Genomic DNA, 276626 nt, shown 5'->3' with positions numbered 1-276626 from the left:
GCAGTGATTTTGGAGCCCCAAAAAATAAAGTCTGACACTGTTTCCACTGTTTCCTCATCTATTTCCCATGAAGTGATGGGACCAGATGCCATGATCTTTGTTTTCTGAATGTTGAGCTTTAAGCCAACTTTTTCACTCGCCTCTTTCACTTTCATCAAGAGGCTTTTTAGTGTCACCACCATAAGGGTGGTGTCATCTGCATATCTGAGGTTATTGACATTTCTCCCGGCAATCTTGATTCCACCTTGTGCTTCTTCCAGCCCAGCGTTTCTCATGATGTACTCTGCATAGAAGTTAAATAAGCAGGCTGACAATATACAGCCTTGACGTACTCCTTTTCCTATTTGGAACAAGTCTGTTGTTCCATGTCCAGTTCTAACTGTTGCTTCCTGACCTGCATATAGGTTTCTCAAGAGGCAGGTCAGGTGGTCTGGTATTCCCATCTCTTTCAGAATTTTCCAGTTTATTGTGATCCACACAGTCAATAAAGCAGAAATAGATGTTTTTCTGGAACTCTCTTTTTTGATGATCCAGCGCATGTCTCCTTAATTAGGGGAGTTAAATAATATCTTTGATGTATATTCACTTCATGTTTGTGTGAGTCATTATGTTACCTTTTTGAAAATTTATACTCTAACACAGCTTCCTCAATTGTAAAATGGCAATAATAATAGAACTTCCTCATAGGGTTGTCGGGCAGATGAAATTATCTTAAATACATAGATATATTAGCAAAGTACCAAGCTCATAATAAATGCTTAATAAATACTAACTGCTTTATTGTTGTTATTCTTACTATTATTCAAAGGAGTAATCATTTAGTTGGGAACTCACACAAAACAGCAGCAAAGCGTTTAAGGATATCTTCAAACTCTAAACTTCTGTAGCAAAGGTTATTAACCCTGGTATTCAAAACAGCTTAATGAATTCTGGAGTCATCCAGGAGGCTTCCTGAAGGATGGGCAAGATTTAGAGAAGGAAAGAGAGGTGAAGGAAATGGTCCCGAGCCAGGCAAGGTCAAGGTGGGAAAAAGTATAATATGGCCAGGATCTGTGACAAGTTCATCCTCAGCTCCTTATTCTGTTGTGTTTACCTTTGATTTGTCTAGTAGAGAACATTTCACTATTCATTTCTCCACAGAAATACAATAAAAACATTAATCAGCCGCATTATATTCTTACCAATACCTATCAAGAGCACACAATTAACTATAGCTTTGTAAACTCCTCAGGAGCAAGGGTTGGGCCTTTAGCTGTTTCTCAAACATTCTTCAGCATTAAAAACCTTGAACTGATACGTGAGAAGGAAAGGAAGGGGAATTTGAGCCTGCTGCTGTCAAACAAGCCTGTCCTAACGAGCAAACTGACTGCTTTCTTGCCAAAGTCTGCAGTGAGTTTCAGGTTTGAAACACTACATGGGAAATCTCTAGCCAAAGCCCTCACCTGCTCCACCGCTGACTAACAACTTCTAACCCAGGAAGTGAAACTATGGCATCCTTGGTGTCAGAGGTTGGATTTGGGCAAGAAAATGCCCACCCACACTCATCAAGCAGAAATTCTCATTTAAAAAATAAAAAAAAAAAGGCCTTGGAGGAGAGGAAAAAGAGACTGTAAAATAGCTCCTGGAGTTTATCATCTAATGAGGAGGATAAAATCAACCAAGTGTTAGTAGTTCAGTCATGTCTGATGCTTTGCAACTCCATGGACTACAGCATGCCAGGCTCCTCTGTCCCTGGAATTCTCCAGCAAGAATATTGGAGTGGGTTGCCATCCTCTTCTCCAGGGGAATCTTCCCAACCCAGGGATTGAACCCAGGTCTTCTGTATTGCAGGCAGATTTTTTACCATCTGAGCCACCAGGAAGTACAAAATCAAACAAGTACACAACTAAATAGGAGCCAGGCCAAGAAGTCTTGGGACAATGTCTTGGAGTGGGTGGGGCTTCTCCTGCGAGACTGAGAAGGTACAGGCTATTCTAGGTGAAGAGAATTGTGAGCAACAGCAGGAAAGCCCAGCATCTGCTCTGAGCAAGACAGAAGCTGGGGGCAACATAACGTTGGAGAAACCAGTTGAAGACAGATTACGCAGTACTTTCAGTGTTAGGGAGGAGTGCCTTGGAAAGAAATGGACTGTGTGTTAGTCAGAGTTCTCCAGAGAAAATGGAAACAACAGCACACACAGAGGCAAATATAAGAGGAGGCTTATTATAGGAACTGGCTCACATTATTATGGAGGTTGAGAAGTCCCATGATTTGCTCTGTGCAAGCTGGAGAGCCAGGAAAGCTGGTGGTGTCATCACTCAGTCCAAAAGCCTGAGTACCAGAAGCACAGATGTCTGAGGTGGACAGAAGATGGATGTCTCAGCACAAGCAGAGAGAGCAAACTTGTCCTTCCTCTGCCTTTTTGTTCCACTCAGGCCCTCAGTGGATTGAATGACACCCACCAGAATCATTGGTGGAGGTTATCTCTACTCAGTCTAGCGATGCAAACTCTCATGTCTTCCAGAGATACCCTCACAGAAATACCAAGAAATGATGTTTTACCAGCTATCTGGGCATCCCTTAGTTCAATCATGTTGACATATGAAATTAATCATCACAGAGGCTTCCCTGGTGGCTCAGTGTTAAGGCGTCCACTTGTCAATGCAGGAGACATAGGTTCGATCCTTGGTTCAAGAAAATCCCACACATCTTGGAGCAACTAAGCCCATGTGCCACAATTATTGAGCCTGTGCTCCAGAGCCCAGGAGCCACAACTACTGAGCCCATGTGCTGTAACTACTGAAGCTCACGTGCTCTAGAAGAGCCTGCACCCCACAACAAGAGAAGCCACAGCAACATAAAGCCCTTGCGCTGCAACTAGAGAGTAGCCTCTGCTCTCCACAGCTAGAGAAAATTTGAAAAAAGACCAAGCAGTGACAAAGACCCACCACAGCCAAAAATTTAAGAAAAAAAAATTCAACCATCATAGAACCCATGTTTAAGAAGATTCATCAGGGCAGCCTGTACTGGGTAGACTGGGCAAACTGGGCCAATTCCTGAACCAGTCCAGAGGGGAAAGGATAGTCACAGCTGGAACAGAGGTGGTGGGAATGGAGCAGAAGGCAAAGATGAGAGAGGGGTAACCACCCTATCACCCTCTCCCGTACCCACCAAGTTCCAGCCACAATGGTCTCCCTGTTGGTGACTCCCTCCATGGACCTCAAAACATGCCATGCATGCCTCCACCCAGGGTCTCTGCCTTTGCAACACTCTTGCCCTGAAGTACGTTAAGTCTCATTCCCTCTTTTCTTGACTTCTACTCAAGTCCCCTTGACCCCCTTCCCCCATCATGGCACTCCTATCTCTTACTTTCTTCAATTTTCTCCAAGGCACTTATCACTCTCTGACCTAATACATATTTATTTTCTGCCTACTTCCAAATGGATGCAGGCTCCACGAGGACATGGACTTTTTTAGTTCACCATCATAGCCTCAGTGCCTAAATCAGGACACACTGTATGAATACTTAACACCTGGGTTGGTTTTAGATGGGGAGGTTAACTTGACACCAACAGTCTGAGATTGTGACATGGAAGACAGCAGTCAGCAGTACCTTTAATGGAGGTAGGAGAGTTGGGATAGAAAAATGTTCATTCAACATGAGCTACCTATGAGATTAACTGGGCTTCCATGGTGGTTCAGCGGTAAAGAATCCGCCTGCAATGCAGGAGCCACAGGAGATGTGGGCTCGATCCCTGGGTTGGGAAGATCCCCTGGAGGAGGGCATGGCAACTCACTACAGTATTCTTGCCTGGAGGATTCCATGGACAGAAGAGCCTGGCGGGCTATACAGTTCATAGAGTCGCAAAGAGTCAGACACAACTGAAGTGACTTAGCAGGCACGCACATATGAAAATAATTAAAAATCCAGGACTATTCAGAGCAAACCCACAGGGAACTAGAAGGCAGAATCCAAATCTCTAAACAGTTAAAAAAAAAAAAAAAACTGAGAGGAAAAAGGTTGAAAGGAGGAGCTGGACTGAGTTAGGTACAGAGGGCACAACCATAAACAGCAAGGCCATATATGGGAAAGTAAATCACTAGGTCAGAAAGCATAAGCAAACATTCAGGTTGAGCATGAAATATGTCGGGCAAAGGTGACCGAGATCAGGGCCACGAGAGAGAACCAGTTAGGACTCTTACAGGCTGCGTTTATCGGTGCTGGCTATAGGGAGCCAGGTCAGACTCGTGACTAAGCAATCAGTAGCTGCCCCCACAGTTTAGACCAGGGCGAGAAACCCAGAGTTGGAGGCATCATTGAGCTCATCAGGTGCTGTGAATCAAAGAACTGATCTCTGCCCCCATTTGAACAGGAGCAACAACAGAAGCTTTGAGTCACTGATGAGAACTGATGAGTCACCAAATGCAGAGCTCAGGTTGCAACTGAGCGGCCCCGGGGTTAAGCTGACCCTCAGGAAAGTCTTACTTGGGGTATACAAGGTTTTACTTTTCTAATTAACATCTATTTTCAAATGTTGACATTTTCACAAAAAAACCCTCATATTTCTGGTTTATCTTGCAGAAACTGGAAGATCTGGAGATACTAGGCTTGATAGTAAGAGGCTGAACTGAGCTGTGACTGCTGCCTTTAAAGAAAGTGTGTGGGGGTAGGCTAGGCTACAAAATAGAGGAAGGGGCTTAGAATGAAGATTTGTTTCTTATTCACTCCAAGTCCAGGGTCAACTCTCTGGAGCAGCTCTCCTCCTGGCAATATCGCAGGAATCCAGGTTGCTTACACCTTTTCTTTGCTCTGCTGCTGCTGCTAAGTCACCTCAGTCATGTCCAACTGTGTGTGACCCCATAGACGGCAGCCCACCAGGCTGCCTCGTCCCTGGGATTCTCCAGGCAAGAACACTGGAGTGGGTTGCCATTTCCTTCTCCACTTCAACTTATATTCTCCATGATCAGCAAGGAGCAGCGGCTGTTCAGATCAAGCTGCTCCATAGCTTTTAACATGCTTCCTACTTGATGGGACACAGCTCCTCCACTGCCAGTCTGTCTCCCTCCCCACCCCTCAGCAAGGAGCTAAGAAATGGGGAGTTTATGGACTGGGGTGAGCAGCAAACATCTCTGCCACATGGAGCAGTGATCTGCATGAAGTTTGCCACAGTGCCTACAAGGCTGCTTAAATCATTCCCATTAGCTGCCTAGCTCCTGGAGGCATCTGCATCCTTAGCCTTTGGGCAAAAAAAGAAAGAAGGGCTGGGAGAGAGCCTCCTCAAATGCTAGCTCACAACAGAATGGCAGGTGTCTTCCAGCTTTTCCTCTCCTCCCCAAGGTAGCTGACTGCCAAGAGAATCCACACCCACACCTAGCCATCTCTTTCCCACTCTTCTAGGTACACCACTGAGGGACGCCTCATTCTTCTCCAGAGATGATTCAAAATGTGCCTGAGCCATTGCATATTTCAAATTCCTCATAGTCAAGAATACTCTAGTATATTCTATCCATTTGACTCCCCCTTGCATTGTGTTTTTTTGCTTACCTTTGTTCTGCACAGATGAGTAGCAACAGAGTTGCAACAAGAATTTGCACTCCTAGGCTCTAGAAAGTACAAAAACTGTTATTCAGGAAGACAATTCATGTGCCATCCCTTTAAAGTGCTTGCTTTACATATCTTATTTTTCCCCCAGCTAGTTTTTAAAATTATTATCATCTATTCCTCTTTTTTTGCCTTCTTTTTGATTAAATGTCTTTAAATCCCATATTAATTAATTTTAACTATATTTCTTTGAATTATTGTTAAAGTTCCTGTTCTAAGGCTTAGAATACTATCCTTAACCTTTCATAGCCTACTTAAAGTTAATACCGTATTTCTTCAGACAGAAGAACCATCATCCTTTACACTATAGTTGTAAATAATACACACATTACACCTAAATACATTACAAATCCCACAAGACAATATTCTAAAATTTGCTTTTGCTTTTAACAATCAGATGAATTTCAAAGACATTAAAAGGGAAAAAAGTCTTCTTTATGCATCAGTTTACTATTTCTGAAACTCTCCATTCTTTCCTGAAGATCTGAATTTCCTCTGGTGTCATTTCTTCTCAGCTTTATTCTTCTGGCATGCTAGGAATCTTGTTTCTCTGTTTTTAGACCTCTATAGTTCATGGAAAGCCCATGGCCATTCAAATCCCCTGCATAAATGTCACTTTTTCCTGAATGCTTTCAGGATTTTTCTGTTATCATTGGTGTGTGTTCAGCATTTCGACTATGATACGCCAATGCGGTTTTCTTTATATTATTTAGGGTTTGCTGAGCTTCCTGAATCTTAACCAAGTGTGGAAAGTTTAGGGGTACTATTTCTTCAAATATTTTCTACCCCAACTCTCTCCTCTCCTTTTGAGACTTCAATAACATGCTCTATTTTTTAATATTCTCCACAGGTCCCAGAGAGTCTGTTTACTTTTTTCTCCAGTCTTTTTTCCCTCTCTTCAGATTTGATCATTTCTATTGATCTACCTTCAAGTATAGAGACTCTTTCCTATTATCTCTATTCTGCTTGTAATGTCATCCATGAAATTTATTTCAGACATTGTATTTTTTATTCTAAAATGTCCTCTTGGTTCTTTTCATATTTTCTAAGTCTCTGCTGAAATTTCCTCCCTATTCATTCATTACAAGGATATTTTACTTTAACTCATTGAACACTGTTATAATAGCTGCATTAAAGTCCTTGTCTGATCATTTCAACATCTGGCTCATCTCAGGGTTGGTCTCTGTTGTCTTGTCGTCACATTTTCCATTTTCCTCACATGTTGAACAACTCTGATTCATGTACATCAGGTATATTATGTTTTGAAGACTCTAGATTCTGTTATATCCTTCTGAGGCATGCCACAGCTAAGAGTTCCCAAAACTCAAAGATTCCTCCAGCTGCAACTAAAACCCAGTGCAGTCAAACAAATAGATGTGCACATCCAAACCTCTGGAACCTGTGAATATGTTCTATTATCTAGCAAAAGGGAATTATGGCTGCAGATGGAATTATGGTGGCACACTGGAAGACCTTAAAATAAGAAGACTATACTGGATTGTCCAGGTGGGCCCAATTGTATCACAGGGGTCCTTAAAAGTAAAAGAGGGTGGCAGAAAGAAAAGTGAAAATCAAACTGATCAATACAAGAAGGACTCAACCCAACATTTCCGGCTTTGAAAACAGAGGAAGCGGACCATGAGCCAAGGAACATGGCCAGTTGTACAGAAGGTGGAAAAGGCAAGGAAACAGAATCTCCCATAGAACCTCCAGAAGGAATGCAGTCTTGCCAACACGTTCATTGTTGGCAATGAAACCTATTTCAGGCTCAGTGAAACCTATTTCAGGCTTCTGACCCAGACTCATAAAAGAATAAATTTGTTTTTTAAGCCACTAAATTTGTGGAAATTTCCTACAGGAGGAACAGGGAACAAACGTATCCTCCAAAAATGTTTATGTTTTCATTTTAGCAAGCGATTAAACTGGTTGGACCCAAACTACCAACTCTCTTTCTCACATGATGGAGATATCAGCTCAGATCTCAGTTCAATTCTTTTTTTGCTTTCCTCAGCTGAACTGTTCATGCTTTCATGCTTCAATGACCAGTCAGTGGTTTGAGTAAAGTCAACAGCAGAATTCAGGCTCTCTTCTTTACAGGATTCTCTAACAACTTTCTGAGAAAAGAGACTATAAATGCATGGCATCACCTAAGTGTTCATGCCAAAAACTTGGGAGAGTTCCTTCTCCTGTGCCCTTTTACATCTAGTCCACTTCCAAGACCTGAATCCATCTCTTTCCATCTCTACACTCATGTCTAAAGCACCAGCTTCTCTCACCAGGATGACAGCAGCCAGGGTTGCTTATTCAGCAGGCATAGCAGACACAGTGCCTGGATACCACCATACTTTAAGGGCCCCACAAAAACATTTTAGCTAATTTTTAAATCATAAGAAAAAATAAACATTTAGGTCAAAGAAAATGTATTTTATCAATATGCTGGTTTTTATACCAGGACAATCATAAAATACAAATTTTAATATTAGGACTTCCCTGATGGTCCGGTGGCTAAGAATCCTCCTTCCAATGTAGGGGGCACAGGTTCAATCCCTGGTTGGGGAACTAAAATCCCACATGCCATGGGGCAATTCAGCCCATGCTCTGCAACAAGAGAAGCTACCGTGTGCTGCAACTAGAGAAAGCCTACACGCCGCAAGGAAGACCCAGTGCAGTGAATAATTTTAACACTGTTTTAAAGGAGAAAGGGCCTATGAAGGCAAAAGTGCCTACGGTCCATGAAGACATTATGAGGTCCTGGCACCAAGAACCTTTTAACTGATCTTTCTCTTCCATTAGTGCAGGTGTATAACCCACTCTCCATTCAGTAAACTAAGTAATCCTGTTGTTGTCATCACTGTTGTTTAAAGTATGACGTCTATACACTAAGTGCACAATTCTTGAGTGTACAATCTGATGTATATAAATATACACTTATGTAACCATCACCCACATCAAGATACTAAGTAACCCTTTACAAAACTATTTCAAGTCCTCACACTCCCCTGCATAAAATCTTTCCACGCTTTCCCAATCCATTTGGAATAAAATCCAAACTCCTAAACCTGATTCACAGACCTACACAAACACCTAAACCTCACATGATCCAACCCCAACATATTTCTCAAACCTCATCTTTTACCACTTTTCCCCCCTCCCTCACCAAACTCAGACTCAAATTTGCCAACATGTTCCTGTCCTGGAGCATTTGATCTAGTTCTTCAGGGGGTTGGCTCTCTCTAACTGCTGCTGCTAAGTCACTTCAGTCGTGTCTGACTCTGTGAGACCCCATAGACGGCAGCCCACCAGGCTCTGCCATCCTTGGGATTCTCCGGGCAAGAACACTGGAGTGGGTTGCCATTGCCTTCTCCAATTAAAAGACGTTTACTCCTTGGAAGGAAAGTTATGACCAACCCAGATAGCATATTCAAAAGCAGAGACATTACTTTGCCAACAAAGGTCCGTCTAGTCAAGGCTATGGTTTTTCCTGTGGTCATGTATGGATGTGAGAGTTGGACTGTGAAGAAGGCTGAATGCCGAAGAATTGATGCTTTTGAACTGTGGCGTTGGAGAAGACTCTTGAGAGTCCCTTGGACTGCAAGGAGATCCAACCAGTCCATTCTGAAGGAGATCAGCCCTGGGATTTCTTTGGAAAGAATGATGCTGAAGCTGAAACTCCAGTCCTTTGGCCACCTCCTTCGAAGAGCTGACTCATTGGAAAAGACTCTGATGCTGGGAGGGATTGGGAGCAGGAGGAGAAGGGGAAGACAGAGGATGAGATGGCTGGATGGCGTCACTGACTCGATGGACGTGAGTCTGAGTGAACTCCGGGAGTTGGTGATGGACAGGGAGGCCTGGCGTGCTGCGATTCATGGGGTTGCAAAGAGTCGGACACGACTGAGCGACTGATCTGATCTGATCTGATCTCCAATGCATGAAAGTGAAAAGTCAAAGTGAAGTCACTCAGTCGTGTCCGACTCTTAGTGACCCTGTGGACTGCAGCCTAACAGGCTCCTCCGTCCATGGGATTTTCCAGGCAAGAGCACTGGAGTGGGTTGCCATTGGCTTCTCCGACTGAGATCTCAGTTTACATGTCACTTCCTCAGAGGCCTTCCCTGACCATGCAATTTAAGTTGCACAAAATCAGTTTTATCAAATTACCTTAATTACCTGTAGAGTGCTTAACATTTCTAATATTTCATTTAATTACTGCTTATTGTCTGTCTTTCCCTCACTGAACTATATAACATGCTTTGGAGCAGTTTTGTTCTCCGGTTGTACCCAAAATGCCAATAAAAGCGCCTGACACATGGTAGGAGCGCAAAGCAAATTTTCATTGAATGAACTACTACCTATGGGGTTTCCCTGGTGGCTTATTGGTAAAAGATCGTTCTTCCCATGCAGGAGACGTGGATTCCATCCCTGGATGGGGAAGATCCCTTGGAGAAGGAAATGTCAACCTACTCCAATATTCTTGCCTGGGAAATTCCATGGACAGAGGAGACTGGCGGGCTACAGTCCACCGGGTCCCAAGGAGTCTGACAAGACCTGGCAACAAGAGGAAGCGCAGACAGCATTAGACTGTGAAATCCTAAGGGCCTGAGTTTGACTGAATTTAGTTTGCAAAACGAAGGATTAAAAGACTTTTAGTAAAAGATCGTGGCAAGTAAGTGATGAATGTTACTTTCTTTTCCTTCTAAACATCCCCAATTAAAACCATCCTGAAGCAGAATGGTGGTTTATTTTGCTTTAACAAAAAGCGATTTACAAAGAAACTCAGAATCTTCCCAGGAAACCAATTGTGGCACGCCCATTCTGGATTCCAGCCCGCCTCCAATCGATGCCAGAGAGGTGGAACTTGACAGCGCCGCGCCACCCCTTCCGTTTACCGCACAGGCAGGAAGTCTGCGGATCAGGAGACCCCGCCCCAGGCTCAGACCTGCCCCTTGTCCGCACGTCGCCCTACGTAAAGCGTGAGGGGTTTCGCGACAGCGCAGGCCCCACCCCTTTGGCCACATGTCGCGCAGGTCTTCCCGTCGGATGCCTCGTCACCTCCTCGCGCTGCTTTACGAACCTAGAGGAGCGCCGCCCCGCCTCCTGTGTCCCTCCTCAATTCCCCGCCCCCTCCCAGTTTCGCGTCTCCTAGCCCGACGCGCTCGCTATAATCACGTGACTGCCTCATCCGGGTCCTTTGCGTTCTCTCTCCCTCTCCCAACATGGCGGCCTCAGGTGAGTGAGCGGCCGAGCGCGGCCAAGGACCAGGCTCCGAAGCGACTCTCCGAGCCTGATCCACTGATTCTTCGGAGTCGGGGGGTGGGCGGCACCTCTTCCCTTCGGATTTTGGGGCTGCGGCAGGCTGGCGGCTGGGCCATGATAGGTTATTGCCTCGGGATGTTTGGGGGGAGGGGAAGGACACCTTCCCCTCCCCCCTCACACCCTTTTCACCCCATCTGCGCGAGGTTGGACTGGGAGTAGTGGTAGACTCTGGCTTGAGTTGGAGTGAGGAGGAGGCGCAGAAAGATCAGCAGGAGAAGTAGGCCTTTTCATAGACATGAAGCACTGTGCCCGCGTGAAAGCGTGGAGGAAGGAAGGAGGCGGTTGGCGCGCGGACGGGTGCACTCTGAACTAGGTCTCCAAGGCGCGAGGCCGTTGCGGACGGGAGTGGGGGCAGGGAATAAAGGGGGGGCAGTTAGAACCCGAGCGCGAGTCGCTGGAGGGGCGGAGGAAGGTGGCGGTGCGCGTGCGCGGTCGGAGAGCCTAGGGTACTGGAGACTGGCGCGCCTGAAAAGCACGCGCGAGAGCCCAGATGGGAAGGTTTTACGCGCCTGTGTTGCTTTCTCTTTAGGTCCCTCCACTTTTTGCTCTTCCCCTTCTAGAGTGTGATCCGGCCCCTATGTTCTTCCAAGGGTAAATGTATTAGGTTTGGAGGTTGGCGCTACTAGAGTTAAGACGGGGGTAGGGAATCCGGTGTGGTGCGCCCACGTGTTGGAGGAGAGGAAGCAGGGTGGAGACCTAGATTTCGTCTGGACTTTTTCTTACTCAGTCAACACAGTTTTACTTGTGAATGTATATTTGTCAGGCATGCTTCTGGATATTGGAGATCCAGTGGTGACCAAGATCAGAGCCCTTGACAGCTTCCGTTTTGGTTGAGTTTTGATAGCCCCAGTAGTAGGGCAGGGCTTTGGGGTAACTGCACAACTGCTAGGAGTTGCTTTTAGAATACCAGTGGCTGGAGTTGACTTCTTGTTTAGAATTTGAGAGGAAATATCACTTTCATGTAAGTCTGCTTGCACTTCTCATGGACTTAGTGGAGAGTTGTGCCAACATTTTGTTAACAGTGATTTTAGAATAGGGGATATGATCTCTTTTCCCTGGCATGAGCCTACATTGTACAAAACATTTATTGAACACCTTATCTCTGAACACTGATTTCTCACCAAGAATTTCGCTTGTCTATTACATAGAGATGTATGTCTTTGAAAAATGTTGAGGGAATTGAGGTGCAGTTGAGCGTAATATCTTTTACTAGTGTAGCACTTGACAGTTGACCTGGCACTTTTCTTTGTGTTGTCTAATTTGATGTTCTGTGAGATAACGCAGATGTTGGTTATCTCCTGTCTGAGGAAGATGAAAATTACTCTTTCAAGGTCACTGTCTGCAGATGGCAGAGTAAGGTCGAAGTCTTTGAAACTTCTCATTCTTCTCCATTATCAACTTGGGACAAACAAGGTTGGTTTCTGTGTCATCATAAGTTTGGGATGCTGCCCAGGAGCTTCATCTGAAGTACTTTGGCCTGAATTTGCTGTCTTGATGTCTTAGTGTCATAATTAGTGAAAAGCCTGTTTTCCCTTTCTGTATATCTTGTGTGGAATTTTTTTAGAGGTGGAAGACACCGATAGCATTGTGTAAATAAAGTCCAGACTAGTAAAACAGATGTGCTTAGTGAAGTCTCTTTTTCCACCCTCCCCAATTGGAAGCCCTCATCTCCTTTAGTTCAGTTACATGAATCTTTTAGCTTGTGTAACACTTGTAAGGGAAACTTATGCTGGTATCCGGGTACAGTGGTACATCTGACAGTCAGCCCTTGAGAAATCATCAAATTTCTTTCCCCACTATGGATCTTTTCCCATCGTATTGATTTGGTGTATAATGGGTATACACCTATTGTATTAATACAGACCCACTGTATTAATGGGTCTATAAAATTAATGTATTTTCAGTATACTTCTTGATGAACCCTGAAAAAACATCTTATATTTTCTTTGTGAATATACATGATAAAACTTAACAGGCCTCTTACTTTTTTTTTTTTAATTAGAGTAAATTTGCTTTACAATGTTGTGTTGGTTTCTGCTGTACACAGGTGAAACAGCTATAACTGTACATATATCCCCTCCCTTTTACTTTTAAATGAAACCAAAAAATTCTTTGCAATAATGCAGTATCCAGTGTGACTAATTATTGACCTTCAAGAACTGGAGGTGTCCCAAAGCTAACTGTTGCATCTGTGTCCTTACCTATAGGGGATCAAATGTATTTGACACAGGTTAACAGTTTGTGAGACTAGACTGATTTGGGATTGTTAACAGTGTACCTGCCTTTCATTTGTATAACTTCAGAATGCCATTATATGTGGCATCTTGTTTGATTATTTTTTATGGTAAGATAGTGTCCAGTGGTCGTTTTCATACAGTGCTGACTCCTATAGTTAAAAATGGTTTCACTGGTTGCTGTTGTATGCAGTTCGTGTATTACCTGTCTTCATATCCCTTCCTGTACCATGTGTTTGTTATTCTGGGAGTAAGATACCCAGATTCAGAAGGTCAAAGTTAAAATGTCTTATGAAAATTCAAGTACAAATACAAAGAGAAGTATCAAAGTAAAACATTGTATTTCTAAGTGATGTCACTTTTAAAGAATGTATAAGTCACATGCCATGTATGTATCACTTGAGATAAGAATAACTTACTACATTGTATTCGTTGCAGAACATCCTAGAATTTGTTTCCCTGATCATGGGGGAAGGAATTAACTTTAGAGTTTTGGGGGTTTTTTGTTTTAACTGCTTGTTTCCCAAAACGTCCTAGAATTTGTTTTCCTGATCATGGGGAAAGGGATTAACTTTGGAGTTTTGGGTGTTCTTGTTTTAACTGGTTGTTTGTAGTTAAATATATGTATGTACATTTATAAGTGCACTCAACCAAAGTCAATTTCTTAGATTTGTATCATATATTGCTGTGGTCCACATGTGATCAAAATTGAGTATGTGTGGAGAGGTAAGGGAAAACATTGTGGCATTTTCCTCAGATTGGGTCAGGATGAAGTGGGACAAAGAGATCCCGTGACAATTAAACATAGGGGTCAAGATGCTTCCCAGGTGGCTCAGTGGTTAAAAAAAAAATCAACCTGCCAATGCTGGAGATGCGGGTTCAATCCCTGGTTCGGGAAGATCCCCTGGAGAGGGAAATGACAACCCTAGTAATGACACTGTAGTATTCTTGCCTGGGAGATCCCATGGACAGAGGAGCCTGGCAGGCTATAGCCCATGAGGTCGCAAAGAGATGGACATGACTTAGCACGAGCAAGATGGTGGAAGCTTGTTGATCCTGACTCGGTCTTTATTCTCTGGTCTGCTAAACAGTAGCACAGTAAAGGTCGGGGACTCTTAATGTTATGATACTGTGCCACACTATATGAAACGTCTTTTCATGCTGTGGTCTGAACAGCAGTAAATAAGTCTAGTTCTGCTGCTGCTGCTAAGTCACTTAAGTGGTGTCCGACTGTGTGACCCCTTAGATGGCAGCCCACCAGGCTCCCCCATCCCTGGGATTCTCCAGGCAAGAACACTGGAGTGGGTTGCCATTTCCTTCTCCAGTGGATGAAAGTGAAAGTGAAATCGCTCAGTCTTGTCTGACTCTTAGCGACCCCATGGACTCCAGCCTACCAGGCTCCTCCGTCCATGGGATTTTCCAGGCAGGAGTACTGGAGTGGGGTGCCATTGCCTTCTCCGAGGCAGTCTGGTGTTTGGGCAGATTGCATTTTTTTTGTTATTGTTATTGGCTGCATTGGGTCTTCATTGCTCTGAGAGGGCTTTCTCTAGTTGTGGTTCACGGGTCTCTCTTGTTGCAGAGCACAGGCTCTAGGTGTGTGGGCTTGAGTAGTTGCAGCTCACTGGCTCTAGAGCGCAGGCTCAGTGGCAGTGTGGGATCTTCCTGAAGCAGGGATTGAACCCATGTCCCCTGCATTGGCAGGCAGATTCTTATCCAGTGTACCACCAAGGAAATCCAAGAAACTTAATTTTTTTAACAATGCCTCATTTAATTATTAAGAACTGTGTGAATTCTCATTCCTGAATAAGAGATACTAGTTTGAGAAAGAGGGAGAAGTAGGGCTGCCTTGTACAACAAATAAGCTTTTATTGCTTAAAGTACTTAAAGGTGTCTACTGTTTTATTTAAAGAACTAACAGCTTGTCCATAGATTTTATCACTCCAGTATATGTCAGTTGGAGCTTTTATTACTAATACAGTGGAGTTAGAATAGAAAGAAAACTAAAGGAAGCATTTTTACTTTTGATTAGCCTGATAATCCTGAAGATTTGGTTTATTGTAGTCACTTTTCTGCTAATGTGCTTTGTGTAGGGCTAACATTTCCTTTTGTCTACTTATTTATTGATGTGAAAATACCATTTAGAATGCTGGTTCTCAACCATGGGCAGTTTTGTCTCACCCACCCAGGACACTAAGTCCAGGCTTGGAGATTGCTGTTAAGTATACAGTACGTGGTGGAGAAGGCAATGGCACCCCACTCCAGTACTCTTGCCTGGAAAATCCCATGGATGAAGGAGCCTGGTAGGCTGCAGTCCATGGGGTCGCTAAGAGTCGGACACGACTGAACGACTTCACTTTCACTTTTCCCTGTCATGTATTGGAGAAGGCAATGGCAACCCACTCCAGTGTTCTTGCCTGGAGAATCCCAGGGACGGGGGAGCCTGGTGGGCTGCCGTCTATGGGGTTGCACAGAGTCGGACACGACTGAAGCGACTTAGCAGCAACAGCCTACAATACACGGTACAGTGTCTCCCTGCCCTCCCCCCCAAAGGATTACCCAACCTAAAATGTCAGCCAACAGTGCAGAAATTGAGAAAGAGTTAAGCTGATCAGTTGTAGTATTTATTTTTATACCTATCATGACAAAGCTTAACTAGATGAGTATATAAAGAGCTTCACAAGTACCTAGTATTTAGTCAGTAAATTACAATTGTAATGAGGCAAGCAGGCAGTTAGAAGGTTTAATAAAATTTCTTCTTGTCCAAGTGGATTTGGTCTTAAGTAATTGGGATGTGTTTTATTACGTGGTTGAACTTTCACCAATTCACGGAAAACTTAGACATTTAAGAGTTGGATCAGCTCATTGTGTCAAAGGTTTGATACTGCTGGGAGCATTAAAGGATGCTTAACTTAGTAAAGAAAACATCATTGAAGTCCTAAACATGGGATGGACATAGATATTGCTGGAGCAAAAGGTGCATGAAAGATTTAGGTAACATTGTTTCTTAATTATTTGAATAAAACAGAGTGGAGAGAACATTTAGGTTTGTTAATTTTACTTTTTTAAAGGCTTGTTCTGTTAAATCTGCTGCTTATATTATGATTGAGTCAGTGCTGCTGCTAGATTTAAAGAAGTTGGAGGTCTTGAGGAAGAGTTTTAGTTTGTCTGTATATGAAGGCTATCCATCACCCAACAGTGATTTCTCAGCCAGAAGTTTCTGAGGGGCCAGTCACAGAATCCAAGGGGAAAGGGATATGTATCGTTTGAAAAGACATTCTAAAACAGTGTTTTAATTTTCTTTTTTGGACACACTATTTTGAAATTTCAAATTACGTTAAAGGAGAATGTGAGATTAGTTTGTCAAGAGGTAAAAACTGAGAAAACCTGGTTTAGGAAATTGATTTATGCCAAAATCAAAGGGCAGATTGGTTTTCCAGCTTGTGCTGTTTTGGCATTAGATTTGTATGTAAAACAAGGGGAAAAGCGACACCTCAATCAAACTGTTATTCTCATGTTGGGCTTTACCTCATTGTACGGGCTGACCAGCAGTTCTGTTTTTATTTTCTCAATGACCAGACAGATCATGAAGCCCCATGAAAGTAAAGCTCTCTAGCTAGCATCATACTAGTCCCACTTATTTTTTAATTGAACAACTAAAATAAGCCTATACATTATCGTTCTACATAAAAGGTATGTTTTATGTCTTATTCAAATTAAAATTTCCCCCAGGCCTTTGCATATGAGCTAGGAGCAGTATCAGTATTATCAAACTTTGCATAGCTACTTTCTTTCGAAGCATAGGATAGATACACAATATAACCTGGTGATCATAAATGAGTTTTGGAACAGGGTTATTATTAGGTCACTTGAGAGAAGCATGAAAACTTCACATTCAAGACCATATTTTTTCCCTGTATAATTGTAGCCAAGTTTGTCTGTTTTGCACATTGAGACCATAATTCTTGAGGTTCATTTTGTGTGCAGAAGGTTCATAACATTCATAGCAAACAGGTCTTTAGTTCTTGAAAATTGTGTTTTAAAGGAAAGGTAAGTACCAGGTGAGAGAACAGCCTTCGTTCAGTTAAGTAAATGGTGCATCGAGTTACAGACTCTTCATCATTTTGCATTGAAAATTGAAAGTTTGTTGAGAATTGGAACATGTAGAAGGAACTCATCATTATAAAAGGCATGAAACTGATCTTTGTTACAACAGAACTGCTTGTTATGGTTTTGGGGGGTTTTTTTCCCCCTTAACCATGTCACAGCTGCTCTGAAGGGCCAATTCTAGAACTTCAGTTAGTCCTTTCAGTTCTTCTGCATTAGCTGCTGACTGGTGCCATCTCAGAAGAAGTTCTAAGGACTGGAGAGTAATAGAGTCATGGCCAGGATTCCTAAAGATTTCAAACCAGGGAAAACATTTAAATTGCTGATTCTCAGGGATTTCTTATGTTTTTCCTTTAGTATAATATCTCGTTTTCATATGTGGTGTTAAGGTAGGGAAGGAGTGTCAGAATATTAAGAGTAAGGATTTTGTTTTGTTTCTTTGTGTCCCGGGAGCAATGAATATAGTACCCTTTCTTAAACACAAATAGTTAAATTAAAAATCTCAAATGATACACAAGAGAATGTAGTAGGAAATAAAAGTTTGCCCCTACCTCATTTTATTTTTCACTTCTCATTGGGCTTTCTGTCCCAATACATTGTGCTTTCTCCTTTATATCTGCACGGGATTCTTTCATATAAATGTACCACAATCTAAACCTTTGATGGGACTTTTTTGTTGCTTTCTTATAGGTACTTTTAACAATAGTGCCGTGTACAATTCTGTAAAGACCCAAGTATTGATGAGTAATCTTTCTCTTGTCTTTTTGAAACAGCGAAAAAGAAGAATAAGAAGGGGAAGACTATCTCCCTAACAGACTTTCTGGCTGAGGATGGAGGGACTGGTGGAGGCAGCACCTATGTCCCCAAACCAGTCAGCTGGGCTGATGAAACAGACGATCTGGAAGGGGATGGTGCGTTTTCTTCTGTTTTCCATCATGCCTGGAGTTTCTGGACAAAATCTATCCCATAATAATGCTTCACACTTGCAGTTTGGAAGAAGCTTACTAATTTTGTAGAATCTGAAATCTTATGTTTATGTATTTGTACATAACAAAATAGGTTAAGGCTGTGAGTTTGAAATAGGGACTAAAGTGGTGATTTGAGAGGGCTTAGTGCCAATTCTGGCTATTACAGTAATAGAGTTTTGTCAGGGTACTGTCCTTTTAAGCCTTGTTTTCATTTGGAAAGTAAGGGCTAGATGATTTCATTTTAGGTTTAAAATTCTGTGATGTCCTCATAAAGTAAGATGGCACTATAATCTATAAGCTGTTTATACTTAACAGTCAGGAAATAATTTGTTCTAGGAGCTATTAGTATGAAGGCATGGTGTTCCTGGGTAAACAGAAATGGTCTGAGGGAAAGGAATGGGAATAGTAATTATGGTGGGAAAATATTTGAAGAAGTTCCGTGCCTTCGCAGAATAGCTGGCAACAGGCAGGAGCTATAAAGTCATTGGGCCTGACACATCTGATCACCCGTCATTTTTTTCTAAAACCTTCATTGCAAACTGAAAAATACTTTTGTGACCTATTTTTGTATTAAGAAATTTCATCTAGAGCGTACCTTCTATAAGTGTTGATACCTGAAGTACAAACTCATGGGCAGTACCGTAGGGACAGTATCTCCTAGCTCCACTAGGAGTACCATCCTGCTGGGCTACCATCTGTGTGACCTTGGTAGGCAAGTTACAAAACCTTCCCAAAATCTTAGTTTCCTTTTCGGTAAAATGGGGAACAAACTCACAAGATTACTACAAAGGTAAGGTGGAATAAAATGACTTACCACTTGGCACTTGGTGTAGGTCCTCTTATTCTACAGTGGCACTAAGGGAAGTTTCTTCAATTGTTTAATGTCTACTTTTCTACCCTAGTTTCAACCACTTGGCATAGTAATGATGATGATGTGTATCGGGCACCTCCAATTGACCGTTCCATCCTGCCCACTGCTCCACGGGCTGCTCGGGAACCCAATATCGACCGGAGCCGTCTTCCCAAATCTCCACCCTACACTGCTTTTCTAGGGAACCTGCCCTATGATGTGACAGAAGACTCCATTAAGGAATTCTTTAGAGGATTAAATGTAAGTGTAAAGGATTTAGGTAATTAACTACATAGGGAGGGTAGCATAGTGCCTGTCTCTTGAATTCCTGTGTTGAGAAAAGTTCTAAGGTTATATATAGACTTAGAAAAGAAAATTATATAATTAAGTGGCATTTAGGCCCTCTGGCTGAGAATGTTCTCATCCAACAGCAGTCGGACAGTCTTATCAACAGATTTAATCCCTTATTAATACAGGGAGAATCTGTCAAAAACATATACCATTCTCATTAAGAAATTTAAAGGTGACATACCCAGTTGAATGTTGAAAAGTGGAAAGAAAGTTTCTCTGAACTCAGCTATTCTGTTAATGACATTCAGGCTTATAGCAAAACTGCATTTAAAAACTACATTTTTATATTTTATATGAATACATTTAACTGAGCAGATATGTAGTTTATGTTAACAGAATCTGTTCGCGTATAATGGAATTCACAAGCTTGCTTAAAAAGTTTAAGGCAAGATGTTTGAAAACACTGATCTGAAAGTTTCTAGAAAGTATGAGGTGCTTAGAAGTCCTTTTTCCAAACTTTGATGAAAAAATACTTAAGATTTCAAAAATGGAAGGAGGAGTAATAATTTCCAATTCTTTTGGGTTTTTCTCCAGAGTCTTTGCCAATGAGAGGACATCTTTATTCCCTTTTTTTTTAAATTCCTTTTCCTGCTCTACTCATGAGTGGAGTTAAAATAGCAACTAACAAAATCCATATCTCAGAAGGCCAGAATAAAGTATCAAATCAGTGATGCAAAAGATAACTTGAATATATGCACAATGTTAGAGAAATGAAGAAGTAAATAATAGGGGTTAGAAAACAGACACAAAAGGTGACAAGAAAGTAGTTAAAAGTATGAATCAGTGCTTTATCATTTGGCAGAGGATAAGGATGGTCAGAGTTTACAATCCAGTGTTTGATTCAGCCAAGCTATAAATATGTGAAAACACTAAATAATGTTTCTCAGATAAGTCAGCTTGTCATAAAATATACTGCCCAGAAAACCTTTTGGCAAAAACTGAGTCTAATTTCTGAGAGAGAAAAATTGAAAATCAATTAATTGTGGAATAGGCAATTCCTCTTGATTGAAAAACAACTAAAAAATAGAAATACAAAATGAGGCAGAAGTCAGGGTTGCAAGGAATACACTGAACTTGTCCAAGGTTTTTAAAGGCTAAATTCATACTGTTCAAGTTGTAAAGATTTTAACAAGGTATATAGTGAAGTCTCTCTTGTATCCTTCTGTACCAGTTTTCCTCCTGGAGACATCTAGGTTCTTGTGTATTCTTCAGATAAATGCATTGCATACACAGTGTCAGAAGAGAAGGCAAGTGAACAAGAACATTGAATTTGGGAACTATTTCTTATTTCTCTTTAGATCAGTGCAGTGCGTTTACCGCGTGAACCCAGCAATCCTGAGAGGTTAAAAGGTTTTGGTTATGCAGAGTTTGAGGACCTGGATTCCTTGCTCAGTGCCTTGAGCCTCAACGAAGAGGTAAATAAAAAGGGTGGGGTTGAGGGCTGGGAGCTAACAACTCTTATGTTTATCAAACTGATTATTTTTTAGTCTGGGTCTGTAGCTATTTCAAAGATTCCCACAATATCTACAAAGAAAAGCCTGGATTATTTATCAGTATTCCAGTTAACTTTCAACATCTAGCAAGTCACACTTCCTTTCAGCAAGTTCATCAGGGCCTAGTAATAATTTTAAGAGGGCTCAGAAACATTTCTAAAATGTCAATTGTATCAATAGTACTTGCTCCTAGGAATAACAGTAAACGTTCAGTCCTGCATTTTTACTATTCTTGCCTGTAGATGTTTTCCTGTCTAGACACACCAGAGGTTCAGTAGGGAGAGAAAATGCAGCTATTAATACATGAAGGGGAATGGAGATTAAATCTAATTGTGATCAGTCATTTAAGGCCATGTATGGATTGTTAGGCTTGCCTAAGCAGGAATATTAAAACAGTTAGTTGCATATTAGTGATAAAAAGTTTCTAATCCAGGAACTGCTTTTTTACCTCTAGTGACTTTAGAAATCAAACTGATTATATCTGAAAAGGGAAAAAAAGGCTCTTATTTAAATTCCAACAACCTCTCATTGTTGAGAAGGCAATTTCCAATGACATTTGTGGCATAATTCTGTGGTCCACATCTGACATTGGACATGATTGAAAGCAACTCCTCCTAAAATATTTTTCCTGTCTCAGGCTTGAGTACCACCATGATAATCTGAAGCAAATGTCAAATAGGAATAAAATTTGTGTATTTAGTTAAATATTAATATATGAAAAACAAAAGTTGGAAGTTTTTCTTTTCATATCACTTTTAGGTTTCATTAGCATTACTAATTTTTAACTTCTCATTCTGGATAAGAAAAGGATACCATACAACTGTTATTGTCTGAAGTTTGCTGAATTGCCTATAATGTAAAAGGATTACACTTAATAAATTGCCTGTGATAGTTAAAAAGTTAAATCTATTCTGTGAGATTTGACTTTATAAAAATAGTAAGATAATTGAACTGACATTTATTTAAGCCCAACTTAAATGTTAATTCTACAAGGTTATTTTATATTCAAGTCTTTATAGAGGATTCTTTAGCCAACAGATTGTAGTGTTGGCTAGATTACAGTGTTTTTCCTTTATCTTCCTTCCCCCAGTGCTTCTGCTATGCCCAGACGTTCAAGGTCACTCATGGGATTTGTGCATAATGGGGCAAAAGGTTGGTTAATATGGTCCTATGCTCTCAGTCTCTAGGTAACAGGAGAATTCGAGTGGACGTTGCTGATCAAGCACAGGATAAAGGTGAGAAAGCTGACTGAATGTGTTCGAGTATTCTGTTTCATCTGGTCCTAGGATGACAAAGCAGAGGTGCCCTTCCCCAGAAGTTTTTAGTGGAGACCTACCTTAATCTCAATCAGTAATTGTTGACTGAGAGTGGTTTTGCTTCATAGTGGACATTTGTCAGTGTTGGGAGACATTTGGGTTGTCACAAGTGTAGGGAGGGCTGCCATCTAAAGGAATCTGGGGGCTGTTCTCTAGTGTGTATGATGGCCCCCACAACAGAATCGTCCAACCCGATTCTTGTTGCTGAGAAACCCTGATTGCCTTAGATGAACATTAAATATATACTAGATAAATTACATACCTAGCACCCTGGACACCAAAGGAGCCCGATTCATGTATATTTTAGAGGCTCCTGGCCTATATAGAAGATGAGATAGGTAGGCATTAAGCCAGTAGGAATAAATGTGAGGAAGGGAGTCACTTGGTTGAGCTGAAGAGTGCACTTACAGGGCTGGGATGACTTCATGACAATGCTGTGGTGTAAGCAGGTACCATGTGTGAGGCAGCAGGGGTTGTATACACATGTGAGAAATATTTGGCAACAGTTTTTGTGAGCTAACCTGTGGTTTTTTATTTGATATATCTGTAGACAGGGATGATCGTTCTTTTGGCCGAGATAGAAATCGTGATTCTGACAAAACAGATACAGACTGGAGGGCCCGTCCTGCTGCAGACAGCTTTGATGACTACCCGCCCAGAAGGGGTGATGATAGCTTTGGAGACAGTAAGTTCATTTTCATCCAGTTAGTTTCTTCTGTGTTCTGGGTGTGTTTTGTAATTAGACAATAACAGAAAATTCATTACCTTCAAATAATCCTAAATGTCTACCCATACACTAGGTACTTTTGTGAGCTCAGGATATGGCAGTGAACAAAACATAAAATATTGCTGTCTGGACATTATTTTAACAGGGGAGAGAAATAGTATGCAAATACAATGTATAATTTAAAGATGACTAAATAGTGGTTTGTTGATATAATGGAATACTTGATAGCATAACGTACATGTGATGACAGGGATAAAATTCAAAACCTGTTTGGTGTGGCCAAGCTTCATGGCTTACGGGATCCTAATCCTCCTGACTAGGAATTGAACCCAGGGTCCTGGCAGTGAAAGTGCTGAGTCCTCACCACTAGACCACCAGGAAATTTCCAAAACCTGTTATGGTGAGCAAGAAAAGCAAAAATGTGGAGGAATTTTAGAGCAGTATCAAGTTAAAAAATGGAAAGAGCAACTTAAATCCACAAACATTTTGATTGTTGTGAGACACTAGTGAACCCTGTGTCAAATATAATTGAGGAAGCAGAGATACATTCCTATTTTAAGAGAGTCCTCCTTGATATAGTTAAGATGTAGAAGAACGAAGTCACGTTTGTATCTGATTTTTAGATCAAGTCTTTATGACTCAACGAGCCTTGGGAGAACTACTTAGGTACTTTTACTTCACTATCTATGCAAGAGGTTTTATTATTAACAAGGAGAAATGGCTCTTGAAAAGCAGACAATCACCCCAAGGGGTCCCAGGAACATGACAATTTTCTCACCTCAGATATTAAATTTAATAATTTAAAGCAAGCAGGATGGATAATAACAAAGACTAGGCCAGGGCCCCAAAGTTAGCCCTGCCAGCATGGTAGAGGCAGATCCCACACTGTGCCGCAAAGGGAGAGACCCCGTCCCAAGCCAGTAGCCCACAAAAGACACCTTGGGAGTGGGGAAAGTATTACTCTAAATGTTTTGTATATTTCCAGAATATGCTATCTTATAATAACATAACTCTGTGCTGCTTTTCTTCACTGTGGATCCCTACTGTCTTAGTGCAAGTTTATAATTTATAAAGTTTGTTTATTTTTGTATTTTGCCCATGCCACGAGGTATGTGGGATCTTAGTTTCCCATCCAGGGATTGAACATGTGCCCCTCTGCGTTGGAAGCACAGTCTTAGCCACTGGACCGCCAGGGAAGCCCCTTCATTTATAAAATCTAAACTACCTGTGGATGAATGTTCATGTAGACAAAATGATGACCTTTGCAAAATGAAACCATTGTTTAAAATGAAGCTGTCACAAAAATATCTTTCTTTGACCTACTCATGTAAACTCAAAACATCTTTTAAGTTGGCTGTTTCATTTTTTAATTAATTGGTTCATATTGAGACATTGAGGTGTTTTAATTAACCAGTTGTCATATAGTACATATATTTTTCTCATTTTGATTTGTGGTATATGTAATTATTTTTCCATGCCAAATTTTTGTTTTCCCCACCACCACACCACATGGCTTTCGGCATGTTTTTTCCCTAACCAGGGATCGAACCCATGCCTCTTGCTCTGAAAGCTTGGAGTCCTAACCACTGGACCACCTGGGAGTTCCCTCCATGCTAAACTTTTAAGTAGACTTTGATTCTTTGATATCAACTGTGCAAGATTCCAGCTGTATTTTCTTCTGGTGTTTTGTGCTTATATTATTTAATATTTATATCATTAATCCTGGAAGTTTATTATGGAATATATAGCAGTCCATGTCTCCTGCCCCCTGCCATACCTGTGGATACATTTCAAGACACCGCCACCCCCACATGGATGCCTGAAACCTTGGATACTACCAAATCCTGTGTGTTACACTGTGTTGTTCCTATACGTACATAGCTATAATGAAGTTTAATTTATAAATTAAGTATACTAGAGATTCACAATAATGATTAATAATAAAATAGAACAATTGTAACAGTATACTGTAATACAAGTTACGTGAATGTGTTGTCTCAAAATATATCTTACTGTTCTATACTGTGTGGGTACGCTGGACAAAAGGGATGATTTGTATCCTGGACAGGTTGGAGGGAGAGAGCATAAGATTTCATCCATGCTATTCAGAACAGCACACATTATTGTTACGTTTTAAAACTTAAGAATTGTGTATTTCTGGAATTTTCCATTAAAAATTTTTGACTGTAGTTGACCACAGGTAACTGAAACTTCAAAAAGCTAAACCACAGACTGTATATTTATTTCTCCCCTAACTTCCTCCTAAATTGTTACTCCAGGAACGTTATTGAATCAGTAGATAACTTTTTAAAAATAACTACCGAGAAAACTTAATTCAATACAAATTATTCTGCCTTGGATATAATATTTTTGTTGTTCATAAAAACAGACACCTCAGTGAATATGAGCTCGAAACCAAACTGACCTATTGGGCTGTCATGTTTCTTTTTATTAGTAGCATCAAAGAAAAAGGAATGACGTTACCTGTCTGTCTTCTTCTCTAGAGTATCGAGATCGTTACGATTCAGACAGATATCGTGATGGGTATCGGGACAGTTACCGTGATGGCCCACGCCGGGACATGGATCGATACGGGGGCCGAGATCGCTATGATGACCGAGGTGGCAGAGACTATGACAGAGGTCATTATAAAACACAAATTCTTTGAAGAGCTTCCTTCTTCCCTCCAGTGTGATGATTACAATTTGGGATCTGTTTACAGGCTACGATTCCAGGATAGGCAGTGGCAGAAGAGCATTCGGTAGCGGGTACCGGAGGGATGATGACTACAGAGGAGGCGGGGACCGCTATGAAGACAGATACGACAGACGAGATGACCGGTCCTGGAGTTCCAGAGATGATTACTCTCGGGATGATTACAGGCGGGATGATAGAGGTAAACATCTTGTCTGCTTGCTTGATGGAGCGTTACAACTAGAGTAGTAACTGGTTGAAATTTTCCAGTTATGGGCACAAATAGAATCTGCACATAGTTAAAGAGAAAAATGCATCAGAACAGGATAGAAAGAGCATTAGATTAAAATGAACATGATGAACATAAAGCCTAGTTCTAATCTGTCTTAGGATATAGATTAAAATTTAATTGAATAGACAAAAATGGAAAAAACCATTTGCCAGACTCTTACAGTAAGGTCTCACTTAAAATAGTCTGTTTTAGCCCGACTTTTCAAGTGAAGAAATGAAATTCAGTCACGGTCTCATAGCCAGTAATTGGTAGGTGGTATGGGTCAACACCAAAATCAGATTGATTATATTCTTTGCAGCCAAAGAAGGAGAAGCTCTATACAGTCAGTAAAAACAAACTGGGAGCTGACTGTGGCTCAGATCATGAACTCCTTATTGCAAAATTCAGACTTAAATTGAAGAAAGTAAGGAAAACCACTAGACCATTCAGGTATGACCTAAATCGAATCCCTTATGATTATACAGTGGAAGTGAGAAATAGATTTAAGGGACTAGATATAATAGAGTGCCTGATGAACTATGGACGGAGGTTCGTGACATTGTACAGGAGACTGGGATCAAGACCATCCCCATGGAAAAGAAATGCAAAAAAGCAAAATGGCTGTCTGCCTTACAAATAGCTGTGAAAAGAAGAGAAGTGAAAAAGAAAGATACAAACACCTGAATGCAGGGTTCCAAAGAATAGCAAGAAGAGATAAGAAAGCCTTCCTCAGCGATCAATGCAAAGAAATAGAGGAAAACAACAGCATGGGAAAGACTAGAGATCTCTTCAAGAAAATTAGAGATGCCAAGGGAACATTTCATGTAAAGACAGGCTCTGTAAAGGACAGAAATGGTATGGACCTAACAGAAGCAGAAGATATTAAGAAGAGGTGGCAAGAATACACAGAAGAACTGTACAAAAAGATCTTCATGACCCAGATAATCACGATGGTGTGATCACTCATCTAGAGCCAGACATCCTGGAATGTGAAGTCAAGTGGGCCTTAGGAAGCATCACTACGAACAAAGTGGAGGTGATGGAATTCCAGTGGAGCTATTTCAAATCCTGAAAGATGATGCTGTGAAAGTGCTACACTCAATATGCCAGCAAATTTGGAAAACTCAGCAGTGGCCACAGGACTGGAAAAGGTCGGTTTTCATTCCAATCCCAAAGAAAGGCAATGCCAAAGAATGCTCAAAATACCGCACAATTGCACTCATCTCACACGCTAGTAAAGTAATGCTCAAAATTCTCCAAGTCAGGCTTTAGCAATACATGAACCGTGAACTTCCTGATGTTCAACCTGGATTTAGAAAAAGCAGAGGAACCAGAGATCAGATTGCCAACATCCACTGGATCATGGAAAAAGCAAGAGAGTTCCAGAAAAACATGTATTTCAGCCTTATTGACTATGCCAAAGCCATTGACCGTGTGGATCACAATAAACTGTGGAAAATTCTGAGATGGGAATACCAGACCACCTGACCTGCCTCTTGAGAAACCTATATGCAGGTCAGGAAGCAACAGTTAGAATTGGACATGGAACAGACTTGTTCCAAATAGGAAAAGGAGTACGTCAAGGCTGTATACTGTCAATCCTGCTTATTTAACTTATATGCAGAGTACATCATGAGAAACGCTGGGCTGGAAGAAGCACAAACTGGAATCAAGATTGCCGGGAGAAATATCAATAACCTCAGATACGCAGATGACACCACGTTTATGGCAGAAAGTGAAGTGAAGTGAAGTGGCTCAGTTGCGTCCAACTCTTTGCGACCCCATGGGCAGTAGCCTGCACGAGGCTCCTCCGTCCATGGGATTTTCTAGGCAAGAGTACTGGAGTGGGTTGCCATTTAAACCCTCTTGATGAAAAAGGAGAGTGAAAAAGTTGGCTTAAAGCTCAGCATTCAGAAAACGAAGATCATGGCATTCGGTCCCATCACTTCATGGGAACTAGATGGGGAAACAGTGTCAGACTTTATTTTGGGGGGCTCCAAAATCACTGCAGATGGTGATTGCAGCCATGAAATTAAAAGACGCTTACTCCATGGAAGGAAAGTTATGACCAACCTAGATAGCATATTCAAAAGCAGAGACATTTCTTTGCCAACAAAGGTCTATCTAGTCATGGCTATGGTTTTTCCAGTGGTCATGTATGGATGTGAGAGTTGGACTGTGAAGAAAGCTGAGCACCAAAGAATTGATGGTTTTGAACTGTGGTGTTGGAGAAGACTTTTGAGAGTGCCTTGGACTGCAAGGAGATCCAACCAGTCCATTCTGAAGGAGATCAGCCCTGGAATTTCTTTGGAAGGACTGATGCTAAAGCTGAAACTCCAATACTTTGGCCACCTCATGCAAAGAGTTGACTCATTGGAAAAGACTCTGATGCTGGGAGGGATTGGGGGCAGGAAGAGAAGGGGACAACAGAGGATGAGATGGCTGGATGGCATCACCGACTCGATGGACATGAGTTTGAGTAAACTCTGGGAGTTGGTGAGGTGATGGACAGGGAGGCCTGGCATGCTGCAATTCATGGGGTCACAAAGAGTCGGACACGACTGAGCGACTGAACTGAACTGAATGGGTTAAAAACCAAGTGTTGCTTATTTCAGTGCTATTATACCAAATGGTTGCTATTCATTCATTAATGGTACGATGTCAGTGTACGTATTGTAAAATTAATGCCCCTAATGTTAGGATCACTTATATAAAACATGTGTTGTGTTACAACTCTACCTCAAAAAGTATTATAAATGGCCACCATTTATTGTTCTGACTTCAGCGATGTCATTTTAAAAATAATATATCTGGGAGCTTCCTGGTGGCCTGGTGGTTAGGATTCTGGGCTTTCATTGTCCTGGCTTGGGTTCAGTCCCTGGTTGGGGAACTGAGATTCCGAATGTGGTACAGCCAAAATTAAAATTTAAGTAAGGTATCTGGTCCAGAATTCTTATCTGTAATTCTATTTAGACAGCACACCTACAGTTAATGATTAGTAAGTATTCAATGTGGTAGAGGTACAAGTATTGTCTCCACTTTGAAAAGTAGAGGCTCAGATGCAATCTTCGTTGGCTGCTGACCTTTGCCTTTCATGCCGTTTTCTCCCCCAATATTTGATTTCCACCCCCATCACCCCCAACTCGTAAGATCTGCCCCCTTTCCTCCAGGGTCACTGTCACTGTTCAGACATCGTTGCTGTGCCCATGTTACTTACATTTCCCTCTATTTTCACGTTGGCTTGGGTTGTCTTTCTGGAACAATACCTAATTAGGTTATTCTTCTTCTAAAACCCTTTTTTTGTCTCTTCATGGCCTGAAACATAACCCTTTGTACCTCTGACATAGACAAGGGCCTTCACTGCTCTGCCTCTTCATATTCCTGGCATTGATATGGTATCAGAAATATAAGTGTTCAGATTATTTGTTGAGTAGGTAAAAGAAATTATCAATAATGTGGGTTTCATTTTTTGGTCCACCCTATATTAGGTGTGTGACTTCAGTGAGTTCTTGTTTCTGACCCCAGTTGTATCCTATTCACATTGGTTATGGCCCCTTGACAGAGTCATACAGATGAAAAATGTTACCTTAAAAGTTACATAAACTACTAATGTAAAACCTTTATAGAAAATATAAAATTTGCTAAACAATATCCTCTTTGTTTGCAGATACATAAATACGACCTAAAATAATAAAGACATGCATGAGAAGGATAAATAGCAAATTGAGCATAGTAGTTAGGAGAAGACAGTGCAGCTAAGCATGTTATCAGGGAAAGCTTTGGAAATTTTTGCAGTGTTTTATGTCGGGTGGTTGATGTACACAAGCTTTCTTTATATTTTCTATATCTTTTGTCTGTTTGAAATGTTTAGGATAAACACTGCTGGAGTCTTCCCCAGCATAGTGTTATAAGTTCTTCTTAACCTACTATAATGATTCCTCTTCCAGACCACATATTTTAACAAGATACTTTCATCCAATATCTTATCATAGTTAAAAATCCCCCCAGATAATAGTAACCGTGGTAAATGATCAGTTTAATGATCTGCGTCCTTACCTTTGTTGGACTGGCTAGGCCACTCTTTAATCTGAATACTAAATAGCATTTCATAAGAGATACGTCTGGCAATCTGACTTTTAAACATCAGCTTTTGGTGATTTCCAAAAACTATTACTTTTTTTTTTTTTTCCTAATTTAGGTCCCCCTCAAAGACCCAAACTGAACCTAAAGCCTCGGAGTACTCCTAAGGAAGATGATTCCTCCGCTAGCACCTCCCAGTCCAGTCGTGCAGCCTCTATCTTTGGAGGGGCAAAGCCTGTTGACACAGCTGCTAGAGAACGAGAAGTAGAAGAGCGGCTACAGAAGGAACAGGAGAAACTGCAGCGTCAGCTGGATGAGCCAAAACTAGAACGACGGCCTCGGGAGAGGTGAGATGATCTTCAGTGACGGATTTCGCATCCATGAAGCCCATGGTTCTTAACGGGGGCATTGTATCTCTAGGACTCGGGAAATTTGTGTGAGTGTTACTGGTTGTCACTTACTAGCGTTTAGTGCTCATGGGCTGAAGCTGCCAAGTAGCAGTGAGTGAGACAGTTTCTTTAGTCAGGGAAGAGTTGTAGCCTGTCCCTCATGATTTTCAAAAGGCCTCCTGGGCCCTCACAAGCATCTGCAAATTTTGGCTAACCTTCAAGAAAAAAATTTGCCAAACCCTGCCTTAGTGTATAGAGTAAAATCCAACCAAAGTGAGGTGAATGGATTTACCTCTTTTCAAGTTATTGGAGATGGAATAGAAAGAATGTTTTCACTAGTACTAAGTATAGGCTGTAAATTATTTTCCAGTTACAATAATCTGATAAAACTAGACCTGGTTTTTTGATTGATTGGCAGAATTGTGTTGTCAATAATGGAGCACAGAGTTACAGATTCTGTAGGAGAATGTTCTTAACCCTAGCCAACACTTGGTGAAGTACAGGTTTCCCCAATGTCCAAAAGTAGAGCATTCCTACAAAACTTTTTATAAGCCACAATGGTGTAAATCAAAGAAGCAATTATTTTAGGACACATTTTGCTAACAGATAAAAAGCTTGCTGTAAAACCAACACTGAACACTATTTTCACTTTTCATCTTTTTTTAAAAGCAGAGTCCTCTTAGGATTTCTTTCCGGTGGCAGCAGCATATATGGGTCTTTTTGTAAAAGTAAAGTGGCATAAAGGTAACTTTGAAGCAAGTGATACTTATATTTAGAACCCAAGTGTATTAAATGTCTGCCAGTTTCAAATGGTTTGAGCAAGAAAGACAGCTTATACACCCACATATAAAGCCAACATGATAAAACTTAAAAAGTGATAGTTCTTGAGGGGTCAGCATGGGTGCAGGGTAGCCATTACTGAGCTGGGCATGGTGTATTTTGTTAAATCTCTTTTATACAGACACCCAAGCTGGCGAAGTGAAGAAACTCAGGAACGGGAACGATCGAGGACAGGAAGTGAGTCATCACAGACTGGGACCTCAGCCACATCTGGCAGAAGTAAGTCAGACCAGGGTGGGTATCTTATTATTGCCCTTTGCCTTAACCTAACGTATCCATAGCCAAATTATGCATATGAAATTTAGTCGTGGACTCTTTATTTGGGTTATCATGGATTGGTCTGACTTTCATATTTGCTCTGAGAAAATCTGGGTAATGGGTACCAGAAGAGACTTAGTTAATCAGTTTAATGTCCCACTGAAAAGTATACTTGGCTGTTGGGTTTGTCCCCTCCTCTTAGGTTCTAGTATCACTTTGCTGTTGTCGTTGGGCTGGGTCTCCATTGTGGCAGGTGGGCTTTCTCTAGTTGTGGAGAGCGGGGGCTGCTCTCCAGTACGATGCTCTCATCGTTGTGGAGCCCAGGCTTTAGACGATGGGCTTTGGTAGTTGCGGCACACAGGCTTAGTTTCTCCATGGAATGTGGAATCTTCCAAGACCAGAAATCAAATCCGTGTCCCCTGCAATAACAGACATTCTTATCCAGTGTACTACGGGTGAGGTCCAAAGTCTTGTATCACTTTTTGTTACGAGTGTTTCTACATGTGTATCGAGTACCAGCGTTTTAACACTGAGAACATCTGTTGGGAGCCAGATTCAGCTCTGTATTGAAGAATGATGATGGAAAGCAGTGTACTTGGATGTGGGCCGTTTTCCACTCTTGAGGTTCTAATAGGTTGTTATCAATAAGCCCTTTTTCTGATGCTTTGACCTTCCCATTTTGACCTCACAGATGCAAGAAGAAGAGAGAGTGAGAAGTCTTTAGAAAATGAAACCCCCAATAAAGAGGAAGACTGTCAGTCTCCAACTTCTAAGCCTCCCAAACCTGAACAGCCTCTAAAGGTAATGCCAGCCCCTCCACCAAAGGAGAATGCTTGGGTGAAGCGAAGTTCTAACCCTCCTGCTCGATCTCAGAGCTCAGACACAGAGCAGCAGTCCCCTACAAGGTGAGTCAGCTTGGAAACATAGCAGTTGGTTGGCTATAGACTCTTCAGTGCTGTTTTCTAATGGTGGAAGGTGCCCTCTGGGGTACTGGCCTTATGGCATCTGATATGTTCTGCCATCTTGGCTTTCATAGTGCAAATTCTGTGGTGTGCCGGTGGCTCAGTTTTCTGGAGTTTTGCTAGCTGCTTGACATCACTTTGGTGACTCAGTCTGCACACACTATAAATCAGAACCTGCGAGGGCCACAGTTTGGCGGTATGGCCTTGGGGGTCACGTCAAAGGATGTGACACTTGGTCAAGTTCACATAATTGCTCTGATTGTTGTCTTTTCCCATATTTTAATGTTTAAAAGCATTAAGTATGTGTTTTTGGTTTTCTGTAAGACTAACTGCACTTGACATAGACATTTCTGTTCCTTTCCTAAGATAAGCTGATGAATGTGATTACGTGTTTTCTTTCTAGTGGTGGAGGGAAAGTAGTTCCAGCTCAACTATCTGAGGAAGGATCAGCAAGGAAAGGTAAGGCCAAGAGGGAAGTAGGTCATTTGCCAAGATAGAGACCTAAATTAAAAAAAAAAAAAAATTCTGTAGAGACATTGAAAAATACTGAACTTCATTGTATTTTGCACCTTTTTTGTTGTTAAAAGTTGATTGCCTTTTCTTGCCAGTAGAGGGCAGGAGTGGCTTGTTTGGAGAAAACATTGAGCCCTGCCCTTTCCTGGTAGTACATTTCTTTGAAAAGGGAAAGAAAAGGGGGTGGGGAGGAAACGGACATGCTTGGTCCAGATTAGAAATGTTGCCATCTGCAAGGCCAAGGTCACTACACGGCATCATAGTCCTTATTTCCACTTTGCTTTTCATGGTGGCGTTAACCCCAAGGCAGAATTTTTTAGTGGATCTTATTTAGGGTGTGTGACTGATACAGAGGACGTGGAAGAAGAGCCTAGGAAGGAAGTCTGGATCGGGGATAGTTTTCATTTCCCTCAGTACCTTTGGGCACACTTCTCTTCAGCTTAAGGGAAACCTGAGAGAGTGGGAGTGTTTATTTTACTTGACTTCCATTTATTTTTATGTCCCTCAAACAGATGAAAATAAAGTAGATGGGGTGAGTGCCCCAAAAGGCCAAAGTGGGAGCTCCAGCCGTGGTCCGGGAGATGGGGGGAACAAAGACCACTGGAAGGAGGCAGACAGGTATGCATGTCCTTTCATTTCTAGTCTCTGCCCTGATGCTTGACAGCTGCCACTTTGTAATTAAGTTCCCACTATTAACCTGTTAAAGTCAGCCAATATAGTTAGTTACAATTCTGAGAATCTAGAAATTACAAAAGGTCCAGATAGCCAAAATTGTTGACTGGATGTGCCTATTCAGTATCTGAAAACTGCTTATTGGTGTTGGAAGAGTCCTCTCCTAAAGGTATTTCTGCCTCTGCAGGAAAGATGGCAAAAAGGATCACGACTCCAGATCTGCACCTGAGCCAAAGAAAGCTGAAGAAAATCCAGCCTCGGTGAGTGTCAAAGACTTCCTCAGCTTCCTGTGGCCCACTTTCACCACTGAAATTCTGTACATGCTGCAAACGGAGTGGTTGAAAGTGGGCATTGCTGCTTGTTTGAAATAGTGAAAGAAGCTTAGGCTAGCTTTTCCTTCATTCTGCCTTTTACTACTCTGATCCCCTCTTCAAGATAAAAGGTGGTGTATGCCTTCCATAAGAATATACCTGCCTCCAGTCAACTCTCCCCAGCTACAGCTCCATCCGAGAAGCCTGATAAGCAAACGCGTGGGTGTGGTCTGGACATCCACCTCCTGTCCGCCCCAGTATCCTGGACCTTGGTTTTTGCTGTGAGAATTCAAGGCCTTATCTATCTTGTCTGTTACAGAAGTTCAGTTCTGCAAGCAAGTACGCTGCTCTCGCCATTGACGGTGAAGATGAAAATGAGGGAGATTACACCGAATAGACCTCTGCATTCTGTGCTTTCTCCTAATCTCTCTCCACCCTGGAACATTCGAGAGCAAATCAAACCTCTATCCAGACAAGACAAAATAAAACTCACCATCTCCTGGAGACCTTTCTTAACTTTTTTTTAAAAAAACACAAAATGAAATGAAATTCTTTTGCATGCTGCTGCAGCCTTTAAAGTATTGAACTAACAGGAGAATCATCAGTGTAGCCAGAGAAAGAGACGTACAGCTTTTAATGGAAAAGTTGTGGTGTGTTTTTATGACACATGCAATTGCCTGTGTGATTAGTGCCTAGGGGCCTCCGTTTAGCGTGATGCAGTGTCTGGAATCTAGTTGGGCAGTAGACAGGTATAAGGAAGAGTGAGGTTCCTACCTTTAATTCCTATTATCCTGTTGTGGCATACATGAATTCTCAAATATGACCTGAATAAATTCTCCATCCTCGGCAAGGTAGGTTTAGTCTCTGATGTTTTAGTCTCCAGGAGGCTGCCAGCCCCTCCTCTCATTTAGTTCTGAGTTACTGGGGCCAGCCTACGGGGAGTTCCTTCATTTGTACCCCCCAGGGGGGTAGGTGGAAGTGAGTCTACAGGCCACTGAAGAATAGGACTGTTTGGTGACCAAAATAAATGGGGAAATCGTGGTGTGAAAAGAAGCTTCGGGGTTTCGTGAATTATTTTGCACCAGTAATAGAGAAAATGGTATATGACCTCCAGTAAACACATGAATGGTTTACTTCCTGGAGCAGGAAGCACTTAGGGTTCATGGGAATTCCCAGATCTTTTATGTGTCCTGGTTTCACCCTTTCTTAAACACTGTCCCTTCTGAAAGTTCAGATAAATCCACATTCTGTTGAAATCTTGAAGTTTTAAAAATTCAGACTCTTGTCATCATCTTCGGTTCCTCGTGCTAGTCTTTCCTGACCTTCCCAGGGACGACTTGGACTTCGGTCTCACTCTTGAGCTAGGCATCCTCTAGAGCCCCGCGGGAGCTGTCCAGTGAGGAATCACTACTGCTTTTCTTAAGCAGTTCTTGGCTCCTTCATTGAGTCTCACTCCTTCCCTCAGCCATTCCTGCTCCTCCTGCTTTGACCCCTTTTGCACCTCAGAAAACTTTAGAATTACCAGTCTTAGGTGGTGTGTGTGGTTAAATTGGAAACCTTTCTTACAACCTTGATTGGTGTTGGGTGTACTTTTTCAAAAAGTTTCCATCTCTGCACTGAAATCCCACACAAATGTTTGGGTTTATAATGTGGCCTAGACCAAGTGTTGCGGGGGGGGGGGGGGGGGTGTTCTTTTTATTTTTTAGCATTCCTTGCGAGAACGAATGATAATGGAGAACAATTTAACAAGGTTCTTGCTTCTCTTGCAACACAGTAGCTCTACTTGCCTGCTTTATGTGCACCTTGGTACTGTCAGCTCAATAGATGGTGTCCTTATGGGCAGTATTGGTACCTACAGAGAAAAGACACCTTGGTCTCTTATTTGCAAACTTTTTTCCCATCAGTCCTAGCTTAGACCCTGTCCAACCTTGCAGGGTGTTAGTTTATGAGTGCTGCAGCAGTGAGCGTAATGAATCATTTACCCAGTGGACATAAAGGACATACCAAGTGAGGTAACTTTAAATAATTGGCTTGGAGTGGCTAGTAGCTAGAAGTGGCTTTTAGAGATACCCAAGGTTGAGAGGGTATTTTTTTAAACCATTTGCTATAGATGTTGAAAAGGTAGGGTTTGCCCTCTTCATGTCTACTCCTTCCAAATAGATGTATACAAAAAAGCTGGTTTCTTCCCCCCATTCCTCTACTCTTGCCACCCTGTTAGAACAAACAGGGATTTATGACCCACTCCTCATTACATGTAAAATTTGTACAAAAATATCTTCTATGAAAATGATTTGTAATCTGTAGACTTAATACCTGGGAGATGTCTTGAGATGTAAAATCCCATCCTTTGGGTTTTGGGGTTTTTTTGTTTTCTCCAATAAATCTGATCTTTAAAGTTCACTTTAATGCTTAAGTTTCTTGATATGCATACCACATTCTATCCACTGACAGTGTGCTGTCCACACACACACCTTGCTGAAGTTCTCTCAGTACTCGATACCACTTTATGCAGCTGAAGTGTGGGACTACAAGCAGAATCTGTTGACTAAGGCCTCAGAACTGGAAGTGATAGTATCAATGCCCCCTCCATTTTTGCCTGGTGTTAACTTTTTAATGAAGTTGCTCAGTCGTGTCTGACTCTGCAACCCCGTGAACTGTAGCCTTCCAGGCTCCTCCATCCATGGGATTCTCCAGGCAAGAATACTGGAGTGGGTTGCCATTTCCTTCTCCAGGGGATCTTCCCGACCCAGGGATCGAACCCAGGTCTCCCTCGTTGCGGGCAGACGCTTTAACCTCTGAGCCATACCTGAGAGTATCTGCATCCCATTTCCTGTACTGTTTATTTTAATCGTAAGATGAAGCAGGAACTCTAGGGCTACATCTGCAGGTCCTTGAGGTTTTGTCTCTGCAAACCTGCACTCCAGTCTGGACGGGTGCTGTGTCTGCTCTCCTGGCTGCACTGTGCAGGCGGAGGGGAGTTGACAGGGTGGTCCAGGTTACAACTGAGGCCACTTTTAAAGCACCAATGGTGAGAATTTTCCAAACAGCTAGGGACAGACTGTTCATTGTTTCAAGGCAGGAAAGAGGTTAGAACAGTGGCAGAGAATCCTTAAGGTCACAAGGGGGTGGAGCATAAAAGCCACAGAAACCACAGTGGACAATTTTGGGGACTTGGAGCCAAGAGGAAGTGTGGGGCGGGAGATGGGAGCACAGTTAAACAGGTGGCTTTCCTGGGCAAATTCCAGCAGCAACAGCTCCTGTAGTTTACGGCTGGTGCGTTGACTTCCAAGTTGAGGGATAAGGGGCGTGTGCTGTGCTGTGATCCCTGTGGGCAGGGAGGAAAAGCTCCCGCCCAGGCTGCCTGTATAGCCTGCCTCAGTCACATCCTCCAAAGCCTTCATTTCAAGCCACCCTCTTCACTGTAATACTGACGTCTGAATAAACTGATGGAAAGAAGGATGAAGATGGGAAAAGGGCTGACTGGAAAGAGGTTCTCGTTGCTTGTGCACAGAAAAAGCAGGGAGAAGGGAACTGCCCGTTTTATGTCCCAACAGGTTAAGTTCACTGGTCTGCCCACCATCCTCAGTCAGAATGTATGGACTCTGAGAAGCCCAACCACTGAAATGGGTTTCAAGATGGGTCAGCCCTGTCAACCTCCTGTTGTCTTGAGCAACTGGAGGCTGCAGGTTTGGCATCAACTTGAGTCTGGCCAGGTCCCACGTGAATTCCAGTCCACGTGGCCTAGTTTCTCCTAAACAGAATTAAGCATTAGACTCCAGATCCCAAAGCAGGGTCCCAGTGAGTGCCCAGAATCTGGTTTCTCAGGAAGTGGGAGACCTACACATCTTCTGGGAAGCTGTTGCTCAAATAAAACCTTGTTTCTCAGCAACCATCGTAACCCCCAGGGCCACAAGTGTGGACAAGAGACTTTGCCTTCTCTCACCCCCAGTCTCACCAAAAAGAAGAGTTTGGAAGAGGCGAGCTGCACTGCTCCCCGCCCAGCAGCAGCAACCTCCCAGTTGGACAATATACCCTCTGTCCTCAGCCAGGAGAGATAGCTCTGCCCCTCCCCTGCCCTTCCTGGTTCCCAGAGCCCAAACCCTTCCCTCAAGGCCCCCTGACCTCTTTGTGCCAGAACAGCCTACTCTTTCGATGCCCTCCTCCTGTAATCCCCCACCCCAAGGATCTGAGCACACTCGGTCACAAGCATGGGATCACCCCAGACCACGGAAGAGGGGGTTCAGCCTTCCGTGCCAAGATGGGTTGCCCTCTGCGTAGTTAAGGTAAGGAAAACCTGCAGGAAGGGTCAGAAGGTGTTCTTCAACTTGATTCACTGAAACCATCCTGGTTTTTTCCTCCCTTTCCCCTTCCTTTCTAAAGTTCCCTCTGCTCTCAGCTGGTATGGTAGTCAGGATGCCAGGCTGGCCCCCCATGCCACCCATTATAATTTCACCCTCTCCAAGCTGCCACCTTTATTTTTTCACTCTCCACCTTCCTCAGCGTCCCTCCTGCAGCCCCCTTCCCCTGAGCTGTAAGTTCAGCTACCCACCTTATGACCCTGCCCCAATTCTTTGGCACCTCAAAAGTTCCTTTTATTGGGAATTCCCTGGTCGTCCAGTGGTTAGGACCTGACACTTTCACTGCCAAGGGCCAGGTTTGATCTGTGGTTGGGAAACTAAGATCCTGCTAGCAGGGCAGTACTCTTGCCTGGAAAATCCCATGGACGGAGGAGCCTGGTGGGCTGTAGTCCATGGGGTCACTAAGAGTCGGACACGACTGAGCGACTTCACTTTCACTTTTCACTTTCATGCATTGGAGAAGGAAATGGCAACCCACTCCAGTGTTCTTGCCTGGAGAATCCCAGGGACAGGGGAGCCTGGTGGGCTGCTGTCTCTGGGGTCGCACAGAGTCGGACACAACTTAAGCGACTTAGCAGCAGCAGCAGCAGCAGTGGGGCAGGATGCCCCCACACACACACCTGCCAAAAAAGTTTCTCTTAGGGACAGCAATACCAGCATGAGTGTGAGGCTCTAGCCCTGCCCACCGTTCTGGGATCCAATCAAGGATGTTTTCTCTGAGCCCCAGTCTCTCCTTTGGTACCTCTAGAACCTACCCCCTTTGGTGTGCATCCCAGGGCCCAGCCAAAGACCCGAACAAATTCTGGAAGAGGAAAGATTTTGTAAGAGCTAGCCTTAGGTACGAAAGGAGTGAGTGAATTTTCGTATCTCAGTATCTCGATTACATAATCAGACCTGGCCAAAATACACTGAATGATCTTCAGCCCTCCCCCTCTCCCAGCAGGTTCCGATTCTTGTCCTTCTCCGAATTCCAGCCCCTCCCCTTCTCCTAATGCCTCCAGATCTCTTCCCTCCCCTGCTCCATTCCAATCCTCCACCCCTTCCTCCAAAGCCCAGTGACTCCTGCTGCTCTAATCTGAGACTGGCTATTGGACACCAACTCAGTCAAGAGCAGTAAGTTCAAGGGTCCCAGCCACATACCCCACATACCCCACATACCCCAAATGCCAGTTTCTGGGGGCCCTGCACTGTCACCACTTACCAACCTCTTCCCTGCTGCCAGATTAGAATCAGGTGCTCCACTCTCTCGTAATCAGAACCAGACTTCTCAGCCTTTGCCAAAGGCTAGATGAGCAGAGAAAAGACTCAGATGAGAGACGAGCCAGTGAGGAACAGAGGGCCTTAGTGCTTGGCGTTGGGCATTGAGGCCGGGGCACTGGCTCCTCAGAATCCGCCTGACCCCCTTTCCGCCTCCCCCCGGCCAGTTTTCATCATGGAAAATCCAAAGGGGAGGGGGACAGAGGGAGAAACTTTCAGGAACCGCTCACTGCTAAAGAACAGTGGGGAATCTGGGAATGGGAATAGATTGAGCTTCTAGAAAGACATCCGTTCCCTCTACCTTCCCCTCCAGGGCAGCAAGACTCAAATCAACCCCAGAGCCTCAGTTCCAAGAAGTGCCAATCTAGTACCAGATCCAGACACTGCAAAAGTAGTGAATGAGATTAGAATGAATTTCCGTGTCCACTGGGAAGCCAGGAACTTGAGTTAAAAGTGAAGACTTTTTAAACAGAATTCTCCTAGGGAACAGGACAGGCCAGGTTCAAAGCAGGGGGGTGTTTGGGCTCACTGGAGTGGCTTAAGGTTAGGGATGGGGGGTTGAAATTGACCTGGAGGTCCTCAGCTCTGAGTCCTTTGGGGGAGCATAAGTGGCATCCGAGAGAGGTCTCCCGTGGGGCAGAGGACCAGGGAAGTGTGCCCAGCGACTTGGGAGACAAGTGACACCCGGTGCCTTCATCCGAAGCCCCGATGGGAAGGTGGCGCTAGCTTCACTAGGCCAGGCAGCGGGTGGACCCTACTGCCTTGGGTGCTCAAGCCCACTCTCAAATACACTCCTGAGAAGGGGCCAGACTGAAAGAGGCTGAGGCAGTCCTCTACGCCCTTGCTTCTGGTGCCTTCTGTCCACCTTTTCTTCTGCTGGCTCGTAAGTTTCTTTGCCTGTCTCTCTCCGGATCAGTCTCTGCGGGGCTCTGTTTCCAGTCCCTGTGTTCTCCGTGTGCACCTCTCTCCCCGAATTTCTGTCTCCGAGGGTCTCTGCCAGTCCCCTCATGCCTCCTTCCCAGCTCCTGGGCGCGTGGACTCGCCGGAGAAGGTGGAGAGAAGAGAGAGAAGGAGGAGGAGGGGCGGGGAGCGGGCGGCACGTGGGGATTGGAGCCCGGGAAGGAGGGAAAGAGGGAGGGAGGAGAGCGCGCGGGAGAGAGCAGAGGGCGGCGCGGGGAGCGGCGGGGGCGAGCGCGGCGCGCCCGTCCCGCCTCCTCCGCCTCCTCAGCGTCTGCTCGGCGCGGGCCCGGGGCGGGATGGGCTGGCCCGGGGGCTCCCCCTGTTGCTGCCCCGCCCCGCCGCGCCCCCGCCCCGCCGGGCGCCCCCCGCAGGTGAGTGGCCGCGAGGCGCCGGACGGGAGGGCGGCGGCCTGTGCGTCACGGCGCGGCGGGCAGTGCCGGTGGTGGTCGCCAGGGGGCGCGGGGCCGCTGCGCGGGGCGAATGGGCGTGGGGAGCGGAGCGGGCACGCCAGGTCGGGGGTCGGGAGCCCGGGGTCCGGGGTCCGCGGCCGACAGGGGCCGGAAAGGTGACCGGGGCGGGGCCAGCCCACGGCCACTCCCCGGCTGGCCGTCTTGCCTTCGCGCGTCGGGACAGCATTCGCCGCCGCTCAGTCCCGCCACGCACGCGCACCGCCCCCGCAGGCCCGGGACTTGGGCGGGAATTGGCCGGGGAGAGTGTGTGTCAGGGTTTTCCTTTTCCACCTCACATCTGGGGAAACCGAGGCACATGCGGCCTCCATCGTGAGTTTTCTAGATCACTCTGGGCACTCTCGCGCACCCCTTCTTCCCTCCCTGTCTCCTTCCCTGGGCCTCACCCCTCCTCCGCGGCTGGGCTCCCAGCCGCTCATCCAACCACAGCTATTTCCAGGAAGGGGGAGTGCGGGTGGAGGGTTTCTCCAAACAAACCCAGGGCTTTGGAGTGAGAAGGGGCCAGGCTGGGGGAGAGACTGACAGGCTCAGGAAGGTTTCGGGCTGGAAGAGGGTGAGGGTCCCAGGGCTCTGGCCTGGGCTTCCCAAGCTTGCCCCAGGGAGCTGCTTTTCCTGTCAGCACTAGCAGCGGGCTCAGCGGTCTCCCACTTCCATCTCACTTGAGAGGCGCTGCACGGGGTGGGGAGGGACTCAAAGCCATCTTCCCTGGCCACTCAACACAGGGCCTAGTGAGCCACCCACGAGGTCAAGAACGAGGCTCCGAGGAGGTTTGGGGACCTGTTGCCAAGTTAGGGGACTTTTCAGCCCCTGTGGAGGCAGCAGAAGTAGAGACAAGCCTGCTGGAGGAGTCCTGGTCGGGGTAACTGCAGTAGGAGGGGAGAAAGACCACCCACACCCGCACCACCACCACAACACCTCACCTGCTCCCAGCAGAGCTGGGGACTGGACCAGCCCCGGCCCGATTGCCCACACTGGCCAGGGGCCCGGAATGTCCTGGGAAGCAGCCAGGGCTGGAGGTGGGAGTGGGTTGCAGAGCCACTGCCCCTCTCCAGTTACTGGTTAGGCCTCCCTCTGGCCAAAGTACCCTGGGGACAGACTTCCTGACCTGAAAGGGGAATTAGAGCTTCAAGGGAGAAGTCTCAGGCTAGGCCCAGCCCAAGGAAGTGTCCTGAGTGGGCTCATCGAAGAGGAGGCAGGGTTAGACCAACCTTGATGGGCACGGGGGAGGGAGAGGGGAGGCTGAGGGCCTGGTGGGAGAAGCCAGAGCTGGGGGAGCTGCCAGAGCCCTGGGACATTCAGTAACTACCAGTGCAAATGTTGGGGGGGGACAGGACACACACATTTGCACATTCTTTCAAGCAGCTGGACTGTTCCACTGGACTGCTCTAGGGGGCTGTGATCCAAGACTTGGGGCTGAGAACCCCCAGGCTGTTAACCCCTAACATTTTTTGGAAGATTACTACCCCCACCCCTTTCCAATGCCCCAGTCCACCTCCTTCCCTTAACTCCTGGGACAGGAAGCTGGCTGTGTTCCCAGGAGGGAGGCAGGAGGCCTGCGGAGGGGGGTGGAGTATGTGTTGGGAGGGGGGCCTCCTGTCCAGCCCTCCAGCCCAGGGACAGCTGCTGAGGAAGGAGAGCGGAGCTGGGGGAGCCATGAAGGTAGAACTAATGCTTGGGGTGGGGGGAGGGCTGGACGGGGAGGAGGAGGGCCCAAGTTGCAAGGCTCCAAAGAGGAGCTAGGGACCCAGGGAGTAGGTGAGTGAAGGACTGTGTCCGGAGCAGGGCAGCTGGGGAGCTTTCAGGAGAAGGGCCTCAAATGCCTTGGGCTAGGGCAGAATAACTGACTCCTGTGGGCAGAGCAGTCTCAGCTGGAATTTGGCTTTCAGTGTAGATGGTGGGGGCAAGGGGCCAGTGCATGTTTTCCTCTTCCTGTTGCTTCACGACTAGTGAAACTGAGGCAGAACGCTGACCCTCAGGATGCAGTCCAGGTCCTGAACTAGCTGGGACAGCGATTCCCAGCTCCCTCTCCCTCCCACTAGAAGGTCCCCAGAGAGCCTGAGAGTTCAGGCGGGGAGGCTGGCCTGGCAGGGACGCGGCGTTCCCCTCTGGCCCTTGTCCGGGGCCCTGAGACCTAAATTCCCACCCCGCCCCTGCCCCGCCCCACTGGGGGCTGGACCTCAGGATCCCACAGATCCCCGGATAGGATAGATCCCAGGCCTGGGGGCAGCTCCCGAGCAGGATCAGGGTGGGGGCAAAAGATCCTGGGCTGACACTCCCAGCAGGGTAGATCCTGGGAATCTGATCTCCTGGCCTCCCCCACATCCTCTCCCCCGCCACACACACTTCCTGGAGCAGCGACCTGCCCCCTTCCCGCCTGCACTCCCCTCCACTTCCAGGGCTTGGCTTCTCCTCACACCAGCCAGACAGCCTACTCTCCACCCAAGGGAAGCGGCTGCCTCCGCCAGCCAGGCCGCTTCCAGGAAGCCCCGGGCCAGGCCCCAGCATTGTTCGGGCCCCAAGGCCAGCACCCCAGGCAGCCAGACACGATGAAGTCCAGCGGCCCAGTGGAGAGGCTGCTGAGAGCCCTGGGGAGGAGGGACAGCAGCCGGGCCACCAGCAGGGTAGGAGTGCCCTTGACTGGGCAGAGGGGTGGGGGTGGAGGAGTGGGCAGTGGGGGAGGGGGCCAGTTTCAGCCTTCTTCCCTAGTCCCGTATCCCCTCGTTACTCTGTCTCTTTGGAGCGGCCAGGGCTGTGACATGAGCAGCAGAAGTCTGGGTGATAGCAAATCCTCGTCAGCTCCCCTGTCACCTTCCCTGCCCTAGCCCAGGCCAGCCCTGCACGGGCAGGTATACATTATGGTAGGACTTTCCCAGGTACTATTTTGGAGCCCAGGAGAAAACTTCCCAAAGCTAAGAAGTTTAGGGGAAATGGGGCAGGGGTGGCAAAGGAAGGAAGGGAGGCGGCCAGGTCTCAGAAGAGCCTTAGACAAGGGGGCTTGACTTGCTTTCCATGACATCATCTGCCTGTCCCATTAATACCAAAATGCACCCAAGTTTCCTAGTGGGTCTGGCAGAGTTGGTCCAGCCCAGAAGAGTTCAAGTTGGGTTTAATCCAGCAGCTTCAAGGACAGCCAAGACACCAGAGGTGCTGCCTGCATTCCCAGGCTGGGGGGCCTAGAGGCCCCATCACTGCCTTTCTCCACATTTTTTTCAGCCTTACCCCTCAAAAAGGCATCTCAGGGCAACATGAGACAGTACTATGGGGGAGGGAGGCAGGAACTTGAATCCCAGAGGAAAAGAAAAATAGGAGAGGAGACAAGGAGGTAAACGGTCCATCGGTCCCCAGAGGATGGACGGATGGGAACAGTAGTCCTGGGCCGCGGGGGATATCCCAGCCGCCTCGCTCACAGCACTCTGGGAGGGGAGAGGCCCCGGAGAGCAGCGGGCCCACCCTCTCCCCTTTCAGTGCTGGAATCCCTCTTGAACCTTCTCAAGTGACTGGGTGCTTACTACATCCTGGAGCAGTAAAGCAGCTAAATATTTCCATGTCATGCCTCCATCTGCCTCTCCCTCCAGCATGACCGCCCCCTCCTTACACAATTGCTGCCTGCCGCCTTGGTGCACAATGAGTAAACATGTTGTTCTGACAGTGGGGGGAGGAGGGCGTGTCAGCTGCTGGGAGGACGGGGACAGTGGGAGCCAGGGAAGCAGGCCTGGCTGAGGACTCTCCGCTGGGTCATCTGGGTGCTTGTGACTGACGACTGACACCCTATATTAATGTCTGACCCCCTCCCTGCTTACTTCCTACAGGAAGGGCAAGATGGGAGGAGAAACAGGTTGCCTTCATAGAGGAGTCGGGGAACGCCACCCCCCCCACCAGAACGGAAGCTCTAGGGTTTGGGTAACAGTGACCACAAGGGTATCACACACCAGGGCCACGTGAGGGGCCTAAGTGATCCCTTGGGGAGGAGCTGACCCAGCTAGGGTGACGCAAGGGGCCAGGTTCTATGCACTGTCGAGGACAAGCACTCTAACTGCTTGGAAACAGCTGTGGCCAACTGCGTTTGACAAGTTTGGGGGCCATATCAGGATGGAAAACAGGAAAAGTGCAGCACTCAGGCCCGGCCCCGTCCTGGAGATGGACCCGTGGGAACTGACACCTCTGTCTGTCTGTCCCTCCACCCGTCAGCCTAGGAAAGCTGAGCCGCATAGCTTCCGAGAGAAGGTCTTCCGGAAGAAACCACCCGTGTGTGCCGTGTGTAAGGCAGCCATTGATGGGACGGGCGTCTCATGCAGAGGTGAGGTGCTGTGCCGTGTGTAAGGCAGCCATCAATGGGAAGGGCATCTCACGCAGAGGTGAGGTGCCCCACCCTAGGCTGTGGCTCTGAGAGCATCACCCAGCACGACTGGGCTGCACAGCCCCAGCAGGCAGACCCCAGAACAGACTATGGGCTGGGCAACGTGGGGGCCAAGAGGAACTGCCTCCCCTCCAAACAGCCCTTGCACCCCCAGCACCCCAGGAAGCCTAGTACTCTAAATTACCCTTCCACCTGACCTGGAACTGGAGGCTTCCCTCTGTGCCTTCCTCCACACCCGCACCCACCCTCGATCATTGCCCCTGGGTCCCCCACTCCCCGGCCTGGGCAGTAGCGCACCACTGCCATGTGCTTCCCTTGAACTCTGCCCCTGCTCCCGGACTCCAGCCAGCTCAGTACAGCTGGAGTCCAGAAAGTTCCAGAACCTGGGGAGACAAGAGAGCCACCCCTTCCACTGCCCCAGTAGGCCCCTGCTAACACCTCTCCTCCCCTCCATCCCCTCTAGTCTGCAAGGTGGCAACACACAGAAAATGTGAAGCAAAGGTGGGTAATCTGATGTGGGGAGGAGGGCCTGGGGTCCCTTCCTCCTCTGAAATGGGCTTCTCCTCCCTTCCACCCCTCTCATCATTGGGGAACCCCTGCTGGGTAACAGAGGGTACTGTACTGGGCCCTTTAAGAACCACCCTACTCCACCCCCTGGAGGACTGGCCCAGGCGGGTGGACAGCAAGACAGCACGTTTGTCTTGGTGCTGTGCCCAGGCTGCAGCTGGCGCGAGGACGGGGGGGGGGGGGGGGGGGGGGGGGTAGGGAAGAGGAGGAGAACGAGGAGGAGGAAGGGTGGGGTGGGTGGGGGTCAAAGCAGAGACTGGTGGCCGGATGGGCTGTGCCTTCCCTCTGGGGAAGGGTCCTCAGGATGCCTGAGTGGGTCTTGTCCTGGGTCCTGGAAAGGCTGGGCAGAAGATGCAAGATGTAGGCAGCACCCATTATCCATTGGGTACCTGAGCCAGCCCCATCTCTGGGGTGCCCTAGTCCTCCTCCTGCAGTGTGAGGGGTCCTAGGGCCTTGGAGCTTGCTTTGGGGAGCTGTGTGCCCAGGGGCGGGGTCTCCCAGTGAAAGAGGCCAGTGTCTGTCCCTGGCTGTGGCCTGCCTGCATGGCTCTATATATAACTCCTACCCTGCAGCTGGATGAATGGGGGTCTGTGTGGGCAGGGGGCTGGGAGCCAAGAGTAACATGTTGGGGGCCCAGGGGTGGGAGGCCGAGAGGCCAGAGGGGAGGCTCCCTTAAATAGAGGAACCTCAGTTGCAGCCTGTGCCCATCTGCTGACAGCCCCTCCACTTTCTTGCTGAAGCTGAGGGGTGGCCCCATCCTTAAGCCCAGGAGAGCCCATTTCACCAGCAGCTCAGCTCCTCACTCCAGTCTCCTTCCAGGTGACTTCGTCCTGTCAGGCTTTGCCTCCCGTGGAGCTGGTGAGTGTGCTCTGGGATGGGGTGGGGGATCCAAACAGTCCAGAGGTCTGGTGGCCACAGACGGGGCCCCAAGAAGTTACCTTGAATGGACTGCTGTCCTTAGTGGCCATCCTCAGTGGAAAACTTTTTGAGCCCTCTGCTCTTGTGTCTTGGGCCTGCTCAGGGTTAGGACTCCTCCCTCTCTCCCTGCCCCACCTAATACAGCCCTCACAGGGACACACACAGCCCCTCCCCACTGCCCCCAGGCCCAGACTGGTCCTTGCCCCTTCCCTAACCACTCCCTTTTCCTCTCCCTTCTCCCTCTAGCGGAGAAACACCGCCCCTGTGAGGCGCATAGAGCACCTGGTAAGGTGATGCTGCAGCGGGGGTTGGGGCGGGGAAGGAAGCAGATAGCTCTGGGACTAAGGACCTAGGTCTCTCCTGGAGCAAAATTCATAGAGCTCTGGAGTGGGGAGGCCGAGAATGAGGGGCAGAAAAGACGTGTGCAAAATCTCATCTCATCCACCAGGGATCCACCAAGTCTCTGAACCACTCAAAGCAGCGCAGCACTCTGCCCAGGTAAGTAGGGTGCCGGGTGTGGTCCCATATGAGCCCTTTCCTGATACCCTACCCTCAGCCCAGGGCAGTTCCCCCCAACAAAGCTCTCTAGGACAGCCCCACCCCCAAAAGGTCAGGACCCAGGAGGCCTCACCTGTAGTCGGCCAGACACCTTTCCATCACACCAGCCTCCCGGTGCCCGCCCCACACCCTCTCCCCACCCGGCTCCTAACACAGCTTCGCCCCCTCCTCCCCAGGAGCTTCAGCCTGGACCCGCTCATGGAGCGCCGCTGGGACTTGGACCTCACCTACGTGACGGAGCGGATCCTTGCCGCCTCTTTCCCCGCGCGGCCTGACGAGCAGCGACACCGGGGCCACCTGCGCGAGCTGGCTCACGTGCTGCAATCCAAGCACCGTGACAAGTACCTGGTGAGAGGCGGGACCTGCTTTAGTCAGCCAATGAGAGGGCTGGGAGGGCCAGAAGGGCCCGGCAGCTCCCTGACGTCAAACCTGTGGAGGCGGGGCCCCGGACGCTCCTCGGAGCCGACCTAGAAGGCAGGCAACTGATGCGGCTGTCAAAGTTAGGCCGGGCCTTAGTCACTTCCTCCATTTGGAGAAAGACCCTTACTAAGGGTCACAGCAGGTGACACCTCCAAGAATCACCACGCCTCGCTGCCTAGGGTCACTTCGCCTAACGCCCCCACTTTACTTGCAGCTCTTCAACCTTTCAGAGAAAAGACATGACCTGACCCGCCTAAACCCGAAGGTAGGAGGGAATTAAAACCATCACCCCTAGCCTTCTCAGTATTAACAGTAGCACTTGGCATCTACTTTACTCTGAGACACTTGCCCATATGACTTGTCACTTGGGACAGCCCAAAGCGTGGTGCAGCAGGTATCGACCCATCATCTCAGTGAGGAAAGAATTGAGGCTGTCATCGACACAAGCAACAGGCCCCTGACCTTGTCTCCAGGCACCTAAACCCTATCCCTCTTCCACCCCACCCACCTCTTCTTTGGTGGCCACCAGCCCCAATTCCATCCCTGTACCCCTCAGGTCCAGGACTTTGGCTGGCCTGAGCTGCACGCACCCCCCCTAGACAAGCTGTGCTCCATTTGCAAAGCCATGGAGACCTGGCTCAGTGCTGACCCGCAGCACGTGGTCGTATTGTACTGCAAGGTGAGCTGGAACTTCAGGTTCACAGGACTGGGGGCCCTCAGCAAAGGGCCCCAGCAAGCCCTCTATCCCTCTTTGTCCTCAGGGGAGCAAGGGCAAGCTCGGGGTCATCGTCTCTGCCTACATGCACTACAGCAAGATCTCTGCAGGGTAAGGTGCCCCAGCCCCAAGTCCCCCCTTCCCCAGGGACCCTCCCTCCAGCTGGCCCTTGATGAGCCCCACTCCTCTAAAGCCCACCTCAGGGTTCAGAGCCATTTACTATAAACTTGAGCTTTCCACCTCCTTTTTCTCACTTGTACTTCACCACTTTCCTAGGGCTGCTATAACAAAGTGCCACAGACTAAGTAGCTTAAGACAACAGAACTTTGTTGTCTCAGTTCTGGAAGCTCCAAGTCTGAAATCAAGGTGTCAGCAGGGCCACACTCGCACTGAGACTCTTGGAGTGGCCTCTTCCCAGCTGCCGGTGGGGGCCAGCAGTCCTTGGTGTCCCTTGGCTTACAGATGTATCGCTCCAGTCTCTGCCTTCGTCGTCACATGGCCTTCTTCCTGTGTGTCTGTGTGTCTGTGTCTCTTCTTTTCTTCTAAGGCCACCAATCACATTGGATTAAGGGCTCACCCTACTCCAGTATAACATCTTAATTAATTACATCTGCAACGACCCTATGTCCAAATAAGGTCACATTCTGAGGTACATATCTTCTGGGGGGACACAATTCAACCCATTTCTGTTGTTTAGTCGCTAAGTCATATCCGACTCTTCTGCAACCCCATGGACTATAGCCCGCCAGGCTCCTCTGCCATGGGATTTCCCAGGCAAGAATACTGGAGTGGGTGACCATTTCCTTCTCCAGGGGATCTTCCCGACCCAGGGATCAAACCCATGTCTCCTGCATTGGCAGGTGGGTTCTTTACCACTGAGCCACGGGGGAAGCCCCAGTTCAACGCATAGCATGGTCTTATTGTCCCATTTCACAGAGGAAGAAACTAAAACTCAGGGAACAGTTGCCTGCAGTCCAACAACTAGTAAAGTGGCTGCTTGTGGGGTTTCTAGTTCTCTGCACCACCACTCTGAACTTCCTCTAGACTTCCGGGGAATCACACCTCTCTTCCCTCCCCTGGAGCTTAGGAAAGGGAGACCAGGATGTAACCACCCCCTTAGCCCCCACACTGGCCCCTGTCTCCCCAGGGCAGACCAGGCACTGGCGACCCTTACCATGCGGAAGTTCTGTGAAGACAAGGTTGCCGCAGAATTGCAGCCCTCTCAGCGCCGGTGAGCAGCCTGGGTGGGGATGGGCCAGGCGAGCAGGTCCCTCCGTGGCTGCCAAGGCCAAGCTTATCTCATTCATGCAGCACACCTTCCTGGAGCACCTCCTGTGTGCTAGGGGCTTGTGTCAGGTGCTGAGAATGCAGAACAAATCCAAGGTCCCTGCTCTCATGGGGCTTATTGACATGCTGGTGGGGTAGAAGGCAATAAACCTATAAATAAATAGACAAGATCGTTTGGGATGTTAGCAACAGCTATACAGAAAATAAAGCTGAGTCTTGTGATAAAGAGGGACTCACGGGATAGTCAGGGCCCATGGCTATACCACGTGAGACCGAGACCTGGAAGGGGCTTACATCCCCCTTGACATCCGGCCACCAGGTATATCACCTACTTCAGCGGTCTGCTGTCCGGGTCCATCCGCATGAACAGCAGCCCTCTCTTCCTGCACCACGTGCTGGTGCCCGTGCTGCCAGCCTTTGAACCTGGTGCAGGTGAGTCTGCCTGGAATGTGCCCCATCGGGGGGCTGTGCCCCACCCCTCCACTCAACGCCCTTCATGTACCTTCTCTTTTTTGCTCCTCTAGGATTCCAGCCCTTCCTCAAGATCTACCAGTCCATGCAGCTTGTTTACACATCAGGAATCTAGTGAGTGCTCTGTTGCCAGACAGACCCCTCCTCCCTGAATCCCTGTTTTTCCAGCCTTTCCCAGACAGCTGGGCCTCCAGCTCTAGCCACTGCACCCCAAAACTAATAGCATCCTAGAATCCATTTTACAGATGGGGAAGCTGATGCTTAAAGAGCTCGCGCTCAGGGAGGGCTCAGTCTCTGATCTCCCAACTCCCTGTTGACTCTTCACAGCCACCGGTGCACCCAAGTGCCCCTGATTCAGCTCTGCCCTCTCTCTTCCCCAGTCACATTGCAGGCCCTGGTCCCCAGCAGCTTTGTATCAGCCTGGAGCCAGCCCTCCTCCTCAAAGGCGATGTCATGGTGAGGGGGCCTTAGCCACAGGGAGAGTCCTGGGGGTGGGGTCGGGGTGGTGGTGAACGCTGCCAGCTGCACCGTCTCTGGAGAGCCATTGATTTAAGGCAGGCTGGAGGGCAAGGAGGTTGTCTTCCTGATGGGGAGGTCAACTTGGAGCCAAGGTGGAAGCACAGAGGAGATGTGTGTGGACACAGAGCCTGAACGCTGGTCTTCCTCCCCTCACCCAGGTAACATGCTATCACAAGGGTAGCCGGGGAACTGACCGGACCCTCGTATTCCGAGTCCAGTTCCACACATGCACCATCCATGGACCACGGCTCACCTTCTCCAAGGACCAGTTGGATGAGGCCTGGACCGGTGAGTTGGAGACAAGTGGCCTGGGGGCTGGAGCCCGGGTGAGGCAGGCAGGTGGGTAAGGGCAGGGAGGGGGGCACCTGGCTCCTCACCGTCCACTCCCCACAGACGAGAGGTTCCCCTTCCAAGCCTCGGTGGAGTTCGTCTTCTCCTCCAGCCCAGAGAAGATCAAAGGTAAGAGCCAAGCCTGGGAGGGGGCAGGAGTCAGGGGGTTGTCTCCCTGCTCCTCACCCCCGGGACGCCCCTCTATAGGTAACACCCCACAGAATGAGCCCTCCGTCTCTGTCGACTACAACACTGCAGAGCCCGCAGTGCGCTGGGACTCCTACGAGAACTTCAACTTGCACCATGAGGACAGTGCGGATGGTGTGTGGGGTGTCCCCAGAGGTGGCGGGAGGTGGAGTTTCTGGGGGGGCGGTACATGTTTCCCTCCCTAGACAGACACCCTCCCAAGAGACACCCCCTGAGCTGGAGTCTCCGGCACCATCCCCTATTAACACACGTGCTTTATCTGTCTCTCCCTCTCTCTCTCTCACTTTTGCCTGCTTGCTCTCCTGCCCTGATCCTCTCCCCACTCAGACTCTGTCACCCACACCCGGGGGCCCCTGGATGGCAGTCCTTATGCCCAGGTGCAGCGAGCCCCCCGCCAGACCCCGCCGGCCCCGTCTCCGGAGCCACCCCCACCCCCGCTGCTTTCTGTCAGCAGCGACTCTGGCCACTCCTCCACACTGACCACAGAGCCAGCTGCCGAGTCCCCTGGCCGGCCACCCCCGACGGCTGCCGAGCGGCAGGAGCTCGAGCGCCTACTGGGAGGCTGTGGAGTGGCTAGTGGGGGCCGGGGAGCTGGGCGCGAGACGGCCATCCTTGATGACGAAGACCAGCCTGCTGCAGGCGGAGGCCCCCACCTCGGAATATATTCGGGACACAGGCCTGGCCTCAGCCGCCACTGCTCCTGCCGCCAGGGCTACCGGGAACCCTGCGGGGTCCCCAATGGAGGTTACTACCGGCCAGAGGGGACCCTGGAGAGGCGGCGGCTGGCTTTCGGAGCCTATGAGGGGCCCCCCCAGGGTTATGCTGAGCCCTCCGTGGAGAAGAGACGCCTCTGCCGCTCGCTGTCCGAGGGGCCGTACCCCTACCCGTCTGAGCTGGGGAAACCCGCCAATGGAGACTTTGGCTACCGCCCCCCAGGCTACCGGGAGGTGGTGATCCTGGAAGACCCGGGGCTGCCTCCGCTGTGCTCGTGCCCCGCCTGTGAGGAGAAGCTAGCACTGCCCACGGCAGCCCTCTATGGGCTGCGGCTGGAGAGGGAGGCTGGAGAGGGGTGGGCAAGTGAGGCTGGCAAGCCCCTCCTGCACCCAGTGCGACCCGGGCACCCGCTGCCCCTGCTGGTGCCTGCCTGTGGGCACCACCACACCCCGCTGCCTGACTACAGCTGCTTGAAGCCACCCAAGGCAGGCGAGGAAGGGCATGAGGGCTGCTCCTACGCCTTGTGCCCCGAGGGAAGGTATGGGCACCCAGGGTACCCTGCCCTGGTGACGTACGGCTATGGAGGAGCAGTTCCCAGTTACTGCCCAGCATATGGCCGGGTGCCGCACAGCTGTGGGTCTCCAGGTGAGGGCAGAGGGTATCCCAGCCCTCGTGCCCACTCCCCCCGGGCTGGCTCCATTTCCCCGGGCAGCCCGCCCTACCCCCAGTCCAGGAAGCTGAGCTACGAGATCCCTGCAGAGGAGGGAGGGGACCGGTATCTGCTGCCTGGGCACCTGGCCCCAGCAGGACCCTTGGCATCTGCAGGTGAGGCCCTGGGAAGGGGGATGCCCAGGGCAGAAGAGGGTTCTGGGGAATGGTGGGGAAAGCACAGACTGAGGAAGAGCTAAGCCAGGCAAAAGGGGCTCTTCCTGGCCTACAGCTCCTCTCCCTGCAGAGTCGCCAGAGCCTGTGTCCTGGAGGGAGGGTCCCAGCGGGCACAGCACCCTGCCCCGGTCCCCGCGAGATGCCCAGTGCAGCGCTGCTTCCGAGCTGTCTGGTCCTTCCACGCCGCTGCACACCAGCAGCCCCGTCCAGGGCAAGGAGAGGTGCTTCATGGGGCTGGGCAGCTCAGGGGCCTCCTTATCTGGGTAGACACTGAAGCTTGGGTTGGGAGGCAGCTCACGCAGGGCTCTGCAACCCAACTAAACTCCCGCCCGCCTTCCCTCCCTGCAGCGCCCGACGGCAGGACACCCGCTCCCCCACCTTGGCGCCCACTCAGAGACTGAGTCCTGCGGAGGCCTTGCCACCTGTTTCCCAGGGAGGCGCTGATAAGGCTCCAGAGCTGCCTGCAAGAAGTGGGCCTGAGCCTCCAGCCCCTGGCGCCTTCTCCCTAGCCTCCCCACCCAGCTCTCCCAACGACTGGCCTCAGGAGAGGAGCCCGGGGGGCCGCTCAGACAGCGCCAGTCCAAGGGGGCCTGTACCCAACACCCTGCCCGGCCTCCGTCATGCCCCCTGGCAGGGCCTGCGAGACCCCCCGGACAGCCCAGATGGGTCCCCCCTCACCCCTGTGCCTACTCAGATGCCCTGGCTTGTGGCCAGCCCAGAACCCCCTCAGAGCTCGCCCACACCTGCCTTTCCTCTGGCTGCATCTTACGACATCAACGGCGCCCCCCAGCCCCCTCTTCCTGAGAAACGCCACCTGCTGGGGCCTGGGCAGCAGCCGGGACCCTGGGGCCCAGAGCAGGCGTCCCCACCAGCCAGAGGCGCTAGTCACCATGTCACTTTTGCACCTCTGCTCCCGGATAACACCCCCCAGCCCCCAGGTATACAGGCCTTCAGGAGGCTGGGGCCACCTGGGGAGAACCTGGTTTCCAGGGAGGGGCATGGCATGGGGACTGGGGAGCCCTGGGGTCAAGCTTAGTCCCTCCCTGTTCTAGAGCCCCCGATGCAAGAGAGCCAGAGCAATGTCAAGTTTGTCCAGGACACATCCAAGTTCTGGTACAAGCCGCACCTGTCCCGTGACCAAGGTGAGAAGCCAGCCTGCCCCCACCCGCTCCGGGCCTTTGGCTCAGCTTCTGGTTTGTGCCACTTAGTCAGCGGGTCTCCTCTGGGCCAAGCCTCTTTCTAGCAGGTGATTCTGGGTTTTAGGCCTGAGGAGGTCTCACAAGGTCAGTGCCCAGTGCACTGACTCCCCAGTGGCATCCTGGGTGCTGACACCACAGCTGTCAGGGCCAGAGGTCTGGGGGGCTCAGGCAGCAGAGCGGAGGTGCTACCTGGGGCTTGGTCGGCCGCTGTGAAAACTTCTCCTGCCTCCCCCAGCCATCACCCTGCTGAAGGACAAAGACCCTGGGGCCTTCCTGATCAGGGACAGTCATTCATTCCAAGGAGCCTATGGGCTGGCTCTCAAGGTGGCCACGCCCCCTCCCAGCGCCCAGTCCTGGAAAGGTACAGAGTGGCCCAGCCTGAGGGGGAGGGGGGTGTGGTGAGGGGAGGCACAGAGGCAAGACTAGGCAGGGTGGAGGAGGAGGAGATGAGCTCTCCTGCTTGGTAGAGAATTCCAGCAGAGAGAAGCGGAACCTGGAATCATCTCCCCTCTTCTCCACTCCTGTCAGGGGACCCCTCAGAACAGCTGGTCCGTCATTTTCTCATTGAGACTGGGCCGAAAGGGGTGAAGATCAAGGGCTGTCCCAGCGAGCCCTACTTTGGTGAGAAGCAGGGGTGGGGAAGGCTGCACTTGGCATTCCGGGGAGGGCAAGAGGTGTCAGGAGGGAGGTGGAGGACTTGGGCACCTCGGGAGCCCGCTCGCCTCTCCCCTGCAGGCAGCCTGTCAGCCCTGGTCTCCCAGCACTCCATCTCCCCACTGTCCCTGCCCTGCTGCCTGCGCATTCCCAGCAAAGGTGGGTGTCTGGGCATCTGTCCTCCCCCTTCTCCCCTCCCACTGCGGCCAAAGGCACAATCTCCAGTCCTGGCTCCCTGCCTGCCTGCCTTCCCTTGGGACGGCAGAGGGCGCCCTCAGCTCCTGGGCCTGCCACTCCCTGCTGACCCCCATTTCCCTCAGATCCTCTGGAGGAGGTCCCAGAGGCCCCAGTGCCCAGCAACATGAGTACAGCAGCAGACCTCCTGCGTCAAGGCGCCGGTACGGGCCTCTCCCTCCTTCCCTCCCGCAGGCACCAAACGGGACACCCCTGACACATAGGGAACAGAAAGGCCTTGTGTGTGGGCCGGCCCTGGCAGATGCACCTCACCCAGGAAGTCAGGGGAGGCCTGTACCCATAAGCACGATAGGATGGGGAGTCCTGTCTAGGCTGCAGGGGTGGGGTCTTGCTAGAATGCAGATTCTCCGGCCTCCTTCCAGCATCTCGCGCAGTCACCTGCCTTTTTAACAGGTTACCTGTGTGATGGATGCATTTTGAGCAGCACTAGCTGGGGAAAGTGCGAGAGCTCGGTGGGTGGGAGGAACACGGATGGGAGATAGAGCTGGGGGTTGGCAGAGCCACCGCTCCCTACTCCCTTCAACCCCACTCCTCACCCTGCAGCCTGCAGCGTGCTCTACCTGACCTCAGTGGAGACGGAGTCACTGACGGGCCCCCAAGCAGTGGCACGGGCCAGCTCCGCAGCTCTGAGCTGCAGCCCCCGCCCCACACCAGCCGTTGTCCACTTCAAGGTCTCAGCCCAGGGCATCACACTCACAGACAACCAAAGGAAGTATGTGTGCCAGATAAGCCCCTGGGGGACCCCAGGCACAGACCCCGGGGGCCCCAATTTCTGGATGACCTTCCCCACCCTCGTCCCTACAGGCTCTTCTTTCGCCGCCATTATCCAGTCAACAGCATCACCTTTTCCAGCACTGACCCTCAGGACCGGAGGTGACCCTCCCTCCCAGCCCTTTCATCCCACAGTCCCCAGCCCAGCTTCTCCATTGGTAGCTCTTCCCTGGGTGCATCCCTTCACAGTTCTTCTCCTTCCACAGATGGACCAACTCCGACGGGACCACCTCCAAGTAAGCCTCCCCCAGAGTGCCGTCTCCCCTCCCAGCATGGCATCAGCATGGTGTCCAGGCGCCTGCTTGCTCCCCATCCCTGGCATGGTGGTCCCTGAGGAAGGGATGCTCAGCCTTCCCCACCCTGCCTTTGTGCCCCCAGGATCTTTGGTTTTGTGGCCAAGAAGCCGGGAAGCCCTTGGGAGAACGTGTGTCACCTCTTTGCAGAGCTTGACCCAGATCAGCCCGCAGGCGCCATTGTCACCTTCATCACCAAAGTTTTACTGGGCCAGAGGAAATGAAGGGAGGCCACAAGCTCCAAGCCCACGTCAGCACTGTGCCCCTCTCAGCACCACAGCCCTCACTTCCCCTGGCCTGGACCCAGGAGACCCAGGAGCCGGCCTCTCCCCTAGGAGTGGGGAGCGGACACACTGGCCTGGGACACTGCTCTCCTCCCCCGCCCCCAGCCTGCTAAGCGAAGTGGATGGGCCCATGAGATGACCTTGCATGTGAGCAGAGGGCAGAGACGGGTGTGTGAGGGTGAGGCGGTGGAGCCTGGAAGGGGTGATCCGGACAGCCCCACCTGCAGGAGAGCATCCGCGCTGGCTGGCGAGGGAGACAGGCACGGCAGGGAGAGGGGAGAGGTGTGGGGAGCAAGGCACTCCCTCCTCTGCCTCCCCTCTGAGCAGAGAGATCAGAGTAGGATCACATGAAAAGGGGGGGAAAGGAAAAAAAAAGAGTCTATTTTTGTCTAATAATAAAGAGTTTCTATAATGTTTAGTCAGAGTTGGACTCATGCCTGTTTCCAGGAAGGTCAAAGCCTCGGGTCTCCCAGGACCACACCTGTGTTTCTTGGGGCATCCCAGGCCCAAGCCATGTCTGTGGGACACACACAATCCCTCTCCCTGGCCCCACAGCAGTCCACACATGCCTCGTGAGCAAGTGTCCTTCGCCACTCCCTCCTCCAGCCCTGTCCCCAGCCCCGTGTACTGGAAAGGATTCCCCTGTCCCGGCTGTACTGATAAATATGGAAACTCCATCTTTATTGGCTGTATAAACATCTCTGGTCTGTACATACATTTCATACATCATAGTGCAGGGCCTGAAGGGAGGGCCAAAGTGGAGGCCCCCGCAGTACAACAGCTCACTGCTTCCCCTAAAGCCCTGCCCACTCTCCCCAAACTCCTGCTCCCTCTCCCTCCCGGAAGCTACTGTGTGGGGAGGGGTCGGGGTCAAGAGGCTAGGAGACAGGAGGGCTTGGTGGGGGAGGACATGTGTAAGTGCTAGATCAAACACTGAAGCAAAACAGGCAACGGCGCAGGCAACAAGCAGGGTGCGGGTGGGGCAGGGGAGCACGGGCTCTTACTGGGCTCTGGGGCCCTGCCCTCACCGTGTGGGAGAGAGAGGCTCTGTGGTCTCAACCTGCATCCTCAGAACTAGAGACAAAGGTGCCACAGGTGAGCTGAGGAGGCCCAGAGGGAGACAGCAGCAAAGGCTCCATTCCGGGACCTTCAGCCCCTCTCTCTACATGTCACGGGCACCATCTACGTGTGTACAGCTGGGGGAGCCAGACGGGGTTCTCGGGGGACCGTGGTGCCCCAGCAGGTCGTGAGGGAGGAAGCTGGCTCTGGGGGGAGAGAAGAGAGGCCCTCGAGTAGTCTTCTAGGGACAGCATTCAGTGAAGGAGAGCGAGGGCCCTAGAGAGCCCCCCAGCCCAGCCAGGGGGGTGACAGCAGCAGCTGGTTCACACAATGACGAGGACAGGGAACAGAAGACAGCTGCCCCGGAACACCGGTCAACAGGGAGGGCTGTCCCGCTCCACTCTCTAAAGTCTCAGGCCCAGCAGCAGCTGAGACAGAAGCACTCACTCCTTTCCCCTCACACGCGCCAGTGCGGAAGGGGGCACGCCCATGCCCCAAACCAAGGGGACCTGGCCATAGAGCACCACCCTTCAGGCCTGTTTCTGTCCAACCAGGGTCTCTCGCCCAGGGACTGATGACTGGGGCAGCCCTGGGGCAGAAACGTGGGCATGGAGGAGCTTGGCAGGGGCCTGATCTGGTAGGGGCAGAGTGCCAACACACCCTCTGGGGCCTGCTGGGTAGGCAGATGCTCAGGGAGTCAGGAACTCGGTACCTGGTTCTGCAAAGGGAGGGGACAAATGGGAGGGGCAGGTCCGGGGAGAAGGCCTAGCCACTCAGGGGGTGCAGATCCACTTTGACTTTTTCCCCACAGCTCAGCATCCCAATGGTGGGGAAGAAGCCTCCAGAAGGTACAACAGCATCCTTCTTGCCAATGATCTTGCCATTCCGAGTGAAGAAAACCTAGGGGTGGAGGAGGAGAGCGGGATAGGCAGCAGGCTCTGCCTGATGCTGGGGCTACACAGGCCTGAACCCCATCCTTCCCAACTCCTGCCACCGCAGGAGAGAGATGGACGGCGATGCAGGAGGTGACCACGAGAGGGCGTCCAGAGGCCGGAAACCAGCCTCTCAACCAGTCTCCCCACTCGGCAAGCCCGCGCCCCTCCCCAGGCTCCGCCCTCTCCTCCGCAGGGGCGCCAGCCTGGCCCAACCCCGGACCCCCGCGCTCACCACCACCTTCTTGCCCTCGTGCTCTTGCTCTATCTCCTCCCCGTCATCTTCCTCTTCCTCCTCTTCCTCTTCTTCCTCCCCTTCCTGGTGCAGATACATGACATTCCGGACATTCCGCACAGCTCGGGCAGTCGGGGACAGGATCACTGTGTCACAGCTGTCGTCGCTGTCACCTAAGAGGCCAGGACACCTGAGCTCCTGCGGTTCTGCCCGCAGAACCCACCCTCTGCCCGGCCAGCCAGGTTGGCCACGGACACCCCCACTCACCCTCACTGTCCAGAATGTAGTCCCGGGGGAACATGATTCCACAGCCCATTATGTCCCCTTTGTAACAGCGTGGCCCGAAAGGGTCCCCCACGCCACTGCCATGAAAGATCTTCCCGTCATCTGTTGGGAGGAGGGGAGACCACACGCACCTGCAGGAGGGGCTGATACCCTACACCCCCAGAGCCCGCCCCGCCAGAAGCCCAAGTGCCCCTCCTTCCCTCTCTGGCCCCAAGGAAGGGAGGAGAGAAAATGAGGGCCCCAGAAGAGAGACACGTCTGTCCCCTCAAAGGGCTGAGGGGGAGCTCCCTCAGGAGCTGATCAGAGAGCGGAGAAGGGCCTGGGGGGAGGGAGAGGTGGGACCAGGAACTCAAGGCTTGTCCTTTCTAAAGAAAGCCCGCAAGGAAATCGAACCAGTCAAAGGAAGAAAATGCAGAATCTGCAGGAAGGGAGCAGAGGGAGCCAACTAAGAGGCCTGGAATGTCCAGTTTGGGCCCAGCTTCCCCGCCCCTGTTCTGCTCCCCTGGCTTGTCGGGCTGGGAGGGAAAACAGGAGAAAGCTAGCAGCTTGGGAAGGGGACAGCAGGGGGCAGCAGGGGAGAGTCTCTCAGGTCAGACGCTAGAGGAGAGGCCCCTGGTGTGGGGTCAGGAAAATGGGTGTCCCTGCACCCCCCACCCCCACAGCCCCTGCTCCCCCAGGGCAGCCCCTCACGCACCTGCATGATAAGCCACAGACCCTCTGCTCCAGCCAGGGTGCCTGTTCTTGGGATAATCCTATGCCAATGTGAAAAAAGGAAAGCTGTGATACCACGCAGAAAAGAAGATGGGAGAGTGGCATCTGAACCCTCACCTTCTGGAACAAGCTACAACCCAGATGGCTGCTCCCACCCCGGCAGGCTCACACCTTCAGGCACTGGAGGTTGCAGGGGGTGGGGGCAGAGTGAGAAGGTGCTGGGGTGCCAGAGTTGTGGGGTGCCCTCACCCCCCATCGAGGCCCTGGTGTGTGTGTGTGTGGTAGGCTCACAACCCTCTGTCAGCCCCGAGGTGACTAAGGGTCTGTACCCTTACATAGCAGACACACATGACCTTTCTGTCTCAGGTTAAGATGCCTCTCTGCAGCCGGGCCCCTTCACCTCCCTTGGAGCTCCCAGCTCTAGACCAGAAGCCCCAGAGCTGAGCATCCCCCGGGCAGAAAGCCAGCATTAGTGCCCACCTTCCGGGCCAGCCCCAAGGCGATGTAGCATTTCTCTCCAGGGTCCACGATCTCCACCTCAAAGTAGTGGCTACGGGTGCTGAGTGGGCGCCGGGCCTGGGCCAGCCCCACGTCCACGATGCTCTTGCCCTTGCCCAAGTACTCCAGCAGCTGTGGGGAGAGAACCAGGGGTGGGGACCAGGCTGACACCCACCCTGGAAACCTGGTTCCAAGGCTGTCTGGGGACCAGTTTCCTGGTCTCTCACAGAAAGCCCAGCTGAAAGGGAAGTGGTGCTGGAGGCATAAAGAGGGACTCGGTGCTCCCAGCAGGCAGGGGAGAACAGGCATGGGGCGGGGGAGTGGAGGCGGCAGGAGGAGCATGCAGGCTGAGCCCCTACTGAAGACTGCACCCACCTGCCTACTGAGACAAGGACTCTCTCCTTGCTGTGGGGAGACAGGAGAGCAGCCCCAAGATCCCAGTGGCTGGGCGCCAGGACCACACAGGGCTCTCTCGGCCATCACCTCCCTCGGTCACCGTGCCTGCCTGGAAAGGGCCACCCAGGGGCCCTGAACACAGAGAAGAGGAGAAGCGAAGGCTAGGCTAAGAGGAAGCCTAACGGCTTTCTCAGGGTACCTCGGGAGGCCGAGGAGAATGCAGAGGTTAGGGGCCAAGTCCAGACGTCTGAGGGAGGGGAGACAGCTCAGAAGCCACTTCTGCCTGGGATGGGACTGATACAGTTTCTCAAGGTCTTTGTTGTACTTGGCTCTGAAAAGAGCTGTTTGTAGCCTTGTCGGGGAGGTGCCGGGGAGCCAGGGACAGACCAGCTCTGCTCCTGCATTCAGTGTGAGGGAGGGGGCCAGGCAGAGCAGGACTAGAAAGGCAGGCATTCCTGCTCCCAGCCCCTCGCGGCTCTTTTAAGCTGGAGCAGGGGTGTGGAGGGGAGCTGACTGATGGGCTCCTGGGGCTCCTCAGCCCCAGTGATCCTGCCTGGGCAAGACGGGGCGGCAACCCCCAATCTGGGAGGATTTATTTATCAGTTGTCATGGTAATAGTGGCGCCATGACTCAACCCTGTCCCGTCTGTCCCCCACCCTCAGCATCACCTGGGATTCCTTAATCCCTTTTTAATTAGCCAAACTGCCCCTCAAGACTTTCTTCTACCCTCCCACCCTCTGGCCCTGAAGAAAGCTCACTCCCTGGGGACCTCCTCCACTTCTCCCTGGCAAACCTTGTGTGGGACACTGGCCTCTCACCCCACAAAGAACTCCTGCCTGAACAGGAAAGGCATCACGCTCGCCAGCACCAGCACCCGAGCCTCCGTGTGTCTTCAGCAGAGGGAGAGGCCACATCCTCACCACCCCTTCAGGGAGGCACTGGCCCACCCTCACCCTGGAGCCCCAAAACCCTGGCACAGCAAGTCCATCCTCCCCTCCGCCCCAGAGAACCGCAGGCAGGCGGGGGTCGGGGGCACCAGGAGAAAAGCTGGAGGTTTATGGCAGATCACTGGATCTTTCTCCCCTCCTTCCTCCAGCCAGGACTGTACACACTTCACGGCACCCTGGCTCCGCGATGTCACACTCTTAGGCCAAGTCTCCATTGTCTCACACTGCATTCTTCTATTAGAAAGAGGCCCCCTGAAGGTGGTCTTCTGATTTACCGGGTATTGTGAAGGCCCACCCTGTCTAAATTCTACTTCTGGTCCTCTGGGTGGGCTAGGCTGGGCCTGAATTCCTCCATTGTCTCTCTCCCCACAAGGCTGGGGGTGGGCTTGCGGGGTTATGGGGTCTGATGCACATTAACTAGCATGGACTCCACCCAGTCTGAGCAGCCCCCAGCCCACCCTCTCCTCTGCATTGCCGAACTGGGTGGGGGATCCCACAGCTGCCCTTGACCCACGGCATCCAACTGGCCTCAGTGTAGGAAACACAGTGTTCTCCATTCTCAGAGCCAAAAGACAGCGGATCCAGATCCTGATCCTTGGGAAAAACCCGCCCAACCATTCCCCCTGCCTCGGCCCTGAGGAGGGCAGGCTGCCTTTTTGTTATGGATAGAGTAGGGAGGCTTCCTTAAGCTACAAGGCCAGGAGGATAAAACACTAACGCAACACACTTATTCGGGCTCTAAAACCTACTCCCCACCCTGCAGAGCAGCTCAGAAGGCACAGCGGCTCACGGCCCAGGAGCCTAGGTTCCTTGCACAGTCAGGAGAGGAACCACCTGCATCTCCAAAAACGGTGGCAAAGTGAAGTGAGTGCCAAGGGCCTAGTCTGAGCCCTGGCCGGTGATAAATGCACACATCGGCCTTTCCTAAACTCAGGAAATGGGGGTTATACTAGAATACCCCAGTGTTCCAGTGCTCCCTAAACATTAACAATCGCCCCAAAGCTACAACAGACTGGAACTGCCAATCACAAAGAAGGAAAGGATCTTTCATCTCAGCCCTTACCCCCCTCCCCCACATCGGAATGGCCGCTGATCATCACCGTTTCCCTAGGATACTCCCCAGATGACTCCACCCAGATGACCAACTGCCTCCCTCCCAAGGCTTTCTCCTCAAACAATGCCTCTATCAACATCTTTGGTGGGGGTAGGGGAACTCTTTCCTTAAGGCTCTCAAGACCCCCTACACCTCCCTCTACACACAACAGAAGCCTCGAGAGGCCAAACAGTTCACCCCCACAGAGCAGAGGCTGCAGACCAGAGTGCAGAGAGCCTCCTGCACCCCACCCCTCCCTCATAGCGGCAGCACCTACTCTTTGCCTCCTCTCCTGCTGCGACCCGCCCTCGTCTTGCCAGCAGAGACCCTAATCCCTCTTGACAGGAGCAAGGGAGGGCTCAGTGCCCCGAGGGCCTAGAAGCAGCTGAAACACGAACCAGGAACGTGCTTCCCACCGGCCAGCTCAGGCCCCAACAAGGTCTCCTCCTGGGTTGGGTCTGGGGAGGACCCCTGAGAGGGTGGGGCCTCATTCACCCCACTTTGTGTATGATAGCTGTTGCCCTGTCACTAAGGAATTGTCAGAGGAGCTATGAACGGAAATGAGGAACAAAGAATGAGTCTAACCCCCCAGCCCTACCTACTGCCCCTCGCCCTCAGCACACTGCACAAGGCCCGGGGATGGGGATGAGGGGCAGCCTTCCCCATCTCGGAGCGAACATTGCAACAGCAACTCTTCAGCATCCCAGAGCTCTGCGAAGGGGGCGCTCTCTAGGAGGGGAAAGTAAGGCAGCAGGAAGCAGGGAAAGACTGCCGTCTGGAAAGAGCCAGGTCTGTCCATATATAGATCCTCAGATCAAACAAACACAACTAAATATTAACAATTGTTAATCTAGGCAGTGGAGACCCAGGGGGCATTTACTGTGCTACTTTTTCAGCTTTTCTGTATGTTGGAAACTTCTCAGAATGAATTGTTAGGGTTAAAAAAAAAAAGTCTGGAGTTTAAGTCTCTCTTCTGTCTGGGGAGAACCAGTGAGAAAGGAGAAGAGAGGATAACTGACACTACAAAACTGAAAGAAACAGGAGTAAAAGACTTCCAAGGTGGCCAAGAAGACTCACCTGGCTAATGACACTAGACAAGAAAATCTCTGGGAAAGTGGGCTTAAGCCCAGGAACTCTGGACTCATCCTGTGCGACGGGGCAGGAGAGACTGGCTGCAGTAGAGTGGGCCTGGGTAGAAGGCAGCATGTATCAGACAGTGGGAAAGGTGGGGGGAGGGGGCACAAGGAGTATCTAGGCTTAGTTCTGCTACTAATTCACTGTGACATTTGATCAAGTCTCTTTATTTTCTCTGGGGCTGTTTTCTCAGCAGTACAAGAGGATACGTGGGAATGTGTGGGCAGTCACACAGCTGGGGCGGGGGGGCATGGTTTGAGGAGCTACCAGCATCTTGGGTCTTGGAGCCAGGGATGCTAAATGTCCTGCCCATTAAGAAACTGTCTCACTTAAGATGCCCACAGTCTCCACACTGAGAAACCTGGGCGGGATGGCATCAAAGCCTGCCCCAGATTGCCCCAGACTTTTACGGTTCCACAGGGTGCTCTCCTGGGAACATGATCAGGGCAGGAGAAATAGGCTGCAACCACAGCAGAGGTCAAGGTCCCTGGGAAGGGCTCCGTACAGAGGGGGACGTAAAAACAGGAAGGGCAGAGGGGAGAAGCAGCTGCACTAGACATCTTTAGAAACAGGAGGCACAGGCGCAGCCCAGTGACCTCTCCCAGGCTCTTGCAGGCTGACACCACTCAGATCACCAGATTGGAAATACAGTGGATGGTCAGAAGGGACACGAAGGAGGAGGCCAGGAGGCAACAGTGGAGACGGTGGGTCAAAGGGCTGGAAGAAACTGGGTAAGTTACCCTCACTTGAAAGATGAGGTGGTTGGCAAGACTAGAAAAGAGGCGTGCCTCAAGAGGCTCATGTCCAAGGCAGCCCCAGAGGACCAAGTACGCAGGGAACGGCATGCCTACCCTGCCAGCTGTCCCCAGCTGGGGCTGGGGCTTAAGAGAAGAGTTAAACTCAATAGCTTACATCTAAGAGAGAAAAAAAAATTCTTAAATATGTGGCCTGAGGGCACTGGGGGAAGGGCAGAGAGGAAGGAAGGCTATTTATAAACACCTACAGGATTCTGCATCAATTAGAAAAGACTGCCTGGGAGGAGCAAGGAGCAGAGTGGGGACAGGTCCAGGCAGAGAAAGGGTGCCAGGAACTCTTGAGGAGAGGTCAAGGATGAGAGCTGGAACATCGCCCTGGCTCAGCCCCAACTTCAACTCTGTAGATGTTGTCAGAATGATGGTGGAAGGGGGAAAGAAAGGAGAGATGAAGATCAGGGAGTGGGCATCTGAGGTCTCCGGGCTGGTGGCCATTGCAGTCCCTGGATCCCAGTGCCAGAAGGGGGTGCAGAGTGTGAGAAGCTGCAGGAATGCACGCTTCCTACCATTTTCCCTGGGTTGGACGCACCTTGCACTCCAGAAGTGGAGAGCCTTGCTCATAACCTACTCCCACCCCCCACTGCTTCTGTTTTGCTATCAAAGGCTGAGTTAAAAACAGTCTGGCTTGGGGTGAGAAGGCCAGAGGGTGGAGGAAAAGGTTGAGCCGGGAGCGGGAGGGCAGCAGAGGGACAATTCCACGTGGGAGGCCTGAGCAGCCCACCAGAGGTCAGGGCCAGACCCCTGACTCAGCAGCCATCCACTTCCAAGCTAGCATGAGGCACAGAGGCTAAGTATGAAGAATTTCCCTCCCTTGAGGTCTATACACTTCCAACCAAGTTTAAAATCTAGACAGGGGACTAACGCAGGTATGATGAGATGTATGAAAAGGCCAGCTTTGGAGGGTCAAGGACTCTCACTGAATCATCATCCGCCTCTATTCTCATCCTATAAAATGTGGGAAGGCCAAAGAGACTGACATGGATGCTTACTCAAAAAAGCATCTCGAAGAACCTCTCCCAACACGAGTAGGATTTATGATGACACCTACCCCACATCACAGCGAATGAAAAGCTGGGCCAGCTGGGCTGGGTTCAAGCCAAAAGGGAGGTCCAGGCATCCAGCCTCTCCAAAATCAGCCCCGCCTCTCAAAGGTAGACAGACGTTCAGGGCAGCAGTGTGCGCCACCCTGGGGACTGAAGGAACCAAAGAGGCAAAGGAGAGCTACTGCTTTCCCCAAGGTTGAGTGATGAGCCTGAGCTCTCAAACAAAAGGGAAGGTGGGAAAGGAAGACCAAGGCTAAGGGAACACAGACCTGGACGCAAGGACCGTGTCATGGTGCCAGGCACTGCTGCTCAAACTCTCACTTTCCAAAACCCTACAGAAGACACTGTCTTCACTGCCTATTCCAAGCAATCCTAAGAGCCGCTGGGGCCCCAGGAGTTCCGCCCGGCGCCCTCCACCCACTGCCCCTTACTTACGGTTCCACAGACTCGGACGTCGTGCAGCCGGCCCCACTCATCCTCGTAACTGTCCACCATCATGACGCTGTCATCCTCGCGGCCCAGCTCGGCGTTGAGGTGCAGCCGTACCTCCTCCCCCAGCGAGTGCATGCCCACTGCCGGAAACAGCCCGTCCGGGGACATGGGCATGATGGTGGAGCCCACCTGAGTTGTCAGGAGAGAAGGAAGGAGGGAGCTGCCGCCTGGCTCACTTTCCCCACGGCTCATCTAATTCTCACAAGGGGACTTTTGAGAATGATGCAACCAGTCATCACCACACACATTGACAGGAGAGCAAAACAGAGGTACAGAGAAGTTTGGAAAAAAGCTGCTGAGCACTCTTGGCTGAGCAAGCAATCCACAGAGCTAGAAGGCAAACAGCAAGTCTCTCGACGTGCCAAATACTTTTGATACATGTTGAGTGTGGACTGCAGCAGGAAGAGAGCTCAGGATAGATGCTAAGGGAGGAAAACCCCTCAGCAGAGAACTGAGAAAGCGATTTCCCTGGGCAGGAGGTGGGGCTGGGGAGGAGAAGGAAGACAGCCTGGGTCTCTCCTATGTGTTCTTATCCCAGCCCTCCACCATCACTCGCCTTTGAAGAGGGAAGGAAAGGAGAAGTGAAACAAGGAACACAAAACACAGAAAAGACATATCCTCAAAAGCATTCAAGTCAAACGTCCCAAGACGACCTCCAGCTTACGGAGCCAGGCCATAAACTCTTCCTCTTTTTTCCTACTCAAAACCTTCCTCCACATCACCCCATTCTGTACCCCCTCAAACTCTGCCCCTCCTCCACTGCATAAACTTGCCCCTCTGTGTCTATCACCTGGGGACAGTCCCAGCTTCCCCTGGGTGAGGGGAGGGTCTTCTACATGCAGGAGAGCCCAGGAGAATTTAAGACTGAACTGAAGAAGATGGGAAATGAGCCCAGGGGGCCCTGGGCTGGCCCCAGCCAGCAGACTCTTTCATAGCACTCACACAAGTCCCTGGACAGCTTCAAGCATTGAAATCCCACTCAGGATGTCCCACTTACCCGCTTCCCATTTTTAGTGAAGAAGATCTGGGCAGTCTGCACATCAAAGGACACTGGCTCAATGCCACAACCAATCCGGTCCCCAGAGTTGCACTTTGACCCAAACTGCCGACCCTTGGCTCGGCCATTGTAAAGCCTGTAGAGAGGGCGGAAAGACACACTATCTGAGCCTGGCCTCCCAACTTCTCCCCAGTACTCCTGCTCGCCATCACTCTGCAACACCATCTACCTGCGTCCTCGTATGAGCTCCACCCTCCCCTTTAAGTCTGCAAGCCTCCAAGGAGAGTCAACAGGCCACGTTCCTGACCTGATCAGAAAAATCTAGGAAAATACCCCAAGACCAGTGAAGGAATGGCCAAAGCCACCCTGAGGTAGTCCCTTGTATCTAAGATTCCCAAATCTGCAGAAAAGGGGTTGGGTGCCACAAGAGGCAACTCACTTGCCATCATCAGCATGGTAGGCCACAGAGTCAGGCAACCAGCCAGGCTGGTGATCCAAGCTATAGTACTGAGGGACCAGTCCCACAGCAATGGTGCCCCTGACCCCACTGTCCACAATCGACACCTGGAGGGAGGAGAGCAGGGCACAGTTAGCACAGAGGGGAGCAGACATCAAAGGGGCTGAGGCCCAAAGAGCCAGGAGACAGGGGATCAAAGAGAAAGGATGCCCAGAGGAAGAACGGGGGAAAATGAGGGCCCACTTTACCACAATTACTTACAAAATAATTTCCAAGCTATGGGAAAAGACAGGAGACAGAGTAGATGCCGGGCTTGGGTTAGGATGTGAGAAAAGACATGGGTCAAATTCTACCTAGGTGAAGGGCAGGAGAGCCAAAGGGACAGGGTGACAGGACTCTACGGTGCCTCTCAGATTAGGCATCGTGATATTCTGGGCCCTTTTCCCAGCCAACAGGATAATCCTGATGGAAAGTTTAAAGAACTAGGTCAAGAATCCAGTAAAAGAGCTCCCTGGAGCTAAACCATTTCACCCCCTGCTCTGCCCACCCATAGCCTTGATCACCTCAAAATAATTGCTGTCCTTTGTCAGGGGTCGAGAAGCCACATAGCAGCCAACTTCACCAGAGTTTCCATGGTAACTGAAGGAGAAATGAAGAGGGAGGTCCATTAGCATCCTAGCCCAGGAGTTTGGGGGAGTGCCTTAGTGTCCCCAACCCCCACCCTGTGAGGGCCAGCTGAGAGGAGAATCCATCTGGTCACACTGGGGTCATCTGCACAAACACCATAACAAGATACTTGAGGTCACCCGCTGCCTCCAGCAAGGGTCAACCTATACCAGACCACTGCACGCCTGGCTTACGCACTGCCAGTGGGGAAGAGAAAGAGAGCCTCCCAGAGTTGCCTATTAGGTGGTCTCACACCCTGTCTAACCTCAATCCTTCATGCTGCAGCTTCAGCCCTTTTCCTCTGGCTCTGTCCTCAGTGGAGTTTGAGAATGGCTAGTCTCTATCCTCTGGACCAAAGCCTTTCATAGATTGAAAGAGTTATTCACTCCCCACTCCTCAACTTTCTTGTTTCCAGGCTAGATAGCACTACTTCTGTCCCTCTTCCAGTGACAATTCTGTGAGAGAATTCGGTTCCAACGGAGTCAAGGGAGAGTTTCAAGCCAGAAACAGAAAACAAACACACAAACCAAAGGGTTGGAAGGCAGTGAGCAGGATGCACTACCGGGCCATTCTTCCCAAAACAGGAAGTCCACTGCCTTTGAAATGGTCATTCTTTCACCAAACCCAACTCAAGAGATGCAGGCAGGAGACCCAGGCATCGCACAGACTCACTGGAGTCCTCTCGACAAGACAGTTGGGCAACTCCTGAGACCCCAGCAGCCTCCATCTCTGACATGACTACTTCCGATGCAGACCAGGACAGAGGGACCCAGAGACACAGGCCCAGAGGGGTGCAAGGTGAAGAAGCACACTGCTCCATCAGAAAGGCCTCCAGAGTCCACTGCATCCCCATGCAGTATAGACAGGTCTCTGCTTCTGCAAAAGCCCCTTTTCATCTCTGAGACCTGACATAGAAAGGAAAATGTGAAAGCCCTCCCTGAAACTCACCTCAAAGTGTCTCCATCTACAAGAATATGCTTGAACCTCTCCTGATATCGGAAAGCCCGGACCTCTCGAATCTCCCGGATCCGCCGGCGCCAATTCAGAAACCGGTAGTGCAGGTTGAGGTCATCCATCTTGTTCATGAGAACAAACCTGCCAAGGGGAGAAGGGACTTGAGGAAGAGGAAGCAGGGCCCTGAGCACCTTGGCCAGTTCTACCTAGAATGCAGAAAAGACTCTAGACTTGAAGCCAGTTGCCTAGATTGACCTTAACAATCCCCACCCTCGTCCTTTTATTCAAACATTTAGTGAGCTCCCTATACGTGCTCCTGCTGTCCAAGGTGCTATGGATACAGCTGTGAACAAGGATGGGCTGCCTATTCTCAGAGCGCTTCCATTCTACCTAGACAGCGCAGGAATAAGCAGAGTGACATGATGAAAGAATAACAAGTTGAACTCTATGAGATGAAAAGGTGACTGGCATGTGACAAACCCAAGAAAGAGCTTCCCAGGCAGAGGGGACAGCCAGAACACAGGTCCTGAGGTGCAAGGCAGCTGGCATGATAGGAAAATAGGTCAGGTGGCTGGTGTGCAGGGAATGTGAGGCAGAAAAAATGTACCAGAAAAGGATGGAAGGAAGGTAGGGGCCAGATCAATGCTCTACAGACCATGTTAAGGAGTCTGAATTTTATTCCAAGTATGATGGGAAAGCTCTGGAGGGTTTTAAGCTCGGAAATGGTATGTTTCTAAGGCTTTGTAAAGATCATTCAGGCGGTTGGCTGGAGACTAAACTCATCACAAGATGAGCAAAACAGAGTGGCAAACAATTAATCAAGAGGCTGCAGCTGCTGTTCTAATGAGAGATGGCATCCACAAAGACGGTAGTAGAGAAGATGGAGAGGAGTAGGATGACCCAGGTATTTAAACCACCAACAGTGCTAACGCATAGATGAATGAATCTTCCCCAAAGTGACAAAAAGAGGGGTTACTTTCTCTTCCCATATCCCAAACCCTGGGACAAAGGTTCCATCAAGGCCTGACAGTGTCCTGCACACAGTAGGGGCTTAGGAAGCTGGCTAGGCTAAATTCACTCCCCATGTGCATATTACAAGCTTCTGCAGTAGCTACAAGCCACTGCGTGGCTCAGAAGGGTAGGCACCTGCGGGGTAGCCCTAGGACTGGCCTCCTAGGACTGGCCTCCTCGGCACTCGGCCAGGGCTCGACCCCAGGTTGATGCTGGCGCCCCAGACCTAGGGGCATCTGCTTGCCTAGAATCCCATAGCCTTGGCACCAGCGAGAGGAGGCCGCACCGGGCCCCGCCTCCACCCGGATCACTCAGAGGAGACCCGGGGGAAAGGAGCACTGGCCCGTCAGTGTGACTACGCCCAGACTCCCCAGGCCCTGCTCTGGCCGAGAAGGGTCCCCAGAGAGGAAGCCCAGAGACCAGAGCGCAAGGCCCCGCCCCTGACTCCGAAGCCTCCGCCCAGGACCCCCGCCTCCCGCCTCCCGCCTCAGGCTCGGTGGAGACCGACCCGAGGCCTCCGGGACCCCGCCCCCGATCCCCGCCTACCGGGGCCGCCGCGTCCTCCTCATCCATAGGCCTCTCAGCTCCGCACACTAGCTCTTCGGCCGCCGCCACCACACACATCCGGGTCCCCGCCCTTCCTACGCTCCCCGAGACCCGCCCCTTTGGACCCACTCTGGCCAATCTGCAGCGGCCGAGGACGACAGGCACCTTCAGGAGCCAATCGAAGGACGCAGGCCGGACCGGGCGCGGCCCGGTGAACCGGGTACCTAGCGCCGGGTAGGGGCTGGTAAACCCGGGTGTCGAGAGGGTGGTAGGCGGCGACGTGGCGGCCCAGACGCCGCACTGGGCGCCCCGGGCGCTGAGTGGCCGGTCAAGGGGCGGCTCCCGCCCCGTGTGGGGCGGGCGGGTAAGGTCGCTGCGTACCCACAAATACTGTGACTATTCCCTCAGCGCCAGTTCCGTGTCAGACGTGATGCTAAGAGCTCTGTAGGAATGTCCTTTTAATCCACTCAACAACCTTATGAAATGAGTCTTATTATTAAATCCTGTTTGCGTGTGCAGAGCCTGAGACTGGTCTCCATAACGCGTGTACCTGTTACTGTATGTTTTGTATTCTCCAGAGTTATACCATTACCGTGTGCTTTATATTCCCCCGAGCTCCATTTCATGTCACCTTGCCTTCATTCTGGGCAAGGCATTCCTACCAGGAGAAAACTTCGAATGTAAAAAGCAGAGGGATTGGTGTGACTTAAGGAAAGTTACGCTGGGGCCATAATGAGGAGGGAAGATGGATATGGTACTGACCTTTATCGCACACCTACTGGAGGGTGGTTATTGCCCTTCTGGGGAGGACGTTCCCCATTTCCTCCATTACCAAATTTCTCTTCTCCGGGTAGGAAGATTTTCTCCCCTCCTCTGTATTTCTTCTTCTTCTTTTTTTTTTTTTTTTAAAGTCTTTATTGAATCTGTTACAATATGGCTTCTATGTTTCGGTGTTTTGGCCATGAGGCATGTGGGATCTTAGCTCCTCTTCCCAGGATGAACCCGCAGGTTCTGCACTGGATGTGGTCTTGACTACTGGACCACCAGGGGACATCCCCCCTCCTCTGTATTCTTATATCATTTTCTTTGCACCTCATTTAGAGCACTTTATTACAGTCTTACTTTTACTATTAAAGTGATCTCTGTGTGTAGATCTCTCTCTGCTGGAGTGTGAGGTCCTTCTGACCCGTGGGAGCCATCCGATTCTTATCATAAAGAGGTGCTCTACAGATGTTGAATGAAATGGAAGCCATGCTCTCTTATAAACAGTGGCCACTTGGCATAATGGAAAGAGGTGTCAGAAATAGATGTAGACTGGAAATTAGGAAATCTGAATTAGAACCCCAGATCTCTGACTAACCTTTACTTGTCATGTTTCCTTAGGCTCCTTAATCTGGGACAGTCATTCAGTCTTTCCTGAAAAGTAGATGCCAGTGATTTTGTATAATGTCCCTCTGTTTCATTTATCCGACTATCATTTTACTCATTATTAGATTGAGGTTGTATGTTAACAACTGTATTCAGATCTATGAGTAATTTTTGTATATGTTACAAGGTATAGATGAAAGTTCTTTTTTTCTTTTTTTACACATGGAGATCCAATTGTTCCAGCAGAATTTGTTGGAAATATTGTCCTTTCTCTATGAATTCCTTTGCACCTTTGTAAAACATGTACTGAACAACCGTTATTAAAAAGTCTTCAGGGGACTTGCTTGGTGGTCTAGTGTTTGGGACTCCACGCTTCCGATGCAGGGGGTGTGGACTCAATCCCTGGTTGGGGAATTAAGATCCTATATGCTACAGGGTGTGGCCAAAAATAAATAAAAATTTTAAAGTGTTTTTAAAAAAGAAATCAATTAGCCATATTCTTGTGGGTCTATTTCTAGACTCTCTGTTCCACTGATCTGATTTATGTTTTATTATAATTTTATAATAAGTCTTGAAATCAGGTAGGATAAGTCTTTAAATTTTGTTCTTTTTAAAAGTTGGTTTGAGTTACTCCAAGTCCTTTGCATTTCCACATGAGACTATCAGTTTGCCAATTTCTACCAAAAAAGCACTCTGGGAATTTAATTGGCATTACACTGAATCTATTGATCAATTTGGGGAGAACTGACATTTTAACAATATGGAGTCCAATCCACGAGGATTGTACTGACGTCTTCCACTCTAATCCGGTATCACAGAGCTCATTTTAGCCTTCCTCCCTACTTCTCTGTAACTTCTCTCTCAGACAAAGAGAAACCCAATATCCATTACTTATTTGCTCAACCCCAGTGTACATTAAGCAGTTTCAAAATTTTTAATCCATAAGCCCATGAGACACAAATTTATCAACTAGAGTACAGTTTTTATGTAGCATATAGAGCATGCCATTCCGTTTATCATTAGCCTTACAGTTTCCAGTCAAAACACTGTTTTCCAAAGTTACTTAGGTAGCACCTTTTTTCCCCTCACCACCTTAGTTGTCACCTTATGTCATACATGTCCAATATAGTTAGATTTACCTGTTACAGTCTGCATCCTATCCTGGAATACCCGACCATCCTGTTTGATTTTTTTAGGTGTTAAGCATGTGTTGGATGGACAGACATTAATTCTAAGCTCCCTGTGAATACAGTTCCTCCTTAAGTATGTCCATGTCATAGAGTTACATCCAAATAAATAAATGCTCTATCAATCTGTTGATTTTTATTCATGTAATTATCAAAAAGAGCAAACTTCAGATCTGCAGTTATTACTCCTTCTTCACTAATGATTCCCAGTTCCCAACCATCTGGCTAACTTCAGCCCCATCCAGAAACTTCTCTGCTCCCTTTCTGGTTTACCTCTCTCTGGCATAACTGGGACACTGGGAATCTAGGCAGAACAAGTCATGCACACACCTGCTACATGACCCTATACTCTCATACCTCTTACACAAAGATGTGCTTTTCTGAGATGGCCTCCATCCTTCCCTCTCTTCAACCTATCTTAACCTATCTTTTCTCCTAAATTCTATTTTAAAGACCTATTCTCCAGGAAACCCCCTTTGATTTATCCTGGGGCCAGGTTTCCCTCTCTTATTGAACCCTGACCACACTGGGCCTCTCAGTCTCTTTGGTCTTTACTCTGAGAACAACAGGAGGGACAGGGAAAGTGAGAAGGGGGACTGGAGGACTGAGAAAGCCAAGAGCTGCCCTGGGTGGCCTGGGCTAGCTCAGAAGTATAGAAGCACCAGTGGAGCCTCCAGGGAGTTACAGTGTACCCCCCTCACCTTGAGAGGGCCTTGAGAAGCCCTCCCCCAGGACTGCCTTTGTTCGCACCCAAAACAACAACCTTTACTTGTATCAGTTCCAAACATGAGCTAGGAGCTGGGGGTCCAGAGATGAAGAAGGTATGGGGCTCTTGTTCTCAAAACACTCATAATCTAATTGGAAAAATAAGACACGAGAAAAGATGAGCAGACATTTAAGACAGCAACACAATAATATGGATGAATTCAGAGAAAGGCAGACCGCTGGCCAAGCAGGTGGGGAAGAGGTGGCAGAATCTGGTCTGTGGTAAGAGGGATGGCAGGGGGGAGTTTCATCCTTATGAGCTGAAGATTTGTAACCCAGATTACCTCTGAGCATCACACCTTCACTTCCCCTAGTCTCAGTTCAGACTCAGAGATGAGAAACTGCCAAGGGGTTCTGGGGAGGGTGATCCCACCAACTGGTTGAACCAGAGTGTGCTTCCAGAGCCAACTGTCCACCGGGCCATGACTGCCATATGGGAGCACAGGTCCTTGGGCAGGAAAGAGGGGCACAGAGTACCACCAAAGACTCTTGAGGAGGAGAGAGCCACAGGAGCAAGACCAACTGGGAGGCTGCATGTGGGACAGATGGCAGAAATCGGAGCTGGAGACGAGCTGAGGTTACCACAACAGTTCCCATCAGACCCATACCAGACTCAGGCCACGTCATGATGTGATCATTCAGCCATCTCTTTGGGACTTTCCATCTGTAGACTGTGCTACCACTTGTCTTTCTGCAGACTCAATGCTCAAAAGGATCCAGGCAGGCCCCCTCCTTTACCTCTGGTTCTCAAAAGGAAGTCAGCACCCAGTGGTGCTGTGGGTTTGGAGGGACCGGTTTGGGTGAGAGGAGTAAGAGGACAGAGTGTAACCTGCAAGAGGAGGACGTCCTGTCAAGGTTTATTTTAAAAAGCCTAAGTAATAGCCCAAGCTGTCTAGCCTTTTCACAGCCCCAACCGAAGCTTTCTCTCCACAGAGGCCAGACAGGGTCCCAGGGGTCTGTTTTGACCCACACTCCATCCTGAGCACTTACTGTGACCTTCAGACCTCTGCTCTGGGTGCTGAGGTGAAAGGCATCCCAAAGGGAGGAAAGCGGAGTTTGAGAGTCTCAGTCTGCAAGAAAGAGCCTAGTTAGATCTCAGCCTTGGAAGCACACAGCTCTGCACACCTAGGCTGAAGGCATGGGGAAGAGGGAAGAGCAGTGCTGGGGAGGCAGGTGGGACTGGGCTGTTCAGGGCTGTGCTGAGACTACGTGGCAGCACCAAGCTGGCAGTGGAGTATAACCAGGGGAAATCTGTAGAGGTGATGTAGGAGGGTGCATGGGGGAATTTGGGAAGGGAGCAGTGGATGTGAGAGGCTGGCAGAGTATTGGGCTTCTGTGCAATATAACCTGCAAAATCACTTTACCCAAACTTTATTTAAAAGCCACACTGAGATCCTGCAGGGAGCGCGGCCATCTCTTTCCCATCCCAACTTTCCATAGAACTTTCCGTCTTATTCAAGAGCAACAAGTAGAGTCAGGAGAAAAGCCCTAGCCAGAGACGTGTGCTGGGCAAAATAAATAGTGATAAGGACAGAGGGACAGGATGGAGCACACTACCCCGGGGTCAGAGCTGGAAGCAGGAGGCCCTAGAGCCTCCTAGAGTAGAGGAGAGCTGCCCCTCCCCACTGCCCCAGCACCCTCCTCCCTGCCTGCCCAATCTGCGTCACTGTCTCTGGGCTACTGGAAGACACTGCTTCCTAAATGTCCTAGGGTCCTGGGGTAGCCCTGCAGGGAGGGGGCTGGGAGTAACTTTTTTTTTTTTTCATTTACCGAAAAGTTCAGGAAGCTCTTGCTGACATTCTTGCTTGGGGGCCCAGAATTTAAACTTAGTCACTGCCCAGAGCCCTTGTTTTAGGAAAGAATGAGATGGCCAGTGTTGCATAACCCAGAGCTGTGTGGGTGGGGGTTGCAGAAGGAAACGGTCCTTCTTCCTCCCTCTAGGAAGGAAGGCTCAGCTAGGAGTTCTGGGGATGGGCAGGGCACTGCCTGGGGAAGGGAGGCCACGGGTGGGGGAGGTGGAGTGGACAGACCAATGGAGTGAAAGCCCCAGAGAGCAGGCTGACCCGAAACACTCAGCCCCATCACTGTCCAACCCTCCTTGGCATAGAACAGCTTGAATAATCCAGAAAACCCAATGGATGATACTGGGTGGGGATGGAGTGGGGGCCAGATTCTGGGAAAGGAGAGGAATGGAGGGGTGGGCTGACTTGGATGAAGGACAGAGGTTGGTTGAGGTCTGCTCTTTGGCCACCGTCCCTTAGAGCAGCCAGAGTGTGGGTTCCTCTACCTCCCCACCCCAACCCCCCATAATTTCAGCTGGTCAGTCACCCATCCCTACCTCCCAGGTGTTCAGCCAGCTCTCCTATTGCCACACTGCCGCCTCGCTGCCTCCCCCACCACGCCCCACAATCCTTCCAGGCTCTTATGGCCCCAGTATAGTCCTCGGATTTCTGACAGTTCATCCAAGGCGTGCTCCCCCGCTTTTCCAACATCCTACTCAAGGCTGGCCCCATCTCCTGCCTTCCCCTCAGTCCCGTTTCAGGGAAACTTTCTCTTGTTCCTCCCTCAGCTTTGCTCTTCCTCTCCTCGCCCTCGGTTTACTCTCCCCCATCAGCAGTCGGTTCTCCCAAAACCCGACTTCTCCGTCGTCTCCGCCTTTTCTCTCTTTTCTTCGCCCGCATCCCCCTCCCGACCTCCACACCACCCCTTCTTCGTCCACTTAAGTCCGCCATCTTCTCCCTCCCCACCGGAATCCCTGGGTCTCCTTCACCCGCCACACACACCCCCGAACTGGCTTTCAGATTTCCCCCTCATCCCAACTCCGGTCCTCTCCTGCTTCCACCACTTCCCACCCTCCAGGGCCTCCAGCCAGCTGTCCAGCTCCCAAATTCCGGGCGAGATTCCCGGGAACAAAGCAAGAAAAATCAGAGTAATTTGGGAAGAAAACAGAAACTGGGAAGGGAGGAGGTAGAGAAGAGTGGGGAGGACCCAGGTGGAGGGGGGGCCTCTCCAGTCCCACCCAGTTTAGGGAATGCCCCTGCCTTCTCCACACGCCCCCCCTTCACCTGGCTCTTAAAGGGCCCGGCCCCTGCCGGCGGCTACTTAAGGCAGAGGGGCGGCGGCGGGCAGCAGCTTCGCTACGACTGCTCTGGGAGGACTGGACGGGGCGAAAATCCTGACCATGACCCCCCACAGGCTGCTGCCGCCACTGCTGCTAACTTTGCTGCTCGCTGCCCGCCCAGGAGGCGCCTTGGCAAGGTGCCCAGGCTGCGGGCAGGGGGTGTCGGCGGGTTGTCCAGGGGGCTGCGCGGAGGAGGAGGATGGGGGGCCGGCGGCAGAAGGCTGTGCGGAAGCTGGGGGCTGTCTCAGGAGGGAGGGGCAGCAGTGCGGGGTCTACACTCCCAACTGCGCCCCAGGACTGCAGTGCCAGCCGCCGGAGAAAGAGGATTTGCCTTTGCGGGCTCTGCTGCAGGGCCGGGGCCGCTGCGGCCGGGCGCGCACGCCCTCGGGTGAGTCCGCCGCGCCCCGCCCCTGCCCCGCCCACGGGAGCCCCGCAATTCTGCAGACTGGGTCCCGAGGGATGAGCTCGGCCAGATGGACGCTTCCTTCTCCCTATCTCTGGCAGATTCCAAGCAGTGCCTGCTCCCCTCCTTGTCTTTTCTTCGCCCTGACACCCTGACTTTCCTTTCCCATCCTGAGCTCCGGGAGGGGGGTGGGAGGGGGGTATATGTTGGGGGGTGAAAGGGCAAGTGCGGGGAGCTCCTACAAGGCTGGAGTGAGGCTGCCGGCCCTAGGGGCGAAGCAGGGAGATGTCTGACCCGGCAACCTTTTTTGCCCCCTCAGCCTATTTTCTCTTGAGGGGAAAGGGAGAGTTGGAAGGGTTTAGGGACTTGCTGTATGCCACAGAAGCCCAGCTCCTTCAGCCCTAGACGCCCAAGCTGGAGAAAGCACCCAGACATTGTTCCCAGCTTCCACTTAGAAAAAGAGGGAAGAGAACTCCAGACTCTCAAACCCTGAACACACTGAGAAATATCTCCTTTTAATATCAGGGTGACCAAAGCACCTGAACGTAGAGTGAAAAATAGAAGATGGCTCAAATCCAGAGCTGTTTTAGACTAGACTAGGGTCAGAGGGTTGGCGCTGGCCCTCTCCCCCGCCCCCAGGGGGAGGGTTAGAGGTGGGAAAAGAAGGAATCTGCCAAATCAGGGTTATGATTTAAAGCTTTTCAGAACCCTCCACCCACCTCACCGCACCCTAAGCCAGAGAGGAGAATAGAAGGCTGAGTCATTGAGTGGGTGGGACAGAAGTGAGTCAGAACCTGAAAGATGGGGGGCAGCAGGGAGATGCGGAGAGCAGGAAATGTAAAACGGCCCCCACCCCAAGGGCATCTGAGCGCTTCCATGGGAAGGGATGGGAAATCAACTTTCAGTTTCTTTCAGTCCCAAATGCCTGGGTCCAAGCTGCTTGGGGTTCTCCTGGAAAGTGGTGGTCTGGGTGGGTCAGAGGAGGCAGCTGGCAGCATGGTCATGGTAGGATACTGAATAGAGAGAATGAGAGGCAAGATCTAAGAAGTGTGGAGGAAGAAAGATCAGATTTGGGGTTGCAGAAGAAATGGTTCTTGGGTTTTGAGATGGGAGCAACTGTCTAGGCTTGAGGTCTGGGGGCTGAGCAGAGCTTGTCTTTGTGCGTGGAGAGGGAGAGACGTCACTTCAGGGCTCATAATATTTCATTTCTAGCTGGGGCAAATTCCAAGCAGCGCCAACTCTCCTCCGTGTCTTTTTTTCACCCCGACACTCTGACTTTCCCTTCTCATCCTGAGCTCTCCCCAAGCCCCCCAGTACCGTGCGTGAAACTTTTTTCAGAGAAGGGAGCAGCCCGCAGGTTGGAACCTTTCATTTCTGCACCTTTACAGTCTGCTCTCCTTCCACCTCCTGGTTAAGGGCTGAATTGCACAGGTTCCTGGGACCGCGGGAGTTGAGCTTGGCTGAGCCTCAGGGGACCAAAAGGCCCCCATTGCAGTGCCCCTAAATTAACTGTGTCTCCGGCCTGGGAGGGCTAGGCTGAGTCACATTAGGGTCACAGGGAGGACACACATTCCACTTGGGTCCCTGCTGACCCGCTCGCATCGTCGTTTCTCTTCTGCCCCATCTCCCTGGCTTGGTGCGCCCCCTGCTGGCCTCCTGTGGAACAACCAGGCCTTTTTACCCAAAGCCCCAAGGCTCTCTGTCAATGCTTGTACGGTATTGATTTTCGCTTTCCAAAGCACTTGTCTTTTATAAGCCTTAAAACTAGCCTGGGGATATTATCATGAAAGGTAATATCACCATTGTTCAGAGAAGGAAACCTAGGCCTTGAGAAGGTAACAGTGGAGCCAGACTCTAAGCCCCATCACTGCTCTGAAAACCCCGCTCCTTTCCACTTGACTCTGTTTGACATCTGGTTGATTTCCGGGCTCTTCTTCCACCATTCCTCTTGCGGCTGTAGGAGAGAATCCCAAGGAGAGTAAGCCCCAAGCAGGGACCGCTCGCTCGCAGGACGTGAACCGCAGAGACCAACAGAGGAACTCGGGGACCTCTACCACTCCTTCCCGGTCCAATTCTGGGGGCGTACAAGACACTGAGATGGTGAGTTTGGGGCTGGCAGGGTGCAGAAGGGGTGGGGAGCCCTGGAGATTCTCCTCTGAGACCACTCCCTTGGGCTTGCCAAAGTCTCCCATCCCAGTCCTGGGAGCCTGGCTGGTGGGCCCAGCAGGCTCTGCAGCGGAGCTGTCCCTCCCCCCAAGGGTCCCTGCCGCAAACATCTGGACTCCGTGCTGCAGCAACTCCAGACCGAGGTCTTCCGCGGGGCTCACACCCTCTACGTGCCTAATTGTGACCATAGGGGCTTCTACCGGAAGCGGCAGGTGAGGCCATTCCTCCCCTCCCTTGGCCCATAGTACAAGATGATTGGGTTTTACAGAGTTGGGGATTTACAGAGTTGTATAAATGAGACGCTGCCCTTCCTTTAGGGCTCTCCTAGCTTTAGGGCCACACATAGAGAATAGCCGACCGCAGCTGTGGGAGGGGTTAGATTATCTAAGTGAAACTGAAAGTCGCTCAGTCCTGTCTGACCCTTTGTGACCCCCATGGACTGTATAGCCTGCTAGGCTCCTCTGTCCATGGGATTCTCCATGCCAGAATACTGGAGTGGGTAGCCGTTCCCTTCTCCTAGGGATCTTCCCAACCCAGGGATCGAACCCAGGTCTCCTGCGCTGCAGGCGGGTTCTTTACCATCTGAGCCACCAGGGAAGCTCTTAGATTATCTAAGGAACATCTAACTCTGAGAGAGGTTCACATAAGCATCAAAATCACCCTGCCATGAACATCAGTGGCAGACCCCCGCCCGCAGAGCCTGAGAATTTGCATTCTAATGTGGCCCCTAGTGATCCTGTTGGTTCAGAAACCACACTTTGAGAACCATGGCTCTAGCCTAGAAGAACGGGCATGCTCTGGTGGGTGGAGAAGAGAAGCCACGGAAAGGAAGCCAGTGGGGCTCACTATCCTGAGAACACTCAGATGTCTCCACAGACTCAGACTCAAGAATCCACAGCCCGTTCCCAACCCCGGGGCCCCTCCCATCTCTCCTGCTGGAGCCTCGAGGCACCTCTGATCCCTGTGCCTCTCTCCCCAGTGCCGCTCCTCCCAGGGGCAGCGCCGAGGTCCTTGCTGGTGTGTGGATCGCATGGGCCAGCCCCTGCCCGGGTCTTCAGAAGGCGGCGATGGAAGCTCCCTCTGCCCCACCGGCAGCAGCGGCTAAGCCTGGGCTGGGGGCTGCAGGGCCACTGGCAGGAGCATGGGGCCGTCCTCTTGGTTATTTGTTGAGTGATGGGTAACTACACGTTCAGGCCCTGCCCCGCTGTCCCCCTCACCCCTGGGGCCTCACATGTGGAAAGATTGTTGGTGTCGGCTTGGGGTGTTAATAAAGCTGTGTTGGGGGATCTCTGGTTTATGTCTCTGTGTTCACCTCTCACATTTATGGAGTCACTGGCCCTTCTTTCTACCTCCGCCCAGCACCCCCATAGAAGCTCTCTTGTGGACTGCCCTCAGTCCTTCCTGCCACACTCGGAATGACAGAGACAGCCACTGGTAGAGGTTTCACAGCCTCAAGCCTCACCCAACTGCCCACCAGGGAGTGGGAAGCAGAAGATGGGGGTGGGGAGACGTTGAGGCCTTGGCAGGCCTTGGTCTGAAGTTTTGACCTTGTTTCTACCATTGATCTTTGGACATAAAAGGAGAGGAAGCGTTAATAGTTAATCCCCACCAGGAGCTCAACAAAGAAAAACTCTTACCCTTCTGTTACTTCATATTAAAAAGGGAAGGGAATTAGTATTTATTGTGTTCTTGCCATGGGCCATGCCCTGGACCATGTGCTTTTACCTGGACTACTTCATTTTGTGCTTACCTTGTGAGATAGGGACTTTTGAACCTGTTTTTCAGAGGAGGAAACTTCAGCTTAAACTATTTGGGTCCTTTGCCTGAAATTCCACAGCCAGCAAATGATCGTGGAAGGATTGAAATCTGGTTCTTCCATACATGATAGTGCTGGGCATCCCCAGGTGCTGAATAAGTTTTTGTTTTGTCTCCTTTCTGCTTACCTGCTAACCCAAGCAGGTGTAGGGAAGAGCTGGTGTCCAGAGCCCCCAGCCCCCAGCTCCCCGGAGGGGCCACAGCCCCGCAGTTGTCACAGGTACCCACCTCATAGAATAGTCATCACGTGCACACAAAGCTGTGTTGACAAGGTTCTTTCACACACCTTATGGTCTCAGGGAGCTGAGTGCCCTGATACCTGAAGATGTTGCTGACTCCTCCCCAACCTTCAGCCTACTGAGCAGGTGAAGCAGCCATACCAGGTGATAAGCCTCAGAGGAGCAAAGTCCCCCTCCCCATGACGTGTATGGGTGCAGAACCCCCATTTTTGTGGGAGAGAGCTGGGCATCTGGATGGTGGCCGAGGGTGTTTGTTGGTGGGGGTGGGGTGGGGTAGGGGAATCTCTTGTGACAGCCAACAAAGCAGAGCCTATAGCTGAGATGGTTCTGCCTTCTGGATGGGGATAGGGGATCAAATAACCTATAACCCCTCCTCCTGAAAGGACTTTAGTCTTTGGTGCTGTCAGAGGTACCGAGATAAGCGCTCAGCCAGGCAAGCTTGCAGGAAAGGAGAAAACACTGATCAGCTGCCACTGCCGGGTCAAGACTCACATCATGGAGCCAAGGGCGGCCCAAGTGCAGAGAAGAGAAAGGCTAGGAAGACAGCAGGAGGACCGGCCCTCCAGAGAAGGGGAACCCCACTCTGGGGGTGCAGAATGTCCAGGTGGCGTTGGAGGTGGGGTTACGCTGGCGAGAGGGGGCTCCTGCTATCTACCTTCAATCCTTCCTGCAGACCCCAGCCTCTGCCTCCTAACTCCCCAGCTGGGGAAATAAGGAGAAACGGGCTATTCAGTGCCTTCCCTTGTCTTTCTGACTCTTTTTCACTCCAGTCGGTGATTAAAGTAGCTTCTTGTTCCCTGGGTACCCTGTTTCCAGTAATGTCATCAGGCTCCCCGGTTGCCAATGATCTGCTCACCCCCTGCAAAAATACCCTCCTTCTGATTACCCCCAGCCCTCTCCCCCTCCCTACCCCGGCCATGGTACTAGACATTGACTGGTTGTGGGGAGGGGAGGCTGTTGAGCACACAGAAAGCGAACTTGCTGGACAGAGAAAGCCTCTGGGTCTGCACTAGACAGCAAAACCCTAACTCCTTTTCCCAGGAAACGCGGAGGTGCACAGAGGCCCAGATTTGGTGCAATGGACCCAGCATATGCAGGTGAGGGATGTCGGAGGTCAAACGGACGGTCCGGGAGTGGAGGGAGCAAGGGGTGAGGACTGGTTTGGTGATAAAGAGAATTTGTTCTTGGGTTCAAACCTCTCAGATCAGGGTAGCTGCTGCTGCTGCTGCTAAGTCACTTCAGTCGTGTCAGACTCTGTGCGACCCCATAGACGGCAGCCCACCAGGCTCCCCCGTCCCTGGGATTCTCCAGGCAAGAACACTGGAGTGGGTTGCCATTTCCTTCTCCAATGCATGAAAGTGAAAAGTGAAAGTGAAGTCGTTCAGTCGTGTCCGTCTCTTGGCGACCCCATGGATTGCAGCCTAACAGGCTCCACCGCCCATGGGATTTTCCAAGCAAGAGTATTGGAGTTGGGTGCCATTGCCTTCTCTGAGATTAGGGTAGAGCTAAGGGTTAAGACGGAGGAGTTTGAAGCACAGGTCATCAGGGGAGGGACCCAAAGTCTGCTGGTAAACAGTCTTCTGTTAGCAGGACTGGAGGTCAGGAGAGGAAAGGCTGGGGTCAGGGAGGAAAGAGTAGGAGCAGAGATGACAAGGTGGTTGGGGGTCAGATCCAGAGACTGAAATCCTCTTTCCTGCATCCTCACGGCTGCCCTGGGAAACCAGAGAGAGTTAAATTGCAGGAAAGGGGGACCTCTGGGCAGGAGCCATGCTTGTTCTTCTGTCCATCTTGGGCCCTTAGCAGTGTGCCTGGCATGGAGGAAGGCTCGGGAAGTGTTTGGTGAATGGGAGGAAGGCTGACTGGATGAAGGGACTGTGCACCCTGCCCTGCTTTGTCCTGCAGGCTGTAAAGACACAGTTGCTGGAGCAAGCGCAGGGCCAGCTGATGGAGCTGCTGGATCAGGCCATGTGGGAGGCAGTTCAAGCTTACCCACTGCAAGACAGACCAGTGCCCTCCGTCCCTCCAGACTCCTTGCGCAAGTAAGAGTCTCAGGAGCCGGGGGCTGGGGAGCGGCTGTGTAGCCTCCTCCATCATAAGGACTATGAGCCACAGATGGTATCTCCCGGGCCCTTTTCCAGCATGGATGTAACTTGGACTTCAGTCTTCCCTCATCGCCTCTGTCTTCCTGACATTGACCACTGGGCTTTGCTCTCCATTGGCCATGAGCTTTTCACCTCGTCCTGCCTGCTGGCCCTAACCCTGACCTTCCCCTACTACTGCCCTTGGCTCCCAAGTAGTGACCTCCTGCAAAGCCCTACGCTCTGCTTATAGCCTTCTGCCTTTGGTTCCTAACCCAGAACAACTGTCTCAATTCAGGACCCGGGAGCCGTCCCTGGGGAAACGAAAAGTTTTCATCATCCGCAAGTCCCTGCTTGAGTAAGTCAGGGGTGAAGACAGAGGATGGGGAAAAAAGAAAGAGCTTTGTCTGGGGATCCAGGACACCTCATTTGTCATCCTCAGGCTCTAGGTGGTTTGGGAGAGGATGTGGAGATGGTTTCTAAGGTTCTGTTTCTCCTTTTGCCCTGGGCGTAATCGTGGAAGAAAGGCCACCAGGATGAGAGTTGTCTGGGCTGGAAGGGCTTTGGACAGAAGTCCCAGCCGTACCACAGCCTGTCCCTTCAAGTTCCCAGTCGCTAGGCCCCATCCCCACTGTGTGCAGTGCCTGCGCTGGTCTGCACCACCTCAAGGACTCTCCCACTGACATTCAGGGCCCTGTCCTTCCAGCGAGCTGATGGAGGTGCCGCACTTCCGCACCATCTACCATATGTTTGTCGCCGGCCTGTGTGTCTTCATCATCAGCACCCTGGCCATCGACCTCATTGATGAGGGCAGGTAGGCACCCCTCCCTCTCATAGGCCCGCAGACCAGATCAGAGCACCCGGGCTCCTAGAACTCCACCCACCACTGGGGCCCCACAGAGCAAGTGCATTTGATTATTAGACACACATCAACATTGCTTCCAACCACCTTCCTACCCCCAAAGCCCTCTTAGATTTCCCTGCACAGCCTTGGATGGCCTTTGGTCTGTTTACCCAGGATCAGTCCCCTGGGGACACTAGGCCCCCACTCACATCCTCTGGAACCCTTGTCCTGAGGCAGACATGCGTGTACACGCACTCGTAAGTGTGGTTCCCACCTCACTGCTCTCACACACTCCATTCCAAGACAGTGCTTTCAGTTCAAGCAACCTCCAGTGAGTCCCCGAAGTACCAGCCCTGGGGGCCAGAGGATGGGCCATGCCTCTGTCTGTGAGGCATTCCCAATCTTGTGGGGAAGACAGATGTATGCACACAAGAGCCCAGGTTTCCCTACAAAACCCCTTCCCTCTCTGGGATGAGCCTTAGGGGACTGTGGACCCTTGGGGGTTTGGATTTGCATAATCCCGCCTCACCCTCCAGATAGCTTGCTGCTGCTAAGTTGCTTCAGTCGTGTCCGACTCTGTGCGACCCCATAGACGGCAGCCCACCAGGCTTCCCCATCCCTGGGATTCTCCAGGCAAGAACACTGAAGTGGTTTGCCATTTCCTTGTCCAATGCATGAAAGTGAAAAGTGAAAGTGAAGTCGCTCAGTCGTGTCCGACTCTTCGCTAGATAGCTTAGGAAGCAGTAAAAGGAAAAGGACCAAAGATTTGCAGGTTCAGCAACAGCACTTCCTTTTGATAAAATTGTTGTCAATCCTTATAATTAAGGATCAACTCTCAGTAAATTTTCAAATATATGCAGAGTGACTCCTCCACCATCCCCTCTATCCCAGATCACTCCCCAGAGGTAACATATTTAACAGTTGTTAAGAGTTTCTCTCCAGGGCATTTTCCATGCCTCCACTTCCAGATGTAAGAACAAGGGGATGTATTGGAGGGGGGAAGGGAGGGGCTTACATTACTAAGATACTTACTGTACCTTTTGCTTCCTTTTCACTCCCTAAAGACCCACCTTAGAGATCTTTCCATGTTGCTCCATTGATTTTAATGGCTGCAAAGTCTGAAAGTGCCAGCTTTTGATCATTTAGTTCTTTACTAATGGATTTATAAATCGCTTCTAATTTACCATTACAAGCCATGCATCCTTTTTCGGCCACACTGTATGGCTTACTGGATCTTAGTTCCCCAACCAGGGATTGAAGCCGAGCCACCGCAGTGAAAGCACGGAGTTCTAACCACTGGATCTCCAGGGATTTCCCAAACTATATACAATATATATATTATATTATATATTATATATATATATATATATATATAATATATATATATATAATTTTACACCGATATATAATGTTGACAATTTTATTTGGTTTTGGCCGTGCTGGGTCTTCTTTGCTGCATCCAGTTGTGGGGAGCAGGGGCTACTCTAGCTTGGTGCAAGGGCTTCTCATTGCGGCGGCTTCTCCCGCTGCAGAGCACGGGCTCAAGGCCCGAGAGCTTCAGTACTTGCAGCAGGTGGGCTCAGTAGTTTGTCTTCCAAGAGCTCTGACTGCAGAGGAAGGGGACAAGGATGGGCCTCACGCTTGTCTACTTTGTTGCCTTCCCCACTGGCAGGCTGATGATGGAGTTCGATCTACTGACCTTCAGCTTCGGACAGCTGCCCTTGGCTCTGGTGACGTGGGTCCCCATGTTCCTGTCCACTCTGCTGGTGCCCTACCAGGCCCTGCGGCTGTGGGAGAGGCCCCAGTCTGGAGGGGCCTGGACCCTGCGGGTGGGCCTGGGCTGCTTGCTGCTGGCTGCCCACACCGTGGTGCTTGGCATCCTCCCAGTCCACGTGGCAGTGGAGTATCAGCTCCCGCCAGCCTCCCGCTGTGTCCTAGTCTTTGAGCAGGTAGGTGGTTGGCAGGACCAATGGTGGGGTGGGGCCCCTGGGAGAGAGGGCAGTGGATACTGTATTGGTGGGGGCGGAGCTAATTATCAGGGGCAGAGTCCTTTGCGAGAGATTTGAGCCAACCAGCAGTCTCCAAACAAATGTAAACAAATGGACACTGCTATGCAAATATAATCATATAATCGAAGGGAGTTGGCCGACTACAGGCTCTGCCCTTTCTGGTACTCCTTTACCCTAGATTCATCCCATCAGCCATCTGTGTTAGGCTATAAGACTGTCCAACAAAAAGATCAAAGTATGGGCTTTGACCATACAAAGTTTACAGTCTGCCCCTCTGCCTGTGTAAACGTGAACACAGAGAGGTTAAGTGATCTGTGCAAAGTCCCACAGCACCTTAACCTCTTTTCTATTCCGCCTCAGGTCAGGCTCCTGATGAAAAGCTACTCCTTCCTGAGAGAGACGGGACCTGGGACACTTTGGGCCAGAGGAGGTGAGGCCTTCAGCGGGCGCTGCTGTGAACTCAGTCCTCTTGGTTGGTTGAGTGAAGCCAGCAGGTGCAAGAGCCTCATAAAAGCTCCAACTTTCTAAGCCCATCTTGCCCACAGGGCACACCTCCAGCCGCCAACTGGGCTCTCTGGGCCTTAGTCAATCGGCGTTCTCTTAGGTCCCACTTCTGAGAGGCTGCTCTACTGCCCAGGACTTCTGGCTCATCCTTATTTAGACCCAGGGTATGAGAGCCTTATATGAGAAAGTCAAACCAGAAGGAGAAAGAATCGGGTGGTGGGACTTGTGGGTGCCAAATGAAGCTCTGGCCACAGTAGGTCTTGTGCCAGAAAAGGAGGGGGATACCTGGAACAGAAGCAAAAGGAGGCTGTTGAAAGGCAGGTTCAACTCCTGCCCAGCTTCACCTCCTCCCCCCACCTTCAGATCCCCTATCCAGGTGCTGACCCACCCTACACCTCTATCCTCTCCAGCTCTATTCACCAGTCGCACTGCCCTTCCCTGGCACCCCGCCCACCTGTGTCCTCTCTCCCTTCCCTCTTCACTGACAGCCCCCTCTTACTCCTCCTCAGGTGAGGGGATCCGGGCCCCCAGTTTCTCCAGCTACCTCTATTTCCTCTTCTGCCCCACACTCATCTATAGGGAAACTTACCCCAGGTAAGAGCCTGCACCCCCTTCCCCACGTGCCCAGGCCCACCAGGGACCCAGCCCTTCTATTCTCCTCTCCCTGAGGTGTTTAGTCTCAACCCAGACACTGGCCACTTTCTCAGGAAGCACCTCACAGTAAAGATGGGAATAAGGGACAGATATGTTACCCCTTCTTCTTGCCCCAGCCCATGGTGATGCAAGGGTGACTGACTGTCCTGGTTTGCCCAGGACTGCCCCAGTTTGCCCAGCATTGCTCCAGTTTTAGCACTGAAATTCCTATGTCCTGGGAAACCCCCCAGTCTGGAGCAAACTTAGTGGGCGCTTAAGCTAAAATTCCACTTGTCATCTTTGTTAAGGAAGATCCAAAGTGTTCTAGATCCCCACCTCCACAGGTAATCCTCCCAGGCCTCAGCAATTGAGGGAGCTGTGGATAGAGGGCCCCGGATGCTATGCCTGCAGGGCAGGAACAAGACAAAATGATGAGAAACATACTGTCTCCATTCCATTGCTGCAACAGGACACCCAACGTCAGGTGGAATTATGTGGCCAAGAACTTTGCCCAGGTCAGCAGACAGAGTCGAAGCGTGGAGTACCTGTGACTCATGGTGGCTGAGGGGGCATTTCTGGGAGCAAAGTAGGGGAGGCCTGGGAAGAGGTCAAAGGGTTGTGCAAAGAGAAGGGAAGGCAGATGCTGGGCCAGAGTCCAGTTCCAGAGGAAGGGGGCAGTTGCCAGTGTCTTCTCTCAAAGTTATGTGTCCTCTGCCCCTCTCCAGGCCCTGGGCTGCGTGCTCTACGCCTGTTTCATCCTGGGCCGCCTCTGTGTTCCTGTCTTTGCCAACATGAGCCAGGAGCCCTTCAGCACCCGTGCCCTGGTACTGTCCATCATGCATGCCACCTTGCCAGGTATCCCCACTGGAGGCAGAGCTGCGGAAGGCTGCACCCTGGAGAAGGCTTAGCAGGGGGCTCCTCTCTCCTCTCACTCTTAGTTTCAACACCTTCTCCCTCTGACATCTGCCCGCTCCTGTGGGTGCTCACTGTCAGAGTCTCACTTCAGACTGGGGCTTCCCTGGTGGCTCAGCGGTAAAGAATCTGCCTGCCAGTGCAGCAGACACAGGTTCGATCCCTGGGTCGAAAAGATCCCCTGGAGAAGGACATAGCAACTTACTCCGGTATTCTTGCCTGGAGAATTCCATGGACAGAGGAGCCTGGCGGACTACAGTCCATGTGGTCGCAAAGAGTTGAACACAACTTAGCGACTAAACAGTGGCAGCACTTCAGATTGCTGTCCTCTCCCCAGCCTCTCCCAACAGGCAGAGGTTTTAACATTCATCTCTGTGTTCCAACATCAGGCATAGGCTTCATAAGCAAATGGACTGAATGAATGAATGCATAAATTAGTGAATGATTAATAAGTGATTGGTAGGTTGCTGGGTGAGGGCTTCCTGGGAGGACCCTGGAGGTTCATGGGGGACCAGGGAGACCAGTCTGACGTGCAGCCCCTTGTCTTCACTCCCCAGGCATTTTTATGCTGCTGCTCATCTTCTTTGCCTTCCTTCACTGTTGGCTCAACGCCTTCGCGGAGATGCTACGATTTGGAGACAGAATGTTCTATCGGGTGGGGCCTGGACCGGGGCCACCTGGGAGCTGGATGCAGGGAGAGCTAGGGAAGGACGTAGGGGAGGATGGTGGCTATGTTGGTTCTCACCTTGATACCAAACCAGGTGCATTGGCCCAATTCTAAGTCAAACACTGAGACACTGAGATTTACAGCAGAGAAACGGTTTCTTCAACAAGTAAGGAGAAGTGAGAACAATCTCAGATTTGCTTCCCCAAAGGCCAAGGGCTTGAGATATTTATAGGATAAAGAAGCAAGGAGACCTTAGGCTCGGGAAAAGTGATTGGAGGTAGAGAAAGGGTGAGGTAATCGGTGTTCTGCACAGGTGTATCTGAGTTACATGCTTCTTCATGGGATGCATGTTAAGAATGGAGACACTTGGCATGATCTGAGGGTGGAGTGTTTGGCTCTCTGATATCAAAAAGTCATTCATCCAACAGCTTTACAGGCCCAGTTTTAGGGTCAGTGGTCCTAGCCAGTCTTAGCCCACTTGAACTAGACAGGAGCCAACTTCAAGTTCCTGGAAAATGTATGCCTCCTGTTGCTATAGTGACCCATACATCAGTGGTGTTATCTGTATGGGGATGGGTAAGGAGTCAAAAAAAAGAATAAAATAAGGCTTTGTCAGTGAAGGCAGGTTACAGCAGAAGAATTTTTAACAAACTGTTCCCTTACCTGCTATTCTGTAAGACAAGCTCAAGAATTTCTGTTAGTCACCAGTTTCTGTTAACCCCAAGGGGCACGATTTCAACCTCAGCTGTGCTGTCCGTCTCCCACAGTGAGAAATGTGCTCCTCTGGGTATGCTTATAATGTCACCCGTCCACCTCCTGACCAGCCAGGGCTCACTGCTTTTGTGGGGATGGTACTTTGGAATCTTCTCCTGAGAGTAGACAGGGAGGGTAAGGGCCCCAGGGCCTGAGGAGGGAGTTAGGCGGATGCTTGCTGTCTCTCTCCTGCGGGGAGCCAGCCCTTGCAGAGAACACAGCCAGGGAGTGGGGAGCAAGGAGGGGCAGCTGGGAGCTGGGCAGAGACGGGGCCCTGATGATCACCTCCTCCCCTGCCCTGACCCCATCCCACCCCACCCCCAGGACTGGTGGAACTCAACATCCTTCTCCAACTACTACCGCACATGGAACGTGGTGGTCCATGACTGGCTGTACAGCTACGTGTATCAAGATGGGCTTTGGGTACGGGCTCAGCTCCCACAGTTAACAGAACCTCTCTGGGACAGCCGCTCTTTCCCTTTCTCTGCACATTCCATTTTTTCTAGACCTAAGGGCCCCTTTGACTTTCACCTCCCTCATTCTACCCAACCCAGTAGGCAGAAAGAAAGTCCTTCTTATGATCTGACTTCCTTCCTTCCTTGTCCTCAACTACACCTCCTCCACAGGGCATGTCTCCCCTCCTTAGCCTTCTAAGGAACATGCATATAGCAATTTTCAGTTACCAAGAATTTTCCCATACTGTATAATCTGAAATGTAAGCCTGAGAAGTAAGTATTATTATATCCCCCTTTTGAAAGTGGCCTCTAAGGCCCAGTAGACTAAATATAATGCTTTTAAGAAAGATATGTCAGCCTTTCTGATCCCAAAGCCCATATTCTTTCCACCATACTGCATACCCTCTGGCTTCCTTAAGGAGGGGTTCTTTGCAGAGAGGGCTTAGGGAGACTCACTGTACCCTCCTCCCCCGACCCCTGCCAGCTCCTTGGTGGCCGGGCCCGAGGCGCGGCCATGCTGGGCGTGTTTCTGGTCTCAGCAGTGGTCCATGAGTACATCTTCTGCTTCGTCCTGGGATTCTTCTACCCCGTCATGCTGCTGCTCTTCCTTGTCTTTGGAGGTGAGCTTGGCCTCTGTATGCCCTTGTAGAGACATCCCGAGGGAAGAGTCTTGGAGATTCCAGACTGATGGGAGAGGCCACGTACCCAAGACCGAAGGGGGTGTGCATGCCTCTTGGGGGAAGGCATAGTGCTGTCTGTGAGAGTTGCAGGGGGGCAGGGGACTTGGAAGCTGGAAGGAGGTAGCATTGGGAGGCAGCACAGGGGTATCCTGGAGGGGAGTACAGTAAGAAAACACTTCTGGCTGGAGAGGAGCATCTGCGCAGGGCACACATAGAGGGAGACAAAGGGGAGAAAACTGGTGTGGGTTGGGAGGTTCAGTAAGGGAGCCAGGATAGTGAAGTGTATGTAACTGAGGAATCCTGAGGAATGCCTGAGACCTCCTTGTGTGCCTGGAGTTGGGCTCAAGATCTTCCTGAGTCTTCCTGTTCCAACTCTTCCCTGTGCCCTGAGATAAGAAGGCAGCCAGGAAGATAAATTACAGGTATCTGGAGCTGAGCTGACCACCCTTCCTCCTGCATCAGGGCCACTGAACTTCACAATGCACGACCGGCGCACGGGCCCAGCGTGGAACGTGCTCATGTGGACCTTGCTCTTCCTGGGCCAGGGCATCCAAGTCAGCCTGTACTGCCAGGAGTGGTATGCACGGCGCCACTGCCCCCTGCCCCAGGTAAGCGGCCATGACCCCCCACCCTGCCCACTCAGCTCCTCACCCAGGAGGACACGCCTCCTCTCCCCAACAGCCAGCCCCCTATTGCTGCCCAGTTCAACAGCCATGGTCAGGGGCCCGTGTCTTAGATGCATAGGGTAAGCCCTGGAAGGGATCTTATTCATAACTCACTTTTCTCTGGCACAGACAACCTTCTGGGGGCTGGTGACACCTCGATCTTGGTCCTGCCATACCTAAATGCCAGGGTACTGTCACTGCGCAGATGACACCACCAAGTTCTTCTCTGCCTGCAAAGTCTGAGACCAAGGCTCCTCTCTGCATTCTCAGACCGAGCTCTGAGTCAAGGGGGCCTGCCATGCCTGACCCCACCAGGGAACTCCAGGGACTGAGATCTGTGGACCTGTGAGCATAGACTCAGAATGGTGATGACTCTTGAGCCCCCATCCCTGTGGACTGGGCAGAGGGCCCCCTCTCACTCCATGGCTGTTCAGACTGGCAGAGACATGAAGGATCTTACAGATTTGGTGAATGTGGCTTGACTTAAAGCAAGCTGAGGTATCAAGGTCTGAGAAGGATTTGTTTCTTTGTACTCTTTCCAATACAATAATAAACTGTATGTATCACTTTTTATTCATTCATTCACTTGTTGAAGACCCATTTTTTTTGGCCACGCCACACAGCATGTGGGTTCTTAGTTCCCTGACCAGGGATCCAACCCACACTCCTTGCATTGGAAGCACAGAGTCTTAACCACTGGACCACCGAGGAAGTCCCTTGAAGATCCACTTTTAAAAACTTTTTACAATTGAAGTATAAGTTGATTTACAATGTTGTGTTAATTTTTGCTGTACAACAAAGTGATTTCTTTTTATATGTGTGTGTGTGTGTGTGTGTGTGCACGCCCAAAACTCAAATTATATTCTTTTCCATTGGGGTTTATCCCAGGACATTGAGTATAGTTCCCTGTTGTTTATTCATTCTATATATAATATAGCAGTACCTGTTGTTTATTCATTCTATATATAATAGTTCATATCTCCAACTCCCAGTCCATCCCTCCCCAATCCATCCACCTCCTGGGCAATCACAAGGCTGTTCTCTATGTGATGACCCATTTTTTTAAAAAACTTTTATTTTATACTGGAGTATAGCCTATTGTGATAGTTTCAGGTGGACAACAGAGCAGCTCAGCTATACATGTGCATGTATCCAACTCCCCTCCCATCTAAGGTTGCTGTATGGCATTGAGCAGAGTTCTCTGTAATAGGTCCTTGTTGATTATCCATCTTAAATATAGCATTGTGTACATGGTGCCCAAACCAGTCAATTCTAAAGGAAATCAACCCTGAATATTCATTGGATGGACTGATGCTAAAGCTGAAGCTCCAATACTTTGGTCACCTGATGTGAAGAGCCAACTCACTGGAAAAGACCCTGATGCTGGGAAAAATTGAGGGCAGAAGATGGAGGTAACAGAGGATGAGATGATTGGATGGCATCACCAACTCAATGGACATGAGTTTGAGCAAACTCCAGGAGATAGTGAAGGACAGGGAAGCCTGGAGCGCTGCAGTCCGTGGGGTCAGAAAGAGTCACACATGACTTAGCAACTGAACAACATGTTGAGGACCCACTTTTGACAGGCATGATTGAAGAGCGTGCCTGCAAGGCAGGACTTTGTGATGGGAGGGGCTGAGGGGCTGAGTGACATCCTCCCTTATCTTTTCTCTGCCACCCCAATCCGCCCCAAACTCAAGTCACTCCTTCTTCTACCTCTACTCCTTCAGATCACATTTCCACAACCCTTTAATCCTTCTAATCCCGGCAACCTCCAGCACGTTTTCAGAGAGCACATAGCTGGCCTCCTTTCCTTCAGAGGACCCAGGAGAAGAACCTCCTATACAGACCTTAGCCAAATCTTTTAACTTCACGAGCTTCAGCTTCCACAACTATAAAATGGACATTTAGGGAGTTCCTTGGTAGTCTAATGGTTAGGGTTTGATGCTTTCACTGCTGTGATTTTCATTGCATTTGACTTTGCAATTGTAGTTCAATTTCTGAACTTTCTATTGTGTTCCATTTATTTATTTGTTCTTTCTTTATACCAGCACCACACTTTCATGATTACTGTAGCTTCATAATGTCTTGAAAACAGGTGGTGTAAGTCATTCAACCTTCTTCTTTTTCAGTCATTTTGCCTATTTGAAGTCCTTTGAATTTTCGTTATAAACTTTAGAATCGGCTTATAAGTTTCTTTCAAAAAAAGAAAGAAAAGTCTGCTGGGATTTTGATTAGAATTACACATTATAGCTGTAGACCAATTTGGATAAAATTGACATTTAACAAAACTAAGTTTTCCCATCCGTTGATATACTATATCTCTCCATTTATTGAGGTCTTCTCTAGTTTATGGCAGTAACATTTTGTAGTTTTTAGTGCACAGGATTTGCACATTTTGTAAGAATCTCCCCTAAGTATTTCATGTTTTAATGATATTTTTAATTACAGTTTCTGATTGTTAATTGCTAGTACAGTGAAGTCAGCTCTTTTTCCGGCTGCCCTGGGTCTTCATTGCAGAGGATGGGCTTTCTCTAGTCGCAGTGAGCAGGGGTGCTCTCTCATGGTGCACGGGCTTCCCTTGCTGTGGAGCAGAGGCTCTGGGGCACACAGGCTCAGTAGTCACGGCACAGGGCCTCAGTTGCCCCCCCACCCAGCTGTGGGAATCTAAACTCCCCGACTAGAGATCAAATCTGTGTCCCCTGCCTTGGCAGGTGGATTCTTAACCGGTGGACCACCAGGGAAGTCCCAATCAACTGATTTTTGTGTATTATCCTTGTATCTTTAAACCTTGTTGAATGTACTAATTATTTTTAGGAGTTGCTTACTTTTGAAGACTCCAGAGGATTTTCTACAGAGATGGTCATGTCACCAGCAAATAAAGATAATTGTATTCCTTCCTTTCCAATGTTAATGCCTTGTATTTCTTTTTCTCGCCTTATTGCACTACCTAGACCCTCCAGCGTTGGAGAGAAGTAATCATAGTAGACATCTTTGCCTTGATCTCAGGGACAAGCATTCAGATTTTCACATTAATGTTAGCTGTAGGTTTTTCATGGATGCCCTTTATGAAGTTTAGAAAGTTTCTTTCTGTTTCTAGTTTGCTAAAAATTTTTCTTTCTTTTTTTCTTACCAGAAATGGATGTTTAGGAAATTCCCTGGAAGTCCAGTAGTTAGGACTCAGTGCTTTCACTGCTGTGGCCTCGGGTTCAATCCCTCCTGGTCAGGGAACCAGGATTCTGCAAGCCATGTATCATGGCCAAAATATAAAATAAAAATAAATGGATGCTTAATTTTGTCAAATGCTTTTTCTGCATCTACTGAGATGATTATATATTTTTTCCTTTTTTAAACTTTCAGTATGTAAATTACATTGAGTTAACATTCTGGAATAAATCCTACATAGTGATGTCACATTTTAAAATGTATCATTTGTTTCTATTTACTAAATTTTAAAAATAATTCTGCATCTCTGTTCTCAGAGGCTCAATTCAGTTCAGTTCAGTCGCTCAGTTCAGTTCAGTCGCTCAGTCGTGTCCAACTCTTTGCAACCCCATGAATCGAAGCACGCCAGGCCTCCCTGTCCATCACCAACTCCCGGAGTTCACTCAGACTCACGTCCATCGAGTCAGTGATGCCATCCAGCCATCTCATCCTCTGTTGTCCCCTTCTCCTCCTGCCCCCAATCCCTCCCAGCATCAGAGTCTTTTCCAATGAGTCAACTCTTCGCAGGAGGTGGCCAAAGTACTGGAGTTTCAGCTTTAGCATCATTCCTTCCAAAGAACACCCAGGACTGATCTCCTTTAGGATGGACTGGTTGGATCTCCTTGCAGTCCAAGGGACTCTCAAGAATCTTCTCCAACACCACAGTTCAAAAGCATCAATTCTTCAGCACTCAGCTTTCTTCATAGTCCAACTCTCACATCCATACATGACCACTGGAAAAACCATAGCCTTGACTAGATGGACCTTTGTTGGCAAAGTAATGTCTCTGCTTTCGAATATGCTGTCTAGGTTGGTCATAACTTTCCTTCCAAGGAGTAAGCGTCTTTTAATTTCATGGCTGCAGTCACCATCTGCAGTGATTTTGGAGCCCAGAAAAATAAAGTCAGCCATTGCTTCCACTGTTTCCCCATCTATTTCCCATGAAGTGATGGGACCAGATGCCATGATCTTCGTTTTCTGAATGTTGAGCTTTAAGCCAACTTTTTCACTCTCCACTTTCACTTTCATCAAGAGGCTTTTTAGTTCTTCTTCACTTTCTGCCATAAGGGTGGTGTCATCTGCATATCTGAGGTTATTGGCATTTCTCCCGGCAATCTTGATTCCAGCTTGTGTTTCTTCCAGTCCAGCGTTTCTCATGATATACTCTGCATATAAGTTAAATAAGCAGGGTGACAATATACAGCCTTGACATACTCCTTTTCCTATTTGGAACCAGTCTGTTGTTCCATGTCCAGTTCTAACTGTTGCTTCCTGACCTGCATACAGATTTCTCAAGAGGCAGGTCAGGTGGTCTGGTATTCCCATCTCTTTCAGAATTTTCCACAGTTTATTGTGATCCACACAGTCAAAGGCTTTGGCATATTCAATAAAGCAGAAATAGATGTTTTACTGGAACTCTCTTGCTTTTTCCCTGATCCAGCGGATGTTGGCAATTTGATCTCTGGTTCCTCTGCCTTTTCGAAAACCAGCTTGAACATCTGGAAGTTCATGGTTCATGTATTGCTGAAGCCTGGCTTGGAGAATTTGGAGCATTACTTTACTAGCGTGTGAGATGAGTGCAATTGTGCGGTATTTTGAGCACTCTTTGGCATTGCCTTTCTTTGGGATTGGAATGAAAACTGACTTTTTCCAGTCCTGTGGCCACTGCTGAGTCCTCCAAACCTGCTGGCATATTGAGTGCACCACTTTCACAGCATCATCTTTCAGGATTTGAAATAGCTCAGCTGGAATTCCATCACCTCCACTAGCTTTATTCATAGCTATTGATCTGTAATTTTCTTGTAACTCCTTTATTTTGATTTTAGTGCAATTCTGGCCTCAGAATTAGTTGGGAAATACTCCCTTCACTGATTTTCTGAGTTTGTGTAGAAGTGCCATTTAAAAAAATTAAATGTATGGTAGAGTTCAGCAGTAAAGTCACCTGAGACCAGAGTTTTCTTTGGAAAAAGGTTTTCAAAGTTCAAGTTCTTAAATATACTTAGGGTTTTTCAGGCTACCTATTTCCTCTTACCTGAGCTCTAGTAGTTTGTGACTTCCAAGGAAATTGTCCATTTCATCTGTATTGTCAAATTTATGGGCAAGATTCAGGACTTTCCTGGTGGTGCAGTGGTTAAGAATCTGCCATGCAATTTAGAGGACACCGGTTTGATCCTCGGTCAGGAAACAAGGATCCCAGGTGCTGTAGGGCAACTAAGCCAGTACGCAGAAACTGCTGGGCCTGGGTGCTGCAAGCCCGCCCACCACAGCTAGAGAGCCTGTGGGCCACAAGGGTGGCCCCCAGTGCTGCGACTGAGACCTGATGCAGCCAAATACATAAGGATCTTTTTTTAATTTATGAGCAAAATTTTATTTATAATATCCCTTCATTCTTTTCCATGTCTGTAACATTTGTGGTTACGTCCATTCTCGCATTTATTGTGGTTTTTTTTTTTTTTGGCCATGCCAAGGGGCATGCAGGCATGTGGGATCTCTCCACCAGGGATCAAACCGATGCCCCCTGCATTGGGAGCATGGAGCCTTAACCACTGGACCACCAGGGAAGTTCTTTCATTTCTGATATTGGTAATGGGGTGTTCTCTCTTTTTTTTTTCCTTGATAATGTACGACTTCGGTTTATCAATTTTATTCATCTTCACACAAAAAAACATTTTTTGGGTGCATTGAGTTTCTCTATTGTTTTTCTGTTTCCAACTTCACTGATTTCTGCTATGATCTTTTTAACTCCCTTGTTTCTTACTTTGGGCTTAATTTTCTCTCCTTTCCAATATCTTAAGGCAAAAGCTGAGGTCTTCAAAATCTTTTCTTCTTTATAATATAGGTGTTTGGTGTGTAAATTTGTCTCCAAGCAGTGCTTTACGTGCCTCCCAAAAATCTGGATATGTTTCATTCAGTTCAAAATATCAATGCTTCATATTTTCACTTTTCATCTTTGGTCTGTGGGTGGTTTTGAAGTATGTGCCTTCATTTCCTAATATTTAGGGGACTTTCCAGATATCTGCTTTATTTTTTAAAAATATATCTTAATGTTTATTTATTTTGGCTGTGCTGGTCTTTGTTGCTGCATGCAGGCTGTCTAGCTGTGGCGCAAGGGCTTCTCTTTGCACCGGCTTCTCTTGTTGCGGGGCACAGGCTCTAGGGTGTGCAGGCTTCAGCAGTTGTGCCACATGGGCTCAGGAGCTCTGGTGTACGGGCTTAGTCATTCCGTGGCATGTGGGATCTTCCCGGACCAGGGATCAAACCCATTTCCCCCACATTGCAAGGCAGATTCTTAACCACTGTACCACCAGGGGAGTCCCTCTGTTTTATATTTCGAATTTAAATCATTTTTTATCAGAGAACATGCTTTGTTTGATCGGCATTGTTTTAAACTTACTGATGCTAGTAAACTAATGCTCAAAATTCTCCAAGCCAGGCTTCAGCAATACGTGAACCGTGAACTTCCCGATGTTCAAGCTGGTTTTCGAAAAGGCAGAGGAACCAGAGATCAAATTGCCAACATCCGCTGGATCAGGGAAAAAGCAAGAGAGTTCCAGTAAAACATCTATTTCTGCTTTATTGAATATGCCAAAGCCTTTGACTGTGTGGATCACAATAAACTGTGGAAAATTCTGAAAGAGATGGGAATACCAGACCACCTGACCTGCCTCTTGAGAAATCTGTATGCAGGTCAGGAAGCAACAGTTAGAACTGGACATGGAACAACAGACTGGTTCCAAATAGGAAAAGGAGTATGTCAAGGCTGTATATTGTCACCCTGCTTATTTAACTTATATGCAGAGTATATCATGAGAAACGCTGGACTGGAAGAAACACAAGCTGGAATCAAGATTGCCGGGAGAAATGCCAATAACCTCAGATATGCAGATGACACCACCCTTATGGCAGAAAGTGAAGAAGAACTAAAAAGCCTCTTGATGAAAGTGAAAGTGGAGAGTGAAAAAGTTGGCTTAAAGCTCAACATTCAGAAAACGAAGATCATGGCATCTGGTCCCATCACTTCATGGGAAATAGATGGGGAAACAGTGGAAGCAATGGCTGACTTTATTTTTCTGGGCTCCAAAATCACTGCAGATGGTGACTGCAGCCATGAAATTAAAAGACGCTTACTCCTTGGAAGGAAAGTTATGACCAACCTAGATAGCATATTCAAAAGCAGAGACATTACTTTGCCAACAAAGGTCCGTCTAGTCAAGGCTATGGTTTTTCCAGTGGTCATGTATGGATGTGAGAGTTGGACTGTGAAGAAGGCTGAGTGCTGAAGAATTGATGCTTTTGAACTGTGGTGTTGGAGAAGATTCTTGAGAGTCCCTTGGACTGCAAGAAGATCCAACCAGTCCATTCTGAAGGAGATCAGCCCTGGGATTTCTTTGGAAGGAATGATGCTAAAGCTGAAACTGCAGTACTTTGGCCACCTCACGCAAAGAGTTGACTCATTGGAAAAGACTCTGATGCTGGGAGGGATTAGGGGCAGGAGGAGAAGGGGACAACAGAGGATGAGATGGCTGGATGGCATCACTGACTCAATGGACGTGAGTCTGAGTGAACTCCGGGAGTTGGTGATGGACAGGGAGGCCTGGCGTGCTGCAATTCATGGGGTCTCAAAGAGTTGGACACGACTGAGCGACTGAACTGAACTGAACTGAGACTTGTTTTACTGTCCAGAATGTGGTCTATCTTGTAAATGTCTAGTGGGCACTTGGAAACAATATGTTGTTGGGTGGAGTATCTATAAATATCAATTAGGTCAAATTATTTATTGGTATTGTTCAATTTTTTATGTCCTTACTGACTTTTCAAATGTTCTATCAATTACTGAAAGAGAGATAATAATTGTGGATTTTTATATTTGGTTTTAGTTTCACATATTTTTGAAGCTCTTTTAAAAGTAATTTTTAAATTGTTACACAATTTTTAAAGGTTAGTTTCCATTTACAGTTATTACAAAACATTGGCTGTATTCCTCACGTTGTACAATCCATCCTTGAGCATACCTTACACCCGAGAGTCTGTGCCTCCCGCTCCCCCACCCCTAGCCTGACCTTCCACCTTCACTGGTAACTGCTATTAACTGTTGTATCTGTGAGTCTGAGAAGCTCTTTTTGAAACTGCATAAACATTAGGTTACGCCCTTTTAATGAACTGACCTCTTTATCATTATAAAACAGCCGTTTTTGTCCCTTGTGAAATACTTGGCTTTGAAATCTATCTCATCTAATATTATTATAATCACATGCCTTTCTTCCAATTAGTGTTAGCATGCTATATCTTCTTCCATCATTCTATTTTTTCCATCATTCTATTTTTAATGTATTTGTTTCTTTAAAACGGGTTTCTTGTAAGTAGAATATAGTTGGGCTTGCTTTTTTAATCACATGTAATAATATTTGCCTTTAAATTGCAATGCTTAAACCATTTACACTCATTTTATTATTATCTACTTATTTATGGTTGCACTGGGTCTTCGCTGCTGCCTGTGGGCTTTCTGCAGTTGCGGTGCACAGGCCTCTCACTGCCGTGGTTTCTCTTGCTGCAGAGCACAGGCTCTGGCGAGCATGAGCTTAGTCGTTGTGGCATACAGGCTTTACTTGCTTCATGGCATGTGGAATCTTCCCAGACTAGGCCCTGAACCTATGGTTCCTGCATTGGCAGGCTAATTCCTACCTACTGTACCCTCAGGGAAGTCCTTAAACAATTTACACTTAATATGATTATTGATGTGGTTTAAATCTACCATCTTTCTATTGTTTTCTATCTGTCCCATCTGTTCTTTGTTCCCTTTTGCCTCTTCTCTGTGTTCTTCTGAATTAATTATGATTCCACAAGTGGAATGAATGGCACATTTGATTTCATCTCTTTTTTCTTTTTTTGGCTACACTGGCCTCATTCAGGGTCTTCATTCTTCTACCAGTAATCGAACCTGCACCCCCTGCATTGCAAGCATGAAGTTCTGGCCACTGGACCACCAGGGAAGTCCCAGATTTTATTCTATTTTATTGTTCTTCAATCTTTCTATGCTTTTGCTGTTTTGAGCAAGTCGTTATTCATTGTATTTCCTCTCCTTCCTTGCTATTTTGAAAGTTCTATTAATACTATACTTCTCCATTCCTTTGATAGTAATCTTCCTTTCCAGCATTGATAATCAAATATGTATTTCTTTACCATTATTTGAAAATATACTAATTATTTCTTTCATTAATGTGTTTTATTTCCTGTCACTTTCACTTCAATAAAAGAGACTTTTAGAATTCTTTTACTTACCTCTTTCACTCTGCTTCTGATTCCTAGGTTTTGCTGAAATAGTATATTTATGGTTCTAGATATAATTAGATGCCTATCAATCTCTATAAACATTTAATAGTATAATATTTTACCAGATTTGTTCTTTCTCCTTTTCATCTTCCCTTGTCTTTACTTCTCTGTTCTCTAACCAAAATTTTCTTGAGTATTTTCCCCAGGTGAGAAATGGAATTGATATACCCTCTGAATCCTTTATATCTCCATGTATCTTTCTTTTGCACTAACAGTTGAACGCTTCCTCAGCTGGGTATGAGATTCCGGGGTAGCCATCCTTTTCTCTCAATATATGTGCAACTGTTAGATTTCAGCGCTGCAGATGAAGAGTTCTGTGTCAATCTGATTCTTTTTGCTTTGTAGATAACTTGTTCTTTCTGTCTAGATACTTGAAAATGTCTTTCTTTAATCTTGGAATTCAGGAGTTCCAAGCATAGATGTCTCCCTTCTCTTTTTGTATCTTCCTGTGTGCCCTTTCAGTCGCAAGGCAGAACTTTCTTCGGGTCAGCAAAATATCCTATTTTTAAATTATTGCCTCTCCTTCTTTTATGCCTGTTTTTTTTTTTTTGGAACTAATATATTTGAATGTTAGGATTACTGAGTCTATTCTCCAAGTCTCATATTTTCCTCATTATTTCCATTTCTTTGTATTACTGCTCTGTGCTTTGAAATATTTTTCCACTTGTTCTGCCAAGCCACTAATCGGAGTCCCGGCGGTGAACAGACTTCTTTCTTTCAATAAATATGCTGATTCTTGTTGTTGTTGTTGAAAATAATAGTTTTAGTTTCAGAAAGTAAATTTTTAGTACACTCCTTGAATCTTTTTAGCTGCTCCTAAAGTTTCCTTGAGTTGTCACAGACCTCTTCAGTGGTTCCTGCGCTGTCTGGCGGGCAAGACCAGCTGTAATGATCTCATTCCTGTAGGGCCAAGGCCTTCTGAGTCATGCTCTTACAATATGCCCACCGTCCTGACCTCTGCCCCAGGGCTCTCCAGAGCTGCTCTCCAGGCTCCTGTGTGGTGAAAATGAGGAAACTCCTCACCTGTCTCCACACCAGGCCTTCCCCAGACTAATGCCAAGTCCAAGCCTGCACTTGCATACTCTGCCCACTGGCCCAGCAGCAACTTGGCTAAAGAGAGAAAAGTGTTCAGAGATGGGAGTAAAAAATTCCCTTAGAACAGTGGTTCTCAAATTCGAGCATGCATTAGAATCATCTCCAGGGCTTGTAAATATGGATGGTTGAATCTTATCCCAGGAACTTCTGATTCATGTGGTCTGGGGTGGTGCTTAAGAATTTGCATTACTAACCAGTTCCCAGAGAACGCTATTGCTGCTGATCCAGGAACCACAATGTGAAAACCACTGTGTTAGAATATAACAATCCAAGTCCTCCTCCTTCATCTTTTTCAAAATGATACTGTTTTGGGGGGCACGGAAAGTAATCCAGTTCCAGGGAGGTATCATCGCCTCATCTTACATTGGGTTCTCCCATTTGTTCTTAATACCGACACTTGTACACAGCTGGGCTCTATCCAGGCCACCTCCTCCACCAAGGTTACAAGTAAATTTAATTAATTTCTGCTAACAGTTCCTTCCATCATACTTATGTACCGTATTTTATATGTCTCTTGGACATTTGAAGTGAAATGAAGTCTCTCAATCGTGTCCTACTCTTTGTGACCCCATGGACTGTAGCCTACCAGGCTCCTCCATCCATAGGATTTTCCAGGCAAGAGTACTGGAGTGGGCTGCCATTTCCTTCTCCAGGGGATCTTCCCAATCCAGGGATCAAACCCGGGTCTCCCACACTGCAGACAGATGCTTTACTGTCTGAGCCACCAGGGAAGCCCTCCTTGGACACTTAGTAGCGGACATTTACTTTGGAATGTGGATCATTTTAAAGTCTTTATTAAATTTGTTACAATATTGTTTCTGCTCTATGATTTGGTTTTCCAGCTGCAAGGCACATGGGATCTTAGCTCCCCGAGCAGGGATCAAACCTACAACCCTTGCAGTGGAAGGCAAAGTCAACCACTGGACCACCAGGGAAGTCCCTGCAGTGACATTTAGTATGGGCCTGAGGAGACTGGGGTTCTCTTTCGGATTTCCTAGGAACTGGTTCTTAAGACATATTTAATTTTACTAAATTTACTAAGAGCAGCCAGAAGCTCTCCAGGATAGCTAGACTTGGAGTCATTTACATGTTTACCATCAATGCATGAGATTTTCTCACATATTAAGAGCAGGAGATATTTAACTTAACTTTGTATATAAATAGCCAGTTGTTCCATTTGTTGAAGAAGACTAATTTCTCCACTGTATTGCCTTTGTAACTTTGTCAAAAACCAACTCATCCTATATGTATGGATCTATTTCTGGACTCTGATTTCTGTCCCATTGATCTATTATTACGCTAATACCACACTGTCTTTCTGGCTTTCTCTAGTTGCAGCCAGCAGGGGTTACTCTCTAGTTGCAGCGGCTCCTCTTGTTGCAGAACACGAGCTCTAGGCATGCAGGCTTCAGTAGGTGTGGCACATGGGCTCACTAGTTGCGGTGCACAGGCTTAGCTGCTCCGAAGCATGTGGGATCTTCCTGGATCAAACCCATGTCCTCTGCATTGGCCGGCAGATTCTTAACCACGGGGCCACCAGGCAAGTCCCTCCACATGAATTTTTGAATCAACTGTTAATTTCCACAAAAATTATGCTAGGATTTTGATTGAGGTTACACTGACTTTCTAGATCAGTCTGAGGAGAACTGATACCTCAGCAATACTGTCTTTCAATCCATAAACATGGTATGCCTCTCCATTTAATCTTGCTTCATTTCTCTTAGCAATGTTTCTAGTTTTCGGTGTACAGAATTTCCACATCTTTTGTCAGAGTTGTCCCTAAGTATTTCATTTTTGGTGATATTGTAAATGATAATCTTTTCATTTCAACTTCTAATAGTCTGTTGCTAGTATATAGAAAATTAATTTCTGAATTTTGTATCTTGTGCCTTGTAATCTTTCTAAACCAGGTCTGCTAATACTAGCATTTTGCAGCTTCATCAGAATGTTCTACATAGATGATTCTATCACCTGAAAATAAAGACAATTTTTCTTTTTCCTTTCCAATTGCTATGTCCTCTATTTTTCTCGCCTAATCGCCTGGGTAGAACCTTTAGCACAACTTTAAATAGAATGAGTGAATGTGGACATCTTTGCCTTGCCCCTGATTTAGAGAAAGGATATGTGTAGATGAAGTTTTCATCATCTTTATTCAAATATAATTTACATACCATTTAGTTTATCTACTTTAAAAGGGTAGAAATGAATAATTTTAGTACATTCACAGATTTGTGCACCATCACCAGAATTCATTCATTTTAGTACATTTTCATCACTGTTTCAAAAAATCTTGTACCCATTCCCTTTTTGGGCAGTTGTTTTCTAACAACTGGATTCTAACAAAGTGGATTCAGGTTATAATCCCACCAGAAGTGTAGGAGGCTCCAGTTTCTCCACATCCTCACCAACACTTGCTATTTCTCTTTTTAATTACAGCCGTCTTAGTGGGTATGAAGTGTTATCTTGCTCCCTGATAACTGATGATGTTGAGCATTTCGTCATGAGCTTATTAGCCATTTATGTATCTTCTTTGGAGAAATGTCTGTTCAGACCCCTTTTTTCTTTTTTTTTTTTTTGGCTGCACCATGGCTTAGTTGCAGCAAGCAGAATCTTCAGTCTTGGTTGTGGCACGAAGGATCTTCAGTTGCAGCACGTGGGATCTAGTTCTCTGACCAGGGATCTAACCCAGGCTCTTTGCATTGGGAACGCAAAGTCTTAGCCACTGGACCACCAGGGAAGTCCCAATTCTTGCCCATATTTAAAGTGAGTTATTTGTCTTTTATTACTGAGTTGTAAGATTTTTTCGTCTACTCTAGACATAAGTCCCTCTCAGATATATGACTGCAAATGTCTTCTTCCATTCTTTAGGCTGTCTTTTCACCTCCTTGATGCACAAACTTTGAAGTACAAAATTTTTAAATTTTGCTAAGAAAAAGAAAAATTATCTATTTTTTCTTTGGTTGCTTGTGCTTTGGTGTCATACGTAAGAAGTCTTTTCCTACCCCAAGCTCACAAAGATTTACTCCTCTATTTTCTTCCCAGAGTTTCATAGTTTTAGCTCTTACATTTCGTAGCTCAGGTGGTAAAGAATCCGCCCTAAATGCAGGAAACCTCAGTTTGATTTCTAGGTGGGGAAGATCCCCTGGAGAAGGGATAGGCTACCCACTCCAGTATTCTTTGGCTTCTGTGGTGGCTCAGACAGTAAAAGAATCTGCCTGCAACGCGGGAGACGTGGGTTCGATCCCAGGACTGGGAAGATGTCCTGGAGGAGGGCACGGCTCCAGTATTCTTGCCTGGAGAATCCCCAGGGATGGAGGAGCCTGGCGGGCTACAGTCTATGGGGTCACAAAAAGTCAAACACAACTAAGCACGGCACAGCTCTTACATTTAGTCCTATGATCTGAGTTAACTTTTGTGTATAATGTGACAAAGGGGTTAAACTCTGCACGTGGATATCCAGTTGTCCCAGCATCATTTATTGAAAAAGACTATTCTTTCCCCTAATGAACTGTCTTGGCATCGTCGTTGAAAATCAATTAAGTGCAAATGTGAGGGTTTATTTCTAGAGTCTCAGTCTATTCCATTGACCTGCATGTCTATCCTGTAGCCCGCACTGTCTTGATTACTGGAGCTTTGTAGTAATCAAAGCTTCCATTGTAATTGAAGTTCCGTTCAGGACATGGCCCTGTCTCAGCACTAATGTGTGACAGTATGTAGCAGAAGGGAACAGCACCACACACCTCCAGTTGACAGTAAAAACACTTAAACCTCTGAGCCAACTTTAAAATGTATATGGTAATAAGAAAGAGCTAAAAATAACATGCTACAAACTAAGGAAATGTGCAAGCTCATTATGTTGGCACCAGAGAACTTGCTAAAAATGTACTTCAGGAAATTTTCAAAACTAGGCCATCAGACTACCGGATTTTTCTAACAGGCGGAAACTGGATCTCAAGAACTAAGAGTATCAGCATAGAAAAGAAAGCACAGAACTATTGCATTGGGGGGATAAAATTAAAGAGATGGTGGCTTATACAAACAAATGATATTCCTCTTTAAAACTAAATACATCCTCTGCTTAAGAGACACTTTCATGACCTTGTTAAGAATCTGAACTTTGCCCAGCCACGGCTGCCTTATTTGTAAAATAAAGGTTTTAAAAATCTACCTACAGACCGAAGTTATACCAGACAAGTTCCTGTGCTGGCCTCTCAAGTCTAAGATGGAAAATTATATGACACTTGGAATGCTAATGCTAAACCAGGGTCTATAAGAGAAATGCCACTTTATAAAAAACCCAATCAGCAAGGTTCTTCACTTAACATTAAAAAAAAAAAAAAACCTCTCTAAAAAAAGAGATGAATCATGGTGAGATGCGGGGAATGGGAGGGAGGCTCAAGAGAGAGGGGATATATGTATACATATAGCTGATTCACATCGTTGTACAGCAAAACTAACACAACATTGTAAAGCAATTATACTCTAATTTTTGAAAAATTTTTTTAAAGATTTAAAAAATGCAAGGGTCTTCCCTGGTGGTCTGGTGGCTAAGACGCCATGCTCCCAATGCAGGGGGCCTAGGTTCAATCCTTGGTTGGGGAACTAGATCCCATATGCCACAACTAAAGATCCTGAATGCTGCAAATAAGACCTGGTGTAGCCAAATAAATAGATAAATGTATTTTTAAAAATGCAAAAAGAAAAAAAGAGATGAATAAACTAAGCACCCCAACTCTGTACCTCACCTCCTCCACTACCATCCTCGGTTATCAGTCCATTCTATCTGCTATTCCCGTGCCAGCTCCCAGGGGTACATCATTTCCCCCTTTAAAGCTCTGGTCCTTGGTTTCCCTCAGCACAGTTAAGATGGGTTAGGAGCTCCCAAGGATGTTAGTATACATTTTAAGAGTACATGAATACATCCAGCGTCAATGAACACACCTGTGCCTAGGTTGTGGTTTCTAAATGCCGCTCTTCACTAAAAGGAATCAGGGTTCCTTGCAGATTGCAAGACTGGGCAGAGAAGGGACAAGGTTTTTGCTGTGCCAGAAACAAAAGCTGTGTGTTTTTGTTTTAAGACATGTCTAAAGGACATGGGCAGAGAAGGCAATGGCACCCCACTCCAGTACTCTTGCCTGGAAAATCCCATGGACAGAAGAGCCTGGTGAGTTGCAATCCATAGGGTCGTACAGAGTTGGACACGACTGAAGTGAGTGAGCATGTGTGCATGCATTGGAGAAGGAAATGGAAACACACTCCAGTGTTCTTGCCTGGAGAATCCCAGGCACGGGAGAGCCTGGTGAGCTGCCGTCTATGGGGTTGCACAGAGTCGGACACGACTGAAGCGACTTAGCAGCAGCAGTAGCAGCAAAGGACATGGGAGCCAGATAAAAGGAGCTCTCTGTGGTCAAACTGGGACAATTTGAGCATTAAAAAATAAGTAAAGATATAAATGGATTAAAAATTACTGAATAAAACAAGTGTCCATGTTGAAAAAATATAGACGACTAAATTAGTAAGGAGAAGGGAGGGCTCTTCGTTATAGTCCCATACAAATCCCAAATTGTAAAAGTGGAGGGAGTGTTGGAGTTACAAAACTACCATTTGGCAACCATTATACTAAAAGGTGGCTTGGCAAGATATATGAGAGGATGCTAAGTCTAGGTGGGGAAAATATGAAGAGGAACAGGATATTTGCAAAATCTCAGAATGTCTCCTCAGATTATTAGATGCAAAGGGAATAATTGTAACTATGCCATGGAGAAACCAGATACCACCTTGACCACTTTTGACCTTGATGCAAGTTACATCACCAGTAAGGAGCAGATGGACATTATAGACCTTGGGATGTGCTTCTCTGAAAGGACACACATGGCAAATCATATTACAGCTTAGAATGCATAACCTGAATCCAGCTGAGGAAGCAGCAGGAAAAAACAAGCTGATGAACGTTCTATAATACAACTGGCCTGTACTTTTTTTTAATGTCAAAGCTAATGATAAAGAAAGGCTGAGGAACTATTTTAATTAATTAATTAATTTAGTCTTTGGCCATGCCACACGGCATGTGGGATCTTAGTTCTCCAGCCAGGAATCAAACTTCTGCGTTAGAAGCTCAGAGTCTTAACTACTGGACCAGCAGGGAAGTCTTGGAGTTAGCTTAGAACAAAGGAGACAAAAAGACACGACAACAAAACGTAATACATGATCTGGGACTAGACTCTCACACTGGAAGGGGAAACGCATTGTTGGGACAATCCACAACTTCAGAATAGAGCCTTCAGACGAAAGTATAGGGTCATGTTAAATTTCCTGAATTTGGTCATTGTATCATGGTTAAAACAACGTTCTTGGGAAATATACACTATAATATTAAGAGATAAAGAGTTGTATTGTTTATGACTCTCCAATGGTTCTGAAAAAAATAGGTTATAGTACATATATAGTGACACAGAAAATTTGTGAATATTATACATTCAGGTAAAGAGTACACTGAAGTACTTGCAGTTTGAAATTATTTCAAAATACAAAGATTTTTTTAAAGTATATAAACAGAAGAGAAATAGCCAACTGAGGACCTAGGATGCATTAGAACAGTTCCAAGTATCCAAATACTAATTTACTATAGTCTGCTCCCTTTCATCCACTCTCCTAAAAAGCCTCTCACCCCAGTCTCAAGAGTGCCACATCCAATGTGCCCACCCAGCTTTTAGTTCCCCAGATCTTGGCCTGCCACCCCGTAAAGTCACCATCTTCCTTCTCGAGCCATGGGGAGGCTAGCCTCTTTAATACTTGACCCCTTTAAACAAAAACAAAACAATACCCATTCCAATATTGTAATTCACCCAGGTGTTCCCAAAAAGTTTATTTCCTGTTTGACAGAAATACTTCTTGAGGCCAAGGGCAAGGTGAGGGACCAAACCCGCGCATGCCTTCATCCTTCCCCACAAGCAGATCCATGGCACAGGGTTCAAAAAACAGCCCCGACATGCACACACCTATGAATTACATCAACCTGTCATCGGAAGCAGACTAGACCCACGGTTCAGACCCGGAGGAAGATGGTCTGAATTTAGCTTTGACCCAGCACTTAAAAGTTACGTGACTGGGGACTTCTCTGGTGGTCCAGTAGGTAAGGTCCGAGCTCCCAATGTAGGGGGCCTGGGTTCAATCCCTGGTCAGGGAACTAGATCCCACGTGCCACAACTAATACCCCACACAGTCAAATAAATTTTTTAAAACAGTTATGTAACTGAGAGCAAGTCAACGAGTACCTGGAGTTCATTAAACACTCACTCAACATTACCCACCTGGGAAGTACTAGACTCCAGTTTGGGAGGCAGTGATACAAAATCTCTGCTCCCAGAGCTGACATTCCAGTTGGGTGAGACCCACAGGGACGGAGGTGTTGCTGGGTCAGGGGAAGTAAGTAAATAAGTTAATTAATTAGTTAGTGAGTGCCAGATGCTTATACATGCTATAGAGAAAAACAGGGGAGATAAAAGAATAGAGGGTGAAAATGTAATTTCAAATAAAGAATTCAAGGAAGGCTTCACTAAGGATATAACATCTGAACAAAAATCTAAAAGCAATGAGGGAGCCAGAACCACGTCGACGGGTGAACACTGAGGCCAAAGGGGACAGCAGCGCCAAGGCCCTGGAGCAGGGACAGGCCTCAGTTGAGGAATGACTGCTTCAATCTTAGTAGGTAGCTCTTGGAAGGCAGGGAAAGGAATTACCACACAGCGGGAGCTCAGTAACTGTGGATGGGAGAAGAAGAAAGAAAGAGGTCACCATATTGTATCCAGATTTTGAGGCTGAATTTTGGGAATGGAGGAAATAAGAATCAGTTTCATAAAGCTGGAGAAAAATACGTGATTGATTTTATGTCCTATCTTTCTAGCCTTAAAAGATACTTTGCTGATGGAGGTGAGTCAAGAAATTTGAAGATTTTTTTTTTTTTGCTTTCTGGTTTTGAGTTGAAAAACAGGGATTTTTTTTTTAGTTTGCTTTTACAGTGTTTAAGACATTTTTCAGATAAATAACTTTAAGATTAGGGCTTGGAGCTCAGATTACTAGTACTCTTAAAACAAATTTATTATTTGGAAGAAATTAGATATCATTTATAACAAAAATAATAAGTTTATAGGGAAATTATTAGTAATTTATGAATAGAAAGTCTTTTTTCCCCCAAATGGTCAAAAGAATTGGGTTGGAGATTTGGATGTTCTTTTACTATGGTTTGTACAGTCTGTATTTGCCTCTTCAAATAATTTTGGATGACTTTTACATGACCACGTTATTGTTTTCATAAATGGTATTTTTAGGAATTGGAAATAACAGAAAGTTCTGGAAGACTTGCCACTTGTCCTGAATAACTTGTGTAGCTAAATGCCGCTTTCCAAAAAAGTGGCTGAGAAGCAACACCAGCCTAGGATTTTAAGTGTTAAATGGATGTTTTTATGTAAGAAAATAGCAATAATAGAAGACATAACAGTGGCTGGTTTCGTCACTGGGTTGTTTTTTTTTTTTTTTTCCCAGCTTGGTTTCTGTTGTTTAAATTAGAAAGGGAAGATTCTTACCTTTTTGGTGTATGTGAAGATTTTTTTAAGAGTGATTAGTGGACAAGGTTCTGGTCTCAAGAGACAATCGGTGCCCATTTTATTTTTAGTGTCATTAAAGTACAATTAACTTCAGAGCAACTCCACTTTTGGGCTTTCTCCTCCCACTCAAGATTTCTGGGAAACTTTTCCCCTATTTTTAGCCTCTAGTATACCTTTTTAATGAATTTGCATTCCCCACTATTTTGTTGAAAGGTAACAAACTTTACAATATATCTAAATAATATGGCTGAAAATTTTTTAATTATTTTCCTATTATAAACATAATAGATATTCATTATATCATAAAAGCAGGGAGCACAAAAAGCATAAAGAAGTTCATTTTCAAACTGCTTATAATCCCACCCCAGGTAAAACTATTAATATTTTGGCATATTCCATCTCATCAGTCTTTTCCTATGTATTTTTGAATACAGGTCAGATATTACCGTATATACAGTCATATCCAGCTTTCTCAACATAACATTGTATTAAAATTATTTTTCTCCTATCTATAAAAGTCCTCTTTGTAAATACAATTTAAATGGCAGAGTAATATTCTACCATATAGATATCATACCATTTATTTAAACATCCTCTTAATATAAAATATTGGGTTGGCCAAAAAGTTCATTTGGGTGTTTCCATAAAATGTTATGAGGAAAAACCAGAACCAACTTTTTGGCCAGCCCAAAATTTACAGGACAGCTAGCGGGTCAAAGCACATAAAAATGAAGGCAGCTTTGTTTCCTAGTGAGTTTCTTCTTGAGAAGGTAGGGAGGAGATTCAGGGAGATGGCGAGGCTGGGGGGAGGGGCCCAGGCCAGCAGCAAGGTGGAGCGACTCAGAGATCCTGGCCCAGCCGTTCCAGCTCGTTCAGCAGGAAGTCCATATCAGCCCGTGTCAGTGCAGGGTTGGCCACAACCATGCGAAAGAAGTTGCTCCGGGTACCATGGGGCTGGTAGCCAATCATCATGGAACCCTTCCTCACCATGCGCTCCTTGAGGATTGGGGCTACCTGCGGGAGGAGAGGAGGGACCCTTTAGCTGCAGCCTGGGGTCAGGGGAAGGGATGGGTTCCCCCACTTGCATCTCTCTCCACCTAGCTGCCTTCCAGAGACAGCAACTCACTGCCTGGATTCTGACCGTGGCCCCAGTTTATTTACCTTTGCCACCACACCTGGCCCACTGGACCTTCTCTACCTCCTGCATTCTTCTCCATCTCATCATTCTCCAAGTTGTCACATGGGCCATTTTCTGCTAAATCCTGACTTTTCGCTGAATCTCAACCACTGCTTTTTCAGTCTAACTTGAAGCCTTCATCATCCTTGACACCTTCTTCTCCCCTCTCTGAATTCCTATAACATTTTTTATCTGCACCCTGTGATCCAATATATAATTTCCAAGATTGCCTTGAACACACTGGTTTCAAATACGTAATGCTTGTTTTCTAAATGAGTGACTCCTTAAGAGTGAGATTCCCTGGTGGCTCAGATGGTAAAAAGTCTGCCCACAATGCGGGAGGCCTGAGTTCAATCCCTGGGTCAGGAAGATCCCCTGGAGAGGAAAACAGCAACCCACTCCAGTATTCTTGCCTGGAAAATCCCATGGACAGAGGAGCCTGCAAGGCTACAGTCCATAGGGTCGTAGAGAGTCAGACACGACTGAGCTACTTTACTTTAAGGGTGAGAATATTCTTGTCCTTTTGGATCATCCGCCGCCCCTAGTACCGATCTAACCTTAGGGGCCAGGACATATCTCCTGGCCTGACAGGGTTGTTCTGTACCCGGTATCAGTGAGTAAAACTGAGACTTTTCTGCCTCACTCAGCTCCCAGAACGCCCCACACAGCCAGTCTATGTACTGCACACTGGTGACTTCTGTAATGTCCCTCTCTGTCTTCTTCTTCCTTTATAGAAGCATACCTTATCCTCCATCCCCCAGGCTCACAGAAGTGGGGACAAGCGGGTGTCATCTTCTGGTTCACTGTCCCCACATCAGAGCAAGAGACTAGCAAAGGTGGCTGCCATGCCGCTTACAGCCAGCAGGGGGCGGAAACGCACCAGCTGCACTGGTTAACCAGAGCAGGGAGAAAGCCTACCTTAGACAGCCTTTCACTGTAATCTGGACTCCCCTTCTTCCCGCGCAGACTGGGGGGCACGAACCAGAAACACACATTGACAAATTCAGGCTGGGAGGAATAAACAGGGGGAAGGTGTAAGCAGAGGAAGAGGGGCCGTTCCCCTCTCACCGCCCCTCTTCTCCCATCAGGGTTTGGCGTGAGACACAGGCTGGGGGCAGGGGGCCGGAGGATGCAGAAGAGCACAGGGTGGGTCATACCTCCATGACCAACTCAAATCCCTCCCGCTTCTTCAGCTCCTCCACCAGGTACCTGTGATCAGAGAGTGAGAAATCATGGGTGGAGGAGAAAAGGCAGAAATACAGAAACAGAAGCGACAGAGAGGGTGAACCAAGAGGACACTGAGAGCAGGCAAGGGGCGCAGGGCTGTAGTGCCCACTCCTACCGGGCAAGGGCAAAGGCCTGGTCCACACGGCGCTGCAGCCCCTGCTCGCCCTGTGCCTTCCACATGAGCCACAGCTTCAGACAGTCCACACGCCGGCCACACTGCACCACCTTGTCTCCTGTGTCCAGAGCCACATCGTAGAACTTGTCTTGCTGGAAGAGGTAGCTGGCCTGGGACCCGTGACAGCGCTTGAGCAGGTTCTGCGGAGGGTGGGGGGACAGTCAGACTCCCCCCCTACCCCACGAGCCTCCCCCCAGGGCTGCGCTGGGTGACTTCTTAGCTCAGTCCACATGTTTCTTTCCCTGGAATCAGGCAGCACTGATGGGATGGCTGCCGGCTTACTGAAACCCTTTCTCTGGGTTTTCTTCCAACACTCAAGAGTTCCCAAATGACCCAGGATCCCTCTGATTATACTTTTGTTGGGAAGTTTTTCCTTTGCCTGAAGACAGGGGGAGTGAGAGAGCCCACTACCGGGGATTAGGGTGGTCACAGATAGTCAGCTTCAGATGGGATGGTAAGGAAACTATGGTTAAGGCCTGAAGCTCCCCCCAGGTGAGACAGAAGAGAAAACAGAGGTTCAGGGCAGGAGCAGACCTACCGAGGTGTCCCGGAGAAGAAGAGCTGAGCACTGCAGGCCTGTGGAGAGGAGCTTGTGGGGATTCCAGGCCACGGAGTCAGCCCTGGGGTGGGCAGAGCAAAGTAGGGTCAGCCAGCTCCCAGTCAAGCTGCCCAATTAGAGCCTCCCCACCCTTTCCAGATCTCCAGTAAAAGGGGCTTTGGTCTCACCTCAGCCCAGAGGAGAATTCCCAAATCTGATGTCTAATATCCCAGCCCCAATCAATCATCTCTCCCACTTCCCTCCCACCAGCCTCCTTCCCCTATTCCCATCTGAGCTCCCTGGCCCAAGAGTGTTCTCTGGATCAAGGATTTGAAGGGTGCAGGTCAGGGTGTGGGGGCCATACGCACCTCTGGATCCCAGCCAGGAGATGTCTATGTGTCTGTGACAGCAGGACGCTTCCACCCCAGGCAGCCTGTGGAGCGGAAGGAGCAATATGGGCCTTGGCCTTGGCCCAGCCCACCCCATTCTTAGGCCCGTCCCAACTCACGTCCACATGCAGCCACAGCCCGTGATGCTGGCACACATCTGCGATTGCCTCCAGGGGGTCAAAGGCCCCCAGCACTGTAGTACCAGAGGTGGCACTGACCAGGAATGGCACGGCACCCTGTGGCAAGAATGAAGAGGGAGCCCAAGGCTGAGAACTCATCTGGAGAGCTATCCAGAGCCTGGCGCTGAGCTCTAGAAACTCTTCACAGGCCTGACCTGGGCCCTGGCAACCTTACTATGTGTTACTGCCCCTTTCAATTTGCAAGTGAGGACACTAGGGTTCAGAGGTGTTAAGAAACTTGGCCCCGAGCTGCAACTCCAGAGATAGAATTTAAACCTAGGTCTGTCTAATAGTCTATCTCCAAAGCTTATACTCTTTCAAAAAAGTTGAATGTCTTACTGAAGATCAAAATACTATTTTAAATATTCTAATAGTATAAAATTTACGCAGAAATTGAATTAGTATTAAAAAAACTACTACAAAGAAAAGTGCAGGCCCAGATGGCTTCACTGATGAGTTCTACAAAACATTTAAGAACTGATACCAGCTCTTCATTAACTTACAAAACAAACAGAAGAGGAAGGAACACTTCTGAATTCATCCTATGAAATGAGTTTTACCCAGATACCAAAACTGACAAAATATCACAAGAAAAATATAGAATATATCTCTTCTAAATAAAGACATAAAAATCTACAAAACACTGCTGCTGCTGCTGCTGCTAAGTCGCTTCAGTCGTGTCCGACTCTGTGCGACCCCAGAGACGGCAGCCCACCAGGCTCCCCCGTCCCTGGGATTCTCCAGGCAAGGACACTGGAGTGGGTTGCCATTTCCTTCTCCAATGCATGAAAGTGAAAAGTGAAAGTGAAGTTGCTCAGTCGTCTCCGACTCTTAGCGACCCCATGGACTGCAGCCTACCAGGCTCCTCCATCCATGGGATTTTCCAGGAAAGAGTACAAAACACTCGCAAGCCCAAATCAGCAACACAGAAAAAGAATCATATACCATGACAAAGTGGGATTTTTCCCAAGAGTGCAAGTTTGGTTTAACATCCAAAAATCAATTAATATAATATATCCTATCAATAAAATAAAGGGAAAAAAACTCCACATCTCAATGTGGTATAGTGATCATCTCAGTGGACATACAAAAACATTTGACAAAATCCTCACAATAAAAACATTCAGGAAAAAAAAAAAAAGAGGATTTGAAGGGAATGTTCTTAACCTGATAAAGGGCAACTACCAAAAAACCCACAGCTAACATCACACTCAATGGTGAAAGACTGAAAGCCCTCCCCCTAAGACCAGGAACAAGATAAGGATGTTCACTCTCCTCTCCTCATATCTATTCAACTCGGTGCTGAGGTTCTAGCAGGGCAATTAGGTTAAAAAAATTTAAAATAAAAAATAAAAGGCATCCAGGGACTTTCCTGGTATTCCAGTGGTTAAGAATCCGCCTTCCAATACAGGGGACATGGGTTCAATCCCTGGCCCAGGAACGAAGATCCCAGATGCCACAGGCAATGAAGTCAGCGCACTGTGACTACTGAGCCCGCTGAGCCCACATGCTCTACAGCTCCTGTGCCACAGCTAGAGAGGAACCTCGAACCACAACAGAGATCTGACACAGCCAAATAAATGAAACAGCGTTAATGCCAATCTTGTCTAGTTTGTGATTAAAGAGAAAATTAAGTTTTTTTTTTAATAAGAGGCATCCATATTAAAAAGGAAAAAAGCAAATTATCTGTATTTACAGATAACATATTATATCTAGAAAATCCTAAGGAACCCATTAAAAAGACTGAGAATTAATAAATGAGTTTAACAAATTTGCAGAGTACAAGATCAATATTCAAAAATCAGTTGTATTTTTACACATTAGAAACGAACAATCAAAAATGGGAACAAGAAAATTTCATTTATAAGAACACTGAAAATAACAAAATACTTAGGAATTAATTCAACAAAAGAAATGCAAAACAGATACTGTGAAAACTACAAGGCATTGTTGAAAAGAAATAAAAGAAGACCTAAATAAACAGAGGCATTCCATGTTCATGGATCCACAAATTGAACACATCCCTATCAAAATCCCAACTGGTTTCTTAGCAGAAATTGACAAGCTGAGCCTAAAATTCAAGTGGAAATTTAAGGGACCTAGAAAGCCAAAACCATCTTGACAAAGAACAAAGTTGGAGGACTCATAAACACTGATTTTAAAATTTACTACAAAGCTAGATTAAGACAGTGTGGTCAATAGGATAGCCATGCAGATCAATGGAATAGACTGAGAGTCTAGAAATAAATCCTCACACTTAAACACTCTTTGGGTTTTAACAAGGATGCCAAGACAATTCGCTGGGGAAAAACAGACATTTTCAAAAACTGGTGCTGCACATTGTTTACAATAGCCAAAACATGGAAGCAACCTAAATGTCCATCCAGAGAGGAATGGATAAAGAAGATGTGGTACATGTATACAATGGAATATAACTCAGCCATTAAAAGGATGAAATGATGCCATTTGCAACAACATGGATGGACCCAGAGATCGTCATACTGAATGAAGTAAGTCAGACAGAGAAGAAGAAATACCCCATGACATCCCTTATACGAGGAATCTAAAAAGAGATGATGCAAATAAACTTACAAAACAGAAAGAGACGCATAGACTTAGAGAACAAACTTATGGTTGCTGGGGATGGGGGAAGGAGGATGACAGAGTTTGGGATGGACATGTGCACACAGCTATATTTACAATGGATAACCAACAAGGACCGACTGAACTCTGCTCAATGCTAAGTGGCAGCATGGACAGGAAAGGAGTTTGGGGGAGAATGGATACATGTATCTGTAAGGCTAAATCTCTTTGCTATTTACGTGAAACTATCACAGCATTCCAAAGGTTCGTCTAGTCAAGGCTATGGCTTTTCCTGTGGTCATGTATGGATGTGAGAGTTGGACTGTGAAGAAGGCTGAGCGCCGAAGAATTGATGCTTTTGAACTGTGGTGTTGGAGAAGACTCTTGAGAGTCCCTTGGACTGCAAGGAGATCCAACCAGTCCATTCTGAAGGAGATCAGCCCTGGGATTTCTTTGGAAGGAATGATGCTAAAGCTGAAACTCCAGTACTTTGGCCACCTCCTGCAAAGAGTTGACTCATTGGAAAAGACTCTGATGCTGGGAGGGATTGGGGGCCAGAGGAGAAGGGGATGACAGAGGATGAGATGGCTGGATGGTATCACTGACTCGATGGATGTGAGTCTGAGTGAACTCTGGGAGTTGGTGATGGACAGGGAGGCCTGGCGTGCTGCGATTCATGGGGTCGCAAAGAGTCGGACCCGACTGAGCGACTGATCTCATCTGATCTGATCACAGCATTGTTAACTGGCTATATGCCAATACAAAATAAAGTTTAAAAAAAAATGGTGCTGCAACTATTTGCATGTGGCGATATAAACATATTTTTAAAATTTATACTTAAAGTACATAGTTGAGGCATTTTCATGTGCTTTACATACCATTAATTTCAGCCTTGTAACAACTCTGATTAGTTCTATATCATGCTCATGTTGCAAAGGAAGAAACTGACACAGATACACTGTAATTTATCTACTGATGAATACTAAAATGTTTTTTAAAATTTTATACTTTGCCCCAGTGCACACAATTCTAAGCACTTTGTAATGAACATTTATAGGCTAATCCTAGTAGTAGGACTCTGAGTCAGTGGATCAGATCAGATCAGATCAGTCGCTCAGTCGGGTCCGACTCTTTGCGACCCCATGAATCGCAGCACACCAGGCCTCCCTGTCCATCACCAACTCCCGGAGTTCACTCAGACTCACGTCCATCGAGTCAGTGATGCCATCCAGCCATCTCATCTTCTGTCGTCCCCTTCTCCTCCTGCCCTCAATCCCTCCCAGCATCAGAGTCTTTTCCAATAAGTCAACTCTTTGCAGGAGGTGGCCAAAGTACTGGAGTTTCAGCTTCAGCATCATTCCTTCCAAAGAAATCCCAGGGCTGATCTCCTTCAGAATGGACTGGTTGGATCTCCTTGCAGTCCAAGGGACTCTCAAGAGTCTTCTCCAACACCACAGTTCAAAAGCCTCAATTCTTCGGCACTCAGCCTTCTTCACAGTCCAACTCTCACATCCATACATGACCACAGGAAAAACCACAGCCTTGACTAGACGAACCTTTGTTGGCAAAGTAATGTCTCTGCTTTTGAATATGTTATCTAGGTTGGTCATAACTTTCCTTCCAAGGAGTAAGCGTTTTTTAATTTCATGGCTGCAGTCACCATCTGTAGTGATTCTGGAGCCCAGAAAAATAAAGTCTGACACTGTTTCCACTGTTTCCCCATCTATTTCCCATGACAGATACATTTAAAAATGGTACAGACAGTGCTGAAATGCCCTCTAAGATGGCTGCAGTATCTCTGTGTCCCCCAGGTGAAGGGGCCTCCACACCTCCCATCACTCCAAGTCCACGCTGCTCGCCCTGCACAGACCCTCCCAACTCACAGAAACCTTCTGTGCTACCCTCCAGGTCCCCAACATCCTCCCTGCAGTGCTCCTTGGGACTCCACTCAGAGACTCAGTTCTGCCCTTGTCCCAGGGTCTGATCCTGCTTGTGGGTCTCAGCAGGACTGGGATCACTCAGGAGGGAGGGATCACTTCAGCCCGCCAGGGAAGACAGGCACAGAGTGCAGGGGGAGGGAGGAGGGGAGCCTTGAGCAGGGCCAGTCAAAGACCCTCCAAGAAAGGAGCAGAGGGGCCCCGCTCCACTGCCCCAGCGCCTTTCACTCACTCACCTCGGCCTTAGCCAAGCTGATCTGCCTCTCCAGATCCTCAGGGATCATTTTCCCTCTGGAAGAGAAAACTGAGTGGGTAGAGAAGTAATAGATTCTCTAGGCTAGGCGGCAGAACTTTCAAGAGCAGGGTAACATGTGGTTAGCAATGCGGAGGCCACAATGTTGATTTTCCCTAAGAGGGGTAAACAGATCTCAGGGGACAGGGCGGAGACTCCAGCAGGCACTGGCAGACAGAAGAGGCAGCTCGGAGGGAAGAGAGCGGGGAGAGAAGTCCGCCAGGGTGTGGGCCCAAGGCCAGAGCTTCTGGCAAGGGGAAGACATGTTGTGCCAGGCTGGGTCTGAGCCACGCAGACAGAAGGACCTTCACCTCTCATCTGCCTTGACCACTCGGACACTGTCGGTGCCAAGTCCCAGAAAAGCGGCTCCTTTCTTGATGGAGTAATGACACTGCGGGGGAAGGAAGAGGGCAGGGAGGGTGGGGAGGAAAGAGACTGGTTAAATGGTTGAGACCCTGTAGACCAGGGCTTCTCAAACATTCACATGCCTACAAATCACCAGTGTGTCTGGTAAAGATGCAGATTCATATTCAGTAGGTCTGCACAGGGGCCAAAGATTCTGCATTTCTAACAAGCTCCCAAGTGATACTGATCTTCCCTGGTGGCTCCGTGGTAAAGAATATGCCTGCATTGCAGGAGACACGGGTTTGATCCCTGCATGGGAAAGATCCCCTGGAGAAGGAAATGGCAACCCATTCCAGTATTCTTGCCTAAAAAATCCCACGGCCAGAGGAGCCTGGCGGGCTACAGTCCACAGGATTGCAAAGAGTCGGACACAACTTAGTGACTAAACAACAAGAAACAAGAAGAAGTGATAGTGATGCCACTGGCCCATGGACCACACTCTCAGGAGAAAGGGTGTGGACTGTGCACACTGCTGCTGGATGCTCCTCCGCTACCCCAGACAGCAGGCAAGGTGACAAGGGCCCTTACACAGCCCCTCTGGTGGAAGGAAGCACATCCACCTATGGGGCAGGTCAGCCTCAGAGAAGGGTCTGGGCAGGCTGAGTCACGGGTCCCGGACTCAGCTGGCTGGACATTAGAATCGGGAGCCCAGGGTAGGCCTGTGCCTCTTCCCACCTCTTTCGATGTGAAGAGGGCCAGGGGCGGCAGTGCCCGGAGGCCCCTCTGTTTGCAGTCTGGGTATCGCTGATAGCGGGCCAGGTTCACTGCATACATGTTGGAGATGGAGCCACCTGTCACAGGGAAGGAAGGGGTGGTGGCGAGAGGGAGTGGCAGTGGGAGCTTGGCAAACTGGAGCTTGACTCTCCTGATCTCTCCACCCAGAAGCACAAGTGACTGGCTACCGGGCCACGGGTTCCGAGGACTTGACAAATGGCATGCTGGTGACCCAGAATGGCAGGATCTGCAGATCTCCTGATCACCCCTGCTCCTCACCCTGGGCCGATCCAGGAGCCACTCCCACCCCCCGCCAGGACGGCAGGCACCAATCCCATGGACTGTTTGGCAAACACGAGGATACAGGGGACTGGGCAGCTTCTCTCTGCTTTGGCCCAAGCCCAGTTGGAGAAGAAACAAAGGAGAATCACCCCTCCCAGCCAACCCAGAGAAAGAGGATGGCGGGGGAGGAGGAACTCTTGAAAAGGCCCCCTCCTCTTCACATACCAGGGCAGAAGACCCCATCCCCAGAGCTCCAGCCCACCAGGGCCCGGAGTTTCTTCAGCACCTCCTCCTCCATGAGGACAAACACAGGGGCGATTTCGTACGTGTACCTGCCAGGAGAGGGAATGATGAGAGTGGGAAAGAGACTGGGAGGGACTCTCAGAGGAGGTGGAGAGTGTGAGTGAAAGGAAGGGCTGAAGAGACAGCTGGGCTGGTGACAAAGAACCAGGAAAGAAAGAATGAGAAAACACTGGAGCCGGGATACAAGAGAAAGTTTGGGAAAGGAAACCCGAATGGGTAGGAGGGGAAAGACTCTGCCAGTAGAGATTCCCCGAAAAGAGAGGGGGGCAGACACCATTCTCCTATCCTGCTCCCGGGGTCTGTCTCCAGCAAACCCAAATCCTTTGTGGGGTGGAGGGCGGGGGTCCTGGGATGGCTCACTGGCTGGTGTTGAGGCTCTCTGTGACAATGCGCCCGGCCAGGGCATGGGGATCCAACCCTGAGAAGAGCTGGTTGAAGAAACGAGGGTGACCTGGAGAAGGGGGACGCAGGCTCAGAGTGGAGCTGGGCACAAATTCCAGACACGCCTCCCCCAAGCCCCACACGCACAGGTCTTCACGCTGTAGCGGATCACGGCCCGGCAGTGCTCCAGGATCTGCTCCTGTGACTCGCCCTCGTGCCGCAGCTCCAAGTCCAGCAGTTGCTTCAGCTCCTCGGGCTCCTTCCACTCACAGACCTAGGAGAGCAGCAGGAGACTCCGGGGGCACCGAGGCACGCAACCAACTGGCTGCTCAAACCACATCTCAACAGACAATAGGCACCACAAACTGGCACTCAACACCAGTTTGGAATGTTTTCCACGCAGCACATGAACAAGGATAAATAAACACAGTCTGATCCAGCATGCAATCCCTGAGGCACACAGTGAGGTGGTGATGGGTTCTGGGGAGAAGCCTGGACAGAGGGGGAAATGTCTGAGTCAGGTTTGACGGACAGGAGGAGGAAGAGGGAGCAAAGACCCACCTTCTCGGAGGCACTGGTCCCTTTTCGAATGACCTCATCCACCACAATCCCAAACACGTCCTGGAGCAAGGCTTCTGCAGCCACAGGGTCCCCATCAAGGGAGAGGAGAGGTTGAGAGTCAGCCATCAGGAGAAAATCTGTGAGCAGAGCAGGAGTTATTCCCTGCTCAGCCTGTGGACCCCACCCAGACCTAATCTAATGCATTCCTCAACTCCAGAATGGGCCTAAGGCCCAGCCTTCACTGTACAGGTAAGGGCAAGCGAGAGCGTCCAGGGAGAGAGTCGGCAGAGATGGGCGGGAAAGAAAAAGGAGGTTAGTGCTAAGCAGGTAGAATCCAGTGGCCCCTGTTCACCGAAGGCAAAGGTGAGAAGCTTACCTTTCTGCTCTGGTCTCTGTCCAGATAAACTGGAGGCAGGGGACACAGTTGGCTTTTTAGAGTGTTAGGACCAGGGAAGCAGAGGGGGCAAGGTATAGGCAGCAATCACATGACCGTGACATCACTCTCATGACCCTTGCCCTAAAGATTTGGGACAGGGCCAGCAGGTTGAGATAAGTTTCCTGAATAATCGTTAGCTGACACGATGAAGGGAGGAGAGAAGATATAAGGCAGAAAAAAGTGCCACCTCCACTTCAGGCTGGAGGGGAGCAGAGAGGAGACCCAGCAGGACATCGGACTTCCCACCGGAACCCAAGGGCCTGGAGAGGGGATGAGAGAGGGCTGCTCGGCTAAGAGATAAGAGCGGGGAGTGGGGCAGAGGCAGGAAACTACAGCAGCTGACCCTAGAGGCTGAGGTGGGGAGCGACCTGAACAAGACTAAGGAGGTAAAATGGTTTAGGCAGGCCTCAGAGGTGGCTCAACGGGTAAAGAATCCGCCTGCAGTGCTGAAGACCTGGGTTCAATCCCTGGGTTGGGAAGACCCCTTGGAGAAGGGAATGCCTAACCACTCCAATATTTTGGCCTGAAGAATTCCATGGACTCTACAGTCCATGGGGTCGCAAAGAGTTGGACACAACTGAGCAACTTTCACTTTCAGAGACCAATCTCTTTGCATCCCAACCCCTGGAGTCTTCTCAGAACTGTCCTGATTTCTAAAGCCCTCTCCTTTGAAGAGGAGGAAGAAAGACGGTCACACTGAGGGTAGCAGTGCGATAAACAAGTAGAGTCCTGTGCCTTGCAGGCTGAGCCGCTCAAGAAACAGGGAGTGGCTGTCTAAAGTAAGCACCAACTGTGCTCACACCAGGGTGCGGGTGGAGGCGGCATCATCTAGATGCTGACCCCCAGCGCCACTCAGGAGAAGAGGAGAGGGATGAAGGCTGAAGACAGGGGAAGATCTGCAGGGGAACTGGGGCTGTGTCTTGAAGGAATAGGAGGCATGCAGGGCCAGGGGAGGAAGGCCACGAGCTGACACTGGGGGTGAGTGTGGTTGATTCTCGGGTCCGTGAAGGCACCTGGCCACTGGAAAGATCTGCAAGGACATGATGGAGAGAAAGGCGAGGGGGGGCAGGGCTGCACGAGTTATGGACAGCCTTGAGTACCAGCCAGGCCAGGAATCTAGATTTTATCTGCAGAAAATGGAAAGCCGTTGAAAGATTTCGTGGTGAGTTAACATGATGAAAATGACGTGCTCAGAAGACCAGCGTATGGCAGCCGGACGAGGAAGAATGAACAGGCCATTGGTGTGAGCCAGGAAAGAGGTGACCCACGTGTGAACAAGGGAGATGTGGGTAGGAAAGGACAGGCAGAGGAGCATGCAGGCTTAACCACTTGCCGGTTTACGCTCAGTTCAACACTTACAGAATCTACATTGGAGGGGAGGGAAGGGTCAAAGATGACCCTGGGGCTTTAAGCCCCAGGAAAAGGAACAGTGCCCCTAAGAAAAACAGGGATGCGCAAAGCGGAAGCTAGATGGAAAGCAAAATTGTTATTTCTTGGAAATACCCAACCAAGTGGAGGAGACTGGGGCTACAAACACTCATTTGGGAGGAAGTCAGGTCCAGTGCTCTGATGAGATGTGAGAGAAAAGCACCCTTGGGAGCTGGGGTATAACCGAAGCCTGGTGATAGGCTCCATTCCCCCAGGGGAGAGAATGCTCAGAGACATGGCCAGGGAGAGAGGGGCAAAACCAAGGCCTAGGGAACCCCCAAATGAGGAGGCAAGAAGATCCAGAAAACATGGAAAGGAGGAATCAACCTCAAAGTGGACTGATCTGACACAATCCATTGTCAGAAGCCACTGGACCCCAAGGAACCAGCTTAGACTTCTCCCCAGTAGATTGGGTTTGGGGAAACCAGAGGAGCAGGCCAGCCTTGAGAACGAGACTCGATCCCTCATCAGCGCTCACTCTGGCTGCCCTGACGGGGCATTTCAGGTGCAGAGGCTGGTAAAAATAGGCCCCATAGAAGTATTCACCACATGCCTCACTCTGAACTTAACATGCATCAGTCTAACCTTCACAGTCATCGAGGGTAAGCTTATGACCCACATTTAAAGATGAGGAAATGCGGCAGGGGAGGGATAAATTGTGAGGTTGGGACTGACATATACATACTACTATATACAAAATAGATAACCAACAATAACCTTCTGCATAGCACAGAGAACTCTATTCATACTCTCTAACGGCCTACATGGGAAAAAGAATCCTATTTTTTAAAAAAAGAGTGAATATATATTTATGTGTATAAGATTCACTTCTGAATCTTATACACATATATAAGATTCACACCTGAAACTAGGGCTTCCCTGGTGGCTCAGATGGTAAAGAATCTGCCTGCGATGCAGGAGACCTGGGTTCGATTCCTGGGTGGGGAATATCCCTTGGAGAAGGGAATGGCAACCCACTCCAGTATTCTTGCCTGGAGAACTGGAAGAAAAGCTATGACAAACCTAGAGAGCATATTAAAAAGCAAAGATATTACTTTATCAGCAAAGGTCCATCTAGTTAAAGCTATGATTTTTCCAGGAGTCAAGTATGGATGTGAGAACTGGACCATAAAGAAAGCTGAGTGCTGAAAAATTGATGCTTTTTAACTGTGGTGTTGGAGAAGACTCTTCAGAGTCCCTTGGACTGCAAGGAGATCCAACCAGTCCATCCTAAAGGAGATCAGTCCTGAATATTCATTGGAAGGACTGATGCTGAAGCTGAAGCTCCAGTACTTTGGCCACCTGATGGAAAGAACTGACTTACTGGAAAAGACCCTGATTCTGGGAAAGACTGAAGGCAGGAGGAGAAGGGGACGACAGAGGATGAGATGATTGGATGGCATCATCGATGGACATGAGCTTGAGCAAGCTCCGGGAGCTGGTGACAGACACGGAAACCTGGTGTGCTGCAGTCCATGGGGTCGCAAAGAGTCGGACATGACTGAATGAACCGAACATCCGAAACTAACACAACATTATAAACAAACTACACTCCAATAAAAAAATTTTATTAAAAAATGAGGTAACAGATTTCAGAGACAGTATGGATATAACCTGTCCAGGTCACACAGCCAGCATGTGTCTTGAGTTGGCTCTGGACTTTGAAGCCCCCATCCTAATTTGCCATGCTCCACAGCCTCACACAGGGTTCCCTCAGCCAGAGCTTGCTGTGGTGCAAACACCTCTGGGCCAGGAGTGAGGACACCTCAGGGCCTGTTGCTATGAAATAAGGGCTTCAAAGAGAGAACCACCAAGACATCTGCTGGTGTTGATCAGCTCAAGCCATTGGATATGGCAAGCAGGCCAGTAGGGCAAAAAACAGGCTGCAAGGAGGGAACGACTGGTGAAGAAAGGGAGACCCCAGCCTGGACGGGGGCTCTTTCCAAAGCTCTGAAGAGAGGTCTGCATGGAAGACGTGGCTGTCCACCCGGCCCCTTCTGTATCCATCTGACCAAAGTTACTGCTCAGAAATGAAAGGTGGGGGCTTCCCTGGTGATTCAGTGGTAAAGAATCTGCCTGCCAATGCAGGAGACACTGGTTTGATCCCTGATCCAGGAAGATTCCACATGCCTCAGAGCAACGAAGCCCATGTGCCACAACCACTGAGCCTGGGCTTCAGAGCCCAGGGAACTGCAACTGAGGAAGCCGCGTGCGCTAGAGCCTGTGCTCTGCAACAAGCGAAGCCACTGCAATGAGAAGCCCAAGCGCTGCAACAAGAGAGCAGCCCTCGCTTGCTGCAACTAGACAAAAGCCTGCACCACAATGAAGACCCAGCACGGTCAAAAATAAAAAATAAATTAAAAAAATAGCTTGTAAGAAAGAAACAAAAGGTGAGGGCTCTGAACGCCCAGTTTCCTCCAGGGGTAATGGGGAGATGAGGCATCCGTGCCCTCACACTCCGTACAGAATCCTGTCTTGGGGACGTGAGGAAGGGAACAGCCCTTGCCCACACACAGTCTTCTTTTTAAAAAGCAATGGTGGGAAGAAGTGGTGAAGCAAGAGGGACATTAACCCCTAAAATAGAATAACAAAGCCAAGAAACAAGAAAACACTTAGGGAGGGAGCTTTCACCCCTGGCTGAGAAGATGCTGCAAGGGCCAAGTAGGGTTCATTTGGAAACTGACAAGTTTTTCTGACTTCACAGGATCTCCAGTTCATAAATTCCTCCAACCATCGACTCGTTTGTATCTTTCTTCCCTTTATTTACACAGCCCGGGGTGCACAGTCCGCTGCTTCAACCACCCTTTGTCCAAAATCCTCAACTCCCTAGCCCTAATGTCCTTCCACCGAACTCACCTGGCAGGATCCCACTCCAGCTGGCCAGTCCTTCTCTTACCAAATCCACCCGGACTGTGGATTCTGCTAGTGAAAAACCACCTAAACATTCAAATTGGTTTTGCTATAAATTCATGGTCTCTGTGCTCATTCCAATTAAACATGGCAGATTAAACACATATGTTTACCACTACTCTTTCCTGAAACCCCACTAAAATTACATCAGTGGAATTTTAAATCCTGAAGAATAAAACAGAGACAGGAGGTGAGAGATGTCAATAACTGTAGAGGAGAGAAAGCAGATGAGAAGTGGTAACTGGTTCAGTGAATAACAGAAAGTCAAAGTCAGTCTATCTGTAGGGGGCTATGCCAGAGGGATATAAACTGATTATTAGGGCAAAGGCCCAGAAAGGCTTAGGAATTTACAACGCTAGGTATCCTGGAAGACAGGACGGAGAAGCACAACTAAAAACATGAAAATTAGATGAAAATTTCTAAAAGGAACATTTAGACCCTCACTCTCCTCCCCTGCCCATTCAGCCAAGTGACTCCCCTCTCCTCCACCAGATTCCAAAGAAGCTGGAAGTAGAGAAACTGAAAGTCGGGGACTTAAGGATGTCAAGCACAGCAGGAGGTGAGGAGGAAGCACTGTAAGGAAAAGATTAGGAGGAAATAACCTATGGAGTCAACTCCTTTCTCCCAACCAATGATCAGAGTCAGCGGCCAGAGGTAAAGCTTCCAGGAGACTACACAGCGTTCCCTCTCTGGAGACACTGACCTCAATGAGACTCCTCAGTCCTTGACCAATCACCTAGTCCATGATGCTCACAACCCAATAAATACATTCTACATGCACTTGGGCCTTCAGTATGCCTTAGTGCCTCACTCTTAAATGAAAGCAGACAGTCCGGGATCACAGGACATTTGAGGAAAGCCCCTAATGTGAACCACAGAAGCAAAAACAGAGAAACTGGCATTTGGTAGAAGAGGAGAAACACAGGAAGCAGAAGGAAACAGAAGATACTGAATCCACTAAGAAAAATAGATTGCTACACAGAGAAGCAGAAGCTCTAGAGTTTTAAAACTATGACAACTGAAATGACAAGGTCAAGAAAATCACACAGCAGATAAAGTATAAAGAGATGGGCAGTAAAAGAGAAAAGAACTTTAGAAAAGATCACTCCAAAAGTCTCAAGAGTCAACTAACAGAAGTTACAGAAAGAGAAGGGGCGGGGGGAAAAAGGAGGAAAACAATAAAAATTTTAAAAAAGAAAAACTTTATAGAACCGAAGGATAGACCAAAAAGATCCACTGAATGACCAACAGAAAGACAGATTATAATACTGTTTCAGAACAACGGAGGATCCAAAGACTTCCAGAAACAAGACTAAACAAACACACCAAAGCAGGTCATGGACAAAGGACAGAGAATCAGACCACGTCAAATTTTGCCCAACGCAGGAGAGAGGTGAAGGGAATTCCCAGGACTGTAACGAGGGTAGTGACCATCTTCAGAGGCAAAAAGCAGCAGTGACTCTACTTGACTGAACACACAGCACTGCCTGGAACATTACTATTCTGCTATTGACAGCTCTACCTCCAGTCTCTGGAGCTATTATTTCAAAATTTTCCACACCTCTCAAATGACTGACCCATCAATCTTCTCCGTTTCCCTCTCACTTCAAATTTCTCATAGCAAATAAAAAGCCATTCAAACTCACTCTTTCTGTCACCTGCACTCTGGAGCCCTTCCTTTCTCTAGTATTTATTCAGTGTCTGGTATATACATTCCAGGCTTCCCTGGTGGCTCAGCAGTAAAGAATCCCCCTGCTAATGCAGGAGCCGCAGGAGATATGGGTTTGATCCCTGGGTCAGAAAGATCCCCTGGAGAAGGAAACGGCAACTCACTGCAGTATGCTTGCCTGGGAAAATCCCATGGACAGAGGACCCTGGCAGGCTGAGGTCCATAGGGTCACACAGAGTCAGACGTGACTGAGCGACTGAACACACACACACACACACACACACACACACACACACACACACACTTTACATTTAACTTTTTGAGGAACTGCTGACATGTTTTCTAAAGCAGCTACACTATTTTATATTGCCACGAGGGTTTGCATTTCTCCGCAAACTTGCCAGACTTGTTATTGTCTGTCTTTTTGACTACTGCTAAGTCACTTCAGTCGTGTCCGACTCTGTGCGACCCCATAGACGGCAGCCCACCAGGCTCCCCCGTCCCTGGGATTCTCCAGGCAAGAACACTGGAGTGGGGTGCCATTTCCTTCTTCAATGCATGAAATTGAAAAGTAAAAGTGAAGTCGCTCAGTCATGTCCGACTCTTATCGACCCCATGGACTGCAGCCTACCAGGCTCCTCCGTCCATGGGATTTTCCAGGCAAGAGTACTGGAGTGGGGTGCCATTGCCTTCTCTGCTTTTTGACTACAGCCACATGCATTTGTAACCTCAGTAAGCATTGCCAACATCCATGAAGTGATACCAAATGTATGAAAGAGCCTGTGTTCTCAGCCTCAGTTAAGAGTGTGCTGTCAAACTTCTGAATTTTTTAAACTGTAGAAGTAAAAATTACCTTAATATAGTTTTAGTGGAACTCCTGTATTAGTTTCGCTGTGATAAATAATGGATTCAGAACTCCACTGCTTTGAGACCTCCTTGGCAGTCCAGGGGTTAAGACTTGGTGCTCCCACTGCAGGCGTGCCCTGGTTGGGGAACTAAAATCCCCCAGGCCTCATGGCACAGCAAAAAGAACAAACAAACACTGCTTTACCACAGAGATTTATTTCTCTTTCATGGCTTACACTGGATTAGCTATAGCTCTGATTCATGTACCTTTATTCCAACACCCAGGCTGAAGGAACAGCCCCTACTGGGGACACAACATTCTCACTGCAGAGAGGAAAAAAGCAAAAGGCAGAGAACACCATGCACCAACTCCCAAAACTTCAGCTCAGACCTGGCACGTGGCACATCTGGTCAAATCCAGTAGACCAAAACAAGCCCCAGGGTGAGTGGGGTAAGGATGTGTAATCCTCCCAGAAGTAGGCACTGCAAAGCGCGGGGCGATGGTTGACAATCCTCACAACTAGCCCCAGGCCCTTAGGATTTTGCATTGTTTCCCCTTAGCCCAGATAGCCCACCTCACTCATCTGCTTTACCAACCTGGCCCTGTAGACGTCTGAGTTGGAACCACTGATCTAAAGACTTTCTCTCCTCTTCCTTCATGGATACCCTCTTGATTACCCCCTCCCATTTCTTCAACTCTCCTTCCCACTACCTCTTTATCACAGCATTTTAAATTGTCTAAACCTCTCACGTGTTCCCAACTCCAGCTACCTCCTCTTCTCAACCAACCTTCTTAAAACAGTTAGCTCCACTCCATTTCTTTCCTCTCACACTTTCCTGAGCCCACTACCATGCAGCTTCCACCTTCAAGGCCACCGAGAATGTCCCTGCATCCAAATCTAATGGATACATATCATCTTTATCCTACTTGACCCCTCTGGGGCCATTAGATACCGTTTGCATTCCATCTTGAAATATTTTCTTTCACTGGCTTGCATGTGACTACTCCTGAGCATTCCCTTAGTTCTCTTTGCCCCTTCACCTTCCCCTGGCCCTCCCTTGAGAGCCGCTCAGGGTTCTACTCCAGGACCTCTTTCATTTGTGTTCTGCACCTCTCCCTGGACACTCATCCACTCCCAGGGCTACAGGCTGGTGACTCCTCCATCCACGAGCTCTCTCACCAGCCCAGATCCACGATGCCACCTGCCTAATGTGGAAGTCTCACAGGACTTCACACTCAAATGGTCCAAAAGTGGACTCGATATCGGCCTTCTCAAATCTTCTCTTGTCCTCGAGTTCCCTGGTTACACGAATGGTATCATCTTCTGAAACCTAAACTCCAACTGAGCGCCTCCCTCCTCCTCCTCGTTGATTTTTTTCCTTTATATTTAAAAATCTTCAAAGGTTACTTTGTCTTTCTCTCTCATTCAAAACATCAGCACAACACTAAAACCTGGATAAAGCTTTTTCTTCTGGGTAATGTTGTAAAATTCTTTTCCTTAAAAGCACTTTAAAAAGAAGTGGTAACTTTACAGCAGAGAAACCTGATGAATACCACCTTACCCAAGTAATTGAGGATAACATCACCAATTGTGGGGCAGACAGTCATTGTGGGTCTCCTGACATGAGGGATGGAAAAGCTCTCAGCATCACTGCTGCCAAAAATGCACCATCTGAATTTAACTATGAGGAAACATATCTAAATTGAGGATCATTCTACAAAACAACGTAGCCTGTAATCTTCAAAAATGTCAGTATCATGAAAATCAAAGAAAAACTAAGGAGCTGTTCCAGATTGAAGGAAACTAGAGACATTACACGGAGAAGGCAATGGCAAGCCACTCCAGTACTCTTGCCTAGAAAAATCCCATGGATGGAGGAGCCTGGTGGGCTGCAGTCCATGGGGTCGCTACAAGTCGGATGTGACTGAGCGACTTCACTTTCACTTTTCACTTTCATGCACTGGAGAAGGAAATGGCACCCCACTCCAGTGTTCTTGCCTGGAGAATCCCAGGGACAGGGGAGCCTGGTGGGCTGCCGTCTATGGGGTCCCACAGAGTTGGACATGACTGAAGCGACTTAGCAGCAGCAGCAGCAGAGACATTACAACCAAAAGGAACACATGATCTTAAATGGGTTCCTGGACAAGGAAGAAAAAGAAACTGCTGTAAAGAAAGTCACTGGAAGAACTGGTGGAATCTGTGAATGGCTTGATCTCTGCATTGCAGTTATGGAAGAGAATGTTCTTATTCTTTGGAAACATATGCTGAAACATTTAGCAGCAAAGGAGCATAGTATATGCACTTTCTCTCAGTTTATAAAACAATACTATGTGTACACACCTACAAGTGTTTTTTTAAATATAAGAGCTTTATTGAGATATGATTCACATACCACAAAGTTCACCCTTTTCAAATGTACAATTCAGTACTTTTTAGTATAGTCACAAAGTTGTGCATGGATCACACTATCAAGAACATTGTCATCATCCCCAAAAGAAACCCCCTATCTATTAGCAGTCACTCCCCATGCATTTTTTTAAAAAACTGGAGAAGTCTTTAAAATATTAACTGTGGTTATTTCTAGGTATTGGGATTATAGACAATTTTTCATTTTCTTATTTATGTACTTCTATATTTTTATAATTTTCTGTGATAATTCCATTGACTTACATAATTAAAGATTATTTTTAAGCAACATAAAAAAAGGAATGAAGGGGCAACAAAAATTCCAAACTGTATACCAGGCTCAAGCAATGACCCCATTACATCGTGTGGTTTCCTAACTCCTAAAATTCACTCCCATCTAAAAGGTCTACCAGGTGACCAACGTAGCCAATACCGCTCATTTCTACTATGCAGCCCAACTGGCTCTGAGAGAGGAACGGGTTCAGCTAGTTCAACAGCGACTGAGTATCTGCTGCCTGGCACTGCCCCAGATGCTGTGTGTCTGCTTTGCTCACTTCAGCTAACAAGTCACGAGGGAGGCCAGTGCGTAAAATTAAGGCACGCTCGCTCCCTAGAGAAAGGGAAGGCTGGTTAACTCCACTCAGTTGGCCCAGGGCAGCCTTCAAAGAGAAAACACTCCGACCCTCCTTAAGGTGATAGAGAGCTGGAGCAGGAAAAGACTAATCTGAAAAGACCAATCTAATCGGTAATCATTAAAACACAACTTGAAAAAGTGATGGGGTGGGCCTGAAGGTAGGGTGTACCAAGGAAGCTGAGGAAGGCTGCCCAGGAGGAAGCCTGCATGAGAGCAAAGGGATTAGGGCACGTGCTTCTTAAAGCACTTTCAGTCAGGTTTATTTATTGTTAGAAGGTGAAAACACTGACCTCTGTCTACCTATTACTCCACTGACTCCACCCCCACATTAATAGTGGTTCCAGTTCCTGTGTGTACAGTGTCTTCTGCCCTTCTGAAAGACTGTAAATTCCTGGGCGGGGAGAGGTCTAAGTCTTATGCTTCCTTACGTAAACCATGCGTGCATGTATGCTTAGTCGTGTCCAACTCTGCAACCCCAAGGACTATAGCCCACCAGGCTCCTCTGTCCATGGTAGTTCTCCAGGCAAGAATATTGGAGGGGGTTGCCATTTCCTTCTCCAGGGGATCTTCCCAACTCAGGGATCAAACCTGTATCTCTTGCATCTCTTGCATTGGCAGGCAAATTCTTTACCACTGCGCCACCTGGGAAGCCCTTTAAATAAAGCACCAAATACAAAATAAGCATTCAGGAAAATATTTGTCTTCATCTTTCCCACTCTTCTCTTCCTTCTGCCAAGTAGTAGTAGTGGGAAAGATGAAAATTAATACTTTTCCTGAATGCCTAATTTCTATTTGGTGCTTTACTTAAGGATAAGACTTAGACCTCTCTCCCCTCACCCAGGAATTTACAATCTAGAAGGGGAGAAAACACTACACACAAGACCTGGAGCCATCACTAATGTGGGTGTTGAGTCGGCAAGGTAATAGGTAGACAGCAGAACAGATGTCTCTTGCACAAACTTGAATAAACTGTTTCCAGGTTCTGAAAAATGTTCCACTTCACTTACATATGATGTGTATAAACCAAAAATCAGTATTAATGATACTTCAGAAGATATGCAAAGGGTTTTTTCTTTCTTCTTAAAGACTTTTCACCTATGGGCTTCACAGGAGCGCTAGAATTAGCCTGACTCTCATCTTCAAGTCAAGGACTCTTGCACCAGACAGAGTGAAATTAATTTGTCCAAGATGATAAAGGTGACATCTAGGCGAGGACCTTTCCTGCTACATCACCAGTCCCTTTTAAATCTGGCATTTCTCACGACTTCTCACCACACACAAAAATAAACTGCAGCTGAGGTAAAGGCGTAAAACAGAAAATATACAACTCTAAGAATACCAGAAGGAAATACAGGGAAATATTTTTATAATATTGAGGTAGCATTTCACAAAAACCCCAAAACCACAGGCAGATTTAACTACATAAAACTTTAAAAATTCGGTTTAAAGAAAGACACATTAAAGTGGTTAAAGATGATTCATGCCTTTACTTCCCCTGCCCCATCATCGTTTTACCTACTCACTGTTTTCCAAAATGGTCTTTGCTCTCTTCCAATTATTCCTTTCCTTACAAATTTAAAAGTCACTTTAAGTTCCATGCAAAGTCCTGTTTTAATAATAATTTAACTTAATCTAAAGCAAAAACTTTGTCTCTATAATATTAAGTCTTCCTATTCACAGACATGATAAAACTCCACCTAATCAAGCATTTGGGGAAGTTCCTGGTGGACTAGTGAGTGCTTTGCCCTGGTCCAGGTTCAAGCCCGGGTCAGGTAACTAAGATCCCACAAGCCATGAGGCACAGTCAAAAATCATAATAATCAAGCCCTTTTTGTCTTCCACTAAAATAATCTGATTTTAACACATAACTTGCCAATTTCCTGTTAAATTTATGTCTACAAATGTAAACTTTTTTATTGTGAATGATATCTTTCTACGATATTTTTATGGTTGATTATTGTTCTCATATTTTATTTATATAAGTTGTTTGTTAATCATACATGTGGCGATGCAGCTGAACTCACTGGCTTTAGTATTTTGTCAATTTGATTCTCTTTGTGAATGGATAGATCATGTGAAAATACTGAATATAAAAATATGAAAATTGGAGTTTCCTGGTGGTCCAGTGGTTAAGAATCGCCTGCCAATGCAGGGGGCAGGAGTCCTATCCCTGCTCCAGGAAGACTCCACATGCTGTGGGGCAACGAAGCCCGTACACTGCAACTACTGAAGCCCACACGCCCTAGAGTCCACACTCTGAAACGAGAAGCTGTCGCAATGAGAAACCCAGGCACTGCAACTAAAGAAAGCCCACTTGCAGAAACGAAGACCCAGCGAAGCCAAAAATAAATAAATACTAATAATGACTTTTGGATGGCCAGGATCTCTAATAGAATATTAGTGTTGATTGTAAACATTCTTTTCTTGTAACTATTTTCATAGAAATGTTTCAAATATTTTCCCACAAAACACAACTTCCACTCTAAAAAAAAGTTCAAAGATAAATGAAAAATAAGAGAAAAAAATTTTAAAAGCATATGACAAATGAAAAGTTAGTGTAACATGGAGATTTCTACCAATCAATACAAAGTAGACAAACGATCTACTTTTTCCTTAACAGGCAAGAGATGTGAATAGGCAGTTTACAAAAACAATTAAATGGTTAAAAAGCAACAAGAGATGCTCAACTTCACTATTAATGATATGCAAATTAAAATAATAAAATTACTATTTTTTACCTGTCAAGTTGGCAACTGTATAAAAAAATCATAGCATCCAGTATTGCCAAGATTGCAGGAACTGGGGACTTTTACACATGGCTCTGAATGTGTAAACTGTTACAAACCCCTGAAATTCAATTTCACAGGACCTATTAAAATTTTAAATGCCCATTTCCTACCTATAAATCTATAAAAACAAAAGGATCACTATAAGGATGTTCATACAGCATGGTTTATAAAACAAAAAAACTGAAACTAACCTGAATGTTCATTGAGGATGGGCCTAGACAAACTAAAATACAAATTTCTGGAATACTGAAACAATTTTTAAAATGTGAAACTACTTAGAAGATGTGTAAAACACTTTTGTCTGGTCCACTGTGGTGCTCAAAAACAAATTCTGGATGAAAAAAAAAAAAAGTTTTTATGAACATAGGAAGAAGCCTGGTTGTATATACAACAAACTGATAAAAGTGACTACCTTCAGATGGCAACATTTTTTTTGCCTTTTAATTTTTTTGTGCTGTGTGGACTTATTAAAATAAGCATGAGCTATTTTTTTAAAGTATTTATTGGCTGAATCAGGTGTTAGTTGCAGCAGCCCTCTAGGGAGTTGCAGCACACGGGCTTAACTGCCCAATGGCATGTGGAATCTTAGTTCCTCCACCAAGCATGGAACGCCCATCCTACCCCCTCCCCATTATAACGGGGATTCTTAATCAGTGGACCACCAAAGAAGTCCCTGAGCTATTTTTTTTCTTAATTAAAGATTTATTTCTGATAATCTCACTCAATTTTATCTGTTCTATGATGATCTTAAGACCACAAAGATTTGCTGTCAATTGGTAAAAAAAATGAAGTGCTCACAGAAACGAAATCTATGTACATAAAGTGGCTGGAAATTGTCTTCATTCATAAACAAAGATTTTTTTTATTTATTTAGGCATCTCCGTTAATTCCCCTACACTCACAACCTGACAGCACCTAAATAAAATGGACATTTCCTTCCATCAAGTGCATTAATGCATAGTCCATCTCTAGCAGAAAGTGAAAGTGTTAGTCCCGCAGTCGCATCCAACTCTCTGCAATCCCATGGTCTGTGGCCAGCCAGGCTCCTCCATCCGTGGAACTATCCAGGTAAGAATAATGGAGTGGTTCCCATTTCCTTCTTCAGGCGATCTTCCCAACCCAGGGACCGAACCCAGGTCTTCTGCATTGCAGGCAGAATTTTTTTACCCTCTGAGTCACTGGGGAAGCCCATCTTTAGCAGGCAAGTTGGGAACAGAATTTAAAGAAAGGCTGGAGTTTTCCTAATGTAGCTGGGCCAACAGGCCACCCTGCATTGCCAAATCTCCAATGAGACCACAGTTTCCTACTGAGGAGAGCCCTATGCCTTTTCGGGGAGAAAGCCAAAGTTAGATGCTGGATGGTCTAGAAATAAAGGCGGAAGCACTATGAAGAAATAAAAAACTCAACATTCAAAAAACTAAGATCATGGCATCCGGTCCCATTACTTCATGGCCAACAGATGGGGAAACAATGGAAATAGTGACAGACTTTATTTTCTTGGGCTCCCAAATCACTGCAGATGGTGACTAGAGCCATGAAATTAAAAGACGTTTGCTTCCTGGAAGAAAAGCTATAACCAATCTGGTATTAAAAAGCAGAGACATTACTTTGCCAACAAAGATCCGTCTAGTCAAAGCTATGGTTTTTCCAGTAGTCATGTACAGCTGTAAGAGCTGAACCATAAAGAAGGCTGAGCGCTTTAGAATTGATGCTTTTGAACTGTAATGTTGGAGAAGACTCTTGAGAGTCCCTTGGACTGCAAGGGGATCCAACCAGTCAACTCTAAAGGATATCAAGCCTGAATATTCATTGCAGGGACTGATGCTGAAGCTCCAGTATATCTGAGGCGAAGAGCCGACTCTAGAAAAGACACTGATGCTGGGAAAGACTGAAGGCAGAAAGGGACGACAGAAGATGAGATGGTTGGACGGTATCACGGACTCAACAGACATGAGTCTGAGCAAGCTCTGCGAGACAGTGAAGGACAGGAAGCCTGGCGTGCTTTAAGTCCATGGGGTCCCAAAGAGTCGGACACGACTGAGCTACTGAACAACAACCGGAGAGTCCTATGCGTTTTCGGAAGTGAGGAAGCCAATATTACATACTGGACGGTCTAGAAATAAAGGCGGAAGTGGTATGAGGAAATCAAAGACTTCGGAGTGCGATTAATATGCCAGGGAATCCTTTCTCAGACTGGAGTTGAGTGTACTCAGCAAGATAGTGCAAAAAACTTCCCTCCCAGCTGACGGGCGGCCCTCGGAATCTGCAGATCTGCGCCTGATGGAAAGGCTCGGGTAAAGATTATCTCGACAGAGCTACGTGAAAGGCCTGGTACTAACTATTCTGGCACTATTTGGGGCTCCAGACTCATAAGCGACAGGGAGAACATCTGCGAGAAAGGGAAAGTGATGACGCTTCTTCAAGGAATCCTAACAAACTCACCTAGCAAAACCCTCAACAAACACTCGGCATACCAACATTTCAGGGCCTTCTTTCCTGCCCTGAATAAAGATGGCCGCAGGGGCGCGTCCGCAACACGGCGCACGCGCCGTACCGACGGTCGGCCCTTTTCCCGTCCTTCTGCGCGCCGTCGGCACTGCCCACTCACCAGCTGCACTCCCTCGGTGCGCCCTCAGCCTCACCCCCTTTCTGTCTGCCCCCGCCCGGAAGTGGATAGTGCTGCACAGAGGAGAGGACGGAGGGGGAGGGGAAGTGCTTCCGGGGAAAGGGGCCCCTGGTTGGTGTTTGTAAACTTGCCTCGGTCCCGGTGGGGGCAGCGGCGGCCACGGGGCTGGCACGGAGTGCTGCGGCCTGGAGGAGGCGCCGCGCAGCGGGGGAGACAGCGGGAGGCCGCGCCTGGCAGGTAAGAGCACGCCCCAGGGAGCGCAGCGTTGTGGAGGCAGGCGGCAGCGCTCCAGCAGCTCGCAGGCCGTGGGGCACCGCGCGGGAAGGGGGAGGGGCGGGAAGGAGGGGCCCGGGGCGAAGGGGGGCGCTCCCGAGGAGAGGTAGGGGCTGCGTGCACACCACCGTGCGGTCGCGTCACCGGCCGGACTGAGGGGGCTTGCTCGGAAGGGACGCGGGCGCGAGCACGCACCTTGCGCGCTCCTGGGCTCTCCGGGTGCGTGCGGCGGGCGCAGCGGCCGGCTGGCTGGCTGGCTGGTTGGAGGGAGGGAGGGAGGGAAGATGGGAGGGAACGCGCAGCGTCGGGCTTCGCCTCCTTGTCTTCCACCTCCGCAGCGAGTTTACGTACCTTGGGGCGGTCTCGGAGAATGCACACGTGTGGGCCGGCCTGGGCTTGTACTGCTGGTCCGGTTTCTGCCTGCTGCTGAAGCGCCCAGCGTTAACCCCTGAGCTTTTCTCTACCCCACTTCGGGTCGCCTTGATAGAGTGCGAGCTTCGTGGGCCAGCCCACTGGACACAAAAGCCCTAGAGAGCCTCCGCCTCCTCCTTCCAGTCCTAAGTTGGCAAATCCTAGCAGTTGGCCTGCTGCAGTGCCTCCACTAGAGGCCGAAGTTACTTTTACTCCTGTCGAGGGCCTGGAGACCAGTTTCTTCTCATGACCTAGAAAGAGAACTCTGATGTCTTCGTTTAGAGTTGCACAGAGAGCACCTGGCAAAATAGTTCAGCCCACTGAAGGTTGTATGGCCTGAGAATGTTGCACCTAACAGCTCCATTTCCCTTTCTGGTTTCAGGTTTCTGAAACAAATCGTGAATTTCATTCAGAGAATTCAGCTGGAAAACTGAGACTGGCAGCCTTTTTCTTCAGACAATAGGCAGGAGCCGAGCAGAGACCAGGGATTCTTGGAACATCTATCTTTACTTTGGAGGACACTAAATTCTGTTTGAAGACAAAGGCATTTCAGTATGGCAGCAGGACTGAAGGGACACGAAAGAGTTGTTACAGTGATTTGGTGACAGTTCTTCAAACAACAGTGTCTTAAGGAAAGGTGGAGCAAGAAACTCGAACTTTTGAGTTGCATTAAGTGAGAAATCAGCATGGCTCAGGTAAAAAGCTCTAGAGTCCTCCTCCTTCAAGATCACTGGGAAGCGTGTTTGCAGTTTCACTCTTGAATGCTGCCTTAGTCAACATATTGACCAACCCAGTGAGCCAAGCTCTGTATTAAACACCAGGGGGAGATCTAGAGGAAGGAAAGGAGACAGGCCACAGCCCCTGCCTTCAGGGAGCTTCCAGTCAAATGAAGGAGGTAGGCTATACTGCATCACAGGCCTTGATGGGACATTTACAAAGCAACATGTACTCAGTTTACACTTGGTACAGTAACTTTTGAGGGGCATGAGGGAGTAAACAGTCTGGTGAATGCTTCATTTGTTTTTTTTCCAACAGGAATTTATTGAGCTCCTGTTACATGCAAGGCATTGTGCTGGGGATACAAAGATGAATAAAATTGACCCTGACCCCAGCAGGCTTCCAGGCTAGTTGGGTTGGGGTTGGGGGAGATGAAGAGACAATCTGTTATTTATCTTTATATACACAACACTGCGTGGTGGCTGGCTAGTAGTACAGACTCAATGAGTCTGTTGATTGAAGGAATATGCAATAATAGAGGTATGTACACCGTAGAGGAGGGAATGAGCCTTTTGCCTGGATGAAAAAAGAAGTTGAAGCTGGAAGGATGCATAGGATTTTGCTAAATAAACAAGTAGAACAGGGCGTTCAGACAAGGACAACTGCCTGGGCAGAGACTTAGAGTCCTGGGAGGATGTGGTGAGCTGGGGAGTACCGCGGGCAGTTTGCTAGTTACGGAGGAAAGGATTGGGGTGCGGGGTGGATGGCTAAAGACAGGAGATAGTGATAGACGGCCACGTTAGGGTGAGGGAGTTGTTTCCTGGAGAAGTAAGCTGAGTGTGACTGAAAGGTTTTTATCCCTTACTGGGGAATTAAACTGTATTCCATAAGGAATGGGGACTCTCTGAAGAGTGTTAAGCAGGAGAGTGACGTCAGATCAGTGTATTTGGAAGGTACTTGTCCTTCCAAATCCCCCTTGTGGGGATACAAGATGGATTGGAGAGACAGGATGGCTCAACAGGTTATTGTAGTTATCTGGGGAGAAAAGCTGTCTGTAGCATCCCTGGAGCTTTTGCCAGCTTCCTTCCAGGGACCCTCCCCTACCAGCCTCACCAGGAAGAAATCACTGGCTTTCTTCCAGCTGCATGCATAGCTTCCTTCTTTTCCATGCAGAGGAGGAGCCGTGCAGTTTCTTCTTCCTTTGTTTGCAACCCACTTCACAGCATCCTGTTCACTCTAGCTCTGAGAAGACTGCTTTTCCCTAACTGCTAACTTTGTACTGGGGTGCTGCTTTTGTATGTTAACTCATCAACCCTGTGAGGGTAGATACCATGGTGAACATTTTGCATTTAAGGAAACTGAGGCTTAAAGAGGTGGAGTAATCTGCCTGAGATTGTACAATGCAAACAGCAGAGTTAAGTCTTGCCTCCAGACCTTTCCCTCCGAAGTCCTTGAAGATGAGAGGGGGAGTTCCTGGGATGTACTGATCACCTGAAAGGAATTTCTTTTTAAATTACTCATGGAAGTTTGCTGACCAACTGTTTCTTAAAAGTGTTTCTTCAGTAAGAAAAGGATATTGTCTAGTGCTGGCTAAATAAAGTCAGTTTGAAGAATGTAGCAATTTTCCTAAATATCCCTTACTTAAGTAATTTTTAAACTATGTAGAGCAAGGACTGTGAGAAATGTGAATATGCACACATGAATGGTGAGGACGGGGAGGAGGAAGAGAAATTGTATATTCAACTCCAAAATCTTCCCAAGTGGTTTAATTGTCATCTTTGTTATAAAATATAAAATTTTTATATTTGACAGCACTTAGAGAATTTTAAAGGGAGAAATGACCTAATTTTACTGGTACACGTTTGTAGAGCTTGATAGACTATACATTTGGCACCAGTGAGATCTGCCAGTCAGAAGCGGGTTCTGTGTAGCTAAGTGTCATCAAGAGAGAAAGAAGGAAGTTCCCCCAGAAATCTCCCATGTCAGTGGGTCAACAGGACGGACTCTTGGTATTTCTAAGCCTCGTGTAGCTTCAAAGTAATGTATAGATAGACACTTTACCCAGCACAGTGCTAATGACAAAAGCGTCAGTAGCATCTGATTATTCACTTAGTCTGTGTCTGAATGCTGACAGCTGACAAAATGAATAACTAGTCCTGGTGAGATGAGTTAGGGAGGACTCTCGAAGGAAGCAGGGTTTTGTGGTGAGGAGGAACGCTCCTTGGAGAGAAGCCGCATGTTAGTAGCTGGGTGTTTAAGGTAGTTCTTTGGAAATTGGCAGTCTGTTTTTGCCCTGCCCTGCCAGGTGACCTGACACCTCATCTCCTTTCAACTTAGGCAAGTCTCCTGGCTTGTGAAGGCCTAGCAGGTGTGAGTTTGGTTCCCACTGCAGCCAGCAAGAAGATGATGCTGAGCCAGATTGCCAGCAAGCAGGCCGAGAATGGAGAGCGGGCAGGTAGCCCTGATGTGCTGAGGTGCTCGAGTCAGGTACAGCACTTGAGCCCATTGCGGCACCTGGGGGTCGGGTGGCCCAAGCTCTCTGCCAGGAGGTGCCCAGCTCTGAGTCCTCAGTGCTTTTGTTTAGGGAAGTGGGAAAGGGGATACAGCTGGGCCATGAGTATGGGTATTTTAGAGGGTACAGGAAAGGAAGGTCTTTCCTGTACAACAGCTCGTTAAAACCAAGGTACTTGGAGAGGAGATGGATGCGTACTTTCTCTAAACCTCTGGGGCAGGTGATTCACAAGTTGTCTCAAAGCACCTTTTTGGCTTCCTGTCTTGTGTTCTCAGATTGACTGTGCATTTAGATTTGATTTGTATTTAAAGGGCCACCGAAAAGACAGTGATAAATCCCGGAGCCGCAAAGACGATGACAGCTTGGCTGAGGCCTCTCATTCAAAAAAGACTGTTAAAAAGGCAGGTAATGGGGAATTCCTTGGCAGTCCAATGATTAGGACTCCACGCTTTCATTGTTGAGTGCTTAGGTTCATCCCCTGGTCAGGGAACTGAGATCCCACAAGCCACGCAGAGTGGCCAAAAAAAGAAGAAAAAGGCAGGTAATGGGGAAACGCCCAAACTGATTCAGTTTGGGAATAAGGCAGCCCTCTTCTTTCTTCCCTCTCTGGCTCAGCCCTGAGCTCTCCTCACAGCTGGTGAGTGAGTCACCCTGGCTCCATCCAGAGACCACTTTGGCAGTTGATCTCTGCCCTCTGTGAAACATCCTTGGTAAGGGGAGGGTCGGGGGAGCATGAGGTCCTGTGGCAGAGGGGCAGGCAGTCTCCCTCTAAGGTCAGTTCAGAGTGTGAGGTTTGACCAAGCAGACAGCTTGCTCACCCTGCCTCCTTCCTCCAAGGGTCTCTCAACTCTGAGGGATGTGGGAGATGACAGCATCAGAGAAGTTACTTTGTCCAGCAGTTGAAAATAGGGCCAGGGCAGAATGGAGGCAAGAAGGGGCAGAGGGATAGGGTAGCCTCATGATGCGCCTGACTCTTGCCCCCAGGTGGTGGTAGTGGAACAAAATGGTTCTTTTCAAGTAAAGATTCCCAAAAATTTTGTTTGTGAACACTGCTTTGGAGCCTTTAGGAGCAGTTATCACCTCAAGAGGCACATCCTTATTCATACCGGTAAGTCTCTTGCTCACATTCAGAGGGGGAGCATAGTCCATAGTTTGTGTTACATTTGTATGTAGCTCCTGTTGGGTTTATTTTAAGGAGTAAGTATTAGAAGTAGGGGAAGAAGGTAAGTGAATGAGGCAGAAGAGATTGTATGTATCTGGTGTTGCTGAGACCAGCAGCTTTGGGGACCTTTCCCCATTAGCTGTTCACACGTTACTAAAAGATAAAGATTTCTGGGAAAATACCTGGAGTGAGGTCCCTGCCATGTATACCTCCTGATGCTCCCTTCTCTCTGATTGGGCCAGGTGAGAAGCCATTTGAGTGTGACATATGTGATATGCGTTTCATCCAGAAGTACCACCTGGAGCGTCACAAGCGTGTACACAGTGGGGAAAAGCCCTACCAGTGTGAACGGTGTCACCAGGTAAGCTCACGTGTCATGCATTCACACCCACACACAAACTTTCTTCCCCAATAGCCAGGGCTCGCCCCTACTCCCTGCTTAACAAGGGGCCATCTCGCATTCCTGGCCATGATGGTGTTAGTACATCGGGGTGAGGTATATCTTTCTGGCCTTATATAGGTATATCTTTCTCTGCCTGTACCAGGCACAGTGAGACCATGTGTGACGTTACCTTCACATTAACTCCATGAGGTAGCTGTGTGGCCTTCATTTTGCCCATGGGGAAATTGAGGTTTAGAGAGGTTGAGTTTCCCAAGGACACAGCAGATCAGGGATTAGAGACACATTGAATGGAACTTCAGGACAGGTGCACTTAGGAGGAAGAGAGAAAAATTCCTGCCCTGAGGGAGCGGTCAATATCTGATGTGTTGTGAGTATAAAATCCAGGACCAAAACGAGACACAAACAAGAGATGAGAAATGATAACAGTGAGCACTTTCTGGATGCCTTGCTGGGTCTCAAGCTTTGCTCCACGCTCTCAGGCTGTATCTGCAGAACACTAGTATGAAAGCTCTGTGGGGCAGAGACTTTGTCCCGCTGGTTCTCCACTCTCCTCAGCCCCAGGAACTGTACCTGCCTTGAGATACTGAATAAATACATGATAAATGAAGCAGCCGCTCTGTGAGTAGGTACCTTTAGCCCCATTTTACAGACGAGTGGACACATTCAGGGCTGAGATAGCTTGCCCAGGGTTGCGTGGCTACTGCGTGCTAGGCCAGGATTGAGACTTCAGCGTTGTGTTCCTAACCACTGTGCACTCATACTGTCTGTGTACATGCCAAGGGAATGTAGAATGGGACGTGCGCCTCTCCCATTTGGGAAGGACAGCTCGAGCCAATAGGTAACCAAGTTTCTTCTCTCAGGCACTTAACCCTCCGTTTCTTCTCAGTGTTTTTCTCGGACAGATCGATTACTCAGACACAAACGGATGTGCCAAGGGTGCCAGTCCAAGACTTCCGACGGGCAGTTTTCTCTCTAGGCGCAGGGGCCCCGGGTGGTGGGAGTAATCAGAAGAATCCACCGAAGAGTGCACCCCCTCTGGTCTGATGGTCCCACCGCCGCCCCGTCTGTACCTGTCTCCCTCCTGGAGGAGTGGACCCAGGAGACCGGAAGAGTGCATCAGGGGACGGCAGGCCCCAGAGCTTCAGCTCTGTAAATAATCTGAGACTCTGAGTATCTCGGGGAAGTTCCTTCAGCATTCCTGGGTAGGGAAGCTAGTCCCCAGACCCTCGGCTGAGGTCACAGGTGGGGACTCAAGGTGCAGGACCAAGACTGAAGCGTGGCTCCCACAACCCTGGACTCCCGCTGGCAGCTGAAATGGAGGAGACTGGGGAGAGGGGTTTGTTTGTTCTGTTCTTGTTTTTGTTTATCCAAAAGCAGTTTCAACAGGCACACTGTGGAAATAGGTAATATGGAGGTATAGAGTCCTGGTTAAAGCAGGGACTATGGCTGGTCCAGCCCTCCCCCAAATTGAGTTTTTAGTTGCAGTTGATCCTTGATGTTCCACAGCCCTGTACCTCACCTCCTGTTTGAAGGAGAATAGGATCAGGGTGGCGGCTGTGCTTACTTTGGCCTCCTTATACACTGTAGGGACAAAAGGAAGAGCAGTGGGGGGAGCAGACAAGGGCTGGGTCCAGGAAGAGTGGGCAGGTACCTCTCATTTCCTTCAGGGAAGAGCAGGAGCTGTGGCCTGGGCTATTGCAGTGGCCGGTGCCACACTGGTACCTAATGGGGTCAGCTCAAGTGCCTTTTGGAGGAAACTTGGGTGAGAGTGGCCCTTGAAGCCCCTTCCCTTTCTCTCCTTGGGTAGTTGATCTTGGAGATAGTTTTTGGCTACCTCGCTGATACTGACTGACTCCTAAGCCAGACAGAGGTGTCGAGCAAGGAGTCGCAGATGATACAGTGGGTTCTTTCTCCTTGTGCCCTCTTAGGAACCACCCAAGACTAGCCCCAAGTTCGGTGACAGCTGTTGAAGACACAGAAATTTGGTGTCCCCTGACGTGACTGTTGAGCAGTGTTGTGCTGTTCTCCGCGCTCACGTCCTATCACTGTGTTCAGGTAGAGGAGATAGGGGTCTAGCTTTTGGTCCCAAAGGAAAAGATCTTGGCTTCCTTCTTGATGGCCGTCCCTACACAAAAAGAACTGTGGGGGGGTGGGGAGGGGGCTGCGGAGAAAACACCGAAGGAGAAACCTGATGTAGGTTTTACTCTTAACTATATTTTTTGCTCTTCTCTGCTCCGACACCACCACCTTATCTACACCCTCCCCAGAAGTGATCAGGGGTGTGTGAGTGAGTGTGTGTGTGGTATGTGAGTGTTCATGTTTGTATGCTTGGAGATGGCATATTATTGAGCCAAACCCTTCTCTAGCCCCAGCTTGGGAGGATGAGCATGAAACAGCTTCTCCTGACTGCCCCTCCCCCAAAACCTGAAGGCCTGAACCTTTAGGTTCAAGAGGAGCTGAGGAACTCAGCTTGAGGGGACTGGAGGGCTTCGTTTTGGAGGGTTTTTTTAAGATTGATTCAACAGACTGCTGGTTAGGATGTTGCTAACCCAAGCCAGGGCTTGTGAATATGAATTTTCTAAAGTGAAATAAAAACCCTCTTTCTTCCTGCTAAGGAAAGGATCCTTATGGGAGGTTCTGGGGGTTTGGTTGACTCCCAGGTTGTGGGCTCTCCTGACCTACGGGGGTGTGCTGAGTAATTACAGAAGAATCATGGAGATTTGCTGAACCTGACCAGGCTGTCAGTGGGGGGTCTGAGATGGCAGTCTGCAGAAAGTGATTTCCTTTCTCAGAAAAGGTAGGCAACAGCACACTCCTGTTACCTGTTCTGAAGGAGATGGGAGTGGGGACAGGCGGGGGCGGGGAGGGGGGGGCGGGTCTCCATACCTCTGAGGTGTGAGGATTTGGGGAAAAGAAAGGAAGCGTGGCACCCTTGAGCTCTTCCCTGACAGCATCTGAGATCCTATGGGGAAACGCTGGGGAACGTGCCTGCAGCCTGTTCTCGCCTAGTTTTGTGTTGGCACGTTTGACATGGTCCAGAAACTAGACGGCGAGTCCTGAAACCAGCCCTTCTTGGTCCCTGCAAGTAGGGCCTCTTTCTGCATGTGAGCCAGCCCCTCTCAGAGAGCCCCGTTGGGGGCTGGGGTTTGTCTCAGACACATTGAGAAAACTGTCCTTCCAGACGGTGCTTTTGCAAGTGGAAGATGTCGCTCCCTGCCACCTGTAGCTAGTCAGCTTAGGATTGGGGTTGTGTGTGGAGAGAATCACATTAGTGAGGTGTGCCCCTGCATGTGCGAATGTGTGTTTAGGTCCGAATGTGTCCTGGCCCCCTGCAGGCCTCGGCTTCCTGCTTGGGTGTGTGGGGGAGAGGGAACTTCTAAGCATATGTGCAGAGAGCCATACCAGAACCACCCCTGCCGAGGACTGGGTGAGTGGAAACTCAGGAGCAGGTGGTTAGCTCAGCTGCCCAGGTGCTGATGTTCATGAGGCCATGGATTTGTGAGGAGAGGGGAACTGAGAGGCAGGAGGAGTGACAGCGCCCAAGAGTCCCACTTACACCCCAGGGAGATCACCAACCGCTGCAAAGGCTCCTGGGCCCAACATTCCACCCCTCTGCTGGGTGGGGTCTAGCACTGGAAAGATGCCTCAGGTGTGTCTGGAGTGAAGGGAACGGCGGTGGGGCCAGCTCTTGAGACCAGGACATGGGATTCAGGGACCTGGGAAAGAGTAGCCCCAGTTCCTGGGTGGGCTGCTGGACCAGGCCCCACCAGCCCTGCCCTTCCCAGCACCTCAAGTCTTTTCCGTCCACCCCGCCTCCAACAACCTCTTGTCATCACTTAGCTACTGATTGTGCCCCATGGCTTGATATCAGAGGGTTAAATGAGGTGTGGGGTCCCGCCACAACTTTTAACCCTCTCCCCAGATGTTCTCTGCCTCTGTGTGGCCCTGGGGCTTTTATCTTAATCCCTCCCACCCCACCCTTCCTCTCCACCTTTTTTTTTTTTTTAATATACTTATTTTGCTATTAGGGGAGGGGAATATCAAATGAACAAGATCACTTTTAAATGGTAGTTTTTATAAGATGTTATAAACTTGTATCTTTTTACCATTAAAGTGCAGTGTATGTTCCTTCGTGATATATTTAGGATATTTAAATAAAAAACAGGGCTTTTGTACATACTATCTCCTCTTTGGGAAGAACATCCTTGGGAGAAGTTTTTTCACTGGGGCCAAAGTAGTTTTATTTTTTCCCACCAAATGTAACCAACCACCCCATAACTTCCAGCACCTATGAGCTCCCCTTCACAGAGGCACAACAAGCAAAAGTAAAAACAGGCTATCAGTTCTGAATAAGGAAAGAAAAGAAATGTAGCAGGATAGAACAAGGCTAGATACCAGCCAAGGCAGCGTTTCTCCAAGTGTGGTCTGTTGCGCTCCTTCGTCAGCTCAGCTGAGGATTCACTCGCCCACCCAGCCCGGTGCTGCCGCTGCTCCCCACGCAGCCCAGGTCATCCTTGCACACTGTTACCTTGAGAAACTCGCCCTCAGGTGGTAGGGGGAGGACTGCATGTGAGCCTCCTGAGGCCCAGGCTCCACATGTCCTGGCCTGGGGCAAAACAAACTGACCGGTGTGCTCTCAGGTAAGACTTTATTGTAGACCTGGCTGGGAGAGCCCCCACTCCTCGTGAGGTAGGGAAGCAAGGTCGCAGCAGCAGGCAGCCCTTTCAGTGCCCCCTGCCCGGCTGTAGCCCGATCCACCCCACGCCTCAACTCCTTTGGTCCCAGAGAAGAGCCCTGCAGTGATTTTCTCTCCCCACTTCAGAGAACGGGGCTGTCTGCCTCTTGAAAGCGGGGGTTGACAGTGGTCGTGATGGCGCTTTGGTAGAGAGGATTGTGGTCCTGCGGAAAGAAGTTGCCAGTGATGAGGAAAAGTCCCAGGACTCCTCTTTTATCTAGTTCTAAGAGGCCAGCCTAGAACTTGAGCAGGAACCCCAGGAACTGATGAAATGAGCAGAGGAACCAGGGTAAGCCTGCAGAGGAGGCACAGGCCTGGGGTGTGGGGTGTGTAGAAGGAATGGGGTGGAGTTGGGGATGGTGAAGCAGAAAGCAAAACCCCTGTAGCCAGGGGAAGCATGGAAAACCCCACCCAGTGGGGGAGGAGGCAGGCTCCTCACCTGCTTCCAGTTGAGATGCTGCCGCTCCTTTTCAAAACGATGGAATTCTCGGCGGTCATAGATTTCCACCGAGAGCCGATAAGCGAGGACCAATCCCAGTCCCACCGCCACGATGCCCCCTACACAGCCCAGCACAATGATTCGGGTGTGGTCTGCTCCCTCTATGGGGAAGAAACAATGGACTTCTGGGGGCCAGGGCCTAGGAATTGATCACCCGTCACCCACAACGTGTCCAGCCCCATCAGCCTCCCTAGTCTTGCCTGTCATTGAAAACAAAAGGAACTTCCACAGGATCAGGGTTATCCCAGCACTCAGGGCCTCAGCCAGGTCCACTTGATCCAGCATCTGCACTCTGCTTGCTTCACAGCTCTGCTTCAGTCCCCAGCCTGATTGCCTGGCGTTTTCACCTCCAGAGTTCTGGCCCCCTACCCATTAAACTTGCAGGACTTCATGTGGCATGTCCACAGTATCCCTGCCCACTTACCCTCTGGAGGTCTCACTGTGAGCACAACTCTGCCTCCAGCTTCATCCTCTGCCAGAAAGAAGAAGAGCTGGTTGTCCTGGGTTCTCTCTTTACACCAGCTGTCATCCAGGGTAGGGGTCAAAACCAGAGTCATGTTGGCGTGGGCACACGCTGTGCTGCAGTTCCTGGCCAGGGGACCAGTCCCAAAGGCTTTGCACTCTGCACAGTCCCTGTCCAGTGGGTACCAGTAAGTTACCAGCTGGGCAGTTGTCACCCAGATGACCCACAGAAAGAGCAGGTGGGCAGGAGGGGCTCAGTGAGCCCTGTTCCCGAGGTGCAAGGCCTGAGGGCTCACCTGTGTGTCTCGCATGGTGTCTTGCAGCCTGAGCATTGATCACAAAGGGCACCATAGTAGCCGTCGTCGCACTGGCAGCGGTCGCAATTGCAGTGTCCGTGCCCATTGCAGAACCCTCCGTCAGGACTGACACAGTTGTCCGTGTCACCACTGCATTCACATGCTCTGCCCGTGCGGTTGGCGTGACAGTGACACACTCCACATTGGCAACGGCCAAAGCCTGAGGTAGGGCCACACAGAGGGTGACAACCATCCTCCACAGCCACTGGGCACCACATGCCATCACGGGCTGCCTAGAGCTGATCTGCTCCTGTGCATCCATTTCCCTCTCGAGTGTGTCAGACAACTTCCAACCCCTATATCACAGCCTGATTCCTGCCCTTGGTATCAAGAAGTTCCCAGAGCCTCAACGCCCTTGGGGGGCCACTCTGACCCCACCCTTCTCCCCAAGTCTCCAGGTACCTCCACAGAGGATGCCTTCATGTCGCTCACAGCTGGCATCGTCACACTCGCACAGGCGTCCAGAGCTCTGTCCACTGCAGGTGCAGCGTCCACACTGGCATTGTCCCCTCCCGCTGCACAGGGGCCCTGTGCCGTTGGGGACCCGGCACCCAGACTCCAGATCTGGGGAGGATAGCTCAGCCTCCGAACACTCACAGAGTCGACCCAGGCGGCCGGGGACACAGCTGGGAGGGGAAGGGAAGAGAGGGAAAGGGGGGATCAGAGAATTTGACCATGTCTTGACCTGCCTTTCCCCAAACCCTCTAAACCTAAGATCTCAAGATAGCTGGAGAGAGAGCGAGGCTGAGAGGAGCATGGACTATAATGGAGTTCCGAGGAGTAGAAGAGCAGGGAGAGTTGCAGCAGAGGGAAGAAGCTTCAGGAGGTGAAAGTCAGGGTCGAGTCTTGGAAGGTCTACGAAAAAGATACCTAGAGACAGAGTCGCAGGTGGAGGGATGGAGGACGAGGTGGGAGTACGGGGGAGCCATATGGGTGAAGGGAAGTAGGCCCTCACCTGCACACCCCACACTGGAGGTGCCCCTGGCCATCACTGCAGTGAGGAGCCTGGAGCTGGGCGTCGCTGCAGTTACAGTCACACACTGTGTGCAACTCCACAGTCAGCTCCTCAGAGAAGCCACGGGCTCGGAACCTCAGCAGATGAGGCTCTGGGAGGCAGTGGGTAGCTTGGAAAGTAACCCAAAAATTCACCTGAGGACAGGGCAGGGGGGAATCACACTAAGAGCCCATGAGCACACACACTCCTGTGCACATACACACATCGCAAAGCCATTGGTCATCCAGAACACTACTTAGCAAATGAAGGGGCAGGGTCATGCTAACACCCATCTCCTAGAAACATTTGAGGAAGCTGCTCATTAAAGTGTCTGAGAAAGGACAGGTGGAGGACACCCCAGGCTTTTTACATTGTTTCCCAGGCCTGTACCCCCCATCCCCTCCTGCCTGCTCAATTTCCCGCTCCCATCCCCACACCCTTCCTTCTCACCGTCTGGTTGATTCGGACTTGGTTGCACTGTACCCAGTCGCCAGCTTCACTCAGTCTCTTCTCAGAATCCCCACATTGAGATTCATAAGAGATGCGGACCCCCGGAGGGAGAAGAGAGTGTTCGTGTTCGAGGGTCACAGTGGATGACAGTCTCTGGGGAAAGAGCGAGAGAGAGTGACCATGTGAAGGCCAGTTACAACTCACACCCTCTCCAGCTGTTCCACATTCTGCCGGAACCCCACCCTCAGCCCACCTGGGGGCTCCTTCTGCTCTGCCCAGTCAGGAGGAGTTTCTGCAGGAAGGACCTGGGATGGCCTTGAGCGAGAACACAGGGTCCAGAGGTTTCCAACACGGCATCTCAGTGCCGCTGCGGCAAAGACCTGGTGGGGCTCAGGGGCTAGCCAGCGCTGTACACATGCAGTAGCTAGGTTTTTCAAACCTCATGTCTGGACATGTCATCTGTGAGCATACAAGGTCTAAAGAACAGATTCTTTCCATTGAGTTTGTCCTGGGAAATTTGATATTGTCTCACATTTTCTCACCATGGGTTTAGAACACAGTCTCTGTTATCAAGAAGCCTACAGTCAAGTTGCAGAGATAAGACCTAACTCCAAGAAACATGAATTTTTATGGTTCTGTCTACCTGTAAAATTCCATGGTTCCTGTGAAGAATATCTCTGAATTATTGATAAGCTTATAGTGAAGGCAATCTCCAGATATGACATTCTTTGTGTATAGACAAGTGCCAGCCCTTGCATCTGTTATCTGTGTGATCTTAGGCAAGTCACTTAGCCTCCTCCCCATGGATAAAACTAGAATAATAGTTTCCAAGCAGGGAGGGGGTTTAGTGGAGTAAATGAGACAGCAAACAGTGTGTACTTGGGATGGTGCTTGGCATGAAATAAAAACTCAATCAATGTTAATTCCCTTTCTTGCCCAGAGCAGTGCTTCATGCTCTGTAGAAATCAGGCACTTAAGATTTATGAATGAGTGCAAGACTGAGTGAGCTGTTAATGACAACCACACACACAGACTGTGGGCAGGAGCTGTGGGGTGTGATACCAACAGGCGATTTTCCTCTTGGTTCTGCCATCCTACCTGGGGGTCCCTTTCCACTTTCCCCAGTGCCCCTCCCCCCCAGCCCCTCACGTTATAAGCATCCATGATGAGCTGCACCACATTGCTGGAGTCCTCACTCAGCTCCCCCACTGCAGACTTGGGAATCAGGTTACTCAGCTCCTGCGATGGGGGGAGTTGAGGGAAATGGTGGGTCACAACTCTCAGGAAATAAGCTTGCCGTGGGCGGGGGGCGGGGTGGGACTCTGGAAGGAGGGCATATCGGGAGAGGAAAATGGGCCTTTGAGGGAGCTGAGAAAGGCTGGGCATGGGAGGGTTTGCATTCACACAGCTCTTACCCGGTAGACAGGTAGTGTGGCACTGGTGACAGCAAAGATGGGCTGAATGTTTGCCGCAGACAGGGCCTGGGCTACTTGACCCACAGAAGGGTAGTCCTGGAGCAAGGAGTGGGGACAAGGTGAGTACCCCAGGCCCCCCTCACAGAATGCAAGGTGCCCTGAAAATCCAGGGTTCCACCAGCTAGAAGGAGGGGAGGGGCTGGGAAGTGGAGGGACATGGAGAGGAGGAGCTGCTGAGGAGGATGGCAGGGTGGCCACCATAAGGACAGTGAGGCTACAGGGAGAGGTCCTGGGAGAAGAGGTGTGGCTCCCACGGGGAGGGTGGGGAAGGGTGGCGACTCACAAACTCTGGGCTGCGACTGTAGAGGCCATTGCTGTCCAAGTGGCAGTGTCCGTCGCTGGGCATGAAGATGCCGCCCAGCTTGCCGTCCCCAGCTGTGTGGAATGTGTCATCTGACGTGAACACCAGCAGGCGGGACACATTTCTCCAGCCAATCTGCTTCTGGAGTGGGGTGGATGGGAGGCTGTGCACCTGAGCACAGAGGGCCCTTGAGCTACCCCCACCAGCTCTACTAGCCAAAGATGTGGCCGGCCTCATTCTGACTCAGTTTGTCCATCCCCCTGTCTCCAGCTGCTTGCTTCTCCCCAAATAGGGTTGCTGCTAGTAGAGGCCTTGTAAATTAGAAAAGTATGCCTCTTCCTCTAGACATTTCACTCCAAACCACCAGGAAACTGTCAAAATAAATGTGCAAACTACAGGGACTATAACACAAAGGGCACCCCTAGAACTGTGCACTGACTAACCACAGCTGCCCATCTTGGCTCCAACCAGCTCATCCAACTCAAAGACCCTCCCCGCCCCCTCACCTGGCAGAGGGCAGCCTGCAGAATGGCATCAAAGCCACCTTCGGGCAAGTCCAGGTTGCCGGACACGTTCTGGCGTCCCACCTCCCGCTCGAAGGCCTCTGCATCCCCAGTGAGGGACAGCACATGGTGAAAACTGAAGGGTGGCTGGCAGCTCTCCAGCCGGGAGGGGCAGGGGTGACGAAGCTTGGAGGGCACTGTGCTCACGAAGGGCAGCACCGTTTTGTCCACGAAGGAGCCAAAGCCTGGGAGGAGTCATGAAGGTAGTGCCAGATGTCACTGGGTGGGGGGCCACTGCTAAGGACTCAGGAAGAGAGTCCCCAAAAACTGGGGTGGGGGACAGTCACAGAGGAGCTAATGGGAGAGGGTGGTCCTAAAGGGCCAGGGACCCAGGACCCAGCAGGGGCAAAGGAGCAAGTGCACAGGCTCAGGGAAGTGGGGAATGGATATGAGGAGGAGGACATGATGGTGGCAGGCAGGGGTTTGGTGGAAGCTAAAGAAGCCTCGAGTGTGCAGTGTAGTAATGGCAGCAGCAGCAGAAGATGAAGCAGGGATGGTGGACAGAGGGATGCAAGCAGGTGCGGCAGGGATGGTGCACTTAGACCTTGGCCAGGAGACGAGGCATCAGGGGAGTGTCCAGGTGGCACGTCTAGGGCATCTCTGATGCTGGGAGCTGTCTGAACAGGCTCTCCAGATTCGGGGCCTCAGTTACCCTTCCAGTAAAATTAGGGGTACTACAGGACCCCTAGCTCTGACCTAGAAGATGTCTCTGGGGATAGATATCAGGAACCCGTGGCCTGGCCAGGTCTGTTAGAAACCAGGAGAGGGCACAAGTGTTTCGCCCCTTCATTTCTACGCCCCAGGTAACCGGCTTGCAGGAAAAAAACCTCAGGGCAGCCTCTCACCTGAGTCTGCCTGCTCTCTCTCCCCTTGAGAGCACAGTTTCACTTAAATAAACCCTCGCTTTACTTTCTTATCCTGTGTTTAGTCACTCAGTGGTGTCCGACTCTTTGGGACCCTATAGATTGGAGCCCGCCAGGCTCCTCCGTCCATGGGATTCTCCAGGCAAGAATAATAAGTGGGTCGCCATGCCCACCTCCAGGAACCCAGGTCTTCCTCATTGCAGGTGGATTCTTTTTGTCTGAGCCCCCATGGAAGCCCAGGACTACTGGAGTAGGTAGCCTATCCCTTCTCCAGGGAATCTTTTCGATTATTTTCTTGGAGTGTGGGGGGTGGGCAGGAGAGGGCAGGTGAGGCCCTTGTGTGTCCTAGGCATTGGCAGAGGGTGGGGTGCGGCTGGTTAGAGGCAGAGGGCAGGCAGGAGCGGGCAGGGCTCCGCGGGGCTTACCAATGCGCACGGAGTCAGTGACCTCCTGCAACCGCACCAGCAGCGCGTGCCCGAGCTGTCGCACGCGCTCCAGGTCGTCCTTCATGGAGTAGCTCAGGTCCATAAGGTAGTACAGGTCCACGGGGTATCCCTCAGCTCGAAGGAAGCGGACCCGGAGCTGCTGGGGCTCCCCTGCGGGTAGAGGTGATGGGGAGGTCAGCGGGGCGCGGTGGAATCCCAACCCCCGGCCTCACTGCCCATCACCCCTTAACTCACCCGGCCGCAGCGTGACCCGGACCCGCTGCGGCGCCAGCTGGGTGGCCCCCTCGCCGCGGGTGCCCTGGCTGAGCGGGTCATCCTGCAGCACCTCCTGCCGGCCGCGGGGCTCCTCCAGCTCCCCCGGGAGGCAGCCCCGGGCCAGCAGCTCTTCTCGCCGAGCACAGCGCCGCGCCTCCGCCTCCCCGGACGCTGTGAAGTTCTGCGCGGCAAGGGGAGGCGCGTGGGGAACCCTGATCCCCCGAAACCCTCAGCCCGGCTCCCAGAACCACCCTGCCGTCCTGGCCACTTCCAAGCCCTCCCCTGTTAGGCAACTCCCTGAGCCCCGCACCCACCCCCAATTCCCTCCCCTCCCTTCCTTCCACAGCTACCCTCGAACCTCGTACTTACTTCCTTGTCCAGAGCCCACTTCCTACAGCATCTCCCTTCTCCTACCCTCATCTCGACACCCCCTTTCCGCCAGATACCTACCTCTCACCTCCCACAGCAGGACAGAGTTCCTGCTGAGATCTTAGGGACCTCACTACCATTAAAAAAGGAAGAACCTGTCCTCCTAGTCCACCCTCGCCCCGCCCCGCCCTTCCCTGCTGCAAACTCAGGCCAAAAAAGGAAGGGGGTCAGATTAAGACAGTTTCTGGGAAGGGAAACGATAGGGACAGAAGAGAATACCCCCTTCTCCTCAGTGTGTCTGGTACCCTGGGACTGGCTGGGGAGCCACAGGGGAAGGAAATGGTTAGAGCAGCTTCTCAGCTGGCCCAGGTGCCAGCCAGGCTCTGGTCTGGGGACTGGAGGAGACTGACTCGCATCCAGCTGGCCCAAGAGTCCCTGCCTGGCTCCTCTGGCCTGGCACCTCTGCTCTCTGCCTCCCACTGACTGTGTCTTCCCCTTCCAGGCCTCCCAGATTCACTACGTGCCTTTCTCCTGGATCCACTCAGCTCTGGAGCTCTGTCTTCCCCCCATGAGTGTGCCCGCCTTTCTTATCTCATCTAACTCCCCATTTCCTGTGAGACGGTTCTGCCCCATCCCCCCAGCTCAGGCACCCCTTTTGCTCTGCTACACCAGAGCCCTGTCTCTTTAAGGCATGAACAAAGAACAGCTTTGTTTGACCAGCCAGGAAGACACCCTCTCCCCCACCCCCCACATCCTTCTTGCCACTTAGGTAGTTCAAGCCTTTGCCCCAAAGCCCATAGGCTTCCAGCTCCTTCCAGCCTACCCTCCCAGTCATAGGCTGCTGCATACCCAGGAACACACCTCCACCCCCAACCCAGATCCAGAAACCCAATCACACACTTTTGCAGTGGACTGACCCCCAACATGATAGTATGTGGAGTTGGGGCCTTAGAGAATAAATTAAGGTTAGATGAGGTCATGTGAGTAGAGCCCTCATGATCTGTTGATTAGATCCCTATAAGAAGAAACACCAGAGAGCTTGTCTGCAGCCCATTAGCAAGCCAGGAAGAGAGCTCTCACTAGGAACTGAATCAGCTACCACCTTGATCTGGGATTTCACATCCTCAAACAATTTGTTTGTAAAATAAATTCCTGTCACTTAAGCCCCCCCCACCCCAGTCTATGGTATTTTGACAGCCCCAAGCTGACAAATACACTTTCTCATGGATATACCCACAAAAGATCCCTCTCGCTATACACAAACAAGAGTTCAGTAAGAACATGCTTCCTCCAAGTTTAAGGTCACAAGTCTTCTCCATATATACACAGATACACAGATGCAGACAAACATGTATGCAGAGGACTCTTGCATGCATGTGTGTGCCCACACACATGCAATCACAGACAGAAGTCATATGTGCACAAACTCAGTCATATACAGGACTACAGAGCGTACCCAGAACGTCACACATGTACCCACACAATCATACTTGTATATCCAGGTTGCACACATTCACACACACACACGGTTCAGAGGTCACAGGCCCATCTTTACCAGTTGCTTGCACCATGCACAGCTCGGGTGTGAGAGGATGCACTTTTGGCAGGAGGGAGCTGGCTGGCAGGACCCTGGCAGGGACAGATTGGGATCCCTCCACTCTGTGGCCTCCTGTGGGGATGAGCTCTTGGCGTCCAACTCACTTTCACCTCTGCTCAGGGCCAGCAGGAAAACAAGGACCATTGACAAAGCCACCATGGTCTGTAATAGGATATAAAGGGGGTCACGTGGGTCCTCAGGAAGGGCCCCCAAACTCTTGGTCCTCTAAACTTAGCCTGTGGTTGTCCCTCTGAAAACTCTACCCCAACTCTTTATCTCCCCCCATAGTTTCACTTCCCCCTGTGGATTCAGCAGCTTCTTCAAAATGGCAGGAAAAGGCACGTCTCAGGCTGGGGTAGGAGCCTTGGAAAAGACCTGTCCCTCCCGTGTGCAGACTTTATGAGGCCAGAGTGGGCAAAATGGCCTAAGCAAGAATCTGGAGAGGGGACATGGATGCAGGAAGGTCTGCACACAGGGCTCTTCACCAATTCCAAGCTATAGTGGAAAGAGAACAAAACAGAGAGGAAATGGACCAGGTCTGGTCCAGTCTCAGTCACTCACTGGCTGGTGTCAAGTCAGACTTTCTCTCTGAGCCTTAGTTTCCATAACTTAAAGTAAGTGAGCTGAAAAAAATAATCTGACAGTCCTTTTAGCTTTCATAACCATGGATTCTAAAGGAAGAGGGCCAGGGGCTCTAAATAAGGGGGGGGTGGGAAGTCAGGGATTAGGAATGAGAGGAAAGAATGCTGGAGCAGATGAGGGAGTATGTGAAAAAGGCAGGGAAATCAGCTGTAATTGACCAAAATGACAGCAAGAGGAATAACAATTAGACCTTAAGAAGAGCTGTCTAAAAGTCTGAGATAATGAAGAAAGGAAGGCCAGAGTTGGTAAATTTTTCTCTTTACTGCACATTGCACAAAGGGGATCTAGAGTTTTGGAGATAGAGCTTGAAGTCAGGGTAATTCCTGGAATGACCTGTATGGAAGACCAGGCAAATTTGAGAATTTTAAAAACTTATTAATTGGGACTTCCCAGGTAGTCCAGTGGTTAAGCATCCGCCTTCCAATGCAGGGGATGCAAGTTTGATCCCTGATTGGAAAACTAAGATCCCACATGCCACAGGGCCACTAAGCCCACACGCTGCAACTAGAGAGGCCTCTGTGCATCTCAAGTAGAGAAACACCTACTTGCCGCAACAAAGAAGAGCCTGCGCACCGCAACCTAGCACCGCCACGAAACAAAATGGAAACTTACTAATTAAAATTTGAATAGGCAATTCAATATCACATTTCAAAAATCAAAAAGTTAATCCCAATGGCCATTTTTATAGAAATGCAAAAGGTGATCCTAACATTCATATAGCATTGCACGAATAGCCAAAACAATCTTGAAAAAGAAGAACAAAATTGGAAGACTCACACTTCTTACTTTCAAAACTTACTACAAAGCTGCTGTATTCAAGATAGTGTGGTATTGGCATGCGTGCTCAGTAGCTTCAGTCATGTCCAACTCTTTGTGACCCTATGGACTATAGCCCGCCAGGCTCCTCTGTCCATGGGATTCTCTAGGCAAGAATACTGGAGTATGTTGTCATGCCCTTCTCCAGGGGATCTTCCAACACAGGATCAAACCCACATCTCCTGTATCTCCTGCACTGCAGGCATATTCTTTACCCACTGAACCACCTGAGAAGCCCATAGTATCAGCATCAGTTCAGTTCAGTTCAGTCGCTCAGTTGTGTCCGACTCTTTGCGACCCCATGAATCGCAGCACACCAGGCCTCCCTGTCCATCACCATCTACCGAGTTCACGCAAACTCACGTCCATCGAGTCGGTGATGCCATCCAGCCATCTCATCCTCTGTCGTCCCCTTCTCCTCCTGCCCCCAATCCCTCCCAGCATCAGAGTTTTTTCTAATGAGTCAACTCTTCGCATGAGGTGGCCAAAGTACTGCAGTTTCAGCTTTAGCATCAATCCTTCCAAAGAACACCCAGGGCTGATCTCCTTTAGAATGGACTGGTTGGATCTCCTTGCAGTCCAAGGGACTCTCAAGAGTCTTCTCCAACACCAGGGACAAGCAAAGAGATCAATGGAATAGAATTGAGAGTTCAGAAATATACAAATCTAGACTTGCCTGGTGATGCACTGGTTAAGAATCTGGCTGGGGACACAAGTTCGATCCCTGATCCAGGAAGATTCCACATGCCACGGGACAACTAAGCCTGTGTGCCACAACTATTGTGCTTGAGCTCTAGAGCCCGCAAGCTGCAACCACCAAGCCAGTGTGCTGCAACTCCTGAAGCCCATGTACCTAAAGCCTGTGCCTGCAACAAGAGAAGCCACCCCAATAAGAAGGCCATGCACTGCAACAGTAGCCCCTGCTCGAAGCAACTAGAGAGAGCCCTTGCAAAGCAAGGAAGACCCAGCCCAGCCAAAAGCATTAAATAAATAAAAGAAAGAAATATACAAGTCCATCCCTGTATGGCCAATTGATTTTCAACAAAGCTGCCAAACCATCAATACAGAAAGAAGTCTTCAGCAAAAGGTGCTAGAATGACTGGATATCCACATTTAAAAGAATAAAGTTGGACTTCTACCTCACAACATACACAAAAATTAACTGAAAATGGACCAAAGACCTAAGTATAAGTTCATAAACTATAAACTCCTAGAAAAAAATATAGGGGTAAATCTTCATAATTTTGGACTTGACAATGGATTCTTAGCTATGACATCAAAAGCACAAGCAACAAAAGGAGCTAGATAAACTGAACTTCAACGTTTTAAACTTTTGTGCTTTAAAGGCCATTATCAAGAAAGTGAAGAGACAGACCACAGGATGGGAGAAAATATTTGCAAATCACATATCTGTCAAGTATCCAGAATATATAAAGAACTCTTATACACCTCAACAAGAAAGAGAAAAACAACCTACTTTTAAAATAAGCAAGGGACTTAGATGTTTCTTTAAAGAGGATTGATAAGTGAGGAACAACTGAGTAAAAAATGCTAAACATGATTAGCCTTCAGGGAAATGCAAATCAAAACCACAGTGAGATACCACTTCACACCCACTAAGATGGCTAGACTTAAAAAAAAACAACACACAGAAAATAAGTGTAGATGAGGATGCAGAGAAGATGGAACCTTCATACATTGCTGGTGGGAATGTAAAATGGTACAGCAACTGTGGAAAACAGTTTGGTGATTCTTTATGAAGTTAAAGCACAGAATCACCCTGGTACTTGACAATTCTACCCCTAAGGATATCCCTAAAAGAACTGAAAACGGATGTTTAAGCAAACACAGACTTGTGCAGGACTCTTCATCACAGTACCATGTACAATAGCTGAAAGGCAGAAACAACCCACCTGATGAGTGCCCACCAGAAATGCCTACCTGATGAATGGATAAAATATGGCATAGCCATACAACGAAATATTATTTGGCCATAAAGAAGAATGAAGTATTGATACATGCTACAACATGGATGAACCTTGAAAACACGATGTTCAATGAAAAAAATTAGTCACGGACAAGCACATATTATACACCTCCATTTATATGAACTAGCCCAACTAGGGAGAAAGCAATGGCACCCCACTCCAGTACTCTTGCCTGGAAAATCCCATGGCAACTTAGCAACGGGGTTGCTAAGAGTCAAACACGACTGAGCGACTTCCCTTTCACTTTTCACTTTCATGCATTGGAGAAGGAAATGGCAACCCACTCCAGTGCTCTTGCCTGGAGAATCCCAGGGACAGGGGAGCCTGGTGGGCTGCCATCTATGGGGTCGCACAGGGTCGGACACAACTGAAGCGACTTAGCAGCAGCAGCAGCCCAACTAGACAACTCCATGGAGACAGAAAGTAGCTTAGCGATTGCTAACAGTTGGGGAGAAGGGGAGGATGAGAAGTGACTGCTTAATGGGCAGTTTCCTTGTGAAGTGAAGAGAAAGTTCTGGAACTAGATAACAGTGATGGTTACATAGCATTGTGAATGTACCTAATGCCACTGAATTATACACTTAAAATGGTTTAAATGATCAATTTGATGTGTATTTTAGCACAATGTTAAAAATCAAAAAGTTAAGATCGTGAGAAATGCCTTCTCCCATTCCCAATCCACCCGTTTCCACACTTACACCAAGCAAATAACCATCATTTATTAGTATTTTTTGTTGCTTGTCATCTTTCAAGAGATTTTTAGTGTATATACAAACTAACATGAACATACGTATAGTCTTCAAGTGCTAGAATCCAGTGATGGAATTCCACAGATGCTAGAATACTTGGCACCCAGTTTTGCATCTTCCTCAGTTTCACTACTTTTCTTGGAGTTCCTACTGCCCAAGAAATAAAGAAATCCCTTGTTCTGTATAGATTTCCATTGCACGGATATGTCATGTTGTATTTAGTCTTTGTGATGAGAATTTATGTTGTTTCTAATTGTTCACTATTATAAACAATACTGCAGTAAAAATACCTGGATTTATCATTTCACAGGTGTGCATGTTGTATTAATAGGATACACCCTGGAAGAGGATTTGTAGGGTTAATAAATAGGAATCATTTGTAATACTGGTGAGCAGTGCGGGCATAACCGACATGACCTCCTGAAGGGCTGCAACAGTTCCCACAACCATCAGCAGTGCATTTGAAATGCCAGCTCACTCTTTCAGGAAGCATCAACATCCTTCTCAGCCTGGGCTGAGACTCAGTACCAGACACTCGACGAGGGGTTTGGGAAGGGGTGGGGTGTCAAGCCGCTGACCGCTCCCGTCCTGCTCCCCACCACCTGTGACCTCAGGCGTAGTAGATATATATTTAACAGAGCCTCCACCCTCTGCGAGAGAGACGAGCTCAGGGCTAATCCTCTGCTTAACCTCAGGCTTGCTGGCTCGGCTCGCCTGTGGTTGCCCAGGCTGGGGATGCTACAGCACGAACAGAGTTTTGACTCATCTCTCACAGGTGGGGCTCTGGGCCACACTGGTTCCCCAGGAGTTGCTCATCTCCCCTAAATGGGGCCCCAGACATGTCCCCCCAACCCCCTTCTCCCCTCCTTGGGATGCAGGACTTGCCACCAATTGTATCTTAATCTGTCTTTCCCTTTCTCTCCCCTTCCTATTCAGAAATCTGATTACACCTCTAGTCTGCTTTTCTCTTCTCCATTTCTTTACAGTTCTTCATTTTACTTCCGTTCCCCCTCTGATCCTAAACATAGAATGGAGAAATCTATTTCAACCCCGTTTTTTCTCAGATGGAAACCTGAATCCCAGAAGTGGTGAGGGACTTGCCCAGGGTCCCCAGCGAACTTGAGCAGAGGCAGGGGCTGACACCGACCAGGTCTCTCACTTTGTGCTGCTTTCCTCCCCTCCAACCCAGGCCCCATCTTCATGGGAAGTTTCACCTTCTCTGCACCAGTCCCCATGGGCTCTACCTAATCCCCTTTCTCTTTCCTTGGGGTCTTCTTTGATCTTCCCCCTTCGCTCCCTCTGGGTTGTCCATTTTCCCAGACTTAATTCTGACTCCAATACCCTATTGCCCCCCCAGCAGCTGAGAAAGAGAGCATCCTCCTCACCCATCCAGAATTCCCAAGTCAGGAGGAACCTCTGCTGCCCACTTAGCGTCACGAGGAGGAGACAGAACTGAGCCACTGAGCCACTGTCTCCAAGGAGTGTGGGATCTGCCCAAGGGGAGGAGGCCTGAGGGGAGCACAAGGCATTAGCAGGCGTAGCGGCTGGGGAGTAATATAGGGAGAACCTTACCTTGTATTAGTCCTTGACACATAGCCGTAAAGCAAATGATGGGCTCATACATCCCCGCCCTCCTTTTCCTGTCTCCAGTCCCACTCTTGGGAAACCAACCCAGGAGAGATGGGTGGGGGGAGGGAGGGTTTGTGAAACTCGGTGAGGGGAAAGGAACAGGAGATCTTGGGAATGCAGAGAAGATTTCAGAGCCCTTCTCAAGACTCAGCTGAACCCTGGGTGTCTTCGGGCCACAGCCCTCTTCCCAGGAGGCTGGGACCAGGTGGGGCCTGGGTGGGTAGCGAGAGGAGGCAGAAGGGCTGGTGCCCTGGTACTCACAGGTGCGTGCTTGCGTGCGGAGCAGCCCTTCCTCCGGCAGTAGCAGCAGCCTTTGTGTACTGATCTGGGAGGCTGCAGAGGAGGAAGTGACACACCCCGGGGTGGGGGAGACTTGGGGGTGGTGGGGGTGACTGATCTAGGAGACCACGGAGCAGATAAGGGTGAAAACAGGTCAAGGGAGTTGGTGACACAGGGGTCTGGAAGAAGGAAGCTCATCTACTGAGTACCTATTGTGCGCTGGATGTACCATCATAATGTTATAATTCATTCTCACAAGAACCTCATGACATAGGTGTGAAACTTCCCCCAGCCCCCTAATTTTACAGACGTAGAGGCTTAGAAGTACAAGGTAAAGAATTTTGCCCGAGATCACATAGTTAGCAAACTAGCTGATCTGGATTTAAATCCAGATCTGCCTGCCTCCCAAATTGATGATTTCTCTACTTCCTCATACAGGAACATGACGGGAAGGAAGAAATATGGAGGCAGTAAGTACTGTAGGAGGGGAATGTTAATGACTATTGTTCTTTCTGAAAACCTGGCGCCCACTGTCTTAGAGTGGGTGCTTAACTACATTGACTCTGGAGCCAAACTGCCCAAGTTCAAATCCCTGGCTCTGTCACTTACCAGTAATGGGGCCCCAAGTTATTTACTTACCGTTCCTGTGGCTGCTTCATCTGTCAAGTGAAACTCATATGATTGTTCTGAGAATGAAATGAGATTATTTGTATCAATTGTTTAGTGGAGAAGGTGGCACTTATCACTGGCTGGATAAGAGTGAGAATTGATGGGTGAGAAGTAATAGAAATGGGAGAATGAAAAATTCAAGATCCAGACGCTGGAAAGCCTGGGAGACATTGGCACAGGGCCAGGCTCAAAGGATGAGGTTGCAAGTCCAAGGAGTCAAACAGTGGTGGAGCCTGGGATGGGGGTGGCAGAGGTGAACTGGGCAAAAATGAGTACCCACATGGCAGCTGGAGTCGGGCAAGGATGAGGCTGCCGGGAAGAGGTTGAGGCCCGCAGTTGACCACGGAGTTTTACAAGGAACTGGACGTGATGTCTGTTCACAGGTCTGTCTCCTCTACTGTGCAGGGACCACAGAGCCCATCTCCTGGCAGGGTGTTCAATGAACACCAAGTCAGGGGAGGGGTGTAGCTGCCAGAGGAGCAACTGGGGAGAAGGGGGTCCTCCTCTGGGTGGGCTTCAGCCAGCCTCTGGCTCTCAGACCTCTTGCCCTTCCCCCACAACTAGGGTTGCCACAGCAATGACCCCTCCTTCCCTACAGGCCCTGTGGTTTCCTCTAGAGCTTCTTTCACTTTCTTCTTCTGCTTTTCCCCCCTCTTCTCCCCTGCTCCCACATCCTCAACCTCTCTCCCTATGTGCACAGGTCCTCGGGAGACAGCCAAGCGCAGGTAGGCAAGGCGCTATCCCAGGGAAGAAGGGAGGGGTGGGCGTTGATGGGGAGACACAGGGATCCAGGGAGAGTCCAGGGGCGCAGTGGCAGAGGTCAAAGGCAGTGGGGCTAAGATTGGGGTGCTGCAGGGGCTATGGCATGCAGGGGCAAGGAGAGGAATTCGGACAGAAGCTAAGAGTGGGGTCGTGGAGGGCAAGCAGGGTCATGGAGAGAAGGGTGGGCTCAGAAAGGGTAGATGGATTGACTCAGAAGGTGATCCTGGGATCATGGGGGTCGGGGGGTGGCGCGGCTCATGGGGTGAGGGGCTGGCGTAAAACAGACACACCGTAACTGAGATGTACACCCTGCTTCTTTTCTTCTGGGGCCAGGGACCCTCCTGAGAACCGAATGAAACGGCAACGACCCCCTCCACAGAGAAGGGCAGATGTGCACGTCTACAGAACTGCGGGTGGGGACAGCTTAAAGACCTCTGAGGCCCAGCACCTTCCTGGAGGTTCACAAAGTCCAATCTAAGCACCCACGCCTGGTGAACATGGGTGGCCCAGATGCTCAGGATGGGCCCTTGTGGACCCCCTTTGGGTCCCTCTCCCACCACGCCCACCCAGCGTGTCTCATCCTATTTCCCAGTTGCCCTGAGGAGCCTGCACAACCCACCCTCCTCATCCAGTCCCTGTCCAGGTCCCCTAGTTGCTTCCCCCCCACCCCAGGGAGCCACATTACATGAGTTTCCATCACTTTATTTTGCAAAAATAGAAAACTCAGCAATATGCGATACAGCGGGGCGGGGGGCGGGGGGTGGAGGAGAAATGTAAACAGAGGGGAGGGGACAGCACCCGGACCCCCCAGAGAAAAAGGGGAGCCAGAGGGAATCTTATTTGGCAGCTAAATACAAACGGGATTGGAGGAAGGGAGGGGTCACAGGGGCCCTGGGCTCCCCCTCCCAAGTCCCCTGGAGGAAGGGGTCAATTCCAGGGTGTAAACAAAAGCTAATAAATAAATAGAGGCTTCCTCTGGGTCAGGGCAGGATCAGCTAAGCAGTGCCCACCCCACCTCTCCCTGGGCCAAGCTGCTCTGGGGGGTCAAGGGGGAAGGCACTAGGGGGAGAGGGATCCCCCTGGCCCCTCTGTAGTGTAGGAGGGTCCCTGCCCCATGGCTGAGATGAGGGGCAGGGGGGCCCAAGGCACGTGACAGGGCTGGGGGAGGGGCTTGTAACGGAGGCCCCAGTGAAGAGGTGCGGAGTGATCCACATCTGTCCCTTTCACCCTCTGCCCGCCCCCCAACAGGGCCCGGGCTGCCCCACTCTGACCTGGCATGAGGATGGGGCACAGCGGGCAGGATGCACCCGGCAGGTGCCTCACGCAGCATTAGGCACCAAGGACAGGGGCAAGAGGATGGGCTCAGCCCTCCCCCTATGGCCCCCTTTTTGGTCTCTAGTGTTCCTGTTTGCTCCCAGAGGCCTAAGCACCCAGCAGAGGAAGGGGCTGTGGAATGAAGGGTCTTCCTCCTGCCCTGGGGAGCCTGGACCCTGGTGTCTGAGGGGCAGTGCTAAGATTTCAGAGTCCAAACCCAGGCTCACCCCTCTGCCCTCTCTCCTGGAGGGAACAGGGCAGGCCCCCAGGACTGGAGAGGGAGCCGGTTAGAACAAGATGGGGATGAACACAGAGGCACCCCTGGAAACTTTGGCAAAAACAAGGAGCTCATTGGAAGGGGTGGGGAGAGGGCAGAGCAGGTCCTCCCCCAGTCACTGGCGGTGTCTGGGAGATGGTCAGTCTGCTGCCTGGAGCCCCAACCCCCAAGGCAGGGGAAGTCAGAGACCCTGGTCAGGATGGGGGCTGCGGCCCCCTCTGCCCTGGCCCCCGGGAACCTCATCCTCGCTGGAGGCCTTGGGGTGAGGGCCAGGCTGCGAGGAGTCGTCCTCAAACATTTCGGGGTTCTCCAGCATTTCTCGGATCAGGGGAGGCATCGGGCCTGGAATCTCCATCTTCAGGGTAATGGCCCTTTCTGCTCCTGCAGTGGAGGAACAAGGAGGTTCAGGGGGGCTGAGGTACAGCACCTACGGCGGCCTCCCTAACTCTGCTTGACTGCCCTCTGGGGCTCCCAGCACAGGCCTGTTATCTCTGTCTGCTTCTTTCTCTCCCTCTTTCTACTGTAGAGCTCCTGGGGCCCACTCCTCTGCCTGGAGACTCTGCCTGTCTTCTCTGCCAAGTCCACTGCCCACCTTTCCTTTCAGGCTGTCTCCTCCAAGATCACACAGCGCCCACCTTCCAGCCACACACCCTGGACCCCCTCCGTAAGCCCATGGCTGTTCTTAATAACATTTATCACTAGGACTAACATTCATCAAACACCGCGTGCCAGGCGTCCAATCAACCTTCCTGTGATGCTGGAAACATCTGCTCCATCCAGGGCAGGAGGCACTGAACTTTATAACTCAGCACAGCTGTAAGCCTGTTGTGTGTTAACTTGTTTCATCCTCACAAACAGAAAAACAAGGTACAAAAAGGAAAGGTATTTTGCACCAAGTGTTCCCACTAGCATGCAGCGGAGCGAGGATGCGAGTGCAGGCTGCCTGATTCTACCCCACTCTGCTCTTGTCTCTGCCTGACCTGGGAGACCGGCAGCTCCGAGAAGACAGAGGGGAGGCTTGCTCCCGACTAACCCTTGGTGCTGATGCCCCGGAGGTCAGTGATCTTCATGAGCATCCTGGGGAACATATAGGGCTGACTGGGCCGCCGGCGCCGGGCATAGAGCCTCAGGGCTTCAAGCAGCGGTTCCTGCAGCTTGTCCACTTTCTCAGGCTCCTCCAGGTCCATGCGGTCTTTGGGGATAAGCACAGGTGAGTGAGAGAGACATGGAAGACAGTGATGAGGGGCTGATCCCAAGGTGCCCTGCCCTATGGCCCTCCAGGCCCCAAACCCTGACCATGAGCCCCACTCAGACCATCTCCCCTGCTCCAATCCCTATACCATCCCCTCTCTGGCAAGTGGTTTTCTCTGGTAAAGCCTGCCCAGGACTTCCCTGGTGGCTCAGTCAATAAAAGAATCTGCCCGCAATGCGGGAGACCTGGCGGGAGACTTGGGTTTAATCCCTGGGTTGGGAAGACCCCTTGGAGGAGGGCATGGCAACCCACTCCAGTATTCTTGCCTGGAGAATCCCCATGGACAGAGGAGCCTGGCGGGCTACAGTCCATAGGGTCACAAAGAGTCGGACACGACTGAGTGACTAAGCACAGATCTCTATGTCAGCACTAGTACCGGGGGTCTCCTCAGCTCCCTGCCCCCCGTCCCGGCTCTCCCCCTCTTCTCGTTGCTTGTTCCAGGCTGCTGGGCAGTCTGTAACTGGAGCTGAGGAGTCTGGGGTGGGACCAAGGTCTCCAGCCAGGTTGTGGGGTGCAGTGGGAAAATAATCTGAGTCAGCGCCAGGGGGCGCCCCCGCACCTCCGCAGATGAGGCAGATGGCGCTGAGCAGGCCTGTCTCTGTGTCGTCCATCTCCAGCGGCAGGAGCTGCCCAGCGAAGGCAAAGACGAGGTCTGTGAGGGGCCCGAAGCCGGCGTTGTGCATCTGAGTCCGGTTTAGGGTCAGCCCATCGGAGAACGTCATAGTGTCCTGCTCTGGGGTGTACCTTGTGCAGATCCGCAGCATCTGGAGGTGGGGGGAGGGTTAGTGCTGTCTCTGCGAAGGAGCGCATAGGGTGGGAGGGAAAAGAGCATGAGGTACAGGTAAAAAGTGAAGCAGTTAGGTCCTAAAGGAGGGCCACCTAAAGCAGGCAGGAGAAGGAAGGCAGACAGATGGAGGGTCTGAAGTTGGGGGAAGAGAAGAGAAGTCAGAAGGTAGGGCATGCAGAAGTCTAGGATCAGATCTCAGGGGCAGAGATTAAGACAAAAAAAGAGCTTGGGTTTCGAGGATATCTGGGGGAGTCCCAGATTGGAGTGGGGAACAGAAATAATGAAATCTTTGTGTGGACCAACTCCATGGTCTCGTCTGAGGGTCAGGCTATGATGGGAGACAGAGCCAGGGTTTAACTCACCAGGATGTCCAGGCAGGCGGCCTTGAGCAGAGTGATCTGGTCAGCAATGCTGAGACCGGTGAAGCCAGGTAACCGCTTGGCAAACTCCACGATCTTGATGATGCACTTGGTGGCCAGCTCGCTGAACTTGTCCCACAGCCCCAGATCCAGCTGCACCCGGTGGTCTGCACTGGAGTTCTGCAGCAACAGCAGGTTAGAAAGCAAACTAAGGCTCATCCTGTCTTCCTTTTGCCAAAACCCCTGGCTCTCCCTCTGCATGCAGATGCCCTGACCATTGTCAGCGCCAGACCACGGCCTCCAACACCACCCCACCCATTCTCCAAAGTCAGCGGCCCCTTCCCTCACCACGGCCCTGCCCACTCCTCACCGTGGTGTACTTGCCCAGCTGGCAGAGCGAGGGGAAGGTCTCCTGATGGGCCTTGCTGACCTTGGTGATGAGCTCTTCTAACTGGGGGCTCAGCTCATAGCTGTCAAGCGACCCTTCTTCCTTCACCTCTTTCTTCTTCTTGTTGCGATCATTCCGTACGGCTTGAGGGTAGAGGCAGATGAGGAAAGGGTCAGGACTCTCAGAATCTCCCTCCCTATCCCCTCTCACACTGGACAGCATCCATTCCCTGGGACCCGGTCAGGTTCTCTGTCTCCTACACTAGCTCCCATTCCCAGGCTGGCTCTCCCCAGCCCCACCCAGGGCCTGCAGCCCCTGCTCCCTCCCCAGGCCATTCGGCTCCATCCTGCCCTTCCTGTCACCCTGCAGGAGCTGGGGAGGGGGGGCAGGATATGCAGGCGGCAGGATATCCACTTATAGCCTTGGCAGCACAATGGCGCAGGGGAGGGGGGGCACCCCAGATCCACCTCAGGCTCAGTGCTGGGAGCAGGGGAGGGGACTGGCAAGCCCCCCAACTTGCCCATGAAACAAGGAATGTGCAATGGTAAACCCCATTCCCTCATTCAGACGAAGGGTTAAGCTCTGAGAAGAGGGAATGGGAAGGGGTGGGGTCTCCTGGGTGAATGGAACTAATCAAATAGGACTGGCCGAGGAGGAGGCAGCACTCCAGGGCGGCTGGAGGCTGATCACAGAGGTCAGGGAAGTGGGGGCAGCCAGTGGGAAGAGGGTGGCAGCCACAGGCTAGGACAGGAGTGCTCCTGCCCAGGCAGGCCTAAGGGCCTACCTTCCTTGGACATGCCAACTTCAAAGCATTTCTGTAGCCGGCAGTACTGGCAACGATTCCGGGTCACCTTGTTGATGATACAGTTTTTGTCGCGGTGACATGTGTACACCATGTTCTTCTGGATGCTGCGACGGAAGAAGCCCTGGGGTTGGGGGTAAGGCGCGGAAGGTCAGTGAAGCAGGATGCTGGGAGTATCAGCCTCTTGCAGGCCTTGCAGGTGGTCCCAGGCTCAGCCACGTCTGTGCAGAGTAGCATCCCTCCCACCCCAGAGGGATACCCACCCACACACAGTCTCTGATCTCACCCAGTCAACTCTGGATGCCCAATGCACCCACATCCACCCCGTACACACCTTGCAGCCTTCACAAGAGCTGACCCCATAGTGGTAGCCAGAGGACTTGTCATTGCACACGAAGCACGGCTTGTACACCCGGGGAGGTGGAGGGGGCGAGGGCGAGCTTGGCACCATCTCCTCTGAGCTAGTGCTCTGTGTCTCCACCGCTGGGGAGAAGCAGTGATGTGAGGGTCAGGGGAGAAGCTCCCCTCAGATCTCTAGGCATCCTCATCAGATACACACCCCACATTCCCACTTCTTCCTCTGGCTCGGTGATGACACCATCGCCACCACATTGATTTAAAGTCCCAACAACCCATATACAGCCCCAGAGTAAACACTTCCAGAAACCCTCAAATGACTACTATTACCTCCCAACCTGGCCACCTCCCCCTATAATAATGTCCTATACAACTGCTCAATTCTCCAAATTCTGGGTCCAGGCCATCCCGGAAGTTAAATTCTCTGGGCCTCAGTTTGCCCAGCTACAAAGTGGGTGTGTAAAGGGGTATCGGCCTGTGGTTCTGAACTCTCCAGCCACTCCTCACATTGGGTCCCTGTCAGCAGACTCCCTCCTACCCTTCTCCTGCTCAAGAGGCCACAGATCTGGGGGTGAAGAGGCAATTCCAGGTCACCTGTGGCTAGCACCTGGCTAAATCACCTGCCAGGAGACTCAGAAGGTAGAAGAGAACCTCATCCTCTCTCAAGCAGTACAGGGGAGACAGTCCCGGATCTTTTCCCCCCTCAATGTGTGTGTGCATGTGCACTCTCAAGTCGTGTCCGACTCTGCGCCCCCATGGACTGTAGCACACCAGTCTCCTCTGTCCATGGAATTTTCCAGGCAAGAATACCGAATGGGGTTGCCATTTCCTTCTCCAGTCCCCCCTCAAACCATCCCCCAAATAACCACCAATGTCCTTTTCCCTAGAAACCGCTGAGACAGTGGAGCAAATGGGACGTAGGGACTGGGAAAGTAGGTTAGGGCACATGCAAAAGCCTTATGTTACACCTGAAGACATGGAGGCCTATGGAGGGATGGGGCCAGCCCAGTGCCACATTGCCAGTTATGGGGGTGGGGAGGGCGTGGGGGTAGTAGGGAGGAGCGGGGAGCAGAAGATCTCAGGTCTAGATCTAATTGGCCAGGCCAAGAGTGAGAGAAGTTAGGAAAGGGAGGCAGGTGTTTGCTCAGATTCTCAGGTCTAGAAGTTGTTGGGGTGTAGCAAACCAGAAGTCAGGTGACAGTGGGTTGTATCCGGGGTTGATAGGGGAGGGGAGTACCTCTGGACCCTCTCTGAGCTATGTCTTCACTCCTAAACCTCCCCTGCAAAAGCTACACACTGCTCAATAAAGATCTCAGCCCATGCCACGCAGAGAGTTTGTGGAGAGGACACCCTCTGTTTAGGAGGCTGCTGAGTAAACCTCTTTTGAGTGTGTGGTCGGGTCTTCAGAGGGTGGGGAAAAAAAAAAATCTGTAAATTATTCAACCTGTAGGACCAGTTGCCCAAACCTGGAGGCCTAAGTTAATGCAAGAAAACCCTAAAGCCTAAAGAGTGTCCCTTGCTCGCACCCACCTCGTGAACACCTTCTTCCTTCTAAGCTGCTGTAGCCCATCTGGTCAGAAGTCCACCCAGGCTGCCAGAAGGACAGAAAGGCCTGGGATGCCAGGATGCTGGGGTTCCGGATTAGCTCCATCCTCCCCACAGGAGCGAAGCCCTCCCGGCCCCCAACACACACAGACACTCCATTAGCATAAGAATCTAGCTAGAGTGAGATTCCCCAATGAAAAAGGAGAGCGAGGAGTGGAGGATAGGAGGGTGCCTGGAGTCTATTCAGAACCAGGCGGGAAATGGGGGGGCGGTGCTGGTGCTGGGAGATGGGGAGTGGGCTGGGATGCCTTTCTTTCAGGATGGCCCCAGTGTCTGAGGGCACATGTGCTGCCCACAGGCCAGTGCGTGGGGTGGTGCTTACCCGCACTGACGCCCTCCCTGCCCGCAGAGCGCTGCCTCATTTCCTCTCTTGCGAAAGGGCCTGGGTGCGGTCAGACTGGCATGGGCCCGTGCCAGCCAATCATGAGAGTGGGGGTGGCAGGGAGACAGGCCAGGGGCAGCTTTTCTCGTACTCAAGGTACTGTGGTCCCTTCTCGGTACCCCTCTGACACACCCTCACCCTTGAACCCTAAAGTGCAGCCCAGCAGCTCTGGTCAATCTGGAGCGAAGGGCACAGGAAGGCTAAGTGGGTCAGCTCTGCTCAGATTCCTTTCTCAGCCCTGGGCAGAGACCCCACCATGACGATGCCTGGCCGGGCTAAGCAGGGGCCCCTGCTGCGGAGCAGGGGGGTGGGCTCTGGGTTTTTCTCCTTTTAAAGCCCAAATTGCTGAAATTGAGGAAATTCCTGGCCAGGCTGAGCGGAGCTTCAAACAAACTCTTTATAACCGGCTGTAAACACTCCCAGCTGCGAGGCCCAGGGCTGAGAAGCCCGGACTCACAATCTGACGACACACACCTCCTTGGAGACACTCTCACACATCAACAACACACAGGGCACAAAAGCAGGCACATTACCAACCAGCTCATATACCCCTATACTTGGCACAGAACACCCAGGTAGGCACAGAGGCTCATGCACTCCAGCCACACTGTGGAGGTGGATGCACAAGGCAGACACACAACATCCAGCATTCGCTTCACAGTTGCAAGCAAGAAGCTCTGCCACCAGACAGACACCCGTGGCCTGCCAACGCAGCACCAGAATGCTGGCGCTGCCAAGCACTCACAGACACACCAAAGGACTTCTTTCCTTCCCTGGTCAAGACACATAGGTCTAAACTACTTTCTCTGAAAGTGTGTGGGGCAGGCCCGAACCCCCCGCAAGGCCCTAGAAGCCAAAACTGTTGGTCCAAACTGACTTGCCAGCCAAGTCCCGTGGGTTTCTCTGGGCCTGAAAAAAACCAGGTCCTTGCCGGGTCCCCACAAAAACCGTTCCTGGGAGATTCTTTCCATCTCAGTATATTTCCGAACACACTCCAAATCCCCATCCTATCCGACCATGAGCGGAAAGTTAAGAATTCACAAGGATTTGGTTTGGTGCAAGTAACTAGTTTATGTTTTCCCCACCCTTTAAATGCTATACTTGTCTTCTTTCTTGCCCCACCCCACCCCACAGTTCGGTCTCCTATTTGCCACCTCCCTCTTCCAGTCTCCCAGTTGTTAAATCTGAGCAGCTCTGCCCTGCAACCAACAGACCCAAAAAAAAAAAAAAAAAAAAAAGCGATCTCGTAAACAGCGCTGCCGTGTGCCAAGGAGCGAGGCGCGTTGGCGGGGGCTCAGTGACCCCGCGCGCACACTCCCCGAGCGCCCGCCGCCCGCCCCTTCCCAGAGTGCCCCCCAGTCCCGCATCCCCGGGCTGGAGCGCCGTCCCAGCCCCGGGGAAATTCGGGGGTGTTCCAGGCTCCCCTCCCAGCTCCTCCCCCTCACCCCACCCCCGCCAGGCACTTCGGCCCGGGCTTCAAAGCCGCCTCTCATCTGGACTTCATTTTTACTGCCTCTCAGTCCCCGGCTTTTTATTACCGCTCTGGAAAGGGGTTCCAGGGCCCCAGGCCTGGCATCTCCCATTTCACAGAGAGGGAAAGATGTGTATTTGGGGACTCAGGAGTCCTGCTTCCCCGGCCGCTGCTACCTCCATTCCCCTCCTCACCATACACAAACTTTGCTTGAAGCTTTTCCCTTCCTACTGAAGTTGTGGGCTGGAACCATAGGAAAAAGTGCACACAACCCTATACACATTTCCTAACATTTCTTTTCTCTGTGGGGGAGGGGGGCGCCAGAACCCAATCTGGCCGCCTTAGTGTGCACAACCCCTTCCACCCCGCACACAGCACACCCAGAGGATGCACGCTCCAACACAGCCCTTTCCAAAACCGCCCCCGCGGCCACGCAGGGCACACGCCCTCCCGGCCTCACGCCACAAACAATTCCACACGGGGCCATGCGGACCTGCCAACGCAGGCGGAGGGTGATGCTGCGTGGAGAGACCCCTGCACCCACACTCGCACCGCCTAAGCTAGGCGCTGCACACTCCAGGGATGCCCACGCTCCGCAAACGAAATATATATATTTTACACTCGCAACTTCCCACATGGACTTCACAAACGCCACCCACGGTACTGGGTGCCATAGCCCTCCGGGGCCACGAACCTGCCTACACAAACTACCAACGCACCTCGGCCTCTCCCTATCTCCGGGAACCCTGGAGGGGCATCAACCACAGGTCCTAGCTATATACCCACCATCGAAACCACACACACACTCCAAACACTACTGCCCACACCCAAAGGAGTCGCTGAGGCCCCCACTTTTAAAGGGCCAGTACTTTTCTTTCCTACACACCCGACCCTCACATGGAAACGGTCAGAATGCCCGCTTGCACCCCAGGTCCACCTTTTACACATGTAGAGCGAGAGCCGCTGCCTGTCCTGCACCCCACACCCCACCCCCAAGCTCGGGTACCTACACTGCAGACTGGCGGGTTGCGGCCAGGCAAAAGACTCGAGTCCGGCGAAACAGGAGCTGCCGGCGGCTCTGCGCAGCAAGCCAGCCCCGGGTCCGCCTGCCCCGTACAGCCGTCGCGGACCCGGGGCAAATGTTTCCATGCAGTCGTACATCGCGACCCGGCTTGGAGGGAAGCTGGGTGCTGGGAACACCGAGAACCCGCAGCCGATTCCCCCTCCTCCCCCGGCGGCGCCCCGCTCCTGGAGGGGGGGGGAGGGGGAGGGCTAGCGTAGGGCGCCGGGCTGCATGGGGGGTAAGGGGTGGGCGGGGAAGAGGGGGATCCCCAGCAGGGGAAAGGGACTGGGCGGGGCGCAGAGCCGGGGCTGCCGCTCCTGCCGCGGTCTAGCTCACTCTGGGCGCCTCGGCAGCTAGCACTGGGGAGACCTTTTGTAAAAGCGAAGCCCAGAGGGGTGGGGGGTGGGGCTTAGAGAGCTAAGGGGGCCGGGCACCAAGATGAGCAGAGCTGGGAGTGGAGCGCACACACACATATACACACACATACACACACACATACACACACACTCGCACCGCCGCGCGCTTGCTTGCTTAAGACACACATCCGTGCATGCATTTATCTTGGCAGGCACCACGCATTTGCAAATATGCAATAGTGCACATGCATGTCTGCACGCGCATAAAATCAGAGGTGTACACACACGTTTTTGCAGACACACCTGGCTCGGGAGAATGCTTGCAAGGATTCTCTCTCTACAGCCGGGAGGCTTTGCAAGCTTTTGCACTCAGGCGCGTGCCCCGACCGGGGATGGGGGAAGGAGTGGAGGAACCAAGCACACGCATTTCCTTTCGAGTTTCCCCCTCCCCCCAACAGTCCTTTTTTTTTTTTTTTACACAAGTCTGTACAGGCAGGGGTTTCGCGGAGGACTGGGGAGAGAGAGGGGAACATGGAGGTTCCCTGAGCGCGGCAGTTCTCCAGAGCCCAGGGACCTGCACTACCTCCACCCCCTCATTCCCAGGCCTGGCTCCTCCCTCTCCCTCCGCGCGCGCGCCGCAGGGCCGAACAGAACATTCCTGCGGCTGGGCGCGCGCGGCCTGCTCCTTCCTTCCCGTCCTCCCCCTACCCCGGTCCGAGGGCCGAAGCGCGCTCCCGCCGTGAACTCTCCGGGAACCCCCCTCGGGGCGGGTGGCCGGGCGCGCTCACCTCCCCCTGACCCGGCCCCGCCCCACCCCGCCCAGGCCTCAGCCAGCGCCGCCGTGGAGTCCCCCCGCCCTCCTGCGCAGCCGGAGTCCACCCCTCCTAGCCCGAGCGGTGCTCCCTCCGCCGCGGCCCGGGCCGCCTCCCTCCGAGGCCCCCAAGGCCCGTCCCCGGGCTAACGTTCCCGGAGCGCTTCCACTGCCTCTCCCAGCGCCCCTTCCTCGAAACTGACATCACTTGTAGGGCGCAAGGCTGCTCCCACCGTGCCGACTGCGTCTCAGACCACACTGCCCTCCTGAGTGCCAACTCCCCTCCCCCAGAGTGCCAATGCCCCCAAGTGCCCAGTGCCCCTCTCGGCAATAACTGCGAGTCTGGTCGGTAGCTGTTCTCAAAGCCATTCGATACCCCCACCGGTGGCAAACTGCCCCTTCTCCCCTTTGGTGCCACATTTAGTGCCCTTCGGATCTCCGAGGGCCGCCCCACTCGTTCTTCGCGGGCCCCTTCCGGGCACTGAGCGCCCTCGCCCGGCGGAGAAGAGGGTGAGGGGGCGGGGGTTTGGCCACGTCAAGAGTTTGCCCTCGCCCGGCCGGGCCGACTCGGGGACCCTGGCCCCGGGACAGCGCCGGCGGCGGCGACTCCCGGAAACCGCCCCCTCCTCCGCGCCCCGCCCGCCGCCCGGCGGGCCGGCCCAGCCGGCTCTGTCAGCGCCGCTCACACGGGGAGCGCCGGGGGAACAGGAGCGGCGCCCGGCCCGGCCCATTCCCCCGCCCGGCGGCGGTGGCTGGGCCAGGGCGGGGCGCGCTTTTCTAAGAATCTGTTGTACCGGGTGGGGGGCGCACTGGGGTGCCGCTGGAGTGGGGCGCCAGTTTGGAAGAATAAAGAGCAGGAAGGGGTGCCAGAGTAGGCGAGGGAAGGGAAGGCAGGCGCGGAGGAGGGGCCGGGGTGGCTGCCGGGGACTGAAGGGGGCTGGGCTGGGAAGGAGGGCCTGGTTGGCGGATGGGGGAGTCTGGGGTGGCAGGGCCGACTGGGGGGCTGGAAGCAGGGATGAAGAGGGAATGTATTGGTCTTTTCCAGTTCAGCCTTCCTGAGCTCCCAGTTCTTGCCCTCAACCCCAAATACACCATCTCTGGATGCAGCCATTCCCCACGAAGAGAAAAAAGGGGCGACAGATTTCTGATTCAGAACCTGGCCAGTGGCAGAAACAGCAATTAAGTGCAAAATGAGGAGTACCCCCAAAACAAGGGGGGAAAAGCCCTGATTAGTCAACTCCAGGCTGCCAGTCTCCCCCACCCCATCCCACCCTTCCCCCTCAGAAATCTGAAAGGTCCCAATTAAGTCAGGCCTGCCTGGTTGGTAATTAGAACCAGAAGTGGCCAGGCCACAGGGAGGGGGGTTGGGAGTGGGGCACAGGAGGTGTGGGGGGAGGGCTCGGAGAAGTCATGAGTCCTCAATAGCCCCCCTTTCTATTCACCAGATGCACCCCACTCCTCATCAGCCCATCTGTGTGTGTTTCCCAAGCATTGCAGGGAGAGGGGTCCTTAGAAGGGACTAGGCAATGTGATGTCAGGCCCACCCTAACCCCCAACCCCAACCCCCACTCTAGACAGTCTTAGCCTTGAAGAGAAGGTAAAAAGATGGGGGAATCTAGTGCCCCCTCTTTTCCCCAAAGTCCCCCCAGCCCTTATTGCAGCAATTAGACCCATTAGCCTTCTAGCATTTCATGGGAACCAGATGTTCTCCACCAGCCTGGTGGGAGTATAAGGGGGGCTGCTGCCTGACTCACCCCCTTCCCTATGATCCCTGCCACCAAAGTGCACCCCTCCCAGCTGGAGCCCCACAAAGCATGGTCCCAGAGGCAAGGAAGAGTGTACCCCATCCCCCACTAATGAAGCCTTTCACACTGAGCCTGGCATAGTCACCCCTCAGAGCCTCGACCACCCTGGAAAGGATGCATTTGGCCATCAAGGGGCTGTGTGGAGGGGAGGGACAGCTAGCTCCTTCTGCATCTCTCCTTTGCTCCCCTCCTGCCACCTTCTGGAAGGGGCTTGAGGATAACTGGCTCTGAATTCCTCACACTAAATTCTCGTTTTCTTCCAAAACCTTCCCTCAAAAAACTGAAGAGGGGGCATTTCGAAGCAGAGAAGGCCCCACCCCAAGTGTAAGCCTAACTTAGGAGTCCCACCTGAAGGGCAATGAATGGGAGGGGTCTCTGGAGGTGGGGGCAGCAGTGGAGCCGAGGGATAGGGAGGTGTGAATGAGGAACCCGGGGCCCAAAGCAGGGCGGTGAGGAGCGCTGGGCAGGATGGGGGCTGGGACCGGGTAGGGGGCCAGGAGAGGGGGGTGCAGCCTGGGCCCCAGCGGCGGCGGCTTGCCCAGCTCCCCCCGCCAGAGAGGTTTCCTGTTGCAATCAAAGCCCCGTTTGTGTCGGCCTGGAGCTGGAGCTCGAGCCTGAGCAGGAGAGACCAGGAGGGGAGGGGAAGGAGGCAGCGGCTGGGGTTTTTTCCTGGAGGAGGCCTCGCTGCTGCCGCCTGCTCACCACCAGGCCCGCCCGCTTAACAAGGCCCTGGCCTCTCCCGGAATCTGGGTTCTCTCTGTGTCTGTGCCTTCCAGCCTGTATATTTCCCTCTCTTGTTTAGGTCTCTGAGTCTCTCTTTTTCAGTTTCTTTTAAGTAGAACTCTTTTTCTTCCTGTGCCAGCCTGTCTTCAGTTTCTCCATGTGACTTGGTATGGTGCAGCCTGGGCTCCGTGACCCAGAGACACTGTCACCAATTTCAGAGGACAAGCAGGGCTAGGTCGTCAGGACACCAGCTATCTTCTAAAGAGGGGGAGGCGGGCAGGGCAGGCCTTCCCTTCCCTTCCATCACACTCTGTTCCCTGCAGTCTTGATAAAACAAGCACAGACCACACCAGTGGTCATAACACTGAGATACACAGGGACACAGACACCAGGGTTTCATGTGTATGAGTGAGCAAGCACACCCAAACCTTCGCACATGTGTACATACACACCCCCCCCCTCCAGTTTTCCACACATGCAGGCCTGTGCTTGCCTTGGCAGCACGTGTTCCCTTCCCCTCCCCTCCTCCAACAGGCGGTTCTGAGATGCCTTACCCACTCAGGCCCCCGCGGCACCCCAAGAGATGAAGCAAGACTGCCCTTCTCAACATTAGTGTCTCCAAGGTGCTGGGGACCCAGTGGTGGGATCCAGGAGCCAGCCCCGGGGCTAAGTTCCAGAATCCTTCACAGTCTACCCTCCCTCCCACAGACCAGCAACAGAGGCTGAGGAAAGAGAGCCAGCCACCAGGTGAGCATGGCTTTGACTTAGGCCTCCAGTCCCCTTCCATTAGATTGCCCAGTCATAAAGGGAAGGCAAGTAAGATTACACTTTCCCCCTTCAGCCACTGCTGCCCCATGGGAGGTCTCTCAGACTCTCCCAGCTGCCTCCCTTTCTTCCACTAGATGCTGCAAGCCCCACTCCCAGGTAGCTGTCTGGACCCAGGCCTTTCCCTCCTCCCCTCCCCACCGCCACCTCTCTGCCCAGGCCTGTCCCCTGCTGCCAGCCGCACCCTCCTCAGCTACAAGCCCAGGTTCTGGCTCCTCCCTTGGATTTCTTCTTTCAGCCCCCCTCCTTCAGGGCAGCCTTTGGGGATACAGCTTAGTCTGACCCCTTCCCCTGCCTTGACCTCACTTTGAACCCTGACCTTGCTCTCCACGTGTCCAGGGCACAGGGGCACATGGAGAACTTCGCTGGGGGCTGGCTCCTGGCTCTCCGCACTCTCCCTGACACCATTCTTTCTCCTCTGCCTTCTACCCCCACTCCCTTAGTTGCCTGAGGAAATGGGAGAATCAAGTCCCAAGGGACTGAGTGGTACTGCTCTTTGCAAGAAGGGCATTCATGTGGGAGGGTGGTTCCCTCCCACCTCCAAGACCCTGGGACAGATTCATGGGGTGCAAATGAGGTAGGGGAAGCCCAGCTGAGGTTTACAAAAAGGGGGGCTTTGTGCTCCCTCCTTCACCTGCATGCCACCCAAATAACCCCTGCTGGACTACAGACAGGCCACCAGCAGGCCTCACCAAACCCCAGACACACCGTCAGCAGCCCATGAAATACCACCTCACTCCTCACACTGACTCTTTGTTGCAACCCTGGAATTCTGTGTGTGAGCAGCGTCTCAGGGCCACACTGTGCATACAACTGCACATGGCCTTACACACACACACACACACACACATGCCTTCTCTAGGTGAGCTTGATCTTTCCAGCAGAGCTGCCAGCCCCAGTCCTGTTTAATCACCCCTTCACACACACACACACACACACACACACACACACACAACCCTCCAAGTGCCAGCTCCTGAACACAGGCCCCTTCTCTCCACCTCTCTCTGAGCTTGTGGAGCTATAAGGGATGTTATCTTTATCTTTTGGTCTTTTCTTCTCCCTTTCTGTTTCTCTGGAGCTGCCCCTCTGTCTATCACCTCCCCTCCTTTCCAGGTGGGACCTTCTCTGCACCGGCTCCCACACTGACCCTCTATCCCATGGAGGCCAGCATCCTAGCCCTCCAGCTCCTGGGCACCCATGCCTGAAATGACCCCGGCGAGGAGGATCCACTCCCAAGAGGAAGGAGAGGGGACCCAGAGGGAAGAAGAGAGGCCTCAGCTTGCTGCTGTCAGCTTCACCCAAAGAGGGCAGGCCTGAGGGACAAGCAGGGATCTGCACAGCATGTGGGCACCGGGCCAGAGAGAGAGAAAGAGAGAGAGAGAGAGAGAGAGAGAGGAGTCTACAGCCCACATGGCTGGCGGAGAGGATCCTGCTGGGACCCCCCTCCACTTTCCCGGATTACTTATGAGACAAGAGCTACCTTCCCTGTGGCTATTTCCACCCTTCCCAGAAGCAAGGGGCTTCCCTGGTGGCTCTGCTGGTAAAGAATCCCCCTGCAATGTGGGAGACCAGGGTTCAATCCCTGGATTGGGAAGATCCCCGGGAGAAGGGAATGGCTACCCACTTCAGTATTCTGGCCTGGAGAATTCCATGGGGTCACAAAGAGTTGGACACGGACACTGAGCGACTTTCACTTAACCAGAAGCAAGAGGGAAGTTTCCTGACCCCAGACATCTCTGGGTACCTGGCACTAGATTCCGTTCCTCTTTTTTGCAGCCTCCCCCTAATTCAGGACAATTTCACCTCTCGATCCAAGAGTCAGCAGATTGTCTTCCCAGGCTCCTCCACTTCACAGCCTGGCTCCCCACACCCCTCCACTGCAGGCAGGCAGCAGCTTCAGACTTCCCCAGACCCCCCCTTGGCTGCCCATACAAAGAGGTTCTCCCTGCTAGTTGACTCGCTCAGGAGGCAATTTCAGAGTCCCAAATTTTAGGCATGCCACTTTCCCATCCTAGCTGTACAGGAGGACTCGCATTCGTAAAGATGTTCATTTGCTCCATATCGAGACCCCCTCATGGCTACTCCTTTAGATCAAAGCCCTAAGCCTGCCTGCCTTCCTAACGGGGACACCAGTTCTCTCATCCACCCACCAATGCCCTCCTGTTTCCACTTGCCCTCATCCCCCACGATCCCTGAGACTCACACAGAGAGGCCATCTCCTTGGGGAGGTCAGGCTGGCCCAAGCCCCGGAAGCTAGGGCTCAGCATCTCGAAAGGTGGAGACCCCCTGAGTGCCCCTGGGAAGGCGAAGGGGAAGCCAGCCCCTGGGTAGCCAGAGCCAGGACCCAGGGCACCAGGCACAAAGAGTCGCTCCTTATTGGTGGCCATGGCCGCGGCAGTGTGGGAGGCTGAGTCCCCTGGGGTCTGCTGTGGGCGGGGGACTTCTTCAGCCACAGCCCCCGCCCATGCCCACTGCCCTGGCCTGGGAGGCTCCGTGCCCGCCCTGCCTGGCCTGCTCACTGGGTCTCCAAGAGTCCTAAGGAGAAAGAAAGGAAAAGGAGGGATGAGAGAATGATCACTTTGAGGTTTCAAGCCCCATGACCCTCACCCAGCTAGTCTTTTCTCTCCTTGCTGCCACAGTTTGTACTGCTCAGGGCCCTCTGTACACAGTGGGGGACATAGGGTGGGAGCTGATGCAGGCTCAGAGAAACTCACCCAGAAAGGGTAAACTAAGTTTACAAGGTGAATGACAGCCTCTAGACTCACAGCAGAAAGGACTCCTAAGCTAGGAGACCACTGAACACCATCATGGGCTGAACTCTTGATTTAACACTCACATCAATCCTGCAAAGTAGGAATTATGATTCCCATTTCACAGATAAGAAAACTGAGGTTAAGGGACTGATTAAAGGTCACATGGCTGTAAATGGTAGAGCCAAGATTCAAACTCTACACTCTGGAGAAAGTGACCATATCTTTTTTAACACTTTTATCATAAAATGTTACACCTCTCTGGAACACAGATCCTGAAGCCAGACTATCTGAATTGATCCCTACCACTTCCGAGCTGCGGGATCTCTGATGTATTAACGTTACTTAATCTCTCTGGGCCTCAGTTCCCTTCTTTGCCAACTGTGAATAATAAGGCCCACTTCATAAGGTTATTATGAGGATTAAATAATTTACCATATGTAAAGTGTCTAGAATAATATAGGACACATACTAAAGGCTTTGTGTATCTCATGTTCTTTTTCCTTGTCCCTTCTCTTCCGCCATACCTCCTTTAATTTGCGTTCCTTTCTTTCCATCTTCCTCAGTGCTCCCTCCTAGTCTGTCTATGTCTCCAATGACGCCTCACTTCCTAACCTCTCTTCACACGCGCACGGAGGCTGATGGAAGCCCCGCTCTGTGCCAGGCATGATGCTAGGAAGCTCCTCTCTCTGTCCTCAGTTCACTTTGCTTCTCCATCTCTTCTCTCTCTTCTCCGAGCCCTCTGTATATAGCAAGCCCTCTCTACATCCCCCCTTCCTCTAATATAGCCTGACCCCTGAGCCCAGGGGAGGACGAGGAGGGGGTGGGAAGAGGAAGTGAGAATCCTAGGTTAGGCAGGTGGCTCTTCTCCTGATGCTCTGATAAGGGGAAGGTTGTTGGCTCTCCTAGGAGTGCCAGAACCGCCCACCTGTCTCGGAAGTTAGGGACTGGGAAAGAGAGTCATCTCAGCCTAGGTGCCTCCTCTACCAGCCAGAACGTAATGGACTAGATGAAGAAGGTCAGAGAGCGAGGATGGAAGAGAGCGAAACACAGAGTCCTCGGGGTAGGCAGCCCCAGAGGTAGATAATGGGTATTTCACATCTCTTTCTAAGATCAATATCTTTCCATCTTTGTACCTCTGTTTTTTCATTTTTCCCTTCTCTTTTTTATCTCTCATCTGCTTTGGCTTTCAAGTTCCTGAAGGTAGATTGTCGTGGCGGTTAAAGGAACTCAGACCCCAAGCCCACTCAGTCCCAATGCATAAAGCAGCCGCTGCCCTTCACTTGCCACCACTCAGATCCCCAGCACCCTGACTCTTCAACCCAGGGTCTCCCTAAGTCCTAAAAAAACCTGAGCTCTGAGTCCCCAGGGTTCATCTCCTTCACCTTACCCTATTCCCTGCAGTCCTCTTCCCAGGTTAAGCCAAGGTAGAGCCAGGAGTCCAGGCCCCTGAGGCCCCTGGGCCACAGCTTAACAGGCTGGGCCACATTCCAGGTGGATTAACCCCTCCAATGCCAAGGGTGAGAAGCTACTAGAGGTCCCCCCATCTCCCCAACTGGCTTAGGCTGATAACTTGGCTGTGTGGTCCAGAACTCTCTGTCTTTGCTTCTCACCTGTGGGTGGGAAACAGAGCCCTGAGGGCAGAGCAGGAGGACTTTGAGGGTCCCAGAGAAGGATGCTCAGGCTCCTAGTCCTTGTGGAGGAGTGAAGCTGTGAGTGAGTGAAGGACAGCCCAGCTCTCCCGGGAACTTCCCCTTATTTTGCCTCAGAGAAGGAACTTGAGAGTTGAGTGAAGAGAGGAAGGGGAAAGAGATTCATCCCAGTTCTGAACCTTGGTTTCTCTGCCTTGCTGAGAAGAGAAGGGGAGGGTCCTAAGTCTTCGGTAGAGGAAGGGACCAAGGAATTGAAGACAGTGGTACACAGTGTAAAAGGAAATCCTAAAGTAGGAACCCAGAGGCCATGGTACTTCAGGGGGACCTGAGGAAGGGAGAACGGACTTCTTTCCTCCCAAGATGCCACCTCAGGTGGAGAGGGCTGACCAGGGGAAAGCGGGCCCTTACAAAGCTGCTTCTTTTCAAGTTGAGGTGGAGTTGAGGGGAGGGCATGGATGAAGGGGGCTGCCGGATGGAGGCGGGGGTGTCTCTCTGCTGGCTTGCCCGCTCCAGAGCCTGGAACAAAGCTGCTCTTGTCGGCGGCTCTCCACCCGCTGCCCCCCTCCCCTCTGTATAAACACGACCACCTTTTTCCATGACCCCATCCCCAGCCTGGGCGGAGGACCCAGGCATCCTCTGCTCTGGCCTGGGCCCCCAGTCTGCTCCCCAGGAGGCAACGGCAGGCCGGGTTTCCCTGGCCTCCTGCCACCCTCGGGGGAGTCCAGACCCTTGAGTCTCCACCTCCCATCCCCGTGTGCCCTCCCTCTACCTCACTGGCCCCAGGGAGGGGCAGTACCCATGAGGCAGGCAGGCAATGCCAGTGGAATGTGTGTGGGCATCAGAGGGCACGGGTAGGGTGGGGCAGAGGGGGGAACTGGAGGTGCCAGTTGGGTGGCTTTCTGAGCCAGGGGTGGGGGTGTGCCGGGATGGGGGTGTGTGCCCTGTGCTGCCTACTAGGCTCCAAGCCACAGCATGTGTGTGCATATGTGTGTGCGAGAGTATGTGTCTATTTGGGATACCCAAGCTCCAGGACCCCTCCCACACTGCCTCCTGCCCCCTCCCCTGTCCTCTCTTTTCTCACCTCAAGAAAATGAGACACCACCTGTGGTCCTCAACCCTAAGTCAGCATCTGAGCAGTGATGGTAAGGGTACAAACCTCAGACTTCGGCACTGGTACCATCACCTGCCCTAGATGTGGGCCCTGAAGGAGCACCACCATCTCAGCTTCTTGCCCCACAGACCCCTCCTCAGGCTACTTGCCCCCCTCCCCCACCCCAGCATAGTCTTACCCTCTGGCCACCTGCAGAGACTCCCTCCTACAGCCTGGGTCAGATCAAGGGAACTGGGCTGTAAGAGCTGGAAACAGGGAGGCAGTGCGCCAGTAAGGCTCTGGGACTGGAACTCCTGGGTCCCTTCCCCAGTCTCCCTGCTTTGCCTTTGTTCCATTCAGGCTCCCCTCAAGAATACTCCGGAGGAGCCCCCCACCTCGGCTGGAGGGAGCCAGGACTCACATCCAAGGTTGCAGACTTGAGAGAGGGACTCCTGCACTGCGGTTCAAGGCAGTTCAAATTCACTGCGGTTCAGCTACACAGACCCCTATCCTATCCACTTGTCTCTCCAAACTTCCGGACTCAAAGGGACAGAATCATTTGCCTCTGGCCCTTCTGATGTCCAAGTGGTGCCATTCCACTAGGGAGGGAGGAACTTGGATCAGCGTGGACCAAAAATCCTCCCCTCAGATTCCCCAGGAGAGCCTGAGGGGAGGCGGATGGTGGACTTTCCCCGCAGGAGGGGACCCTATCTCCCCTCACACTCCGGGCACAGAAATAAGGATAGAAGCCCGCTGGCTAATGTTCTCCCAAAGCTCTCCCAGAATACTCACCACAATGAAGGGTGAATACAGCCCAGCCCAGCCCAGCTGTCTTCCCCAATCCCTTCCCACCTCAGGGCTGACCCCCAAGTCGGGGCCAGGAAGCCCCCCTCCACCCCTGCGGACAGCCAGACCCGCGCGGGGAGGAACCGAGCCGGCGTGGCTCCCGGCGCCCCCGCCCCCAGCCCACCTCGCCCGAGGAGGACCCGGGCGTCCGCGGCGGCGGAGCCTGCGTCCCCGCCTGACTCACCTGGAGGGGGCGGGAGGGGGAAGGGAGGCCGCCGGGCCCCGAGGTCCCGGCGTCGGGCGGTCGCGGGGATGGAGAGTCGCAGTGGCAGGGGCTCGCGGTGATGGGGGGTTCTGGGGGGGCACGGACTCTAGGCTGGGACGGTCCCGGGGCCTCTCGGAGCCCGCCCGCCCACGTGACCGCCCCAAAATATCCGACACATTTTCTCCCAAACCGCACACTGACTCTGCAGGCGGGGACACGGAAAATATTTTCTTTCTTTTTCTCCCTCCCCACCCCCCACCTCCCTCCCAGCCCGGCTCCCTCCTCCCCCTCCCGCCCTCGCTCCTCCCTACCCTGCCGCCTGCCCCTGCCCGGCTCCCTCCTCGGTGCCCTGGGGCTGGGGGGCGGGGGACTGGGCGGGGCGGCCCGGGACGCCTGGGTCTTTGCCCCTCCCATTTGCTGGGCTTCCGTGGCTCCATCCCCGGGAGGCCGGGCAAGGCTGGCAGAAGAGGTCAGTGTCCTGGGCCCATGATGCCACCCTTTCTCTCTGGCACTTTCCCCATTCTTGCCATTTGCGGACTGGTTGAGTCCTCTGGCCGGACTGTGGTTCCCGGAGGCTAGTCTCTGTACCTCCTCAGGACGGGCAGTGAGGGCTGTCTCCACGTCCTCCCAGGGGTGGCTTGACCGCGCAGGGATCTGCCAGAGCAGCAGCCACTATCTTCACCCTGCGCTTAGCCTTCACCTGCGTGTCAAAGTAGACTCTTCTTCCCCATGCCTACCCCAGCCGGTCCTTAAGTCCCAGGAGCAAACTGGTTTAACTAGTGGAGGTTGTAGGGGTTCTGAGGCTTGGGCTTAAAGACCTCCTCCTCTCTCTGCCTTGAGTAAGCTGTGGGAGTTAGGTCTCCTGGGTCCCCGGCTGGCTGCCAAGGCCATCCCCACCTTTAGGCTTGTGTCTGGAGGGGAGAGGCTGGGAAGGAGGGCCAGGGAACTGTAGCCGGGGGTGGGAGGAGCCTTGCGCTGGGTGTGAGAGAGAAAGCCCAAGCAGAGGGTGTGTGTCTGCCTTAACTAGCGCCTGCCTGCCTGCCGGCCTGGTGGATGCGCCACGAATGTTGTTGACGCTGGGTGTGTGTGTGTGTGTGTGTGTGTGTGTGTGCGCGTGCGCGCGCACGCACCCAGTGTGAATGTCAGTGTCTGATGGGAACATTCCTCCAACTTCAACGTGACCACCACAGACTCTCAGTCCCTAGAGTCGGAACCCCCAGGGTGTCAGCATCCATCCTACTGAAGACAGAGCCAGAGAAGAGGAGGGAATGTGAAGTCCAACCTCTGTGCAGAGCCCCAACACTCCTACAGGGACTAGGGTGGGAGTGAGAGAGTGGAGAAGGGCAGCAGCAGGAGGGAGGGCTGGGCCCGGCCGGGGAGATGCACCCAAAGGACCTTCCCAGCAACAGTCCCAAGTAGCCGGCACTGGGGACACCGACTCAGTTGCGTCACATTTTCCGTACTGGAATTACCTTGTCCATACTGCTACCCTGAGGACCAGGCATCTTCCCTCCCAGGACAGGGAAAGGCCACTTTTGGTAGCCAGAGTCAGATGAAGGGGAGGGGGATAAGGGGGCCTGCGGTGGCTCTCTCAGGAGAACAGGAGCTGCAGATGGGGTGCTGACAGTCTCTCCTTTTCATTCTGGGGGTGGGAAGAGCTGGGAATAGATACTCCAGGGTCCCGTCCCCAGGTGGCCTGGCTGCTGTTGACTTTGCTTGGTTACCCTGGGAGCAGCTCTCAGCAGTGTGGGAGGGGCGGGTGTTGGGGAGTTGGACCCAGGCGTCCAGGCCGGGGTGGGATGGCACTCAGCCTGTGTGGCACGGATCCTGCCAGGAGGCTGCGAAGTTAACCCCTCCTGCCCTGGTGATGGTGGCCGCTGGCGAGGAGGGAGGGCCCAACTGTGGTTTGTGAATGTGGCCCTGATTCCCCCTCCCCCTCCCAGCACATCTGTACTTGGTTTACAGTGAATGAGTCTCCTGTCCTCATGAACTGGGCGAGGGCACCGCTCCCTCCCTGGCCCCTGGCCGGGCATCCTGACACAGAATCAGGCGCCACCCACCCCCGGAACTCTCTCCCTGCTGGGTAGCCCTTTCCCAACTCTTCCCCTTACCCTTCTTAGAGGGGCTCAGGGGCTGGTCCCCCAGAGCTAGAGCACTGAGACTAGGCAGCCAGGACAGCAAATGGGGCCAGGGAAGCTAACGGGGCAGAGGGTGGGGGTGGGGGACAAAACTCTTGGATAGCCTGGAAAGATGGAGTGGTCTGGAATTCCATCTGTCTCTGCCTTCCTCATTGTCTTGGTTTGTCTGTCTGTCTGTCTGTGTCTTTGTCTCTGGTGGATGTTTGTCCATCGATCGGTCTTGGAAACTGTGGCTCCGCCCTTCTGGCCTCTATGGTCCCCAGCCAACGACAGCAGTCAGGGGGCGAAGCCCAGGAAGACCCGCCCTGCGCCGGCCCCTCCCCTAGGGATTGCCTTGCCCCGCCCCCGCCCCACCCCTCCCCAGCACCCAGTAACTGGGGTCTGTGGGCTGCAGTGGTTTGGAAGTCAAACCAAACTGGCAGATTGGGGAGCAGAGTAAAGGGGTATTGTGAGGGGGTCAGTTTCTTCTCTCCGTCTTGCGCTGCAGTCTGTGCTCTGTCCAGTGATTCCAGGAGGAAGCTTGAGAAGAGGGCCTCCCACTCTGGAAACTGGTGGAGAGAGCTCCCCTCATTTCTCCTTCTCTTTGGTCATCCCTAGTTCTAGGCTTTGCTCTGTTTGTGGTTGCTCCACTTGATCACCCTGGCAACTTAAGAAATGATATCTTGGGGGCCCTAGAACCAGGCTTCCTTCGCTCCTTATATCACAAAAAGGAGAGAAAATGGATCCAAACTTCCAGCCTACCTGCCCTGGTTTGCCATATAGCCCACCCCTAATTTTCACCCTTGCCTCCTCCCCAGCAGCATCAGGACACTGAATAGGTAATCTGCCCAAGCCCAGTCTGCTACTGGGTGGACGTCCCACACCACGCTCAGAGGTGGCTGGCAGATGTCTGGGGGTGGGGGTGGGGGTGGGGAGGGGGTTTGAAAGGGAGGGGAAAGCTCTGTTACAACCCCCAAGGACATCATTAAAGCACGAAAGTGCCATCGGGGCTTGGAGACCAGGGCGCCCAGGGAGAGCATGATGCAAACATGTTTTGTACAACACGTGTCTTTCCCGTCCTCCCCTCCCCTCTCACCTCCTTCCCCAGGCCTGCTCTGTGCCGAGGATGGTGCCAGCCTTGCCCTGAGTGCTTCTCAATTCTACCCCTTGTATCATGCTTTTTTTTTCTGCTTGCCACTTTGTTGGTTCTCCCAGTGAATGACTTTGTGTGTGGAAGTTCTTACCAGCATCAGAAATACCCAGATCCCCACAGAATAAGGCCTTGACTTTGCGACACAGGATTTTAGGACTACACTAAACAACTCTAGGAATTTCTTCCCTGAACACGTGCCATTCATTAATTCAACAAATCTTTATTAAACACCTACTGTATGCCAAGCACTGTGCTGCTGCTAGCTAAGTCACTTCAGTCGTGTCCAACTCTGTGCGACCCCATAGATGGCAGCCCACCAGGCTCCCCCGTCCCTGGGATTCTCCAGGCAAGAACAGTGGAGTGGGTTGTCATTTCCTTCTCCAATGCATGAAAGTGAAAAGTGAAAGTGAAGTCGCTCTGTCGTGTCTGACTCTTCACTCATGTCTGATTCTTCACAACCCCAAGGACTGCCGCCTACCAGGCTCCTCTGCCCATGGGATTTTCCAGGCAAGGGTACTGGAGTGGGTTGCCATTGCCTTCTCCGAAGCACTGTGCTAGGCCCTAGGAATCCGTAGGAATCTCCTTGGGCCCAAGTATCCAAGCAAATCAGGAAAGACTGGGGAGGGGAGGAAGTGAGGAGGAGAAGGGAGAGAAGGGAGGGCAGCAGAAGAGTATGTGCAAAGGCCCTGGAATCAAGGTCCTGGCTCCCAACCACCCTACTCCCCCAGAAAGAACAGGGGCCCTCCATTCCTGCTCCTTTGATGGACTTTGATTCACTACAAGGGAGGGACGGTGAGCACCTCCTAACGGCCAAAGCGCTCTAGGACCCTAGGACATCTGGTGCTCTTGCCCTGGAAAGATTGCATCCATCCCTTCATCTCTTCCTCCAGAAAGGGAAACAGAGGCACAGATAGAGAGGAGCAAGCCACAGGCTTAGGCCCCAGATTCCATACAGAAAACAAGGCCCCACACTGAGGTGGAGGGACGGAGTTTGCCCTGCTGTAGCCTCACCAGACAGAAAACCTGTCTACTCTGAACTGTTCGATGGTGCACCCTCCCCCTCTGGGATCCAGCCCTGACCTGTCCCACTCACTGGAACGAGGAGCAGGTCTGCCTCCAAGGTTGCCTGGAACGTGTGAGCTAAGAGCTCCAGGTGTCTGCCAGTCTCCATGTGGGTGGGTGGAGCAGTCTATTTGGTACAGAACCTCCATCTGGGATTACAGGGTTTTATCTCTCCTCTGTCCACTGGGGGGCTTCCAGCTCCTCCAGCTTAGACACCAAGGTTTCCAAGCTTTTTCCTTTCTGAAGAAAAGGGATGGAGGGTCCTTTGAGGACAGAATAGGTTTCTTTGTGGCTGTTCCTCCTCCAGAGCTGGCACAGAGGTCATGGGACCAAATGGGGTTAAGTTCTAGACCTGTTCCGATGACCCATTTTTCCTCCCTGTGTCCACACCCCCTGGGGCAAGGGTGTTGGGTGGGGCTGACCTGGCACCCCCACACCCACATCTGGGATTTCCCCTAGATGGAAACTCCCAGAACCCTGGTGTCCTGCCTCCTCTGCCAGCTCTCCTCCAGACTACATCTCTGCCTTAGCCCCAAGGGGCCCCGCAGATGTGGGACCACCTTCAGGGAACATCTGTGATGTCTGGCTGCCCTTTCTAGTGGATTCCTTTGAAGAAAAGATGTGAGGCTGGGGGGAGGGAGTTGGGAAGCTATCCTTTGTTGAGCACCTACTGTATGCCAGGCGTTATGCTTGGCTTGTATATTACTCACTTAATCCACACAGCAGTCCAGAGAAGGAGCAGTTATCATCCCATTTCACAGAGGGAACTGAGAACCAGAGAGGTTAAGCAGCTTGCCCAATATCACACAGCTGTAGCAGAGCTAACATGGGAACCTAGGGCTTGGTGATCCTGAGCTCTCCTCATCACCACAGGCTTCTTCTTCTGCAGCTGCCCACCTCTCCATGAGATGAGACTTGGAAAATTCAGTTCAATTCAACCCAATTCAGAAAATAGTTATTGAACATCTGCTCTATGCCAGGCACTGATAGGTGCCAGACCAGCAATCTGGAAGGTTGCTGACTCAAGGTCTGGTGGGAGAGATAGGTGTGTGAACTAGGCAGTGTCTAACTTCAGCAGAATGGTATGAGCAAGGTGGTGTGGAGTAGAGAATGAAGTAGTACACAGACATAAAGAACAGACTTTTAGACTCAGTGGGAGAAGGAGAGGGAGGGATGATTTGAGAGAACAGCACTGAAACATACATTACCATATGTAAAACAGATGATCAGTGAGAGCTTGATATATGAAGGAGGGCACACAAAGCTGGTGCTCTGTGACAACCTGGAAGGACAGGGTGCGGAGGGAGGTGGCTGGGAGGGAGGTTCAGGGACACACATACATACCTATGGCTGATTCACACTGATGCATGGCAACAAGCATCACAGTATTGTACAGCAACTATCCTCCAATTAAAATAAACATAAACTTTAAAAAAAGAAAAGAAATAGTATTTCTATTTTCTCTTTATAAAAGAGTATAGAAATATATTATGAACAGTGTACAGAATAAATTGGAATAAAGTGAATACCTACTCGACTGCCATCCAGCTCAAGAAATAGAGTATTTCCTGCTCCAGAGGTTCCCGTGTGACTCTCCCATCATCCTCTTCCTCTCTGAAGAAGTAACCACCATCCTGACTTTTGGGATAATTATGTCCTTCTTTTTGTTTATAGTATTAGCACCTACGTATGCATCCCTTTATAATATTATTTAATTTTGCCTGTTTTTGAGGTTTATATAAACGGAATGACACTGTATTGCCCTTTCCTGTCTGACTTATTTTGTTCAGCTTGTTTGTGAGAGAGACACAAATTGTTGCACATAACTGCCTTTTTCATTGTGGCAGAGTATTCAGTTGCATGCTGCTGCTGCTGCAGAGTATTCAGTTGCATGAATATACCACAATTTTTTTTTATTCTACTCTTAGTGAAAGTTTGAGTTGTTTCCAGTTTGGGCTATCATAATGCTACTAAAAACATTATTGTATATATTTCCCAATATATACATGTAAGAGTTTTTCTAAGCTATAAAGCTAAGAGTCAAAGTGTATGTTCAGGCAATCTCAATTTTTATCAGATAATCCCAAACTGTGTTCCAAAATGGTTGTACCAGTTACACAGGAAGTAGAACATTCTAATCAGGAGCAGGTGTAAAATCAAGACTCATACTCCTTTCTTGCCTAAAACTCTCAGTGGTTTTCTCTTTCCCTTGGAATAAGATCCAAGTCACTGCCGTGGCTCCCAGGGCCTCTACCTGGCTCTCTACCTATGCCATATGACTCTCCTCTCTGTTTTTTGTACTTGCTGTCCCCCCTCTCTGAATGTTCTTCCACGAGCCATCTCCATGGCTGTCTCCCTCGCTTTCTTCTAAAATGCCCTTGCTAAAATGTCACTTCTCAGTGGCACTGTCCCTGACCACTGAATTTTCTTTAAATAGTTGTTTATTTATTTGGCTGCTCCAGGTCTTAGTTGTGGCCTGTGCATTCTTACTTGAGGCATGCAAACTCTTAGCTGAGATGTGGCATCTAGTTTCCTGACCAGAGATCGAACCCGGCCCCCTGCATTGGGAGTGGGGAGTCTTAGCCACTGGACCACCAGGGAAGCCCTGGCCACTGAATTTTCTATTACAAATTTTTCCAGACCTCCTTACCCTCCTCTCAGCTTTTGTTTTCCTCCCAGTCCAGCCATCTGGGTTCTAGTCAGCCTCAGGCTGCTTTCCTGTGATCTGCCAGGACTTTTATCTCCTCCCAAACCCTTAAGTGGCAACCCACTCCAGTATTCTTGCCTGGAAAATCCCAGGGACAGAGGAACCTGGTCGGCTATAGTCCATGGGGTCGAAAAGAGTCGGACACAACTGAGCGACTTCACTTCCCTTTAAACCCTTAAGGGCCCTTGGAGCTGACTGTGTGGTGGCAGTCTAGCTGCTCCTTCTAAAGGATCCACCTCTCTGAGTCACTTTGTATCACATCACTCTGGGGTTTTTTTCACAGCCATTCCGTGCTCCTAGACAAGCTAATGTATTTATTTGTTTACCTGTTTGCTTTTTGTCCCCACCCAGCCCCACCCCTCACTTTAAATGGCACTCCATAAGAGGAAACCTCACTGTCTTGCTCTGTAACATGACCAGTACCTGCTGCATGACAGGCCCTCCAGTAATAATTGTCCAGGCTAGTTGTCAGGCTCCCAGAGACAGCCAGGCCCTCCTCCTCCCCCCAACACCTGGGACTTGCCCTATCTGGAAACTCCCAGGACCTAGGTCTCCCCTGCTCCACCAGCTCCCACCAATATCCCAGGCAGAGTCTCAGAGCATCTGCTGTGCTGCTGCTACTGCCCTGAGTCTCCTCTGGGGACTGTTTGGAAGTCTGAAGCACTCATTCTGGTCATCAGGGCTGGAGAGTGATGGGCAGGTGTCAGGTGCCCACAGCTCAAGAAATACTTTTTGATTGAATAAAGGGGAAGTCTTCAGAGATGAAAAGGATCTTGCCAGGTGGAGAAAAGAGAAAGGGCACTGCGAGCAGAAGGAAGAGTGAACAAAGGACGGAGGCGTGAAAAGCGCACATCATAGTTAGAGGACTTGGTCTGATCTGGTGCCCGTGGAAGGTGCTCTGTGGAGGGGAGGGTAGCCGGCAAGCAGGGAAGGGGAGGGCTAGCTGGGGAGGTCTGAGCTCCTGCCAGCTCAGAGAGGCTCAGCAGTGTCTTAGGTTTAATCCTGCCCCCACCCCCGCTCCCCACAGTTCCCCCTCTGACCCCACCCGTAGGTACCCTCCCTTTCACCCAACCCCCAGCCTGGCCGCTCCCCGCCACTGAATGGACTTCTCTCTGGGCCTACGTCTGGGGCCTCGGAACAAGAAAGCCAGCCATCAACAGCCACCTGCGCCCTCTGGACACTGCCCACCAGCTGCCTCCCCTTGTCCGTCCTGCCCCCCCTCTGCCTGTGCCTGCCCCTGCCCAGCCTGTCCCCCTCCCACCTGCTCCTGCACCGCCTATCCTTCCTACGCAGCTCCCTGCCCCTCCTGTCCTGGCCTCCCGGGCCCACCCTGTACCTGCTCCTGCCCTCCCTGCCCCGCCTGTCCTCCCTTGACTTATCCCCACAGTGCCTGCAGCCAGTGCTCTGGCCAGCACTTGACCTGCTGCCGCCCATCTCCTTGCCCCATGTACCCTTGCTCCAGGGGTCGAGCCACCTGTTCCAGCTCCTGCTGGGGCTGCAGTGACAGCTGTGGCTGTGGTCGAGGGGCTGCCTGGGGACCCCCAAGCTCCACTGGCCACTGCAGCTGCTGCTTTAGGGGACAGCGCACCTCTCGGCACTGTCTGATTGTCTAGGGGGCGGTTGCACCTTGGGAGAGTGCCCATCTCCTGGAGCACTTCTGCAGGCAGAAGATCAGCTGGACCCTCTCCCAGGTAGGGAGGGGGGCAGGCTGCTCAGAGCCCCCTGGCCTCCTCCTCAGTCCTGGGAGTGAGAGCCAGGCCTCTGTTTTGAAGCTAGTTTCTGGACACGCTCTCACTGGTTCCAGAACCTCCTCTTCTGCAACTTCTGCAATGGAAAATGTTCTTCTCAGGGCCTCTCCTGTGGTCCCTGAAGGTGAGCAAGTTGATCATTTCCCCCTCTAGTTGACCTCCCTGGGAGACCCTTCTTGGCTCATCTTTTCTGTAGTTTGCGTGGATAAGATGGCTCCTTCATCCAGGGACCACTTTTTCTGCCCCATGGACCTTCACCCATATCCCTGAATAACCCAAGAGTCTCTGAACCCTTTACCTCTCATCATGAGCCTGAAGGAAGGGCAGTGGCTCTTGGACCGGAAGAAGAGGCCGAACAGAGGATTCTTGGTTCCTCCCTCCCCTTGGATATCATGACATCCTTTATGGTCCTTTACTTCTAGGAACCCGGTGCTCTCCACCTAGATGTCTTATCTTTCAAATCTCTGAGGGCTTGCCCAGCCTCATGACCCCAATCTTCCAGCAATAATCCTATCTGTTACATTCACGCTCATCTGGCAAGGGGTGATGGAAGCTGGGAGCCCTTGACTCAGGTTTCCAATGATTCCATCCACATGCAGCTAGTCATAGTTCCCTGTCCCTGGGAGTGGGGCTGGGGAGTTGGAGAAGCCACAAAGAGGAAGATGGAGCTGATAGATGCTTGTATCTGCCTGGGATTGGATCTTAAGCTGGGAGCCCCTAAGCATCCCATCATATTCTCCAAGTTATCTGACACTGATCTGCTTCAGTCTTCTTTCTCTGCCTCCTTCTCTGGGACCCTTTGTTCTTTCCTTTCTATCTCTGTATATCCTTCTGCTTATCCTTCCTGCTAGCTTTCTACATCACTCTCTCCATTTCTGTTTCCTTTTTTTCTGCCACCTGGACACTCTACCTCCACCTAACTTGTGTCTTTACATCTGTTTATCCCACTCTGTCCCTTCTTTTCCCCATCTAATTTAAAATCTGCTTAACATACATGTCTTTTTCTTCCCCTTTCCCTGTCTCATTTTGTATTTTCATGTTTGTTTTCTTCCTTGGTCTTTTTTTTTTTTTTTAAACAGGACAAAGTTACATATAGCTCCACTATATGTTACAATTATTTTTTAAGTAGATAAATTAAGATCTTTTCCTTGGTCTTTTGACTCACCTCCTATTTCTCTCCTCTTCTGTCCTATTCTGCTTCTGGGAGAAAGGCACTCTAGATCTTTTTGATTTCTATTTCCCTTCTTTGTCTCTCTGTCTTTGTTCCTGTCTTTCTGGGTCCAATTCTGTTTCCCAATTCTGTTCTTCTGTTTTCCAATTCCTGTCTCTCTTTCTGCCTCCCCAGTATCCGGCTTTCTGTCTGTCTCTCCTCATCTCTCTGGGTCCTGCAGCTTCCTGCATACAGGCCTACGTCATACCCATCTCATTGCTGTCCAAGGGCCAGGACACCAAGTCTTCCATTGCCCCCCAAACAGCCCATGTCCTGGAGTGAGCAAGGGCTGGACATAGCTACCAAACAGTCCCTTTGTCCCCTACCCACTGTCCAGGCCATCTTATCCTTACTGAGCTCTAAGTCCAAACCTTTTTTTCTCCCAACTTCATATTCTGAAAATTGGCAACTAAAAAGAAAAAGAATTATGCATTTATGCTACCTGTCCTGTGTAAACTATATTTCAGGGTGGTCAAATAGCTCTAAGTGGTGAAGAAAATTTCTTTTTTACAGAAGAACTCCAGCTGATGTAGAAGACATATGGAATTAGGAAAATCACCGTTTTTGCAACCCCTAATGAAATAACTGATCAAAGCAAGACTCTTCAATGGATGAAACTAAGGATGGTGGTTGATGGAGAACGTAACTACCTGACCCCACTGATGAATCTTAGCATCACTAAAAAGGGCACAACCACATGGCCTGTACCTCCTGATATGATGCAATCTGAAGCACTCAGCACCACCTGTGAAGGACTCTTGCCAAACAAAGAAACAAACAAAAAAAACTGAGCATGATTCTACTCAAACCCTACCGCTAACCTCCATTTAATAGGAAATATGGGGGGTGGAGAACAAATTAAATGGCACAACAAGGAAGTAAAACAAAATATCCAGAATGTGGGACATTTTAAAGGAAATCTGACCTGATTTCTTCAACTAGTCAATGGCTGAACAGGACAGTCAATGAGAGCGTGGCGTACAAAGACAGCTACTACACAGGATAAGTGGACCTTGTTTGATTCCTGATGGGGACCTCCCAATTGTAAAAAGACATTTTTAGACTGTTGAAAACATTTAATTATTTATTTAACATTTAATTAAACATTTAATTTAATTATGAACTGAGTACTTACAATGCCAAGGAATCAGTGTTGATTTTGTTAAATGTGAAAATGGCCTTGAGGTTATGTAAGAAAAGGTCCTTATTTCCTAGAGATGCATACTGAAGCATGGAATGAAGTGACGTATTTAAGTATTTTGGCAAATAAAAGAAAGGAGGAAAAGGAACAAAAGGATAAAAATCAATATTGTTGAATTAAGTATTTAGGGTTTCATAGAACCTCTTTACCTTTATTTGAACATTTTCATAATAAAAGTTTTAAATGATGCTCCTCTTGTAGGCATGGTTCCTAGTAATTCCCAGAGCATCCTCCCTGCCCGCTCTGAAAGCCAGACTTTCCCTGTAACTCCCCACATACAGACCCTGGTCCTCCTTGCCCTCTACTAGAAGTGGGTCCTAGAGATGGATTTGCCCTCTCAGGATATTCTCTATCCCTTCCAGTCCTCTGCAGCTCTGCTGGCACATATCCCATGTAAAGTATCTTTCTCAGCTGTGCTTCACAGCTCTGAGGGGCCAGGGGAACCTTAAAGAGTAAACATTTTTTGAATAGGTCCTATGATAAAAATAATCCAAAATAATGTAACCTTCCCTAAAGTCTTTCTTGGGTGCTTCTGAGAAAACTGCAACTCAGTAATGGAGAACACTGGCCTCCATCCTGGAAAACAGAAGACAAGGCATGTAAGGCCATCCTGTCCCACTCCCTGCTATCATGCAGGGTGACCTCCTCCCTCAAAGAAAAGATCACCAGGAACTGAGAGACAAGGTGTCAGGAGATCAAGGGTTTTCAGTCCAGGACCAGGATGGAGGGCATTTGGACTCCCCCATGCCCTCACTCACTGAGTGACCTTGGGAAATCATGATTTTTGAGCTTTGTGCTTCTAGACGAAGCATGGGAACCGATACCCTTTTCTATCCTCTAGAAGTTTGCCAGTTAGGGATAAAGGCACTTTGGAAGTTGTGGAATATAAATCTCAGCTGTTTATCATAAGAAAGTATTTCTTACGATATAATTCCAGACTCTCCCACCCTTCTTCAGTATAAAGAAAACAGACACTAATCACCTGTGCAAGAGGGTGAACACATTTAATCTTCCCAGAAATCACAAGTGTGGAATTGGGAAGATCTGGGTCCCAGTTCTGACTCTACCTCTTACCATGTGAGTCCTGTCGTGTTACTAACCTTTCCAATTCTGAAGTACCTACCTAACAAGTTGTTGAGACAGTTAAACACTTCATCTATAGCAGTTGGCCCAGGACTTCCTAAAACAGAGCTTAGGTGTAATACATAATAACTGATGCACTTCCGTGGTGGGCCAGTGGTTAAAGAATCTACTGGTCAATGCAGGGTACACAAGTTCAATCCCTGGTCCAGGAAGATTCCATATGCCACGGGGCAAACAAGCCCACATGCCACAACTACTGAACCCCACATGCCCTAGAGCCCATGCTCTGCAAAAAGAGAAACCCTCACACGGCAACTAGAGTAGTTCCCACTGGCGGCAACTAGAGAAAGCCCATGCAACGATAAAGATTCAGTCCAGCCAAAAATAAAGAAATAATATTTAAAAAAAGTTTGATAAGTGTTACCAGCTAATAAAGACCAGCACTTTTTAGAATAATTTACATGTATTATCTTATTTATTCATCTGGTATTTATGGAATGCCTTTTATGTCTCATTAAATGTTTCAAGTACTGGAAATATAAGTGAACAAAGCAGAAATTTGTAGGGAGAAGAAGCAGTAAGCAGTTAAGTGTGCCAGATAATATTAAGTGCTATGAAGAAAAGGCAGCAAAGGAGAATAGAGCGTTGGAAGGGAAGCAGGTAGGTTACTGTGGCAGAGGTGGCGCTGCCTTTTCAACAGTATGAGCAAGGAAGGCCTCTCTGACACTTGAACAGAGAATTGTAGGAGCTGCAGGAGGGAACCATGTGGATATCTGGGAGAACCAGAGCTTCACAGGGCACAGTGTGCAAAGGCCCTAGTGATAGCCAGTGTAGATGGAATAGAAGGCGCAGGAGGGAAAATGGTAAGAGATGAGGTCAGAGAAGTGGCAGCAGAAAAGAGGACAAAGGATTTTGTAGGCTATTATGATTTTGGCTTTTTCGCTTAGTGAGATAAGAAGGCATTGGAGGGTGTTTTGTTTGTTTTTTTGTCTTAAATTATTTATTTACTTATTTGGCTTCCTCGAGTCTTAATTATGGCAGGTGGGATCTTCCTTTCAGCACGTGGGATCTAGTTCCCTGACCAGGGATGGAACCCAGGCCCCTTGCATTGGAAGAAGGAGTTTTAGCCACTGGACCACCAGGGAAGTTCCCCATTGGAGGGTTTTGAGGAGATAATACTAAAGCTGGAAAGAGGTTAAATAACCTTTCCCAGGTACCACAGCTGTAGCAGAGTGTGGGCGTCCAACTCCAAGGCTGAAGTTCTTAACTCTTGACTGCCACTGAACTTTGAGCCTTCTTCAGTTGGGCGCTGCTCTCCTATGATGCAGACTAATTAACTGGGACACTGAGAAGTCATATGGCTTGCCAGAGGCGACACAGCTGGTAAGAGATAGGGGTGGGATTTGAGCCTTAGCGGTCTGCAAGCCAAGTCCAAGTCCTTTACACCACACTGCCTCCCTCAGGTGTGTGAGCCATACTGACCTCTGGCCAGGAAGTCACTATTGTGGGAGAAGAGAAAATCGAGAAGCCCGTCTCGGCTTAGGGTGACGATGTTCCTTAAGAAGATCAAACCCCGACTCTGCGGAACTGCTGGCATTGTCTTAGGCACAGCAGCGCTCCGTAACCCACGACACGGAGGAAGAGATTGAAAATGGGTCTTTATTTCCAGGGGGTTCGGTAGGTATCCGGGAGTCGAAGAAGCGAGTGTCATGGGAAGGCCACGGATAGGAGTGAACCAGGAGCAGAAACCACGACCACCACCGCCTCCAGTCTTGGCCCCGCCGGGCGTCCGGAGGTTGTCGTCGAGTCCCGGCTAGAGGGCGGAGCAGGGGCGGGGTTTGAACGCCGCGCCCCCGTCACGTGATGGGGCCATCATGGCGGCGGCCAGAGGCCTCCCCGGCTCCCGGAAGCAGGCTGTGAGGGGCGGGCGCGCTGGTGGAACCCGAGCCGGAGCCAGAGCAGGAGGTAGAGCGGGAAGGGCGGCCGGGCGGCCTGGAGCCGGACGTGTCCGGAGCGTCCCCGCAGACCGGGGCAGCAGGTGAGACCAGGGTCTGGGCAAGGCGCGAGCGTGTGTGGCGGCGGCCAGCGGGGCTAGGGGGCGCAGGTGGGGGTGCCCTGACCCAAAGGAGGGGGAAATCTGAGATGCACGCGCGTGACCTGAAGCAACTCTAGAGGCCTGCGCGGGTGGTAGGGATGCCTGGGACAGATGACGAGACCTCGAGGGCAAAAACAGGCTCCTCAAAGAGGATGGGAGGTAACAGAAGGAAGTACAGTTTGTAAACGCTGTTACGGGGAAGGGCAGCAGCCCCTTAACTTGCGGGGCTGGGATTAGGTACTCCCTCTTTGCTATGCCAGGAAAGGGTGGGGCGAATGCTCAATCTTCTCTCCTCTCACACCCCTCCCTGCCCCAGAGTGTCCCGCTCTGGCGGGCCACTCCTCCCACCCACCCAACTGGTCCCTCCGGTCTGAGCTCTGGGGGAGTGGAATAGAGGGGTGGGGGAGTTCTGTTGGCAGGGGGGTTGGGTGGATCCGCTTTCTGCTTAGACAGGCAGCCCCTTGACAGCAATACCCGGGCAATGGATGTGACTCTGAAGCCCCCTTCTCTTCCCAGGTCGTCCGGGGGCCGGCCATGCTGGTGACTGCTTACCTTGCTTTTGTGGTCCTCCTGGCCTCCTGCCTGGGGTTGGAGCTGTCAAGATGCCGGGCTAAGCCCTCTGGAAGGGCCTGCAGCAATCCCTCTTTCCTTCGGTTTCAACTGGACTTCTATCAGGTCTACTTCCTGGCCCTGGCAGCTGACTGGCTGCAGGCCCCCTACCTCTACAAACTCTACCAGCATTACCACTTCCTGGAGGCACAAATTGCCATCCTCTACGTCTGCGGCCTTGCCTCCACCGTCCTCTTTGGACTGGTGGCTTCCTCCCTGGTGGATTGGCTGGGTCGCAAGAAATCTTGTGTCCTCTTCTCCCTCACTTACTCTCTCTGCTGCTTAACCAAACTCTCCCGGGACTACTTTGTGCTGCTGGTGGGCCGAGCACTAGGTGGGCTATCTACAGCCCTGCTCTTCTCAGCCTTTGAGGCCTGGTATATCCATGAGCACCTGGAACGGCATGACTTCCCCACCGAATGGATCCCAGCTACCTTTGCCCGAGCTGCCTTCTGGAACCATGTGCTGGCTGTAGCGGCAGGTGTGGCCGCTGAGGCTGTGGCCTGCTGGATGGGCCTGGGGCCTGTAGCCCCCTTTGTGGCCGCCATCCCTCTCTTGGCTCTGGCTGGGGCCTTGGCCCTTCATAACTGGGGAGAGAACTATGATCGGCAGCGTGCCTTCTCTAGGACCTGTGCTGGGGGCCTGCGCTGCCTTCTGTCTGACCGTCGTGTGCTGCTGCTAGGCACCATCCAGGCCCTGTTTGAGAGTGTCATTTTCATCTTTGTCTTCCTCTGGACACCTGTGCTGGACCCACATGGGGCTCCACTGGGCATCATCTTCTCCAGCTTCATGGCAGCCAGCCTACTCGGCTCTTCCCTGTACCGCATCGCTACCTCCAAGAGGTACCACCTTCAGCCCATGCATCTACTCTCCCTCGCCGTCCTCATTGTCGTCTTCTCCCTCTTCATGTTGACTTTCTCTACCAGCCCAGGCCAGGAGAGTCCAGTGGAATCTTTCATAGCCTTCCTCCTCATTGAACTGGCCTGTGGACTGTACTTTCCCAGCATGAGCTTCCTGCGGAGAAAGGTGATCCCTGAGACCGAGCAAGCTGGTGTCCTCAACTGGTTCCGGGTGCCCCTGCACTTACTGGCCTGCCTGGGGCTCCTGGTCCTCCATGACAGCGATCGCAAAACGGGCACTCGGAATATGTTCAGCATCTGCTCCGCCGTCATGGTGATGGCTCTGCTGGCAGTGGTGGGACTCTTCACCGTGGTCAGGCATGATGCTGAGCTGCGGGTGCCCTCACCCACTGGGGAGCCCTACACTCCTGAGCTCTGACCCTGTTCTAGGACCAGGGAGCTGGGATGGACCCTTGAACCCCACCTCTCCAGGGCTGAACAGATCTCTCTGTGACCTTGCGGCTCTTTAGCCCCTCAGCCTGTCCGGGGGCTCCTCCTGTCAGTGCTTTGGGTTGGGAAGCACATGGGGTGATGGCCTGGAAAGAAGATGCCAAAAGTTGCCTCTGTGTCACTCCCTTCCCCCTTTCCACTTTAAAATAAACAATTTTAATTGATCATTGATCTTATTTACTCATCCTCACCTGTACCCACCTCAGTAGTTCTTATGAGGGGGCAGCTGGAGGTTGTGAGGTGAGAGGTGGGGTTACCAGTGGAACGTTTGTCTTTCTAGCTTCAGTAAGACTTGTTTAGTTGCTAAGTTGTGTCTGACTCTTTGTGACCCCATGGACTGTAGCCTGCCAGGCTCCTTTGTCCATGGGATTTCCCAGGCAAGAATACTGAAGTGGGTTGCCACTGCCCTTTCCATGGGATCTTCCTGACCCAGCGATTGAACCCACGTCTCCTGCATTGGCAAGCGGATTCTTTACCACTGAGCCACCAGGGAAGCCCTCTCTAAGACTGCCTCCACCTTAAACTGAGAACTGTGGAACTGCCTTTCAACAGAAATGGGTGGGAAAAGCCTGAGGCTCTGAGGTCCTCCATATCTTGTTACCCTGGGGACAGGCACCCTCCCCATTTGCCAAGCAAAAACCTTACTCCACATCCGGAGTGAGACAATCTCTGGAGCCTATGGAGTGGATGTCCAAGCCACTGAGCAAAGATTCCAGGGGCTCGAGCTGCTTCTGTGACCACCTCTTGTGGCAAATCCAGAGGCTTGCTGCATGAATAGGCTTGCAGCTCAGCACATGCGTGCCGCTTGCCTTCTGCCTCTCTGGCCACAAATGCACCCCTTGTCCGAATCACCTGGGCCCATTAGGGCCTGTATGCTTGCATGAAACCCAAGTGAAGGGCTGCAGAGGACACAGCAGTGAATGGCTGACAGACCGTGATCTTGTCTGTACCTGATTGTTCCCCACCCTGAGTGAGGGTGAGGGAGCCATCAGGGCAGGAAATAGTACCAGTACCAGGAACTCAAGTTCTTTGAGCCCCTCCCTGCCTCACCTCTGATTGTATCTGCCTTTCCTCCTCCCACCCAAACCTGGGCTTCTCAGAGGAAGCAGAGCCAGCAGTTAAGCAGGGTGGGGAATGGAAGGAGGGTCGGCTCAGGGTGTGTCCTGGAATGTGCTTGAGGTGGGCATGAGGGACCTACCTGTCCTAGAAAAGAGGTTGATGACCTTTCCTTGGGTCCCAGACGAATTCCCAGACACGAAGAAGCAAAACTTTCCAGGACCTGCAAGTCCAAACCTGTGTGGGGAGATAGCATCACCCATTGGGGGAGGAATGCTGATGGATGGGTGCCTGCAGGGTGAGGCCAAGGGGAGGGAAGAGTAGTGGTCTCAGGTCTCTGCTCAGAGAAGGAAGAAAAACACGTTCCCCCACCTAGCTGCAGGGAATAGATGCTGAGGTTAAGTATGAAAAAAGCAGATATCTTTTCCTTCCCCCATCTTAAGGCTAAAACAGAGTCTGTTACAATAACTCCACTTCCCCTTTCTGCCTATATTTTATAGTTATTTGTAGACTCTCCGTCCTTGAGGACAGGAAGAAATTGTGTCTTATATGCCCTTGTCTCCCCCATATATACACACAAGTGGGGGCTTGGCCCATGGCTGTGCTCAGTAAATGGAGAGGAGACAGGCTAACTCACTCCAGGCTTTTCAAGAGTAGCCCGTTTGGGAACTCTATTAGACTGGAATCCAGAGGCTAGTTAATGATTTGTTTTTTGAATGAGATTATTTACTGATGGAAGCTTGAGGGGGGCAGCATGTTCCTAAGTGAAAAGGAAATAGGGAGGTAGAGACAGACTAGTGAAATTCCTTCAGCTTTGTCCCCACTGAGTTCTCTTCAAAGAAGCTGGTAGATGATAGAGTGGGGAGGGTTCTTCCTGGCAGACTCATTGGGTGTGACAAGCTGGCAGGTATCTTTAAGATTGTCCATTTAGCTGTAAACATTTTATTGAGTACCTACTATATACCATGCGTTGTATTACTAGGTGCTGGTGAAAGTTTATCTGAGAGGAAAATCCACTTAAAGGGCATATAGCAAAGCCAAGGCTAAACCTTGCCTCCTGCTGCCCACCCAGTGCCCCTTCTATGGCATGTACTGACTCTCTCCCCTGGGCCTTCATCTACTTGACTTGCCCCCTCTATCCCTGCTCCTTTCTTCCAAGCCTTGTCCCTGGAGAAGGGGATGAGAGTGGGAGCACTTAGCCATGGCTACCTGGCCCACCTCTGGATATTTGCCCATATGAGGTGAATGAGGGATTGATGCACCTGCAAAGCAGTGCTCATGATGCCTTGCTGAGAGGCAGTGCAGGGAACTGGTGAAGAGCATGGAGCCAGGGCCCAACTGCCTGGGTTCACATTTGCGCCTCAGTTTCCTCATCTATAAAATGGGGGTGATGGTATAGTGGCTGCCCTGAGGGTGCTTGTGAGGGTTAAATTAAGCGCTTGAAACAGCAGTTGGCCTCCAGTGTAAGTGCTACTAAGTGCTTGCTTTCATATCTTATTTTTAACTTTTTCAGTCCAGCTGAGCCCTACCCAGATTTGGGTGTGAGAATGAGTGGACTGGGCTGTAACGGGGTGAACAACTTTCCAACACATCCGTGTGGTTGGGTGATTCCCAGCAGTGTTTATCCTTGGTCCTGGCCCAGAGAGCAGGATCAGGCTATCTGAGAGGCCTTCTGCTTTGGGGTGTGCGAGTAGCTGAGGAGGGTGTCAGTGTGTTCCACTTGAACTCATTTCCTCTTCCTCAAGTGGGAAGGTCAGCTTGGTGTCAGATTTGATATACACCACCATTTTTCCCTAAGAGAGTTTCCTGATTTTCTGCCTTTCCATCCAGCTGGATATATAATTATTTTATTTGGAGCTTTTAAGTGATCCTGAGGAGAACAGAAACAGCCCAAGGAACCAGGAGCCAATGAACAAGAAGGCAGGAGGACTGGGGCATGAAGACAGTACTGAGTTCTGAGGCTGGAGAGTGACCTCTTCCTGGAAATACAGCCCCTGCTCAGGGAGGGGAGAGGGCTGCTCCCAGCTGATGGCCATGGTCCTTCCACTGGGTCTGGGTTCCACTTCCCAATACACTCTTCCCCTAACCCCAATCCTGTGGTTCTCCCTGTTTATTATTTTTTGCCACCACTTCTTCACAGAACCACAGAATAGAATTATAAGACATGTGAAAGTTTTAATTATAAGACATGTCATGCTTGGGATCAGACCTAATGTTATCAAAATATGTCACATTCACTTTAAATGATTTTTTTAACAACAAATATGGGCTAATTGTAAAAGAGTCAAAGGCAAATACAGATATATTTAATGTAACTATGTGAATGTAAATGCATGTCCATGTGTTAAAATACATTTATTGATATATAAATATATTACAAATATACATATAGACATATAAAATATAAAAAATTATAGGCTCCCTTAAGCCCACCTTCATACCAGTGTCAAATGTTTGTAGTCTAGGGCATATATTTAATTTTTTTAAAATAAAAATGAATCATACCATTCATGCTGTTCTCCAACTTGTTTTTTATTTATTAAAGTATACCTTATTTTTCTCTTTTTAAAAACACTTGAGGGGGAAAAAAAAAAACAATACTTGAGGGGATGGTACTGAGGAACCTATCTGCAGGGCAGACGCAGAGAACAGACTTGCCCACAGAGTGGGGTAAGGAGAGGGGGGCGAATTGAAAGTAACATTAAAACATACATTACCATGTGAAATAGATAACCAGTGGGAACTTGCTATCTGAGACAGGAAGCTCAAACCAGGTGCTCTGTGATAACCTATAGGGGTGGGATGGGGTGGGAGGTGGGAGGGAGGTTCAAGAGGGAAGGGATACTGATTTATATTGATGTATGGCAGAAACTGACATAATATTGTAAAGCAATTATCCTCCAATTAAAAATAAATTTATTCAAAAACAATTGAGGGACTTCCCTGGTGGCCCAGTGGTTAAGAATCCACCTTGCAATGCAGGGGACTCAAGTTCAATCACTGGTCTTGGTTGGGGAACTAAGATTCCACATGCTGAGGAGCAACTAAGCCCAAGCAATGAAAGGTCCCCTGTTCTGCAACTAAGACTCAGTTCAGTTCAGTCACCCAGTTGTGTCCAACTCTTTGTGACCCCAGGGACTGCGGCACGCCAGGCTTCCCTGTCTATCACCAGCTCCTGGAGCTTACTCAAACTCATGTCCATCGAGCTGGTGATGCCATCCAACCATCTCATTTTACTGCTACTGCTGCTGCTGCTGCTGCTGCTGCTAAGTCGCTTCAGTCGTGTCCGACTCTGTGCGACCCCATAGACGGCAGCCCATCAGGCTCCCCTGTCCCTGGGATTCTCCAGGCAAGAACACTGGAGTGGGTTGCCATTTCCTTCTCCAATGCATGAAAGTGAAAAGTGAAAGTGAAGTCGCTCAGTCATGTCCCGCTCTTAGCAACTCCATGGACTGCAGCCTAACAGGCTCCTCCATCCATGGGATTTTCCAGGCAAGAGTACTGGAGTGGGTTGCCATTGCCTTCTCCGTCTCATCTTACTGGATGCAGTCAAATAAATAATAAAATATTTTAAAATAAATAAATAACTGAAATCCACAAGAAGACTGTAACAATCATTCATATATCTATGACATCTTTATATATCAATATATACATAAAACATGTGGCTGCTAAGCCTTGTTGGGCCTTTGGAAAGCATTTCAAGGCTTTTCTATTTGAGGCTGGCAAAACCCCTGAGAGAGAGTGAGGCTTGATGTTACTACCCTATTTCACAGATTAATAATAAATTGAGCTGGGACTAGAACCTGGCTCCTCTGTCCAGGCTCAACTTGAAAGCTCTTTCCACCATCCCATTACTGTCTCTTTATAAACATCAGGGATTCTGTTGAGTGTTTGAATTATGTGACTCAAATTGACATTGGTCAACACTTTTTGATCTCTAAAGAACTTCCTTCTTATTGTTAAAAGTAGAAGATGCATAAGAAAGGATGTTTTCTTCCCTTGAAGAGGGAAAAAATTCTAGAACATTGTCAGGGCACTGCCTGTTAAGGTGTAAGCAAGAGGAAATAAATATTGAGAGAACTGATGTATCATTAATCATTTATGGACTTCTCCTCTCTGCTGGTTCCCTCACTCTATGAGAGATAGGTAACTTCTGCAACGCACATTGAACCCCTGCAGTAATATTACCATTTCAACGCTGAGATTCTCGAGTCATTCTTTTGTTGGTTTGTTTGTTTTAAATAGTCTTCCCGGCTAGATTCTCAGCTCTTAAAAGCGGTTGACAGTGATGAAGAAAACCAGTAACAGAGAAGGATGAGTTATCCAATAGAGTAAACTGAACACAGAGTTCTGAACTGAATTATTTAGAGGAGGAAGGGAAGAGAAGCAGTCAAGTGAATGCGCATGTTTGGGGACGTAGTTTGTACTCACCGAACACAAGCCATTAAAAACTGTGAAATATTCCACTGAATGAATTTTCGTAGTTCTTCACTCTCAGCCCCTACCCTACCCATCTACCCTCCACCCCCATCAAGAAAATTCTTTCTCAAACAATCCCACTGATGGAGGGAGCAAGGCTGGAAGGCAGAGAGAGCTGGAACTCGCTACAGTACTTGTGTCAGTGCCCCTCAGAAAACTACAGTTTTAAAGAATTCCTTGAAAGGCTACGCCCTTTTTTTGCTAGTAACCCAAATCGATAGTTTCCAAGTAAGTTCTTCTTGTTGTCTAGTCTACTTCTCTTCTCTGGAAATTTAAACTCTTTCCGAGCTCTGACGATAAAGGGGAGGTGACAAAGGCAGTGGGCTGGCCTTCACGACCGCAGATAAGCCGCAGGAAACTGAGGAGGTCTGCCCCAACTGGAAAAGGTGGGAAAATCCGCGCCCCCAAGAGGTCGTAAAGTCCAGAGCAGCGGGATCCCGTTCGCAGGCATCACGTGACGACCCAGAGCGGCGGGTAAACTACAACTCCCAGAAAGCCTCGCGACCGGCCGGCGTTTACGCAACTCTCGCTGATTGGTCGCTGGGGATATTTGAAAGGAAGGGCTGGCGCGGAAAAGGAAGGTTACATTTTGGATCCTTGCGATGTACTCAGTCTGGTGATAACTCCTGGCCCTGGAAAGAAGAATGATCTCTAGGACGGTAAGGCCTGGAGGTACTCGTGAACGGTGTATGCGCCGAGGTGAATGGAGCCCCAGCGCTGACTTAAGGGATAGGCCAGGCGGTTCCACTAAAAAAGTCGGGAGTCCTCGGAGCATCCTGGTGGGCGCCGGAGAGCTCGATGGAGGCCTCTGTTGTGGGGCGTTGGTTGGTAGGATGGGTAGTGAGGCCGGGTATAGGCTGGGAGGAAGGCATAGCAGAAGCGTCGGTTTATAAATGGGAGCCCGGCGTCCTGGCATGGGCTTTTTTTCCGACAGGATTTCTGATGGCTTTCTTTGCCCGCCATCTTCCGCACCTTCAAGCCCTTCTCCAGCCCTTCATTTAGCTCCTTTACAGATCTTCTCTGCCTTCCCTAATCCGTCTCCTTTCCCCCAGCCCTCCGGCACCATGAGGAGCTTCAGAGGAGTCAACTTTGGGACCCTGCTAAGCAGTCCAAAGGAGACTGAAGAGCTGCTGCCTGACTTGAAGGTGGGCGCGCTGTTCGACTGTGGACACACCTGGCTTACCAAGCTGAGCTGTTTTGTTTTTTGACTTATTTGAAGAGACAGATGAGTAGGAGATCCTTTCTTGGGCAGTCCTGTTTCTATTTCCTTTCCACATCTCTTTCTTCTTCGTTAGCCTCATTCATATCTTCCTCTCCTAGGAGTTCCTGACCAAGCTTCCCAGCTGCCGGTCTGATTCCGAGAGGAGACAAACTTGTGATGCCATTCTGAGGGCTTGTAACCAGCAGCTGGCTGTCAAGCTGGCTTGCCCTAGGCACCTGGGAAGCCTGCTGGAGCTGGCGGAGCTGGCTTGCGAGGGCTACTTGATGTCTACACCCCAGCGCCCACCCCTCTACCTGGAACGAATTCTCTTCATCTTTCTGCGGAATGTTGCTGCACAGGGAGACCCAGAAGCCACTCTCCGACTCGCTCAGCCCCTCCATGCCTGCTTGGTGCAATGTCCTCGCCAAGCTGCTCCTCAGGACTACGAGGCTGTGGCTCGGGGCAGCTTTTCTCTGCTTTGGAAGGGGGCAGAAGGCCTGATGGAGCGGCGAGCTGCATTCTCAGCTCGGTTAAAGGCCTTGAGCTTTCTAGTACTCTTGGAGGATGAAAGTATCCCTTGTGAGATTCCCCACTTTGCTTCTCCAACAGCCTGTCGAGTGGTAGCTGCCCATCAGCTATTTGAAGCCAGTGGGCATGGTCTAAATGAAGCAGATGCTGATTTCCTAGATGACCTGCTCTCCAGGCATGTGATCACAGCTTTGGTGGGTGAAGGAGCCTCTCCTGGTCCTCTTTCCCCACAGAGGGCCCTCTGTCTCTTGGAGCTCACCCTGGAACACTGTCGTCGCCTCTGCTGGAACCACCACCACACCAGGGCCACAAGTACAGTGGAGAAGGCCCACGATTACCTAAGGAACACCAGTCTGGCCCCCAGCCTCCAGCTGTGCCAGCTGGCAGTTGAACAGTTGCTGGCTGGGGAAGGAGGACCCCAGGCAGTGGCCAAGCTTCTGATCAAGGCAACAGCTGTCCTGAAGAACAGCTTGGAGGCACCATCACCCCCACTACGGGCATTGTGTGACAGCTGCCAGTTCTTCCTCTCAGTCCTGGAGCGAGGCACCAAGAGGTGCTATGGACTTGATGCCATTCTGAGCCTCTTTGCTTTTCTTGGCAGCCACTGTTCCCTCATCCAGCAGCTGCAGGATGGTGTGAGTTCAGGACCCAGAGGTCGGGTGGGAATGTGGTTCTGTGGCCTCTCTATCGGGCTAGGGTCTTTGGTAAGATCTGGAGACCCTGGGTTCTGCCTTGGTAAGCTGCTCTCTGGACCGTGCCTGGCCAGCCAGCAAGCAGCCTAGTATATGCTGGCGGGGGTCCATTCTGATGTCCTTCTTCCTACTCCCCAGGCGGTGTCAGTTCTCCAGGGCTCTGGGCCAGGCTTCAGCTTGGAGCTCTCTGCCCCTCCAACCGGCCTTTCCCTTCCTTCCTCAGGTCTGTGGGGACTCCTCCAAGCAGCTGCAGGCTTTGGTTCAGATACACTTTCAGGGACTTCACCTCTACACTGCGGTGGTTTATGACTTTGCCCAAGGCTGTCAGGTACCATCTGGAATCAAAAAACCTGGACAGGTCCTAGGATCTGGGGTTGCTTGACTGTCCTTGGTAGAGCTTTGAAGTTGCTTTGGGCATAGAGTTGGGTGGACATCATCTTGGACCTCTTATGTCTCCTGTCTCTTCTCACCTTTCTTGTCCCTTCAGGAAGCTAATTTGGCTGACCTGGCCCGGCTAGTGGACAGTTGCAGATCTACTGTTACCTGGATGCTGGAGGCCTTACAGGGCCTGTCTGGCCGAGAGCTGACTGACTACCTGGGGATGACTGGTTAGTACCATGGGTGTCAGATGCAGGGTTCTTGGGAGAGTCATCACTTGTTAGGCAGGCAAGTAGCACTTGCTGGATAGTTCTGACCTCTTTGGGATTCCCTGTGGCTTTTGGAGGCAGTGAAAAGATATTTATAAGTATCCATTACTCTGTATTTAATATCAGTAGAGAAGTGATGAGACTAATTTACCAGAGCAGATATAATTTTTTTTTCTCATTGACGTTGAAATGACTTGGCATGTGTTTCATGAATATGTGAAAGTGAAAGTTAGTCACACAGTCATGTCTGACTCTTTGCCATTCCATGGACTGCAGCCTGTCCCGCTCCTCTGTCCATGGAATTCTCCAAGCAAGAATACTGGAGTGGGTTGCCATTTCCTTCTCCAGGGGATCTTCCCAACCTGAGGATTGAACCCATGTTTCCTGCAATGCAGGCAGATTCTTTACCCACCGAGCCACTAGGGAAGCCCATGTAGAATGGTCATAACTTAAATTTTTTAAAACCAGACAAAACATTCACATCATTCAAAATTCAGATTGCACAAAAGGGCAGACAGTGAAAAGTCCCTTTGCTCCTCATAATCCTAGTAACCCAATCCCACTTTGCAGATGCAGCTAATATGGTCAATTTCTTATGCATCCTGCTAGAGACACACTATGTATATATACTATATGTGTATACACTAGGTAATACGTATATATTAGCCAACAGGTGTATATACTTCCCCACTTTTTTTTTTCTCCCCACCCTTTTTAATTGAAATAAACATAGGGAAAAATACTAAAGTCATAAGCAAACAGTCGGATGAACTTCTGCAAAGGAAGCATACTTTGTAATTAGCATCTAGGTCAACTCAAAGAGTATGACTTAAACCCCCTGAAGACCCCTCTGTTCCTCCTTCTGGTCCACGCACCCCAATAGTAACCACTATCTTAACAGCATCAGTTAGTTTTGCCTGTTTTTTGTATTTCATAATAAATTTCCCCCTTAATTTACAAAAAGCATGGCCCTTTAGTTTAAATTATGTAAACCTAAAGAGTTCAGTCACTAGAAGGTTTTGGAAATTTTTCATATTCATATTTTCAGGTTGAATCTAGCCACAGAAGCAAAAAAATATAAGTCACAAAAATTAACAGTATGAAAATTCTTTCCACAGAATATTGAAGTCCTACTTTATTTTCTTCCAGCCATCTATGTCAATAGCCAGGAAGCTGCCTAAACTAGAATTTAGGAAGAGTGTATTAATTCATGCAGTGAATATTTATTGAGTACCTACTATGTGCTGCTAAGCACTGTTTCGAGTTCTTAGGTATGTCAGTAAACAAAACAAAGAGCTCTGCTGTCATGGAGCCACATTCTGGTTGGGGGAGAAAGATCATAAACAGTAGGATCACTGAAGTAGAACTTGTTAGAAAATGATCAGAAATATGGAGAGAAAGGAAAAGTGGAACAGGAGAAGAAAGGGAATTAGGAGCTCAGGGTAGATGAGGGGCAAGTTACCATTTAAATAGGTGGTCAGGGTTGGCCTCATGAAGAGGGTGACGTGAGAACAACTTGGAGTGTGGGAGGGAGTTGGCCAAGTAGGCACCTGGGAGAGCACATCCCTGGCGGTGGGAGCAGCCAGTGCCAGGGCCCTGTGGCAGGATAGAGGTGGTGTGTGTTTAAGGACCAGCGGGGAGGCTAGTGAGGCTTCAGTGGACTGAGGGAAGAAGAGGGAAGTGAGGGACAGGCCAGAGTGTTTCCCCCAAAATGCTGACATTTGAAGCAAGGTGAAGACAGATCAGTGTGTGAGGACGGATGGGCCCTGTATGGGAATGAGGGCTTGGCTCGTAAAACAAGGGCAGAGGTTGGACTTCCCCGGTCGTCCAGTGGTAAAGAATTCGCCTCACAATGCTGGTGATCTGGGTTCAATCCCTGGTCAGAGAACTAGGATCCCAGAGCAACGAGAGCTGTGCACTGCAACTAGTGGGCCTCACACCACAACTAGAGAGTCTGAACTGCAACTAAAGATCCCACATGATGCAATGAAGATCCCACAGCTGGCAACTAAGACCTGACACAGCCAAATAAACAAATATTTCTTTTAAAAAAAGGTACAGAGGGGCTGGGTGATGTGAGGTTGCCTTCCGGAATGGAGGGCTCAGGCTGACTTGAAACCCGGGAGGGGAGAACGGCTCCATTCTCACTCCCTAGCAATGGGCGTTGCTGTCTAATCTGGGGGCTGCTGAGCTGACCACACAGGTTGAGCATCTCTCTACTGCCCCTCCAATAGCAGAGGGCATGGAGCCATTCCTGCGGTCCTCTGTCCTCTCTTTCCCATGCAGTCTCTTACACCAGTAACCTGGCCTACAGCTTCTACAGTCACAAGCTCTATGCCGAAGCCTGTGCCATCTCCGAGCCCCTCTGTCAGCACCTGGGCTCAGTGAAGCCAGGCACCTATCCTGAGGTGCCCCCTGAGAAGGTACGCGGGTAGGAGGCAGGTGATGTTGAGAGGGAGGAGGGGACTCGAGTGGCATGCAAGGGCCTGGCCAGGACCTTGGAGTAGAGAGTCAGGAGCTGCATGTTGGCACCGGTACCTGGGGCGGTGTTTCCCAGACCTCACCTGTACTGTTATTTACTTTTTGATTGACTCACTTTTTATATTTAGCCTGATCCCCAGCCAGTGCTTTTCATCCTGGCTAGATATTAGAATCGGGTGAACTGAAAAAAAAAATTCTGAAGCCTGTCCCAAGCTAATTGCCTCAGACTCTCTGGCACTGGAGCCCAGGCATCTGGATTTTTTAAGGAGTTCCTTTGGCCAACCAGAGTGAGAACCACTATCATAAAGCAAGAATATACCCATGAAATGATGGGCTGGCTGGATTAACAGGCGAGATGGGTCACAGAGGGCCTTGGGTTTCATCTGATGAGCCTCTCAAGGACTGATGTGGAGGCCTTGGGTTTCTCAAGGCCACAACCCAAGATGTGGCATCTTGGGTTTCTCAGCATTGCTGTAGTGAATGATTGGAGGGCAGGGACAACACTGGGCACCCAGGTGGCTCCAGCAGATCAGGCAGAAAAGGGCAAGCGTCTGAACTGAGGCAGCTTCCTGGGGGATGGACAGAAGTGGGTGGGCGCAAGAAGTCAAGGACTAACCGGAGAGTGACTGGCTGTGTGAGAAGGGGAAGGAGGAGACCAGGATGGTCTTGCTTTCCAATTCAGGAGAAGGTGGCGATTTGCTGAGGAGGGTGAGGGTCAGGAGGAGGAGCAGGTTTTCAAGGGTGTAGGCAATGGATATGTGGGTGGGATGGGTTGAAGCATCAAGCTGAGAGCACTCAGGATATTTAGTTCTTAGGTGTCTCCTGCTGTGGGGCGAGTCTGGGGGGCAGGAGGACCGTGGGCATGCATGCACATACTCTCCCATGGTACGTACTCCTTGCACCCCTCTTCAGTTTCGTCTGTTTTCTTCCTCTGGTCAGTTGCACAGGTGCTTCCGGCTACACATAGAGAGTTTAAAGAAACTGGGTAAACAGGCCCAGGGCTGCAAAATGGTGACTTTGTGGCTGGCAGCCCTGCAGCCCTGTGGCCCCGAACACATGACTGAGCCAGTCACCTTCTGGGTTCGGGTCAAGATGGATGCTGCCAGAGCCGGAGACAAGGAGCTACAGCTGAAGTGAGTTGGTGGGGAAGGGGATGACCCAGTCTCCTGGCCACAGCTGCTTTTGGCACTCAAGGTCACGTTCATTCTCGTGGCTGAGAAAGGCACTGTTCCCTCCGTTCACTGTGATTGATTGAGTGCCAAGTGTGAGCAGGCACGGGGCTGGGTTCTGGGAGGGACAGCAGTGACAGGCAGTGTTCTTGCTTTCACCCCTGGAAACTGAGCTCAGCAAACCAAGGCGGGGACTCCTTGGCGTGGGGCCAAGTCTTCCGAGTGCTGAGCCTTCCCTCTCTCAGGACGCTGCGAGACAGCCTGAGTGGCTGGGACCCGGAGAGCCTGGCCCGCTTGCTCAGGGAGGAGCTGCAGGCCTACAAGGCAGTGCGGGCCAACACAGGGCAGGAACGGTTCAATGTCATCTGTGACCTGCTGGAGCTGAGCCCCGAGGAGACGCCAGCTGGGGCCTGGGCCCGAGCCACCCACCTGGTGGAACTGGCTCAGGTGCTCTGCTATCACAACTTTGCCCAGCAGACTGACTGGTGAGGAGGAAGGGCAGGGGAGGCCACTCCTGCTTCTGGCCCTGGGTGCTCTTGCCCTTTTCCGAGTCTGTTTCCCTCTCCACGTCCCTGAGCGCCCCTTGTAGTTTGTGGTCATGGGGACTCTTGAAGGGTGAGGCCAACGTGCTGCAGAAGGCCCTTCCTGGGACACTGCGGCCAGATCTCATGGTTAAGCCGGGCTTAAGTGCATCTTCTCCTGACAGCACTGCCCTCGATGCCATCCGGGAAGCTCTGCAGCTTCTGGAGTCTGTGAAGCCTGAGGCCCAGGACAAAGATCGGCTTTTGGATGATAAAGCCCAGGCCCTGCTGTGGCTCTACATCTGTACCCTGGAGGCCAAAATGCAGGAGGTGAGCGCGGTTGCTCTGGGCTGAGCAGGACTGGGTTCAGGGATTATTTTCCCTGGACCCCAGCAAGCTAGCTGTTGTTCAGTCACCTCTGTCCATGAGATTTCCCGGGCAAGAATACTGGGAATTGCCAATTCCTTCTCTGGGGGATGTTCCCAACCCAGGGATTAACCCCCCTCTCCTGAATCACAGGTGGATTCTTTACCACTGAGCCACCTGGGAAGCCCAGTAAGCTAGTACCAACCCTGCTTTTCACCCTGACCACCCCATCCAGGGTATTGAGCGGGATCGGAGAGCCCAGGCCCCTTGTAACCTGGAGGAGTTTGAAGTCAATGACCTGAATTATGAAGATAAACTCCAGGAAGATCGCTTCCTATACAGTAACATTGCCTGCAACCTGGCTGCGGATGCTGGTGAGGGCTGTGAACTTAGCGAGGTTGGATGCGGCCTCCTCGATGGCCTCCTAACAGGATGGGTCCCCCAGCTGTGGGAGAGGCTCCCCATGAGTGGGAGGTGGGCACAAGGCAGAGGCTATTATGGGAAAGATGACCACATTTCCCCAGACGGCCCAGAGTGTGAGAATGACTGGTCCCTTTCTTCTGATTTATAGCACAGTCCAAATGCCTGGACCAAGCCCTGGCCCTGTGGAAGGAGGTGCTTACTAAGGGGCAGGTGCCCGCTGTACGGTGTCTCCAGCAAACAGCAGCCTCCCTGCAGATCCTAGCGGCCCTCTATCAGCTGGTGGCAAAGGTAACGGGACAGTGTGTTGACACAGACCAGAGACTCAGCTCCTTCACCTTCTTTGGCCTGTGTCCCAGCCGGGAACTCATGTCACCCAGTGTACACTCTGTCACCAGCTTCCCCAAGTCTAAACCCAAGGCCTTAGGCAAGTTGCTTAACCTTCGAAGCCCTCATTTCCTTATTTCTAAAAGGAGAGTAATGGGACTTCCCTGGTGGTCCAGTGGCTGATTCCACTCTTCCATTGCAGGGGAATGTGGGTTGGATCTCTGGTCATGGAATTAATTAACATCCTCCATGTAACACGGTACAGCCAAAAAAATAAAATAAAAATAAGATAAAATGAGAGTAATAATAATATTAACTCAGCCTTGTTAGCATTCAATAACATAATACATGGAAGATGGTGTGTATAAATGGAATACTCAAATGATAGCCATAATTATTAGTAATTATCAGATAATTTTTTTAATATTTATTTTTATTTGGCTGCCCAAGTCTTTAGCTGCGGCATGTGAACTCTTAGTTGTGGCACGTGGATATAGTTCTTTGGCCAGGGATCGAACATGGGCTCCCTGCATTGGGAGCACAGAATCTTAGCCACTGGACCATCGGGGAAGTCCTAATTATCAGAGAATTTGAGATGTGTATACTCAGGAAAAAATACACAAACACCTGTAGACACAATTTTACATTTTTACATGCAGTGCTGGGAGGTGTCAAGGACTTCCTGAAGTTCTTCTCTGGACCCCACATTAGGAACCTATGAAAAAATGAAAAGGATCTTTGTACTATGGGTGTTAGGCCACTTTCCTAGCAGGAGGAGACTGGGGAGGCTGCCTGAGCCCTAGATTTGAATCTTACCTCTATCACATACCTGTTATGTGGGCTTAGACAAGCAGCTTAATCCTACCTAAGTTTCAGTTTCCTCTTCTGTAAAATTAGGATTAGAATTGTTATGAAGATAAAGTGAGCTAGTATAGTGGCTGGCACATAGTAAGTGCTCAGTAAATCCTGGCTATTGATGATGGCTGGCATGCAGGCTTTAGAATAGAAGGGAGGGGGCAGGATGGCTTGCACACCCCCCGGCTGCCCTCCTTTCCGGCTCCTTAGGGATGGCCAATGGTTACTCTGTCTGGGTGGCCGCATTCCACCCAGGCCCTCAGATTAGACCACAGGGCTGGAGAGGAGGGGGTGGAAATGAAGGCTTGAGTACAAGCTGGGTAAACGCGTTGCTCCCGGCCTACCAGCCCCTGCAGGCTCTGGAGGTCCTCCTGCTCGTCCAGATGGTCTCACAGAGACTGAAGGACCATGCGAAGGCAGCCGGCTCTTCCTGCCAAGTCACCCAGCTCCTCCTGACCCTCGGCTGTCCCAGCTACGCCCAGGTACAAGTGCCAGCCACCCCAGCTTGCAGACCTGGCTTCGGGGACTGGCTTCTCTTCTCTGAGAAGATGGGACACTAAAGGGGCAGCTTTTCTGCCTTCTGCATCACATTTGGCTGAAGGATCGTAAAGGGTGGTTGGGAGGCGGCTGTGGGAAGAGGAGGCATCTCCCTCCATCTCCCAGTTGTTTACTGTTACATAGCCCAGTAAGACAGAACGGCAGAAGGCCGTTTACTAATCCTGTATTTCCCAATGGTTTCTGGTGCCCTAGCTTGTTCACTGAGAGCTGTTACAATGTGTCCTAACCAGTCTCCTGGCCTCCAGTTCCTTCCTTTTCCACTCCATGTTCTAGCATGATGGTTTCAGGCACAGATCTGATCTTATTACCTCTTTCCTGCTTAAAGGATTTTGTGGACTTTTCCATTACCTGAGGGATATGGTCCAGATCCTTTATTCTGAATTGCACGCCTTCTGCACACTGGTTCACTCTTTTTCTGGCCGCTCCCTACCATGAACCCCATCTGTACCACTATATTTCTTGTATGGGCCTTGCTGCCTTTGGCTGTGTTAATCCCTCCACCCTAAATACACCCTTACCCCCATTTTTTTTTTAATTGGGGTATAGTTGCTTTTCTACAATTTTTTTCTTTTTTTTTGTTCAGCAAACACATACTTTGTCTTCAAGGCCTAGCTAAATGGTCTCCTCCTTCGTAAAGCATTTTAAATGTCCTCTTCCTCGGGCAAAATCAGCCACTTTTCCTGTGTCCCCACAGCACTGATGGCATTGTATCATGATGAGATAGATATGCCCTGCCCTTACCCCCTGCCGCGCCTCACTGCACTGCAAGCTGTTGGATAGAAGGGCCTGCTTACTGCTTATCCAGCTTTATCTCTCTAGCTTAGTGGTTAACTGAAAGCTACTAAATGAGCACTTTAGTAAGAGAATAATTCCTACGTATGTTTGTGTTAGTTGCTCAGTTGTGTCCAACTCTTTGCAACCCCAGAGACTGTAGCTCACCAGGCTTCTCTTTTCCATGGATTATAACATTTGAGATAATTTAATATTTAACTGGATGTATTCAACATTTTGCTTGCGAATACTTTAATCCACTTTAATTGGAACAGTCTGGCTGCCTGGTCACCAGCATGCTCACAGAAACCCTGATTGCTTCCTCAGGTGCACCTGGAAGAAGCAGAGTCGAGTCTGAAGCTTCTGGATCGCACCACAGACACATACCTGCTCCTCTCCCTGACCTGTGACCTCCTACGAAGTCGACTCTGCTGCGCTCGCCAGAAGGTGCTTCTCACTTTCTTGATCTCCGAAGGTCCTGGGGTTTGGAAGGATTTTAGGATTCTCCAGACATCTGTCTGGCTCCTGAGGTTTCTCTGGAACTGGGGAGAACGTTCCTGGCCCTGAGAAGCAGAGCCATCTCCTCACCTCACCTTCTCCCAAGGATCATTCACCAGTACTTCTCTAGGAGCCATTCCACCATTTTCATCCTTTTCTAGCTCTCTCGAGGACAAGGGGCAAAGTCTGTCCGGTGACTAGAAATTGGGATGACGCTGACACCCTCAACTGGGATCCAGTTGAGGGATCTAAAAGGCTGGGATTTCTCACACACGAGCTATGTGACTGGGTATCTTGTGCCCTTTGTGACTCTAGTTTTCTGTCCAGCTTTTAACATCTGAAAAGCAGGGGCTTGGGCCACGTGATCCATAGGGGTATCCCAAGCTCTAAATTGCTGATCCGACCTCACTCACTGCTCTCCTCTGCAACCCTACCCTCTATCCCCAGGTGGCTGAGGGTGCTGCTCTGCTGCTGTCTGTGCTTCAGGACCCTGCCCTCCAGAGGGCATCCAAGGCCTGGTACTTGCTGCGTGTCCAGGCCCTGCAGCTGGTGGCAGCCTACCTGAGTCTCTCGCCAGACAGCCTGCTGGCCCCGCTGTGGGAGCAACTGTGTGCCCAAGGTGAAAGAGGCGGGCAGCTGGGCCTCCTTGCTGGGTGTGTGTGGTTTGTCCGCTGTCCCATCTGCTGTCCAGCTGCATGGACAAGCCTGCCTAGAAGCTGCCCAGAGTAGGCTTGGGATAGCAAATGAGTTTCAGTTCACTTGCTGACTCTAATCGATTGCTCAGTGACTACCCTGAACTGACAAGGATTCTGAGACTGGTCTTAGGGGGAAGGAGTTCTGTGACTGATTATCTCTGTCTGCCTTAAGCACGGATGGAGAGGGTGAGAGCCTGCTTTGCATTTGCTATCTTAGTATTTGAAGGTGATGGAAGCTCTGGCCACATCATCTCCCTTCTTGTCCCTCCTACCTTCCCCCCACACTTGCCCAGGCTGGCAGACACCTGAGATAGCACTCATCGACTCCCATAAGCTTCTCCGAAGCATCATCCTCCTGCTCATGGGCAGCGATGTGCTCTCAATTCAGAAAACAGCTGTGGAGACGCCATTTCTGGACTACGGTAAGCCCCAGGAGGAGAGCCAGTGTGGGAATGAGCAGACTAGTTGGTAGGGCTGGTGGTTTTGTCTCCAGAGGATTCAGGCTGTGGATCCTGGTTCCATGTGATGATGGTCTTATCTCCTTTGCTGCAGGTGAAAATCTGGTACAAAAATGGCAGGTTCTTTCTGAGGTGCTGAGCTGCTCGGAGAAGCTGGTCTCCCGCCTGGGCCGCCTTGGTAGTGTGAGCGAAGCCAAAGCCTTTTGCTTGGAGGCCCTGAAACTTACAACAAAGCTGCAGATACCACACCAGTGAGTACAGGGCCCAAGAGCCTGGTGATTCCCAAACCTCAGTGCCTACGACCTTGACCGTGGGTTCCCAAACTGGTCCACAGATTAACATGTTATGTTTGGAGGGGTTGATGGAAGAATGCATTCCATGGCAAATAAGTAGGAAATGCTGAGTTAATCAAGATTAGATGTTTTTATTTCCTATTGTGATTGTTGTTGAGTTGCTAAGTCGTGTCTGGCTCTTCTGCGACCCCGTGGACTGTAGCCCCCAGGGTCCTCTGTCCATGGGGTTTCCTATAGAACTTATCATATCCTCCAGTATGCTAATACACATTGTAAATCTCCAGAAGGGAGGTCCAGTGTACAGTGATTCCCTAAATCTCTTTGCCTGAAGAGGATCTTTTCAGTGAGGAATCTGATTTGGGAAATCCTCTCCTTAGGCACCAGGATGGGCTGGTTTGAGAGATGAGCACAGAGGATTTCCCCAGGGAGTGCCTAAAGGCAGCTTTAGGAAGTAAAGGCTTTCTGGAGGCTGGAAAAGACTATGATGGCTCCGCCCGGGAAAGGGCAGAAAGAGACTCCCCAGGGAAACAAGGAATTCCACTGATGGGTCTGTCATCACTTCTCCCAACCAGGTGTGCCCTCTTCCTGGTGCTGAAGGGGGAGCTGGAGCTGGCACGCAATGACATGGACCTCTGTCAGTCGGACCTGCATCAAGTTCTGTTCTTGCTTGAGTCTTGCACAGGTGAGTAGCCAGGCCCACATGCCCGTGGGTGGTGGTGAGGGTGACGCACACACCGTAATGCAGCTTTACATGTCAAGGTTTGGTTCCCTTCTAAATCATGGACTTACTTCTGGTCCCAGGGCAAAACTCCCTTCACTTGTCAGACCATTGGTGTTCTCCTTCAGATGGCCTGTCTAGGACTAACCCTACCTGCTTCTTAATTTTGCAGCGCTAAGATATTTTAATTTAAATAAAACTGACTATTCAGTACCTTGGGTACTCACCACACTTCACATGTTCAACAGCCACGTGTGTGGTTACTATATTGGGCAGCACAACTGTAGCATCCTCAGAAGGGATTAGGGCTAATAATAAAATATTGTACTTATGGTGCTTTTTTTTCTTATCAACTACTTTTACCTGTAGTATTTCACTGGACCCATACAAAACCCTGGGAAGTCAAATGGGAATGTCAAGTTTTTCCATTTATAAATTCAGAAAAGTTGAGAAATTCAGTGTTTAGGGCTAGGATCATGGGGCTAGTCAGGGGCAGGAGCCAGGATTAAGACTTGGGCTTCTGGGTGCTTGCCTGCCAGCCTGAACCATGCAGCCTTCTGAGCTGCAGAGATGGAGACTCTGTGGGTTGTGCTGATCCATTGTTCAAGGGAAAACCATTAAGCTATGGGACTTCCCTGGTGGTCCAGTGGCTAAGACTCCACTCTCCCAATGCAAGGAGCCCAGATTCCATCCCTGGTCAGGGGAACTAGAGCCTGCCTGCCACAGCTAAGAGTTTACGTGCCACAACTAAGATGCCACATGCTGCAAATAAGATCCCCCCATGACTAAAACCTGGCACAGATGAACAAATAAGTAATATTTTAAAAAACAGTAAGCTATGCCAATATCTAGTGTGCTAGTACGGTAATATATATGAGCCATTAGTAAGTATTAAAATAATGCAGATGAGGGCATCAGCCGCTGGGGTAGACACACTGGTGTCATTTCTCTTAGTTTTGTAATGCTTGTTCCACTCTCTGCTCAGAGTTTCTCGGACTAGCGCAGCACCCGGACTCTGTGAAGAAGGTCCACCTGCAGAAGAGGAAGCAGCAGGCTCGGGTGCCCCATGCTCCAGAGCTCCCGGACGAAGAGCTCATTCTGAAAGGCCCTGCCCTGGAGCTGGTGGCCACCGTGGCCAAGGAACCTGGCCCTGTAGCACCTTCTGCTAACTCCTCCCCGATCCTGAAAACCAAGCCCCAGCCCAGCCCCAGCTTCCTGACCCACTTGCCCACCTGTGACTGCTCGCTCTGTGCCAGCCCTGTCCTCTCGGTGGTCTGTCTACGCTGGGCGTTGGTCACAGCGGGGCTGAGACTGGCCATGGGCCATGAGGCCCAGGGGCTGGATCTGCTGCAGGTGGTGCTGAAGGGTTGCCCTGCAGCCAGTGGTCGCCTCGCCCAAGCTCTGCAGGCTTCCCTGAATCACACAGCGCCCCCCTCCCCTGTCCCAAGCCTCTTTGATGAGATCTTGGCTCAGGCATATACACAGCTGGCACTGGAGGGGCTGAGCCAGCCATCAAACAAGAGCCTGGGAAAGGTCCTGGAGTCAGGGTTAAAGTTTGTGGTGGCGCGGATACCCCACCTGGAGCCCTGGCGAGCCAGCCTGCTCTTGGTCCGGGCCCTTGCAAAGCTGACCAGCCTCAGCTGCTGCACTGCCCAACTTTTTGCAAGCTCCTGGGGCTGGCAGCCGCCATCAATAAAGAACCCCACAGGCTCAGAACCCTCTAAGCCTCGGAACCAAAAACAGTCAGGACAGTCCAGACGAGGACGCCAGCAAGTGGGCTCTGCTACCCTGTCCCTCTCACATACCTCTCTGAAAGGTCTGGAAGGTGAAGGACCACCCTGTACACCTAAGCCCCCAGGCCGGGTCAGGCAGGCCGGCCCTGGGGTACCCTTCACCGTATTTGAGGAAGTCTTCCTTACAAAGACCAAGCCTGAGGTTCCCAAGGCCCCCAGGGTACAACGGAGGATCCAGACACGCCTCAAGGTGAGGTGGGACTACAGCTAGGTGGTACTGGTGTTGGGTGAGGGTGGTCCTGGAGAAAAGTTCTGCAGGGCAGGTGTTTCTACAGAATAGCTTCCCAGGGCCGGGTGGGAACTGTCTGTAGCTCTCCTGTTACGTATCATAGGGCCCCTTATATCTTCCATAACGAGACCTAGTTCAAGACCTCATTTGTTTCAGACGGAAGAGACTTTTCTTATTAGTTCTAGCCTGTTCCTTTCCCTTTGCATCCTTCCTCTGGATCTTCTGGTCCTTCTCCCTCTGCCTCCTTCCACATCAGAGTTACTGCCCCTGATTGAGTATGGCCGATTATGCAGGAGGTTAATTCTTAAATCTTTTTCAAGGGCCTCGGTGATGGCGCCTCCACAGCGCCACCTCCTGGCAGACCATGTCTTGTCACTGAAGGCCCCCTGGCCCTTTTCCTTTTCCCACCATTCTAGGTGAACTTCAGTGATGACAGTGACTTGGAAGACCTTGTCTCAGTTGAAGCACAGCTTGCAGAGGGGTCCAAGAGACAGGGCACTACTTCCCGGGGCCGGGGCCGGGCCAGGAAGGGCCCGAGTGTGAAGACTAACTCAGTGGCCACGTCAGGCAGTGCCCCCGGCCTCAGTGGCAGAAGCCGGAGGGTCAAGAAGGTGGCATCAGGACATTGTGAGGAGCCGGGCCCTGAGATGATGAGGACCATCCCTGAGGAACTGACTGACAACCAGATGGAAATGAGCTTTGAGATCCTCAGGGGCTCTGATGGGGAAGACTCAGCCTCAGGTGTGAGGGCAAGGGTGGAAGGCAGAAGTCCATTTTTTTTGAGGTTGCCCTGGGGTCAAAACACAAGAAATAACTGGAGCCAAAGATGGAACAGAAAGAAAGTGCTTTTGCTGGCTCTGGGACGGGACCCTAGAAGGGAGAGCAAGGGGATGGCAGGAAGAGGGAATTCTATAGAAAAGTTGTGTCGTCTGCCTAGGTGGGAAGACACCAGGGCCTGATTCAGCCGTAGGAGAATGTGAGGTGTTGAGACGGGATGCCAGCAAAGAGGAGCTGCCTGGCCCTGGCCCAGACAAGGAGAGAGACATGGATCTGGGTCCCCGGCACAGACTCCCCTCGGCCCCTGTAGCCATCGGTAAGTATGTTGACCACCGAGATCTGATCACTTGATCCCAGTACCTTTCCATTCTGTCCTTGGTTCTGGTTTTGGATCCCCATCTGGATCCAGTAGTCTTGAACGTGGGTCTGAATCCCAGCACACTCTCTACTAGCTGAATGCTGGTCACTCCGCCTCTCTGAGCTTCAAATTACTTAACTGTCAAATGGAATTGGTCAAATGGAATTGGGGCAGTGTGGAGAGAGTGGCTGCGTGTAAATTGCACAGCACCGCGCTTGGCATACTGCCCTTCAGAAATGGTAGCTGCTGTTTTCCACGTGGGAGGGGAGATGGGCACTGGTTCTTGGAAAGATTTTTCTCAGGAAGCCAGGGATTCATCTATGTCTTGTCCTTCCTTTAGATCTGTCTACCCTGGATTCCATCTGTGACTCACTAAGTGGTGCTTTCCGTGGCATCAGTCACTGCCCTCCTAGTGGGCTCTATGCCCACCTCTGCCGCCTCCTGGCCTTGTGCCTGGGCCACCGGGATCCCTATGCCACTGCCTGCCTTGTCACCGAGTCTGTCTCCGTCACCTGTCGCCACCAGCTGCTTACCCACCTCCACAGGCAGCTCAGGTGAGTGCCCCCCATCCCTCAGGCTTGTGCTGGGACAGACTAGAGGGGAGGCTCCAGACTTTGAAGGAGGGAGACCTCACCTCCACTCGTGTCGCCTACAGCAAGGCCCAGAAGCACCGAGGGTCGCCAGACATAGCAGACCAGTTGCAGGGGCTGCACCTCCAGGAGAAGCCTGGAGACATCCCTCTGGCACGAATCCAGCGCCTCTTTGCCTTCAGGCCTTTGGGATCTGGCCACTTCCCCCAGCCTGAGAAGGACAGCTTCCAGGAGCGTCTTGCTCTGATTCCCAGTGGTATGGTGGCAGGCATCGTTGGCTCTGCTGTTGTTTGATGCATCTTCTTCTTAGGAAAGAGTTGGGTGAAGGATCTTCAGGCATTAGTTAGTTCACACACAGATGTATGATCCTTATAGTAGAAGGGCATGTCATACTTTGCCACTGATTAGTCATTTTGTTACTCTCACCAAATAGATATAACCTTAAATCTAGAAGTCTTTTTTTTTTTTTTAATCTCAAGTTTGAGTTACCTGTAGATTCAATGTCTTTCTTTCTTTAGAGCTAAGTTCAGGTGTCTGGAGTTTTCCTATGCTAACATGAAACATGTTCACTGATGATTTGAGTGCCTCACTGTGAGTGGGAAGTGGGGAAGGGAGCAGGTCAGAGGAGGCAATTTTGTTAGTTTCTGTAGGGACACAAAGAAACGCAAAACATGGTCTATCTACATGGACTTGTTAGAGCAAGGGAGAGCACTTTGAACTCCAGTGATCAGGGAAGACTTCTAGGAGTTGTCTTGAGTGACGGACAGGGACTGAGTGCAGAAGATAGTGAAAGGAATTCCATGTAACAGCTGAAATAACTCGGGACATGTCCTGTGTGCCAGGGGTGACCGTGTGTGTGTTGGCCCTGGCCACCCTCCAGCCTGGAACTGTGGGCAACACCCTCCTGCTGACCCGGCTGGAAAAAGACAAACCCCCGGTCACTGTACAGATCCCCACTTCCCAGAGCAAGGTAGGTTTCCTGGGGTCAGGGAGCAGAGTTGGGCTGGGGCAGGCTTCTGGTCTACCTGTGGCTGGGGGATGGAGAGATGTTGGTCACACGGACAAGCAGAACTTAGACAACCCATCTCCAAAGCTTTCTGTGAGTTCGGCCTTGAAAGAGTTTGACGCCATCCAGAAGGAGCAGAAAGAGAACAGCAGCTGTACTGACAAGCGAGAATGGTGGACTGGCCGGCTAGAGCTGGATCGCAGGATGGAGGTGTGTGTTCCCAGTGTGGGATGGGGTTGGGCCTGCCCTAGAATATCTCCTCTCTCGGGGGTCCGTCCCAGGTCTGTGCTGAACTACCTCAAGTCTCGGGGGTCCGTCCCAGGTCTGTGCTGAACTACCTCAAGTCCTTTCTGGAGGTGTTGCTGTTTTTCAGTTGTGTCAGACTCTTTGCCACCCCATGGACTATGGCATGCCAGGCTCTTCTGTCCTCTACTGTCTCCTGGCGTTTGCTCAGATTCACGTTCATTGAGTCAGTGATGCTATCTAACCATCTCATCCTGTGCCACCTGCTTCTCCTTCTGTCTTCAGTCTTTTCCAGCATCAGGGTCTTTTCCAGTGAATTGGCTCTTCACATCAGGTGGCCAAAGTATTGGAGCTTCAACTTCAGTATCAGTCCTTCCAATGAATATTCAGGGTTGATTTCCTTTAGGATTGACTGGTTTGATCTCCTTGCAGTCCAAAGGACTCTCAAGAGTCTTCTCCAGAACCACAATTCGAAAGCATCAATTCTTCTCACTCAGCCTTCTTTATGGTCCAACTCTCACATCCATATATGACTACTGGAAAAAGCTTAGCGTTGACTGTATGCACCTTTGTCAGCAAAGTGATATCGCTGCTTTTTAATACGCAGTCTAGGTTTGTCGTAGCTTTCCTTTCAAGGAGCAAGCGTCTTTTAATTTCATAGCTGCGGTCACCGTCTGCAGTGATTTTGGAGCCCAAGAAGAGAATCTTCACTGGTTCCACTTTTTCTCCTTCTGTTTGCCGTGAAACGATGAGACTGGATGCCATGATCTTAATTTTTTTCATGTTGAGTTTGAGGCCAGCTTTTTTACTTTCTTCTTTCACCCTCAATCAAGAGGTTCTTTAGTTCCTCTTCCATTTCTGCCATTAGAGTGGTATCATCTGCATTTCTCAGGTTGTTCATATTTTTCCCAGCAATCTTGATCCCAGCTTGTGATTCATCCAGCCTGGCATTTCGCATGATGTACTCTGCATATAAGTTAAATAAGCAAGGTGACAGTAACAGCCTTGTCGTACTCCTTTCCCAATTTTGAATCAGTCCATTGTTCCTTGTCCAGTTCTAACTGTTGTTTCTGGAAGTGTAGGCCTAAATAAACATTGTGTTACTTGGGAAGCACTTTAAACAAGAGCACAAGGGGACTTCCCTGGCTGTCCAGCAGTTAAAGTTCCATGCTTCCCCTGCAAGGGGTACCGGTTCAATCCCTGGTCTGGGAACTAAGATCCCACATACATGTGGTGCGGCAGGAAAAAAAAAACAATAAAACAAAAACCAAATAAACCAGAGCCCAAGACTTGAAGGGGTTATGGCAATGAAATGTTTAAAGATAAGTACAAAATAAGAATTTAAGGCCAAATACCAGCCTCCTAGGGCTTCCCAGGTAGCTCAGCTGGTAAAGAATCCACCTGCAATGCAGGAGACCTGGATTCGATCCCTGGTTTGGGAAGATTCCCCAGAGGAGGGCATGGCAACCCACTCCAGTATTCTTGCCTGGAGAATCCCCATGGACAGAGGAGCCTGGCAGGCTGCAGTCCATGGGGTCTCAAGGAGTTGGACACATCTGAGCAACTAAGCACAGCAGCACATCAGACTCCCAGCCATAATTTTCATTTCATTTCCTGACTTAGCTTTTGCCCACCTGTTTTTATTTATCCAAATGTAGTGATTTATTACAAATCTTACCTTATCAATACTCTCTCAGAGTCTCAGCAAATGAAAACTGTTGCTCTCTTGCCTTTTATGTTGGTCGTAAGATACATAAGACACATCCACTCATTGGAAGACGCATTTCCTTGCCTCCAAGATGGTGCCTGTGGGGAAAGAAACTTGGCTTCCTCTCTCACTGATGGTTCTGTTGTGCATCCAGGTTCTCACCACTTCCCTAGAGAAGTACGTGCTGGGCTGCTGGCGGGGGCTGTTGCTGCCATCCTGCGAGGACCCCGACCTTGTCCGGGAGGCCTCCCATCTACAAGACTCACTACAGGAATGTGGCTGGAAATATCCTGACCCCACTCTGCTGAGAGTGAGTTGAGAAATCAGGGAAGAGGATGAAGTGCGCCTTACCTCTTTCCCACCTGCCACTGCGGGTGGAAAGGGGAGCTCTTGTACTCACTGACCACTGGTCCCCTGCAGATCATGCTCAGCGGTGCCAGTACCCTCACGCCGCAGGACGTGCAGGCCCTGGCTTATGGGCTGTGCCCAGGCCGACCAGCCCGAGCCCAAGAGCTCCTAGGTGAGGCAGTAGGGCGTCTCCAAGGTCAGACATCAACAAGCAGTAGGCATCTCGTGTTAGTGCTGGACAAGGTAAAGAGCCAGTAGCCATATGGGTAGCACCTGGTGGGCAGTGGGCACCTCCTCTCAACCATACCCCTTCTGCCTCCTGCATACCCCTGCCTCAGGACAGTAACGTCTGAGTGCTTTTTGCCCAGGACCTACAGAAGCTGCCGTGGGAGAGCATACCCAGCCTCCGGGCCCTGCCTGTCACTCGACTGCCCTCCTTCCGATTCCTACTCAGCTACTCCATCATCAAAGAGGTGTGGGGTTCAGGGAATGGAAAGTGGGGATGATGGGTAATTGAACAAGAAAAGGCAGAGAGACGTGGCAAGAGAGGAAGGCGGTCTTAAGAATGGACGGGGACTTGGGTTGGTTGGAGCTTGAGTGCTCCGACCAAACTGGGATGCTGATCACTGGTGTCTCTCCATCAGTCTGGGGCCTCATCAGTGCTGAGCCAAGGAGTGGATCCTCGCAGAACCTTCTACGTCCTGAACCCTCACAATAACCTGTCAAGCACAGAGGAGCAATTCCGAGCCCATTTTAGCAGGTCAGGGGGAGAAGAGTAAGAAGAGTGGTAGGGAAGGGTAGACGCAACACAGGGGTAAATGTCCTTTTCTCTGGAATCAAATGTTGCAGCCCACCTCCTTCCTAGTGTCCCTTCTGCCCTTTTTGCCACATGACCCATCTAACTCTGGCTGCACCACACAGCGTGTGGGATCTTAGCTCCCCGACAAGGGATCAATGCCCCGCCCCCTGCACTGGGCGTGCAGTCTTAACTACTGCACCTCCAGCTAAGTCCCTTCTCACTGCTTTTTCCCTGCAGTGAAGCTGGCTGGAAAGGGGTGGTTGGGGAGGTGCCGAGCCCGGAACAGGTGCAAACGGCCTTGACGGAGCGTGACTTGTACATGTGAGTGCTCAGGGCAGGGAGATGGGGAGAGGGACAGTCCCAGAGGGTGGGTATCATCATGGTCTGCTCTGGGGCTTTGGAGCCCCTGGCTGACTCTGGACAACTCTGGAGGCAGTGCCGAGGCCTGGCCCTGCGAGGTCAGTTTCATCTCACCTCCTTCTGCCTCAGCTATGCAGGGCATGGCGCCGGCGCCCGCTTCCTGGACGGGCAGGCTGTCCTGCGGCTGAGCTGCCGGGCAGTGGCCCTGCTGTTCGGCTGCAGCAGCGCAGCCCTGGCTGTGCATGGAAACCTGGAGGGGGCTGGCATTGTGCTCAAGTATATCATGGCTGGCTGGTAAGTCTTGAGGGGCAGTCTATGCAAGGTCCCGACCCCAAGTGCTTTCTCAGGTCTGAACCCTAAATCCTTGCTCTTTTGTGCCCCATTTTCCTCCCATCCTAGTTCCCTGGCATGCTTGGGCCTTTACCCCTTTGTCATCATCTATCCTCCTCCTGGAACGATGGGCCAAGGGGCTTTCTCATTGGTTTAATCCCTCTCAACTCATTCACCACCATGAATCAGAAGTTTTTGAGCCCTTACTTTGTATTTCTTCCTTCTCTTTTCCCAGCCCCCTGTTCCTAGGTAACCTCTGGGACGTGACTGACCGTGACATTGACCGCTACACAGAGGCTCTGTTGCAGGGCTGGCTTAGAGCAGGTTCAGGAGCCCCCCTTCTGTACTATGTCAGCCAGGCCCGCCAGGCTCCCCGACTCAAATACCTTATTGGGGCTGCACCTGTAGCCTATGGCTTGCCTGTCTCCCTGCGGTGACCCCTTGGAGCTCTCCTGTTGCCGGTAGAAGCTATGTGACTATTCTACCTCCAAACTTAGGTTTGGCCCTGAAGATAAATATTTTAAGTAATTTTCCGGTGTTTTACATGAAAGATTTCCTTTTGATTTAATTTTAATATAATAAAGATACATTACTTGAAATCCTGTTTTGTGTAGTTTCTCTGAGAACATTTGAAGATAAGACTCTTGCCCACTTCCCACTATGTGGTACTATAGATAAGAAAACTTGCAACAGTCCAACTCTGAGAGCATTGGGAAGAAAGGCAAACCACAGGAAAAAGATGGACCTGGCTTGGCCCCAGCAGACAAAGCTAAAGGACAGCAGGGCATCAAAATGATCTAAGTGGGGACAAAGCCCCGAGGAAACATAGATATAGATCCATTGAGAATGTCTTGGCCAGGTACACTCATAGCTATCTTGACTTACTGCCTCTGGTATCCTCGGAATGACATTAGCTTTACTGCCTCGGTTGCCCTGCCCCCTCCAAAGTGGATATTGTCCTTCCCCCACATTCAGCTATTAACACTTGTCAGTGCCATGACACTTTAGCGGCAGGTTCTGGAGAGTTTTTGTAGCTCAGATGGTAAAGAATCTGCCTGCAATGCAGGAGACCTGGATTCAATCCCTGGGTCTGTAAGATTCCCCCAGAGAAGGAAATGGCAACCCACTCCAGTATTCTTGCCTGGAGGAGTCTAGCGGCTACAGTCCATGGGATCACAAAGAGTTGGACGCGACTGAACAACACACACACATGTACACACTCACATACACATTGGGAAGTTTTGCAACTTACGTATGGTTTTCCTCTCCCCAACTAGATTGTTAAGCTCAGAACTATATATCTTACACTCATGTATCCTTCACTTCTAGCACATGGTAAAACACTGTGTTGATTAATAAAGCTACTGCTGTACTCCGAGTGATAATGTGCCTCCTTCCTGTTCTCTCAACCGCCAGACTCTGCTTCATCTGCGCGAAACATCCCTTTCATAACACTACTGTCCCCCCTGTCCCTTGCTCCTTGAACTTCCCAGGCTTCTTCCCTGCCTGTTGTCACCAGGCTTATACCACCGGCTGTGGTTATAGTGTATCTGTGCGTCTGTGCTGGGTCTTCGTTGATGTGCGGGTTTTCTCTAGTGGCAGGGAGTGGGAGCTTATTTCGGTGGCTTCTCTGTTGCCGAGCACAGGCTCTAGGCGCCCAAGCTTCAGTAGCTGCCCCTTGCGGGGGCGGTGCTCTGCAATTGCTGCACAAGGGGCTTTGTTGATCCTTGGCATGTAGGATCTTTCCGCACCAGGGATGGAACCGTTTCCCTTGCATTGGCAGGCGGATTCTTAACCACTGGACCACCAGGGAAGTCCCAAGGCCTGAGTAAGATGAAGTTTCTTGAGCATAAGGATCCTGTTTGTTAGAACTTGATTATGCGAGGTTTGGGACATTTTGTGAAAAGAAAACGCCGCAGCCCTTTCTATTCCAAGGGGAGTCACGCCGAAGATTCCGCACCCCACGCCCAGCCGCGAGTTTCCCTCTCTTCCGGGTTGAAGGACCATAGAGATGTCTAGCGCTGCGAGGCCTCCAGGCGTAGCCATCGAGATACGCAGAAGACGGCTAGAGCGTTGCTCTCCCGGAGGGTTTCCGCTTCATAAGCCCTCCTTCCCAACATGGCGCAGTCAGTTAACATCACCGAGCTGAATCTGCCGCAGCTAGAAATGCTCAAGAACCAACTGGACCAGGTGGGAACAGGCTCCGAAAGCACCCCTTTCCCGTCTCACTTTCCTCCCCCCGCAGCCCGCACTTCCTTGCCCCCCATTCCTCCCCTCTTGGGGAGAATTCCCTTCCCAGGCGAAATCCCCACCCCGTCCCAGGACCCGCCCCTTGTCTGGCGGTGCCCGCTTCTCCCGCGAGCCCCAACCCTGACCCTCATTCCTGTTCTCTGTAGGAAGTGGAGTTCTTGTCCACGTCCATTGCCCAGCTCAAGGTGGTTCAGACCAAGTATGTGGAAGCCAAGGACTGTCTGAACGTGCTGAAGAAAAACAACGAGGGTACGGGGTAGGCGTGCGAAGGGAACCTGGGAGATGCGGCGAGCCGGCTTCTCTCTTCCCGCCTCCTAATCCAGTTTTCTTACCTGAGACGAGAGAGCAGTCCATTACGTATTGTCGCTGCAGGAGCCCTTTGCATGTTGCTTATCTAGAGTTGAAATGTCCAGGATATTTTTCTGCTCCTGTTGCCCCTGTTCGTCCTTTTCGTATAGTTTTCGGGCGCCGTGCCGTTTTGAAACTCCCTTTTAAAGTTGGAGCTGCCAACCTTCCCCACATGTTTGTCTTAATTGCTTTCACAGGGAAAGAATTACTTGTCCCACTGACGAGTTCTGTATCCTTTCCTCAGGAGCCTCTTCCCTGCCCTCTCGTTTTCTCCCTGACACCTAACAACCTTCAAAAAAAGGGCGGGAGATATTGATTATTCCAGAGTGCCTAGATGGTTCTGAGACCGCTATTAACACAAGCTTAGCTCTGCTGTCTAACCTAAGGCCAGGAACTAATTAATGCTTGGTGAGCACCCAGATGTATGTATTTAGAATTGAGGTGTGATTATTTCCCTTTGCTCTGAGGATATAACCTAGTAGGGGGGTAGAACTGGTGGTTTACGTTTTTACTGTAACTTAGAAAACATAAGCAATAGAAGAATAGAGGATTTGGAAACAAAGGGGTTGGTTCTGTTTATTAATCCTCAATTTCAGTTTAATTATGGCTCTTATTCCTAACTATTGTTACTAAGAAACCTGGATTATGTCTTAGCTGTTGAATGTTTTACTTGAGTGAGCAAGTTATGGCAATAGGGCACCCATAAACTACCTGAGAGTGGACAGGCTGAAAAGGAAACACAGGAATAGCAGTGTAGCAGGGATTACTTAAATAATCAACATTAAATCCATCAGGAATTAGCTAATTCATGTCTGGGAGTGTTAAAGAGAAAGTGAGGCTGGCTTTTCACTCTGTTACTTAACAGCAGCAGGAAAAAATTATCCTGTTCTGTCATTCTAATGATCTATCATTCTAATTGCTCTAATATCTAGTCTTTCTGGAAGGAATAATGGTAAGAATTCTAAGAACTGCTTGCAGGATGGCAGATGGGATCAGAACAAGATCAGCACATGTGATTTTTCTCCATAAAGAACCAGCTTCCCTGTCTCTCCTCATGTGGAGTTTGTAGGCCTTCAGATGTGCCTTGTAGCTTATTCCTTTTAAATTTTTGTTTGTTTGTTTATTTTTTTTGACTCCATCCCATGGCTTGTGGGATCTTAGTTCCCCTACCAGGGATTGAACCCAAGCCCCAGCAGTGAAAGCAGTAACTCCTAGTGACTGGACCTCCAGGGAATTCCTGCCTCCTTTTTAGAAAAGGAGGGTGTTGGTAGGTCAAGCTGAACTAGCTGACAGGGAATCATGACTCATACTGGGCTAGTTTTCCCTTAATCCTTGCCTCTCAGATGTATGTCCCCGGGAAGCTACATGATGTGGAACATGTGCTTATCGATGTGGGAACTGGTTACTACGTAGAGAAGGTGAGTGGAAGGGAACATAAGAATGCATCTCTGAGGGGGAGAGCTGGCGTACAGAATGGGTTACCTCTCATTCACTCTGACCTTGCAGACAGCTGAGGATGCCAAGGACTTCTTCAAGAGGAAGATAGACTTCCTTACCAAGCAAATGGAAAAAATCCAGCCAGCTCTGCAGGAGAAGCACGCCATGAAACAGGGTAAGCTTGCCTTGGACACCTCTTCAGACCCTTTCTGCCTCCATAATAACAGACATGGATTGCAGTGTGAACCATGGGAGGGAGTATCCCCTTTGCTGGATTAAAACCGTGGTTTTTTGTTTGGTATCTTGATGCATTACTCCTTAGATTCTGTGTCTAACATACCCACTGCCTTTGGTGCTTGAGAAATTTAGAGAAAGGAAATCATGTGTTTTTGTGTTTGAGTTCCTATTTATTGGGGATGGAATGAGGGAGCAGGTGCATGTAAATGAACACAGCAAAGAAATATAGCCATAACTAGCCAACTACTCAGAGAAGGCAATGGCACCCCACTCCAGTACTCTCGCCTGGAAAATCCATGGACGGAGCCTGGTAGGCTGCAGTCCATGGGGTCGCTAAGAGTCAGACATGACTGAGTGACTTCACTTTCACTATTTACTTTCATGCATTGGAGAAGGAAATGGCAACCCACTCCAGTATTCTTGCCTGGAGAATCCCAGGGACAGAGGAGCCTAATAGGCTGCTGTCTATGGGGTCGCACAGAGTCGGACACAACTGAAGCGACTTAGCAGCAGCAGCAGCAGCAGCCAACTACTGGCAGTTATAGCCCTGGCTGCGTATTAGAATCACGCAGATAGTTTTTTGAAAACCTGGGCGACTCCAAACCAACTACAGTTGACCCTTGAACAATGTGGGAGTTAGGAGTACCAAACCTTGGTGAAGTGGAAGAAAATCTGCATATAATTTATAGTCTACCCCTCTGTATCTTCGGTTTCAAGTTTGCAGATTCAACCAATTGTAGATCATGTCGTACTATAGTATTTAGTACTGGGGGAAAAAAACATGTAAGTGGACCCACACAGTTCAAACAGGTATTGTTCAAGGATCAACTGTGAATCAGTAGGGTGAGATTCCAGAGAACAGTGTTTGTTTGTTTGTTTTTAAAGCTCCCTGTGTGATATACAGTCAGGATTAAGAACCACTGTTCTAAAAGCAAACATCTTTTCCACATTATTATATTCTGGGTATATGTGACTCATTTGACACTGTATTTTGTTCCTTTTTATATCCCAGTGGTTCTCATATGAGCTTTCCTGGTGGCTCAGACAGTAAAGAATCCACCTGCAATACGGGAGACCTGGGTTCGATCCCTGGGTTGGAAAGAGCCCTTGGGGAAGGAAATGGCAACCTACTCCAATATTCTTGCCTGGAAAATCCCCGTGGACAGAGGAGCCGATCCTCCGTCCATGGGGTCGCCAAGAGTCAGACACGACTGATCGACTTTCACATCTCATATTATTGACAATTGAGATTCTAAATTGGTGTTGTGTTTGCCCTCTACAGTGAATCTCTGTGTTGAAAGTTAATTAACTGTAGTAGTCTGCCTGTCAATTTTCCTTAACTCTGGGTTCTCCCCTTTAGCTCCTGCCCAGGGTCTGACTCTTCTTTTATTCCACAGCTGTCATGGAGATGATGAGCCAGAAGATTCAGCAGCTCACAACCCTGGGAGCAGCTCAGGCTACCGCCAAGGCCTGAGAGCTTGTTTCAGAAATGGGGCAGAGGGTGCCTGCTTCTGGGGCCTGGGACTTTGTGGACGTGGTTTCCTGGAATGGGGAAAGAAGAGGGTCTGTGTTTAATGCTAATAAATGAGCCAGCTGGGCAGAGTGGTGGTCTTTTCTTGCATTAGGTGAGGAGGTGGGAGGGTGGTGGTGAGAGGGTGTGCCCCTGCCTGGAACCTGATAAGCAGGAGTGATGCAGTGCTCATCTTGGGGGCTCCACTTGGGAATCTGCGAGAAACTGGAGTCAAAATTCAATGCTGGTGATACAGGATGCTCCGGACTGGTGCACTGGGATGACCCAAAGGGATGGTATGGGGAGGGGAGAGGGAGGTGGGAGGGGGATTCAGGATGGGGAATACGTGTACACCCGTGGCGGATTCATGTTGATGTGTGGCAAAACCAATACAATATTGTAAAGTAATTAGCCTCCAATTAAAATAAATTTATATTAAAAATTAAAAACTGTGGTATAGAAATTTGAGAAGACGGAAAATGCCATCATAAAGCTTCAAGGTATGACCTCTCAGCATTGTTTTTAATGCAACTTTGGGCACCAGGTGGCAAAGCAGTGGTCCAGCCCTGGGTAAAATAAAAGCAATAATAAAAAAATTCAATGCTGGGCGGCAAGCCCTCTCTGCGCGGCCCGTTGCCATAGGAACAACTGGCAACCGGAAGTGGGGCTGCGCAGGCGTTTCCCCTTCCGGGTCGGCTCCCTTATTGACTTCCCGTGGAGAAAGCTGTATGGGCCACCGCTTCCTGCGCGGTTTCCTGCGTGTCCTGTTGCCGCCGCTACCTCTCCGGAGCCCGCATCTCAAGCTCAGCCTGGAGCCCGTTGCACCTTCCAAACGACCCCGCAGCCACCTCATGGCCCCGCCCCGAATCGGGACGCACAATGGCACCTTCCACTGCGATGAGGCGCTGGCGTGCGCTTTGCTGCGCCTCCTACCGGAGTACCGGGTAGGTACAGGCCGCGCAAACTGACCCGGAGGCTGCCGCCAAATCTCCGGGGTGGACCGCGTCCTCCTAAGGGTGTCCCGTCCGAGCACCCCTCTCCCCTCCTCTGCTCCTTGGAAGCCCAACCTTAATCCCCTACCTGTGTGACCCAGGCAACCCCCTCACCTCCTGTGTCCCCTGCAGGAGGCAGAGATTGTGCGGACCCGAGACCCCGAGAAACTGGCTGCTTGTGACATCGTGGTAGACGTGGGTGGCGAATACGACCCTCAGAGACACCGATATGACCATCACCAGAGGTGAGTACTCACTACCATTTCTTTAATTTTCTCAGTGCCCCAGGCCACTGCCGTGGTTCTTGTCAGCGAAGGGAACCGCCTCGTCCTTGAGTCCCATGGGACTACTGTCTCCCATGCTTCCAGTGCGCCACCTACTCTGCACCCATCTAGTTGGCTTTGTGCTTCCCTGAGCCCTCGCATCTGCCGTGGCCTCCCTTGGTCACCCCGGGGCCCTTACCGACTCACTTCCTTCTTTGGCTCAGTCAGGCTTTTCTCCCACCAGCCTTATCCTTACCTCACTGAATACCCCAGCAGGGATTAATCCGTTCTTGTGCCCTTGCTACCCTACCTCAGACTGCTGACCCACGTGATTGTGGTAGGTGGTGATAGTTCAGCTGTGTGTTGTCTTCTATGTCATTGACACTCTACCCCTGGGAAATCGTTCTTGTCCACGGATAGGCCAGAATCCCAAGTACCTCTCCAATCTTTTTCCCTCTCCTCAAGCCCCTACCTCATCAAACTTTCTCTGTGAGTGATCCTGTCTCTTTTCTTTCAAAAGAAATTGAGCTTTTCCTGCGTGTACTTCCTCAGTTTCTCACTCCTGAATCAACTCCCTCTTTCCAATTCAGGAAACCCTTCTGTTTTCCAATGTATCACTTCCTGCTCTGGGAATCTGTATATTGGTGTTTCTACTTCTTACCTGAAGAAAGAAACTCTGTTTACACATCTCCCATCTTGAAAACAAGGGACTGAAAAAAAACCCATGACCCACTCCCTCACATACACCACGCTGTTTAAAGTGGTTATTCTCTGGGGTATCATGAGGAGGTTTTAAGTCTGTTTTTCTCTTTCTCTCTCTCTCCTTTCCTCCCTATCTTTGTCTTTTTTATGTAAGTATACATATTACTTTTCATTAGTGATGTGGAGAGGGAATGCTCCCGGTGTGTATGACCTAATCTCACCCTCACTTCTCAGGCATTCTTGAAAAGAAGAGCTGACCCTGGCTCCACATTTCTTTGAGTTCATTCCTTTTATCCATCCTATCATTCATTCAGCCAGGTCTTTTCCAGTCCCTCTACCGGAAATGCTGGTGGAAAGGGCACCAGTGACCTCAATGCCAGGCTCAGGTTGCTGGTTGAGGGTTAACTGACTGACCTGTCACCTTAACCCTCTCACTTAACTGACTTCTTTGTGGCACTTGACATAATTGAGTGCTTCTTTTTTTCTGATGATTTTATATACTTTTTTAAAAAGTGTGCCATATTTGACATGTAAAACAATATATTTAATATTTCTGGTATATAAAACATAGAATGAACACCCATGAACCGATCTCCCAGCCGAAGAAGTAGACCATTACCATGATCTTAGCACCTGTACCTGTGCCTCTTCCGCATCCCATCCCCGCCTCCCCAGGAGTAAGCAGCATCCTGAATTTTGTGCTCATCATGGCCTTGCATGCTCTTGTGTACAGTTTAGCACATACGTCTTATCTGTTTGCATCAACTATTTATTTAGTTTTGCTTCTTCCTGAATCTTTTCTGGGACATTATTGTTATTAGTCTTTATACCTTATGAGTATTTTATAGGTATTTTTGTGTTTACTTAATATTTAATAATAAAAATCATTAGAATGAAAAAATGAGCTTCCTTTGTGATTCTGATGGACTGGTATTTACTGTGGTTTCTACTGTTCTAAGAACTATCATACCATTTCCGTACCCTCTGTCCCAAGGCTGTTCAAGCCCCTGCCTTCCTCACTCACCCGGATCATTGCAGGTGATCTTGGATCGCTTCCCCATGCTGGCTGGCACAGTGCTCTTTCTGACATGCTCTGGCTTAAAGTCTCTCAGTGGCTCCTCTTTACCTACAGATAAACTTCAGACTCTGAAGTGTAGCATTCAAGGCCTGCCCTGGTCCAGCTCCTGCTTTATCTTCTGCCTCTTATTCCCCATCCCAAGCTGCTTTCTTGCGGTTCCATGGATACCTTTCTCTTAGGCATTATACATGTTCCCTCTACTTGGAATGCCTTTTCTCCTTCCCCCTTTATGTGTCTGCCACACACCCACTAATTCATCTTCCAAGAATGACCTGAAGGTTCTCCTGAGCCATTTCCTTGTTTATAACCGGCTGGAGCATTCCTTTGGTTGCTCATGTGAGTGTGCACAGGGGGCGGTGTGTGGCCAGGTGTGTCCATGTGTCCCTGTACATCTGCCTTAGGAAGATAAACTTGAAGGCAGGGACAGAATCTTAGTTTTTTTCATCTCTAATGTTTACAACAAAGTCTGGGCATGTTGTAAGCACCGAGTTAATCCTTGTCAGATGACATCTGAGCCACCAGGGAAGCCCAACGGATGCATGGGGACTCCAGACTCAAGTCTGTGTTAACCCCTGAGGACAAGCCAAAGCCTCCCCAGCCAGGCTTTCTCCCAGTTCCCTCGGTGTTCCCCAGCCTCCCCACCGCGCTGTGCCTGCACGTGCGCATGCAGTGGCTGAGCCGGGGCGGTTGGCGTTAGCCCCACCTCCCTGTGCTCCTCAGGTCTTTCACAGAGACCATGAGCTCCCTGTCCCCTGGGAAGCCATGGCAGACCAAGCTGAGCAGTGCGGGACTCATCTATCTGCACTTCGGGCACAAGCTGCTGGCCCAGTTGCTGGGCACTAGCGAAGAGGACGGCATGGTGGGCACCCTGTATGACAAGGTGGGGACCCAAGGACAGAGATGCCCCCCCGTGCATCTCCACCCCGTGGGCTAGAGCGACACTCACGACCACTTTCAGGTCAGGGTTTCTGACCCGTGCTGGCCCACTGCCCTCTGGCTTAGTCAAGCCCATCTCCTCACTGGGGGATGGGTAATCTCTCCTGCCTCCATTCTCGGGTGGTTGTGAGACATGGATGAGGTAATGTATGGGGAAGGGCTTTGAAAACTGTAAAGCATGCCCTGACACACACAAAAAACAATTGTTCAACAACTTGGAAGTAGACCAGGCTGCTTACGTTTGGCAGCATGTGACTAAGGTGCTGGCTGCCCTGAAGGTGGAGGGCAGCATATCTCAGGCACTGCTGTTTTCAAAGGCACAGTGAGTTGGGAAACTGGGGTTTGATTATGAAAACCTCTTCAGGTTCCACCAGCGCCCCCTGCAGGCAGTTCAGGTGGCTGTGGTTGGGGAAGCAACAAGGGCTAGTGGCCCTGGCATGCACTTGGATCCATGATTCTGAGGTCAGCTACTTGACCCTGCTCCTGTGAAGTTCACAAGACAAACTTCAGATGCAGTCAACTCTATTTTTTGCAGATGGGCTGTCGAGTTCAGTTCTCTGTCTCGGCTTGTCTGTCTCCTCTATGACACAGCATTAGTGTGATCCAAAAGAGGTGAATAAATGTGAGTGTTTAAATTGGAGCTTCTGGAATAGGTTTTAGACTGCCTGGGTCAATTTTCCCTTCTACTGCTGAGGGGTTTCTAAGCAACTGAACTAAATTATACTCAAGGTTTTATTATGTTTCTGGTGTACTACATAGTGATTCACAATTTTTGAAGATTATACTCTGCTTAGAGTTATGATAGAATATTGGCTATATTCCATGTGCTATAAAGTATTTTCTTGTAGCTTGTTTATTTTAAGCATGTTCTCTTTTTTAATGTTTATTTAATTTTTTTGGCTATGCTGGGTCTTAACTGTGGCATGTGGGATCTAGTTCCCCAACCAGGGATCAAACCCAGACCCCCTGCATTGGGAGCTTGGAGTCTTAGCCACTGGATCACCAGGGATACGATGATTTATTTTACATATAGTAGTTTGTACCTCCACCCCACTGCAGTACTCTTGCCTGGAAAATCCCATGGACGGAGGAGCCTGGTGGGCTGCAGTCCATGGGGTCGCTAAGAGTCGGAGACGACTGAGTGACTTCACTTTCACTTTTCACTTTCATGCATCGGAGAAGGAAATGGCAACCCACTCCAGAGTTCTTGCCTGGAAAATCCCAGGGACGGGGGAGCCTGGTGGGCTGTCTATGGGGTCACACACAGACACGACTGAAGCGACTTAGCAGCAGCAGCAGCTTGTACCTCTTAACCCAACCCCATCTTGCTCCTCCTCTCTTCCCTCTTCCCTTTGGTAGCCACTCATTTGTTAGGTCTGTGAGTTTGTTAGAGTCCATCCATGTTGTTGGAAATGGCAAATTTTCATTATTTTTTTCATTTTATGGCTAAGTCATATCCTGTTGTACACTCCACTCATCTGTTGATGGACACTTAGGTTGCTTTCACACCTTGACTGTTGCACATGATGCTGCTGTGAACATTGAGGTGCATATCTCTTTTAGAATTAGGATTTTTGTTTGTTTCAGATAAATACCCAGAATTGCTGGGTCATATGATAGTTCTATTTTTAACTTCTTGAGGAACTTCCATACTGTTTCCCACAGTGGCTGCACCAATCTCCATTCCCACCAACAGTGTACAAGGGCTCCCTTTTCTCCACATCCTCAGCAACATGTGTTCCTTGTGGTATTTTTGATGATAGCCATTCTGACAAGTGTGATGTAATATCTCAGTTGTGGTTTAATTTGCATTTCTCTGATAATCAGTAATATTGATGGCCTTTTGGCCATCTGTAGATCTTCTCTGGGAAAATATCCAGTTCTGCCTATTTTTCAGTTGGGTTGTTTGGTTTTGATGTTAGGTTATATGAGCTGTTTTTTTTAAAAAATATTCATTATTTATTTATTTGGCTGTGGCACATGGGATCTTAGTTCCCTGACCAGGGATTGAACCTGGGCCCTTTGTATTGTAAGTACAGAATCTTAGTCATTGGACCACCAGGGAAGTCCTGGTGGACTGTTTGTATGTTTGGGATATTAAAATTGCACCCAAGTTTTAACGGAGCCTCGGGTTGGGGGTTCAGACCAGTTGGTGCTGGGCAGAGAGGAGTTTCTTTTCCACCTCTCCCTGAGTAGCACTTTTTCTATATACCACAGATGTGTTTAAATGTAGACCTATTTTGTAAGGCAGTTTTGCATTAAATACTGATACCCCATGTCCTTTTCTGCCCCCAGATTCTTGAGGCATCCTACCATTTCTTGAGGCTCAGGAGATGCCATGTGGTACATCATGGGCTGCCCTGGGACCACATTCCAGCCCTTGATGTCTAGTACTTATCTTCTCCCACTTGATGGGTGTGCTTGATCAGACCCTCCTGTAGCTCATTAAGTGGATCAGCTGGAGATTTACCTGCCCTCAGCCATGAGGATCCACCCCACAGAGCCCATCATGGAACTCAAGACTTTCCTTGTTCAGAACACAGCAGCCCCCTCCCCACACATGCTGGCCTTGGCTCGGGCTTTGAGCTGTAGTAGAGTGAGCACTGGAGAAGGCAATGGCACCCCACTCCAGTACTCTTGCCTGGAAAATCCCATGGACGGAGGAGCCTGGTAGGCTGCAGTCCATGGGGTCGCTAAGAGTCAGGCACGACTGAACGACTTCACTTTCACTTTTCACTTTCATGCATTGGAGAAGGAAATGGCAACCCACTCCAGTGTTCTTGCCTGGAGAATCCCAGGGACGGAGGAGCCTGGTGGGCTGCCGTCTATGGGGTCACACAGAGTCGGACACGACTGAATCGACTTAGCAGCAGCAGAGTAAGCACTGGATCAGAAATCAGGTGATCTGAATTCAGCCCTAGTGCTGTATGCTCTCTGCCTTTCAGGAAGTTGCTGAACTCTGCAATTACCCCTCTCATCGTCCAAGTAATGTTGGGAGATTCTTGCAGGATCCTTGTGAAGATGAAAGACTGTATATGCGTACATTCTGAGATCTATAAAGCTTTATGCAAATAGTGCCCTCCAGAGCCTTTCTTCTACTGCTGCCTTAGATGTATGAAAACTTCGTGGAGGAAGTAGATGCGGTGGATAATGGGATTTCCCAGTGGGAGGAGGGAGAGCCTCGGTACCTGCTGACCACCACGCTGAGTGCCAGGGTTGCTCGGCTTAATCCCACCTGGAACCAGCCCAACCAAGACACTGAGGTAAGGAGGGCCTGGGGAAAAGAGACTGAGGTGTGTGAAAATCAGGGGAGGAAGTAAGCGGGCTTGGCCTCTTGAGCCCTAGCAGAGTTAGTTCGGGCCAGCACCATGGTTCTCATTCCCAGGCTGGGTTCAAGCGTGCAATGGACCTGGTTCGAGAGGAGTTCCTGCAGAGACTAGATTTCTACCAGAACAGCTGGCTGCCAGCGCGGACCCTGGTGGAAGAGGCCCTGGCCAAGAGGTTCCAGGTATGGACCTGGGAAGAGGCACTGCGGCCCTAGAGAGTGCGTGCTGGCAGGCTGCTGGCCTGTTGGGGCTCATGCTTCTACCCTGAGCCGTCTGTGCCAGCTCCACTTCCTTTGCAGGTGGACCCAAGCGGGGAGATAATAGAACTGGAAAAGGGTGGCTGCCCCTGGAAGGAGCACCTCTATCAGCTGGAGTTGGGGCTGTCCCCTGCAGGGACCATCGCCTTTGTTATCTACACAGACCAGGCTGGACAGTGGCGGGTGCAGTGTGTGCCTAAGGAGCCCCATTCGTTCCAGAGCAGGTGAGGGCCTAGGGGTCCACCCTGCAGCCCTTCAGGCATGTTTCAGCCCCATCAGAGGAGGCAGCCACTAACCTAGGCCTCTGCTCCCCCTCTCCCAGTTCCTCACGACCTCCATTTGCCCCCACCAACTCCCTTTTCTGCTCACTCGTAGGTTGCCCCTGCTAGAGCCATGGAGGGGTCTTCGGGATGAGGCCCTGGACCAGATCAGTGGAATTCCTGGCTGCATCTTTGTCCATGCCAGCGGCTTCATTGGTGGGCACCGTACCCGAGAGGGTGCCCTGAGCATGGCCCGTGCCACCTTGGCCCAGCGCCCAGCACCTACACCTGCCCCAAATCCCATGGTCCAATAAAACTCCCATCTCATGCTGACCAAATAATGTTCTATTACTCCCCTGCACTATTCTGGGAGCTTGCTTAAATTTGGGGAAAGTGTAACATCTATTATGTGCCAGAGCTGGTGCTACGTATTTTCTCAGTTTTGCTTTCAAATCATTTGAAAACTATCCAGTTCTTAAGGGTAAATAATGACCAGATTCACAAGGAGTGACTAAAAAGTGAAAGCCAAGATTTAAACCCTAAGTCCATGCCTTTTTTTTCCTTCAGTGTACCCCAGTGCAACTCACTGGAAAAGACAAAATCTCATAATTAAGTGGAAAGCAAGAAAGGACACTTTTATTACTGAAAGTGGGAGTGAGGGGAGTGGGGCCGAGCAGGGGGTGGCCCTGGGAGAGGGTCCCAAGGGGCAGAGGTTGGGGATGTCTCAGTAAACAGAGGTAGATCGTGAATAGAGCCTCCACCCCCAGCGGGGGGCTCCTGGGCTCGGCCAAGCACTGGGCTAAAGCGTGGAAACCGGGCATTGACAAAGTACAGAGGGATGTGGGTGACCCGGCCTGTGGACCAGCACTGCAGAGAGAGGGGAGCAAAGTCAGCCTGGGCCCAGAGAAGGGCTATTCCGGCAGAGCCACCCAGTAGCCATGGCCCTCAGCTCCTCCCCACTCCTGCAGCCCAGCAGCTGGCCTACTCACCACGCTGAGCAGAGCTCCTTTGTTGAAGGAAGGATGGAAAGTGATGAGCTGGGCCTGGGCTCCTAGCTCCCCCTGGATAATGCCACTAGACGAAGAGAAGGTGAGCAGGCAGCTGGAGGCAGAAGGCAGGTATAGTGGGATGTGGGTTTGGTATGGGAGGGCCAGTGAGGAACCCAGCACTTACCAAGGAAGTAGCTCAAACACAGGGCTGTTTCGAGTGCGAAAAAGGAGGATGACTGGTTTCCCATTCTGGACCCGAGGATTGCCTATAAGAGATGGACGAGGGATAGGAAGGAACTCTGGAGGCCAAATCCCAGGGCAGGGGCACAGCAGAACTGCTGCCAGGACACGGATACACTTGATTGATGGGAAGATGGTGCAGCCTCAGCAGAGGCCTTCCTCACCACCTCTTACCTTTCATGAGCACAGCTAGCCGCTCCCCGCTTGGGTCCCAGACCATGGAGTGAGCCTCTCCCCCAAGTCTATGAGTGAGAACAGCAGGTTGCCAGGTTGCCGGGCTCTGCGTGGTCCTTCCCAGCCTTGTCTCCGTCCTTTCCTCACCCACCCAGCTTACCTCTCCTCGCCATCTGGCGTCTGTATGGTGGTCTCAGACAGATCTGCCACTATCGTAGCGGACTTGGCGCCTCCAACATACCCCTTTCCCTCACCTGTGGATCAGAGCAGGTGCTCTTAAGTGTAGGAAAAGGGCCCCTCTCCCCCGGTTCCCCATCTCCTCCCCATCACAGGCATCAATGCCTCTCAAGTCTTCCGAGCTTCTTTACTTCCCTTTTTCCTTCAAGGCAGCATATTCCAGATGGCTCTTTCCTCCCTCTGACTACCCCAGCTATTGTGCATCCGGAAGTGTTGCCCCTGACTCACCACAACGTTCTGGGAATGACAAGGAGTAAATAAGCGGTTCCCCCAACACGGTGAACAGCAGGCGGTTTCCACTGGGGCTCCAGCAGCCAGTCTGGGGTCAGGGAGCAAAGGGCAGGAAAAGGGTAGTCTATGAGAATTCAGGAAGGACGCACAGGAGCAAGAGAAGTAGAGGAGGTGGGGGGCAAGTACAGCCAACCTCCTCCCCAGCTCCTGCACCGCACACTCCCTCCTACCTGGCATCGCCCCGAGAGGGTAGGCCACCGCTCGCAAGTCCACATCTGGGCCTCCCAGACTCTGTGCCAGAGAAGCAGGCCACAGCTTAGAGTTGCAGGTCTCACAGCTCAGACCTCCCTGCCTGTCAGTCCCAGGTTGAGGGGAATGGGAATGGGGACAGAAGGCTGTGCAGCTGAAAGTTCCAGAAGCCTAGGGCCTTTCTCCACATCCTTCCTGCCCACTTCCACTCTCCCCACACTCACCGAAAGACAGCTGAAGGAGTGGTAGCCAAGACTTTGCTGCCATCTGGGGACCAGAGCAGGTTCGTAACCCCACCTCCCCGAAACCAGGGAAGGGGAACACAGGTCTCTGTTGAGACATCCCATACCTAGGAGAGGGGGGGACAGTGAGACAGGGAGACAGTATCCCCAACACCCCACAGACCCCCTTCCCTGAGGTACAAAGAACCAGAGAGGGGAGGAAGTGGAGAGGGTTGAAACAGGAGGAAACAGCGAGCAGAATTTTACATGTGAGGAGCAGGGTGCTCCTGCACCTTGGATAAATTTAAGACTGAATGGATAACTGTTCCTCGCCTCCCGCAGTGTACTTCCCACCACCAGGCAAAGGCAGCTCTTCCCTCAAGTCTGAGGGGTGTGGCTGAAGTGACCCCAAGAGGTATGGGGATCAACTCACCAGGATGGCAGCGTCCACAGGGGAAGCTGAGAGCAGCCGCCCCCCACTAGGGGCCCAAGCCAAGCTGGTAACGGGTGTGTGCCCAGGGTGAGAGAGCACCTGGGCACAGCCAGAAGAGGGTCTGCAGAAGGGAGACGGCGTGGGGTTAGAAGACAAGAAGAAAGCCCCTGTGACTCTGCTCCCTTGCCTCCACCTGCTAACACTGCCCCATCCCTGTGGGCCCTCTGAATGCAGGAGTAAGAATAATGGAAGTTAAAGGAAAACAAGAAGGAAGCAAGGGCAGTCGCTACCAGGAGGCCCAGAAAGGGTGAAAGCGGGTAAACCTGAGAGAGACAAGAACTTTATTACTCCTGTTACTCATTTATTTATTGGCTGTGCTGGATCCTTGTGGCCACATGGGTTTTTTCTCTAGTTGCATCAGAGGAGCTTCTTGTTGCAATGGCTTCTCTGGTTGCGGAGCATGGGCTTTAGGGCACGGGAGCTCAGTAGTTGTGGTTTCTGGGCTCTAGAGCACAGGCTCAATAGAGCACAGGCTCCCAAGCTTAGTTGCTCTGAAGAATGTGGGAATCTTCCTGGATCAGGTATTGAACCTGTGTCTGCTGCATCGACAGGCACATTCTTTACCACTGAGCCACCAGGGAAGTCCGAAAGAGACAAAACTTGTGACAAGTAAAGTTCTATGGTGCTGGGCTGGGGAGATGCATGCTCTGCTCTGGATGAGAACCCTCTCTCCACAGGCCCATCCTGGCTGGAGGCCAGGATACCCCATGACATCACCTCACAGTTCCAATCTCTTATCTTTCTAGTTATCTGCCACTCCTCAGAATTCAACCTGTGCTCCCAAACCTCTCTGTGTTTCCTTGTCACAGTTAGCTTCCCTCCTCGGTGCTCTGCCTCGTTTTCTGCTCATCAAAGATGGCGCGTGTGGCAACCTCCCCGACTAGGCTGGGAACTAACTGAGGCCACCAGCTGTGTCAGTCAGCTCTGAATCTCCAGAGCGACATACTTGGCCCAAAAAGTGCAGGCTACTATCAATTAATGCCACTCTGTCCTTTTTCCTCCCAACTGTACACCCACCTTTAGCTCTAATGAGGTCACCAGTCTACAAGTTACTCTTAATTTTACAATACATCAGTTTACAGAGATCCATCTCATTCTTTTCAGTGGCCTCACTGTATTCCACTGAATAGATGAACTATTATTTATTCAGTCGTGCTTCCACAGACACTTCAGTTGTTGGTGATTTTTTTATTACATATAGTACTGCAAAGTATTCTTTATATCTTTATGTACTCATGTCATTATTTGTATAGAATACAGTATTAAAATGGAATTGTGGGTAAAAGACTTGCACCTTTCAAAAGATAAATATGCCAACAAATTATTTTCTGAAAAGTTTGTGGGGCTTCCCTAGTGGCCCAGTGGTTAAGAATCTGTCTCACAATGCAGGGGACACCAGTTCGATCCCTGGTGCAGGAAGATTCCACAGGCCAGTGCACCGTAACTGCTGAGCCAGAGCTCTAGACCCTGGGAGCCGCAACCACTGAAGCCTGTGTTCCCTAGAGCCTGTGGTCTCAACAAGAGAAGCCATTGCAATGAGAAGCTCGCACACTGCAACCAGAGAAAGCCCCTGCTCACTGCAACTAGAGAAAGCCCACACGCAGCAACAAAGACCAGGTGCAGCCAAAATAAAATAATTAAAAAAAAAAAGTTTGTACCACACTATGCCATGTTTCCTACTCTTGCTAATAATGGATGTTATCAAACATTTCAGTTTTAATAATACTGTCATTCTGAATGGGCAAAAAAAAAAAATCCTATATATTTTTCTAGTCCTTTTAATTATGTATTTTTATACTTAGTTTTTTTATCAGCTTGGAATTTATTTGTATATAAAATGTGAAGCAAGGCCGAACTTTATCATTTTCTAAATGGATAGCCAATTATGTCAAAACCACTAAAAAAAAAAAAGAAATCTGAACTTGTCTATTGCAATGCAGGCCAAATTCATCATATATTAAATTTCCATGAATTCCTAGGTCTGTCCCTGAATGTTGTTCTGACACACTGATGTGCTTGTCTGACCTCATGGCAGTATCTTTGTGTTACTATGACTTCATGAAACATTTCAATGCCTAGAGGCAAGTCTCCTGTCCATGCGCTTCCTTTGCAAACATTCGTGGCCAGCCTTCCACATTTATTCTTTCATAAAAACTCTAAATAGCATTTTTTCCAGTTCACAAAAACAATTCAGTAGAATGCTAATCGGAAATATACTTAACTTGACATCTTTATGATTAAATTTTCCTATCCAGGAATACAGGAGCATGTCCCGCCATTAATTAAGCTTTTGTTTAATATTCTTGTTTTAACATTGACTTCCCTGGTGGCTCAGACGGTAAAGCGTCCGCCGACAATGTGGGAGACCTGGGTTCAATTCCTGGGTCAGGAAGATCTCCTGGAGAAGGAAATGGCAATCCACTCCAGTATTCTTGCCTGGAAGGAGGCCTGGAGGAGCCTGGTAGGATAGTCCATGGGGTCGCAAAGAGTTGGACATGACTGAGTGACTTCACTTTCTTCTTCCTTTAATATTTTTCAACCACTTTCTTCAGATGTCTAACATTAAATAAATTTAAAATTTATTCCTAGTAACCTATAGTAATTATTGGACCTGTTGTAATAGAACATATTTTTCATCACAGTTTCTCAGCTGATTCTTACTGGTACAAAGGAAAGCTATGACCTTTTCAGTTTCCTGGATCCAATTATGGTACTACTTACATTTCTTACCAGATTAAAGTTTCTTTTAGTTGAATCTCTTGTTTTATCTAGGTGTAAAATCATATCTCCAAAAAAATTAATTTTATCTTCTTTCTCAAGACTTTACCACATTCCTTTTTCTTGTTTTACTGCACTCACAAGAACATCCAAAACTACTGCTGATTAATATGGTGGCAACAATACCTCTGTCTTTATCCTGACATTACTGGAAAAACTTTTACTATTTCCTATTTCACGGTTTAATATGGCAGCCACTGATTTTGAGTATATACTCTTTATGTTTAGGTCATCTCTGTGTATTCCTATTTACTTTATGCATTCAGCAGGATGTCTGCTTATTCAAGGGCATTTATTAATACAAACATTTTTCTCCCTTAATTTGCCAGTGTAATAAATCATTTTAATATATGTCCTAATGGTAAATAGTTTCTAATTTCTGGAAAATTCCACTAGGTTAAAAAAAAATTTTTTTTTAATATGCTTTTGGATTCTATTTGGTAGTCTTTTATGTAGGATTTTAAAATCAGTATTCAAATAGTTTCTTTCTTATACTACCTATTGTCAGGTTTCAGTTTTAGGGTCACATTAACTTTATAAAAAACAAATCAGGATGGGACAGATAGAGGACATTAATGGGAAAACTGGTGAAATGTAAACAAAGTCTATAGTTTAGTTAATAACAACATTCGAATGTCAGTTTCTTAGTTTTGATAGATGTAACATGGTAATATCAGATATTAACAATGGGGGAAATGGTGTGACGGTATAGCCAAACCCTCTGTACTATCTTTGCAGCTTTTCCAAAAATCTAAAATTACGTCCATATCAAGTTTATTAAAAGGAAGAAACAAATCAGGAGGCTTTCCAAATTTTTCTATGATCTGGATTAGTTCCAATAACATGGAGATTATCTTTTCTCTGACAATTAGGCAATTATCATAAAATCACCTCAGTCTGTCATCTTTTCTAGTGGCACAACTCATCCACTTTGGTAACACGTATTTGGTAGAAAATCAAACATTTCCTTAGATTTTCAAATGTGCTGGTCTAAATGTATAAAATATTCTCTAATAATTCTATTTTCTTCCATATCCGTGGTTCTCTCTCTTTTCCCATTCTGAAAATAGTATACTTTGATTTTCTCTTTTGCCTTAATAAAGCGAGCCAAAATCTTTATTCAAAATTTAAAGAACCAGTTTCTGGTTTTATATTTAGTTCTTATGGGGATTCTTTTTCCATTTTCACTGGTTTCAGCTCAAATCCATATTAATTCCATATCTACATTAATTGCCTTTCTCCCTCCTGTTAAACTTGCATCTGGCAGTCCTCCCAAAGAGACTTTCTTTCCACTTCATGATCCACAGGTGCACACTCCCCACAATCCCAGAAGCCCCTAGTTCTGTCCCTTTCTCTAGATTACCGCTTCGCAGAACCTCCACCTTGGCCTTAGGTCTGCTTCTGTAGCCATGGGAAGTGCTGTGAGGATAAAGAACTTTTCCTCCCAGACCTCACCAACCCATGGCCTCGAGTCAAGGTAAGAGACTGCTGGAACTCACCGGGTAGACAAGGACGTGGGATCCAGAGTCCAGATGAGAATGCAGCTCTGGCAGGCCACAGCCAAGACAGAGGCACTGAGGGGCTTCCAGGCCAGGGCTGCCACATTGCGCTGCAGCCGGTGCTTCAGGGAGGGGACGATAGTGCTGGGGTGAAATGGGAGGGGACAGAGTCAAAGCAGGGACACTAAGGGGAGGGGACCTGAGTGTAATTGAGGACAGACACCCAGAGAAGAAAGCAGACCATCCAGTGCCTGGGGGTAGGGTGGGACAGAGGACAGGATAAAGGCTGGGTTTGGAAAGAGGATGCATCCAGCTGTGGGGCCTCCCTGACCCCAGTTCTGAAAAGAGCCATCGGACTGGGCTCAGGAACTGCAGGACTCCTGGGGCACCAGAGCTGGAGAAGGAAGTGGGGACTGAGAGATGGAGACTTAAAAGAGTCAGAGCCCACCCAGTGCGCCACACATACCTGTTGGCATTATACACCCGGACTGAGTCATCCAGCAGAGCCACAGCAAACTTGTTGGTGTGGGGGTGCCATGCAAAGACCCGCAAGCAGCAGCTGGACCTGGGGCAGGAGTGAGAGTCAAGAGTCCGAACTGCACCTCGCCACACCTGGGCCCAGAGCTCAGGCTGCCTTCCACATGAGACCGTTTACCATTTTTTGCTGTTTCTTTCTTTATTGGGAGGTAGAAGGAGCGAGAACATGGGGAACAGTCAGGGAAGGGGTGGGAGGAGTCTCTGCCTTGTTTTTCCATCTCCCCAGAAGTTTCAAGATTCAGGACTTCGTTCTAACAAAAGCCCCAGAGCTGGTACACTCACCAGTTTGTGACTTGAGCAAATTCAGCAATCAGATCTTCGCTCCTAAGCTGTAATGACAAAGCAGACAGAGGATGCACTGGGACAAAGGGAGCTTATCCCCTCAAAGCTCCCACGGGGAGCTGGACCATTCCCACCCTCTGCCGTCTTCCCATCACAGCCTGACCCTAAGGCACAGAAAATGGTAGGAGCAGAGAGTAGCAGCAGGGAGGGCCAGTGGCAGAAGCCAAACTTACAGACAGATGGGGAAACAGGGACCCGTGGAGGGAGGAGGCCCATCGACAGAGTGCCAGGGCCCAGCTGGATGCCGTCTTCACCCACTCAAACACTGTGGGGTTGAGGAAGCAGCCGTGATTAAACCGTTCACAGGGCTCTCACTGGGCACCTTCCTAGGTAAGGACTGAGCAAGGGCAAGCACTCTCCAGGCCCTTCCACCCAACAAGTGATCTGGACACCCAATCTGCGGCATGAGGGGTAGGTAGAGGTGAGAGAAGATAGCACCAGGGGAGACAACTGGGCCAGGAATACAGGGATAAAGGGAAAGGCGCTGGGCCAACAGGTATTGGGATGAATTACGGAGAATATGGAGGGGAGATGGCAACCACAGAACCAGAGAAGGCTGCAGGTAAACACACTTACCCTCTTCCTCTGAATTTGCAATTTCATTCAGCACCCCGAAAAGGCCTACATCACGCCTGAAGAGGAGAGGGAACTGAGTTAGATAGCTTTGATCCCTTCAGTCTCCCCTCTAAGTTCCTCCATTCATTCATTCATTCAATAAACATGTACTCAGAGTAAGATCAGGGACTTCCCTGGTGGCTCAGTGGCTAAGACTCCACACTCCCAATGCAGAGGACCCAGGTTCCATCCCTGGTCAGGGAACTAGATCCCACATGTTGCAGCTATAAGATCCTGCATGCTGCAATGAAGACCTGGTGCAGCCAAGTGAGTAATATATAAATAAATATTTAAAAAATAGGTAAGAGCATTTCCATTTAATGAGTGGCAACTATACGTCAAACACTTTATACCGTCCTTTCATTCTACCCATTTCCTCAATGAGACAACTAAGGCTCAGAGGTCTGTCAGGGCTTTGTGTGAAGATCAAGGAGTCAGGACTTGCCCGAAGACAATGAATGGAAAGCCACTGAAGGGAGTTTCAGTTAAGGAATAAACTGATCACCCAGGCATTTTAGAAAGATCAATCTGGCTGCAGATTAGAGGGAGACAAGAATGGAGAGAAAGAAACAGGTTAAGAAGCTACTTCAGGAATCTAGAGAAAGGCCAAAGTGGCCTGAACCACTGGGGGTTGAGAAAAGAGGGCAAGTCTGAGAGCTTGAGGAAGTAGAACGGACAGGAGGATTAATTCAACATTAGTAAGGTAAAGGATAATATCAAGGGAAACACCTAGATGATAATTATAGCATCCAACACTGATTACACTGTGCCAGGGCTGGGCTGCAGCTTCACACGCAACATCTAACTTAGCTATTATCACAACCCTACACAACAGGGATTGTTATCAACTGCATTTTTAGATGAGAGAACAGGGAGTGTGAAAGGTTGATTATCAAAGGTGAACTAGGTAGGAAAAAGCAGACTCAGGATTCAGTCTGTCTGTCTGTCCCAAAGCCTACATTCAAACCACTTATATGACTAGGAAGGGCATTCCTTGAGACGAAAAACACAAGGAAGATGCTGACATAGAGAAGAAAACAGAGACTGATTCTGAACATGCTGAGTGTGTGGAGCCTGTAGAGTATCTGACTGAGGGTGCTGAACAGGCACGTGAACACCAAGGTGCGGTGCAAGTCCAGTTCAGGACGTCAGCATCTGAGAGACAGCAGAGGGCCTCCCTGCTGTCAAAGCGAGAACAACGCCGCGTAGTGGGTGTGACTGGTGGTGGAAGTAAAGTCCGATGCTGTAAAGAACAATATTGCATAGGAACCTGGATGGTCGGTGAATCAGGGTAAATTGGAAGTGGTCAAACAGGAGATGGCAAAAGTGAACGTTGACATTTTAGGAATCAGTGAACTAAACTGGACTGGAACGGGCAAATTTAATTCAGATGACCATTATATCTGCTACTGTGGGCAAGAATCACTTAGAAAAAATGGAGTAGCCTCATAGTCAACAAAAGAGTCCGAAATGCAGTACTTGGATGCAATCTCAAAAACGACAGAATGATCTCTGTTCATTTCCAAGGCAAACCATTCAGTATCACAGTAATCCAAGTCTATGCCCCAACCAGTAACACTGAAGAAGCTGAAGTGGAACGGTTCTATGAAGACCTACAAGACCTTTTAGAACTAGCACCCAAAAAAGATGTCCTTTTCATTATAGGGGACTGGAATGCAAAAGTAGGAAGTCAAATGATACCTGGAGTAACAGGCAAATTTGGTCTTGGAATACGGAATGAAGCAGGGCAAAGACTAATAGAGTTTTGCCAAGAGAACACACTGGTCATAGCAAACACCCTCTTCCAACAACACAAGAGAAGACTCTACACATGTACATCACAAGATGGTCAACACCGAAATCAGACTGATTATATTCTTTGCTACCAAAGATGGAGAAGCTCTATACAGTCAGCAAAAACAAGACCGGGAGCTGACTGTGGCTCAGGTGGTGAACCCCTTATTGCCAAATTCAGACTTAAATTGAAGAAAGTAGGGAAAACCACTAGACCATTCAGGAATGACCTAAATCAAATCCCTTACGATTATACAGTGGAAGTGAGAAACAAATTCAAGGCATTAGATCTGATAGAGAGAGTGCCTGAAGAACTGTGGATGGAGGCTTGTGACACTGTACAGGAGGCAGTGGTCAAGACCATCCCCCAAAAATAGAAATGCAAAAAGGCAAAATGGTTGTCTGAGGAGGCCTTACAAATAGCTGAGAAAAGAAGAGAAGCTAAAGGCAAAGGAGAAAAGGAAAGATATACCATCTGAATGCAGAGTTCCAAAGAACAGCAAGGAGAGATAAGAAAGCCTTCCTCAGTGATCAAGGCAAAGAAATAGAGGAAAACATAGAATGGGAAAGACTAGAGATCTCTTCTTCAAGAAAATTAGAGATACCAAGGCAACATTTCATGCAAAGATGGGCTCAATAAAGGACAGAAACGGTATGGACCTAACAGAAGCAGAAGATATTAAGAAGAGATGGCAAGAATACATAGAAGAACTGTACAAAAAAGATCTTCATGACCCAAATAACCACGATGGTGTAATTACTCACCAAAGCCAGACATCCTAGAATGTGAACTCAAGTGAGCCTTAGGAAGCATCACTACGAATAAAGCTAGTGGAGGTGACAAAATTCCAGCTAAGCTATTTCAAATTCTAAAAGATGATGCTGTGAAAGTGCTGCACTCAAAATGTCAGCAAATTTGGAAAACTCAGCAGTGGCCACAGGACTGGAAAAGGTCAGTTTTCATTCCAATCCCAAAGAAAGGCAATGCCAAAGAATGCTCAAACTACCACACAATCGCATTCATCTCACACGCTAGCAAAGTGATACTCAAACTTCTCCAAGTCAGGCTTCAACAGTATGTCAACCATGAACTTCCAGATGTTCAAGCTGGATTTAGAAAAGGCAGAGAAAACCAGAGATCAAATTGCCAACATCCATTGGATCATAGAAAAAGCAAGAGTTCCAGAAAAACATCTACTTCTGCTTTAATGATTATGCCAAAACCTTTGATTGTGTGGATCATTACAAACTGTGGAAAATTCTTCAAGAGATGGGAATGCCAGACCACCTTACCTGCCTCCTGAGAAATCTGTATGCAGGACAAGAAGCAGCAGTTAGAACCGGATATGGAACAACAGACTAGTTCCAAATTGGGAAAGGAGTATGATAAGGGTGTATATTGTCACCCTGTTTATTTAACTTATATGCAGAATACATCACGCGAAATGCAGGGCTGGATGAAGCACAAGCTGGAATCAAGATTGCCGGGAAAAATATCAATAACCTCAGATATGCAGATGACACCACCCTTATGGCAGAAAGCGAAGAACTAAAGAGCCTCTTGATGAAAGTGAAAGAGGAGAGTGAAAAAGCTGGCTTAAAACTCAACATTTAAAAAACTAAGATCAGGGCATCCAGTCCCATCACCCCATGGCAAATAGATGGGGAAACAATGGAAACAGTAACAGACTTTATTTTTTTGGGCTCCAAAAATCACTGCAGGTGGTGACTGAAGCTATGAAATTAAAAGACGCTTGCTCCTTGGAAGAAAAGCTATGACAAACTTACAAAGCATATTGAAAAGCACAGACATTACTTCCCTCGTGGTCTAGTGTTAAGAATCCACCTGCCAATGCGGGGGCACAGGTCTGACCCCTGCACTGGGAAGACCCCACATGCCGCAGAGCAACTAAGCCCATGCACCACAACTACTGAAGTCTGAATGCCTGGCCCAATGCTCTGCAAAAAGAGAAACCACTGCAGTGAGAAGCCCTAGCACCCCACAACAAAAAGTAACCCCTGCCTACCACAACTAGAGGTAGCTCCCACACAGCAGCTGAAGACTCAGCGCAGCCAAAAATAAAATATATAAACAGAACTTAAAAAAAAAAAAAAGCTATGCATATAAAAGACAGCAGGAAGCAACTTCCCTGGTGATCCAGCGGCTAAGACCCCATACTCCCAATGCAGGGGGCCGGAGTTCAGTCCCTGGTCAGGAAACTAGATCCTGCAGCACAACTAAGGATCTCGAATGCCACAACGAAGATGTAAGATCCTGCACAACTAGAACCCAGAGCAGCCAAATAATTATTTAAAAAAAAAGACAGCAGAAGAGAAGCAGCAGCTCGATGGAGGCAGAAATAGAGAAAGAATCCAAGACTGAATGGGTTTTCAGACCACAACCTGAAGTTTAGCTTCACTTAAGGAGACATGCAAATGAAACGGTTATGCAAAATCAAATATCAAAGTTTGAAAAGACAAGTGTCAGAAAACAGGCACTCTCATACACTTTTTTGGCTTTGTTTCTTTTTTTTTTTTGGCTTTGTTTCATTTTTAGGTTTTTATTGGAGCATAGTTATCTCACTGCTGGTGGGTCTATAAATATGTACAACTTAGAGCCCTGTATGGCAGCAGCCCATGAAACTACAAATGAACATGCCCTTTGAACCCCTACATACAATGATGAGGATAATACTAATCATGACTAACTCTTGAATTAACATGGGTTTTACTCATTTAAGGGCCTAGATCTGATACAGTGCCTGATGAACTATGGAATGAGGTTCATGACATTGTACAGGAGACAGGGATCAAGACCATCCCCATGGAAAAGAAATGCAAAAAAGCAAAATGGCTGTCTAGGGAGGCCTTACAAATAGCTGTGAAAAGAAGAGAAGCAAAAAGCAAAGGAGAAAAGGAAAGATATAAGCATCTGAATCCAGAGTTTCAAAGAATAGCAAGAAGAGATAAGAAAGCCTTCCTCAGCGATCAATGCAAAGAAATAGAGGAAAACAACAGAACGGGAAAGACTAGAGATCTCTTCAAGAAAATTAGAGATACCAACAGAACATTTCATGCAAAGATGGGCTCGATAAAGGACAGAAATGGTATGGACCTAACAGAAGCAGAAGATATTAAGAAGAGGTGGTAAGAATACACAGAAGAACTGTACAAAAAAGATCTTCACGACCCAAATAATCACGATGGTGTGATCACTGACCTAGAGCCAGACATCCTGGAATGCGAAGTCAAGTGGGCCTTAGAAAGCATCACTACGAATAAAGCTAGTGGAGGTGATGGAATTCCAGTGGAGCTATTTCAAATCCTAAAAGATGATGCTGTGAAAGTGGTGCACTCAATATGCCAGCAAATTTGGAAAACTCAGCAGTGGCCACAGGACTGGAAAAGGTCAGTTTTCATTCCAATCCCAAAGAAAGGCAATGCCAAAGAATGCTCAAACTACCGCACAATTGCACTCATCTCACACGCTAGTAAAGTAATGCTCAAAATTCTCCAAGCCAGGCTTCAGCAATACATGAACCGTGAACTTCCTGATGTTCAAGCTGGTTTTACAAAAGGCAGAGGAACCAGAGATCAAATTGCCAACATCTGCTGGATCATGGAAAAAGCAAGAGAGTTCCAGAAAAAACATCTATTTCTGCTTTATTGACTATGCCAAAGCCTTTGACTGTGTGGATCACAATAAACTGTGGAAAATTCTGAAAGAGATGGGAATACCAGACCACCTGACCTGCCTCTTGAGAAATTTGTATGCAGGTCAAGAAGCAACAGTTAGAACTGGACATGGAACAATAGACTGGTTCCAAATAGGAAAAGGAATACGTCAAGGCTGTATATTGTCACCCTGTTTATTTAACTTATATGCAGAGTACATCATGAGAAACGCTGGACTGGAAAAAACACAAGCTGGAATCAAGATTGCCGGGAGAAATATCAATAACCTCAGATATGCAGATGACACCACCCTTATGGCAGAAAGTGAAGAGGAACTCAAAAGCCTCTTGATGAAAGTGAAAGTGGAGAGTGAAAAAGTTGGCTTAAAGCTCAACATTCAGAAAATGAAGATCATGGCATCCGGTCCCATCACTTCATGGGAAATAGATGGGGAAACAGTGGAAACAGTGTCAGATTTTATTTTTCTGGGCTCCAAAATCACTACAGATGGTGACTGCAGCCATGAAATTAAAAGATGCTTACTCCTTGGAAGGAAAGTTATGACCAACCTAGATAGCATATTCAAAAGCAGAGACATTCCTTTGCCAACAAAGGTTCGTCTAGTCAAGGCTATGGTTTTTCCAGTGGTCATGTATGGATGTGAGAGTTGGACTGTGAAGAAGGCTGAGTGCCGAAGAATTGAGGCTTTTGTACTGTGGTGTTGGAGAAGACTCTTGAGAGTCCCTTGGACTGCAAGGAGATCCAACCAGTCCATTCTGAAGGAGATCAGTCCTGGGATTTCTTTGGAAGGAATGATGCTAAAGCTGAAACTCCAGTACTTTGGCCACCTCACGCAAAGAGTTGACTCATTGGAAAAGACTCTGATGCTGGGAGGGATTGGGGGTAGGAGGAGAAGGGGACGACAGAGGATGAGATGGCTGGATGGCATCGCTGACTTGATGGACGTGAGTCTGGGTGAACTCCGGGAGTTGGTGATGGACAGGGAGGCCTGGTGTGCTGCGATTCATGGGGTCGAAAAGAGTCGGACACGACTGAGTGACTGAACTGAACTTACTCATTTAATCATCACTGCTGCTAAGTTGCTTCAGTTGTGTCCAACTCTGTGCGACCGCATAGACAGCAGCCCACCAGGCTCCCCCGTCCCTGAGATTCTCCAGGCAAGAACACCGGAGTGGGTTGCCATTTCCTTCTCCAATGCATGAAAGTGAAAAGTGAAAGTGAAGTCGCTCAGTCATGTCCAACTCTAAGCGACCCCATGGACTGCAGCCCACCAGGCTCCTCTATCCATGGGATTTTCCAGGCAAGAGTACTGGAGTGGGGTGCCATTGCCTTCTCTGATTTAATCATCACTAGAACCCTGTACATAATTAAACCAGAAAGGAAACCAAGTCATTGGAGATGAAACTGAACTACCATTGCACAGCCTTGAGTTCCACAGAAAGGACTGATAATTTGATGTGTTGAATGACAGACAGCTCTGAGCTAGAGAGCGCCAGGAAGCCCAGGGTAGAGAGATGGTGACCCCACTGCATCCAGGATCTGTAGACCAATGGCCCAGGAGACCCTTTGCCACGTCTCACCAAATGTTGATGCATCTCTTCCACACTTGCTCCCGGTGGTGAATGAAGGCAGTTCTTGTGCCATGGTCCAGCCTTCCAGGGGTCTTCAAGGGATCCTTAGTCAGGTTTAGGACAGGAAGATTAATCCACTATAGCCAGAAATGAGAGGTATGACAGTGAGTGAGTTCTTTCCAGATCCCTACTGAACCCCCGTTTCCCATTTCCACAAAAGAAACACTTGTGGAACTGGGGAAACAAATCTTATCTCCCTTATCGGTAAAACCAGAATAATATTTCATAGGAGTGCTGTGATTATTAAATCACATTTTTAAAACATTTGTGGAGAACACCTGACTCAGAGCCTCTTTCTTCCACACAAACGTTCAATAAACGTCCATTTCTCTTCCTTTTCCTTGCCAGGAAAACCTCGGGGGAACCAACTCCCCAGGTTGGGCCTTCCCAGTTGTCCCAGATACTGTCTCCAACTTATCAGAAGTCCTCCTGCATAGTCACATCCCCTAGATTCGCCCCCACTCTCTCCATCCCCGCTAGGCCCGCCCCACAGCTCCTCAGCATCACTCATCCTCCAATCCCAGCTCTAAAACACATTCCATCTCTTCTATTCTTCTCCACCTGGGAGAGATTGTTTCCAATCCTCCAGTCTGGGGACCGCGACGCGCCCCACCACCCCCCCCCGACCCCCGCCACGCTGCCTCTGCTTCCACATACCCTCCAACACCGCCCCCCATGCCTAAAGGTCCCTCCCTCCTCGCCCTGACCACCTGGCCCCGGAAGTCGGGAGGCGGACTCTCACAGCTACTGCCTGTCACCAGTTCGTTATTGTGCTCGTATAAGGTGATTTGTCCTCTAGGCGGCGGAGGAGGGAACAACCCCAGGGAGCACATCTTGCCGGTCCCGAGGACGTCCCGGAATCAGCAGACTCCCAGAGCCCCGCTCCTCTGACTCTTAGTTCCCGGGCTAGATTCGGATGCCTACGGGTTGCCGCATGGGACAAACGGCAATACAAAGCTCAAAGAAAGTAAACGGAAGAGCAACGCAGAAGAAGGACGCATGCGCAGTTCTGGGATCGACTTCCGGCGTCCTGGCGCGCCGCCTAGCGGCGGGAGAAAGAGCGGCGCCGACACGTCCGCAGCGCTGACCCCTAGTTAAGAGTCACAGCGGGTTTTTTTTTGTTTTGTTTCCTGTGAGACTGCTGTTTTCCCAGTTCCGAATTCCCCAGCATAGTCTCCCACTCACTCTCAGCACTCGAAAAGCTCAAAATAAGCCACGTTCAGGGAAGTACCTAATTAAACCCTTCCAGAACTGTGAATCGCCCAGAGGAAAATACCGACTCTTATCACGGGCAGCTGGCTGGAAAGTTGAGGGACGCTCACCCGGAGGAGGAAAGTCAGGCGGGAGACCTTGGGAGGGAGAGTACTGCGCCCGCCAGAACCTAAAGGCCACAGGGTTAGGCTTCCTGGAAGGAAAAGTGGGAACAGTTGGGAAACTGATATTTCCTGAGCATTTATTATGATAAGTGCTTGACTAATCTTTACAACTCCATGAGATGGGTACTGTTATACTACCAAAAGGAAAGTGAGGCACGAGGGAGATCGGACCTTAAAAATACCAAAACCGGGAATTCTGCCTTCAGAATAAAAGTGAGATGGAGCGGAGAGGGGCAAAAATAGGTGAAGGGGATTAAGAGGTACAAGCTACAAAGTAAAAAATACAAGGATGTAATGTCAACACGGGGCTTCCCCAGGTGAAGAATCCGACTGCCAAGCAGGAGAAGCAAGAACCTGTGGTTCAGTCCTTGGTCAGGGAAGATCCCCTTGAGAGGGAAATGGCAACCCATTCCAGTATTCTTGCCTGGGAAATCCCATGGACAGGAGCCTGGAGGGCTACAGTCCGTCGGGTCGCAAAGAGTCGGGACACGACTTAGCAACTGAACAACAACAGCAGTACTCAAGGAATATAGCCAATGTTTTATAATAATTTTGTGTGGAGTATAATCTAAAGAAATAACAAATCATTGTGTTGTACACTTGAAACATTGTAGCCAATATAGCGCAGGGAAAGTAGTCAATACTTTATAATAACTCTGTATGGAGTATAATCTATAAAAGTATCAAATCACTAAATTGTACACTTAAAACTGATACAATGTTGTATATCAACTATGCTGCAATTTTTAAGCGATATTTATCTTACTCTAATTCATAACAATGGAGTTATTAATAGAATTGGAGTCTAATGCAATTGCAGGCTCCTCTTCTTACAGCTGTGTAACTGGAAAATCACTGAACTCTTTGAGCTTCAGTTCCCAAAGGAAAGATATAAACATCTGAATGCAGAGTTCCAAAGAATAGGGAGAAGAGATAAGAAAGCCTTCTTCAGCGATCAATGCAAAGAAATAGAGGAAAATAACAGAATGGGAAAGACTAGAGATCTCTTCAAGAAAAATCAGAGATACCAAAGGAACATTTCATGCAAAGATGAGCTCGATAAAGAACAGAAATGGTATGGACCTAACAGAAGCAGAAGATATTAAGAAGAGATGGCAAGAATACACAGAAGAACTGTACAAAAAAGATCTTCACGACCCAAATAATCACGATTGTGTGATCACTGACCTAGAGCCAGACATCCTGGAATGTGAAGTCAGGGCCTTAGAAAGCATCACTACGAACAAAGCTAGTGGAGGTGATGGAATTCCAGTTGAGCTATTCCAAATCCTGAAAGATGATGCTGTGAAAGTGTTGCACTCAATATGCCAGCAAATTTGGAAAACTCCGCAATGGCCACAGGACTGGAAAAGGTCAGTTTTCATTCCAATCCCAAAGAAAGGCAATGCCAAAGAATGCTCAAACTACTGCACAATTGCACTCATCTCACACGCTAGTAAAGTAATGCTCAAAATTCTCCAAGCCAGGCTTCAGCAATACATGAACCGTGAACTTCCTGATGTTCAAGCTGGTTTTCGAAAAGGCAGAGGAACCAGAGATCAAATTGCCAACATCCGCTGGATCATGGAAAAAGCAAGAGAGTTCCAGAAAAAAACATCTATTTCTGCTTTATTGACTATGCCAAAGCCTTTGACTGTGTGGATCACAATAAACTGTGGAAAATTCTTCAAGAGATGGGAATACCAGACCACCTGACCTGCCTCTTGAGAAATTTGTATGCAGGTCAAGAAGCAACAGTTAGAACTGGACATGGAACAATAGACTGGTTCCAAATAGGAAAAGGAATACGTCAAGGCTGTATATTGTCACCCTGTTTATTTAACTTATATGCAGAGTACATCATGAGAAACGCTGGACTGGAAAAAACACAAGCTGGAATCAAGATTTCCGGGAGAAATATCAATAACCTCAGATATGCAGATGACACCACCCTTATGGCAGAAAGTGAAGAGGAACTCAAAAGCCTCTTGATGAAAGTGAAAGTGGAGAGTGAAAAAGTTGGCTTAAAGCTCAACATTCAGAAAACGAAGATCATGGCATCTGGTCCCACCACTTCATGGGAAATAGATGGGGAAACAGTGGAAACAGTGTCAGACTTTATTTTTCTGGGCTCCAAAATCACTACAGATGGTGACTGCAGCCATGAAATTAAAAGATGCTTACTCCTTGGAAGGAAAGTTATGACCAACCTAGATAGCATATTCAAAAGCAGAAACATTCCTTTGCCAACCAAGGTTCGTCTAGTCAAGGCTATGGTTTTTCCTGTGGTCATGTGTGGATGTGAGAGTTGGACTGTGAAGAAAGCTGAGCACCGAAGAATTGATGCTTTTGAATTGTGGTGCTGGAGAAGACTCTTGAGAGTCCCTTGGACTGCAAGGAGATCCAACCAGTCCATTCTGAAGGAGATCAGCCCTGGGATTTCTTTGGAAGGAATGATGCTAAAGCTGAAACTCCAGTACTTTGGCCACCTCATGCGAAGAGTTGACTCATTGGAAAAGACTCTGATGCTGGGAGGGATTGGGGGCAGGAGGAGAAGGGGCCGACAGAGGATGAGATGGCTGGATGGCATCACTGACTCGATGGATGTGAGTCTGAGTGAACTCCGGGAGTTGGTGATGGACAGAGAGGCCTGGCGTGCTGCGATTCATGGGGTCGCAAAGAGTGGACACGACTGAGCGACTGATCTGATCTGATCTGATCTCCCTCATTTGCAGAGGGTAGTAACGCATGGTTGTTTCCCATACATAAAAATGGAAACAAAGCCATTTAAGAAATTGTAAAGCACTAAGCAGATTCAGGAGATAAACAGCTCTAACTCTGCCACAAACTAGGTGACCCTGGACATTGGTTCATTCATTTAACAAATATTAATAAGCAATTCCAGGGCTTCCCAGGTGGCACAGTGATAAAGAACCCCCTGCAGGAGATGCAGGAGATAAGAGTTTTATCCCTGGGTGGCAAAGATCACCTGAAAAAGAAAATGGCACCCTACTCCAGTATTATTGCCTAGAAAATTCCATGGACAGGGGAGCCTGGTGGGCTACAGCCAATGGTGTTGAAAAGAGTTGAACACGACTGAACACGCATGCGTGCACGCGTGCACACACACACACACACACACACACACACACACACTCAGCAATTCCAAGGATCAGGCTCTGGGCACACAGAACTGTATAAAGCATAGTCCCCACTCACAAGAGCAACCAGCCTCAATGGAGAGACATTCTGCTTTAATATTTTTGTCTGTGTCTGCCCCTTCTTTCTACATGAAAAGTTCCCCTCGAGCATTATACCCCGAGTCAGAAAACCAGGGGTTCCAGAAGGTTAATAAACATAGGACTCATCTGAAAATCTTGTTAAAATACAAATTCTGGGATGGAGCTCTGAAGCTGTAGCTCCAAAAAGTCCCCAGGTGGTACAGCGTGGACAACACCATGAGTACCCCGTCTGGCCCTTAGCTGACTGTTGTCTGGGAAGTCACAGAAGGCGTAAAAGAGCAGAATATACAAACCGGCAAGTTTGGAGAAATTGGCTGAGAAAGCACTTCCTGAGACAGGAAAGCAACATAGGATTGAAGGAAAAGTGGGAGTCTGTGACTGACAGACCTGTGGAGAGCAGTGAAATGCCACTCACAAACTTTTTTTTTAATTAATGTATTTATTTTCGCCTGCACCAGGTCTTTCTTGCTGTGTGAGGGCTTTATCTCTCTCCTTGTGTTTGGGACTCTCATTGCCATTGCTTCTCCTGTTGGGGAACACAGGCTCTAGAGCACTGGCCTAGAGTTGTGCTGTAGTTGCTCTACCTCATGTGGCATCTTCCTGCACCAGGGATGGAACAGTGTCCCCTGCACTGGCAGGTGATTCTTAACCACTGGACCACCAGGGAGGTCCCACCCCCAAACAGTTTCATTGTATCTTAACCTTGGCACCATCCAACCCCCAAAACTCACTACAGCCTGGGCCTGCAACTTCCACCCTCCCTTCAATGAAGCCTGATTTTCCCCAACAGATTGCGTTATAATTATCAGTTAGGTACCTGCCTCTTACCAGTAATGTGACCTGGAGAGAAGGAAACGGTGCTCTGTGTATTCACACACAGTCACCATCTCCCATGTGTGTGCTTAGTTGCTCAGTCGTGTCCGACTCTTTGTGACCCCATAGACTGTAGCCCGCAGGCTCCTCTGTCCACGGGGATTCTCCTGGCAAGAATACTGGAGGGGACCTTTCCCAATCCAGGGGTCGAACCCAGGTCTCCCGCATTACAGGCGGATTCTTTACCGGAAGCCCATACAGCTTATTTAATGTTTGTTGAATGATTTTTCACAATTTGCAGAGTCTTGGGAGAGTAGTCCGGGCCTAGCGCACTCTCCACTAAATTCACCAGGGGGCGCGGTGGCCCCGGCGTCACAGTGACTGAGACCCACAGTCCCGGGGGCGCAGAGCTCTCAGCAGGCGGTCTCTCCACCCCGGCCACTCCCTACGACCTGGGCGGGAAACCGAGGCAGCGCCCCTGCCGCTGCCCGAAACTTCTAAAATGGGCCCCCTACTTTGAGAGGCGGGAGGCATCACGGGAGCCTGGGTGCCTGGACCTCGTCCCGCCGCCCCTTCCCCGGGCCCGCCGAAGCCCGGCGCCCCGGCCCGGGGCCGGTAACCAGGCGCACATGGCCCGCCCGGCCCTGTTTGTCCTGGCAGCGCGCCGCCGCTATTTGAGGCGGTTTTTATCTCCCAGAAACCAGCAAAACCCCAAGCGGAGTCTAGGGAAGATGAAAGGGGCCGAGGGGCCGGGGAGGGGACGACCGCGAGGCTGCGGCGGGCGGGAGCTGGCACCGGACAGGCGGAGACCGGCAGGCGAGAAAGCCAGGCCCTGGGGGGTCCCGAGGAGCCGAGCCCGGGGGTCCACTTCGGGCTGCCGCCGCGAGCCTGGGCGTCTCCCGCCCCTTTTCAGTCTCTCTTCCGCCGCGGCCCCCGGCCCGCGGGAGAGTCCTCGGAACTCCGATCCTCTTCAAAGCGCCTTTGAAGCTTCGCTCCCCGCCCGAGGGCAGGAGATTTCGCACCTGGACGGGGGCGGGGTGGGAAGGGGGCCGGTAGCTCGAGTTCGGCCGGATCGCCGCCTGGGACCCGCCGACCCCTCCCCGCTGCAGCGCGGCGGGCCTCTCCCGATGCCCCGAGCGGTACCGGCAGACTGGGGCGCCGCCCGCAGTCGGGCCCAAGCCGGGGGAGCTGCGGGTGAGCCCCTCTGCCTGGCGGGGGAGCCCTAGGGGGCGGGGGCCGCACAAAGCCCTATTGTGGCTGGGGGCTGGCCGCCACAGAGTGCCTTTTGTTCCGCCTCTAACTCCGTGGCGGGCACGACTGATTGCAGGCCCCGGGCCGGGGGCGGGTTACGTGCCAGGCGGGTCCGCCCGCGGGAGCCGCACCGCGCCGGGCTCTGGCCCCGCGGTACTCCTCACGGGGCCGGCGCGCGTCCCGGCTAATGCCGGGCCAGGTCCGCTGGTGCCGAGCCCGAGGAAGAGCCGGGGAAGAAACCTCTTTGCCTTCCCAACTCCGCAGAGAGCTCTGGGCCGTTAAAAACACCTCCACCGCAAGGCGGGACAGCCGAAGTATTCTACCCTGGGCGTAACGTGCAAACAGGCAGGACACAATGCCCCTGGTGACTCCCCGGGTTGCCAAGGAGAAATCCTGTGGCTCGCCTATTTGCCCTCTTCTTCCTCTTTTCTCAGCATGACAAAATTTAAAATCAAACTTTTATTTATTAAATTAAAAAAAAAAAAAAAAAAAAGACTCCATGAGGGCTTGATCCCTTCCCTTCCACAATATTACCCTCTCCCCAAGCTCCGGCGGCTTTAACCCTTTAACTTGGGGCCTTGAGGGAGCAAGAAATAGAAAAGGAGGATCCAAAGTCACAGGAAAGGCATTCAAAGGCACGAAGCGGCTTTAAAAGTCACTGGAGGTGGAGTTGGGAGCATCGGAAGTCCCAGGTTGCCGGCCTGTGGATGCAACCCCAAGGCAGCTTGGGGACCTCTGTCCTCCTAGGTCTATAAATTCTTCTTTCTCATGACTTCTGGGCACCAGCCTATCACAGTGCCTTGCACAGAGTAGGCACTCAATAAATACTCGATTTTCTTGATCTGATCCCAGAGGAAGCCTTCCCCGCCTTTTTTCCAGGAGAGACACCTCCAAACTAATGTCCTCCTTGGGTTAGATGGGCTTCCCCAAAGAGCATGTCTAAGATGGCAGCTGCAAGCTCTGTTAAAGGTGGCAACAAGGGATTAGCCTAATGGGGTCATGGTGTCAGGAGGGGCAGTGGAAGAACCTGCTCTGGGGTCAAGGAATCTGGAGTACATTCCAGTTCTCCCCTCCATAGGGCTTGAGTTTTCACAGCTTCTGGCTAGGGCTGGAAATATTAGGGATCCCCTAGTTGTGAGATACCCCATCAACTCATTAACAGAGATCTAGCTAATTCACTCTATTAGCAGAGATTCTGTTAAGAGAAACACCATTAACTGAGACCCTGATGATAGAAGTTCTATTAACAAGATCTCCACTATCACTTTTTCTAGACAGAGATGCATTTGGCTAAAATTTCCATAGCAGAAATGGACCCCCTTCCCTCCCCAGCTCACTCTACCTGACCTGTCATCATAACTTAGATAAATAGAATTATTATTATTACTATTCATTTCTCTTGGAACATAGGGGTTAAATATACATGCCTGGGGGCAGCCTCCCTGACCCTGGGGTCACCCCATCTTTGGGATCAGATCCCCACCAGTCTGCCCCCTCTTGGCACCCTGCTCCCTGCCAGGTCACTTACCCCAATCCCCTGAACTCTGGTCCCTAATGAAGAGGCCACCAGGGGGCAATAAATTATCATTATCATCATCATGACTGTGTTTGTAAAAAAAACGGTCTGGAGCATAGAAGGCAGTGGACTACAAAGTTGAGAAGATTGGAGCCTGAAAGCTAAGGAATAGTGGTAAATAAGCTTGGGAGGCAGAAAAGATGCACATAAAGGAGTCGGTGAGATGGAGAAATGAAGTGTTGGGAGCCCAGATGGAGGGGAAGTGAGTTGGTTTGGTAAGAGCAGAGAGAGAAACTGAGCAGTAGCGAGGAAAGAGCTTCTGACGCCCTGAGTGCAGAGATCAGGCACCAGGTGACGGCCTGAGATGAGAGTTTGCAGAAGGGTCTCATGGCAAGGGGAGGAAGTAAGCTGAGGAAGCATGCAGGGTGATACCCAGGCCCAGAATGGGTGGGAAGAGGGAAAGATGGATAGAGTTGCAAAGGGCAACATGCATGGGTCAAAGGGGGTGAGGGGCAAGCAGTGGTCCACAGAGCCAGGAGAGGCTGGAAAGGCAGACTCAGGGGGCTAGAGACCTCCACCCGGCTCAGATCTCCAGCAGGTTGCTCTGCTCCGGGCTGCCTTCAGGGGCTTTTTCTGGGGGTGCCGGTGAGGCAGAAGGTCTGGGCGTCTGACTGGCCTCCTCTTCGCCAGTGCTGCGGCCCTCCCCCAGCTCCTTGGGGCCGCTGGGTGGGGGTCCTGGACCTGGCTCACCGTGGGTGCGTTGATGTTTGCTCAGGTGGTCGCTTCGGGTAAAGCGCTTGGAGCAGAGTAGGCAGGTGAACTTCTTCTCCCGGGTGTGAGTGCGCACGTGGCGCTCCAGCTCGTCCGAACGGGTGAACCTCTTGCCGCAGAAGAGCCAGTTGCAGACGAAAGGCCTCTCGCCCGTGTGCCAGCGCAAGTGGGCCTTCAGATGGGAGGCCTTGCCATACACCTTGCCACAGCCCGGGATGTGGCAACTGTGGATCGGCTTCTTTCGCAGCCCGGCTGCGGCAGCACCCAGGCGCTCCAGCTCCTGGCAGTTGGGGCAGTCGCAGGAGGAGCGCCCTGCTCCACTGCTCCCGTAGCCAGCACTGCCCCCTGTGCCTGCACCCCGGGGGGGTTTGGCTCCACCGCTCCCCTCCAGCTGCCCACTGTTGCCCACCGCCTTGGGTTTATAGACATCCTGGGGCAAGACATGCTGGGGCCCTGGCTGCAGGAGATGGGGAGCTGGATAGGGGGCTGGATTAAGGGGGGCAAAGTCGGACGGGTAGGTGGGCAGCTGAGGGTTCAGTGGAGGCTGAGCAGGGCCTGCAGGCAGTGTCCCTTGCAGCCCATCACCCTGGCCCTGCCCACCACCGAGCCAGTTGCCCCCAGGATGCATGTCCCACCAAGGGGTAGGAGCATTGCCTGGGCCCGGTGAGATGCCTGCATGGATGCCTGCCTTGTACCAGGAGCCATAGGGATGTGCCATGTCCAGAGAGGTGTAGACGCTGGGCAGGCAGTCAGAAGAGCTGTGCCCCTTGGGCACTAGGAGCCCAGGGTCCTGGGTGCCCGTGGGCCCTGGGAACGAGTGGGAAAAGGGAGGGTAGTCATTGGCATAGCCCGAGGTGGGCGCTGGAGGGCTTCCTGGTGGGGAGAGGAGCCCATTGGTGCTGGAGAAGGGGGCTGGGTAAGCATCCCCCATGGTTTTGGAGGCCGAAAGGTCACTGGTCACAGAGTATGGCTTCTTTGTGCCTGCTTTGCCCAGTGTCGTGGAGTCCCGCAGAGGGCTGGAGCTGCCAAATTTACTGCACGCCGCTGTCAGCATGGCCAGGGGGCTGGAGCCATAGTGAGCTTCCTCCTGTGGGGAGAGAGAAGCATTGGTTAGGTGGAGAAAAGGAGATGTGCAGAAGGACTGCACAGCCTGGAGACCTGGAGAACAGAAGAACAAAGGTGGTGAGGAAGAGGTGAAGAGGATGGGGATTCAGAGGTAAGGTCGGGGAGAGGGATGGGCAGTGAGGACTGGGACCCAGGGAAGAGCTCAGATAGAGTCTGGAAAAAGAGCAGAGGACCAAGACAGGGACGGTGACACCCAACCTAGCAGGCAGGAAGCAGAGCTCCCTGTGATGCTGGGGATGTGCAAGGGCCTCCGAGGAACAGGAGATGCTTCTTAAAAAGCCATGAGAAAGAAGAGCCAGGGATCAAGGCAGCACCCGGATGCGGTGAGTATTAGGGATCCTGACCCCTGGAAGTGGGTTGGGAGCAGAGGCCATGGTGGGGGACTTGGAAAGGAAAGACGAGGCTGAAAGAGCAGCGTGGGGGAAAAGCCAAAGTCTTAGGGGACCGTAGTTGCCCCCGTTCCAGGTTTTCCCAGCTTGACCCCTTATTCACTTCCTGTCTCTACTTCATCTCCTGACTAAGGCAGTGGCCTAGTCACCCTAAAGCAGTGTCCTCATGTCCCTGGTAAGGAATCTCTTTCTCTTGGCAGGGACCCTGGGCCAGGGAGCAAGAGGAAGCGACGGCGGAGACACTGGGACATTGAGAGGGAACAGGGTTGCCGCCAAGCCAGGGCTGTGGCTGAGGCAAGAATGTCTTTCAAGCGGGCATTAGGCACCTCCTGCTTTGTGGAGCCAGCTGGTACCCCTTTGGGAGGGCCTGGAGAGCTGAAATCCTCACACCCCTCCAGGGCAGGGAATTGGATTGGCTATGATAGTGGCTCACCGCCACACCCCTCCCTCCATGCCTCAGTGTCCCCTAACACGTAGAGACCCCTCCAGCACAGTGAATGAGGGAAATGTGTGTAGATGCAAGGCACAGGGATCTTTTAGGAATACCAAATGCCCATTGTGCTGTTGCTACCAGGCCAAGGCTCCCTGAGATCACCATCCCTCACGGTACCCCTCCCTGAGTCAGCTCTGGGACATCCCATAAGGAAATGGTGCCCTCCTGGATCTCTGGCTGGCACGCATAGGCATCCATTACTGAGAATCCCACCAAAAACAAGTCAGAAGCTGACCCTGTATAGTCCCTTGACAGGGGCCCTCAACGACAGCAGCAAAAATGTACCTTGTACCTTCCCAGTAAAACTGAAAAAGAACCCAAAAATCCAGGGTTCCCAGGCCAGCCTGCTATCTCCGAGCACGTAGTCTGCACCTGTGACACCAATCCTAGGGGTAAATCTGAAGTTTAAAGGCTTGCAGTGAGGGCTGCGTGTGCAATCGCCTGCCTTGCCCTGCTCCCAAAGGGAAACCTGCTGTTCCCCCTGCCCAGTGACCTCTTTCTGAGGTCCTGATGACACCATGGACTCCCAAATTTGAACCATCAAAAGCATCCTCAAATCTGGCCATGGCAGAAGCCCTGCATCCTTCCCAGCCAGGGTGTCCCTGGAGCCTCTCACCTCCCAAGCGGAGGTGGGTAAGGCAGGGCAGCTGCTGGGGCAGGAGGCAAATCCTAGTGGAAAGGAAAGGTCAAAATATATTGTGCAAAGGAGAGGGGCAGAGACCCATAGAACCATAGAGCAGAACCCATAGACCCACAGAGCAGAGGAGCCCGCAGGGTGAGAACCTGACCTTAAAGTCCCTGGTGGTAGGGGGTGGGGGGGGAGTGAAAACAGTGGGAGCTGGCCCACAGGGGCAGAAATGGGCAGGGACGCAAAAGAGAAGAGAAGGAAAAAGCGACAAAAGGAGGGAGAGAGAGGAACGCAGAATAAACAAAGAGAGGTGATGGAAAGAGATTGGGCAAGGAAGGCACAGGAAAGCAGAGCAAAGAAAGGAGGGGGAAGGAAGAAAGGGGGGAGGTGGGAGGGCCAATTTCCTACCTAAGAGAAAACCCCCCCGGTGCTGGGCTTCAGAAAACCCCCAGACCAGGCCACTCCTCCCTCCCTCTCCCCCTGACCACCCCCTCCCCCTCTGCCTGCCTGGCCCGGCTCCGTTGGTTTCCCTGCGGTCGGTTTATTTTTAAAAACGCCGACGCCGTCCCCCCCGCCCGGCCCTCACACTGTGGCCACAGGGGCCTCAGCCAAGCCCAAGGACCCCACCCAGCCATGGGGCGGGAAGGAGGGGTGAGAGAAGGCAAGCAGCCCCAGGCCAACAGGAGACCCCCGCCCTGGGGAACAGAGGGCCCCAGGGCCCGGGGGACAGAGAAGGGGGAGCCGGGCACCGGACAGCTCAGAAGGTTCTGGAGGCCAAGAGCTGGGTACTTGGCTAAGGTTCATCGCAGCCTCAGTTTCCTTGTCCTGCTGCTTGGGCTCTCCCGAGAACTAGGGAGAGGGTCCTGGTTAAGGATTCTAAATATGTGTGCCTGTGTCCCCATATGGGGGACCCGGGGGCTGGAGCCCACCTTCGAGTTGTTTTTCCTCCTGCTTCCACCCACATCCATTGAAAACAATGCCAACCACACCAAAACAGGCTTTTAAGTACTGAAGGGGGAATCTCTGGAGAAGGAACAAGATAAGGAGCTGTCCCAGCTCTCACTCTCACATGGGGAGGGGACCCCGCCCTCTTTCCCCTGACCTCTCACTGGAAGGCTCACTTGGACATTTGAGTGCTGACTGGCCACCTGAGGTCCCAGTTTCCAGTTCTCCACTTTCAGCCTCCTCCCAAATTATTTAGTTCTTCCAGCTCCCAAGTCTCCGTCCCCATTAGCCCCCATCCCCATTTCTCCCTCCTCCCTGATCCTCTGCATCTCACTCAGCCCAGGTGAGCCTCCTGTCACGCTTCCCTCTCTGAACCCCCAAGTTCTTCCCACTGTCCAAGAGGACTTCCTGATGGGGGTATAAGAAGAAGCTTGAGGGCCCAGGTGCCCCTCAAAATAGATGAAAGAGACAGAGGCTGGAAGCCTTGGTATCAGGGGCATCTCCAGATTACAGGGAATGAGGGATAAGAAAGTCCAGTTTCCAGGACACGCTCCTCTTGCCAAATGCTACCCCAATCCCATGTCTTTCCAGCAGACCTCTGGCCCAGCCACTCCCGCCGGCACCAGTGCCACGCTGGCAACTCTGGCATGAAGCCCACGCCCATTGACACGGCCCCTGCCTTGGGTGGACCCAGGATTTCCATGCACCTTAGTCCTCCAGCTTCCTCAAGACCAAGCACAGCATTTCAATGATGGCTCAATCAAGAGTCTCTTGGGGAGATGGTGGGGTGAGCAATCTGCCTCCTTGCAGTAGAGGGTAGACAAAGCCCCTGAGGACCCCCAACTAGGTCATGGTGTCCGCCCCACTGCCTCACATGCCATTCCCTCAAACTCAGTCACAGGTTCCCTATCCACCAGCCTTACACACACCATTCCCCACTTGGACTAACAGATACTTGGGTGACCCAGCCTGCACACACACCTGTGCTCCCACAAAACCAGCCACACGTGCAGGTGTGCTGCTCTACATTCTGACACTCACATGCAGGCCAGTGAACACAGGTGTTAAGAGACTCCTGGTCCATCTCACACACACCTCTCCTGTAGGGCTGAATGAGTCAGCTTGGACATGAGCTAGTGTACTGGGAGCAGATGTGGGGCCTTCAGAGGGGCCCAAGAATACAGAAGGTCAAGGCCACTGATGGGAGTTGATCTTTGGGAAGGGCTCTCTGGTCCCAAATTCCTATGGAGGGAGCCAGAAAGCAGAAGTGGTAACAGAGACACAGAGTCAGAGATCCAGAAGCAAGGAGAACTCGGGACATTCAGACAGCCTCTGAGTGACTGTGAGTCCGCCTTTCCAACTGTGATGTGCCATGAGTCCCTCAGAAGCCCTGGCAGAGTCAGCAGTTTCTCAAGCCCCCAAGCCCTGACCCCCGTGGTACCCTGGTTCCCTCCATTCTCAGTGCCAGAGGCAAGGGATGCTGGGGTCCCAGCCTGGAGGGGAAGTGGCCCGGTCCGCCCTGGAGCCTCCCACTCCCAAAATAGAGCTGAGTTTGTCTTTGGCTGAAAGCTAAATATTTGTGAGCCGGGCAGGCGGCCTCAGACCCTGGCCCTCCTCCTTGGTTGCCTCTCAGACCTGGGCCCAGTTCCTCTGGTCAGCCCCCCCACATACATGGACTGCCCTCTCCTTTCTCTCATTGCCCACCTCCTCTGCTACCAGCCCAGAAGCCCAGCCCCCTCCCCACCTACAAACCAGACAAGACACTGCTTAGGGTGAGTCCCCAGAGTCAGGACCCCCAAAGAACCATGTACTCACTGTTGCCCAGTGCCCACTCAGCCAGCCCTCTGGCCTATTTCTCTCCCCCTGTCCCCTACCAGTTTATCTCTCTCCCACTCCTCTCTCTTCACTCCCCTCCCCTTCCTTTCTCGATCCCTCAATCCCTCTTCCACTCCTCAGAGCTGGTGTGCTTGGCGGACCTCAGGGGTCCATGCCTTCTTCTAACCTAATCCCCTCAGTCCTGATCTGACTGCTCCGTGACCCCTTGCCCTGCTCTCTCTCCTCCCCTTTCTCCTGCCCCCCACCCCTCCTCTGACCCCTGGAAGTGACAAGCACCAGAGCAACAGTCTGTGTGAGTTAGAAGGTGGGAGTGGACAGGGATTAGGACCATTAAGATCGAGGCTGGTGTCCTGGGGGAAGGAGGGGGCAGTTACCTCAAGCAGGGAGGACGCCATCCTGAGGCTGGGGAACGGGTCCCAGGGAGCCAGGCAGATGGAGAGAGCTGAGCCGGAGAGAGGGAGAGGGAGAGGGAGGGAGAATGGGAGAATGGGAGAGAAGAGATCTAAAGTTAGAAGGGACTAGGGGGTGGGGGTGGGGGGGGCTGCTCTCTGTCTGTAGGGATCCACCCTCTAATTACAGCTTTCCCAGCGGAGAAGGCTCCGGATCCAATGAGCAGGGCGAGAGAGGGAGGCAGAGGGTCCAAATTTCCTGCTCCATTTGCTGAGCTCCCCCAAAGAAGGGATCTGGGCGGGAGAGGAGAAACGGGGCTCCCAGGGAAGCAGGAGGGGGTAGGGACAGGGCAAGTTGTCAGGGCATGCCGGGGGCGCTGAGGGTCTGGGCGGATGCAGGGTGGGCCCAGGTGCCCCACACCCTGCCCCCAGCCATCCCATAGGCGGCTATGGGAACCCCTCCCAGACAGAGCTCCCGAGTGTCCTGTACCTGGGGGATAAGGGGCTGGGTGTCTTGAGTCTCTGCTCTCTGGAGGTCTGGCACTGGGAGTGCTGGCAAGGGGTCGCCTGAGGGTCCGAGGAGGGCTCCGCTCCTCTCCTAGGCCAGCTGCACTCCTGTTCCCACTCAGGCTCTGATCCTAGAATCCTACTCTGACTCCGGAGTCCTGGCTGCGGGTCCGCGGGTGGCGGCGGCGGCTGCTGCTCCTGCTGCTGCTGTTGCTGCTGCTCCTGCCGCCGCCGCTGCTGCCGCTGAGGGAAGGAACAGGAGGGAAAAGGAACAAACCCCAAACCACTAATTAGAGATCCAGGGGGGGGATGGGGGATTGGGGACGACACTCACACAGAGAGACTGGAACACACTGACATACACACTCATGGACAAACACAGGACGATACATGTGCACGTCCACGCGCGCAGCCTCCCCACCGGGGCACGGCCACTGTCATGAATGAACAGAGACAAACTCACACACAGATGATCGCAGTGACATGGCTGGAGGCGCACACGCCCCACACACACATCCGAGCTGACCACAGAGATGCCTGCTTCCCCAGTCACCCACCTCGAGAGCAGGAGAGCCGTGTGGACCGTGTGTTGTGAAAGTCAGGAGGGAGTGTGTGTTCTGGGGTTGAGGCTTTCTGCTGCCCAAGCATTTGAGGGTCACGGAGGTAGGTTCCAGAGCAAGGCCTGGAGGGAGGGACAGGGTGGGGAGGGCTTGGCACAGGCTTGGGGCTCCCCAGTCTTCCTCCCAGTACCTCAGTTTCAGTCTTGAGAAGTGAAACCTAGGCCTACCTCCCTTAGTGGGGCAGAAGCTAGATCTTGCATATCTGAGGAAATTTAAGGCAGGCAGGAGTGAGGGTAGGGGGTAGGAAGTCACTGGGTCACATCCATGCCCGAGCCTGGCCTCTTTGGATCAACTTCCTTTCCCCCTAATACAGACCCCAGATGCCATCATTTCTTGCCAGTTACCAGCCCTAGGCCCTTCTTGGCCACACACACATCCAGTCTCCAACCTCTGATGGATCGTTCTCATGAGCGCTCATGCTCTCCTGGGAGTGGGTCTGGTTCCCTTTCTCACTGTCGTGCATTCATTCCCCCTGCAGCAGGAAGAATTGAAGTTAGAGCTTAGGCAGGACTTCCAAACTTTGACTTCTCATCAAAATGGGGAAGAAAAGAAACTCACCCAGTTGGAAGAGGGGAATGCAAAAAAGTCTATGAATTGAAACCTGGACCCTGAGGTAAGTTTATAGGAGAGAGAGGACTGGGGAGCCAAGTGGAAGAACCAGCATCTCCCACTGAGGGGCCCAGCCAGCCGAGGTTGTTTTGCAAGTTATTCCCCAACACACCCCTCTCCCCGGGCCAGCCCTGCCCATCAGAGGAATGGAGCCTGGTCCTTCCCCGCTCTCCTTATTCCCCAGTCAGTCCCCTCACTTGCTCTTCCTGGGTGCCCACCTTGAGGCTCCTCATACTCTCCCAGCTCAGCTTCTCAAGGCAAAGTTGAGGAGGGGGCAGGAGCAGCTGGAAGTCCTGGGAGAGTTACCTGCAGTTTAACCAGCAGGCAGGGTCAATGTTCAGGGATGGATGGTGGGGGAGTTAGGGTTTCCAGCCCCAGGATTTGACTTCTCTAACAGAACCCTGTAGACTCAACTTTTGAGGAGAGGGTTAGGGAAGCAAGGTGACTGGCAGACAAAGGAAAAGAAGCAAAATAAGAAACACAGAAAGACTGAGAGGCATACAGAGCAAATGAAACAATCCAATAAGATCAGAAGAGAAACTAGCGAAATAATAGGGAGAGAACAGAGGAAAACACAAGACCAGCATGTGGCTTAAAACACACACACACACAGCAGAAAAAAGGAAAAGAAATAGGCCCAGAGAAACAAAGATGAGGAGTCAATGGCTTCAGAAGAACAGGACAGGGAGAACTGCAGGAGGTTTGGCCAGGTCCAGCGGAGGCAGAGGGTTAAAGCGGCCAGGCAGGTGGGGGGCGGGGATGAAGTATAAATAGTCCATAATTGTGTCCGATGATTACATGGGCCACCCCACCCGTCTGCCCAAGAGGAAGTGCCCGTGGTGGGGTGTCCCATGACCTCGAAGTCTCCCCCTGGTGGGGGGGTGTTTCTGAGCCTGAGGTGCCAGATGGATTTCTGGGCCCCCCTCCCCAAACCCAGCTCAGAAGTTGGTGAGGAAAAGGGGAAGCTTTGGGCAAGTTACTGCATCACCAGCAGAAAGCCATCCCACTTTTAGACCAGGCAGGCAACTGAGGCAGAGGAGCAAAGTCTAGACTCCAGAGAAGAGATGGTAGGTGAGTAAGGGGTTGGAGCTCCAACTAGATTGGGGAGGAAAGGAGGCAACGGAAAAGGAAACGGAGGCAGGAGGAGAGGAGGTGTGGGGTTGAGGAGGGTAAGGGGAGACAGGTATGGCCAGCCGTCTCCACTTCTTTAGGGATCTGGATCCCTAATCCTATGGGGGAGGTGGGGAGCAGGAGTGCTAGGGAAGGGCAAGGAGCAGGATCCCTGGAAGATGTGAGCCAGGGCCCCTGACATGTCAACCCCAGTAGGACAGTGCCTGGACACAGAGCCCCCTCCCAAACGTCTGTGCTGAAACCAGTGCAGAGGGGCTGCCTGAAGCTCCCAGCTCCCTCCCTCAGGACCCTGGGCTCTGACTTCTTCCACACCCTGTTTAAGATAGTCCTGCAGTCCAGACCCTGCTATTCCTGGGCGCAGACACACACGCCCTTCCCAGCTCCCCCAGGGGCTGGGGTCAGCAACTGGGAGCCCTGACCAAGGACCTGCCTCCACTCTCTCAGGCCTCCCTCAGCCCGGCCTCCCAGGGGGTGGGGCAGCCCAGGCAGAGGCGCCATGTGGCAGGGGCGGGTAGAGGCTGCGGCTCTGGTC

At 50.1% G+C, this 276626-nt stretch overlaps 16 protein-coding genes and 1 long non-coding RNA gene across 49 annotated transcripts; 10 read left to right on the top strand and 7 right to left on the bottom strand.

Moving 5' to 3' along the window:
- Positions 1–10736: 10736 nt before the first annotated feature.
- EIF4B (eukaryotic translation initiation factor 4B) lies at positions 10737–36330 on the top strand. 5 transcript variants are annotated; one of them, NM_001035028.2, is given in 15 exon segments: positions 10737–10804; positions 18003–18140; positions 19100–19308; positions 20697–20813; positions 22072–22126; positions 22758–22892; positions 25439–25576; positions 25657–25830; positions 30098–30326; positions 31330–31427; positions 32158–32371; positions 32832–32887; positions 33454–33559; positions 33801–33873; positions 34244–34428. In NM_001035028.2, coding segments are annotated over 15 exon segments (1833 nt in total). In that variant the 5' UTR covers positions 10737–10791; the 3' UTR covers positions 34322–34428.
- LOC132345256 (uncharacterized) lies at positions 31509–40701 on the bottom strand. Of its 2 annotated transcripts, none has more exons than XR_009494485.1 (2): positions 39484–40701; positions 31509–31885 (listed from the first exon to the last, which is right to left on the bottom strand). It is a non-coding gene; the product is annotated as an uncharacterized lncRNA (long non-coding RNA). The 2 variants fall into 2 exon arrangements; XR_009494484.1 differs by lacking the exon at positions 31509–31885 and adding an exon at positions 38072–38902.
- Positions 38053–56788, top strand: TNS2 (tensin 2). 10 transcript variants are annotated; one of them, XM_024992420.2, is made up of 29 exons: positions 38053–38207; positions 45155–45263; positions 45787–45824; positions 46710–46748; positions 47055–47093; positions 47257–47306; positions 47543–47714; positions 48001–48051; positions 48343–48465; positions 48548–48612; positions 49649–49732; positions 50108–50220; positions 50313–50373; positions 50640–50715; positions 50937–51066; positions 51172–51237; positions 51316–51429; positions 51643–52854; positions 52985–53135; positions 53263–53852; positions 53967–54056; positions 54349–54474; positions 54642–54734; positions 54849–54926; positions 55088–55165; positions 55566–55734; positions 55827–55895; positions 56000–56029; positions 56172–56788. In XM_024992420.2, the coding sequence occupies exons 1-29, from the start codon at positions 38133–38135 to the stop codon at positions 56308–56310; spliced, it is 4230 nt and encodes a 1409-aa protein (XP_024848188.1). In that variant the 5' UTR covers positions 38053–38132; the 3' UTR covers positions 56311–56788. The 10 variants fall into 10 exon arrangements, with proteins under 10 accessions (XP_024848188.1, XP_024848187.1, XP_024848189.1 ...); XM_024992419.2 differs by having other exon boundaries at positions 52970–53135; XM_024992421.2 differs by lacking the exon at positions 38053–38207 and adding an exon at positions 40689–40870.
- Positions 56789–57024: 236 nt separating this feature from the next.
- SPRYD3 (SPRY domain containing 3) lies at positions 57025–70735 on the bottom strand. Of its 2 annotated transcripts, none has more exons than XM_024991928.2 (11): positions 70639–70735; positions 69076–69222; positions 68025–68100; positions 67444–67568; positions 67005–67140; positions 65951–66136; positions 60073–60222; positions 59576–59633; positions 58864–58983; positions 58603–58769; positions 57025–58329 (listed from the first exon to the last, which is right to left on the bottom strand). In XM_024991928.2, exons 1-11 carry the CDS (start codon positions 70659–70661, stop codon positions 58195–58197), a joined length of 1323 nt encoding a protein of 440 aa, XP_024847696.1. In that variant the 5' UTR covers positions 70662–70735; the 3' UTR covers positions 57025–58194. The 2 variants fall into 2 exon arrangements, with proteins under 2 accessions (XP_024847696.1, NP_001193473.1); NM_001206544.1 differs by having other exon boundaries at positions 57633–58329; positions 58597–58769; positions 70639–70721.
- A 6348-nt stretch (positions 70736–77083) lies between these two features.
- IGFBP6 (insulin like growth factor binding protein 6) lies at positions 77084–80934 on the top strand. Of its 2 annotated transcripts, none has more exons than XM_005206205.5 (4): positions 77084–77467; positions 79443–79582; positions 79667–79860; positions 80628–80934. In XM_005206205.5, exons 1-4 carry the CDS (start codon positions 77140–77142, stop codon positions 80827–80829), a joined length of 864 nt encoding a protein of 287 aa, XP_005206262.1. In that variant the 5' UTR covers positions 77084–77139; the 3' UTR covers positions 80830–80934.
- Positions 80935–82116: 1182 nt separating this feature from the next.
- Positions 82117–92483, top strand: SOAT2 (sterol O-acyltransferase 2). Of its 2 annotated transcripts, none has more exon segments than NM_001101976.2 (15): positions 82117–82306; positions 82744–82799; positions 83605–83741; positions 84079–84138; positions 84487–84594; positions 86297–86573; positions 86994–87063; positions 87647–87731; positions 88240–88285; positions 88496–88625; positions 89240–89337; positions 90427–90525; positions 91042–91177; positions 91700–91845; positions 92032–92483. In NM_001101976.2, coding segments are annotated over 15 exon segments (1608 nt in total). In that variant the 5' UTR covers positions 82117–82197; the 3' UTR covers positions 92083–92483.
- Positions 92484–111161: 18678 nt separating this feature from the next.
- Positions 111162–138848, bottom strand: CSAD (cysteine sulfinic acid decarboxylase). 7 transcript variants are annotated; one of them, XM_024992418.2, is made up of 16 exons: positions 138648–138848; positions 138492–138553; positions 122278–122414; positions 121864–121990; positions 121696–121786; positions 121258–121364; positions 120712–120827; positions 119943–120022; positions 119576–119630; positions 114760–114876; positions 114620–114684; positions 114252–114333; positions 113654–113853; positions 113469–113520; positions 113230–113319; positions 111162–112148 (listed from the first exon to the last, which is right to left on the bottom strand). In XM_024992418.2, the coding sequence occupies exons 3-16, from the start codon at positions 122401–122403 to the stop codon at positions 111975–111977; spliced, it is 1482 nt and encodes a 493-aa protein (XP_024848186.1). In that variant the 5' UTR covers positions 122404–122414; positions 138492–138553; positions 138648–138848; the 3' UTR covers positions 111162–111974. The 7 variants fall into 7 exon arrangements, with proteins under 7 accessions (XP_024848186.1, XP_005206299.1, XP_010803218.1 ...); XM_005206242.5 differs by lacking the exon at positions 138492–138553 and having other exon boundaries at positions 138648–138749; XM_010804916.4 differs by lacking the exons at positions 138492–138553; positions 138648–138848 and adding an exon at positions 138155–138237.
- On the top strand, positions 138118–147676 carry ZNF740 (zinc finger protein 740). 3 transcript variants are annotated; one of them, XM_024991730.2, is made up of 7 exons: positions 138118–138260; positions 139090–139602; positions 141762–141911; positions 142248–142337; positions 142921–143044; positions 143341–143459; positions 144388–147676. In XM_024991730.2, the coding sequence occupies exons 2-7, from the start codon at positions 139594–139596 to the stop codon at positions 144475–144477; spliced, it is 582 nt and encodes a 193-aa protein (XP_024847498.1). In that variant the 5' UTR covers positions 138118–138260; positions 139090–139593; the 3' UTR covers positions 144478–147676. The 3 variants fall into 3 exon arrangements, with proteins under 3 accessions (XP_024847498.1, NP_001096722.2, XP_059742383.1); NM_001103252.2 differs by having other exon boundaries at positions 138130–138260; positions 139090–139402; positions 144388–146115; XM_059886400.1 differs by lacking the exon at positions 138118–138260 and adding an exon at positions 138413–138515 and having other exon boundaries at positions 139090–139402.
- Positions 147677–148132: 456 nt separating this feature from the next.
- ITGB7 (integrin subunit beta 7) lies at positions 148133–162989 on the bottom strand. Of its 4 annotated transcripts, XM_005206155.5 has the most exons (16): positions 162952–162989; positions 162447–162570; positions 156825–157028; positions 154880–155081; positions 154625–154795; positions 153280–153521; positions 152756–152914; positions 152413–152508; positions 152147–152236; positions 150998–151150; positions 150509–150702; positions 149956–150179; positions 149494–149713; positions 149160–149368; positions 148676–148836; positions 148133–148400 (listed from the first exon to the last, which is right to left on the bottom strand). In XM_005206155.5, exons 3-16 carry the CDS (start codon positions 157023–157025, stop codon positions 148320–148322), a joined length of 2403 nt encoding a protein of 800 aa, XP_005206212.1. In that variant the 5' UTR covers positions 157026–157028; positions 162447–162570; positions 162952–162989; the 3' UTR covers positions 148133–148319. The 4 variants fall into 4 exon arrangements, with proteins under 4 accessions (XP_005206212.1, XP_015326432.1, NP_001098835.1 ...); XM_015470946.3 differs by lacking the exon at positions 162447–162570 and having other exon boundaries at positions 162634–162989; NM_001105365.1 differs by lacking the exon at positions 162447–162570 and having other exon boundaries at positions 162952–162970.
- A 2097-nt stretch (positions 162990–165086) lies between these two features.
- RARG (retinoic acid receptor gamma) lies at positions 165087–185713 on the bottom strand. 3 transcript variants are annotated; one of them, NM_001130756.1, is made up of 9 exons: positions 185500–185713; positions 181181–181512; positions 169914–170062; positions 169562–169703; positions 168760–168920; positions 168393–168569; positions 167803–168007; positions 167025–167183; positions 165087–166372 (listed from the first exon to the last, which is right to left on the bottom strand). In NM_001130756.1, exons 2-9 carry the CDS (start codon positions 181362–181364, stop codon positions 166173–166175), a joined length of 1377 nt encoding a protein of 458 aa, NP_001124228.1. In that variant the 5' UTR covers positions 181365–181512; positions 185500–185713; the 3' UTR covers positions 165087–166172. The 3 variants fall into 3 exon arrangements, with proteins under 3 accessions (NP_001124228.1, XP_005206228.1, XP_010803161.1); XM_005206171.5 differs by lacking the exons at positions 181181–181512; positions 185500–185713 and adding an exon at positions 174405–174805; XM_010804859.4 differs by lacking the exons at positions 181181–181512; positions 185500–185713 and adding an exon at positions 171467–173229.
- Positions 185714–185885: 172 nt separating this feature from the next.
- Positions 185886–197657, top strand: LOC112446671 (sperm mitochondrial-associated cysteine-rich protein). 2 transcript variants are annotated; one of them, XR_009494483.1, is made up of 2 exons: positions 185886–185989; positions 196031–197657. XR_009494483.1 is itself a non-coding variant. In XM_059886864.1 (2 exons), the coding sequence occupies exon 1, from the start codon at positions 193660–193662 to the stop codon at positions 194170–194172; it is 513 nt and encodes a 170-aa protein (XP_059742847.1). In that variant the 5' UTR covers positions 188556–193659; the 3' UTR covers positions 194173–194431; positions 196031–197638. The 2 variants fall into 2 exon arrangements, 1 of the variants encoding a protein (XP_059742847.1); XM_059886864.1 differs by lacking the exon at positions 185886–185989 and adding an exon at positions 188556–194431 and having other exon boundaries at positions 196031–197638.
- A 2092-nt stretch (positions 197658–199749) lies between these two features.
- MFSD5 (major facilitator superfamily domain containing 5) lies at positions 199750–202018 on the top strand. The gene is made up of 2 exons (NM_001075340.1): positions 199750–199839; positions 200413–202018. Exon 2 carries the CDS (start codon positions 200431–200433, stop codon positions 201781–201783), a length of 1353 nt encoding a protein of 450 aa, NP_001068808.1. The 5' UTR covers positions 199750–199839; positions 200413–200430; the 3' UTR covers positions 201784–202018.
- A 5942-nt stretch (positions 202019–207960) lies between these two features.
- On the top strand, positions 207961–229730 carry ESPL1 (extra spindle pole bodies like 1, separase). Its single transcript, NM_001045949.2, has 31 exons — positions 207961–208051; positions 208445–208537; positions 208713–209756; positions 210037–210141; positions 210301–210421; positions 212747–212883; positions 213881–214074; positions 214356–214595; positions 214817–214961; positions 215233–215371; positions 215569–215708; positions 216947–217081; positions 218256–218375; positions 218874–219045; positions 219415–219543; positions 219674–219830; positions 220445–220554; positions 221576–222573; positions 223029–223353; positions 223550–223705; positions 224088–224301; positions 224403–224593; positions 225180–225307; positions 225431–225553; positions 227449–227604; positions 227715–227885; positions 228011–228115; positions 228287–228402; positions 228679–228762; positions 228931–229095; positions 229367–229730. The coding sequence occupies exons 1-31, from the start codon at positions 208037–208039 to the stop codon at positions 229566–229568; spliced, it is 6330 nt and encodes a 2109-aa protein (NP_001039414.2). The 5' UTR covers positions 207961–208036; the 3' UTR covers positions 229569–229730.
- A 1514-nt stretch (positions 229731–231244) lies between these two features.
- Positions 231245–235357, top strand: PFDN5 (prefoldin subunit 5). The gene is given in 6 exon segments (NM_174732.2): positions 231245–231321; positions 231528–231630; positions 231927–231958; positions 233073–233147; positions 233236–233341; positions 234801–235357. Coding segments are annotated over 6 exon segments (465 nt in total). The 5' UTR covers positions 231245–231249; the 3' UTR covers positions 234878–235357.
- Positions 235358–235641: 284 nt separating this feature from the next.
- Positions 235642–243059, top strand: MYG1 (MYG1 exonuclease). Its single transcript, NM_001035038.1, is given in 7 exon segments — positions 235642–235857; positions 236038–236150; positions 238669–238828; positions 241995–242147; positions 242270–242392; positions 242510–242691; positions 242843–243059. Coding segments are annotated over 7 exon segments (1146 nt in total). The 3' UTR covers positions 243042–243059.
- A 277-nt stretch (positions 243060–243336) lies between these two features.
- Positions 243337–259377, bottom strand: AAAS (aladin WD repeat nucleoporin). 2 transcript variants are annotated; one of them, XM_005206144.5, is made up of 16 exons: positions 259164–259377; positions 258403–258530; positions 251294–251349; positions 250891–250982; positions 250658–250704; positions 250305–250403; positions 249839–249982; positions 245502–245622; positions 245072–245196; positions 244829–244889; positions 244596–244686; positions 244291–244384; positions 244131–244198; positions 243901–243982; positions 243717–243801; positions 243337–243594 (listed from the first exon to the last, which is right to left on the bottom strand). In XM_005206144.5, exons 1-16 carry the CDS (start codon positions 259284–259286, stop codon positions 243367–243369), a joined length of 1644 nt encoding a protein of 547 aa, XP_005206201.1. In that variant the 5' UTR covers positions 259287–259377; the 3' UTR covers positions 243337–243366. The 2 variants fall into 2 exon arrangements, with proteins under 2 accessions (XP_005206201.1, NP_001068737.1); NM_001075269.1 differs by having other exon boundaries at positions 243717–243828; positions 259164–259358.
- A 6202-nt stretch (positions 259378–265579) lies between these two features.
- SP7 (Sp7 transcription factor) lies at positions 265580–273256 on the bottom strand. The gene is given in 2 exon segments (NM_001102142.1): positions 265580–268509; positions 273213–273256. Coding segments are annotated over 2 exon segments (1296 nt in total). The 5' UTR covers positions 273234–273256; the 3' UTR covers positions 265580–267234.
- Positions 273257–276626: the final 3370 nt, after the last annotated feature.

The sequence above is a fragment of the Bos taurus genome, chromosome 5 (assembly GCF_002263795.3).
Source record: "Bos taurus isolate L1 Dominette 01449 registration number 42190680 breed Hereford chromosome 5, ARS-UCD2.0, whole genome shotgun sequence".
Lineage (NCBI taxonomy): Eukaryota > Metazoa > Chordata > Mammalia > Artiodactyla > Bovidae > Bos > Bos taurus.
The sequence above is the reverse complement of the archived record's forward strand: the minus strand, read 5'-3'. Positions and strand labels throughout refer to the sequence as shown.

What these genes read in the sequence shown, in the direction of transcription:
- EIF4B (XM_005206207.2), top strand. An exon ending in CAGAAGTAAGTCAGACCAGG is followed by an intron (nt 31,443 to 32,157) that starts GTGGGTATCTTA and finishes TTGACCTCACAG; the next exon opens with ATGCAAGAAGAAGAGAGAGT. An exon ending in GGAAGGATCAGCAAGGAAAG is followed by an intron (nt 32,888 to 33,453) that starts GTAAGGCCAAGA and finishes TCCCTCAAACAG; the next exon opens with ATGAAAATAAAGTAGATGGG.
- ITGB7 (XM_015470946.3), bottom strand. Translation starts at nt 157,025, where the DNA reads ATGGTGGCTTTGTCAATGGTCCTTGTTTTCCTGCTGGCCCTGAGCAGA. An exon ending in CACTGACTCCGTGCGCATTG is followed by an intron (nt 153,522 to 154,624) that starts GTAAGCCCCGCG and finishes GACTCCTCCCAG; the next exon opens with GCTTTGGCTCCTTCGTGGAC. An exon ending in TGCAGGCTGCCCTCTGCCAG is followed by an intron (nt 152,915 to 153,279) that starts GTGAGGGGGCGG and finishes ACCCCACTCCAG; the next exon opens with AAGCAGATTGGCTGGAGAAA.
- TNS2 (XM_024992419.2), top strand. Translation starts at nt 38,133, where the DNA reads ATGGGATCACCCCAGACCACGGAAGAGGGGGTTCAGCCTTCCGTGCCA. An exon ending in CAGCGCAGCACTCTGCCCAG is followed by an intron (nt 47,307 to 47,542) that starts GTAAGTAGGGTG and finishes CCTCCTCCCCAG; the next exon opens with GAGCTTCAGCCTGGACCCGC. An exon ending in AGGACCCTTGGCATCTGCAG is followed by an intron (nt 52,855 to 52,969) that starts GTGAGGCCCTGG and finishes CCTGGCCTACAG; the next exon opens with CTCCTCTCCCTGCAGAGTCG.
- ESPL1 (NM_001045949.2), top strand. An exon ending in TCCAGCAGCTGCAGGATGGT is followed by an intron (nt 209,757 to 210,036) that starts GTGAGTTCAGGA and finishes TTCCTTCCTCAG; the next exon opens with GTCTGTGGGGACTCCTCCAA. An exon ending in CTGAGGTGCCCCCTGAGAAG is followed by an intron (nt 212,884 to 213,880) that starts GTACGCGGGTAG and finishes TCCTCTGGTCAG; the next exon opens with TTGCACAGGTGCTTCCGGCT.
- SPRYD3 (NM_001206544.1), bottom strand. Translation starts at nt 70,661, where the DNA reads ATGAGGAGGACGCGGCGGCCCCG. An exon ending in TCACTAAAAATGGGAAGCGG is followed by an intron (nt 66,137 to 67,004) that starts GTAAGTGGGACA and finishes CTGACAACTCAG; the next exon opens with GTGGGCTCCACCATCATGCC. An exon ending in ACGAGGGCAAGAAGGTGGTG is followed by an intron (nt 58,330 to 58,596) that starts GTGAGCGCGGGG and finishes CTCCACCCCTAG; the next exon opens with GTTTTCTTCACTCGGAATGG.
- RARG (NM_001130756.1), bottom strand. Translation starts at nt 181,364, where the DNA reads ATGGCCACCAATAAGGAGCGACTCTTTGTGCCTGGTGCCCTGGGTCCT. An exon ending in AGCTGGGCAAGTACACCACG is followed by an intron (nt 168,570 to 168,759) that starts GTGAGGAGTGGG and finishes CTGTTGCTGCAG; the next exon opens with AACTCCAGTGCAGACCACCG. An exon ending in CATCTGCCTCATCTGCGGAG is followed by an intron (nt 167,184 to 167,802) that starts GTGCGGGGGCGC and finishes TTATCCCCAAAG; the next exon opens with ACCGCATGGACCTGGAGGAG.
- LOC112446671 (XM_059886864.1), top strand. Translation starts at nt 193,660, where the DNA reads ATGGACTTCTCTCTGGGCCTACGTCTGGGGCCTCGGAACAAGAAAGCC.
- ZNF740 (XM_024991730.2), top strand. An exon ending in TGCTGAGGTGCTCGAGTCAG is followed by an intron (nt 141,912 to 142,247) that starts GTACAGCACTTG and finishes TTGTATTTAAAG; the next exon opens with GGCCACCGAAAAGACAGTGA. An exon ending in GCACATCCTTATTCATACCG is followed by an intron (nt 143,045 to 143,340) that starts GTAAGTCTCTTG and finishes TGATTGGGCCAG; the next exon opens with GTGAGAAGCCATTTGAGTGT.
- SOAT2 (XM_010804902.4), top strand. Translation starts at nt 82,198, where the DNA reads ATGGAGCCAAGGGCGGCCCAAGTGCAGAGAAGAGAAAGGCTAGGAAGA. An exon ending in GACACTTTGGGCCAGAGGAG is followed by an intron (nt 87,064 to 87,646) that starts GTGAGGCCTTCA and finishes ACTCCTCCTCAG; the next exon opens with GTGAGGGGATCCGGGCCCCC. An exon ending in GCCACTGCCCCCTGCCCCAG is followed by an intron (nt 91,846 to 92,031) that starts GTAAGCGGCCAT and finishes TCTCTGGCACAG; the next exon opens with ACAACCTTCTGGGGGCTGGT.
- IGFBP6 (XM_005206205.5), top strand. Translation starts at nt 77,140, where the DNA reads ATGACCCCCCACAGGCTGCTGCCGCCACTGCTGCTAACTTTGCTGCTC. An exon ending in CCGGGCGCGCACGCCCTCGG is followed by an intron (nt 77,468 to 79,442) that starts GTGAGTCCGCCG and finishes TTGCGGCTGTAG; the next exon opens with GAGAGAATCCCAAGGAGAGT. An exon ending in GCGTACAAGACACTGAGATG is followed by an intron (nt 79,583 to 79,666) that starts GTGAGTTTGGGG and finishes GGCTTGCCAAAG; the next exon opens with TCTCCCATCCCAGTCCTGGG.
- MFSD5 (NM_001075340.1), top strand. Translation starts at nt 200,431, where the DNA reads ATGCTGGTGACTGCTTACCTTGCTTTTGTGGTCCTCCTGGCCTCCTGC.
- AAAS (NM_001075269.1), bottom strand. Translation starts at nt 259,286, where the DNA reads ATGTGCTCCCTGGGGTTGTTCCCTCCTCCGCCGCCTAGAGGACAAATC. An exon ending in GTGTTTGAGCTACTTCCTTG is followed by an intron (nt 243,829 to 243,900) that starts GTAAGTGCTGGG and finishes TTCTGCCTCCAG; the next exon opens with CTGCCTGCTCACCTTCTCTT. An exon ending in AAGGAGCTCTGCTCAGCGTG is followed by an intron (nt 243,595 to 243,716) that starts GTGAGTAGGCCA and finishes CTCTCTCTGCAG; the next exon opens with TGCTGGTCCACAGGCCGGGT.
- CSAD (XM_024992418.2), bottom strand. Translation starts at nt 122,403, where the DNA reads ATGGCTGACTCTCAACCTCTCCTCTCCCTTGATGGGGACCCTGTGGCT. An exon ending in GGACCAGTGCCTCCGAGAAG is followed by an intron (nt 121,991 to 122,277) that starts GTGGGTCTTTGC and finishes CTGCTCTCCTAG; the next exon opens with GTCTGTGAGTGGAAGGAGCC. An exon ending in ACAGTGAAAGGCTGTCTAAG is followed by an intron (nt 112,149 to 113,229) that starts GTAGGCTTTCTC and finishes CTCCTCCCGCAG; the next exon opens with GTAGCCCCAATCCTCAAGGA.